We start from the raw sequence: 219301 nt of genomic DNA, 5'->3' as shown, positions 1-219301 counted from the left end.
TCAATGCACAGGGGCCCATGGGAGTTCATTCCTCTCACACCCTCACACAGGCCAGAAGAAGGGAAGCCAGTGTCCAGCTCCCTCTTGTGGCAGGACATCGGTAAATACTAACTCACCCTGACTCTATGCCAATATGATGAAAAGTGTTTCTCATTTAAAGAAAATCCACAGCAGTGAAGATATACACGTTACTCCTCGCTGCATCTGTAAATATGTGTGTGTGTGTTCAGAACCACACGCGACAACATTAGCAGTCAATTGTATAATGTCATTTAATAGCAGTACTCCAAAAATTGATGGTTATTATAACAGCAGTATTTTAGCAACTGCAAAAAAAACAAAACCAAAACAAACAAAAAACAACTCAGCAGGCACCAGTCAAATGAGATGGCTCCGTTCTGGCTGAGTTCAGGCCTGCGACTCTACTCTAACAACAGGAAGGAAACGGCTGACCTCAGCAGTCAGCCAAAGTCACGTAAATACTGTACATACATCTTATTCACAGCATCGTCGCCGAATAAAGAAAAACTCACACTTTAAACACAGTCCTGTCTCAGAAGAGCTCAAACAACCCCCACCCTCCCCCAAAAAAACCCAAACTGATACACTATACCATCAGCGTGATTATTTACACTATTCACAAATGATACAGGACAGCTCCTTTACAGAATGCAAAAAAATGTGCTTTTCCTTATTACGGCACAGTACAGGATGACATTCAACAGAAGAGAATGAGCGCAGTCATTCAGTCAGGATGCTGAGAAGTACTTTCAAGATCCTCCAGTATGGCAGTCGGTTGGCAATGACAGACAAGACACTATACGACAGAAAAAGACAAAAGAATTTGGATATACAGAGTTACCTCGCAGCAATTCAGTGCATTTGAAGGTTTGCTTATAAACTACTTATAGATCATTGTTATTACATATCAGCTATTCTGGATTAAAAGCAGCTCCTGTCATGGTTTAAGTGAAAACATTACAGTATAATCATGACAAAGTGTCTGCGTGTGTTTTTACATATTTACAGCACGTTAGTTTGGCATGATCCTTCAAAGTAGTGTATAAACAGACCCTCAAACGCCGCTGCTGGTGGCGTTCTGTATCTGCAGGAAAAAAACACGATTTCAACAGTACAAGCCAACGTCGAGATGAAAGAACGGAACATTCAGCATGTAAAGTCAAAGGCATATCACGCGTACAGTATACTGCAATAGTTGAGCTCTCCATCACCACAGTGCATGAAATCACTGCACTGCTGATTCTTCATGGCACTTTAAACAAGTCTCTCTCCGTTTTTTTTTTTTTTTGCTTTGGGAATCAGGCATCAGGAAATCATCATTCATTATAGTTGGCTTTGATGTACAGATGTAAAAAACAAACAGACACTGGTCATCATTAGCGTCTGAGGTTTCAGTCGTGGAGCAGGTTGATGTGAAATTTACACAGAAACATATTTTCATATATTCATATTTATAATGACATGACAGATGTTTTTACTTTTGTTTGCAAGCAAATGCCTGATATCATTTTTTGGACTCATTATTTGTCTTATATTATCCTTTGATCTAAATTAAATGTTTACTATGTACAGATAAACCATATATTGCTGCTCACTACAAGGTCCTTCTACTGTCTGGGGCTGAAAGTGGAAATCGGCTATAACAAACCACACTCTCATTATTTTATGGTTGTTGCACCTCATTTCATCAGGCCGCATTTTGTTTCCTCTACGTCTTGTCTCTTTTTATGACCGCCATCTCCTCGCCAACACACTCACACCGTGTCGTGTTAATCTAGACGCTGACCATTTCATGCCACTATGGACACTTTGATATGCTGAATATATATGGTCCCATTTGCCTGCTGGGAACATTTCCATTACCCCTATTGGCTGCGAGTTAAGCCAGAGGTTTCAATCACGGCTGCTGTAACTGTCACTTTATTCTGTATCACGTCTGTGTGGGACCTTGGCCACTGTGGCCTTAACGGGGGGGAAATTTTCGTCCTATAAAAGTGGACTGTGTTCTTTAATGCAGCGTTAATGACTGTTTGTAAACGCGTGGAAAAAAACCTTCAGGTGACAGTGAAGGACAGGGTGGTGATATATTGCAGTGCTTTGAATTCAAATTCTCTCAAATTCTCCTCTCTGCGTCCCTGCCCCCGTCAGTCCGCTTTTGTAGCACCGCCTCTCCAGACGTCCTCGTGGAATTATTAGCCATTAAAGAGTACACGGAGTGGAGGGAGGCAAACAAATAGAGCGATGGGCGGCTGAGATGCCGTCATTTACACAGAGCATGCGGTTGGCAGAAATAGTGCTGACATTACACTCCTGCACTCTGCTCTCCAAAGAAGTTGAGTTATGGTCCCGTAGGCCCACGAGACAGGTTAGAGGCATTTGGCACTCACGTCTCCCCTCTCGTACACATGGAATACTAAATACCCCCCTGTACAAATACATGTAACCGCCTTCTGTGTGTGTGCAGCAGGGGAACAGAGAAAAAGGAGAAACAGAGAGGAGGAATTTGCGTCGCGTCATCGTCCATTAGGTTTGTGTTTACAGTCACAACGACTTCAGTTTTTTGAGTCAACTATAGAGCTTCAGGTATTCAAGGATCCGTTTACGATGTTCAAAATTTTCAATTTCACCACAAGCACCTAGTTGGCACGAGAACAACAGGTACTATAGATGGGTGGCAGATGGGTGGCAGTCTCATCAGTGTTATCCAAGAGGGGGGGAAAAAGCAACCCCCACTCCTGCGGCAGTACCTGACTGCTTCTGCAACCTCAGTTAATGTGCACAGAGAAGACAGCTCCTAAGTGCTGTGTCCATCTTTGTCCACATCCTGTCTGCCCCCCATTCTGCTCTCTGTCCCTCTTTCTTTCCTCTCCATCCTCTCTCCTCCCTCTCTCTGCTGCTGCTGCTCCTGCTCGGTAGCTGGAGAGGGGAGAGGCAACTCTGCAATGCAGACACAGCAACAACCACAGTCCATCTGACCAATTAGTGTGAGTCAGGATGTGAGTGGCAGACCCAGCAGCCAGTCGCGAGGAGAGACTTGTCATGGGGTGAAATTTTGGGGGGTGGCTGGGTAAGAGACTGACCGAGGAGATCAGAGGGGCTGAATGACAATGAAATAATTATGACGTGAAGGTAGAGAGAGGACAGACGATAGAGAGAAGGGGGGTAAAAGAGAGGAAATAAAACTCTGCACATGGAAAGTTGTCCCCTTCATTTCCTCAGCAGTCACTGGCCGGTCTGAGTCCTGTCACTGCAGTTCTTCTTGCACATCAGGTGGCTGAGATCCACCAGCTCGCCCAGCTCCCCTCGCTCCAGGGCCCCTCTCAGCAGGGCCCTGCTCAGCCCGGGGGTGTGCTGCTGGGACACATATGCCTGAACACTGGGAGCCGGCATGGAGGGGGGAGGCATAGGGACAGGGACCATACCGTGGCTACTGAGGATGTATCCTTCCTGGGCCGGCCAGCGCAGAGGCAGCGGGTCGTTATACTCCATAGCGGCACTGGGTGCCGAGACCACCCTCCGACGCTCAGGCGAGTCCTGGGGGGTCATGGGGTAAACATATTCTCCTGCAGACTTCCTGAGCGGGGCCTTGGGCGTCCCTTTCATTCCCTTTTCTTGCTTGCTCAGGCAGACATAGTGCTGGCGTGGTGTGTCTATTACTCGGCCCTCGCCAGCGTGTCTCCCAACAACCCCTTGCTGGAACAGTCTGGTGGTCAGGTAGACAGAGGGGGGCATGCGGCAGGGTGAGCCCAGGCCCACAGAGCCTCCCCCCAGGTACGTCTGGCTGGTGTCCCACCCTCCAGAGTTGGAGTCAGACAGCCGCAGGCCTCTGCGTTTCTGCTGGGGGGTGTGCTCCGGGGTGGGGAGGAAACCGGGGTCGAGCTCCCCTGACTTCACCCAGCCATTGGGCATGACGAAGAGGGTCTCCCCGCCCTGAGAGCAGGGGCGCTCCCCACCTCCCTGCCGCGTTACGCTCAGCACGGAGCCTCCCATTCCGCCGCCGCCGTTAGTGAGCAGGCCTCTCTCTCGTCGCTGGATGGAGGACTGGGAAGCGTTGCCATGGCGACGGTTGGCAGGCTTGTGGGCCATGATCCAGCACACGGCAAGGCCAGAGAGCGCCGCCCCGATGGTAAATGCAGAGACTGCGGACGCCACGAGCAGGTTGAGGGAAACCAGGCTCTCCGGCTCAATCAGCAAACTCTGCTGCAGAATTCCTGAAGATTAAGAGACACAATTATTAAAGATGACATTTAGTGGAACTGTGCAATGGACACTTCTCAGTGTCTGTCTGCAGGGTGCAATTTAAAATTACTATTATACTACATATGGAGCTATTCTGCTACTTGTACTTAGTGGTTTCCTCCTCACAAGACATAATGCATCATAATAAATCAATATCTACAATAACTCTCATAATGGGTGATCATCACGTTAAGCATTATTTCTGTAGTGATTATGTTGGAGCTTCTCTCCAGTCTGGCCTTGAGGCTCCACAGGCTCCGAGTTCGGAGAGGCCTGCACTTGTCATCAGCTCGGCTCAGACCACTGCAGCCGACACTCCCGCTCCTCACTCTTTCCATCCTGCAGCCTGGTCACAGAGTCTCCCCCTCACAGCATACCATTACCTCAGTGTTTCCACCCGGCTCTAATCACTGCCATCTGCACACACAGCAGCTCGTCTTTGGCTCGGACTCTCCTGTGTTTTCACCTCTCCAGTCTGTCTGCAGCATGGCATCACCGACTTCCACTCTTAATTGTTGATTAAAAAAAAGCTAGAAGCCTTAATAAAGGAGTGTGATGAAGGCCTGGAATGTGCCACACACTCCCCCTTTGAAGGTTTTTCTGGAAATTCAGATCTGGCAAAATGGATTTCATGACTTTAAAGTTGGACTAAAACAGCTCCGAAAGAATCCAGTGGAAAGGAAACGACTTCTATTTTAGTTTCCACTGACTTTGTGGATTTCGGAGTGAGAGTCTCTCTGTGGCGCTGCTGCAGTGACATCTGAGCCTCTCACCAGAAGTGACACTAGTATTTTTCTGCTTAGCTATTTCCAGCTTGCTCACCGACTACACTTGGTCATTGCCCTCCTCAGATGTTTAGCTCTGAGAGAACAAATCCCCTCAGAAGGATGCAGGAGGATGCTGCGTTTCCCAATCCTGCAGTTTTGTGTTGTCCAATAGCAGCTACACCTCTTTCACATCCTCTCTAATTAAACTGTCTCACACTGACCTGCTGAAAGTGAGGCTGAAACCAAAACACCAGCTCTACTCCCACCTGATTTAGGCTTTGACAAAGACACAGAAAACACTCCACATTGCTCAAATAAAGGTTGAGTGGGATCTGCCTGAGCGTGAGCGGAAATCACACTGCACCTCAGATAATTAAAAGGTGTTAAATGTCAGGAAGCGTCACAAATATATTCCCATTTTGCCATATGAGAGGTTGTTTTTAGAACATAATGTTCATCCACAAGTCGGCAGGTGTGATGGGGGACTGCGCCACTAGGTGGAGCCTCCCCTCAGTCCACTGTGCACGACCAGAAGCGTCCATGTCATAGTGCTGCAACCTACCGTCACAGTCTCCTAGATGGGAGGTGGTGTTTCCATACTCCACGTCTTGTTGAAACGGCAGCCTGCAGGCACAAAGAGATCCCAGCACCACACATCAGACGCTTCAATGTTCCTCTTCATACACAAACAGTAGGAAACAAATCATCACAGTGCCCTCCCTTCACGGTGTACTCTCAGAGAAAATGAAATTATGCCTGATCGAAAATAGCTCCTCAATGTAAAATCGATCTCTTCATGAGAACATGCTCAGTTTTCCATATATACACAAATTGGGGGAGATTTGTTGGCAGTAATCGATTCAATAGATATGACCCATATTGATGTGTCATGCAGGGTAATGGGATACACTATTGATCCCATGATTGATTTGCTCCTTTTGCGTTTGCCTAAATAACGATTTGATACAGATACTGTGCACAGAAACTGGCTTATAAGCTCATAAAATAAAGAAGGTCAAAATTATTTTTTAAATCTATAGAATACATGAAGATGAATCTATTTTATTCCTTCAGAGATCAGGGTCAGCTGTGCAGGAGCTGGAGGTGGAGATTGCGATTGTAAATAACAATGTTCACGTTTGCTTTTGACACAGATAGCGAACGCAGAAACTGTCTCAATACGCTTCTAAAATAAAAATCATTCTTAAATCTACAGAATATATAGTACTATTTTATTTTGCTGCAGAATTACTCAAACTTCCAAAGTGAAGGTAACATATAGATAAAAAACTATAGGATGCAGGAAGTTGCTGTGGGTTCAGTGGTTTCATTGGCACAAATGCAAACTGTGCAGATAGATCAGAAGTGCATTAGCGGACATTAATAAGTAAGAATATAAACCTTCGATCGAACCCCTGACCTTTCCAATAGTGGACAACCCGCTCTACCTCCTACGCCATAGCCGCCCACATCAACAAACTATAAACACACTATACAACAGAACAGAACAATTCCTATACACTGCTGTCTGTCAGTCAAACTGATTCAGATTGATGAAGAGCGGTTAGTTTGTTGAGTTTTACAAGTTTCTACAGATTGTTCCACTTGTGTGCAGCATCGTGTCAAGTCTCAGTATCAACATGATGGTTTCAGTGGAATAAAAACTGCCAACGATTGCCACCCAACTTTCTCATGTAGTGATGTACAGTGATGTGTTCTACAGCCGTCTACACTAATGACACTTGAGCATCACTTGAACAGCCTTGGTTAGTTATTTAAAAGTGATGGTGGCTTCTACTGAGCAAAAACAAAGTAGCGACTTCACTTATAGTAAGTGTTGTGTGTGGACTGCACAGTACTTTTCAAGACCACTCAACGCTCTTTACACTACAAATCACATTCACCTATTTCCCCCAGTTTTCTCCTCATTTGATGTTATCAAATTAAATCACAACATATGGTAATGCTGCACTCTTCACAACTATTCACAAGTACTCGTGTGAGTGTGTAAGTGTGTTTGTTTATGTGTGTGTGTGTGTTGTCTTCACCTTGTGCCTGGTCTCAAGAAGGAGCAGGTGCTGCCTCTGGTCCAGCCACAGTAAGGATCCCTGGAGGCCAGACAGCTCCTGCACACACACACACACACAAGGAGTGATAAAGCAAAGAACAAGGACAGACTTGATTATCAGACATGCTGAGGGAATGGAAAACACTCTAAAAGATAAAAAGTGTCACTCACTTCATGCAGCGAGAGTGCAGGTGGCAGCGAGATGTGGGAACTCGGACCAGACAGGAGGAGAAGGCCAGCAGCAGACTGTGGCTGGTCTGGTCCAGCGACAGAGACACGAGCTGACGGGCCTGAGGAGAGTCCTCGCCACACCTGGAGACAGACAGCGAGACACAGCGGTGTGAGGACGGTAGACAGAGGGACAAGAGGCAGCAGAGGGAGGTCACTGTACGTCTGTTGGTGCTTCATGACAGACAGCCCCACGCTCTAACCCCCACACAACAGTCACATCAGCAGACTGGAGTTCAGCAGCAGAGCGTGGTGTGTGGTGTACGATTTCATGATGCTTCATGTAACCAGCACAGTAACTGATGATGAAATGAATCGTAACATGCAACCATGAAACCAATCTCTTAAATTATGTGTGTGAATGTGAAAACACTGCAGTTCTTCGGTTACCGACTTGAGCCAACATGAGAGCTGATACACCTGAGGCCAGTGGTGGTCCTAAAGTAAAACTAAAAGTACCATATCAACTTTTCTACTTGAGTACTTGCTTTTAAATATAGTTAAGTATTCAAAGTAAAAGTACTTGCTGAGTTTAGCCTGTTCCCTAATGCTACAGTAGACTACATAATTAACAGTATATTTGAATACAGACTCTGTCATATTAATAAAGAATACTGCAGATGATGCTACTGAAAACCCTTGATTTGTCATAATGTCTGAATCTCGGCCACTTCTGAATCCATTTTCTCTCTTCGCCTGTGATGCCGCTGCTGCAGGAGGCGGGGGTCTAATGTTACCTTCCCACTCTGATTGGACCAGTGGACCAATTGCCCTCTGGTTATTGATTACTTTACTTTATAAAAACAATGTGAACATGCCATGCAATGTATTGTAAACATTTTGAGGAGGGGAAAGTACAAAAACGGATTTGTTGTAAAATAGAAAAGTACCTGAAAACAAATCTACTTAAGTAAAATACAGATGCATGAAAAGAGTACTTAGGTACAGGGACAAAGAAAATGCACATGCCACCACTGCCTGAAGTAAATATATCATAATGTATATTTCATGATTTGTACATTGAGGACTAAGATCTCTTGACTTGTGTACTCACTTCTCTGGGTTGAATCCCTCCACTTCCTCCAGAAACACACTGCTGTGGGACACAGAGTCTCCACTGGGAACCATTAGGAACTTGAGTATGGTTCCTCTGGTTGAGCCCAGGAACAAAACTGTGCGATTTTTATGGGGACCAGCTTCTGTGTCCACCACCATGGCCGTCAGCTGGTACCTAAGGGTATGGATCAATAGAGACGGTCAATAAAGTACATTTGGATAGATTTGATGCAGATAGTGCTGTCGGGTAGGATTCCTATTTTATGCTTCCCATTTTCATGCCATAAATATCTTGTAAGGGCTGAGTCATTCTGTATGTACCGTCCCATAGTCTTGACCACCCAGGGTCTATGTCCTAGTAGCGGAACGGTCTCATCCATCAGTGGGTGGGTCTTCACAAAGTTGAGCACCTCGTCTGGCAGCGTGTTAGAGGAGCTAAATCTGGATCCCTGCACTGCACATCCCCCTGGTCTGCAGACAGAAAGAGACAGAGAGACAAAAAAGAGAAAGAGTGGGTTTAAGAGAGAAAGATAGCAAAAGCGAGAGAGGACGAGCTGGAGGCTGTGTTCGAATATTTGCTGAATAGCAGTGAAGTGGCAGTGTGATTGACAGTGGGAGCTTAGAGCAGGGCAGTAAGTAGACTGTATGTGAGACAGATGCTCGGGACAGAAGCGCTGCGGTATTCTGCTGAAGTTCTGCACTTTGCATTACAATACCTCGGTTTAGGCACCAGGTCGTCCGAGACAGGAGTCCAAATAGACTCTGGGGATTTCTGCTCTTTAAATCGTCCCTCAAAGGCATGAGCGAGCTGCTGCATGTCAAACACACACACCGCAGAGCCAGGGATGCTAATGGAGAGAGGACAGCGGTGATAAATACCGTAAATAGTGTTTTGTCGACTTTGTGTGAATGTTGCGTGAGTGCCTGTACCTGTTTGGCGGCGTGGAGAAGAGGCCGAGGATGACGTCCCGTCCCTGCATGTGGATGATGTTGCTCGTGGCATGTAGGAGGTTGAAGTAGAAGTGTGAGTCTCCCGGGACGGAGCAGTTGAGCCGTGCCTTTAGAAATGTGGTCCACTGTTTCTCAAGGACACGCTGAGAGCCGCCCAGGTCTGACTTACACACACGGGCCACACGGGACACCATCACCTGGAATAAAACAAACGGGGTGTAGAGAAATGGAGGGTTAATCTACACAAACAGTCCACAAACATCTGTCTGTCTGTCTGTCTGTATATGGCTTGTGTATCTTGCAAACCGTTCATCTAATCGGATTCACACTTGGTAAGTGTATTCATAATGGTCCATGGAAGAGCAGTGTTGAATTTGGTGTGATTTGGACATGTGATATGTTCAATGATTATAAAATCTATCAGAACATTTAATCAGACGACCAGTGCTCTGTAGTGGGGGCGGGGCACTGGGCCTTGAGTCTGTGGACTGAGTTGAACATGTCTTCTTCTAAGTCACTGTATAAACTACAGCAGCGGTCGGCAACTGGCCAGATCTGATTATTTATATTTCACTGTATCGGGCTGACACAGACATTTGCGGGTGATCTCCATCATGGTGGCAACATTCATCGAATCACTTTGTCTTTAGCGAGTTGCCTTCAAAGTAAAAGCATAACCTTGGTTTTGCTGCTGTAATGCTTTATATTGAGCTGAATTACACAGCTTTGACTTTGAAAAATCGCACACTTGGCTCTGAAGATTGTGGGGTCATATAATGTATGAAAAAATAGCAGCATTTCAGCAAATCATTCAAACTTATATAAACGCCATACAAACAAAAAGTAATGAATCCAAATAAGTTTCGTTTTATGAAAAAACGTTGACTACAAAATCTTCATTGCAGATAAACCAGGTAGGATGAACACACAGTTTTTTAAACCTCACTCTGCAACGTAGACTGTCTGCACACAGCCTCCAGCACACAAAACAATAAAAAAGTGACAGTATATTGTAGAACTGTTTGAAGAGGACTCCCTAATGACGATGAATAATTCTGAAGTAGCTACGGAGAATAACACAATCAAAGCAAACAGCCCATTCCAAACAGGCAGGTTTAGAACGGCCACTGAACTCGTAGAATAAAAAGAAGGTAAAGGAGGAAAGTGTACCTTCTCTAGATGATGAAACTCCATCGCCATCTCTCTGAAGAAGAAATAAATATGAGGCCCCCACTCCATAGCGCTCACAAAGTAAGGCTCTGAAAAAGCAGGATGAGAAAAGCAACGTTAGACAAACACACACTCACACGCTGGTGACGCAGTGCCCGAGGCCCAACGTCGCCCTCCACACTGCCCGACATGGCGCTCTAATAACAATCACATCAACATGAACCAGTGCTGTCCACAGGCCTGGACGATTAAATATGCATGTCCTGTTTAATCTATCATCATAGACAAGAGCATCCGCATTATTTATCATTTATTCAGCCAGCACTGTTCCAGCTTCCAACTGCCCCTGTGGAAAACAGGCTCAACTGTTCAACCGAAGCCTTGTTCAAACCCCGGAGTCTGTGGAGTCTGACTAACCTCAATACATCACTCTGTCTGCTCCACTTAAATCCAATGAAATGTAGGCCTAATCATGTCTGCTTTCTCTGAATGTAACTTCCTATTTAGCCTCCTCCACATCACCCTATTCACCTGTGAGCCATTCAGGAAAAGTTGGCCACAGTGGCACAATTTTCTTTCAGCTAACTACTGACGGTAATGGTGATGTTTTTTGTTATTTGCATTCTGACTGTCCACTGGGGCTGTCTGGCTCTGCTGTGTCATTTTTGAATGCGTCTGAGTCGAAAAGTACCTCTGAACCACTTGGAATCGTGTTTGACCGTGCGGAGGGCGGGGGTGTCGCCGAGGCTCCGATAGATCACCGCATCGATGGCGAGGAAGTCTGTCACGGTGCCGGTAAAGAGACTTCCATCTGAGAGCACAGAGAGAGAGAGAGAGAGGAGGGAAAAGATACAGATGAAGAGATAGCACAAGGTCGGGAAGATTAAAACCCACACAAGCAATGCAGCGAGAGGTCTGACTATAAATCATTTGAAAAGGTAAACACAAGTGCACAAACATTTCAATGTCTGGAGCCGGAAAGTGAGTCTGAGGTCTGCTAGAGAGCATGAATTCAATGTGAAAACTCAAAACGCTCTACCTGCAAATAAAGCCACATTGGCGTGTCGTGGATCATACGGGCACCGTGCCATCCCGCTGACAGGCTCTCCCACCATTTCGAGGGTGTCTCTCTGCAAGAGGAGAAAAAAAGGACATATAGATGAAGTAGCTGGCAGGTACACCGGGATTGACCAGGTGACAGATAGATGGATACTAACAGTGTAATTGGCACACAGTGGGTTGAAGGCATTTGTTCCACACACGAACAGGCCACCGTGCTGGCTGAGCAGAACCTTGATGAAATTACGGCACTCTCCCTGTAGGAAAAACACAAAGGGAAACTAATAAAGGAGAGGACAAAATAATAACGTTCAGGGCAGAGGGGGGAAAAAGACGGCTTTGTGCCGAAGCTAAGCTCAAAATTACTGGTCAGTGCAAGAGGACTGTCAGTGTGAAGTATGAAGAACGCGGCTGGAAACAATTGTGAGAGGCAACAACACCCTCAACTGCACTTCATCTGGAGGAACAACAGGATGACGACTTTATAACAGTCCCCAAGGGTGTGAAGCTGCTACCAGTGAATCTGAAACAGTACACATGGGAAATGCTGAAGTATCGTAGTAGAGACCTGAAACGATTGGATTTCAGTCCATGTGTTTGGTCATATCTAAGAAAACAATGCTAATATATAAACAAATTAAAACGCAATCATTTGATTCCGCCTACAAATCACATGAGAAAAACATGGTTGAAGCTCGAACCTCTGAATCGCTGCGTGTTTCTGCGGGGTTTTTTTCCGGTGCCAATTAGGATTGGATGGAAAGCCGCCACGTGAAAAGAGATAACATGAATATACAGACGCATGGTCCAAGTGTTAATTTTTCCAGTAAGTGTTAATTAGTTATTTGATTAATATTGTGGCTGAGACTGACCTGTGATTGGTCAAGTGTGTTCACGAGCACTGCTGTGCACCCGCATCAGAGATATTTAGCTTCATTTTTGTGCAACGAGGCAAAGTGAAGATGCGTTGTCCATCTTTATTTAGAGTCTATGGCCAGAAGTTTGAGTTTAAATGAGACTGAGCAGAAAAATCATTTTCAAATGTGGTTTCTAACAAGTTCAAATGTCCACAGTGCCGTGTAAAGGTGCTACCTTCAAATGACTCACAGTGGCATTTATAGTCGTTTACCTCAAGCTTTATGATTTGACCTCTTCGTCTTGGAGGACTCCCTCTCATTCTCTCATGACATCCTTCCACCCTGTCTCTCCTCTCTTTTTTCTTTGCTATTCTTCGATTCCAGTTCTTGTCACTTCTCCTCTTTCATGCGGTGTTATTTGCAGTAACACATCTTTTCCCTTTGTTGTCTCAACACCTCCTTCTAACTGCCTTGTATCCGTCTTATCCTCCCTATATGTGTTTCTTTTCCTCTGCCTACACACATCCCGTCCGCACCTTTACCTCCCTTTCTCGACTGATTTCAATTACTGTGTCCTCCCTGAGGCTGTGTCACTCTCTGCTCACTTTGCTCTATAATGTTTCCTGTTGCCTCTTTTTATTTTTTCCTCCCACATCTCCACCTGAATTGGATTCTGCCGGTGGCACTGCTACATTTATACAATAAAGCTTGTATTTTAGGTTACACCCTGTCAACCAGTCTGCCGTCCCATCAAATCTTTCCTTTCTGTGGGTTTGATCACATTCCCTTCATATTTCAGAAAAATGTCACCCATTGCTTTATATATAAACATTATTCTCATCTTGCTCCCAGGCAAGAAATGAGATATGTGATGACGATTGGCACTTTGCAGATGTGCAAGAAAATGGCTTTTAAGCTTCGTGGATAGCTTTGCCTCTGGATAACGTTTCTCTGAGCTACCTTGATTAAGTAATGTGCTGGTTCTGTATGACAAGATCAAATTTGTGCAAATGCCATATGCAGGTTGGCCCAAAGGAAATAAGTTTTCACTAACAGCTGTTGTCTGTCCATGCATGTGAGAATCTGGATAGTGTTGACGCATGTATGAGTGGGTCTCAAAGTCTGGGTGTTGTGCACGAGCATGATACCTCGTGTTTGCCCTTCATCCGGCACACTCGAATGTCGTTCTTATTGGATTCCCACGTCCGTTTCTGCCAAAGCAACGAGCCACAGTCAGGACATGTTTGCTACATGTGCAGAACATTGTCAATTGCATGTGCATGTTTGGCTTTGTGTGCGTGTGAGAAAATGAGTCGTACCTTGCTGTAGAACATCTCATCACCGGCCATGTTATCCAGCTCCACTCTGTATAAGTCATCTCTACACAGCACAAACACACAACAAATTATTCCCACTGTGACACTAAGATTTTAATAGGATTGGATATGTAATATATAATATAAACAACAATTTAAACACTGATTAACTGTCAACAGTAAGCCAGTGGTTTAGCATTGTGACCGAAACTGCCAACATTTAATATATAAATAAATGACGAAATACATAAATAGACTGTTTTATTACCAAACTGTATGAATTTTTTCTTTAATTAACATATATAGGTATTAATTTCTTCATTTATTTATTTCTTTATATATTATCAAGGTGTTTGTTTATTTATTTAGTTTTAATTTTGGCAGTAACAGGTTTGGTGGAAACATAGACCTGTATATTCTGATTCTATTTTCTTTACTGATCTTTTAAAATTGATTCCAAAAAAAACACTGATTCATCTTTTTAGGATTTTTTCCAACGGCAGATGTCATTTCTCTCATCAGCAAGTGAGGACAAACAGAGCAGAGGTTTATTTTAATATTAACTGGCAAGAATATGTGGATATATCATCTGTGTTGCATTAAACAGTGATGATAATTAATGGCTGAATAAAAGTAGGTCTACTGCTGTTTTTTGAAATATGCATTTCTGCTAGTCGGCCACCTGTTTGTGTTTTTGTGACACAAATCTGTTCTCGTCGAACAAGCGAAAGCAGCAGCAGTGAAACAGTATCTGGATGGTCAAGTGTTCCATTAAAATCTGGTGGATTATATTATTTATTTATGTTATTCTTTTACTTTATCATATAGGCCCACAAACCGCTGTTTGCCTGCCACTGATATGAGGCCATTCTTATTTTCCATGTGTCGAGTATGAGAGTGATGTGAACAAACTGCTTTCACTTGACATTTAACTAGCGTGATTGAATACAGCCTCACTAGAACAAATGAAAATGTCCTCTGCAGAGTGACAGCAGATGGGGGCTGTGGCATCAAATGAAAGCAAGAAGGATATTAATGCGAACACAATGCTAACACACAGTCGGAGGCGGTTGCCGTCGGTTACCTGGCTCCTATGTAGAGCGTGCGGTTGACTTGGAGGACCGTCTGGATGTGCAGCTCCTGTCGCTGAGCGGAACGATGAGCTCTGCCCAGGAACACTGGATATCTTCTCACCACTGACATGAACACACAGACACACATGGAGAACGAAGCCCTTACTAAAACATCCAGAAATGAGGTGTCTCGCTCAAGGAGAGCTGGACAGCTGAGGACAGAGTGAGCGCTTTCTCCATCTATATTAACCCAAAGAACCGAGGCGGACATAAAATGGCTCCTGCAACCTTCACTTTAATAGTGTCCTCACTCACTCTTGATGCTTTTGTTTGAGGGAAAAAACAAAGATAATGGGCAGAGACGAATGGCGGAGCAGTTACAGCAGACTGAACCACTTCCCTGCCTTTTCCCAAACGTTTCAGGTAAATGAGAGAGTACAGAGGAGGTGGGGAGAGGAAGTGGCAGGATCAGACTGTGAGAAAGTTTTGAACAGGAGGACAACAGCCTCCTCAGGGAGCTCTCATCAACAGGAGACAGATTGGGAAAATGTCTCATTGTCCTTGACTGCAGGGGAGAGAGAGAGAGAGAGAGAGAGAGAGAGAGAGAGAGAGAGAGAGAGAGAGAGAGAGAACATAGCCATCCATCTCCACCTGTCTCCTCCCCTTCTTCCATGCATCCCTCAGCCCTCACACTCATCTTCTGTATCACCCCATCCCACTTGTTCATCTTCATGCACCTCTCAACCTTTTTCTCTCTTCCCTACTTTCTTTCTTTCTTTCGTTCTGTCTTTTCCTTATTTTTTCTTTCTTCCTTTCTCATATTTATTAATATACCACAACAGGGCTCCAACCTTTGACCCCTGCAATTTCCACATCTACAATGGAGCCATTCATCAAAGCCACACCTACACACACACACACACACACAGTGGGAAGGACACATACCCTCTACAGGGACGTAGCTGAGGGGACTGGGCTCCTCTGGGAATGAGCCATCAGCGAGTCGAAGCAGCAACAGAAGAAATGTGAGGGGAGTGGCCGCGGTTGCCATGGCAGCAGCACACATTCACTGTTAACAAAGAGAGAACGAAGAGAAAATTTGTCATTGTTGGGCACTGTATATACATATATGTGTAGATGTGTGTGTGTGTGTGTGTGTGTGTGTGTGTGTGTGTGTGTGTGTGTGTGTGTGTGTGTGTGTGTGTGTGTGTGTGTGTGTGCGCATGGATGAGGGTGCTTGTGTGTGTGTGTTGATAGTTTTATAGATTTCCCACAGTGGACTTCCAACCAAGTGGAAACCTGATTTCAACAGGTTTGTGTGTGTGTGTGTGTGTGTGTGTGTGTGTGTGTGTGTGTGTGTGTGTGTGTGTGTGTGTGTGTGTGTGTGTGTGTGTGTGTGTGTGTGTGTGTGTGTGAGGACAGGGTCAGCAGTGCAGCGGAGTGACTGCTCCCACCAACCTGGCTGCAGCGGGGAGCTAATGTGTTTCTGTTGTCTGCTTTAGCAGTGTAATGGGGATCTATTGTCAGGAATGTCACTCCATTGTCAAACACTTTGAATTGAGGCGGATTCTCACAGCCATATAACACAACAAGACACAGAACATCCACAGGGTAACAAAGGCACTTTGTGTGCTAATGCTCTTTTCCCTAATTGTGTTTCTATATGGGCATATGGAGGCTGTATTACTGGTAATTAACCACAAATGGAGGGAGTTGGTCTTTATAGATCAGACAGTAAAGCAGGGAGTGACTGGGGCAAGCTGGACAATGTCTGTCTGAAGGTCAGAAGTCAAGAATGCCCTAAATCACCAGCAAGATAAAAGGAGATGAAACAGATTGTAGTCTAAAAAAGCTAAAAGGCAGCAAAAGAGTCATCCTGCGTGAGATACACACAAACACATGAACAAAATAAGACTTTAAACACCCGGTGTATAAATGACATGAAAATGAAAAACATAGTTGCCTGCAATTTTTTTTTTTTAATATTCATTCTGGCAGGGATGCAAATTGGCAACAGTTGCAAAACCAAATGAAAATAGCTCAGTATTCAGAAGACATCAGTATTATCCAATGTTGATGAGCTTGTCCTCTTCCTCAATCCAATAAAAAAAGATATGTCCCATTTTACAAGGTATAGAAAGACATAATCCAGGATGTTGGGACAATTTGGGGTGTTCTGAGCTAGATGCTAGAGCTGTATCTGAGGAGGGGGAGAATCATGCTGGTGTCCTTTTGAAACAGCGGCCGGCGTCTGTCTGAAGTATGTTCTTGTACAGCCTTCTAACTAGGATAGTGTACAGTGATTGGTTGATGCATATAATCACAGTGCAAAAGCTCAGAAACAACGACCTCCATCCAAAAAGGAGGAAAAAAACATTCTCCATCACATACTATTCACCTTCACTGTGAAAGTAAAGTTTTATGTTGTAAGATTCATCATCTGGGGACAATGCATTTCTGTAAGAAGTTTGAATGAAATTCATCTGATAGTTGTTGAGACCCCTTATTTTATACATCAGCATCTCCTGCACCAAAAACCACAGCAGGTTAATTAACATTGCTGCATATAAGCTGCATTCAGACGTAAATTATATATAGTGGCTACACAATCATACACATGTTTAAATGTTGAAACCCAAAACGCCCCTGGCTCAGCTGCATTGCTATTATGGCAGAACTGATTGTGAGAATACTTTGAAAGGGAAGAGGCGAGTGAAGGCCAGCAAATGTGAGGAAAACAAAAAAGGGTGGGATGCTTGGGTTTCGTTTGACACAAAAAGGAAAAGAAGGGTTAGAAATTGAAGGAAAAAAGAGGTGAGCAACATGAACGCAGGTCCCATTAAATCAACCTGCACACCAAGTTCCACATTTGCTCCCACCCCCGCTTATTTCCTTTCATCCTCTGTCTCACTACCTCCATCACCCACCTCTTCCCTTCATCTCTCTTCCTTTCTATCTCTCAGCTTGTCTGTTCCAGGATAAGACCCCTACGACTGTTTTCGGAGATGGAACGCCAGGTTTGAAAGGTAGATGTGCTGGTTGCTAAGGTGACGATATCTGCTATTTGAAGCACGAAGATGTAACACACACACAGGGACACACACACACAAACACACACACGTACATATTTGCACGTGTGTGTGAATGCATGTGTGTATATTATACATGCACATGCCCGTGTTTCACCAACACTTCAGAGTGAGCATGAGAGTTTGAGTGACAAGCTGTTTGAAGACATCAGTGAAGCAACGCGGCGGCAGACTATACCCGAAGGGCCACTTCAAATGAAAATCTAGCCCAGAGATTCCAGGTTCGACTCTCTCTCTCTCTCTCTCTCTCTACGCCTTCTCCTCATCAGACGCATCGGAGGAACCCTGAGGATGTATGAGTGGGGGGGGGGGACTGGGATTCCCTGGCGTAGAACACATTGAGTCAGGCAGGGGTTATCCTCATTTCATCATTACCACTATATGACAAGGGTCAAAATTTGATGCTGAAAAACCTAAAATGAAATTCCGCTTCCTTGTGTGTATTGAATCGAATGATGGAATTAAATAAAGAGTGCTTCTAGTGGGATTAGCCCCCATTTAGGTCGCTTTGTCACATTAATTGCTTGTCTCCAAGTGACTCAGTTGGCAGCTCTATTCAGAAATTATTACTCAGTCAAATCTGAACACACAGACGTGATGAATATATATTTTACATTCAGCGTGAAAAAAACAATTTTTTAAAGCTCAGAACGTCACAATCAATGTTGACATTTTACAGATTCATGTACAGATACTTTCCTAGAAAACTCTTTTATATTGCATACAAAATAAATATGTACAGTTCAACTCATATGCTCAACTTATTCTAAAAATATTGACATAAGGCACACAGTGTCTGCTTTAATGGCACACACACACACACACACACACACACACACACACACACACACACACACACACACACACACACACACACACACACACACACACACACACACACACACACACACACACACTCACAAACTGCACATACAACATACCAAAACCCTGCAGCCAATCCTTAATGAAACCTCCTCATTAGAGAGCATATTGATTAAGGTCATCGATCCATAAGATGAACCATCAGATCTGGGCCAAGGCCAGTATATAAGAGGCCGGCTGCAGGCCAGTGCCATGACGAAGGCAGTATTTTTACCACCCTAGGCTCTAGAGGGGCAGCGCCTTGATATTCAGACCATCAGACGCTTTAAGTTTTCCCTGCTGAGCCCTAAGACAGAGGAGAGACAACAAATGATAAAAAAACACGGATGGTTGGCATGAGTTTTGATAGATACTGCCTGCTGCAGACCTCCAGCCCATCAAGCTATCAAAAATCAGGCTGCTGGTGAGAGATCAGGAAATCCTGGGGAAGCGAGACGAGCGAGAGGAAGGAAGAAAGGGTGTTCTGTTATTTGTGTCAGATCTCATTAGCGAGATGGAATTAAATAGTGGGACACTGACACGGTCATCATGGGATGCATGTAATGACGACGACGGCCATGCGGAGTAATCTAGCCTCATCAGGAAGCCCATTAGCAAATCACCTGCTAACACTCACATCATTAACCAATCAGCAGGCCATTGGAAGAAGCATAATCACCTGCTCTCACCTCTTATCAGTTCGTCCATATGTTTTGTACTCATCGGCCGAGACTGAGCTCCGTTACATGTGGTCTTTCTCTCCAGTGTGCTGATCTGACATGAATGTCGGGGGTCTACACAACCCCCCACCCCCCCGGTGCATCAAGCTGAACGTGAAAGTGAACGTGAATTATTGTGTATTTAACATTTACCCACGGACCCATCTTAAAATGCTACAGTGGCCTTTAGTGTATATTAGACATGCTCATGTTTGCACTGAGCACCTCAACTATTAATGCAGCTCAGCAAAATCAATACACTCTCCTCCTGATAAACAGAGACCGAATAAAGAGCAGCATCTCTATTCACACCCAGGAGCATTGACAGACCATCAGGAAACAAACAGAGAAGGTCTCAGCGGTCTGTCTGAAGACGTGGACGCACAGAGAGCGAAAAACCAAAGCCAAAGCCACTGCTGTGCAATGCAGGATGCTGTTTCCAAGACGCACGAGCCCTGACCTGTGCTGCACCCGGCTGATCAAACCTTCCAAATGTGTGTGACGGCATGTGTGTGACAGAAACTGGAAGGGTACAAATCTGTCCTTTTTTTAGAGTCTTTTTTGTGGCGTTGACATTTTACTGTTAATTGTGTCTGAACTGGGATTTCTGATGCCTTGTGTTGAATCTGTTGTTTTGATTAGGTCTCTCTCTCTCTCTCTCTCTCTCTCTCTCTCTCTCTCTCTGTGTTTTCCCTCTATCTCTCGCTCTCTGTTTAGCTGCTGCAGCCACTCCACTCCTTTGTTACCGTAGCAACCAATAGCAAAGCCAGGCAGAGATGTTCTATTGCAGTAGATGTAAAAGCGAGGAGGGCGTGTTCGCCCTCTAACACATACATAAGTGTGAGCATACTTGCATGCGCGCACACGCAAACACACCTACACCTACACATCCACACACAGATGCATACACTTGAACATTAACCCAGATCTGTGGACGTTCATATGAGTGTGCATGAACACATACATGGACAAGGAGGTGGTGGTACCCTCTCTCTCAACAAGGAGGGGGATGGGGGAGCTGCGAGCAGTTTGGCTCCACATTATTTACACACTGAAAAGACACCACAGCTCATTTGAAATCAATAGGTCAGCAGTGGAAAATATTCTTTGAAAACACATTACATAGATTTATTATTCATCGAGTTGGAAAAGATGCTAATCTCTGAGGCCTTTTCATGGGATTTCCACTTCAACAATTTGATGTTTAAGCTGATCTTTGTTCTGTGTGTATGGAAAACTAGTCAGACTCATTACATGTAACAACTTGTCTGGACTGTGATACACTGGTGACCTGTCCAGGGAGCTGGGATCGGCTCCAGTCCCTGTGCAACACTAAGCGGGATAGATAGGTAGGAATGGAACTTTACTTGATATGAGGAAAAATGCGATTTTCCAACCTTCGTCTTTTTCCATGAAGATAGGTTTAAAATGCTTTCCCCCAATGCAGCTTTCAGACTTCCTCTGCTTGATGTGAACATTTTAATTGGATTCAAAAGAATAAACTGTAAAATAGATATATATCAACATGAAGATAACATTGGTAACACACTGGCTCCTGAGGAAAGTATGTGCAGGTTAAAGCCCAGAATGAAGAAAGATGGCCTGAGGGTAGAGACGCAGACACGGGCTAAACTGGGAGAAGTGGGTCACCTTCAGACTTCAGTACTCCTCGCTGAGACCACTATAGCTTCATTAATAGAGTTAAGGCACATTTCCACTGGAAATGGAGAGGGTGAAGACCTAATGAGACATTTCCGCATGATTTTCTTACTGCGGCACAGTGGTGGGATGTAATGAAGTACATTTACTTTGTACTGCACATAAGTATATTTTTCATGTATCTGTACTTTACAAATTTCCACTTTACTCCACAACATATATTAACAAAGATATTTTTAGTAAAGTAATTAATAACAAGAGGGGAACTGGTGCACTCATCCAATCAAAGCGGGAAGGTAACATTAAACCCCGCCTCCTTCAACAAGAGCAAGGTGCAGTTAAAGAAACACCTGAATCTGATAATGCTGTAGTACACAATGTATTACATACAGCAAGTACTTTTACTTTGAACACTTCCATCAGTGACTCAGACGATCATCATGATTATGTTAATCTCAGGTGTCTGTTTCAAAAAATGGTGCCAAGAGTTGCCAAGTAAACAGATAAAGATGAAAACAACCTGATTCAACAATCCAGCTATAGACTTCAATACATCCAGATTAATTAGATTTGGTATTTTAAAGTGTAGGTCGAAAGTTCTCTCTCCTTTACTTCAAATATATCAGAATTTTTGTAAAACTGTATTTAACAACTTTGATGAATGAATGAGGAACTGCACTGACACATTTTAACATTCATCTTGTAAGACTGACACTTGATGAAAAATGCACAGCAAACACATAGATCACAATGTGAAGGTGGGAGGGTAACATTTATAGGAAGTCCACCAGCTGCCCAGTCTTGCAGTTGTGAGAGGAAGTTCATAACTCTAATAAACTGCATGTTAAACAAATTGTTTTGGGGAAGTGACTCTGTGAAGTATCATGATCCCTGATAAGAAACAATCTATATGGTGCCATAAACGTGAACACTGCATATAACTCTAAACTGACATTTCACACAAACAATGACTAATATGTTAATTAATTAGTTTTAGAGGATAATTTTTTTCATTTTTTGACAGAGCTGGGCTGTTGCAAACTGTTTTTTAAACCTTGTTCTAGCCTCTATTCTAACCTAGGTTAACAGGCTTCTGGCTGTAATAGTTGTAAGAGTGGTATCGATCTTCTCATCTAACTCTCACAAATTAGGCAAAAGAACTTATTTCCTGAAAACATCTCGTCTTTAAATTCACGGTCATGTCATAGTGCAGTTTGAAGATCACTAGTTTAGTTGGTATTGGCGCTGGTAAACTATACACACTGGAGTTCCAGATTTTTTATGCAAAATGGCTGCAGTGGGAATATTTATTTGTTTTAGGCCTCTGAGAAATCTCCCATAACAGGTGGCAGTATCGGTAGAACCACATGGTGTCAAAGCAAACAGGCTGAAATGAAGAGGAATGAATATATGGATATTTATTCAGAATTCACAGACCCGTTCACATGTAGGCACACAAACACAGGGAGAAGCAAATACACACGCAGACACACACAATCCCAATCTCTTCAACAATGGAATCACTGTGTCAAGTCTTTATCTTATCAAGGTGGAGGCGATATTCCCTCAAGTGGCTGCCTGTCTCCTCCGCGCAGGTCTAATCAGAGTTAAGGGAATCTGTCTTTTGCTGTTAAATATCCGAAAATACTATTCAATCTACAGGGTCGTTTATATGCTAATGCAAAGGTTACCTCTGCATAGGCCTTTGGCACAGCTGTATGCTGTTAGGTTATGTGAAAAAAAAAGAGACAGAAAGCAGAGAGTGAGAGAGAGGTGGCAAGAATGAATAAGTAACGTAAGAGGAGGATGAAAAGAGGAGATGGAAGAGGAGGAAAAGAGAGGAGACACAGAGACAGAGAGGAAGAGAGAGATATTCCCTTGGGTGAGTGCCATAGGTAATTAAAATAGGATGGACAGAGCTGGAGTCTAGCCAAAGAGAGCTCCATCTCCCCTCAGACTTCTTCCCCAATCAGGCCCTCTGCCTTAAGCCAAATTGCTGCTAGTGTCAGGCACACAGGAGTCTATGTATGCAGTGAGTTATCAGCTGATAGATAATGGACATCAACATATATATGCTGGGGTAAACACAGAACTGAGAAATACAGGTACCAAGCAACAAAAACGCCTTGTTCACAAATGGCACAAACGTGGTGCTGCACTGAGACACACACACACACACACACGCACACACACACATGGACACAGGCACACACAAACACAAAGAGGTTTGAGCAACTATGCTTATTATATGCTTGTTCTATTTTATATTTATTTTATTCGATTTTTTTGCTTGTAATATTCTGAGCATTGCTAGAAGACAGCCTGTGACCCAAGCATTTCATTGCCAGCAACTGCTTAATGTAATTGTTGTGCATATGACAATAAACTCTTGAATCTTGAATCTTGAATCTTGAATCTTGAATCTTGAATCTTGAATCTATTAGGACTTTGCTTCATTGTGGACAGCTTAACCAATTCCCTCCTTGACCAGGACCTCTGAAATTAAATTAAGTCTCATTAGGACCGAGCTTTGGTCCTGATAAGGTCAGTGTTTATGCTGGAAAAGGTCCTAACACACACACACACACACACACACACACACACACACACACACACACACACACACACACACACACACACACACACACACACACACACACACACACACACACACACACACACACACACAGTTGTGTCTCCATCACTTCAGATGATATTACATTAACTTAACATTAACTGCTACTTGTCTAACCCTGACCCATAACCTAATCTGAACCTAATCTTAACCGCACTATAACCTTAAAACGATTACAAATTCTCCACCTTAAAATTTACGTTGCGTTTTGGAGATAAGTCCCCCATAATGTGACCGTTAACAGCTGTAGGTCTCAACAACATGAGCGATACCTAGACCACACACACACACACACACACACACACACACACACACACACACACACACACACACACACACACACACACACACACACACACACACACACACACACACACACACACACACACACTCACACACGCTCACATTTACTGGTGCTGTACAAAGCTGCAGCAAGGGCAAACGTTACTAACCAGAGTTTGACTGCAGTAAGCACATATACATTCACTGCACAGCTCTGAGCGAGCACATGAGTATGCAGTGCACACACTCGGACACACACTATGAGCACAGAGTCGAACACATGCACACCCCGGATACATACGACAGCAATGAGGATGCAGTCCAACTGCGGTCTAGGAGTGTTAATGTTTTTTTCAAATATGAATCGGATCTGTTTTCGTGTTGTTATGATTCTGTTTTGTCACAGTGTTAATGGTGCTCATACAGCACAATGTAAATCATGACATCAGTCTCCAGGGAGCGTCTTTTATTCCTCTTAACCGCGTCTTAAGGTAACCTTCTAATAGCACAAAGAAGAATCATCTTATTGCTTTCATGTTCAAGCATGAATATATATTTTTTTCTTTTGTTATATTTTGGGTGTCTTTGCTTCTTGTGTCTCAGCCCAGCCTTTCCTTGCCTTTCATTTCTCCACTTCAATAAAGAGTATGCTAAATAGGCTGTGCTAATGCCTCAATGTGGCAGCCATTACCAAAAACCTCATACCCTGTTAGCACCTTCTATTGTGCTGATGTAAAAGGAGGCATGAGCTGAAAGGTAGCCCAAGTTGTCAACGTTGTGTTGTTCCGCACGCTGTGATCACCAGTGAGGGTAAATATAGCTATTTTGGCAGAAACCTGCTAAGAGGATCACAGCTCACAATAGGTGGTCCACGCTCAACAGATATCAAAATGCCAAAGAGCCTGCTCGTGGATTGACATGTGCACACAAGCGCACACCGAATGCACGCACACACTCACACACCTATGGCGTAAACATCCATAAGTGGAGACGACGCCTCCCCCCCGAGAGCCCTCTCTCCACCTCGCAGGTATAATTGTGTTTCTGCTATGCTTTGCTCCTCTCCTCTCGGTTGTGACTGGGCCCCAGATGAAAAGCCATAATTAAAAGAGAAAAGTTGTTTGTTGCAAAGAAGGGGATGGGCGTGGGAGATGAAGGGGAGAGAGAGATTAGCCACAACAAAGCTCCATGAGGCTACAAAACCATCTTCAGTAGCTGGGAGACAAAGGACTCAGATGTGCCTTTATCTCCCAATAAAAAACTCTTCCAAATCCCCCTGGCTAAGCTGCCATAACTAAAGCCTGCCTTTGGGTAAGGTGCCTGCTGAATTTGTTGGACAACAAAAGCGGGAGAATATTTGGAGGTGAACTCTATGAGAGATATCCAGTATATGCCTCCATTCATATTGTGCAAGGAATAAAAAAATCCAAGTGCCTCAGTGTTGGCATTTGAGAAAAGGTTACTTGCTTATTTGCTTATTTTGTCTCTCCATCCACAGATGTGTGAGGGCCTCAGTGAAAGCATGACGTAGATGGTCATTTTCCCACTTTTGCAATTTTGTTATGTAAATGAGATCACAGAAGGTAAGAGATTGTATTACCTCTGTCTTTCTAAGTTGAAACCGCTGTGGTGTCACTCACAGCTGAAATGCCGGGGCAGTTAAATGGTAGGACCAGCCGAATGCAAAGAGATGAGTTCATTTGAGAGACCAACTAGCTCATTCAGTTCCTCCCTCGGCTACATTCATACTACTCCAGAGTTTTAGAGCCAATAAAACGGAGAAGATTGGAAAAATACTGGCCCAGTTTTAGTTTGAAAACTTCGGGGCTGCATTTTAGTCTGGACGGGAAGAAATTGACATATTTGGAAGCAATGAAATCACAATCACAATCGCAATCACAATCGCTTCCTGATTGGGCTTTTGGTCAGTAAACTTCACTGATTCGTCATTTCGGAAGAAAACAACCAGAATTCCTGTGTAGAACCCAGGAGGGATAGTCAATACATACAAGCGTTGCTGACCCTGTTGTCTTTGCCAACAGTTGCTGTGCATTTAAATTCTGCACATTATCGAGCAATCTGCCACCAGCAACCAAATGTTTCCATTGCACAGTGACACAACGTATGTTATATACCCTTTCAAGAGTGTTAGTGTGGATGGGGATTAAGACTGAGATCAATCAAGTTTGAAAACGCCATTTTCCACACTAATACGTAGTACTGAGGATGTAGCCCAAGAACCTCACACACTACGACACACACATACAAAAAACAGTGCATACGTGCATCATAAACATTCACACACTTCACATATGTCCTGTGTTCACTTATCTACTTGATCTCTGGATGCAGAATTATTGGAGGTGTTACAGTTGACAGAACGATACGCTGCAAAGTGAACACACGTGTCAGCATGTTTCAGCATGTGCAGAGACCACACAATTTTCACAGGGATGAAAGAAAAAAAAGAGCCTGCACCTCAGGGGAGAAATCAGTGAAGCCAGAGAGTCATAAAACCAAAGATCTATGGCTACTGTGAAGAATAACGGGGATATTTTCACGTTAAAACAAACTACATGGCATTAATACATGCTATTTGTGGCTGAGACAGCAACCAAATCAACATGGTGCAACCACCTATGCCTTCTAGACATCTATTATATAGTTTATGGCCCCATGGACAATTTACAGCAGGGTCTGCAATAGGTGAGGCTCCTCAGTTTGTGTGGTACTGATCACGCTGGTTCTTTCTTTGTCAAACATCTGGAAGGGTTTGTCCGAAAAGGCCCAGTCAAGCTCCCGAAAGCTTCTCACATCAACCCAAGGAATGGCTTGCATGAGGGCGTTTATTTTAAATACCTGTCTTGGGATAAGAGCTTCTTTCTGACGAGTAAAGAAAGTATGGCTGCGTGACTCCTGACCCTCTGGCCCCCTTTAATCCTGCAGAATGACTCCCCAAGGTCCACGCTCGTGAGGACCCCACTAGAGTAGGTCATCCAGCAGATGCCTGCCCTGCTAGGTTCTTCTGATCTTTTTGCCCTCGGGTCTCTGGACTCTCACACCCCCTTTTAGGTGTTGATTTTGATTTAAAGACTCAGACTTCACCTACAGATAAACGCTGCACTCTGTGTGAAACTGGAACCTTGAAGATGCTGTAAATGGCTTCTTTTGTGGAAAAGTAGCATTCCTTTGAATCTTTTGACTCTATAGTCATAACTTTAGGTTTATTTTATGATGAGATTACGAAAGAATCCTGTCTAGTTCCTCAACTTCCTGGGCATACAGGGGTGGTCTTTGGAAGTTAATTAAAGTTAATCTAAACACTATAAGAGTGTATGGGGTGTAGCCTACTGTATAAGCAGAGCGGTTAAGTTTCTTAGACTCAGCAAAATCATGGACATCTACAGTGAGTATAGGCTAAAAAAATATCTTCCATTGTCTTCTGCTTATCTGGGCTCGAATCGCAGAGGTATAGTTGGCCAAGTGGGTTATCCCAGACATCCCTCTCCCTGGCTATACTTTCCAGTGCTTCCTAGTGGATCCTGAGGCATTCCCAGCCCATCAAGTTCTGGGTCTACCCTAGGGTCTCCTCCTCATTGGGCGTATCCGGTAAGTCTCCAATGGGAGGCGCCCAGGAGGCATCCGGACTAGATGCCCGAACCACCTCAACTGTCCCCTTTTGACGTAAAGGAGCAACGGTTCTAAATTACTAGCCTCTAAAATCTGTAAAACAATATCCTGGGTTTTGAAATCAGATCAGATTGATTGAAGAGAAACAAGTCATCCCCATTATCTGATGCAAATTAGAAAATAGAAAACGTCAGGTTTAGTGTCAGCTCGGAACCGGAACCGCTTGAGTCATAATGCCGGTCACTGTGTAACAGAGGTAAAGTGAGGCAATTTGTCACCGATTGCTCGACTATTCTCTTGGCGAAAGGAACGAGTTAGCTGTTGGGTAACATCTCTCTCCTTCCAACATCTTCTGTCTGTTTCATCCCACTCTGGTAAACACACACAAAGACACGCACGCAACATCTATAACTGTCGTTCTTACACATTGCTAGAAACGTGCTCCTTAGCAACCCCAACACACTGATCTGCTGTTGATTTACTCTCTTTGTGGGTCGGCTGTATTATGCTGCAATCTGGTCCAATTTTTTTTCTTTTCGTGCTTGAGATGCTCTGCTTGTGGCTTAGCATGTGTGATTGAATACAGTCCTATAAGATCAATAGAGCTCATTAAGTGTCCCTGTGGGCAGTTGTCTCACCCTGAGGCCCTCTCTCAGATTGCTTTTACCTGCAGCCTGCTCTGCCTTATTGCTTCAACTGCTTCCAACTTTGTTAGCAGCATAATTCATTTTATAATTGAATTACTCAAGCCTGGGCTTTGCATGCTGTTTTTTTCCCTCTGAATGTAGATTGAAGTACCCATTTGGTTCCCTTCAGAATGAGCTGTGGGTGTTTTGGTGTTGAAAGGGTTTTTGGTGTAGCTGTATGTTTGGGGTGGGCGGGCGTTAGACTGCCTTCCAAGAGGGAGGCTGAGGGAAACAGTGGCTGCACCTGTTGTTCCCTGCGGTTGCTGCATGGCGGGGTTAGCACCTGCTCGCACGGCTGCTGTGTGGCTGTCTGTGTGGGCAGCAGGGATAACAGGGAGACCATTCACACCCGCTCAGACTGCTGTCTGCAGCCCCTCTCCCTCCACACTCACTCACTCTGCGCTTTCTGCTCCATCATTTCTTTTTCTGTCGTTTACATCCTCTGCTTATCCTCCTTTAGCATATATCACATTACCCTCTGCCATCCTTTTATCCTTCACATGCCTTTGTGTTTGTCTGTGTTTCTGACTCTCCCTCGCTTCCCTTTATTTTTTATTTTTCTTATTTGTTTGGATGTGTCCCCATCAACCATTTCTTCTCGCCTCTCGACTCACACAGAAACCCAAACATAAACAGCAGCAGCTGGGAGCTGTTATAGTCCTTGTTTGGAACTCGATAGCTTTTAGTGTGAAGGATGAAGTTGTAAACAATAAATTACCCATAACTACTAAATCACCTGAGTAAGAGCTGGGATGGCAGTAAGTGAACATTTCACTTGAACCATGGTGCTCTATGGTGTCGGCCAATTTAGGAGGCAAGTTTCTGTAAAGATTTGGACAAAAGGTAGGCCCATATATTTTAGAACATTCATTTGAGTAATCTGTAGTTTTCTAAATTCAGTCAATACGCATTTCTTGTTCTTTTGGACCTTTGTTTACCTCTGTGCATATATCATGCCATCCCTGTCACTATGTGAGTGAGTGATGACATAATCAATTGTATTTATGACTTCCACATCCTCACATCTGACCTTTACTCTCGTTAACAGGACATGTTGAGCAAACATTTCATGACATGCTATCAATTCACACGGGAACAATAAAATACAGGATTTGAGAGCGATCAGACTCATTTACACCACACTTATGATCCAGGTCGTGATCTAAATCCGGATTCACTCTCAGGCTTTGTGCTCCTCCTTGCAATGCAGTGTGATAATGTGCAAGTAATTTTTCCTCTTTTTATGCTGAGGCATCCCTCCAAAGCTGCCTCAGAACAAACACAGTGAGACCCCACGCAACACGTGAAAAGCAGAACCACAATATGCAGTGATGTGCAACAAAGATGTGCACGTGATGCGGGAATAAAACATGAAACTTGCAGCAGACACAAAGAGCAGTTCGTGTGCGCAAAAGGTCCAGACGATGCCCAGAACAGAGCTACACTGCTGGCTGACCCGGAGGAGGAATGCAGCATCGCGTTTGCTGGTGGTGGGAGTAATAAAAATAAAAAAAATTGCGCACATGCTGTATACCTGTTCATCCCCTCCACCACCCACCCTGCTACACATAGATCCGTCTCTCAATCTCACCGTTTGGCACACTCACCGCACCAGATGGCCAGGTATGGGGAGGCTGGGGCAGGTGCCAGTCGCCAACTCGCCCTCTCCGGTCGCCTGTCTTCGTCTCTGTGGAGAAAAGCGGGGCGATGGATACCTCGGGTGTCCGTATCCGGAGCCTCTCTGAAGCAGCAGCTCCTCAGCCGCACCTCACCTGTCTCCTCCCGGTCCCTGCTGCGCGTCGCCGGAGCATCACTGGTTTACCGTGCGCGTCCAAAAACGCCCTGTCAACTACCAAACGTTTTTTTTTATTTATTTAGTGTGTGTGCGTGGGCTGAGAGGGAAAAGTCCGTGGGTAAGATGTATAGAGAGGAAGCTATCGGGTGATGCTGTGATCCAGATTGCGTTTTCTCCTCCCCGGCAGCCTTGTTTATAGGAGCCTGCACACACACAAAAAAAATCCCCAGATCCTGCAGCTCAGTTGCGGACTGAATGAAGTCTTCTGCCAGAGGAGCCGCTCATCTGTCTGCACTTGGTCAGGCTACGGCTGTGAAATCAGGAGTCAGCAAAATGTAATCCCCCTTTTTTGAATTTACAGTGGCGAGGTGAAATGTCCAAGGCAGAGCAGGCATAGTGACAGCAGGGGCCCATAACTCACAGGCAGCCCCTGAAACACAGTCCTGCAGTGGATCAGTGATGAATGGAGCTCCCCACCTCCCCCCCTCTCTCTCTCTCTCTCTCTCTCTCTCTCTCTCTCTCTCTCTCTCTCTCTCTCTCTCTCTCTCTCACACACACACACCCACCCACATACACACATTTAAACCATAAAACATTACTGAAATACGTGTTTAATGATGTTCAGGAAAGTAATGGAGAGTCAAACTTAAAGCATCATTGGAGATATTCACTTCTTACATTACAGTTGTCTACAGTTGAGTTGGCAAAACATTTAAATTTCTAACAAAATACATTTTAAGATAAAAAAAAAACGATCAGATCTTGATACCAAATTCTAAGAATAGTAGTTTTTTTGTTAATGCTATTACATTATCAATATAGTTTATAATGTTTAATAATACACCATCAAAGGTCAATTCTGTTGAGTACATTCACTCTTGATAAAAGTACATTTTCACTGGTAGTACCTCTGCACATTACTATTTCCAATACAGGACCTTAACATTTACTTGAGATTTTAAACACTGCGGTATTAACATTGTTTTATAGTTTTAATCTAAAGGATTTTGTTCAACTACTGATTCTGTCTTTTAAACATTTACACTGGGGTGAACATTAACCACAAACACCTTGTTTATATTATGTATAGTTTATTTGACTTTTATTTCAACATGTTGGATTGAATATTCGCATGTTGTTGTTTACATTCCTTCTTCACACACACATACACATATATGTATACATATGTGTATATATAAATTTGAACTTCTACCATGACAAATGCTTTAAATGTGTATAAATATCAGTGTAATTTTGTGTACGTTTAACGGTGGTGAATTGTCACCATTTTCACCACTATCAGAGCAATAAATGACGTAACCTGAAATGTTGTGCAGACTTAAAATTGTTTTGTTTTAAAATTTAAAACAGAACACTTTATAGATTTACCTCGTGTTTTTCTTTGTCAAATATCAACAGATATATTCAAATGTGAGGAAAATAAAATCTTCTCTGGCACATTTTTGAAAAAGAAGACGTGCTTACGTCACTTCCGGCTGGGGTCTGACTGTAGTAGAAAAAAAAAAAATCTGGTTGCCATGAATTCGGGTTAGCTAGCCACCGACAGCTGTCAGCTCACACGTGTAAAAACATCCATGTCAAGGCACAAGAAGGATCTTCCGAGTGTTGCGCTGCTTCTGTTGACATACAGAGCAACACCAGCCCGCCGGCCCACCTACCGTGAATCGGTAAGTAGCTAGCTTTGAGGCTAACGTGCTAGCGAGCTAGCCGCCGCCGCTAGCTGGTCGCCTCGCTAACCATTAAGAAGATGATATCTTGACTCTTCGCTGTCATTCACCTGCACGATGGCTAAAGCATTTCAACCGCACCGACATGTCGATTAGTCACATCGCCAGTTGTCCGTGTGTGTGTGTGACCGGGCTGATATCCCCATTACATGTCCAACATCTCTGGCTAACAGTCGAGGTTAATATCGATGTTAACCATGTAGCCACATTAGCCCATCAGTCGCTTTCTGTGTTGAGGGGGTGTTGTAATTAGTCACCAGTGCCCATGATCACATCAGGCCATCTGAATCACTTTAAATCCGCCGTGACATTGTATTAGGTTCAGTACACGGATACTGTGTATAACTACTACCAAGACAAACGCTATTTGCCTATAGGATGTACATGGATGACAATAACAACCCTTTGACGGTGTCCGTGTTGTGTATAATCTTTGAAACAATCTGCATAGCCTGGAATGTAGTTTTGCTTTGTCCCAGATGCTGTATGTTAAACATCAAGAACCATAGCATGTTCTTCTTAATATTTATCATCTGCCACTTCATATCAACACTCAAAAGCTCTTAGAAGAACAACATTAAAAGACCAGACCAGCCAAGTGGTCATACCTACTTGATTGTTACATTGTCGTGTTGTTGTCATTTTGATTCACAATCTTTTCTCTCTTATCCAGATCCAGCTGGCTCAGTGACTCCACCTGAAGACCTTGGCACCATTGTGTGCCAGCTCATTTCAAGAGCCGGGGATTTCTGAATCCAGGTACGTTCGTTTTCCACGAGGAAACTGGTTTAAGGGGTTAGGGCGTGCTAAGTAAAACTGTTTTTGTCTGACATTCTCCTCTGATAAATTACTGCAAAAATGTACTTCAGATTTGATTGATCTGTTAGTCAACTGATGAGTTATACCCGCAGATCCTCATGCATTTCATCTCTTTTGGCTGGTTTGGCCATAGTCTAGTGCTACATCCAGAATATCTGTAAGTGAGTGAAATAGATCCATTATATTATATAGTAGATGATTGGTTGGCTGAATGCTGCATGACTGCCTGAATATGTCCCCATAGGTTGTTGATCTTTCTAAATAATTTGGCCCGAACAGTTTCTATTATCTGACCCCTCTCGTGACTTTCTGGAAAAAGCTTAGCCACTTAGCATAGAAGACAATAATGCCCCGCAGCGAGAGGCACCGATTTCTCTGCATACTTACTCAGACGTGGGTTGTGCACTGTACTACAGACAAAAAAAAGATGCTTTCAGACATTCAACTGCAACCCTGAACTTATATATTACTTACCCTGAAGTATTGTATGTGTGAAAGCAAATGTCCGAACTAGATGAACCAGACATTTAACAGACTGCACACTGCCAGTTCCCAACTACAAAGTCTGTGTAATATATACGACTGAGCTGATGTGTAAACAAGGTGCAAACCTATAAAGGGCGAAAAATTGCCAACACTATGCAAAATGTATCTCTTTTTAGAATATAGGACAAGATGGTGAATGGCCCTTGTACGTTTGAAGGTCTTCTGCAAAATTATGTCATTTAATATACAATATAATGACTGTCAAGATTCGATTCCACAACAATTCTCATCTATGTCCTTATTGACCAAACACAGTCCAGCAAACACTTGGTTTTAATCTTGGCTATATCCACAGTTATGTTCTAGTTTTTAAGTGCATCACTTTTGCTATATAATCACACCGGGCATCAACACTACTCTGAACTAAGGAAACGCTGCTGGCTCAGTTTTTAGTTTGAAAACTATACAACCAACTGCAAATACACAAGCTGCTTCCTGTTAACCCAGATACGAGCATGGTCAGTTTATGCAGATGGTCATGTGATATGGTTTTTCAGATGTGTTTGTATGCATGAAGATTACTGATATTTAGATAAAAGGCTTGTCTGGACAGAGACAAAAACATTAGCGTAGATGTAACCCTAGTTTTGTTAAATGTAATTATAGATGGATGTTTAAAGATTTGCCTCATTCTGTAAATATGTGGCATTTTTTGTGTGATATGTGCCACTGCACATTTTGGATTAAAAGCCTAATTTTATATTTACTTATAATGTAGTAATTCCTTGGACTGGAGTTGGAAAACACAGTGGGAAACCTGCTGTTAAATAATGTTGATTCCTGTTCTTACTCAGTTATTCTGCCGCCTAATTACTGCGTCTCTCATTTTTTTACCAGAAGATGAACGGTTTGTCCATACGAGAGCTATGCTGCCTGTTCTGCTGCCCCCCTTGCCCCAGTCGCATTGCAGCCAAACTGGCTTTCCTCCCTCCAGAGCCCACCTATGCCCTTCTCCCTGACCCAGATCCAGTTTCTGGGACTGGAACTGGGTCTGGGTCCAGCTCAGGGGCTGCTCCGTCATCTCTTGGAGCCCCAGGACTACGTTCACGGCTGGGCACTGGTAGTGGAGGTGACAGAGGTGGTGGTGGTGGAGGAGGAGGAGCAGCACCAGCAGCAGCACCAGCAGCAGCACCAGCAGCAGCAGGAGGAGCAGCAGCAGCAGCAGCAGCAGCAGCAGGAGGTGGTAGCGCCGTCGGCGGCAGTGGAGGTGGAGGTAGTGGGGTCGAAGGCAAGTGGAAGTTGCATCTCACTGAGAGAGCAGAGTTCCAGTATACGCAAAGAGAGCTGGATGTGACAGATGTATTCCTGACCAGGTCCAGTCGAGGGAACAGGGTTGGATGCATGTACATTCGCTGTGCCCCCAACGCCAGGTGAGAGACGCTCCCCTGAACACACTGAGACTAAATGTGCTTCCACACAAATCACAGTGACTGTGATTTGCTTGTGTCTTAAACAGGCCTACAGACATGTTATTATCAATTATACTGTTAAATCCCATGATGCCCATCAGCTGAGGATTTTCCAGTTCACCAGTGTTGTTGCTTAACCTCCGCCTGCTTCCCTCCTCTGTCTTTCCCCTTCCTTCTTTGTCTCTCAGGTTTACAGTGCTGTTTTCCCATGGCAACGCAGTAGACCTGGGCCAGATGAGCAGCTTCTATATTGGCTTAGGCACGCGCATCAACTGCAACATCTTCTCCTATGATTACTCAGGCTACGGTGTTAGCACTGGCAAGCCGTCTGAGAAGAACCTCTATGCTGACATTGATGCCGCCTGGCATGCCCTCCGCTCCCGGTAAGCTGGCAGAAACTCTGTTTTCACTTTCCATCCAACAAGAACGCTAGAATGTATATTTTATGGTAAAGGAGAATCTTTAAGTGCCCAGTTTGTTTTAAGGATTGTGCTGATTTGTAAAAAATGCAAAATTAGTAATAAAATCACAGTTGAATAATTAATTTTTCCGTCTTGTCTGCCTGTATTGTATCATGGACAAAGAGCTGATAGTGTTGCGTTATATATTTGAGATTAAGATGAAAATTGTTTAAAAATTAAATGTAAGCCACGTCAGCTTTGCTTTAAAATCTGCTTTTACTTAATCAGACTGCAAAAGATTTAGTCCACCTTTTCTAATCTTACCACCAAAAGAATGTGTTGACTGTTAAAGATAATCTCTCTATAAAGTCTATTAAAACGTAATTTATAACCTTGTGTGTGCACTGACTGAATTAGCTTATGATGTTCTCTTTTTAATCTTTGTATTTAATTATTATTATGAAACTCAGGTTTTTGTTCCCAGTTGTTGGACTGACAGGCTTACTACTGATAAATATGAATCTGTGTGTGTAAATGTTTGTGTGTCTGTTTGTGTGTGCCTCAGGTATGGCATCAGCCCTGAGAATATAATCCTGTACGGACAGAGCATCGGTACAGTGCCCACGGTGGACTTGGCATCACGCTTCGAGTGTGCTGCCGTGGTCCTCCACTCTCCTCTCACGTCTGGTATGAGGGTGGCTTTCCCCGACACTAAGAAAACCTACTGCTTTGATGCTTTCCCCAAGTAAGTTCCTTTGTGCTGTCAATGTTATTAAGAAAAAAAAAAAGTAACATTGGATTAGTTTATGTGTATAATACTCACAAGCTATTTACAGGAAACTCAAATGGTGACAATTCACTGTGGTATAATCAGCTTCTCTGCGGGTGCCCAATTTGATCCAATGTCACAATATTATATTCATAAATGCAGAGCAGCTGCTAGAATTCTAAATAGTGTTGAAGTGTTTCAGTGCAACGCATCCGGCTCTCTTTCCACTTTCTCTCTTTGTTTACAAGAATTATTTTGGATCCCTGTTAGTTGTTACCATGGCAACAGCTACCCTTCCCTGGGTTTTGCTGCAAATGTGATGAAATGCCTTGATTTGTCAGGTGTTCCATTCACTGGATTAAATCAAAACATAACTTCCCATCTTAGTGTAAACAGATTCTCTGTGAAATATCAGAAACCTTTAATTAGACTTGGGGGGGTGGGGGTACTCTACTCATTAAGATCTCCTTATTAATCAAAATAACTTGTAAATGACAAGTTAAATTGGCAGCAAGTTAAACCATTTTAACATAATCATAAGGCCACATATATTGAAATATGCCAATTCTGATGTGTTACACACAAAACTGACCGACAAGTTAGTTTACAGTTTTTTTTTTACTGTTTTGAGTTGTTGTATGCAAATGACTCTTTAGCAAAAACCAAATTATGTTGTTTTTACACATATATCTGATGTCGCGGTGTTTGTGTGTGTGTCGGTGCAAGGGAGAGAGCAGTTGAGAGAGAGGAGTCAGGAGGTGCTGAAGGAGTTTTGTGCTGCTGAGCTGTGAAGAAAGATTTTACAAATTTAAGATTCGTAACAATGATTGTGTTGATCAGTGATGATATTGTGGGGGTGGCCACAAAAAAAATCATTGTATGGTCACTGAGAAGAGTAAAAAAAATAGGTAGAATTCATTTTGTCAGAGACATCAGCTGAGTAGGCGGTCCTTCATACGTGGCCCAGGACGCATTTACATTCAGACAGCGACCACCTCCGAATGTGGTTTGAGTGATCGTATCTCAAGATGCATTGAGGACGTATTAGGGAGCGTTCAGATCTGTGCTTAGCGCTTGTGATTGGATAACTCAGTGATTCTAAATAGACAGATGTTAGGGCTAATGTCACTTTAATGTATCTCCCTGAACTCCACACTGTCATCATGTGTTATTGTTGTAGGAAAATTTAATCTCATGCCTGAGTTCTATAAAATTCTGCATTATGACCTCCATCGTTTGAATTTTTCCACCAGCATTGAGAAAGTGTCAAAGATCCCGTCTCCAGTGCTCATCATCCACGGTACAGAGGACGAGGTCATCGACTTCTCTCATGGCCTCGCCCTGTTCGAGCGCTGTCCCAAGGCGGTGGAGCCCCTCTGGGTGGAGGGAGCCGGTCACAACGACATTGAGCTTTACAGTCAGTACCTGGAGAGGCTACGGCGCTTCATCAACCAGGACCTCGCTGCACAGCATGCCTGAGAAATGAACATCAGCCTCTCTGTGTGAATGAGACTTCGTGTGTGTGTGTGTGTGAGAGAGTGTCAGAAAGAGGACGTCATCGTGTAGATCTAAAAAGGATGTGTGATTTTTTGCCACATCTGTGTGTCTTTGAAGCAGCACACCTTAAGGTTATATTTCAACAAAACCTATCTTCTGTTTCCTGTTTTAAAGGTGAGGGCGTTTTTATTTAATTTAATTTTTTTAATCTATCATTAGCTGTATCTATCTGAACAGTGGAGTGTCGAGAACATGCTAAAAACAAGAACTGAGATTAAACAGCTTTTTAACATGGGGGGGGGGGGGACAATGGATTGCAGCTTTAAAATGTGTTTACCCGTGAATTCAGAAGGAAGAACAATGTGCTTTGTCCAAAAAGGCTCACAGATGTCATGTTTAAGTGTGACATGTTAGTGAATGTATGAATCATGGGACGCGTGTGTTGAGTGTTTATTCATATCTCCATGGACCTGTGACACCTGAAAAATGCGAGTGTGACGGCGTTAGCGCGGGGCCGTGCTGAAAGAAGTGGACATCCTGAAAACTTGGACAGCTCCAGGTGGAGGAGACTTATCAATATTAAGTGTTCTATTTCTTTTTTTTTTTTGCAAATGTAAGAATGAAGAATACCTCCACAGCTCGACCAGTTCTCGCTCCAGTGGACACACACGGGTCGAGCAGGTGCCCCCGCCCCTTCCTCCTCTGTTGATGGACATTCATGTGACTGCCAGGGCATTTCCCAAGTTGCTATCCAGCTAACACTAACCTCGTCTTTTTGTGTGGTTTGAGGGTCCATCTTCCTTCCCTTTGGTGTCGGTTGTGGCAGATACACAGGGATTAGTCTGGAATACTGTCGTAGCTCGTTCGGCTGTTGGGTGTCTCATACTTTTCTCTCCCTCGTTTCTGACTCTTTGAGAAGATTGCAGAACGGCCAGCCTCCATTTCATTTCCTGGCTGTTCTGTAGCTATAGTCACTGTCCACAGAACTGCAGCGGCAACTTAAAGTGAAATATTTTTGATTTCCCTGTGTTGCTTTTTTCCCCATTTCCACCTTATTGTGAATAAGAAATGATGGTGTGGTTGAAATGGAAACTGATCGGTGAGGATATCTACGGCTATGTGGATGTTTCTCAGCCGTTAGTGAAACATTTATAGAAGTGAAGGCTAACTCAGTAATTTTCATGTCACATTTAATCAGTTTGCTCTAAACAGAAAGCAGAAGTCTTTCAGTGTTTACTGATGTGTGATGTTTGAAGTCTGGGCAGACTCTGCTGACTTACTAACAGCAGGCGTAAGTCAGATTTAAAGGTGAATGTTGACATTTAGGGAAGTTCACTTATGGGCTGTTTTGTTAAGAGTTAGATGAGAAGATTTCTACGACCGTGCACATAACCTGCCATAAAACCACAGAGGTGCTGGTGTTTGTTACCTGTGGACACTACCAGGCTTTGGTTTCCCCTTGTTGGTCGTCTTAATGCTAAGCTAACCTAACTATTGGCAAGCTGTAATTTCAGATTTACTGTTAGAGATGTTCTGATACCAGTTTTTCCTCCCTGATATCGATTCTGATACCTGGACTTTGCATATCGGCCGATACTAAGTGCAGATCAGATACAATCTCATTTTAAAAGAAATGACTCGTATATCATATTTTAACAGCTGTATTCATAACTTTGTATAGAGGGGATGATTGCTGTCATTGCTGAAATGCCTATAGCTGCAGTTGTCGTTGGCAACATTGGGGCCACCCTTTGCATACGGTACATACCGCCATTTTACTTGCTTTTGGTGGGAAATAACTTCTTCGCCGCTCTAAAAACTGCACTTGTCAGTGACCGCACAGAGCAGCTGCTGTTTTGGAGCGGTAAAGAAGAAGTGATTTCCAGGAATCATTGATCGAATACATAGATTTGTGTACTCGCAGATACCTGACCCGGCAGTATGGGAGGCATTTCCGATTCTGGTACCGGAACATCTCTTTTTACTTTACTAAGTTTTATCTATCTTCTCATCTAACCCTCTACAGTACATGAGCATATTTCCTAAATGTTGAACTATTCCTTTTTGTTTGAAGTGTGGTTGTCAGGGACGTCTGTGAGAACAGACTTGTTTGGCGCTTGATGTTCCGGCTGGATTTGGAGGCTTTTAAGGTATAACGAGACAAGGTCGCTGCTCACTTCAGAATAATAATACTTCATCCATATCATACTGATTAACTCGTAGTCTTACAGCAGACTTTGTTTTCCCGAGTCTCGTTCCAGTAGCATTCATCACCAGAGTTCAACAGCCTCCTGTTCACATTCGCCCCCTGAGCACATTTTCTTCTAACGTGTTTGTCTTGATGTAATTAATCCCAACGTGTTTGTCGTAGTGTAGGGCCATGGACTGTCATGTCTCAGAACCATGCTTGTTGATGTTATGACTAACAATGTGATTCAGATCGGGTGCCAGGATGGGACATCATGCCTACTACAGCTCTGTTTTAACCTCTGTGGCCCTAAATGTAGGAGCTCTCTTATGGATGGCAGCAGGCTTCAAGTCTGACACAAGCCATATTTGAGCCTCTCACTGTTGGTGTGGTGCAGGTTCCACCACACACACACACACCTTTGCACATTGACACACAAATACACACACACATCTACAGACACATTCAAACACTACACGCATAAACACACGTACTGTAATATACAGTATATTTACACATTTATATATATCAGATCAAGCATGGCAAAAGCAGGTCTTAAGTTCAGCACTATTGTAAAAAGCATCTAAAGTGTAATAAGGGTATAAAATGTAAGTTTGTGTGTCTTCATTATTATTGACTGTCTTCTACAGGCCGGCGTTAAGGATACTAGCATCCCGTTTGATTAAGTCCAAACAGGCCTCGTGTGTTGGCCTGAAAAAGAACAAGAATTGGTTTTATAGTCGCAGGGCAGCACCGCGTTCTAGATCTACACGAGGTAGCTGTACAGGAGACCCATCATTTTCAGTGACAGTAGCTGTGTCTTGTCAAAGGGAACATGTACTGAACTCGCACTAATCTGATAACTCCATTTTGGGAGTACAAGTGGGTCTTAGTGAGTGGTGGGTAAGGTTACCAAAACGCCACTCGCCTGCTGTCATCATTTCGAACAGGGAACCTCACCATTCTCATCCTGTGCTTTGTGTCTCTGAAATGTAAATAATGGAAATCTGTTACCATCTTGAACCAGGGATCTGAGCTGTCAGAAGAATTAGAGAGACTTATCGCTTTTCTCTGAAAAAATAGAAGTAGGTCTCAGTTGTTTTTAGTTTTGATTCTGGACAGGTCGTATTATCAGGGAAACCACTGGATCCACTTTTCATTCATGGGGCTTGGTTCAAAGAAACGGGGTGGAAAAACCGACCATGTTACTGATGCACCACTATGGTTGACGTACATTGTATCCTCTGGCCCTGAATGTTAATTGATGGGGGGTTGGGGTGTGAAGCAGTGAAAAACTGTATGCATGTTTATTGTGTTTTGCCGAGCAAATGAAAGGGTGGGACGTTATCTCTGTTGTGTATTCTGTGTGAGGGTAAAGCTGAACTCATAGCATATGAACATTGAAGCGCTTTAAAAAACAAAAACACGGGACGTTTATTTGAATTTTTTTAAATTGCTGATACTAACTGATGTATTGTTATGAGTTTTGTGCTAGAGTTTGAGCGGGGCGGGTGGGTGATAGGGGGGGTAGACCATAATAGTGGGCTGTTTATATGGTTACTGTACTTACCTATTCTATTCTTTGTATTATGATTTGTAATTTTATGTTGCTTTTTTGAACTAAGAATATGATGTAATGAAATTAATTCATGGGACTGAATCTTGACCTTTTTATGGACAACAAAATAATAAAAAAAATCACTTATGTACAAAAATATGAAGTGTTGATTTTAAAAACAAATATAAGACTGGACAAGATCATATTGTCAGGAAGGTTTTATGGACAATGAAAAGTTTGTATGACATGACTGCACTGACACTGGGTTTTTGATAATACATTCAATCACAGTCTTTGATGTAATGCAGGCACTACGACTGGCTAATACAGTCGTAAAACGTAGTTTTATAAATCTGGAAAAAGTTGTGAAAAATATTCAGATATTATTACAGATGACATAAAATCAATGCTTTTATCAAATATACAGAATAAGACCTAAATAGCAAGTATTTATTTACAGGAATGATATGCCATAAGGTCTGTAGTAAAACTTTTACAACGTATATAATATTATTTCTTGAGCTTGAAACTCTTTGAAGTGCAAATGAAATCGTCATTGTAGCTCATGTACCAATCAAGTTTGAATGGAAGTGACTGCCCTCTGCTGGCTGATTGCGGTCATTAACAGTCATTCCAAACACCAGCCTGCAGTTGTTAAATTACACAGTGAGAAAATTCAAAAAATATAAAATGAAGTTAAAATCAACCGAACAACAAAAGTGCTTTGTTTATCTTCTTCTCCTTGATGAGCGTGTGTACACGTGAGAACACGACGGTCAAACTGCAGCCTCTGCAAGCTGAGCTCAGCTGTTCACCGGCCAGGAGTCAAACATGACGAGTTGTTATGGTTCAGAGCAGGCGAGGCCTGCTTCTGTTTTAGATCTGAATCAGTGCACGTCTAACAAATCTCTCTCTGCATAACATGGTGTAAGTACAGGAGTTTAAATATCTACAGTAAGGGAAGCAATATGTGCAATAGCAGTAAGTTTATGGACAAGATGTAGTGTGTATCAGTGTTCAGATGCTTTGGGGAGTGTGTCTAGACAGGGCTCAGGGTGGGATCTGAACCCAGTGGCACATTGCACGATTTCCTGGAAGAATCAATCCTCTGCCACAGGCTACGTCTCCTGGTACCTGCAAAATAAGAAGAGGCGGAGGAAATGCTCAGATCCAGAACACCACAAAATAGAAATAAAAATCTCTAATTTAATTGTGTGTGGTTGGGATGAATCTACAGGAAAATATAACATACTGTACAGTTCTAAGAGCCGGTACGTCTTTAGTGGGTGTGACCGCAGGAATGTAGTAATCGGTTATCTTTTGTCTACGTTGCTGCGACTAATGGTTTTAAAACCGGTTTAAGTCATCTCACTTTTCTTCCGCCTGACCGATCCCCAGCAGACTTCCTTCTCTCTGTTCTTCATGTTGGTGTGGCTACTCACTCTCTGTGGTGCAGAAACAGCTCAGTCTGGGCTCCCAAAGAGTTCAGCTGCTCCTCCAGCGCTAAGATCTTCAGCGACAAGTAGCCAGACGCCAACAGCAGCATCACAATTCTACAAACACACACATACAAAATAAAAAATGATAATGTCCTGAATGAGGTTTTTGGGCAGCATGAATCGAACACGCAGTCTGAGACGGGTACATACTGTTCATTCCCATCAATAAGATACCAGCAGATTCTATCTGTATGCCGAAACATCTTGTGATCACTGACTCTGACCACATCTCAGAGATTATTTGTTTCCTTGAGAGCTTCCAGACAATCCAGAAAGTCAACATACCATAATGCGCAGCTCTGTGTTTCATACTCCTTTAAAAAGAAACATTGATTTAATGCAGTGTGCTATGATCTTGGGGTTTACTCTTGTGAGCCTCCCACTCTGTCCTAATAGAATTTATTTTGTAATAGATCCCGAGACCTGGCCACAGATGCTGAGGTGATGGTCGTCTGAACTTCCGACCTCAAGTGCTTGTTGTTTTTGGTTTTCTTTTTAAAGATCAGTGTTTACATTCCTGCGGGGCCTTCTTTCAGCGGCTAAGAGCTTTAACACCGCAGTGTGGTAGATGTAATCAGATTCTTTAGGTCAAAAGTATAAAAATACCCCGACAACTTGCAGAAAAGTATCCCATTAAACTGCTAAATTACTATACTGTACTATTACTATATTACTACATAATTACTAATCATGACTAATTCATTAAAGCTGTACGTAAAGTCTTAAATGACTCAGTAAATTTGATTTATAATAATAACTATTTGTATAGTTGATTCTACTGGTCTAACCTCTTCTGACAGATTGTTTTCCGAAGTGTAGGGGGATTTGACAGGTTTAGTTAGTTAAATGTACTGGAGCAAAAATAAAAAATATAAAGCAAAGCACAAATATAAACAATCAATCTCCGTCTGGTAAGAAGCTTCTTTTCCTTTTCAAATCTCTTGAAGACATTTCTTGTAGATAATTTTTATTTCTTTACTTTTCATTTAGTTCTGATTATAGCACTTTTAATCATTTTATAATGTTTTGTTTTTACTCTCTTCCTCATTGTTATTTTTGTACTCGTGCTCTTACGCTGTGTGATCCTGGAATCGCTTTTAATTAGTTCCTATTTTTAAGTTGCAAAGCACAGTATGAGGTGCTGTATAAAAAAACTCCATTATTACTTTTATTGTAGGGTAATACAAGGTGAAAATAGTGGCACCTCTTAATTACAGAACTTGCATCAATATGCTTTAGTTACATAAAACCACAGGGGATGGAGTTCCAGCTGTGAGACATAATACTCACAACATAAAGTACATGTAGAAGAAAACGCTGAGATTCCTCATTTCTCTGAGGAAGACCAATGACGCCGCCTTCTCAACGACGCTCCAGATCCACGATACAGCTGCTCCACAGAAAAAAATCATCAACGCGTTATTCTATAATGACTCTTAACTCCATGACTCGTGGGTTTAAGTAGACTAGATATTACACAATTTGGGTGAGGGTCTACACACACCTCTTTTGTTTTTATCCATTGAGTGAGGAGTGGAACTGCATCTTGTTGCACCTGAAAAACAAATGTGGTTGTGTGACATTCAGTGTCTTGACATATTTCAGCTTAGCAGTAAAGTTCTCAATATCTTTATTTCAAATAGAAAAGTGCAATGAACTGAGGTCGTTACTTAAGACAGAGAAACATAAGGAAAAGAAAATGTGAAGCAGCAGAGATTACTCAGCTCCACACTTTGTTTCAGTCTCTTCCATCTTTCTCTCACCTTCACTGGCTATCTCAGGAAAGTTTTCATAATCGATGCAGTTTTGTCGACCCAGATCTCGATCCACGCTCTCGTCCAGACTGGAATAACTGGAGACCTGCAGACGAGGCGTTATGCAATCATGTTTGTTCCACTTTAACAAGACCCATGCACATCTTGAAAGGTGGACGGGCAACAAAAACCTACCACATCGTGATCGGCTGGATTTTCTGCAAAGGAGAGGCGAGGGCTGCTGTTTGGACTCTCTCCCTGCTTCAGACAAACACAGAATCACGATTGGGGAAACATAACCTTTGTTTGAGGAAAGCCTGCGTTTCCCTGCATGCAGATTTAGGGGAGCAGCTACGTTACCTGTGCATATGAGCAGAGGCTTTCCAGGAGTTCGTAGCACATCTCACGGTTCCTCAAAGACAGAAATGAGTACTGGGAGAGAAAAGGAGAGGAAATACTTGGAATGAAAGACCTGGAATGAAAACTAGATCAACGTATGCGCAGTGTTTGAAGTGTTGACAAGTTGCCATTTTTACTGCAGGAAGTTGAAGAAAATGGTCCCATCTATTCAATCCAGTTCCCATTTTTATTGTATTGACTGGTAGGTTACAATACAACTAAAAGACGGATTTGAATCTAGTTGAATGAACTGTTATTGTTATTATTAATTAGCATATACACATCATTAATAAAGAAACGACTATTCATATAACAAGGACAGACACACATCCATGTGAGTATTTAGAGTTTAAATATGAACAAAATAAAGCAAAGCACATACAAAACACTACAGAACACAAATAATAATAATAATGTAAATGTAAAAAGCGAAAAAGCGCCCACATGTCTGATTCTTCCAAACCTTTTTCAAAATTGTTGTGTGGGTGAGGAGTTCAAGAACAGAGAAGGACGTCTGATTCAAGGAGGCTTTACGATTATTATTCCCCAGAGATACACGCTGTGCTACAGAAGCAGAAAAAAACCCCAAGAGGTTTCTCAATGTCACTGAGCCCCTCCACAGCCTGATGATGTGGCCATTCTACTTTAATAGCAGCAAATTCCCTTTTTATTGGATCGCCAACCAAAATATTAACTGCACAGTAATAGTGCTCATCGACAGAGCCTTTTCCATCCATCTCCCACTGGAGCCCTGTCCCCAGACAGACAGAGAGCCTACACTGAACTGTGCACCTTCCAAACATAGCTTCAAACACACCTCTTCAGGACTGCTGTTACTGTGTGACTATGGTGTGTATTTTATATTTCAATGTGTGATTGTAATGTGTATTTTAACTTTTTGTAGACATTTTCTCTATTTTGCTTTCTCTTTTTTAACCAATTTAAAGTTTAAATTAATTGTATTATTATTATTATTATCAAATTTTTATTTTACATGAGTGCAGTGAAAACAGTATTTAGCTCAAAATCCTTTGTGTGTTAATGTCTGTACCCCATATTGTTTGGCCTGTACACAGTGCTCTGCATTGAAAGGGGAAGAAAAAGAGTGTAGTCTGACCTTCTCTCCATCAGCGGTTTGGATCGACAGCATGGACAAAGCTGAGTTCTGTTTCTTCACCTCCCTGACACTGGACGTAGGAAGCACCACCTACAATGTGTTGAGGAGAAACAAATACACAACCAAGATAGAGCTTGTTATTTTGACCTGCGTCAACTTTATAAGGCCAGAGATGTGGTGCTGAATCCGATAAGAACCACTGCTGCTTATGATGGAGTGAATTTACTTCATCAGTGTGGGTTGGACGTTACTCTAAAGCCTTTTATTGTACTTTACCTTGGTGTCTTTGAGCAGCACGGATGAGTAAAAACACACGTGGCTCTTGGAAACAAAGAGTTTTCCGTGATACAGCACCTCCTTCTGCAAGGCACAGGTGAACACTGCAACACACACACACAGGAACAACATACAAGGATTGTCACGGTCACTGCAGACTATTCGACAACCCCAGTGGGGGGGGGTTGTCGAATCAATATAAAGAAATGAGTAACAGACTCTGGACCTCAGCTCAACTTACCGTGTGTCAGGTTCTCCCCCTCGGGAATATCTGGGAACAGCTTGTGGAAGCTTTTATTGTGTTTCTGTGAGCTCTGTGGGGAAAAACAGTGGAGTATTAATGAATGAAAAAAAACACAACGAGAGCAGTGGCAGTCAAGCAAAAGCACAGCAGCGAGATGAGCAGGTAATGACATAGTAAATGATCAGTGGAGCCGCAGGTCAACTGTTCCTGTTATTATCGTTATTATAAAAACAATAACCTGGCTCTTTGCTTATGTGTTAATCCTGTAGAGCCACTTCTGAATTATTCCTTGTCATTAGTGAGTGCTCCTCTCAAAGTTACAGGAAACAGTTACTGTCCCTTTTTGTTGTTTGTGTGCTGGACGTTGTGTGCAGAGCTTTTTTATAAACAGTCTATGGTGCAGAGGGAAGTTAGACAACTTTGTGTTCATCCTACCTGATTTATCTGCAGTGAGGATTTTATAGTCAATGTTTTCTATGAAATGAAACTGAAACTTGCTTTATGTTTGTTGACGTGTCATTTGGAACAAACTTTAGAACCAAGTAAAAAAATGTCAAGATTAAAGCTCTGCAAGTCAGGTTGATGAAAAGAAATGCAGCAACATAATAAACACTGTACTTGAATGTCCAAATAGCACTAAATTCAAACCTACACTTCCCTGGGCCACTAAGAATACACATATCCAGCACAAAGCCCTTAAGATGAATGCTTTGCAAGATATTTATTCCACATACAAACAGACTGACAGACCGATATAACAGACTTTTAAGGAATTAGTCGGTAGATATTGATTATAGTCACTTTAATTCTCTGTGTGGCGAAGAAATTGTGATGAAATATGCAGAAAGGAGCATGATGAGAAAAAAACACTTACATGATTCATAATTTCATGTGATCCCTCCTGGCTCTCCTCTGCTATGGTCTTATCCCTGATTACACATGGAGGTCAGATGCACAAATGAGATAAGGAAGTTATCTTTAGGTGTAAGTTAAACATTTTTAATCCATCTCCTTCTCCCCGAGCTGTGTGCAGTGTTGTAGTTTACCTGACGGACATGCTGGAGTGGAGGCTGTGATTAAACTCCTGGATCTCCAGTCGGGCCTCGTCCAGACTCTGGCTGTGTCTCGATTTCTTCCCGCTGCTTCTCTTCACACCAAAGAGTCCACCTCCATTCTGAGAGCTGTCCTCAGAGATCAGGAGATAAATGTCGACACTGATGATGAATTTCTTAGTTTTTTTAAGCACACAATTGAGGCTACCACAGAAAGGCATAAAGTATAGACATCATACAAAAAATAATTAAATGGAGTTCTCCCTGGTGGGAACCTCAGGTCACAAAGAGAGTGGTTAAGAAAAAAACTCATTATCTTCACTGTCATTCTTTGCATCAGGTGAACGCTGAATGAATGCAGGTGATTCACAGACACACGGAATTTCTCACACAGAGCATCCACAGAAAAATCGTTCTCACGTGCAGCATCAACCACGCGTCGACCCTGATGTTGGCTGAAGAGTACACAAGTTAAATAACTGACTACACATTGGTTTGTAAATCCAATACTTCTATCATTTAGAAGAGTTTCTTTATATGAAAGGAACATTTACAGTAGCTCCAAAGACCTTGAATAAAAATCTCTCTCAACACCAGAGGCTGTGTCGGCCTTCTCCCTTCACAAGGGCTAAACTGGCAGCTCATTAGCCTTGTGGTTAGTCTGCTGTCTCTGGGCAACAGCAGGAATCTCCAGAGAATGCGTTCACTTTAGAAAACCGGCAGCCACAAACACTGCAGACGTAACAAGAATATACCAAACACCTGGTGTTTAGAGTGAGGTTTTGGATTAATGGTCGGCTTTGAAAGATGAGAACAGATGTCTAGTTTTTGTAAAGGATGTGACACTAAAATATGCATACTCACACAGAGCTGTCCAGTGAGAATCTCCTGCTTTTGAGACTCATGATGAAAAAGCAACAATTCCAACTCATTTACATGCGCACACACTCACTCACATATCCTGATCCCCCTCTCAGTTCAGTTTTCTCAGGTTTTCAAGTGTGTGTGGGATTTTCGGGCATCATTTCCTGGAAGTGGCTCTGAAATAGCAAGTGGCAGGTGAGAAAACGAAGGCGGTTGCAGCCCACTCATAGGATTGGCTGCTTGTTGTCGTGTCAGCCAATCAGCTGTGAGAGGTGGGAGTTTTGCACCTTTACAGTCAAACTCAACCAGTCAGGTACAGGAAGTGTGAAAACCGCACCGCTACACACGCACACACCCGTTTGTACACACTCATCTGTATTTTGCACTCCCTAGCCCCTTACCCTTACCTTAACCATCCAAACTAAATGCCTAACCCTAATCCTAAACCTAGTTCTAACCCTAACCCTAAAGTCAAGTCTGAAAAAGTGAGGACCAGTCAAAATGTCCTCACTTTCAAAAAGTGTCCTCACTAGTGTCAATGCTTAAAATGGTCCTCACAAAGGTATAAGTACAGGAACACACAAACACACACGCACACACTTCTGCTTGTCATGGCAACAGTAGCAATGGGTGGTACTACCTGCTATGGCCCTTTTCTCTCTCTCTCTCTCTCACACACACACACACACACACACACACACACACACACACACACACACACACACACACACACACACACACACACACACACACACACACACACACACACACACACACACAAACAGTTTATTAGGCTTTTGTCTTAGAATAAGGTTTCCGTTCATGTCAGGGTTAAGCCTCTAGTTGTGGTGGTTAAGGGGCCAGGGAATGCATTAAGTGAGGGTCCTCACTAACTCGCAAAGCAAGTCTTAACACTTAAACAGCCCTTTGAAAACATGAGGACAGGCCAAAATCTCTTCACTTTCCCAAAATGTCCTCACTCCCTAAGGTCTGTGCTCAAAATGGTTGTCACACAGATTTGTGCACATTTCCTTGTTAGGACACTGCATTGACTTCAATTCATTGTGGACAGCCTAACCAGAACCTCACCCCCATTCACAACTTACCTCTGACCTCAGAAATGACATTTAGCCTCATTAGGTCCAGTCAGTGTTTTAGTTTGAAAGGGTCCTAAAGAGGTGACAAAAACGAGTACACACACACAGACACACAACGTGAATCAGGTATTCAGAAGCAGTGACCATGTGCTTGTGGTGTGAGAGTCACTCTCCTTACATGCAACCTGCTCAGCCTGCACTGATAGACATCAACGTATGGCTGGTGGCCAACGGCACAGACGCACAACTCAACACAAAAGCTCAGTAAAAAACTGGTTTACACAAGTGCCTCGTCATTGTTACAAACTGTGAGAAAGAAAAGTGCAATAAACATTAAGTGCATTCAAAATTCACTTGTTACATTTCTTAGAGAAATAAAAAAATGTGAGATGTTGGTTTATGTATATTATATCACATAGGCTGTAAATAAAACGTTCAGGTTTTTAAAACCTGTTGGCTGTTTTCATTTTTTAATATATATGACTCTTTTGCATTTACAGTAGCGTCATGCATTTAAGTTTGCTAACTTTGTCTTTATATTATATCTTGATATTTTTTTTAGCGATTGTGTAATGTAATGTAGTGATGTAACACAACAAAAATTGTACTGTCTATAAAAATAAAGACAATGTAATTCATATAAGACAACAGTTAATGAATCTATTGGAAAATCAAATCTCCTTATTTTGATGTTGCAGCAGTTATGAAACAGACTTATTTCTCACAATCCCTGTGAATATGCACATGTGAATAGCAGCTCAGCCCAAAGTCATTAATGATAAAGATGTTTTTACTCATTTTGAGAAGTACGTCAGGTTTGATGTGTCCAGATGTGCACTCTGTCAAACCACAGGTGATTGTTAGATCACACACCGTCGTTCCAGATGTTGGCTGTCTCCGCTCTCTCTCCTCCCCCTCTCACGTGCGCTCGAGTGCTGACGCTGACCTTTGACCTCATCTTATGATTTAAAATTAAAGGATTCAGCGACCTGGGGCTGGTACATTTTAATGTTGCTGGTTTCCACAGTAACAGTAGTTTAAATGCTAATTCTGTGGCGGATGTAACGACAGCATTTACATTTTCATCTTCATGAAAAACTGAAATGTGTTGTTCCACTCTTGTATAATGTAAGAAAGTGAAAATACTCAGAAATGTTTCTCAAAAACATCTTTATAACAAGGTTTTATAATATTTGGCTTTTTCGCGTTTCTCTGATAGTTTAGAATTCACAGTCTCTTCATGTGTGTTTCTGTTTGTACATAAAAACAGAGCAGCAGAGATTGAGATGAAGTATTTATTTGTCCTAATGAAACTCATTCTCAACTTCACAAAACTACAAGCTTGAAAGGAAGCATTGGTAATGAATGTAATTCATAACCTTGCATGTAGAATTGTTCCAGAGAAAAAATACAACTGTAAAACAATCAAACTTCTCCTGCAGAGCTACTGCCGCTTCACTAATGATTCTTCTATTTTTTTAGTACATCTAGTACAAAAAGTATGTGTGTGTGTGTGTGTTTGTGTGCTATGAATAGTCACCACAAGCTAACTGCATAAAAACAAAAGCTTCCTCATGCAAGTGAGTGCATGAAAAGCTGTATAACGACCGTTGAGGGTGTAAGGTTACCAGGCTTGTCTCAACATATCTCAAGATGGAAATATTACAGGTTACAGCACTCAGAATCAACTTGTGATGGACAGAACAATACAGTGCTCATGTTGCCTTTTTCCTTTGCCCTCTTATCACTTAAAAACATCCTATAGATAACCCGTGCATGGCTTTTTGGGGGATTTTGAGGAAGTAGTAGGTGAAGGGTTTAGCCAGACACAGTCATTGTCAGTGAAGCGCACACTGTGCTCTCGCTTCAAGTGCACGTCTTCATATCAACAGGCAGATCACAGTCGGAAACAATGAGGATGATGTTGATGTATCTGAACACGAGCGGATATGTGGCATGTGGCACTGAAAGGGGTTGGGCGTGTCGGCTGAGATGTCTCCGGTTTTAATTTCATAATTATTTGATTACTGCTGATTGCATCTCATGAGAACACATTCCTCCTAACCATCAGCTTACCTTTGTCAAGAATGTCACTGGGTTACTGCTATCAAAATGTAAGAAAATGTTTCATCAGTATTTCCCTTCCTGCTTCTTGCACAGTTTGTTTGAGTTTGGCAGTGTTCAAAGAATTTGACCAAAAAAAGGTTGAAGGTCATACATACAAGTCATAGCATCCTTATCAGAAAGTGTCACAAAGTCAACCTCCCTCTGTGTGGGGACGTTGTTGTTGTCATTCATGTTCTTTGTTTTGCAGATCCATACGCAGGTTCATGTGTTGGTGCACATCAGTCCCTCCCATCTTTGTAAAGAAAGATGGCCCCAGCTCCATTTAGCAGTGATGTAAACACAGGTGTACACATCATTTTCACCCCAGTGACGTCTTTAACAACAACAGCAACTGTAAACACACCTGCCCTCCACAGTGCTGCTAAACCAGAAACACCACAGATACACTTTATTTTGATACAATCTATAGCTGGGAATGCATCCTGCATCGGCCCATGAAGACCGCCTCCTTCTTGGGCCACATAAACAGCAAGGCTGGACTGAAACGTCACGATCTGGTCGACAGAGGATTTCAGTGATCAGTGTCATTAGCTCGTCCAGCCCTTATTGCTGTTGTCTAGTTGTCTAGATCACAGGTAGATCCATAGAGAAAGTCTTAATGCCCCTTGTTTGTGCTTAAACGTGTCTCGTAAGCTGTTCAGTTGAGTTGATGCGTGAAGCTCATGCATTGAACAACTTGTCCCTTGCCGGCGCCATTACCTCTTTGAAAAAACGGTTGGTCCCTGTAGCGCAATGAATCTTGGGAAAGGTTGGGCCAGGAGGGAGCCTTTATATCTCTGGGAAGGGGAGGACGCATTGAAAGAACCTTTGAAATTGGACAGTCTAGCTCCATTCCCAGTATATATGATTTTAAATAGGGCTTTAATGTTGGGTTTTTGTTGATCATAATCACAACCTGACTGTCAATAGAGTCAACCTACATCATCATCAGGTCATAATTAATTTAAGATATTCCTGAAAGTCCAATTTTTCCGACTTAACATGAAACCAAAATGAATGTAGGCTTTACCTCTTAGACAAATATCACTGTTCGATGTTAAATTGAAAATTTCATATTCCATATTTGACAACTATATGTTATATTGTCATTGTGTAGTGTATAGTCTTGTATTACAGCTAAAGTTACAGCAGTAACTGAACATTTTTAAAGCTCCACACCTGCTTAGAATCACACAATTTCAAGTGGTTGCAGAAAATAAGGCAGAAGAAGAATGAACAGTGGTTGGAAACATTAGGTGTAATCAAGGTGGAACTTTGTGTGCGGAGCATTTGGAAAAAGCTGGTGCACTGACTGGAATGCATTTCACCTTAGGGTTACTTTGGTCCCATCTAGTGGACAAAGAGTGAAAAACACACACACACACACAAAAACCACGAGTAACCAAGTAGCTCTTTGTGCGGTATATCCAATCATCCTGCTTTTAATACAAAGTCAAGATACAATATCTACATCCATGGTTTGAAAGGAAAGAACAGGTACATAAGTGAGGGGGGTGGCGTCATCAGAGCTGGCCCTCAACACATTTCATATTATGTTTTGTGTGTGTGTTCCTTTTATATTTCTCTCGACACAATAATTAGAAATCGAAAGAATAACATATTTTATATATGTCACACATCGTCAAGACTTCTGGACCACACCTAAAGTTCATATCAGAGTTTGTTTTTTTTTTAGATTTAAACGGTACCTTCGAGGGTGCGTGTAGCTGGGCGGGTTCTAACCCAATCTCTGTCAAAAATACACTTGCTACCATGTGCTCACCGGCAAACTATATACCAACAGTGTGTCTGCTCTATAAATCTAATTCCTCTGATGCCCTTAAACCTATCACGCTGGGGTGGGTCACACCACTGCGGCTGCTACTGTACGGAGGTGGAGTGGGGGAGGGCTTTAAAAGGGCATCACTGGAAACTTAAACTATGTGAGCCTCTAACGTACATCTCTAGCTAACTAGTCGGACATCAGTAATCAGTATCAAATAGCACCCTACACAGAGGGCATACTTCATCATAATAAAGCAAATAAAAAAGCACCAAAACGGACCATTCAAAATAAAAAACAAACAGCGACAATATCATAATTTTACATTGGCTCGCCAAAGAAACAAGTAAACAACATCTTATTGGTTATATTTGCTAGATATCCCAAATAAATAATTAGAAACAAACGTAAAAAGTAACAAAATAGAATAATAAATATTTTAGAAAATCATATGAAATAAATATGACAAAGTGAACGATAACAATAAGGCTTTTTTCGCGACGATAAGAACTACATCACATCCAATCCCACGTTATATCTTGTGCTCAGACGTATGTAATTGTACTGTATAGGACTCCAATGATAAGACTGTATGTACAAAATTGTGAAATTGCCCAAAATGTCTGACACACTGGAACATCGCTGTGCTCTTCAATCACCACGTGGGCCCGATTAAATGTCAAATCGAGAAAAGATATATAGCATATCCATATCAAGGGCTTGTGCGGTTGTACGGGAGAGGACAGAGGGGGACACATCAATTGGTTACGTTGGGATGTTCTGTACAGTGAGGTTTAGGGACAGAGAGATTTTTAATGGCAGAGGTGGGAACGGGGAGAGGACGGCTGAACGTGAGCAATTCACCATCTGTGCTTTATGTTTTGTTTTCTTTTGGGATCTTTTATCCGTTGTTGCCTTAAGTAGTAAAAACATTGTAGGGATTTAACCGTAAAGTGATGCAATTCAAGAAGGTGGGTAAGCTTCAGAGGAGGAAGGTGATCGGGGAACAACTTTCATCCTCAAGATACTGTATGACGATAAAGGTTCAGCACACAACGCATGAGCATTAGGCAGCATGTTAAAACACAAGAAATAAGTCGGCGTAAGGCAAAGACGAACAGTAAAAACACACAAAAGTCTGCGGAAATGGGCTGAGGACTATTTTCAGTTCGAGAGAGAAAGGGACTGAATCTCAATTTGTTCATTAGCATCTCTTTCACTAAGCCACTGTTGAACTGTCACAATGGGACTGACATCAAGAGGATCTGAGCTGGAGGATGAGCAAGGACGACAGCAAATATCAAGCAAGCTTTGTCGAGTGAGGAGCGCGCCGGACTACAAATCTCAGCCCAGTCGAGGCTATGATGGACTCTAATCACTGTTCTGAGGCCAGTGGTTACGCGGCGAGGACGGCGAGCGGGGAGTGTGAACGGATCCTTGGCCAGAATTTTGAGAGCGGCCTCTGGTCTGACTTGGTGGTAATGCTGGATGAAGGATTGGAGCCACCTCTCCTCGTAGGCCACAGTTCACGTGCACGCTGCGTGGTTTCCCTTGGCACAGTGCGATGGGTAAATGAGCATCCACACGCCCAGCAGTCCTCAGGGTGGTGAGTCCATACTGCAGACTTCTGCTGAGGCGTGAACAAGTCATCTGCTTTAAACTATTATCAGAACTACCTGTGGTAGCAGTAGACACCTTCGACTCACAGACACATAGAAATGTTTACCATTGCACTTTGTAACCCCTTAGTACATCAAACCAATAGATACAAAGTTGAGGATAAAAAGCCCATTTAGGGTGCAGCAAATATCCAGGCTCTTTGTGTTTTTGTTTTTTTTATATATATTTTTTGTATTTTATACACATATAGTATCATAATTCCTGTTCAGAAGCCGTTTGTATTTCACTGGTTCATATTGGAGATAGCTGACCACAACAGACATGTATTATACGTCCTTCACACTGGAACACTGAGGTAAGTATATGGATTACACATGGACAGTCTCCACACACACCAGTTCCTCGGGGTGGGGGAGGCCCTGATGGGTGTGGGTGCTGTTAGACACAGATTTCTTGTTGCTGTTTTTGTTGTTGCTTTTTGTCCTTGTTGGTGCATGATTCATCTTCGAATCGTTCTCCCGGAAAAGTTTCACTGCTGTCTTTCTCCTCGGTTTGTTTGTGGACCCAGAAGCAGAAAGATGGACGCGTGGTTGTCTCTTCACTTACGTTGCATAGTGGTCAAAGCTTCCCAGGTACTCCAGAGCAGCCTGATAGCAGAACTGGTACTCGTCCTGGGCGAGACACAGGGAGAGAAAGATGTAAGAAAAAGGAACACTCTAATGGCTTCTAACTGTCTTTAGATTTGCTATGTTGTATTTAAAAGAGTCTTCTAAACAAACATGAATTTCCATATTTAGGTGACATTTTTTAGATTATCTTCAAGGCATAACACACACACACACACGGTGAATAGAGATATTAGTATTTGTAGACTTCAATCACACCTAAAAAATGTTTTAATAACTACAGTTTTTTGGGAAAATGTAGAAATCTCGAATTGTGATAATTTGAGTGCATAATAAAATCAGCACATATTGTGGATATTCAATTTTAATTTAATTCAATTGTAAAGCGCAAAATCATAATATACATTATCTCAAGGTACTTAACATAGAAGGTCAAGACCTTAAAAATAAAGAGAAAACATTTCCCACAAATTATTATAATTTTATTGTATTTTCACATAAACACAAAACTGGGGAAAACCCTTCAGCTTAGGTCTTATATGCCGACTCTAAGCTAATCAAAATATGTTGGATATAATATGGGAAAGATAAGAATATTGTTTTAATCACTGCTGATACTTGGCAGTTTCAGGTCTTCTCCTGCCTGAGCCAGTATTTACCTCAGTCTGCACCATGGCTGGCCTCTGTGTCCGCAGCATTTTGACAGTTTGGAAGATGTCCACCGCCCCTTCGTAACGCATCCTCTCCAGGACGATACTCAGAGTGATGAAAACACCAGTCCGCCCCACACCAGCACTACAGGCACGAAGGAGAAGATTGGACTGTAGTTTACAGCACAGTCAAAATGAATAGTTTCACCACGAGCTGCTGAAGATCACCCCCCCTGCTTACCTGCAGTGAACACTGATTGGTCCATCCTGACCAAACTGCTCCTTGGTTTTGTGCACTTGGCCAATGAAGTCAATGAAGCCCTCCCCAGATTTGGGCACACCTTGCTCTGGCCAATCAGTGAATTGGAACTGACGCACTGTCCGTGATTGGCCGTCCTAAAGGGGCGAGAAAATGATAAGAACAACGGACGATAAATATTTACTGAAAAGCTGCATTGGTCTGACAACGTATCTGTTGCAGTTTACACAATCAAGATGTTGATTTTGAGGACTGAGGTCTCAACCTCTACCAAGGAATATCCTCTTGTTTCCTTCTAATGATTTGTGATATCCGACCCTGGATCAGTGGCTGTGGTTAACTTGCAGCTGTAACGTCAGTATGTCTGCTATTGTCAGCCACTCAGGACGCAATTACATCTTTTCTCCTCTGCTCAGCCCTTCTGACGCCCCTTTAATGGAGATCAATAGAGCATCTGTCGATGTGGCGTCAGTGTAGGACAGGCTTAACTAGAGTTATCTATGACCGGCACACACAACGTGCACGGGCCGAGCGGATGTGCACGTGCATGGAGGGTCTCGCACACACAAAGGTCTCATACACGCTGTCTGTCAAGATAATCTGGAGACAGAGTGGTTGAATGAGGAATGTGGGGTGGCCAGTCGATAGTGTTAACCTATTGTGTTTGCTAACCAGAACACACTACAGGTCGATAGGACATCTGCACCGATGGCTTGTAACAGCACGGATGGATTAGGAATAGGGCAGAAAAGTCAAGGAGTGTAATGTTACACACAACAGGAGAACAGGAGTCTTTCAACAGCACAGACATGAACCCACCCTGGCGTCCGTGACTTTGAACTCCCGCAGGATGTACTGAGGCATGTTGTACTCCGCCATGGGATCCACCACGAAGTACTGGTACCTGGCTGAGCGCTCGGCAGGCCAGTACTGGTGACACTTCTCCTGAGAGAGCAGAACAGGAAAAAAACAGTATTGATGACTTCGGCGTAACATCGATGAAACTTCCTGTGATATTCATGTTTGCGTATTGTGTCCATACCCGGCCCATTTCTCTCAGTTTAGTGAGCATGACCACTATAGTGGAGTTGTGCTCCCACAGCATCCTCCAGAAGTCCTCTGTAGTCTCAGCTAGCGGACCCTGGGTGGCAATGTAGCCTCTCTGCTGCCTACACACACACACAAACACACACACACAAACACATACACACACACATATCGTCCCTTCATTCTCGTTCCTTCCACTGTCAAGCATCGGACTTTAAAAAAAGGGGGTAATGCTTCAGGCAAGAAGACGAACAGTCAAAACACGTGTGTACAACCACTCTGAAGGCCTGAATCATCACAATCTACCCAGCAGCCGCCCCCCTTCGCGGGGAGTGAAGCGAGTGCAGCGCAGCGAGACAAATGTATACGGTAATGACAGATCTGACAGGACGTGACAGGTGAGAGTGCTGTGGTGAAAACCCATCCAACCCGCTCACTCATCAAGCCATCATAAGAGGACGAGGGGGTCAGGTTGCATTAGTGTTCCGCGGGAGGAAAACACACCTGTATCCGTCTATGTAGCTGGAATTGATGTAGTCGGAGCCCTCCAGGCCTCTGATTGGCTGCAGGCAGACACGGGTGGTTTCGTAGGGCATGATGTTGACCAGGCGGTTCTTGAATTTGTTGCAAGGCAGGTTGGCTGTGACAAAGCGGGACGTGTGGGCTTTGGTGTTGGCCAGTCGCTGGATAGAGAGAGAGAGAGAGAGAGAGAGAGAGGAAAGGTGTTTCTAAACTTTGATCTAGAGCAGGAATATTTGCCTGGTTAGCTAATAAACAGAGCTACTACTGTTTTCTATATGCTAGTGCTTAACTTGACTTGGAACATGACAGGAAAACAAATTCTGGTAAACTAAATATTGCTTGACATTGTTTGGACTGTCTTTTTCTCCTTCAGGTTTATTTCTTCAGGCCTCTGTTGACAGAAATTAAAATAAATCTCTTGTTTAACTGCTCACAGCTGATGGACACATTTATGTCGGATAAACAGTATAATGAACATGAATTTTCTATAGATATTTGTCGTTATATACGTTTTGACGTTGTATTTCATATGAAACACATGAAAATAAGCTCATACAGCTAGCTCAGGCTCATTTACAGTATTTTGTCTGATTAATGAGCACTGTCCCTATTAACATGAAATAAAGAAACAAGTTATCCATAATGAGGAATTGGTAGTAGACAAGTGCATGCATACAATACAAAATTTGAAGGCGCCTGCACAAATCAAAAATTTATGAACCACTAATCTCTTCTTCTTCCCAGATAAAAACCTCTGAATTGAATTTTCAGAGTTTTTTTCCAGCCAACCCTCTAATTCAAACCCTTTCCCCCCGGACTCTCTCTCACCTTAAACTCCAGCTCCATGCCGGTGACGTGCTCTCCGCTCTCCACCTTCGACAGCTTCTGCATGTAGGAGTACAGACTCCTGGCGGCCACCTCCGTGTTGCCGCAGGCCACGGCCTCCAGCAAGGACTCGTGAATGAAGCTGTACTGGTCCTCCGTCTGCACCATGTAGTTCCTCTGCGAGCGCATCAGGGTCACGTGGCCGTAAATGTCCACGGTGCGTTCGTGTCGGATGCGTTCTAGCATGGCATCGATGACGATGAAGCAACCGGTGCGACCGACCCCAGCACTGATGGGGGGAGAAGAAGAATAAAAGGGATGTGAGTTGACCGCTTAAGGCATCTTATTTAAAAAGAATAATTTGGAATTTTGGGAAACACACGTATTCGCTTTCTGGAGCGAGATAAAAAGCTTCATGACAGAGTCCATTGAACTATATTTGGCCCACATGTTTTATTTAAGTATCTGAAATCTGAGTGTGTAAATTATATATATAATACATAACTATATAGTGCATGCTCACAGCATGAACACTACTCCCTGCTGACAACCCCACATCCCATTTTGAATGTGCAGAAATTACCGTTATTTGATTTGGGGATTTTGTTTGGATTAACCTAAAATACTGTTGTTGGTCCCCTATTGGCCCTTTGGTAAAGGAAGAGTAATTGGTAATTCTGAATATTGATTAATCCTTTGTTTAATCCATTTTAAAGCGGTTCAAATGTGAAACTATTTCTTTTAGAGAAACGTGTGTGTGTGCAGCATTTGGACAAACAGAGATACAAATACATAGACATGTCTTAAATTACATTATAATTACACAAACTGTTAAAAAAAGTTGTCCTTGCCAGTGGTGGAAATGTAACTTCATTATTCAACTGCTAGGCACCATGTGTGGTCTCGGTCTTACACGTTGTTGGGACCTACAGCTGTTTACACAGTCACATTAATGGAGACTTGTCATCCTGACGGAACTTAGATCATGAAGCCTTTAGGTGAAGAACTTTAAGGTGTTTTAAGGTTGTAATGAAGTAAGGTTATACAAGTAGTATTTAAGGTTACGTTAATTTAGTGTTCAGTTAAAGTAATGTACCTGCAGTGAGCGATGATGGGTCCGGCGTCGGGTGGGTTGCAGGCTTTGACCCTGCGGAGGAAGTTGAGGAAGGGGGTGGGATACTCTGGCACACCGTGGTCTGGCCAGGATGTGAACTGGAACTGACGCACCTCTCTCCGCTCACTGCTGCCACTCTGACGTAAGACACAGGCACAGACAACTGTTGGCACTATCCCTGAAAACATTATCGTCTGTACATACACATGAGTAAGCTTCATCCTCACAGCAACATTGAATATTATTATTACATTCTCCTTCAGACAGTACGTTTAGGAAGCTTTTATGTGTATTCAGGAAAAAATGACACACTGTTTATATCTCAAATATTCCTACATTGTACATGAGCTTGAAACAGATTGCTGAATATTTCATGTGCATTGTTCTCTACTATCAGACGTGTCTCCTAATTTGATGTTTCACAACACATCAACAAACATTGAGAGAAGGGGTGCAACACTTGGAAGCTGCACTTGGCCTAGTTTCTGTGTTCTGTAAGTAGGCCACAGAGACACGGCAGTCTGACGCTCCTCGATTAGCCCTTCGCTAGACGGAGCTCTGCCTCCAACGGTGATCACATCTCAGCACCTGACACGGGAAGGCTGGCCTGGTTTGAACACTCCACGAAGCCCCGACTAATCGATTACCCTCACACACCAGTCTGGATCCCAACGGTGAAGTCAAGTGATCAGCGAAGGTTACAGTAAATTAGAGGAGAGGGCAGAGTGGTGAGTCAAAGGTGGAAACAGGAGGGAAAGAGCAAAGACATTTACCTTATGTAGGGACAGGGTGCGAACGCAGAAAGTGGCCAGCTCCATCGTGTCCAGCAGGGTGACCTGGATCATCCCGTGCGTGTCTGTGCCGCGGCTGGGCCAGTACTGATCACACTTTATCTACACAGATACAAGAAAGTTATTGTTTCCAGACTGGACTGAATACCCCGTTATAGTCTCGACCTAGAAATAGCAGCTGCATATATACACTATTAGAATGTAACAGTAATCGCGATAATGAATGTTGCTGAAATAGGTCAGTAGGCAAAGGCCTGATTTTTTACCCGTGACTTCTCCTCCAGGCGCGTCATCATGACAACAGAGGCGGCCCGCTGCTCCCACACCATCCTCCAGAAGTCCCCAAACGTCTCCCCCAGTGGCCCCTGGGTAGCGATGTAGGCATTCTGCTTCCTGTAGCCATCAACGTAGTTGGCGTTGATGTAGTCGCTCCCCAGGATACCTGCGGACGAGAGGCTCTTGCTAAACTGCGTTCTGCATCAAGTGACACAACAAATTAACCTCAGTGGATGACATCAAACCGCCATAACGAAGTGTTCGTCTCGAGCAAGCGTGGCCTCATACAGGCAGCTGCTGGATGACTAGCGGACGACGACAAACAAACAAGACTGCGTCGGTGTAAATTCATGAGCTCCAGATCAAATCCATTCTCCCCCTTCTTGTTCTGGAGGAGTGCTGGCTGCACTTGAATGCACTCACGCTGTTTGTCAGTCTCATGCCACTGCACAAAGCCGGAGCACTGTTTGCAATTGCAGATTTCATCCATCATGCAGTGCTCCCTCTACCTCTCTCTCTCTCCCTCTCTCTCTCATTGCTCACTGCACCTGAACACAGACACTCTCAGACGCTCCCATTAGAATCTTTAAACATCTTCCTCAACTCGCTCGTCTTTTACCATCGATGGGAGCCAGGACGACTCTGGTGTGGTCGTACGCGATCACATTAGCATAGCGGTTTTTGGGCTTGTTGACCTCCAGGTTGGAATGTTCCCAGGTGAACTGCTGACTCGGGTCGATGGACTGGGGACACAGACACACACAAACACACACACACACACACATTAGCAGTGAAGTAGTGTATTTGAGCTTGATGGAAAGCGAGTGCACTGTACTGTTGACGAGTTGCAGCAATTAATTGCTCCACTGAATAAATCATGAACATATAGTCTGCACGCTGAGCTACAAATGTTAAATAAGATTTGCTTTATGAAGCGGAGGCTTAACATCTCTGACAAATGAGAATGTTTTCGATTCAAGGAATAATAAGCGATTTCTCACCTCGTACTCCTGCGAGAGTCTCAGGTTGTCGTTGGCTTTCAGGAGCTCTATGTGCTCTGCCAGCTCGTTGATGGGGACTTGAGGATGGCTCATCATTCCTGCGTTACAACAAGGGTCAGAGGTGAAGCCGAGTTCAGCCGCACAACCTACATTACCGCAGGCTGACATCCCTCAACTTGCGAAGATGTGATGATAATTATACAATCGGAGAACATATCACATATGATGAAGGAACACGCTGAGGCAGAAAATCCATTTTGATCCATGTGTGAGGACAAAGTGAGGCAGGTCTTGTTTGTAAATTGTTTTTCTTTGATAAATTGCTTTCTATGTGATCAGAGGAGCAACGACTCACAGAAAACAAACACAGACTGAACACTAATTAGGAGGGCTGTGCGCGCACACACACACGAACACACACACACACACACACACACACACACACACACACACACACACACACACACACACACACACACACACACACACACACACACACACACACACACACACACACACACACACACACAAAAAGGAAGCAACCTATGCCTCCTGCAGTCGATTCTTTTCACAGCTGGAGAAAGGGGAGAGCTATAGCAATCCATTCTTCCTTCAAAAGGAAAATAGCTACAACAATAAATCAGAGTAACACTGCTCTGCATACAACAAACAATCCATTTAACACCAATGTCAGAATGCATTCCTGGTGTGCCTCGGATTGTTATGCATCTCTATGTGCTATAAAAAAACGCTTAAGTCATTCTGCCGCTACAGCTGTCAAAAACAGGCTCATGTCAACGGTTATTTTCTTCTGCCGCAGCACCCACAGCACCCACAGCACCCGCAGGTAATCACCACAAACGCTCCCATCACCACCGAAATAACCTCGGATACAATCGGCCAAATTTCATCTTTGTCGAGAATCTCAAAGGCTCAAATCTCAGGGGAGGAGAAGTGTGTGTGGAGGGAGGATAAAAAATATATCTCATGATAGAAAAGAGGCGCTGCTTTATTCTGTGGGTTCTACCTTCCTTCCCAGGAACATATTGAAAAAAAGTATCCTTCATCCTTCAAATAAAAATGCCATCATTGATACATCCTGGCAGGTAACTTCTAAACCTTTGTGCTGTGGCTCATCTTGTCGCAGTGTTGACACGTCGTGTCACCTTTTCAACAGGGAAGCTTTCATGAACCGCAGCCACAAAAAATAAAGTGAGAAGAGTGATTCAATTCCATGGAAGCTGGTCCTGCTAATTGAACATCACTGGCCTGATGCCACAACCAGAGCAGCTGTGTTGTCAGATCCTCCTCAGCGGGGGGGGGTAGGGAGCAGCAAAATCCATGTAGTTACTTCACAGTGGGAGATTTCTTGGTTACGCTGGCGAGGACAATGTCGATCCCCTTTATTAAATGATCACAGTGGGTTAACCACAACACACCTATGATACAACAAATCATTACCACCAGTGAGCTCCACTCAGAAACATGATAAAGACTGATTTCTGTAAATCTATCTGTTCTGATGCGCTGTCTGCAGCACAGCATGTGGATTGTGGGCGAGCGGAGATGATGAGATCTTGTCACACCATTATGACTCAGCCGTGACTTGACACGTTGCCTGTACTACCTGGGCAGTGGCCATTTTGCTCTCAGAGAGAACCGGAAGCTGGCAGGTGCGTGTTGGTTGTGAGGCGGAGGAGGATTTTAACAATCTTGTCTGCATGATGTTACAGAGATTAAAATTAGCTACATGAATATTTCATCATCAAACGATGAGCAATGGGAAGTATAGTTTATTATGCGGAGGCAAAAAGTGTGTCTGGGTGTCCGTGTGTGGGCTTCGTACCGGGAGTCTGGAAGTTGATGCGTCTCATCTCCACGGGGTCTGTTGGATGATGGGCCATCATCTCTGCATTACTCAAAAGGCTCTTGGTTCCGGGCTCCGAGTCCTTGCGCTTGCTGCTCAGAAACCAGTAAATCAAAAGAGCCATTAGCACATGCAAACAACCAGGGAGAGAATACCAGACTCATTTCCGACACATCATTGGCATGGCTACTTGATTCCAGTGAAAAGTGCATTAACTGATGTGCCGTCTTTTGAGGCTTGGTATCATGTAATTGCTGTGGGTTAAAACGAACAAAGAGCTTGATTTAATCTTACCTGTCAGGTTTGCTGCTTCCAGTGAAACCAGAGCGAGCAAAGGAATAATAAGAGGAAGAAAAGGAAGGAACCGGACAGATTGTTAGAGAGGAAAATCAATATTTTGCATTAGTATTCAAAAGCTTGATGGCTTGCAGCAGATATCACGAGCCTACAGCAGGGTTAGGCTGTTTGATAGCTGCCTGAGGGGAGAACAAAACTTCTAAATTGGAGCAAATTTGATGAATATCAGACTGAAAATTGAGCACTTGTAGGAGGATTGCTGGACATTGAACAATTCTGCTACAAGAAGGCTGATGATATTCCTTTTTTTCACAAATGTAAAATGTACTGAAACTCAAACTATATATTTGTGAGGCCTTATTGAAGATTTAAACATCCCAAAACACACACACACACACTTGTTATGTGTGAAATGCTTTGAAAGACAGACCTGGCTGTTATGATGAAATTTGCTGACATTAAGTAAAGCCACTGAGAGTAATAAATCAAAGCTGCTGTGGCATTTACCTGCAGCCTGACCAGAAAGTCTTAGTTCGTCTCATATTTGTAAATTTGACAGTTCATCCTACTCACTTTTTGTAAAGGAGGATGGCGATGACGATGCAGATGATGAAGACCACAGCCAGGACGGGTCCCACCACCCAGATCAGACCGTCCCCTGCGTCGAGGGGCTGAGGGTCTGAATCAGGGGCGATTACTGGATCTGTGTAAAGGCTGGCCACGTACATTTTCTGAAAACAAATGTACAGACACGGTCAGAAAAGATGTACAATACACAGCAAGTGTTGCTTTTCATTTTTCAAGAAAACCAAGACTGAATGAATTGATTCGAATTGGCCAGGGTATGTAAAGGAAGGGTTATGTTAAAAAGGTGTTTCTCAGTTTTTAATATTTACTTCAGTCTCAGTGGAGGATATAAGAGGAGCAGACACTAAATACCAATTCAGTACAGTAACTAAAATAACAACAGAGATGAATCCACTGCTCTTTAAAAGAAATTACCCGTCAAAGTATTTGTAGTTGTATTTGTAGAATTTCAGAGCTTTTGCACTTTCGTTAGACTGAACGGACATTTCTGTAATGACTTCATGTGCATACGAGTTCACATTAAATCTGTCTTTGCATTTCAGACAACGTATAAAGTACCATCACTTACTGAGGTCTGTAGTGTTTCATATTTGTGGTGAGCTGTAGTGCGTTTTTATTAGTTCTAAAGGACCTTTGAAGGGCATCCCCAGGGCTGAAAGTGCTCTAATAGACAATAAAATCTATCATAATTCAAGCTGTATATTTACCTCTATTCCAATTCAAATGCATATATATCATCAGAGCACAAGGCAATATCTCTTCTACTGCCACAGTGGGTACACTTGCTCTTTATTAGCAGTGATGGTGGAAGCATGCGAAGGTTATTGCCTTTTGCTTACAACGCTCTGACTGACGTCAAGCAGTGGGGCCATACTTATTACGATGTATAGTGACAGCCTGCGGAAGACAAACACAGGCAGAGGGAAGCGGCAATAAACGCAGACAGAAAAGAGATGTGACACGATGGCTTTCATACCCCGGTGGTGGAGTTGAGCTCAGCCAGGATGAAGAAGACGTACTCCTGCCCCGGCTCGAGCGCTCGGTTTTCAAAGCCCCCGTAGTCCAGCTGGTCTCCCAGGGTGAAGAAGGCCGGCAGGGTGGCAGGTGTGAAACGGGCTGTGATGTAAGCCCGACGCAAGTCCACCTGCTTCTGCTGCCGAGAATCCCTCTGCCTCTGACTGATGTCTTTCAACAGCTGAGAGATGAGACATTGGAAATTGTTAATGTTGTGATAGAAACAGAGAGAGGGAAGACACACAGACCGGAAGAATTACTAATTTTTAAGCGCTGATATTGAATTAAAAAGGCTAAGTGCTGCCAGGAGTTCTTAGCTAGATTGTGTGTGTGTGTGTGTGTGTGTGTGTGTGTGTGTGTGTGTGTGTGTGTGTGTGTGTGTGTGTGTGTGTGTGTGTGTGTGTGTGTTTTTATAGGTCCTCTCCTGCTTCCAGGCACAGGCATCAGTGGGTGCTGCTGCCATTGTTGTGGTTCTCACCTCTTCTAGGTCCATTTCATCAGGACTCTTGAGGTGTCTGATGACGCCGCGGGCTCTCCTCAGCGGCACCACAACAACATAAACATTCCTGTGGGAGCAGAGGAGAACAAACAACATTACACCGGCTGCACAATAACAAACATGTCTTTAACTATTTTCGTGTTTCCTCCTCATAGGACGGTATCCTAGACACCTTGTCAATCAGGTAAGGCTATCATCATGCCACACACCTATAGTGATTGCAATTATCTGATCTAACTGCAGTAACATCCTTTGAAAGCCACAACAACAACTTCAAAAGGCATAGCAATATCCACAACTGCATCTTTCCGCCTTACTTGACAGGAGTGCGATTTTCCAGCGATGGCAGGATTATCGTGACCGTGGTCTCAGTGTCGCGGGTGTGATCGATTTCAGGGCGGCGGATGGTGATTGGCGGAGAGGTCTTGGCGGTGATGCGGTGGCGAAGGCCTCCCATGTTGCCTTCGGGAGCAGTGATCTTGAAGTCGTAGCTGGTGTCAGGCTGAAGGTTTGGGATGACTGCCTTTCTCAGCCTAGCGTCCACCTCCAGCTTTTGCCGGTTATACTCCACCTGGCAGATGGGACAAGGTTTGCATATTTATATATTGAACACTGATGATATTATATTGTACTTAACACTTTAACACCCAACATTTGAAGAAATATACTTATTTGCTTTGTGGCAGAGATGTGGAGAAGACATGATACCACTAAATATGGCTACCACCAGGAGCCAGCTAAGAGCTATTAGCACAAAGACTCCGTCTGAAGTTAACAAAATCTGCCTACCAGCACTTTTAAAGCTGCAAGACAAAATATCACATTTGCTTAATCCATAAAAACAACAGAGTAAAATGAGCTGTTGTTTTACTATTAAGTGTAAAAATATTTCTTGGCCTGGACCAGTTGCTAGGAAACCAAGAAATAGTATATAAAACACTGCAAAACGTTTTTGTCTGCAACAAACAAATTAGATACAACATGCTAATTGGTGGGCTTTAGAGGTGCTAGTAGGCAGATTTTTATAATATATACAGGAGTTAATGAAATTCTACATGATGCCGACATCCCTTGGGTAGGTCCTGAGGTTAATTCTCTCAGTTGGGAGTCTAATTAAGGTTGGGACCATACATACCAAAAATAAAGAAATCTATGGTGATGTTACGTATCATCCTCTGTAACCCTCTCTGGCTATATTGTATTATTACATTATCATAATTATTAAGTGAGTACATGCACCAGTTTATGGACATACAGTGAAGCGATAGGGATTGCTGCTCTCTGGAAACTCCCAGGTCAGAAGAACACTGGTCTTAGTGGCCAGATTGACTGAAAAATTCCTTGGGACATCTGGGAAGCAAACAACAAAAGAAATACAGTTACTGATGATGGAAGCATTTTTATTCACATCAAAGGCTCCTCTGCTTTCCAACTGCAGACCTGCAACGGAGAACATGTCAGTCAGCTCTGCTATGGGGAAAGAAGATGTGACGGTTAGGAGGATGGGCAGGTGATGAGGAGAGTGGATGGCAAGAGTAATAAGTAAAAGTAAGAGACAGAAGAGCTGCAGGAATGTGACATGCCACATTCTCAGAGTGTAAGGTGGTGTTTGTCGGACTCAGAATTCGGCATGTCAGCAAAGGCTTTGGAAAAGGTGGCAGGAGGTCTATCAGATAAAGAGCTTACCTGCCGATCCAGCCCCAGATGCGTTTTTTTCACTTGAATTTAGACTGAACACTTACCTTCTATATTAGAGACTGTATGTCAGAGCCCTGTATTGACTTTTACCTGAGGGTTTGTGATAAGCAGTGCTCTTGCAGCAAAATTTCTGCCAGCTCCCACTGGTGGTGAAGGGTAGGTGATGAAGGTATAAGTGAGTGAGTGTAGGAGATTGGGGGGAGTAGTTGTGGTCCCCTGGACTTTGCACTTCTCAGCTTCTCTGAGGTGCACAGGGTGAAGGACTGACCTGCAAGAACTGGCCCAGACTTTATTTATTTAAGTGTTTAGGAGTGAAATCCACGGGAAGGGGAGCAGAGATGTGAAGCTGAACCAGTGCTTAGAAGGTGAAGGGTGTTCCTGAGGCCTGAGGCCCACCCTACCTGTTTCAAGAGCCAGGGTTTCGCAAACCAGAGGTGGGCTGAAGGGGCCGGGCCCTGCCTTGTTGTGGGCTCTGAGCTGCAACTCGTAGGCCGTGCTGTGATTAAGGCCCAAGATGATGTAGCTGGAATCACTCGCCAGTAGTGTGATCAGCCATGGGGGAGAAGGGAGGGCTGGTGAGGCAGAGGAGCTGGGGCCAGCAGAGGGATTGGGGCCTCCAGCCTCTTTGTAAGCTATGGTGTACTCTGTTATGATACCGTTGGAGTCCTCTGGAGCAAGGGGCAGCCAGGACAGCTGGAGGGAGCAGCAAGTGGCATTAACAAAGTCAGATATTTTGGGGTACCCCAAGGGTTGGAACATGGGAACTGTTATTTCTTGCTGCACTACATCACCATAGCCTGCTCGGCTCTTTGCGGAGAGGACAAAGACATAGGAGGAGCCTGGGGAGAGGTTTTTGACAGTGAAGTTTTTCTCCCGATTTGTGAAATCCACCGTGGTGTTTAAAGTGGTATTCTTCAGGCCAAACAGTAGGCGGTAGCCCTGGATTTCCACTGGGGCCCCCCGGCTATCAGGGCCTGAATCAGAGCACTCTAGAGGAGGAGCCCACCGCACCACCACTGATGGACCCGATCCCGGACGCACCCAAAGTGAGGGAGGGCCAGGCACTGCAAACAACAGAGGAGGCAGCAGAAAATCAATTGTAATATATATATAGAAAACATATATCATGTAAATATTGTAGAAGAATTAGAATTGATTTGGTGGTTTATTTACTGCAGATGCAGCTTACTGTAAGATCAATGCTTGAGTATGTTACTAAATCTAGTGCACTGAATTGTATACTTGGCATATGCTTACCAATCCCCAGGGTCTGCACCAGCTTGGCTTTGCTGTGCGCTCCATCCCCTTTGGTGGTGTATGCTGCCACTGAGACAGAGTACACAGTCTCTGGTTTCAGAATACCCAAAATCAGCTCCTGTGAGGGAAACACATAACACCGTCATATTCTGCTAAATCATTTATTCAGTTCAGTTTAATACAATGGCTCGCAAACTTAATCTGGTATGACCAGTTCACTGCCTCCACCAATCAGTTGTTAACAATAATAGGGGTAACAACTATTGGCAAAAGGTTCATGTTGCATTTTTTGAAGTGGGGAGCCCTTAGAGCCCTTTGGGCCAAATTAGAACATGCCCCCTGTGGTTGTATGCCTCCGCCAACTAGTGTAGTTTCAGTCTACATCCTTTTTTCCCCAAGAATTATATGAGGTCACTGTGACCCTTGTCCATGTGACAACTGGTCAGAATATTTAGAAATTCCCTAAAGGCAGACTTGAGATATCATGTTCAAGAAACCAAAAACATGATTTGTGAGACAACCGTCACCTTGATCTTTGCCCTTTGATCACCCAATTCTAATCAGTTCATCCATTTGTCCAACTGAACATCTGACCCAAATTGAAAGAAATTCCCTTAAGGTGCTGTTGAGAGATCGTGTTCACGGGACGGACAGATCAATGGACCAAGAGAAAAAAACTAAAACATAATGCCTCCAGTCACCGACTGTCGCCGGCGTGGAGGCATATAAAAAAGAAAATTAAATAATTGAAGAATGGACAGACTACTGGACTTCACAGGTCACCATCGTGCAGGTTTAAAATGCTGGTAAATCTAAATGAGTAAACAGTCAAATTAAATGAACAGTTGAATGAATCGTGGAGAATCTATCCAAGCTAATGAGTGTGTTGTCTGCAAACACTGCAATTCATAGAGAAACAGTCACAAAAAGTTACATAACAGCATCTAATTAAATCTCTGGAGGACAGACTTGATGAGGATTCCATAGCTTTGTTAACAAAAGGAGTAGACGATGGAATGTCTGCACTCACGTATTGAGTCGAGTCATCCTCCTCCATCTTCTCCCACAGACGTGACACACCCCGCAGGCAGCCGAGACAAATGAGAGAAGTGAGTCAGTCAAAGGACCAAAGGAGGGAGGGAGGTTAAATGATAGGATAAATGAACATCTTTTAATCAGCTAAATCCTCGGTTGTCACCTGAGACTCATCCAATAAGAGGTCTTTGATGCGAGGAAGGTTGCGTGATTCGCCGCCCTCTGCACGGCTGAAGTGCACCTGGTAGCCTCGGATCTGGCCTAGCCGGAATCGAGGCAATACCGATCGCCAGGTGACTCGTAGTGCTGAGGAGTTGAGTGGCTGAACGTCCACCTGACGAGGGGGTGCGCCGGGAACTGAGCGCATACACACACACACACACACACACAAATGCAGAATTAATTAAGTGACCAGCAGTTTAGCCAGTAAATAATCAACTAAACAATCAATAGTACTCAGGTCTGATCTACGATTCTCATCCTTACCATCCTCATCAGTTCTGCAAAGCACAGTCGGACTGCTGGGTCCAGTCCCCTCTGTGGTGGAGGCCGCCACGGTGAGGTTGTACCAACTCCATTTTTCCAGCCCCTCAACCACTGTCTGCCCCTGCTGGGCTGGGATAGGAAGCCCCTTCACCTCCTGGCCCTGACCACGGCCGCCTGCCCCAGAAACTCTCTGGTACCTCAGCTCATAACCTGCCAACTCGCCATTCTGGCCCTCGATTGGAGGCGGCCTCCAACTTACCCTCAGCGAGGTGGAGCTGGCACTCTCGCAGGAAACACCCTTGGGTGCAGCAGAGGGCTCTGATTGGACAAGGGGCAAGGAGGGCATTTGGCAAAGAGTTTAGGAAGAGACCCAAGAGAAAGGGGTTGAAAAATGAGGAAAGAAAAAACAAGAGGGAAAAAACAAGTACAGAGGTGGGTGGTAAAGGATAAAAAAAAGGAAACAATAAAAAGACTAAGGTAAACTGAACTGAAAGAGATAACACAAGGCCAAACATGGCTCAGACAAAAGAGGGGCACAACCACGTAATGTAAAAGCATAATGTTAGACTTAGAGCCTAATGAAATAAACCAGAGACAAGAGTATTGACCCTGAGTGGACAACTTAATTATACCCAAGGAGAATGTGTATCCGATACCTGATGATTATATTTGATCCTTTGTAGCTAGTGGCATGAAAGGATCCAGATTTATGAATGAAAAACAAATAGAGTCTTTCTTTCTAAAGCAGGGCTCACAGTTCACTGCACAGCAGCACAGCACAATATACGCATTTCACAACACCAGGCCCCGTGGTGGCATAATCCTTGAGTCCTCGGGATAATAGAGCGGTCTGAGACTTTCCATGGGCCGACTATAGGAGCAGGTCTCTTGCTTTCACAGAATGAAGAGAAAAGGGGGGGAAACAAACTAAAAAGAGATCTCACACAGGGCCGAAGGGATTTAGGAGGCAGGTTTGAAAAAAAAAACTGCAACAACAACACAGATCCTGGATGAGAAAAGGCACTCAGACGAATACTGAAGTAGAATGATGAACAGAAGGCAAGAATTGAAACAGAGGAAGTAGGCTGGGATCTTTACTGTAACAAACATGGAGTACAGACCACACACCTTCACCACCGCAGATTCCTGCAGCGTATGTATCACTCACCATATATAATGTTCCTTAAAAAAACACACACTCACACATACAGATGGGCGAGCACGACCGAGGCGTCCGGGCTTGTGTGCAAATGCAGGAGTGTATTGCGTGTGTGTATGTGTGGGAGTGTAATAGTCATAGCTGACAGGTTCAAGTATCTATCCACTCAGCCGTACAGCCACTGTTCTGTTGGCCTCAGGGGACAATCTAGATGTGCACCAAAGCTTGGCGATAACAAAGCGCACATAACCTCCTTGGGAAATGAATTCTGCTGCATGAAATAGTCTGCTTATCTGGCACCTTCCTTTTCCTGATCCCTCCCTCCCCGTCCCCTTTCCACCCAACTCCGTCGGTGTACCACCTTTCTTTTCGGAAGCAAGACTGAAATGAGCCGGTCTCAAAGCGTTTAGTGTCTCCTGTGCTGCGTTCTACAAATGACACGCAGATTGAATCTTTGTGTCTGTTGAGTAATTGTGCTTGACAAAAACTTACCGGTGAAATACGACAGCGCCCCGAGCCGCAGGACTTCCTTTCTCAAACACTTTACGGCTTTATTTATTCTTTTCCTTGCACCACTTTCTCCGTTATCTCTGCGTTTTTTCTTTTCTCTTCTCGAGAGAAGATTCATCAAAAATTACTTGATATCGCCAGAGCGAAAAATACTGGAACGTATTTGACCGCAGAAGAAAAGGAGAGAAAATGAGACAAGGGAGAGAACCGGTGAAATACAGTCTGGCCGGCACTTACCTGTCAACACAGCAGGCCAGCCACCATCCTTTAATGCTCCTCACCACTGGCTGCTAGCCAATAAGTGGCAGACAGTTTTGCCCTTTCAAAGACATTAGACACTGATAGAGTAGAAAAAGTGAAAGGAGGGTGAAGAAAAGGAAGAGTGAAACATTAATCGGTGCTCCATCTCCATCTGTCAGGATGTTTTGGCTGTGTAAAAAAGCGGGAGGTTGAGCGGAGGAAGAAAGGCACAGTCAAACGTAGATGGATGGGTAGAGGGGCTCGGACACATGGGTTGATAAACAAGATAAATGGAGCGATGCGGCGATGGTTCCCAGGTTTTACCAGGTCAGGAGCTGAGCACAATGTAATTTAAGCTGTGTTTGTGTGTGTGTGTGTGTGTGTGTGTGTGTGTGTGTGTGTGTGTGTGTGTGAGTTTGAGAAAAAGGGTGCGTGTAGGGGACAAAGTATTTGCATGAGATTTGTGTACAAGACTGAAACACAACACAACCCAAATTCTGTGGTAAATGTGTGTTTGTGCCTGCAGGTAAATGATGTGAGCCCAGTCAAATTGAGACGTACTGGCTTGTGACGTCCTCTGCACCAGCTCATTAGTGAACGCGCCGATGCCTTTGCTGGAGATGGCGGCCAGGGAGAAGGAGTACTCGGTGTTCGCTTTTAGACCCTCCACTGTGTAAGAGTTCCTCGGCCCAAAGGTCAGCTTCTCCTGCGTGAGAGAGAGAGAGAGAGAGGAGCAAAGGACGCGGTGAGAGGTGGGATGAGGGGAGGGGAAACGGAAACATTAAAGGAGATTTGGAGAGAGAAAGAGATGAGACTGTCACCAGCCGAGACAGCGGCGCAGTGCGCTTAGGATAATCCTTTTTTCTTACTCCATCATTTTTTCTTCTCCCTCTGTCTTTTAAGAAAATCCACCCAGCAGACAGGTTTATAGAGAGTATGAGAGGTCTTACCAAACTGCCAAACTTGACTGGTTTGTAGAGCAGCTCATAGTTGACGATTCCCTCCTTGGTGTACGCAGGTTCCCACGTCACCTCTATGCTGGTGTCCGTCACCTTGCCCACTCTAAACTTCCCTGGCTGACCGGGGACTGAGAGGAACAGAGCAACACACAGTCAGGAAAATGCATACAATACATCTTTGTATTAAGGACCTTTCTTAAACAGCTTATTCCTATAGGTGATGAGATCCTACAGTGCATGAACACATGGTGTATGTAAAGTATGTGTTTAAATTAGATACTGGTTATTTCACACAGCAAAATCATTAGCTTGCACTGATCAGATAAATACATCATATTTCACTGGAAGGGCTTTCTCTAATTCTACAATATATTTATACGATGTCTATTTTAACACACACTTTATACTATATTCATTTTATTCATTCATTCATTTAATTATTTCAGTAAATTGTATATCTCTTTGTGTTTAGCTTTGTTATTACTGTAAATCATTTCATAACTATATAAATGAAGTATATTATTGTTTATATTATTAATGAATTAATAGAAATAATGTTGCAAGGGAAATACAACTGTCCATCAAACCATCAAACCACACTCAGTCTAAACTTTTTCTTATATTTAGCTTTCAAATAGGTGTTTAAGTGTGGGGGGTTGAGGGGGTGGGCCAGGTTCTTTAAAATTCATTTTGGAATCAAAAAAGATAAAGACATCTGGTGGTTAGACTTGTTTATCTTTTACATTCAGCCTGGAACTTCACAGCAGCCAGCACAGTGACAAAAACAGCACAGAGGCACAAGGTCTTTTATGAGCGTTACTCCCTGCTTTCTTTTCTTAAGCTTCCACAGTTCTGGCCCAGCAGGTAGAATCCATTCATTCAGCAGAATTAGTTTTCTGACAGGTCAAGCTTATTTGTTAAGTCTACAGTGGGCAACTTCCCAAGAACAACGTGTGTATAAGATAAAGTGTAGGCAAAATAAAGGCTTTTTAAGGGTGCGTAATATTGACCTTTGATCACAAAAATCCAATTGGTTAATTTTTTAATCTAACTGAATATTTGAACCAAATTACGAGAAATCCTCTCAAGGTGATCTTGAGATATCCTGTTCACAAGACCAAAAATGTCTTGTAAGAGCAAAGTGACCTTGACCTATGACGACCAAATACAAATCAGTTCAGGCACGAGTCCAGCTGAACGTTTGGAATGGACGAACAATCAAAAAAACAATACCACAACTTCATTGTCTATTCAGCGTTCTGCAAGGTGAATTTACATCTACCAATGACTATCTTTACACACACATTCACAGTCACACACACTTACCTCCTGGCATGACTTTGACATGGACAGGGTCCGAGAAGGGTCCGTCCCCAACAGAGGTGAAGGCCAGGACTTGGATGGTGTACGTCTCTGAGGTGATGAGGTTCTGAATGGTGGTGATCACGCTGTCCTGGACGTTATGAATCTGCCACTCATTCATGGGCCGGGACGGGTCCATGGTGTAGTACACACGGTAGCCTTTCACCTATGCCGAAAAGTGAGAGTGAAAGAAAGTCCTTTAGATTGAAGGGCAGCAGAATATTGGATTCTGCTTTGGGATCTAACGTGAAGGTCATCGGCGACTGGATTGTATTAAGTGATCGTCCATCTAATCTCACTGACCTGCACGCACGATAAGCCATAATACCTTTCAACACAACTAGACACACAGCCAAGGTCGTCATCTATGAACTGCTGTTATATTTTAGTCCAGATGGTCGTGTGTGGATTGTTTGGTTCAGTGTTTGTTAGAGGTCATTGTGACAAATTGATGTTCTAACATCTCGGAGGCGGTTATGTATTTGACCTTGATGGACAAAAAAAAAAAAGAAAACGCACTGTAAGATTGAAAAAAGCTCCAGTTCTAATACAAGATGAGTGTTCTGAGATTGTAGAGCACGAGATATAATCAAAACACTCCATCCTACGGGATTTGTTTATGGGAAGTTCAGAGCTTATGTAATCCCGACGCCACGCCGTTGCTCTTACACTCCACCCCTGCCACCTCTCCAGTTATTATTCTTTAATATCTATAATCCCCATATGCTCTCAATTCAGTCTGTAGCTGTTATGAACCGACTGCACAGTGAGGTGTGCTGGAAAAAGGAAATAGGCCTCAGGAGGGAGCGCGCTTAGCTTAGAGCGGACAGTCCAATTACCATTTCTTTCTTTAGAGGGCGAGGGAAGTGGCGAGGGAGTTACAGGACGGAAATGGTTGGCAAGACGCGATCCCTGCAAAAGACACGGACCTGCGCGCTGGAGTGAAGCTCCCACTGGTGAAGTTTATGAAGCCTTTAACATTTTAACCTCCTGTGCAGTTTTGAAATGTTGTCAGTCTGTATAGTAAGTACAGGAAAATGACATTTCAGCCTCACTTTACTTCACGTCTCCCTATTTAGCATAAATAAACATTACATTTAATGAAAAGCCTTTGAAACTCTACCGTGTTGTTGAGAGCAAATATAAAGACATTTCAAGTGTTTCTGAATTTACTGTCTTTGTTTGCAATTCTAAACCATCCTATGCAGTCATACATATTTTATATTATTACAACTATGCTTTGCTAAAATTCATTATCCATCTGCCTCCACTTATGCGAGTCCACAGGAGGAGTTATAGTTGTTGACAAATACATTAATAAATAAACACCTACATCTGCTTACGACTACATTATTGTGTTAGAAATCATCCATTAAATATTCATAAAGTCCTTCTAAAATTATTTGAAATTTCCAATGTGGGGAATATGTACACTCTGTCCGGGGGGGTCAACAAAATGTTGCAAAAAAGTGTAGAAATTACTTTGTACAATTTAATATAACAGCAATAATTTACATTTAATTACAAGTTTAATTATGGGTAAAACATTCTAGTTATGAATGGGTCAGACATGAGGGTAAAGTATGAAAAAGTTATTTAAATAAATCCAGTAAAATTAACTGAAACTTTGGATTCACAAGACGGAAGCTGTCACTCCGACTGGACTCAGCATCATTAATCAATTGTTTGTGAAACAGAGGACGCAGGTTTCTCTTGACAGGCTTCACTCCAGCACAAATTATCTGCAGACGTTTAGCAACCGAATTAAAATTTACATCTTTTTTGATTGACAGGAAGAGAAGAATGGTGACGGATAAAAAAAAGCAAGGGAATGTGTATGACAGCAGATGATAAAGAACTCCTTCTGTCCTCCTCCCACCTGTCCATTGGGCTCCTCCGGCTCTTCCCAGCGCACCATCACCGTGTTCTGCGAGATAATGTGAGCCTGGACGTTTCGGGGAGGGCTGGCCGGGGCCTGCTCTCCTGTCCGAGCATCCACGCGCGTAGAGGGGGGTCCCTGGCCGATGCTGTTGAAGGCAGACACTCTGATCTCATACTCGGTGTTGGGATACAGCCCCCCGATGCTGTAGCGGGTGGTGGTGATGCTGTCCACAGTCTCGTACTTGCTTTCCGGCCCTTTGGCTCTGTACTGGATGATGTAGTAGGAGACTGGGTCTGGGTTGCCGGAGTCCCAGGTGATGGTCACACTGGTGGCGGTGGTTTCCGTGACAATGGGTGTGCCGGGAGGCTTCGGCAAAGCTTAGGAATAGAGAGAGTGAATGATGAATGAATGAGAATTATACTTTCAGTCCACACTGTTTATATCATAGTGAGATTAATGGCATGTCATACAGTCGCTGTAATTAATTGCACTGAAAATATCTTATGAATATTACAGTAAAATCCATTCACACTATCACCCTTTGTTATTTTAATATATCCTTATGCACTCTATATATACTATTCTGCATACTAGTGTTTACGCCATCTGATTAAATGCTTTTTGTGGTTCTCGTACTGTATGTGTGCATTTACAATGATGTTCACACTAATCTAAAGTTGATTCAAATCTTATTCAATAAAAAAGTTGGGGGTACGTTACATTTAAAAATCTAAAACACATGCATTTGGAAATACTGAAAAAAAACAATACAACTGAATCTGTTTATCAATAAGCAGCATTTCCCCCGTCCCGTTCTTTCTCTCAGAGGCCAAAGTGGTTAATAATGTTATTGGAGCGTCTCTTACTCTTGACGAGGACCTGAGCGATGGACTCGATGGTGCCCAGACTACTCATGGCCACACAGGTATAGTTTGCAGACTCCCGCACGCTGTTAAGCTCTAGCACGTTCCGGCCAATTGGCATCTCATCCTCGGGGGTCAGGTCTTCAGTTCCCAGCATCCACTTGACGTAGGGCATGGGCGAGCCCACGGCCACGCAGGTGATGTTGACGCTCCCGCCCGGCATGATCTCGTGGTTGGAGGGGAAGATTGAGAAGCGAGGGGGCACACGGCGCACTGGGAAAGGAGGAGAGTTGGGGTAGAAGAGGAGGAGGCGGAGGGGTGGGGTGGGGTTGGGTAGAGGGGCGAGGAGGTGGTGGACAAGAAAAGCGGGGAGGGGAGTGAGGAGAAGGAAGGCAGAGAGAGAGAGGGAGAAAGAGAGAGAGAGAAGGAGGAGGAGGCGAGGGAGTAAGGGGGAGAGAATCAGAAAGAGAGAGAGAGGAAAGGGAGAGAGAGAGAGAGAGCAAGATAGAGATTGAGAGAGAAAGTGAGACCAAGAAAAAGAGAGAGAGAGAGAGGAGAGAAGAGGTAACAGGAAGGGGGAGAATGAACTTCAGGGTTTTTACAGAAAATTACAAAAGGGATAGTTCAAGTTTAGTCCCAATTACTGTATGGTATTGATGAGTCCAACAAAAAAACACAAATCTTGTGTGGAGCTCGACCAATCACAGTGAGCTGCCTACTCAAAATAATATGTGACAAACTCTTGAGTAACGATTCAACCAGGACATGACACCTATAGTCAGTTTCTCTTCTTATGGCTTTTCATGCATTCAAGCAGAACAAATGACACTTCAGCTTTCTGACTTTAATTGTGTTGTTATCATTTTTCCTGCTCTAAGCAATGACTAAACTTTAGCTGAAGTGTCAGAGACAAACTTTACTTCATTGAGATTTCTGTGCCGTGATGTGCTTCTGCAGTCGATGGGCCCTTTATTTTTTTTCTGTTTGTATCATGGGGGCCGATCAATAGGCCCTGCCTGCTATTTGTGTCCCCATGAGAAGAACAAGTAAAAGTAGCGAATCAAGTCCAATTCTGCATCTGTCGGGGCAAGGCTGACTATACAGTGTGGGGAGAGAGTTGCATCGAGAGAGACTGAACTCATAGGTCACTTGCATGCCTGGGCGACTCAAGAGGGATAAAAATGGTGGAAGAAAACACAAAGAAGAGAACGAAGAACTGAAGACTGAAAGGGAGACAGAGAGAAGCGAGACGAGAGCCAAGGTGCTGCAGGGATAGATCGAGGCAAAGAAAGAGGGAGAGAAAGACAGAGAGAGGAACAGAGAGAGAGAGAGAGAGAGAGAGAGAGAGAGAGAGAGAGAGAGAGAGAGAGAGAGAGACAGAAAGAGGCAGCTCTACTTCTCTTCCAGACAATGACAGGCAATGTAGCAAAGGACAGCCACATTGTACAACAAGATACTGTACAATACATAAGATTCATAACTGATACAGTGTGTAGTCAAATGAATTGGAGATGTGAACAGGAGTGGATCGAGGGTTCTAATAATAAGGTGTCGTGGCAACTACAGAGTGAGCATTGGACACAGTAAAGAACACCAAGACAGCATGAAAGAGGCAGAACGGGAAAGAACGAGTGCGAGCAAAAAGAGATATGTGAGGTAATATGTGCATGTTTATAAGTTAATAAACTTATGTACATGAGTCTGTTGCTCCTACACATCAGGGTGCAGACAGAATGCAGAGGAAGAAGAGAAAAAAAGGGGAACAGGGACAGGAAGGGGGGGGGAAGACAGGGAAGTGGAGATAAAGAGAGGATTAGAAGAGGGTTTTCAGGGGGCAGGGGAAAAGGGGGAAGAAAAGAGGAGCGAAGAAGAAGAAAACACATGGATCTATTTAAAAACACGGCTGTATACCAGAGTCAGGCCCATTCAGAAAGAAGGTGCTTAAAAGTAAGAAAAAGAAAACAAGAACAGAAGACTAGAGATGTCGAAGGAAGAGGAAACCCCAGGGTCACAACACAGGAAACGGAAAGAGACAGGGAGAGAGTAACGGACGAACGTCTCTGGATGAAAGGAGAGGATGTAAAGGGAAGGCAGACAGAAAGCAAAAACATCGTCCAGGAACTAAGTGAACTTATACGTGTAACATGTAACAAATGTTCTGAAGGTGAAAATAGATCGAAAATAAAAAGTTACCGTAAAACGCTAAAGAAGGAAAACAAGGAGTGCAAAGGCTTATAGATGATTTGCAAATCCAGTAGTGCTTCCGATAAATAACATAAGAAATAAACAGGAAAATAATAAAATGAAATAAAATAAAAAATGTGCTGCATAACCTCCACTCCTTAATGTGTAACATCATTACTTGGAATCTTCATGGGCCACATCCCCCCTACTCAAAGAATCTAGAGACAGTTGGATAGAAGTTAACATTTTTTTTGCATGATTTCAACAAATTAAAAAAGACGACTAGTTGCCGTGATGTCACAGATAAAAGTGCAAAGCATGTGGTACACTTGTAGGAAAACAAATTTTAAAAAAAAATAAGGGCCGGAAGATACCCCGAATTGGACACAGAAGTTGAAGACAAGAAAGAGACAAAGAGACAAAAGAACAGGTAGATCTGTTAGAAACAGACAATGTTATGCAGGCATCTCCTCGTCTGAGCATGCTGGAGACAGACAGACAGTGCATCCATGACAGCGACAGTACATGCATTAGACAGACAGCAGGTGCAATGCAGCATGACAGCAGAATCAGTTCAATGGAGTCAGTCGTTAGTTACTGACTGGAACTATCAATGCAACCAAACAAACTAAAACAGACAGTTAATTAAGCGTATGGATTAGTGTGGTAATATGAGCAACAGCAGGATGAAGGTGGCGCCTGAATGCGAGGGTCAAGTGATCGGAAACAGCACGAACGGAGACAGAAGACCGAGGACTCCACCATCGAGACGTGGCCGAGTACCTCACAATAAAGTGAGGCTCATAACAAGGGATAATCCTTCACATGCTCACAGAGCCTCCAGCTTAAAGTTAATCGAGCCGGGTCGCGCCATTCCCCTCCGTTTTCTATACGGCGCGCGAGAGCCACGAGCTTCAATCTTTATTAGCCGAGCTATCATTAGTCCCGTCCTCTGCGGGGAGTCTGGAGGCTACAGACTTGGGAAACCTTGGCACAGAATGAGGATTACCGCTGTGCCTCTGCACCGCTGTATGACACGATCAGGCCCGTCACTGAGCTGACATTTACACAGCAGCAGCCTGTCTGTCTCAAGGACACAGCTTTAATAAACCACTGTAATAAGTGGGAATCATTAATATCCTCCCCGATATCTAAAAAGTGAGTGGATGTGATTAATTTTGAATGTCAGTCATAGAGACATATGGGTGTGTTTGGTAGAGATAGCAACAGCCAGGGAAAGTAAGATAAACAGGCTATTTATTGCAGTAAATTTGGCATATTGCTGCAAATATGACTGCAAATACTGTAGTGTTATTTTAATTTCTGGGAATGTGCCATAAGTATTCAGCTATACTTTACTTCACAATACCACAAAGTACACAGACAATGCAGTATCAAAGTGCAGCCCAACCTGCTGCTGCACTGCTAACATCCTGATTTTATGACCGATAACGGCCATGCTGGGATTTCATCTAGATTTACTTGTAAAGTCTTGTATCACTCGAAAGTTTCAAGCATCAGAATATCTTTTTTATTTCGTCTCTCAGAGCAACTTGCTACATTTGCTGCTCGGTGGTTTGAAAAAAGGCGAAGCCCGTAATAGACGTTGTTCGTGATGATTCATCTTGAAATAGTAAAAAGTGAAAGCATTATTAACCTAAAAGTCTTTAACACCATAACTGATTATAATTACTACAGTTTTTTTTTACGTGGGTAAACCTGCTAAGTAGAGGAGTTTGCCTTCCTGTTGTTTTCTTTTCGCAGTGTCGAGTTTGACGTCACGTACGCACCTAAAGCTGAGGCACTCTCTCACCTCGCTGTCTTACCAAATTAGCGCGTTCACACAGGTGTCATGTTTAAGCCTGCCGATTAAAACTTGCATCTGTGCAGACTAGTCATTGATTTGACAGTGAATGCAGATTGAATCCATTCCCATTGTAGACAAAAGCCAGATGTCAGCAGGTGTTAGTGGGTTTTTCACCAGTGGCGAAGGAGCTATATTGTGAGGGAAATCTTGCAGGGTGAAGGAATGAAGTTCTTTCCCCAGAGGCGGATGACGTATGTATTTATTCTCGATGATGGAGGCATCAGGAAGACCAGGCTGAAGAGCCGGACAGAGATTTGACAAGTTCACAGTTGTGTTGCCAAATCTGACCTGTACCTAGAAAAGTAAGTATCACAATCTCCACAGGTGCCACATGTGGAGCTTCTCTATTGGACACTGTAGATATTGGACACTGTAGATAACCTTGGCTCAAACCACTGTTGTGTCTTCTCCATCTGTCTCCAAGAAAGTCACTGTGCCCTCTCACAGAGATATGTTCTAACTTCCTCCAGTTGTTATCTCTCTGACTTCCTAACTCAACCTTGGGTCCTATACTGCAATAGAGGAAAAGGTGACTCATTGTTGGTGTGGTGGATTAAAATAATCTTCCACAGACTTAACTCTAATGAAATCCTATTTAGAGAGACCCAAATAATGAGACAATAAAAATATCACAAAATTAACAAAATAGACCTAAACCAAAGACATTTAACAGAAAACAAAATGTACTTAAAGTGGGACTAAACTTTCAGGGACATCTAAGGGACAATACTAAATGCTAATGGTTAACATTAGCATGAATTAAAAAAAATAATTGAACTTACTTAGTGACATAGAAATATGTAGTGTGCCAATACAATACAACACAAGGTTGCTACAAGTAGCTATTGCTTATTAATTAAACTTTACATTTTTTAAAAGGAAGTATGAGTCACATCATCATACATTAGTTACATCGAATAGCTTTAAAGTATCAAAAGTAAAATAAATCAATGCAGAAATGGATCCAGTATGTTAGAATGTATATGTATTAATGTATAATTGTATATAGTATGTGCACATATTTTATTTTATTCTTCTAGCCGGTTGACGCAGAGCTAATTTCAAGTATATTTATACGTAAGCTAATCAATAACAATGTCTCAGGTTTGAATAGGAAATCTTTAATTTAGATTAAATAAATCAATTTTAGATTAAAATGAATAAAATGATGAAGAACTACAGTTCTCAAAGAAATGAATTTGAGAAAAACACAATTTTACCTTTAAATTGCACTGATTATCTGAAATGTAAATAGCCAAGGTCCTTATGAGTCAATTTGTACTTAAGGATAACACTTTCCTAGATATACTTGCACTTAATACTGTGAATGGTGTTTTGTTTTTCTCGCCATCATGAGTTTGATGTCATGAATTCAGCCAGATAACTGATGCTTCTCCTACAAGCCAGCACAGCACATGCAGCATCAGAGCAGAACGCCATGTACACGTTTGAATGCCAGTGCAAGGTTTCCACTCAGTGCAACAAGTGCAGAACTGGAGCAGATGTGAGGACATGGGAACTTGGACACAACGTCACACATGATGATACAAAGGGGGAGTGGGGGGGGGGAATAATTGGTAGCCAGACATGACAAGACAGCAAATCCAATAATATCAAAATCCGAGCATTTCAACAGGCGTGAACACACACTGTGCCATGCTCTCGTGTCAGTCCGTCAGTCAACAGACATGCAAGCGGTGCTCCTTTCTCTTTCTCTCTCACTCCTTCCATGCAAACATCGCCTCTTTTTAATCTTCCAATTCTTGGGTCTCCATGACAACAAGATCATACCATGCAGAAAACACTGATCAGGGAGTGAAGGCAATACCAAGGGTTCTGCACACAAGGCCTCACAATGCAGTTAATGCTCTCTGCTGCGTAGGCAGAACACTTCATCATCGTAGCAGCTTTAGAGAAATCAACTCTCTTCATTTTGGAGACAGAATCATTTCACCTCAAATCTACTCCGGCGTCCTCAAAAAAAATGTCTTTATTTTTTCTTTTTTGTTTCTCTCTGTTTCAATAAGTGAAGCTTTCTGAAACAAAGGAGTAACAAAAGAAAAGAAAGAGCACACCAACCTTCTCGAAGCTCTGAGGGATGGAAGGGGGTTGATGCAGAACACAATGACGTGAGGGGGGAGAGAGAGAACGGGGAAACACAGAGAGAATAAAAACGGCCAGCGCAAAGCCACTCGCTCCACCGCAACACACACACACACACACACATTCTCTCTCTCTCACACACACACACACACACACACACACACACACACACACACACACACACACACACACACACACACACACACACACACACACACACACACACACACACACACACACACACACACACAAACCTTACCTCACACACAAACACCCGCATCAACCCTCACACATCGCATACAAACTTCTCTGACATCCCACTTAACAGAGAAACTAGAACTTGTAAATCTGAGCATTGGTTGTGGTCTTTCAGCAATTAGCCAGAACCCACAGTCCGGCGGCTGCCACCAGATAAACAGGGATCATGTGGGCGCAAAATTTCTATTCTTTTAGACACAATCAAGAATTGATTATATCCTGATTCTGATCATTAATTTAGTTCAAATTGCCGATGAAATCTGTGCATCTTTTGTGCACCAGTTTCCTCTTACTCTGCCTCTAGCACAGAAACCAGTTTAGTAGACAGGTCAGTGGTGTTTACATGCAGTTAAACCGAGGTGTGTCCCCAAATTTATTTTCAGTCCGATTCTACTGCAGGAGTCCGCACCAAGGTTTAAGGTGGACTTGTTAAAGGTGGTTGTGAGAAAGACCAAACAACATCGTAGACAATGGATGGGTTAGTAATAGTTGTTTAACAGCACAGTTACTGAAAAAATAAATAACTGTATTAATATAGTGAGCAGTAGGGGTTTCTGTGTGTCGTCTCTGTGCATGTGTGTGCACGTGCACATGTGTCCTGTGCTCAGGTCCTACCTCGCACGTATAGGTTTGCGGGGGAGGAGTAGCGTACACCTTGAGAGTTGGTGGCCACGCACTCGTACTTCCCTTGGTCGGTTTCCTCGCTGTTCTCAATCTGCAAAGCTCCTGCAAGAGAAAGAGAGACAAAGGTGTTGAGACGTCAATTTGCATCATCACTTTTCACCCTAAAATCCTTTTTCTGTTCGATTCTGACCCTGCTCTCTCCTCTTCTCTACTGCTTCAACAACAGCTTCGTTGTTATTTCTGAGGCTCCCTCTGAATGGCCCCGCGCCTCCATGTACCAGTATTTGTATTTTTGGCTGGACTGCAGTAATGAGGCCAGCCCCACAAATGCAAATGCCTTTGACTGAGTGCTGAAGTTACTCAGATTCAATTTACTCGGCTTTAATTTCCTAACTGGCCGTGGCTCTTTCCAAATGACTTGGTGCAAACTGTGTCTATTAAGTGGGCGTTTACAGATGGTGTTGCCAACTTCACACCCTTCAGCATCCTTTAATGACCTTTTTCCAAAAATAAAATAAAACACCTTGTGATAAATCTAGTGACCAAATATTATCAATAGAAGAGAAAAGCAATCTTGTTTTTTTCCCTTCTCAGACACGCCTCAATATAGCTCCCATTCAACTGCTGAAAGTGACAGCTGGTTAACATGTCTTCTTAATGGGTTGTTGTGTGACAATATAAAATGTAAATGAGAACAGCATTTTTTACGCCATCTTGACTCATGGAGACCAGATATAATGTCCTTTAAGACTGGGTGTGACATCTATGTGCTTCTCACATGACTGATGAGGATGCACGGTGATTCGCTGAAGCAGAGTACAGCAGTTGCTTAGACGAAAGGAACAGTGACAACGACTTAGAAGATTGAGACACAGATTGAGACACAGATTGAGACACAGAGTTTGACGTATGTGCCTGCTGACCCGCTCGCCGAGGCTCAGGGTGAGAGACACGTTTGAGGAGGAGGATGCACTGACCTGATGCCGCGCTGCTGCAGAGTCACTAAAACAACTTTATTTCTCAGCCTCAGGAGCAGAAAGAAAATCTGAGAGCTTAAACATTTGGCTTCTATTGTAATCGAAACCTTTGCCCTATAATGTTCATCAAGACTAAAAACTGAACTGAATATGTTTTCATATTAAACGGCAATGATAATAAAATGTTACATATCAAGTTTCCAAGGCAAAGACAAAAATTTAGGATAAAAGTCAAAGGTTGAAGCTCTCACATGGTTTTATTTCATGTTTCTATCAGCTTCAGAGGCTGAGGATTTGTTTTATTTGATTTAGAAACCTTGAAACCTAATAAATGTATATATGTGAGCACGGAGGGTAAGACAAGCAAACAGATAACGGGCTGTAAAAGACTGACACTAGGAGGAACACAACGATGACATAGTGTATGCTAATTACTATATCTAGCAACATTTAGTGACTTTTCAAGCAGGCTTTAGCTTCTTTCCATTGAAAGTAGTTGCATTGACTGTAAATGGTGTAGCTACCCTCCTTCTCGTAAAAAGAGAACATTCAAAATTCAGAATTTCTTTCCCAAAAGTTTGGAAGTAAAAATCAAGTCTTTTTATAAACTCAGACGACTCCTAAAGGGCCTTTTTGTTGCACTCCTCTTTACGAGCTAGTGTCTCCTCTCCAACAGCAGCCTCCCTGTTTCCATGAAGAAAGCCTGTTTCTATCTTGGCAGTTAACTCGCAGCACAACTTTACCATACAGCGACGACCCGCAGATGCTCTTTAACTCTTTAAAACTTGTTCTTTCAATGCCTCGATTTTGATCCTCCCACCGTGATAAACAGTGTCTCCCTAAACATGCTATAATTACCCACAACGCTTGTCAGGTTTTCCTTTTTTTCTTTGGTTTCACACGGTGCTATTCTTACTACCTTTTCTTTCTCTTTTCTTTTTTTTCTGCTAACAGCCTTTTGAATTACCAGTAGTATTTTTTCCCTCCATCCATTCTGCCTTGTCACATATATCTCATCTAAAACTGACATGCAGCCTGAGGAGGAAGCACTAAACCGTGGATTACACACAAACACACACACACACACACACACACACACACACACACACACACACACACACTCATGCATGTGTACTGTGTAGATAAACAGGCTCGCTCACAGAATGTTTTGTGTTGTCTGTGAGACTGATAACATACATCTGGTTTGTAAGATAAACAGAAGATATAGTTTGCGCACCGATTTTTTTCGCATACAAGTTTTACTGTGATGGTAAAATGTACATGTATGTGCATGACCATGCAGAATGCTCCAGAATTGTTGTATTAGTCAATTAGTTAGTTCTAGCTACCCGTATATTGTATTAAGGTGACAGTGGAAATCAGAAGTGTGTCAGAAAACATCAGTACATTGAAAAATTGAGACAGCACTAGAAAGTTTTAACTAATTAGTTTTTAATTTGGGTTAACTACATAATTTACTGTTTTAACAATAAATATTAACTGCGGGTCCAGTTATTAAAGAAAATAAACGTAAGCTTCCACATGATCACAAATGACTCTTTCCAATGTCAAGAATTGATTTTTATATTTGTATAAATAGCTGATTGTTGTGATTACTGATTCATTGATAGATCATTTGATAATTCTCTGTTCCCAATTTCTGAAATGATTTGTTGTTTTCCTGGTTCTTATTTCATCAAGTGAATATTTAAGTTTTGGACTGAGACAAACATCAGCCTGAGCTTTTCTGACATTTTGAAAACCAAGCCATTAAATTGCTTAAAGAATAGTTGGCATATTCATCAAAAATATTCACCCGCCCCACACCCTCTACTCAAGGAAAGCAGAGATACCTGAGCGAATGTAGTCACAGTCACTGCTACTTGAAGCGGATAAAGCTTTTGCTTATCAAATCTTAAGAACGCAGCCAGTTAAGCACTAAAATGCTCCACAGAGACAGGCAGGTTGTGGGTCTGTGTCTGTGTGATGCTCCAAATTAAACAACAGCTGATCAGTGAATGCAGATGTTTAAACCCTGTGCTTTTGGAGGCCCACAGGAGGGCAGGTTTGACTTGTTACAGCGAGCTGGGGCACAAGTGTGTGTGTGTTTTGTGTGCGTGTAGTGAGCTGAGGCCCTGCAAGCTGAAGCTGTCATCCATTTGCTTATGTCTTCTGCAGTTACATGAAAGGAAAACAGCTCGTGCCCTCCTCTTTCTCTCCATTTTTCCATCTCTCGTTTTCCCAGCAGTACGGGGCAGAGTTGGAGATAAACAGGAATAAATTATCTGCTCTACAAGCCGATCCTTTCCTTGAGGCAGAAGGAGAAGCGGCAGAAAGACGGAGCTGAGGAGAGATGGGGCTGGACAGGTGCAGCTCTGCAAACAAGAACTCATCTGACAGCTGGAAGCAGCTCATATGGCTACCCATCAGCACAAATTTGAAATCGGCAATTGAAATCTTCTCTTATGCAAAATGTGTCTTCACTGAACACAGAGAGAGACAGGTGTTCTATATATACAGTGGGTGAAAGGTCAAGACACGCAGACATAAACACACGAGGCAGACAGATAACTGGCAATGAGCAAATATAATGAACGTCAGTGTGGGAAACGGGATAAAAAGCGGTAAGCAGGGAAAGTGAAAGATAACAGGGAAGAAGAGGCAGCGCGGTTTGTTAGCGAGTCTGGAAGCTGCTCAAAGACCCAGGATGAGATGCGACTTCAGTAAATTGAACCACTGAGAAATTGCGGATGGCGTGCACGTCCGCTGGGCTGAGACGCAACCAATCAGATGACAGCAGATACGGCGATCCTGAGCGCTGAGCCTGAACCTCGGGGTCTAACAGATAGCCTGGACCCCATCTCCCACGAGGAGACATTAAGGTGTAATTAGGACACGACACCATCAACAATCAAGACAGATGGTCTCTAATTTTTTATCCTGACAAACTCTGAGATTGAAAATGCTTAACTTTTAACCTGATTATAATTAAAACATCTATTTCAGAATTCTCCTGAGGTAATTAAAAGTACAATATGTAGCTTCAGCCACTAGGGGTCTCTAAACCAAAACATTGACAAAAGACCTAGTTTGATGACATGAAAATCTACCTGACGCGATTTAGGATAATTTTCTTGGATGAGTTAAATTATGTTCTAAGATACAAAGCTGAATATATTTGAGTTTGGGGCAAAATGGGCAATTTAACACCGCACATTGGCCTCTTGTAATTGTGAAGAAGAGTTGTCACCCTTTTCTAAAAATTTCTAAAAATAAACCAATAATGGCAAGATTCATCGATAATGAAAACAATTAGTAGTTGCCACCCATTGAGTCTGTGCAGATTTATCCTTGCCACATTTCCTGTCAGTCTAAAAACATGATCTGTAGAAGGATTAGTCCGTCTCACCATTTTAAAAAATCCCTCTGAAAAACAAAAACCTGGATCTTTTTTGCCGAGTGACCTCATTTTATCACCAAATTTCACTGGAATCAGTTTTTGAGCTGACCTGCTGTCTAACACAAAGACAAAAACGGTGGCAGACAGAGATAACAGATAACAATCATAAACCCTAACAATCATGAGGAGCGGCCTGTAAAGTGAGCTCTTCTGTATTTGTGTAGTTAGTCAAAATATCACCGGTGTCCACAGTTGATTTAGAGAAACCAAATAATGTCTTTATGTTTTAATCATTCCCGTCTTTTGTTTTTAGATAAAAGTGACTTTTAGCTGCCAGCGTTACCTTTAACACAACCTTTGATCACATCACAGTTCTTAGCCACGACAGGTCCATCCATTACCCAGTAGTCAACCTCGCGGTCCATATTGCACGCCATCTGTTAGAGTGTAGGTCTACGAAGGCCGTTAAGTGCTTAGGTAAACTCTGCAGATCTCAGTCCCAAATGTCAGAGATAGACAGATCGCTTGTCATGGTTCTCCTCACGTACATCTAAACTGCTGCAGCAGATGGCCTGGAAAAATAGATGGGTGCCTTGGTGGAGGTATAAAGATGTCAGGGAAAGTTCAGCTCTATACTGCACCATATGTTTCTACTGTCAAGAAACCGATGGCGTGTGTGCGCAGCTTTTATGTAGGTGTGTATACACGCGGAGTTCACGACCGCCGATGGCCATCGCTTGGACAGTCACCTGCAGCGGGGAAGACACTGCAGATGATGGATTATTATGGGCTGTGAAATGGCTAAGAGTCATCTTTTGTGGGATTTGAGCGCAGTCATTCTCAATATCATTTTTCATCCTGACCCCAACGGGCCATAAAAATATTTCAAAGACCCAACAGAGAAAGAAAAAGAAAGACGGAGAGAAAACAGTGTGTTGCCCCAAACAGATCGCTGGCTGGGATCCAACGAGAGCTGGACGCTGCCCACTACATCACAGGCTTTGCTTGGAAGGTGCCCCCATTAAACAGATCTTAACGGAGTGTTTCATCCATAACACATCTTGCCGCTATTTTGTGCCGAGCTCCCTTGTAATTGATTTTCTCCAAGTCATTTCACTGCAACGTTTGGTTCATTATATACTGCATTTTGTTGTTGAGCTTTGTGACGCTTTTGGTGATTTGAAATCCTATTAAACCCTGGCCTGAACCTCACTGAGCCATTTGTCTTGCTACTGTTTCATTGATGTGATATGTGGACAAAAATACTGCACCAGTGAATCAGTGTCACGTGTGTGTGACAGCCTAAAAAGCAGAGCATGTTAAACTTACTATGACAGATTACCATATAATTTATAATTTTAGGGCTACAAAAATAAGTATCTGCTATGCTGTGAATCAATGAAAATATATTTACAAAGAGAGAAAATAGTAATATATAAAAATATTATTCAACATGAATGGAGAGATCTGACATAAGCTCTTAATCTATAGCTCCAAGGCAACAAATCCTTTTTAATGAATTATCAGCGAGAAAATATCAGGAAAACAATCGTAATTATGATTCTGCGATATCCAGACACTGCTCCTTCTATTATGTCTCGGATCATGGACAGAGGAGATTTAAAACTTAGAATATGCAGGTCGATCTTTCCTTTTGTGTGCATCTATCCACTGTTTTAACTTTTCCTGCTCCAGATTTCACCTACGACCACTGTCAAGTATTTTACACAGAAACAATTACACATTAAGTATTCTATCTATCACTATCCTTACTTTCCATTTTTATGCACAAGTTGGTTATAGGAAATAATACTAGGAATTAATGTGGGATCTAAAGCTGGTTTCTGCAGAGGGAGAAGAAAAGCTAATGTGGATCTGGAAGGCCTGACATTTTCAAATTGTAGAATAGTTTGTAGTTTTAATTAAGGGAAAACCGAGATCTGAAAAGTTCTAAGTGTCTTTTACCTATATCGCCTTTCCTAAACCAAAAACATGAAACAAAAAGTGTGATACATGGATTAAAGAGTGTGTTTATCTGCCCAAAACTCTAAAGGCCTCATTTATGCTCAACGTTAGCGCTAATCGAAACGGACAGGATCTGGCCTGTCCGTACTCTGCGTTCATTTCTTCCGTATTTGTGCACATTTTCGAAAAGCTGAACGGACGAAACGTAAGAAACACAGCAGAAATCACTGCTGATTAACCAACGTAAATCATGGGTGGCAGTGGAGCCAATTGGTCAAGCAAGGCGACCATAGCACACAAGGAAGAGATTTCTGCAAATGGCAGAATTTTTTGAAGAGAGTTGTGATTTGGTAAAAATCTACAAGCATTCATATGATTTTCCTTTGCCCGGGCACAGGGACTTTCTTAAGAGCCGTTTTGTTCAACTCTGCATCTCTCTGGTCTTTCATCTGCACAAATATGTCACCTGAAACAATGTTTGCTAAATCTATCGGTTCGTCTTCATCCTAAAACCCTTTTCTCTTATAAATGTGTAATTTAAAAGAATATGACAACATGAAAAACTCTCTAGCTTCAGTATTGTGACATATTTGATAATAATTCCATCATACAAGAATTTAACGGTTTATTCTTGTCAGGCACTTTAATACTAATATCTTGTAGCGCCCATCTTGCAATACAAAACAATGCAGCTCATTTATTTCCATGTCATCTGTGCTTGACGTGTTGTGTGGGACACGTAGCTTTGCATAATATATGGTATATAACCATCTGCTGCATACTTAAAAATCCTTTCAGTTGTTCTGAGTCAGCTGAAGACAGTGTTCACATTAATTAGCCAGCGAGTTGTAGCTGTTGTTGGAATCTGTTAGTTACAGCTGTTGTTTCATCTGGCAACTGAAGGCTGGCTGAGGAGGAGAAGTTGTTTCTCTTTACCTCGGTGCAAAATCAGAGACCTGTTCTCTTAGAAATGACCAACAACTAACTCCACGTGCCGCCGTTTCCACTGTAAACTGCACATATGTCATGGCTGAATGGAAAGCTTGACAGGCGCTGCAACCGTAACTAAGGGGCAGGGCTCGGTGAACTGTCAGTTCTCCAAGACCTTCCAAATTGAACGTGTGCAAATCATAAATGTGTTTAAACAGCCTAATGGCTAACGCTGCATGGAGACACGGAGCGAAGGTTGACAGAGGGCACTGTGTGATCAGTGAAGGATATTGGCCGACAGCAGGGAGATATCAGAGCTGGAGGGATGGTGGAGCACAGAGAATATGGATGAAGCAACAACAAAATGGTTTCGCCTCACCATCACTTTCGTTCCTCCCCCGAGGACGGCTGAGAGAGAATGTCTGAGAAAATACGTGTCTGCCTACTCCGTGAGACACTGTATCATCTATTCACAAGAGCATAAACAAAACTGAATAAACTGTCTTCAGTGCGAGATGTGATTGTTCTGTATTCATCCCTCGATATGTCCCTTCTCTCTTCCCTCCCCCTACACTTCGTCTGGCACAGTCATCTTACCCTCACTTTTTAAGACGCCGAGCTCATTTCACACAATTTCAGGCTGGGCGGGTCACAAGATAAGAGGAGCATCAGTGAAATGCCTAATGTGGAGAAACTTCATCTCTGTTTCTATTGATTTTCAGATCAGAGAGAAGAGAACCGTAGTTGCTTTGAAGTTGATTGATTATTATATTAAATAGCTATTTCAAAGTGGATTTACTTTATAATTGTGTGAACTTTCTAAAATCACTTTTAATAGGCCTACGTGAGACCATGTATTATGATATTTATGATCAACCGTGGAGATTTGTGCCTTTAAAGTGTCATCTTTTTTAATAATCTTTCCTCCCAAATGTTAATAAAAACAGCATCTTTTTTTCTCTCTCGGCTTAAGGACGGCACAATTATCCTTTTATGAAATTGGCTTTAAAGAGGTTTTACACCCCCTAAGGATGTAAATAAACTCAGAGAGGAGCATGTAATGCCTCGGTCCTAATTAAAACGTTCTAATCGCTGAATTTAGAGCAACAGAGATTTCACCTGATAGCACCGCTAAGCTTTAGCTGCACCGCTTTATTTACTTATTGGCAAATTGAACGGTCTTACTGACAGTCGTCATCCGTCTCACCTGATCGAAGCTGTTTGATGCGACCCCGGCTGGTGCTGTGGTCGACGGGCAGGAAGTCTTTGAACCAGGAGATCTCGGGGTCGGGGATGCCGCTGGCAGCGCACAGCATGGTGGCCGTCCTCGTCCGCTCCACCACCTTCAGCTGGGGACCCATGTCTATACTGGGGAAGCCGAATGGCAGCAGGTCCTCTGAAAAGACAATATATAGATAATGAAAGAAATTGCTCAAACTGGCAGCAAATCCATCCATGTACCAATCGCAGGAATTTCTGTCTGTCTGTCCATCTGTCTTTGGCTCACATTTCTCCAGAACCCTTCATCTTATCAGCTTCACACTTGGAATGTGTTTTGGAAAAGGCTCAAGGAAGTGCAGTGTCGAATTTGGTGCGGTTTGGACACTCGATACGCTCAATACTAATAAACTTTAAATAAACAGGCAAACAGCGCCTTGCTGTCTGTGTAGAGCTGCGGCGCAGGCAGTAACAGGCAGTCTGCGGAGAGTGCTGAACATGTGGTGGCGAAAGTCAAATACAATTTATATAAGCACTCTTTTGTGTGTTGTATTGTGTGGTGGAGCCATATATGAATTTTACATATAATCAAACTTGGAAAGCTTACAGGGCATTTGTGTTCTTGGGTTGTCTAAGGACACAATCCTGTGCATCGCAAAACTCCCTATTTCTACCAAAAGAGCTGTAATGAAACCACATTTTAAACTGTTGAGACTATAGGTTGATCTATTACTTGGTGTAAACAGGATGGAGAAAGTCACGAAGATCATTCCCTGGGTAAAAGCCAACGTGTTGGTTTAGGATTGGGAGATATTTGTTCATATTTTTTAAGCTGGGCGACAACTATCCCCCTCCTATTGCCAAGGCTGTAATTCACCAGAGCAAAGAACCACTGAAATGAAAACACAATGAAAAAGGTGATCTTCCTGTATGATACTGAGTGTGAAACAGTATAAGAGATGCTGTATCTTTTGTTATTATTCAGTTCCTCCAGACTTATTTTCCACAACAATGACTCCTTCTACGTCCTCGGATAACCTACAGGAAAATGTGTTTTCACTTCCCATGATGAGTAGCGACCACGACTGAATTAACTACAGGGACAACGCCACTCTGCCGTTGAAAATCTAACTGTGTACGTTTGCCGTACTAACTTCTACCATCACAGAAACCTCTGTCAATCTGTTTGTGGCTCACGTATTTTGAGAATCGTTCATCTTATCAGCTTCACAACTGGTATATGTATTCAGGAGGGTGCAAGGAGGTGGCGCAGCTTCAGGGTTCTGTGTCACTCAGCCAGTCTTTACTGCCGGCTCACTTTTTACAGTTTCAGAGAGGAGGCTGCAACCAGCATTACCACAGGCCAAGCTAACAGCCCATTCTAAACAGGCAGGTGGAGAACGGGCACTGCACTCGTCAGGACAATGATGGATTATTGAGGCAGTTATAGGACCGAGCCAGAGACCCCCCGACCATGCACTGAATCATGCCTGCCCTTCCTCTGAGGTGAAACATAAAAAACAGACATAGACTCACTTAAAAACAGTGATGTGAGAGTCACTGTTCTCCCACTTTAAAGTCTGCGGGCCCTTGAAAGTAGAGATACAGGCAAGGACATCAGAGTTCCTATATCGTCAGCATGCCCTTTTTTTTCTTTTTACAGCTAGTCATTAGGTGATATAGAAGGCAGGCAGAAACAGAGTTAGGTTTTAGTGCATGTGTGACAGGGTGCCTCTACAGCAGTGTAAACATACCGCCCGATCAGCAGGAGTTAACTTAAGAACCCACACATGCACAAACATGTATAAACACAGAAGTGCGCACACACACACACACACACACACACACACACACACACACACACACACACACACACACACACACACACACACACACACACACACACACACACACACACACACACACACAGAGACACACACACAGAGTGTACGTCCCTAACCTAGAAACACAGGTGTTTGGTGACAGTGGCAGTGAACTGTGGGTTTTCTTCCATGGTGTGTTATGTACTGGTAATGATTCCTGTCTAATAACTATGCAGAGAGCTCCTCAGAAACAGCAGCAGCAATTAGAAGCTAGGATCAAGAGGAGGGGCAGGGCACTGGGGGTAATAAGGACTTGTTAGCAGTAATTGTTAAAATGTACCACCGATTAGAGAGGCCGATCTGCGATGTGTCGGCCCCCGTCTGGATATGTCTGATGACGGTGGGGGGGCAGCGGATGAGAGTGTATGTTTGTGTGTGTGTGTGTTGCCTGTGCTTGTACATATTTGTTTCTATAGCTGTGCTCCTATTAGCATTTTCACAGATTTCGTGCAATGTGTGGAATAATGTAAGGAGACACGTCCACACATATCCAGGAAGAAAATGAAGGTGTGTGCATCCTGAAAAGCATTGGCTCTCTCTTTCACACACACAGACACACACACATTCTCTGGTGAATGGGATTAAGCATCTCAGTGACAACAGTCCAGATGGCCAGACACGTAATCAAGCATCCATCAGCCTTCCTGCTTCCTGCTCTTCTCTCTCTCTCTCTCTCTCTCTCTCTCTCTCTCTCTCTCTCTCTCTCTCTCTACATACACACAGACACCTCCCCCATACCTGGACCTATAATTTTATATTCACAATTTCCTACAGCAGTGAGGCAATTACCAAGATGGCAATTTGCTTGGTTAAAAAAATCAAGCCCACGGGAGCCTCTGGACGGTCGAGCACAACAGAACCCGCTAAAAGAGCCAAGCATCGCCGACAAACCCGGAGCCAAACGCAGTGCGAGATGCAGACCGTGGCCACGTCAACTGTCTGTGTGTTTTCCCTCCGCTCCTCCGCTCCTCCGCTCCTCTCCTCCGAGCCCCCTGCTACCTAACCACATGACAGACATGCACCATCTGTCTCTGCACACTCTGCGATGGGGATGAGAGGCTGAGTGGAGATAGGATCTATCGCTCTCTTTCTCTCTTTACACAGTCATCAGCTTTGGAGAGACCCCTGTCAGATAGGAATGTCAAGCTGCTCCTAATGGCATGGCTGAGGGGGAGGAAGGAGAGGAGTATTTCCAGGAAGAGGGAAAGAGTCAAAGCTCAGAGAAGAGCCTGGGGAGGATGTTTATTTTCAACACCACGTTTGGAGCTCAGGTGACGTTCAGGCCTTGTAACATGCATACATCTGTCGACAGAGACCTGAGTTGAGGGAGGGGACCATCATCACCTCCCCCAACTTCCTTCCCTCTCACACCATCCCAGACTGATCAATGCTAATGCTCCACTTGAATGGAGGCACGTGGTAGGCCCATTGATGGAACAGGGAGGAGGAGAAAGGAAGGCGAGGGGGGGGGGATTGATATGCAGGTCAGGAGGTGAGCTCCCCCGGGGTGCGGTATATGCCCTGCCTACATCTGCTCCCTCCTGCCCTCCTACAACCCCGCCTCTCTCCTGAGAGGGTTCAGATGGTCTTTTTATCACTCCGCTGGCTACCACTACACGGACTCCCTGGCTGTTAATTACAGCACGTCACTGCATTGCTGCTCGGGGCGTGTTCATACATGTGTGTGTGTGTGTGTGTGTGTGTGTGTTTGTGTGTGTGTGTGTTGGTAGGAGGTCTGAATCTGTATTCCAGTCAGGTCTTTATCAATGCTGCAAATATAGTGTAGGTGGACCTTGAACGAAATCATTAGAGAGAGGTAGGAGAAAGAAGGAGATGTAGCTAGATATAGATAGATGGAGAAATAGATATAGAGAGACATATGGATATAGATTAGATATGGAGATAGATATAAAGAGATAGAGATAGATATAGATAAAGAGAGATGGATATACATATAGATATTGATTCGATATAGAGATAGATAAAGAGACATAGATGTAGATATAGATTAAGATATGGATAAAGATATAGAAAGATAGATATATAGGGATAGATAGATAGATGGATAGATGGATAGATGGATAGATGGATGGGTAGATGGATAGATGGATAGATGGATAGATGGATAGATATACTGCAGATAGTGGTTCTGACCAGTGAAGTACAGTTCACTGGAGAGTAGAATATGGGGCTACAGGTATTCAGTGAGGCACATGGATGAGTCAGCCGCTGCTTGAAATAGATACTGCGGGCATGGCCTTGATCACACTTTTCACCAAATGAATCATTTATCAAAAACAAACACTGCTGCGGAAGAGCACCGCTTATTTTTCATCTCCTGGTTAAATTGATAAGACAGCCTATGGAAAAATGCAGCATGCGTATATAAACAAAGTGTGTGTGTGTGTTTGTGTGTCAACAGCGTTTGGGGCAACATTGGCAAGGACCACTCAGCATTGTTCCCTGCAGCTTTGTGTTTGTGTGTATTTGTGTGAATTAAGAGGTTGAGAGCGAACATTTTGGCCTGGTTATGTTTGCAGAAGGGCAATCAGGCTTGATGCCCAAAACCAGTCGGTGGAGCCAACAGATCTGGGTAAATATGCAAGTCGTGCGTCTGTGTGCACGCACAAACACACATACGAGCACACATCCTGGCACATAAAAGACACACACACACACACACACACTTTGTTTATATACGCATGCTGCAGTTAATGGCATAATGCATATGATGCAAACACACAAACACAAATCCTTGTTTTCTTTCTCTGTCTCTCTTTGAAATGCCCTCTCACAAACACAGATGCACTCCCTCACACTTCCCCTAGGCACAGAAAATCATCATTTGTCCTGGTTAAGAAACAGGTTGCCTATTCATCTCTCAGTTCATTTCAGTGCCGAATGGCCATGTGCATGAAAGAGGCCTGAATAAAAGGCGATCTCGAGGAGCCTGATTCAGGATTAATCTGCCGGCGCTCAGCAGTCTTCAGAGGCTGTAATGCTTTGACTCCTATAGACTGCAGGAGGGCTGGAGGGGAGCACTTTAAATGCTAATGGACCTTTATGATAATAGATCACAATACAATGCAGAATCAGACTTTGCATCACAGATCAATCCCACTAAAAGCCCAAAAGTCCCCACCGTCCTGAGCCCTGCGTTGCCTATCCTCGCAGATCCAGCAGCTGATCTCACGAAACATGATAATCCCACACAAGGCATATTATATACAAACATACGTGAAGAATAGACTGTGAGGACAAGAATAAAAAAAGGAAGGAGTGAAGATGAGGGGGTATATTTGATGAAAGAGCCAGTTCTCCACTCAAGGTGTGTAATCCTCTCGCAGGCTGAGTTGATACTCTCAGTTGTTTCCGGAGCAAAATTCTGCTTGAGCCGCCAGCCTGCCAATGCAGCAGACGCCTGGGGGGAATCACTGATCTGACTCTGTTGTTCATATGAAGGGTGTTTGCCATGGTGGCAGAACATCTCTCCTCCCTTTTCTCCCTCTCTCACCCTCTCCCTCCCCCATCCCTCGCCTCCCTTTCTCCTAAAATGGGACACTGGGAGGTGAGTATAATCAGGATTACTCTGCACAAACCAGCCACATACACACACGCAGATGTGCACAAATATATATATATACCTATAAATGAAGAAATCCATGTGTATGCTCATACACAGTCATGAAGGTTGAGCAGCGCGCACACACAAAAACACTCACACACATTACTGCAGTGATGAGAATCTCTCGCCCACCAGAGGTTTTTCAAACATGCAGAGCTGCAGATATTCACGTCTCCTGAAGGCGGAACACAACACAACTGCAGCGTCCGTGGAAAAGAGCAGTTTGGGTGAAATGGGGATGGGGTGGGTTTGGAGGTGGGGTGGAGCGGCAGAGAGCCTGTAAAAACGCAAAGAGAGTAGCAGAGAGAGAGAGAGAGAGAGAGAGTCCGGATAGACAGTCAGGGTCAGGCAGAATAGATGGCTGAGAAAATGAAAGAATGAATAAAACAAGAGCGAAGAAATTAGAAACGGACATAGCTGTGGGCCAAAGAGGGGGCAGCTTGGGTTAAAGACAGAAAGATATAGTGAGGAAAAGAGGAGGGAGGAGAAAGATGAGTATGTAATAGGAATGGGAGGGGTAGTGTGATGACTGCGAAGTCACAAAAAAGACAGAGCACCCTGACCATAACCTACCACTGCTCCTGTCCATTAGGCCGCCTATAGAGCAGCAGCCCATATCCTGTGGCCAACCACAAGCCCCCTCACACTGTACAACACTGCTATTAGTGTCGGTCAACCATCATACAGAATGATGAGATGAAACGCATCAGGGGATGAAAAGACTTTTCAGTAGACGGGTTTGGTCGGTAATGGAAAAACTCCTTTCTGCTTCAGATGGTGGACCTTTTCTCCCTCGAACCATGGCTGCCCAAAGACAACTTTGGCAGACATTTGTGCACTTAATAGTATTTGTGGATGACATGGACTATCATAACATACATTACTAAGCCTACGGTAGATTTTAGTGGTGTATAGCTTTAGTATAGAATAGAGTCAAATATACGGAATGGAGCTAAAAACTGGGTCAAGTGCCTACAATTAAATGTGCCCTTATTTTCTGGATATATGCTTTAAATGTGTTAAATTCTTGCTGTGAGATGCTAATAGCAAACCAAAGCTAAGGTTTACGCTTTATAGAAATCTGTGAACATATTTAGCATCGTATTACAGTGATAATGTCATTCAAATTTGTTAATATCTGACTCCTGTGTCTCTATGGTAACACACATGAAGGTAATTTGTATAATTCCATTATCAAATACATATTGTGATACAGACTCATGTCAAAATACCTTGTCAATTTTCAAGAATGGATTAATTGACCACTAAGCATCTGTTTTCTGGTAAATCCAGGTCATTGAATGTGTTAATTAAATTGTATTTCATTACATTTATGAAAAAAACATTTTTTCTAGTTTATCTTTGCAAACCACTATGCCCAGTGATATTAAAAGGACAGCTGACACCATATGGGAAAATCTGATGGCTTATAAACACTACACATCAGTGAGAAAAGTACTTCTGCTACAGTGTGTATCAGGCCCAAGGCCACGAAGGGTATTAAAGGAGCTTAGCCCCCTCTTTTGCCCCCTCTTTACCCCCCTTCGCTCTATGTATAGTGATAGAAGAAAAATAGCAAAAAGAAAAAAAAATGGCTAAAATACATGTGACTTTTGCTTCACTGTGGTTTCAGCACCACGGACAGCTCTGGTTGTTGGGTGTAGGGTGTGTGTGTGTATCGAAGCTCTTTACCCAGCTTGGTTGGTTATAGCTTTAAGTTCACCGTGAAACACAGTAGAATGAGGATGGACACCAGAAAATGGTTTAGTAAGAATAAATAAAACACGCCAAAGTGCCCAGCCAATGCCAGTAGTCCCAGCAGCAGCAATGATGTTGCCAAGGCCAAGATCAAACTAGCTTCACCGGCGGCAGCCCCCACAAACTGGGTCAGAATGGGTCCACTTTCCAACGGTCCCCACATTCAGCCTGTGCATCCTTGTTCCAAATGAAACTGTTATGGCTGGCAATGCTCTGATTGTGGCTGGTGCTGTGCGTCAAATATTGCTGTCATTCATTGCAGTCCAATAATCTGTTGACTGCACGGAACACATCGTCTGGTTAGGAAGAATCAAAGGCAGCTGATTCCATTGTCACCGAGGGGAGAGGAGGCGTCATGGTACACTGATCTCAGCAGGAGAAAAGTTTACACAAACCGGAACAGACACACATGGCCACACACACTGCGAGGCTCGCCCTCGAGGTGTAGCTTATGTGGTAATGTGCTTTAGATTGGGGCTGTGTGTGCAGGGATGATGGGCCGGGTAACAGATGGACAAGAGTCTATTCCCTGGGCTACCAGCCTTCTGCTTACAACACAGCCCTGCCAACTCCACAATCCTCATCCATCTCCCGCACTTCTACACCCCTCCACCGCTCCCACGAACATCCCATTCTATCTCTATTGTTTCATTCCATCCTGCTGTGTTACTCAACATGCTCCCACCTCCTCGGCCTCCATCATACCTCTTCTCACCTCCTCTCGACCTCTTTCTCCTCCCTCTCCTACTCTTCCTCAATTTCCCCTGGCAGAATTGGGTTGTCTGCCAAACCCAGACCTAATCCCCTGATTTTCATGTAGTAACAGCCCGAACAGCCATCCCTCTATTTCTTCGTCCTGTCGTGCTGTGCTGGGCGAATAGCCAGTGCTCAGATCCCATGCTGCTTGCAGCCACGCTCTGTGACTTTAGTTCATAGCATGTTGGAGCACCACATTAGATACGTTTCCTTCCAAGGAGACAGTGTACATTTGATTAACACCCTGACTCTGGCAAGAAAGCTCAGTGATTGCAGAGAGCTGGGACGCTGAACTACCCGTTAGCTAGCACACTAGCTGGCCCTCTCTGTGGCCGGATCACACTCTACTGCACTCAGAGGGACTATAAAAAGAACAGTTTGCTGCAGCCCGCTGTGCAGGCAGGGTGTGGCTTGGCTCTGTTGTCACATCTACAACTGACGGCCCAGGCAACCGGGGACGACATCTGAAGCCAGGTGAGTGCTCACGTGAAAATTGTGTGTTGGTGTGTGCGTTCCTGTGTGTGGTTCTGTGCCTCACCTCTAATAATGGCCAGCTTTGCAGTGACGGACACCTCATCTTCACTGTTGCGTGCCACACACTCGTAGATGTTCTCATCCCGGGGAGCTCTAAGCGGTTGGATCCTCAGCACGGCGCCCGCACCCTCGTCAAACTCTACGGTCTGGACAACCACAGAACCACAGGCAAACACAGAAATAAATCAGTCACAGCAGAGAGAACACATTGATCACCATCAGAACTGTCATCTGTCACGCCATGTTAATTTTACTGTAATTGTATGACAATAATTATAGTAATATTATGTTTAAAAGCCTGCTTCACTTGCTCTGCTCTACAGAAATTCTAGAGGCCAGGCTCATATGCAGAACGTGTACCTGTACATATGATCCAGGAGCAGGCAGCGTGTCAGTGTCTGTCACAGACATTTCAGCAGGGAAGAAACTTACCAACAGTGGAGGTTGGATCCTTCGGCTGAAATTCTGTATCTTTAAGCATTAAGTCACACTCCTGCATCAATGTACAGTCAGCATGCAGGCTTCTAATGTGATGTATTAGCCTCTTCGGTGGCATTTAGCTTTGAGTGATATGTGCTTTTAATAGAATGTTAAATATGATGCAATCACATTGTTATGTGTCAGTTTTGTGAAATTCTGGCACATGACAATGTGTCTGTGAAATTCTGCTATCTTGAACGATTAAATTCAATAATTTTTTTAAATGTGTGCTATTATTAGTTGGGTCTCCATTCAGGGACTGGCTCCTTCGTAGGCTGCATTTGAAGACTACAGCAGTGCAACTAGGCTGTCACATTTTGAAGGCTCCTCCAAATGCAGCCGGCAAATGCGTCATTTCGTTCCCGAGCAACGAGGGCTCCAAATGGGTGGATCCTTCTTGTGCCAGCCTATCCCAGGATTCATTGTGCCTTGGTAACGAACCCCTGTCAAGGATATAATAGCACCGGCAAGCAACGACACTTCGGATGCTTACACTTTTACTATCAGCCTTCAATTCAACCAAACAGCTAATGGTACACATATCAAAGAACCAAGCGGCGTTAAAAGTTTGTCTTCATGTGCAACTGCTATGCTGTTGCTATGCGACGACGGTGAGGGCGGTACAAGCTGATGCAGATCACGGAAAAACCGAGTTGGGTAAGACTGGTCTGGTCTACGGAGGATTTCCGTAGACCAGACCAGTCTTACCCACGAAGGAGGCGGCCCCAGAATTGGGACACAGCTTGGATGTTAAAGAAATAATTCAACATCTGTTGGAAAAACACTTATTTGCTTTCCCACAGAAAAGACTGTTAACTTTCAAATGTCTACTTTCACTACAGAACAGGCTCTGGAAAATCAGGCATGTTTAGGGGACTGCTAGTTATGAGGGTGTGCAATTTGGTGCAGATCCAAATAAAGATCCTGATCTTGTGGATTTAATCATGGTTTCCTAAGGGTAGAAGTATGTGCTCTACTGAGTGTCATTCTAGTTTTCACGTGTATTTCACAAAATGTAAAATTAGTTCTTTAAGAATCAAGCTTTTAGCACATCGAGAAAACACAATTTGTATAAAAAACAATTACTAATTTAGCAAGTTATAGGCTAGACATAGTTATTAGTATTGTATAAATACATGTATTAATATATCTGTATTACTGGACATATATGTCTGTATTTGTCATGCTGCTACAGTAGGAGTTGACGGCTGTGCACTGTGACAACCACCTCGATACGCTGAGAGTTGACCTTCTTGCCCTTCTTGTTCCAGTAGACGGCAGGCTTGGGATTGCCGGAAGCCTGGCACACAAATGATGCCACACCCCCTGACACGCCGATCTGGTCGGTGGGAATCTTGGTGAACTTTGGGGGAGCTGAGCGACAGAGAGAGGGAGTGATGGGAAAGGAGAGAGAAAAATAATCAAAATACAAGCATGAAAATTGACACCCTTATACCGAGAGGACATCAACCTGCAATAGCCCCATGCTGACCACGCCCCATTTCACTGTCAGGGACTGATCAGACTGACTCGTGTTCTAATGGCTGTGTGCTGTGCTTACTTCCTGGGTATCATCTAGAGGACACGCTGAAGGACTTCCTGTGGGTCATAAATAAAAGATGGGGTTGGGCTTCACAGGAACATCTCTCTCTCTCACTCTCTCTCTCTCTCTCTCTGTCCGTCTCTGTGAGTCTCTGTATTTCTCTATTTGCTTCCTCCAGGGCGGACCACCCTCGTCCTGCTCGCAGCACAGGCTGTCATGACACATGAGTGTTTCACAGGTAGGAGAAGTGTTGGCTGCAGATTCACAGCACATAACTGTTTTAAATGTATTAATACCAAAGGTGTCATTTTTCTGCCTGCACACTCTAACACCTATGTGGGGATTTGCACTTGCAGATTCTGACGATCTTCCCATTATTCTGATAAAAACAATGAATATAGCGATGTCGTTAATTTCCAGTCTCGAAGGGAACGCATTCTACTCTGCGTCTGATGTCAGGTGTACAAGTGCAGCAGTTACCCTGTGTAAGAAAACAGCAATTTCCAAGTCCAATATTGAGCCCACAGAAGTGAACCTATATTTTTCACAGTGGCTGAGTCAGATCAATCACACAACTTCATGCACCCACCCCTCTGCTATCTGTCTGTGGCCTGTTGCCATGGTGCCCAGCTTAACTCCTCCTCAGCTACAGAATAGCTGCGATCCATCTGGGTGAAGTCAGGATGACCCTTCCCATAGCAACCTGGATCCCTCCTCCCACTTCCCCCTATGTCTGGGTGGGTGAGGTCCTGCTGTGTTGATTCACTTACACTTTGAAGACTGAACAGTAGCAAAAAGGAGAGAGACGAAGAAAAAAAACTGCTTATCAAATAATCACTAGCAAATTCTAAAGTCTGTTTGTAAATCCTCCCCATTCCTGCTGCTTTCACTGGTTAACAGCTGCACAGACCCCATTCCCCTTTCTGTACCATGGCTTGTCAGTAGCTGGGAAAACACTGTGTCAAAAGAGCGCTCCTGTGCCTGCTGCACTGTGGTGTGCCTCTTAAAGACCCACTCTGAATGTCATAAATAAAGTGGTTTCATTTTATGCTTGTCATAATCCTCCAGAGAAAGAAGCAAAAAATGGTACAGAATAGTCAATCAGAGCAAATTTATACTTCCCATTTTAGGGCTCAAGAGCAGCATATTTCCTGCCTGGTAGACTCTTAGAGAGGCAGACAGAGAATTGAGCAAATTGAGCTTTTCCCCCCCGCCAACAATATGAGAATATGAACGATCCAAAAGCCCACAAATGAAAGAAGTAGCGTAGCTGAAACTGCTTCTCCTGGCTGTGGGATTATGAATAAATTCTGTGTGCTTCTTCGTGAACATGGGTTTCAGTGGCTTTACGTTGAGTCCAAAATGTTTTTTCTGTGTTCTCTTAAATGCGCCTCAACGCCAGTCCTCGTGTTAAACTGACCCCACTGGCAGTGTTACAACTTAAGCCTCTTGTGAAAGCCAGGGAAAAGCCCTGCAAGGCACCGACTCTGGGTGGATTTGCACTGAACAGAAACTTGTTATCATCGCTAGGGTTCTAGAGAGCCTCCTGGAAAATGAGGGGAGTAATGGGGAGCTCTGCTTCTTTAATGGTGGGTTTCACCGGACCACGCAGGTCTGTAGCACTGATCTCCCACTTGTCTGTTTTTAATGAAACCGATGTGTAACCTGTAATCATCCAACTGACTGACTGCTGCTGCAGATAGACTTGACTGACTGACTGTGTAATAGTGTGGTGAGCGTGTCAGGTGAAAGAAAAGCATTTTGAACCCTGAGGTTGCTTCAGGTCAGGCTAAAGAAACACGAGTTAAATTTGTCCTTTCGGAAAAAGTTCTTCTGGGGGAAATTAGTGTAAGTGCATTACATTCTGCCTCGAAAGAATTTACTTTTGGCAAAGATATTAAGTGCAACCAGCTGTGGTCTGACACGCCTTTGAGCCACTTTTAATAATGCATCTCTTCATGTTTGTGTGTATTCGCTGTCAGATATGTTTACATCTCTCGGCCAAATTTGTGCAACAGAAATCATCTGTGATACAAAGATAATGGACAGAGTTGTGGGCGCATGTGGGGGTGCATGCAGGAAGAAAGATTGTGTGCCCGAAATCTGAAGAATTTAAAGATTCATGACTTCATTTTCATGGTTCTGCTTTTGTTTGTGTTTAACTTTAGCATCGAGCTTACCTTTAGGGATTATTTGTCCCCTGCTTTAATGTCAGCTTTTTTTTTGCCTTAATAAAAAGTAATTTAGAAACAATTTGCCAAAAAAATGGTCTTTCATAAAGCATTTACTGTAGAGGTGACATTTTATTTCCTATTAATTCCTGTTAATCTTCACTCCCTGTAACGCTCCTATTTTCCGTGTGCATTAATCATTGAGCTCTTTCATCTTAGCAGGAGAAACTGTGAATATGATGAATGTTTCCAACAAAAACTCTGCAAGGATACGACTCCCATTAGGGAAGAAATTACAAAATCCATTCATCTTTGGTGAAGGAAAAATTTCAATAGTCGATTTTGGAGTAGATTTTAAACCTTTCACCTGCTACACATATTGTGCATGGAAGAAAAGGAAGCAACTCAGTTAGATTTATTTTCTGTTTTTCTTAACTGTGGCCGGACAGAAATGGAAAAGGAGGCATTATTTGTTTTGCATAGATACACAGCAGGAGGTCAAGCGGCAGAGATCTTCAATCCCACCACATTTCAACAGAAAGTTATTGTGTAATTCGACCTCTTCAATGACTTGTTGATATTTCAAATATGACGTAAAAAGATCGTGGCCTCAATTTGGTTACATAAATGGAAAATGAAAAATACATCAGACAATTCCCAGTTTCTAACAGCGGGAAGTGCAATCTGCACCTCTAGCCTGTATCATGCTTTCAAATATATTTACAGAGAAATGACAGCTGAGTGTGTCTGAGCATGTGTGTGTGGTTTTTTTGCCGCTGAGGCAGGAAATCTGTGTAAATGTTCTAATCAAGGAGATGATGAGGAACATGCTGATGGGACTTCTCCGCTTAGCAAAACATATTAACAACGCCACGGTCCAGACCTGACATAGTGACAGGCCTGGGCGGGCGCGCACACACACACACACACACACACACACACACACACACACACACACACACACACACACACACACACACACACACACACACACACACACACACACACACACACACACACACACACACACACACACACACCTTTGTACATCACATTTACTGCTGACAATAAAGCAGCTGTCATTCAACTGAAAAGAGAGAGAGAAAGAAAGACAACAAAGAGAAACTGATTTATAAATGATGTAGATACTCTGCCATAAAAGATATCTAGATGGATGAATGGATTGATGGATAGATAGATAGATAGATAGATAGATAGATAGATAGATAGATAGATAGATAGATAGATAGATAGATAGATAGATAGATAGATAGACAGATAGATAGATAGATAGATAGATAGATAGATAGACACCTACCCAATGGTCCACACACGCTGCTCAGAGGGCTGGTTATCAGGATCATCGACAGCAGCAGCATACACAGGGGAGAGGGGCTAAGGCTGAGCCCCACGATAGGCCTCCTGGACTGGGCCAGAGCGCCACCTGTCCTGGGCAGAGGCATGGCAGGCACCACTGTGGGCGGGTCGGAGATGACGGACACTCAGGTAGGGCTTCACTCAACAGGGATAGGCACTCTGCAGAAACAGAGAAAAAAAACATGAAGGTCAGCTGATACGAAAGAAAAGCACATTTCCTTCCACCCTCTGATTCATCGTTCTGTATTTAGAGTGGCTGCTGAAATGTCAATGCACCATGAGGGGGAGACGGGAAAACATACAACGATCCATACAGATGTGGAGGATGTGTCCTAATGAAGAAAATTAAAAGACAAATTCATGCTAATGCAGGATTAAGTCTTTTGATTTAGCCGGCGCACTTCTAACTTGGGATTAGCAGCTCAAGTAGGCCAGCTCTGACTGAACTAATACCAGAACAATAGAGCCACTGCTCAACAACTAAGACAAGAAACAGACCAAAATAGTTTTCAGCGTACTGCCTCTGTATTAATAAGTCTCCTTTTCTAGCGAGCCGTGAAATGAGCTGCAATGATACATTTTTAAGAGGTTATTTTTTTCTTCTTTTCTTTTTTTTTCCTCTTCTCAGACATCCTAATAATTTTCGTTTCAGCTCTGGCCTAATTCCTTCTTAGCGTTCAGTATTTCGCTGCTCTGGTGGCACATAAAAGTGTTAATGCAATAAGAGTGCGCCGGAGTGATGAAAAACACTAAGACAAAGAGGATTGAGGGGTCGGTGGGAGACGCGGCTGAATTCAATAACGGCGAATGTATCAGAAACTGCGCTTTTAATAGATATTCACTCTCTAGTTAATCCCTCGCCTTGGGGGAGGGAGGGGAAAAAAGGGGGGGGGGGAGGGTGGGAGGTGGGTCTCCATCAGTGTTTTGCTCTCTTTTTCCTCAAGTCATTGGCACATGTGGACGTCGGAACATAATTCAGCTCTGTCTGCTCACAGAGATTTAGACAAGCTGTGCCGAAGCGCCCTGTCTGGGAGTCAATAACTCCTCAGTGCTATCGAGTTGTACCGACCCCCACCCCCTCGGCCCGATGTGTCAGAGCGCAGGTGGGGAGGCCGAATGAGAAAGGCGCCTTTGTTAACCTGTACATACATCAAACACACGCACGTCTCCGGGCACAGGATAACATATATGCTCTCGGAGGGAGACACACAGTACGTATCGACAGGTGACGGGGCACAATGTGATCGGCACATAAATATGCGGGAAAACGCCCATGAGCGCACGCTTGGCCTGACACCCCTGATGCACTGGCAGAAGTGGAGTAGCGGAGATTAGGCCAAACGCTCGGGCGACTTTACTAAATGAAAGAGGCATTTCTGGTGAGCTACATATTCAAAGACTCCTCCAACCACTTATTGAGCTAATGACCTGTTCAAACACATTACTGTCTGCCAGCCCCTACACTAAAAATAGCTCATCTGAAAAACATGGCTGTCTATCTGATCCAGGCTTCTTTCTCCTCGCCGCTCTGCCCTCGTCTTATCTGACGACGCGTAATAGACGTCGAATAGAAAAGCTTTCAGCGGCCCCTTTTTCAATTGAACAATGCGATAAGAAAAATCTGATCAGCGCTCATTCAAGCACCATTGGCAGCATGTTAAGTAAATTCTCCTCTTACGGAAACTCAATTTGCCGCCGTTAATCTAACTAGGGCTACTGCTCTGCATGGAGCCACACAGCCACTGAAACATTGGGTACTCCTCCTCGCGTGTTGCAGCGTCTGCTTCCTCCGTCCTGAGAGCTGGATTCACAGAGGCCTTCATATCTCCCTGTGACCTCAGTCTAACCCTTTCTCTCATTCTCAGTTCATCCTGCCCTCCCCTGTTGTTCTTCACCTGCTGACAGAGCCCTCTCTGCCCCACCTCCACTCGACTCTCCTCATCCTCCACCTAATCCTTAATCTTACCCTCATCTCACTCCTGCATTAGTCTCCCTATTCCTCGAAATCTCCTCTTCTTTCATCTCCTTCCTCCCCTCTCCTCTCCTCTCCACTTTCCTCCTCGTCTCCCTCGTTAACCTCTCCTCTCTCGACGCCATCTCTTCTCCGTGGCGCCCTATCATCCATCTCCACCTCCGTCTATTCTCACTCTAAAACGCTGCTTGTATCCAAATCCTCTTCCTCTCCCCAGCTGCCCTGCACCGGCTGCTCCAGCTGTTGCTGGTCCATTGACACAGTTCAAACAAAAGGGCTTAGAGCATCCTACAGCTGTGAACGCTGAGGGACCGAGCCAAAACAGACGCACAGAGGCGGCAGCGGTACACCAGCTAGGCCAGTCTGGGCTTGTCTGTGCTCGTGCTATTAACGTCCCTCTTCTCACGACACGTAGATTGCAACCAGCCATGCACTTTGCTTGTCAGAGGGAAGAATGTAATTAAAAGGTGATCATGGACTGATGGCACCGGGGATATTCTCATGACTCAGGCCTACACAGCCCCCTCGTAGATATCACAACCTGCTCTCCCTAATCATCTGGCTCAGCATCCAGAGAGAAGACAGCAGGGGTCGGTCTTATTACCTTTTCATCGCGACAACACAGATGGTCAGCCAGACAGAAAGATTGATGGGGATATATGTGCTATTTATTGCGGGGAAGCAGATAATGACACCATAGCTCAGGTGGTGAAATGTACACCGGTTATTGTGTTCCATCAGGATGATGAAATAACGTTGTTTAGGTGGCACCTAACCTGCCCCTGCTGAGCCGGGGCCCTCGGAAGATGACATGCTTTGTTTTTCTCGCCTATCAGCCCCCCTCACACACACACACACACAGTTTTACCCATGATGCCTTTTGCCACAAGTGGATTGAGATGGTCTCACAAGGCCTGTCTCCATGACAACCAGCTCGGAGCGCTCACAGAAAGATCAGATCTGTTTCCTGCGGCACCATGCTAGCTGAGGGATAGCACACCTGATAGGAGCTTGAGCTCTTTCTCTTTCTTTTAGTTTTATTTGGATCGAGTATCTAAGTATTGCATGAGTGTCAGGAAGCTTGGAAAAAACATAGATGCTATTTTTGGGGGGGAATTATTGAAGGAATTTTTTTTTACAAATGTTCAATGCACCACAAAACTTTTTAGGGCTTGAACCATCCATTGTTACTCACCGGTGATTCTAAACTTGTGCTCTACACTAACATTTTTCAAAGCACAAAAATAACCTTGTCTTGAATTATGCATGGTTTTGTGCGGCAACTTGGAGCAGAAAAGTTTGGAGTGGGAGCTGTGCACTAGTCGGATGCAAGAAGAGGATGGGACTGATATTACCTCATGTTTTCTATGACCCTGCACCCTGTAGGCAAATGATGCTCACAAATGCATGCACACCCACAGGACCGACCACACACACACACACACACACACACACACACACACACACACACACACACACACACACACACACACACACACACACACACACACACACACACACACACACACACACACACACACACACACACAAAAACGCAAATAAAAATGACAGATGGCAAAGCATCATGGGGGAGATTGGCACTCACTCGCTCACACTTCCCTTCACTCTCTCTTAGACACGCAGCCCACAGACACACAAACATGCGGACACACACAAACGCACACACATATAAGCGCACACGTCGAGGATCAGAGGCGCAGGATGAAGCGCGGCTTACTGCAGGCATGAGCTGCACCGCCCTGGTTACATTTTTAGCAGTGGAAATAAAATATCTGAGGCTCCTCTCTAACAAGAAAACACACCTGTCACTCAAATACGGTGATTCTTTGCCCTGAATATAAATGAATCTAGAGACTCGGGAGTCTCAGGTAAATCTCTGTGAGACTTGCCTAATGCTGGAGGATGCTGAAACCAGGACAGCCCAGTGCTACATACCTCCAAACAGTGGGGCACGATGGGGAATATTGACGAATAGCAATACAATTTCCAACCAGAGGCGACAATTTTCATCACTGGTGAGGAGCCATAAATAAGGTTTCCACTAGAATCTTAAACTGCACTTCTTAAAGCAAATATGACTCATGGAGACAGTAAAATCACACCAAACCTGGAGGCACAATAGGAAAATCTGTAAATGTAATTATTGATAATGTGATGTTCTATTCAAGCAGTGTACTGCTGGAATAAAATGACATGGATTCTATTATTATTCAACTAAAACATTCAATTATTTATCCTGACTATTTCAATTTCAGTTCATGTCACTTAATATTTTATCTGTTGAGGGACTGTTGTTTAGACAAAAAAGCAATCTTACAACATCACTCCGAATAATTGTGATTTGCATTTTATATTCTTGAATAATGTATAATTAAACTAAATTATGAGTGAAATTACTAATCAAACTTTCAAGTATTAATTAAGTAAAAAAATGGGAAATTGACAATAACATTATTTTAACAAACTGTTTCCTTATGAAATCATAAATCGCCCCATTCTTAACTGTGTCTGTTTTAAGTACTCTGTTGTTTTCCTACTGCCATCTTGGCCTAGTCTATATATAATATATAATAATAATCATGCAAAAATGATCTGCTGCTTTATTAAATTCAGAAAATAATAATTTCTATGCTTATGCTTTATAAAAATGTATAATTGTTTCATGTTTGAAAATACAATAGTGCTTTGATTACATCTTGGATTTCATTATTTCTATTTATTTGTTCCTCCAGCCTCTGTGTTTGAGGCTACAGTGGTCAATGATGCTAATTCTGTAATTGTGTTGACAATGTGCTGAAAGTGGATTTTTAATTTCCATATTATAAAGATCTATGTTTTGACAAGTTTATATACATCAGGCATTCAACTGTGGAGTGTGTGTGTTTTCAAATCTCTCACACATGTATTTATCATACATGTATTTATCACACCCGTATCACGTGAACTTTAGTGGGGAAACCTGGTTTTCTGAAGATAGTGAAATAATGATATCCAAATCATAATAATAGCTTTCTTGGGATGATGAAGAAAGCGAATTAAAAATTTGTATCCACCCACGTCGTCTCTCTGGATTTCTCTGGCAGGGAGAATGGGCTTTGCTTGAGGACCCAATTTAATTAACTGATCACCTGCAGTTAAAAGGGTAGAAGACGCACACTAATAAGAATTAAAAATACTAGAACGTCAAACTTTTTCTTATGTAAGAGTTCAACTTCCTCGTTCTCTGCCCCCTTCTGTCCAATCCAAGCCAACATCAAAGCATCAATGAAATACACACCAGCATGACTGTTATTTATGACGACTGAAGCTGTTAGATCACTGTTCCCCCCATTTTTTTATTCTGGATGTGCTTCAGGTTTTGCTCGGCAACAACTCCATCTCAAAGCCAAGACAACACATGGATTCGTGATGAGGAACAAAGGGAGGAGAGGAGAGAGAGAGAGAGAGAGAGAGAGAGAGAGAGAGAGAGAGAGAGAGAGAGAGAGAGAGAGAGAGAGAAGCGTGACTGAAACCTTCTCCTGGCCCAGTGCTAAAATAACCAAACTAACTTTCACTTTGACCTCAGTCTCTGCATGTCTAGGACAAAGCAGAGCTGTAGCAGCCTGACAATGGTGCGGTAAATGTACACCCACGCATCTTAAAGGGGCCCCAAGGTCGGAGGAAACCACAACAACAAGAGTAAAAAGGCATAGACTAATGGATGCACCGGCTTCACAAGAGCCCGGCAACAGCTGGACTGGCTCCGGGTAAGCAGGAAGTAAATTACCAAATGAAATAAAAGTACATATAGAGCAGATTATCAGAAGGGGTCAGAACAAGGCGAAAACAAGTGTTTATGGGCTTAGTGAAGCTGATCTGTTCACAGGAAGTTTTGTTAGTGCTGCAGGAATGAGACAGTAAATTATCTAACATTTCCTTTAAATGGAGATTAAGAGACTCAAAATATCTGGTATTTATACCATGTTGCTCAATATTAGTTTCATTACATTAAATAACACAGGGCTATTCTTAACTTTTATTTCATCAACTGTTGCTCCTTCAATCAGTCACTAATGTAGCGCCACTGAGTTTAACTAAGCTTCAAATGTTACACAAAGGGATTTGAGTATTATGTTGTGAAGGGATAGCAAAGTATTACACAGCTGTAAAATATTTCTTTGAAAACACAAGAGCCAACAGAGCCAAATAAACCTGCTTCAGCTGCAATAGAGTGTATCACCGGCCGCTCACTTTTAGAACGCCTCTGGTTTCTGAAGGAAATTTCTCATTAATTCTCTCCATTGGCGTCTTAGGGAATCCTTATAAAAAGAGTTTTAAGTGTGGAGCCAGCTCCGAGATGGCTCATGACCATAAAACATTCGATTTAGAGCGAAAAAAGGCCATTGGAAAACAGAAAAAAGGTAACGGTACAAGTACATAGTTAAACTAAGAGTGAGGGAACTACGCATCCCATAAACCATTGCGAACACCCCATTTCCAACGACTGAGAATAAAAATGTGATATCATAAAGAGTTGTGGCTTCTACAGGTGCAAATAACGTAATTTCAAAATCTCTTAGCTTGTGGCGAGTCTACCTTGAAGGGCTGATAATCAATTGAAAATCTCTATTCAGTAAATTAATGAAACGATGCTGTTGAGCTCTTTAAATAATAAATGTTTTGTACATTTAATATTGTTTTAACATAAGGTAAAGAGTCAAGGCTTAAGAGTCACTGTGAATGTGCCCATAATGCTTTAATATGTCCCGAATTTACTTTAAAAGTGATCGATGTGCAACACTGATGGAGGAAAACCTTGCAGCTTCAATTTCGACAATTTTCATGCTTTCAAATAAGTGGAGGGATTACTTGCTCCTCCATGAGCTGAGTCAATTTTTCAGCCCCTTAGGCTCATAAACCTCTTTCAAAGCCTTTAGGGAAATGCCAAAAACTGCGTCGTCATCTGGCTAAAACATCCCTGTTTTTTTCAACCTTCTTCTTGCAAAACAAAATCGACACTTTGCAGAATCTCGCCTCAGAGGTGAAGGTTTTCACCCGACAACAGCAGACGAACAAGACGCGTGCATGTGTACATGGGGACCCCTACACAGCCCTCACTCAACGGAGACGACGGAACGCAGGGCTCGCAAAACACCCAAACCCGTTTCATCATTTCTTCCAGCGACCTCTGTCTCACTGCTGCCTGCTCTTCAGAGGCGGCCCATCTTCTGCGCAGCGGCTCATTACGCAGGCTGATGGTTGAGTCCTTGTCAACTCACTGTCCAATTAGCATATCTAAGGCTGGCTCACATCTGAGAGAACTGTATATACATACTGATGTCTGCATGGCTGTGCAGATGCATGTACACCCCTACATCCCTAATTGTTAAACAGCTCTGACATAAAGGCATTAGGCGAATCATCCAATTACTAGGGCCAATACCAAAACCAAAATTGAAGCCACACAGGTGCTTCTTCACACACTCTTAGTACATTATTACTGATTTGATTTGTTAATGTTTGCATTTCTAAGGGCAAAGTATGTGGAGAAAATAATTAGAAGAGGAGAAGAGAAAGGTATGAAAATATCTATTTATTTATCTTCACCATCATTTCTCAATAAAATGAATGGCCATGAGTCCATTGAGCAGAAAACACACACACACGCACACACAGTGCCAGTCGAGACACACCGGCAGCCAATTAATGAGCTTCTCCTGGAGCAGGACTGAGGCTCCCTGACAACAGAGAGCACCTTCATCTTCCTGGACGTCATAGTCATCATCCCGGCCATCATCATATTTCAGTTGTGCTTCATTAATGAGACGTGCCAGCCATTTTTTCCTCCCCTGTTTCAGCTGTTTAGCAAAACCTACACATCCGTCACTAGACAAAGTGCAGTGGATTGGGGGGGCTTGTTGATAAGCTGACGGTGAGAGTGATAACAGTGGCCTGGAGAAACACAGCGCTTTGTTTTAATAACCTTGTATTGATCGATCAGTCATATACAAATATCCAGTGGGGATGTTATTTATGTAAGATGCATTGAAGGTCTCGAAATTGATTCCTTTTGTTATGGTTTACAGAATGAGTTTCATCCTGTGAGAGCACACAACATAGAGTACACACAAACACACACCTGGTACATGTGTAGAGCTTAACCAGCAGTGATCTGTGCTGCTCACCATAACAAACTGCGCGCTGTAATCTTGAAGGAAGCTTTTATTCATTCTTTGCTTATGTAAAATACCTCCGGTCCCTTTGGGGGCTGCTGGTGAATTTTCTGGAGACACACTGTTGTGTTCACCCGGGATCCATCCCTCTCCTGTGTATTTGTGCTGCCATGGTGTCACCTGTCTACTCTTGGTCACATGATACCTCGTCCACTGAGAGCTAATTATCCCACAACTGCAACACTGCTCTGCAACACCGGTTAGATCGTCCACAGTAAATTAACTCTGACTGTTTGTTATATAAAGAAGAACCATTTCAATCACAAGACTGTGGCCAAGAAGGTCGATTACTGATAACGCGCATGGTCACAAACTTAAAGAATTCATTATTCAATTGCAAGAGTGATTTCCGAGGCTCTGCATGCTGGTGAACAAATCCTATTTGCGTGGCGCAGAGGCGACCAGTCTTTGCAGTTCTGTCACTAACCAGCCATTGCATGACTTCCTGATGGAGATGAGATTTGTGACGCCAAATGAATTTCTCCTTGAGGGACGATAAAGTTGTGAATGGAATTGAAAACAGGAGTAATGGGGTAGAAAAACTGCATTTGTCCTCCTTCCCATTGCAGAAATCAGACGGTGAGGGTGTCTCTGTATGCGAGGAGATGAAATGCTTGTCGAGGGTAACAGACTTGCGCATGGATGCGTCCCACCAATGACTAGCCATTACTTTCACCTCCGACAAACAAATACTTCATCTAACCTGGCACCCTGTGCACTTTGGAGACAGAGTAATGATGAAATGCCACAAACAAATGTGAGGCTGTATTCAGGAGCTGTGTCAACCACTCCCTGCACCTACACAGACTGCACAATGTTCCCACTGACCCCTGAGGGACACCAATCTTCTAGCTTTCAAGTTTTCTATCAGTGGGCTGTGATGGGAAAGAGCGATACGTTTCCTGGACGTCGTGTCTTCTCCAGCCTTTCGGTCCTTTGGAAGAGCAGAGTTGTTTCACTTATACAATACTGATGCTGTTTCACATGGCATTTGGAGTGACACCATATCTGTCTTTTCTTTGCTTTTGGGTGTGGAGCACCTTTTTCAACAGGCCACTTTTAGATAGGTGGCCTTGGCATCGGGTCTGCTTGTGCTTTAGCATGTTAGCATGCTAACATTTACTAATTAGCACTACACCTCATTTCCACAGTTTTGTTTTGTGTCCTTTATTCCGTTTCATATACTCGTGTTTAAATGCGTTTCTTTTACAGACGACTAGAGACACCGCTCGAGGAGAGGAACGAAGCAACGAAGCAACCTCTATTTATAGGCTGTCAAATGAGCGGAAATAAGGTTTACATATCAAGTGATAAAATGTATCTGTATTGCAAGATTAGTGGTTAAAGCACATTATTCATGTGGAATATATCAACATCAATATATTTATTGATATATACAAATAAATGAATGTATATGAATGTGATAATGACATTCAACCTCAAATATTTTTTTGAAACAAAACATTAACTGAATACGTATATATATATAAATAAACGATCACACAGTTTTACTATCAACAATGTAAAACAACTGAACTAAATGGAATAGCCTCTCAACACATCAGAGATCCCTGAGGTTGCCGTAGGAATCAATACGCTTCCAAGTGACTTGCATATGCACATGGAGCTATGTGGAAATGTGGTGTCAAACACAAGTAGCCTACAGTTTATGCTGATGGGAATAGTTTTGCAGGTATTTATTCACATTTGAGAGTATTGTATCGGGTAAATTAAAATGTTTAAGTTCATCAGTACATTAAAATGTCACGCAATGTACGTTTGTATAACACATGTCTTAATAGCCCTGGATTGATAATAAGAGTTATTATAAATATGTACAGGACAAAAACATAGATATAATTTTGCTGTCAGCATTAGCATTCAAATGTCTTCTTCTCATGAATAAAGCAATTCAAGTAAAGATCTTCTTATTTCACGTTTTGCAAGGTCTTAATACTACTTAAGCACAGATCCGGTGGAAAATGAATTCAACCAATCCTCTATGTATGCACTTAAGTGGATTTTAAATACTTGTCAAGTGCTAGAAGTTACATGGAATATTCTGCTGTTTGAACCTTTATTATCAGCAGACTGTTCCCCTCATAGTGGATGGTGCCTACTCTTCCTCCAACTTCTGATTAGGTAGTTTGTCTCGTGCTTTGTCAGCCATCTTGTCAGTCAGCCCTATCCTCCTAATGACTCCTGTCAGTCAGGGATGTAACTGTCAAACCCAATCAATAGCTACACTTCCCCCTCCCATGATTGGATAATGAGCTGTGTACATCAACATGTTAAGCCATTTTCAGTGTGATCGTCAGCAGAAGGAAAAGCTCAACGCTTTTTTTCCTCGTTGCAGTCCACCGAAATTTCCGCAGAGGAGAGACTCTGTAAAAGTTTGGAGGAGGGCAAACGAATGAGTCGGCGGATGAGGGTTGACCAGAGGACAGCGACGGGGGAAGTGATGCCCTCCTTTGCATTCGAGAGGAGAGGGGGCTGGGGCGAGGGGGCACGGCGGAGATGTCTTCAGATGTGGCAGTTGTGATGAAAAGAGAGGCGAACGACTGAAGACAAGAGGTGGGGAAGAAAGGAAGCGAAGAGAGGTAGTGGAGGAGTGTGCATTATTCATCCCTGCTGACACATCAGAATCTCTGATTCATCATCTGCAGAAGGGCATCAGTCAAGTCACAACCTATCTCTTAGCCTTCACTCACATGCACGCACGCAAACACTGACACATGACGGACACACTCACACACATGCAAATGACCTGGCTGAGAAAAGGATGATTATAGGTCTGGTTCGCGACAGGGATCTTTAATAACAGACTCTGCACAGGTAGTTTCCACTGATTGTTTATGCACAAATAAATTACCTGTCTAAATACTGTGTATGTGGGATACCAGTTAAAACTAGAACACTCAGCAGAGCACAAACCTCCACCGAGGCCCAACAGTTTCTTTAAATTCAATCAAGCTGCACCAAAAGTCACAGTGCCCTGGTTTTTCTTTCATCAAGACACATGAATTATTCCCTGGGAAAAATAGTAAAAATTTTGAAAAATGTCCTATCTCGACATTTTAAAAAAAGTGAAAAGATATTCTGCCCCCAAATCTGGATCCACACCAAAATGTATTAGGTTCTTCCCTGACCCATAACACATCCTTCCACCAACTTTCATGGAAACCTGCTAAAAAAATGTTTGTGTGTAATCTTGCCTACAAACGAACAAACCAACCAACAAATAAAACGGACAGGGGTGAAAACATAACCTCCTTTGAGGAGTTAACAAGGCTAAAAGGTGATATATCTGGGTGATAATTTGCATATAACTATTATGGGTATTTATTGTATCCTTGAATGCATTTTTAGTCACCTAAATTATCTTTAAATGACAAGGCTATATTTTCTTATTCGTGAATTTAATTGGATGATCATTTAATCTTCATCGGATATAATAATATGACCCTAATCAATTTGAAACAAATTATATTTCAGTGGCAAGAGCATTGCACAAATATTTGTCTAATACAATGCATATTCCATGATGCACACACTCAATATTTGCTGTGGCGTGTTTCGAGTTTTCGTCATTAGATGTGATGATTAATTGCGGCACAATACGAATTCATATCAGTGAAACACAGCTGTGACCACGGTGTGTTTGTCCAAACACATCATAGATGTGTTTGGGGCTGACTAGTGTGGTTGGAATCAATATCACAAAAGTGAGAAAGTGAAATGAACTGTGCTCCACAATACAACTTAAGCTCCTCGTTTTTTACATTTCTAATTAAAATGTTTGCTCAGAATAATGCACTAGCCACCAGAATTTGGCAAAGATGTATTAACATAATTAATTTATGTATGAAATTTAACAGTATGATCATAATTTGAAATATAATCAAACATGATAATAAAATATATAAAAAGCCGATAAACAATATGCTGATTCTTCTCATAAGGCTCCCTGATTAAACAAAGATACAATTTAACTATTATATATACTACTATTTATACTATTTTATCATAAATCCATATTGTCATGGTAGAGGAACCCCTTCCCCTTGTTATGTTGCCCTCCTGAGGTTTCTTCCTTTTTTTCCATTAAAGACTCTCCTGCGTATTTCTCACTCAACAACAGGACCTGGAAACAACCCGGCCCTAATGGCTTCATTCTGCATGCTGTATACACTGTGTTCAGCAGCCTCTGAATAAACAAGAACAGGAGCGGAGAAGACAAATGCTCGCTGTTTGGGAGGCTTGGAAAAGGTCAATTAATATCAATGCCGAGACAACAACAAAGTTTCTGTCTGCTTGTAACACAGGTGGCTACGCTCCCAGCATCAAAGTTGAATGTCTTGATGTTCTCCCTCCTTCCAGCTGACTGGTGCAGCAAAGCTAATGCACTAGTGTGTATGTGCACGAAGATCCAGACAAAATCCATGCATGGCCAGAACATGTTAACACAAAGAGGGGAAGCAGAGAGCGGAGCAGTTGGGGTAGGCTGCTTGGGAGAATCTGGGAGTAAGACTTCAACTAGGCCTTTGACGTGAGACCAAAGCTGCACCACTGGGAGCACACGTCATCTGGCATACTTGAGTCTGGATGGATCTTACAGAGGTATCTGCTTGGAAGGAGCAGGAAACCATTAAGGCCTATGGTTGAACCCTGTGAAATGCTATTTAAGGGAGTACATGCCATCACTGATTTCATAATCTGCTGCTCTGAACAGTGCTTAGATGAATACCTGTGGGGCCGAGCATCTCTGGGCTCACGGAGGAGAATATTTGATCTGTTTCCCAGAGACAGACAGGGGAAGGAAATTTGCTAGCTGAATTATTCTGCTTCCACATAATGGTTTTTGCCTGTCAGAATAATTCAAATACCCAGATCCCTGTTCCTCTCGCGGATGTGGCCTGCCTTTGTGAATCCGTCTGTTAGACAGGGGAGTGGAACCTGAAAAGACAGGGATGGACTAAAGAGAGGAATCCATGTGTAAAAATGACTGATTAAAATAATTAGGGATGTGGAAATGGTGTGGAACAATAACCAGCAAACGCACAGTGCCCCCGGGGGAAATTTCCCATCTGTGTGTGAGGAAGACCTCCCTCGGATTCACCACGACAGTGCGATTTTCCAGTTGACACAGGCCACACAGCGGAAAACACAGAAAAAAAGCTAAACAGGCGTTTGGAGTGTACATGATTAAATCCCAAACAAGCAACAGCCCTCGGAAAATGAATCGATGTATCATAAAATTACACTCTGCCTGTATACGCCTGAGTGGCTGCGTTAACAGCATATCCTTCTGCGTATAATTATAGACATATGAGACTATGGACTACAAAACACTGCCTATATGTGCAGATGGGCTTGTTTTAAGTAATGCTCCAGAGCAGCACATGCAGCTGCCACTCTATTGTCTGGAAAACAGTCTGGCTAAATAAGTCCATCCATCTGACCACCTGGTGTCAAAGAAGCAGAGGTCTTATATGAGTATAATATCCATTATGGATCCATTATGGATTTATGATGTGTCCGTGACAGTTTCCTGAAAAGTGTGCAGAATGGCATAATCATAATAAAATGTGTACTTTATTTTGGTTTCACTGAAATATGATATTAAGACTTATATAAGTCGTGATCTGGCTCTTCTTTTTTGAAACACCCTTGACCAATCCAGGATGCATGAGCTCCATTTCAATTTATTATTCGGGCAACGTTATTATCTATTGTTTGCTCGTCTCTCTGTTAAATCTGACTTTACGTGATAATGTTTTCTACCTGGAGAGGGTTCCCATCAGGAGAAGTCACTTTAAACGACTGTTTGAGGAACAAAGGCTTTGCCAGTCAGTCTACCAGGGTCCCTCATGCTGCCCAGCCAACAATAAGCAGAGGGGGGGATGAGAGGGGACGCGCACTGGCACGGGTGCTGTTGCCAGCCGACCTGATCCCGCACAGCCCCGCACAGCCCCGCGGTCTCCATTTCCACCTCACCGTTAGAAACAAACTCTCAAGTGATGCTGAGATAACAGAGAGGAGACGCTCAGGAGACTCCCGGGCCAAGCAGGACAGCCACACGGTGTCATTTCACTCCGTGAATATGCTCTTACCTCGTTAGTTTCCAAAAGGTTATTCGACATGTGAAAAGCAGCCGTCTGGGTGGGGTGCACCACGGCATGCAAAACATTAAAGTGCGCGAAGGAAGGATGCACGCGTGGATGCTGCGTTACCTTAGTGGGAAGCTCTCCGTCTTCCTCTCTGTCTGCTAGATTCATGTGGGTGGGTTTGCAGCTGGAGGCTTCCTCGGATACATGTAATCCAGTGGCAGCGGCAGCGGAGGAGCTCCACTCGGAGAAAGGTCTGTCTTTGTGCGGGACGCATGCACACATCGCCCGGCGTTGCCCCGCACGCACCGTCCTGGATGCTCGCTGGCCGAGCGGACCGAACCTCTTCCCCCCGGGGGAAGCGCAGCGCGGCGGCGGGTCACGGCTGCTTCCTCAGCCCTTCTATCGGGAGAGCATCGCCGGTCGGTCGGGCGGCCTCAGATTGTGCTGGTTGATGTCATTGATACTCTCCTGCCTTTCTTCCTCAATGCCCTCCTCCTCCTTTCCCTACCTCTCTCTCTCTCGCTCTCTCTCTCCTCCTCTCCTCCTCCTCCCCCTCCCCGCTCTATCTCTCTCTCTCTCTCTCACCGGTGCTCCCTCCCTCCCCTTCCCCCACCGCACACACACATGACGTGATGCAGGCAAGCCATCTCCAATGGCAACCGTATCCCCCATCACCCCTATTACCCCCATGTCCCCAACACCCCCTCCTCCTCCAGCTGTGGCTGGATCGCTGACTGGTGCAAAAGAGGTGGCTGCTGAGGAGGGATGGAGATGGAGGGAGGTTGGTGTGAATTGGTGACTGATTCCCCCCCCTCTCCACCGTGCTCCCCGGGGGCTAAAATGAAGATAAGCACCTTGAAACCCTGTAGATTCCTATAATACAGTGTCTAATCATAGCTGTTGGCGGGATTACAGCCAGAGGTGCCGTATCAGCTCCTACAGAGCAGAACTCCCTCACTGAATTAGAGCTGAGATATTGCAGGGTAAACACTACTCACCATGGGACATCATGGGGGAATATTATTAACACCACATGAGCTAAATAATACCATAATATGGAATAACAATTGTTGAGCATTGCCTAGATTTGGGAATTAAATGGTCTGTATTTGTGTGGCGATTTACATACCTCAATATATTTGTCATCACTAGCGATGTAATTAAGGTTCAATTTATATCAATATATTGCTTATAATTAATTAGATTCGTAAAATGTTTTGCGGTTCATGAACCTCTATTTAATTCTCTGAAATAAAGATGACTTTAAATCCACAACATTCACTCACAAGCAAAAGTCTGTCTTTAAACTTAAAAGAAATGATAGGCTAACAATTACCGTGGTTATTATCGATATTGACTTATATATTTCTTATTTTTTTGCCTGGTTTTGTTCTCTATTTTTTTTATTCCAGCGTATTTTGAAAAGCACTTTGTAACCTTTTTTGATAAGTGCAATAGAAATAAAGTGGTATTATTTTTTACACTGTATTAGGTAGCCTAATACAGTGTAATACAGCTACATAAGGTGTTTTTCAAATATATATTAATCAGGTAAATCAACCATATGCCATCAATATAAAGTGTAGCCCAAAATGCACTTATGTTTATGTTTTTTATGTCCGTATTACAAAAATATATATATATTTCAAATATTTTTCAAATTTGCAAGGAAGGCATGGAAATAGATGTAGGAAAACCCTCCAACAAAGAACACCTAAACAAAGCCTCTTTTTGATCCTATAAGATGCGACATATACTGACACTGGCCTTTGTTTTTTCTTTTAACGTTTGGTTATATTTAGGTCACACAACATGACAAAAACAACCGCCACTAGGGCCAAGTCTGAGGTGTTGGAGTACGGTGTTGGGAGGTTGGCACGACGCTCCAGGACTAAATGTGAAGGAGGCTTTTGTTCTGACCTCCCTGCCAACAGACTCAGCATCTCTGACTTCTTTTAGTTCAATCAGATACATTTACAAGTTTATATCCAGCCTCGCCTAATGGCTTGTGTAAAAGTCTCTTTCTCCACAATTCTCTCCCATAAAGATGACTTGACAGAGTGTGAGAACGAGTGGAAAATTAACCAACTGCCATCACGTCTGATGGTAATTGGAAGCTACAGTTTTTGAGTCTATCACATGGGCCTCGAGGGACAAAGGCTACCACTCTGATTGATTTTTCTTTGTTGACAGTGACATCTAGTGGGATGTTACTATAATGTGTTGTTGCATTTTACTGGAGGTGGGAAGTGTTAACACAAAAGGTTCATGAACCCAGCATCAACTATTCAAGTGTGTCTATTTTGATGGCATAGCATAAATTATTCTAACTTCATGACACTAAAAATAAAAATATTTACAGGACAATTTTAGTTATTTTTGACATCCTGCCACAATAAAGGCTGCTTCCAAGATTAACAATCTAAATTTATGTCTAAATATCAGGATCACTCCTCTGTGGAAGACGTATCGAATGTCGACGCTGTTTTATTTAATGACACCTGAGCTGTGTGGATACATGTTGTCACGAGCATTTGTGCCCCCATTTACCAGCTGCAGTTTCTCAGCTAACCGTGCCAACATGACACCTGTCACATTCACAGAAACAAAAAGCAGATACATTTTTTTTTTTTACATTCAGCTAACGTTACACCAAGAGTCATCTTTAAACTCATCAGCCCATATTGTTTCTGTTTCCTGTCTGAATAATGCAGCCTCTGTTGTCTGTGCACTATCTCTGCCAGTCACCCCGTGACCTGCCTGACTGTATAGCGTTACACTACTCCCATTTTCAGAGTTGAAGCTAGGGCAAAAGCCCTAAAATTAGCAGGGTAAGTGCCCTGTCTCTACCACTGCCCCGCAGCAGTGACGTTAATTGCGCTCTATTTATACTTTAAGAGAGCAGGACTCAGAAAGATCAAGTTTCTGTTATGCTATATTTCGGTGTCCTCGAGTTTATGTGAGCGGAGCAGTAGGAAGCCCTCGTTTAGTATAAAGAGCTGAATTTAATGGATACTGATCATTTTCAATGTTGTGCTAATGTAACACTCAAACATAATGTGTCTCCCACTCTCTAAATAAGATATTTTTATAGACCTGGCTGCTCTGATGGGGTGGTAGTGTTTTTATGTCCTGTTATTGAAACCATTTCAATTTATCTAAATGTGAGTAATAACGCTATTAATGCAAATGCTGCAATTGTAAGCAACAACAGCCTAAGCAAAGAACTAGTGACTAGTCAAAGCACAGAAAGACTCACTTTCCAAAATCGTGACAAGTAGAAAAGACACTGAGATCAGCCACAAACAAGCACACACACATCCTGCTGTGATACTGAATTTTATTCAAGTATCTCCAACACACTCTTGTTCTTGAGTTATCATCAGTTAAACGAATCGGCGCCGAGAGAGACGAAGGCAGCAACTGTTCATATCCTGAATGTAAGTTGTCTATTCAGGATTTATGGGGCCTCTCCGTGTGCATTCAATTTGGTGATGCTTAGCATTAGACAGACAAATTAAAACATTCATGATAACACAAGATAAACAAAAGAGAGACTATTAAAAATAAGACTACAATGCAGGGGATGGCCGGAGCGCCATCTGTTTCATCTCTGTGAACTGCATCTGAGGTTAAATGGAAAATTCACTCCAGAACAGAATTTAAACATGACTTTGGACAGTTAACTTGGATAACAACAGGTATCACCACAAATGCCCTGTTTCTGAAGCTGCTTCTTTGATACTGAATTTGTGACATTTCCCATAAGCACGGGGACGTAGGCACAGCTTAGGCTCCAGCTTGTTCATTTGGACAAAGGCAGAAACTTTGAGAAAACATTCTTAGTTCATAAATTCAGAGGATCAAAAAAATCACTGTCAAGAGAAGCAGCCCCAGATCTGACTCATCATCATGTTAAGATGAACATGTAAAATAAAAAAATAATCCAATATCCAATGTAAAATCTGTTTATGCAGTGAATTTTTGCATGAAATGAAAAATGCCTCTGATTGAAACGTCACATTCTGCATAGGTTATTAATGCCTGGGAGGAGTGTTAGCCAACTGTTGTATCAGCTCTTTTTATCCCCAATCTCATGGTGTTTAAAGCAATGACGCTACAGGCTGTCAAATCATGTCACAGTCAGGAATAACAAACTATTCCAGTTGCTGATCTTCTTGAACAAACAGTTTCATGAAAAGTCCCCACTCTAGACTACAACTTCTGCTTCTAATCTGCAAGATAAGTGAGATACTTTTCATTTTACCACCCATTCACAGTCTGAAACAAAACCTAACTCCATAGCTGACATTTGGCACAGTGAATTCAACACCCTCGCCTATCACAGAAGCATAGCAGATGGTTTAAAGTGTGTAGAACCAGGCCAGCAATCAAGTTTGGGTAATGAGAATGTTCAAATACATCCTTTCCGAACGAGTTAGCAAAACAAGTGAGCCATCACATTCACCCTTTGATTTATGCATGTTATCAGGCTAGTTTAAATCAGATGCTTCCCCTCAGTAACACTAAAACCCATCTCTCCTTCAGTCCAGCCACCTTCAAACACACACACACACACACACACACACACACACACACACACACACACCATCATACTATAACTCTCCATTTTCAGTGGGAGAAACAAAAGGGAAAGGGCATATAAGCCTGTATCAAGTGGATGTTTCCCCAGATGTAAATCGCAGTACAAACAAACAGTGACTTTAAAAGTCTGTGTGAGAATTATCCGATACCTGACCAGGTCTCAGCCAGAGACTTAAGCCCAGAGGCCGGATGTTTATTGCTATGGTTTGTCTGACCATAATTATGTTGGGGCCGGGAGCAAAGCAGATGTCAAATAAGGGGCCACAATAAAGAGAATGGTGTGGAGGACAGTGTTTGTGGCAGGTCATAATAAAATAAAATAAAATGGGACAATATGAGGAGTAGTGCAGAGGTTCCTTGCCGGGGAAAGTAGTGGAAGTCAGTGCAGCTCAATGAAAGCCTCCATCTCCTCAGAGATGAGTCCCCTGTAGGGCAGTCTGTGCTTTTCAATAGCACGCGCCGCCAGGCACTGAAGGGTGATGTAGTTCAGCGGGTAGAGGGCCGGGTGCCCACTGCTCTGCTCATCCAACAGCTCATAGGCCGTCTTCCTCTGTGCATTCGTAGCGTCAAGGTGAGCCCCAGCCTTCATAAGTAGTGCCATAATCTCTGGACAACCATTGTTAGCAGCGATGTGCAGCGGCGTGTTGTTCTCGCAGTCACGAGAATCAACGTCTGCGCCACACTCTAGCAGCAGTGCTGCCACCGCATGGGAGGGGAAGCGGCCGACCGGGTAGCGGCCCACGGACGTCGTTTCCTTGTCTACCGCCATGTGGAGAGGAGTGAAGCTGCTCCGACCTCGAGGGTTCAGTTTGAGCAGCCGATACACTGTGTGCTTCTTCTGATGCTCCTGCTCCGCGCTGCACTCCAGCTTCTCCAGCAGGAAGATAAGGTGGAGGATGATGGAGAGGGCCTTGGTGAACTGTGGAGCCTCTGGGGGGTTGTCCCTCTGTGCCACAGCTCTCTCTACCTCCCTCACGCTTTTCCCCAGCACGGTCATCAGATCATGGAAGGTGACGCGTGTCGACAAGGTGCCTTTGGCTCGGTCTTGAAGGACAAAAGAGAAGAGCTCTGCAAAGGAAAGGAAACTGGAGGCTGTCATGGGACTGAGAGGGTCTAGGTTGCTCTGCTGCATGTCCAAAGCATATTTCCACAGGCTGATGCAACGCTCAAAGTTTCCTGAGTCAGCATACACAGCTCCCCTGTAGCGGATGTAATAAGAGGTGTCTGGGTGGGACGGCCCCAGGATGCGCTCTCGAACCAACAACGCTTGCATCCTCATTTCATCTGGGTCTGTGATCAAAGCTTCCAGGTCCTCAGCTGTGTTCACCTCCTGCGCACAGCCATAAGCAGGGATTGGGGGACCAGGTGGAGGCTTGGCCAGGGATCCAGCTTTGTCCCCGGGCAGCCTCAGCTCCATGGCCCTCCTCCAGTACCTCATCGCCCCTAAGAGGTCACGCTTTTTGTCCACAAAGGTAGCCCCAAGGAGCTCAAGTGCATCGATGCGTTCCTCTCTGGAGGTGCGGGGCTGGTGAGCCAGATACTCCACGATGTTGGTGTGACCTGTTACACTGGCAGCGAGCAGCGGGGTCATCCCATACCCGTCTCTCTCCATGCGGGCGCTGCACTTGAGCAGCATCTTCATGATGTCCAGACTGCCCGACTCCGCACAGTCGTGCAGGGCGGTGTTGCCTTTCACGCTCTTGCGGTTGACGTCGGCGCCGCGGTCCAGGAGGAACTTGGCGATCTCCTTGTGGCCCTTGTAGCAGGAGATCATGAGGCAGGTGTGGCCGTGGCGGTTGGCCACCTCCATGTCGGCTCTGTGCTCCACCAGGTAGCGCACGATCTCCAGGTGTCCGTCGAAGCAGGCGGCCCGGAGCGGCGTGGAGTTGGTGAGCGTCGCGTTGTTCACGGAGGCTCCGTGTCTCAGCAGCGTCTTCACCACGGGGAGGTGACCGGCTGCCGACGCCGCCCACAGCGGCGGAGCCCCCTCGATGGTCTCCCCGTCAAAGTTAACCGACCCCCCGAGCTCGACATTAGCTTTACAGTGTTCCAAGAGGTACTCCACCGCCTCTAAGTGTCCGTATCTGGAGGCTACGAGCAGAGGAGTGCCTCCCTGGGTTTTCTCCTCGGCCAGAGCCTCCAGCTCCTCGGGAGTCTTGTTGCCCAGTAACTTCTGGATAAGTTTGATCTTACCATCTCTGGCCGCGTTGAAAACCGCCGTCGATATGTCCATTTTACAGACTCGGTGCCGCCTCGCTGGACTCCAGCCCCATAACCGCCGGGTCGTGTTCAAACTGACGAGTCCGCCTCCACACAACTCAGCGCCGGGACCTCGGTGTGGACTCGGTTTCTGTCCCACATCTTTCTGCCATTTTGAGGCTGCTGTCAAGATGGCGTGTGTTGTTTGACAGGTCTACGTTTGCGTTTTCCGCGAGGCGTTGTGGGTGGCGTAGTTTTGAGGGAATCCCCGCTTCCGGCAGAGCCACGCCGTTCGCTTTGAAAGCAACTGCATTTCCCGTGGTGCATTTGGGCCGAGCGGCGCACCAGCTGACGGGTTCGTTTGTTATGGTCGCTCGGACCAACCAGCACCTTGGATGTGTTATTATGGTGGAGACAGAGGCGCTGAGTCAGCTGACACCGGCTCCTCGAATCCAATACATGAATGTAATGGAAAAGCTCTTCAATGGAGAGCAAGGAATTTGCTCTGTAGTATTTGTGATATCAAAGTATAGATATAAAAAAAATGTGAAAATAGGAAACAAAAATTAAATATAAAAAAAATACTATAAGCTAAATGTTGTAAGTAAACACTAGAGACAGGATTGTGCAAAGTAGAGTTGGTCCGTTATTTGCCATAGGAAGTTAAAGTGGCAAAGTGTGACAGTCACAGGCAGGGACATCATTATTATGATTATCCCAGCAATAAAATAATATGATCCCACTATAGTATCTGGTTATTGTTAATTATCACATTTCATTATTGTATATACTTTTTATTGTTTGTCCTATTGGCGACGACGGTTATAAAATATTGCTTCTTGTTTTGCTGCAGACAGAGAGGTGGAGTTTCCTGTGTCCAAAACTGCAAAACACCTTCACGTTCATTCACTTCGCCAATTAAGGAGGTTCTGTTTTTATGTGCATTTGTTTGTTTGTTAGCAGGGTAACACAAAAAACAGTCAATGTGTTACAATGAAATATGTTGCAATGATCAAGGAAGAACCCGTCAAATTTTGTGGTGGACCCGGATTAGGGGGTGAATGCAGGAAATTTTTCGCTTTCAAAATTGTGATTGTTTATTTTTTTCACCATTTTCATTAATTTATCAGATAATAATTCATGGATTTTGATATGAGGGGTCTGATATTTAGACTTTGTGCAATTTGCTGCACATAAAAATCTGGATTTTGCCAATTTAAATATCGTTTCAGCGGACTGTGGGGCCTCGGCGCTCTCTGAGTGCCAAAGTTCTTCCAGTGATACTGATGGTAAAGGAGGGTATTAAGATGTTTGCTCATTTTACAGTGTACTCTAACTGATCTGAACATTGCCACAGTGAATTGAGGAGATCACAGGACGTTATCCTCCTCCACAAAGGCAGGGGCCAGAATACTGACTTGAATAATGACGTGCATTATGCTGAACATGAACATCAAGACCTTACATTTACTGGAATATAGACCTGAGTGTGAAAGGTCAGCAACCTTCTTTTATATGCATGAATTCAGTGTGATGGGAGTGGAGCACTGAAAAGTGAGAATATTTTATAAATTCATAGAATATGTTTCTGGGGATTTGAATACTGGTGTAATGACACAACAACAATAGAATCATAAAGATACAGAAGGCCGTCATCCCAAAGGAAGCAATCCTCTCTCTAATACAATTTAATGGAGTGAAAAAAAAAAATCCAGATTAAATCAACACTTGGTTTAATGTTCACTTATATATGCATATTAATTAGACAGTGTTGACGAATATACAGTTTTGATATATATGTGGTGATGGTCACTGTCGCCTCACAGCAAGAAGGTTCCTGCTTTGTATTTTCTACATGGCAAAGACATGCAGATTGTAAATGTTAATGGTTCTTTGTCTCTATATGTTGGTTTGACAACACGCTAACGACCTGTCCAGGTTGGATCCCAGGTGTACCCCACTTTCTGGCCAATTTCAGCTGGGAATGGCTCCAGCTCAAAGGATAAGTGATATAGATAATGGCTGGACTGTTGATCAAAAAAGGATAAATGTGGTCATGTATGAAGGAAATGCAGGGAAAGTTTGCATATTGATCTTCTAACTGCTTTTTGTATATAAGAAGGTGTCATTTTAAATTTTATTTATAGGATGTCTGGCCTCAAGATAAATGTTATGTCAAATCATCACTGAAGATGCAACAATCATATGTTTAGAAAAAAGAAAACATTTTCATCTTTTTTGAGCTCACAAATGATTGTGCACAAGTGTTCTTGTCGTGACGTATTTCAATTCTTTGTAAGTTCTCAGTGTTTACATTTTTTAATGAAATATATATTTCCCTCTCGGGGTCATAGCAACACCTGCCCAGGTGTATATGGGCAGAACTAACACTAAAGACATCCAGAGGAAGACACTCAATTAAAAGCAACCAAAAAAGGTTTAAAAACGATGTAATTTTTAAGCTGTGGTGAAGTGTCTTTCTGGTGTTTTACCAGTAGAGGAGGCAAAAGATCCACACTTGGCTATTGCACTGTATTAATCAGTGGGACTTTGTCCTGGATGCCTGACAACCAGTGTGCCTGACAACCAGTGTCGATGACAGGGTAGTTTTGTTTTTCTTGTACACATACAGACTATTCCTACAGTAAAAATACACGTTTATCAACCAAATATTGAAAATATACATCTTCATTGCACACATAAATTGTGTCTGAAACAGGAGAGAGTGTGTAACCAGCCTCAATTCAGGAGAGAGACTTTATTAATCTACCAATATTCTACATTCTGCCCCTTAATAACTATTTGAAACTAACTTGGGGGCAGTCTGAACAGGAAACATTTTTTTTTTTTTATTAAACAGGGAGTTTAACTGCACACACAGACAATATTGCAGTTAGAGAAGCAGGATTAAAAGCCTCACAAATGACACCCAGCACAGAGGAGGGTTTAAAAGCATTTCCCAGGGCTCCATCTTGATCCTGAGGAATTATGAGCAGACAAAAATCACAGAGACACTGCTGCAAGAGTGAGTCTGGTATTTTTTATTTGTAAGATCAAAAGCATTAACAGCACTCATATTAACATTACATCCACAGCATATCAAATCTAATGCCTGAAGATAAATTCTTTCAAGTACACACATGGCTTTTGTCATTTCCACAGGCACGTGCAAAAACTCACACATGTAACTTTACTGCATTGTTACAAAAATACAGCTCCAGCTAAACAGCATCATCGTTGCGTCACGGCCGATATCAAACTGGGCCAAGTCACAATGTTCATCAGAGAAGGCAACACTGTAACTCAATACACAAAGAGAAATACACAAACATGGACCACAGATCCACTCTTCACATTTACTGGTAAACATGTAAATAATGGTGCTTTGTTTGACCTGGACCGACCTCTGTGAAAACATGAACTTAGTAAAGTTGGACCTTTAATTCTAGCGCTTCCTCTGCTTTGTGTGCTTTGATGTACATGCCACAGTGTGCAAGATAAAACTCCCTTGTTATGAGCATGCTTTCACATGTCCAGTAGTTATCAGATCTGTGAGGAGTAGCTGGAGAAGAAAGGGCCCTCAAGGTGCGGAGCTGCTTGTTTTCACCAAAGTCTTGACAGGAGTTCCCTAGAGGACTTCCAGCAGCTCGCTGAGCAGCACCTCCCTCTCTCCTAGCAGCACATCTCTCTTCAGACTCGTTCCTTTGTTCACTACTTTTATCTTCAGGGCCAGACTCTTCACTTTTGCCTGGGGCAGCGCATCAAAAAAAAAGTCCTCGTTAAACACTGGATTCCTGCTATTCTTGATGATGGTGCTCCTCTGTTTCTGCTGCTTGCCAGGGTTCAGGTAAAGTGCCACACAGCAGTTAATGCTTTTGATATCCGTCTGCCTGTCATAGAGGGCCTCTGCCGTGAGCACGCGAACCCTCAACCGAGCTGCCTCCGGGTCGTAGTGAGTGCTCAGCCTCAGTGTCCCCCCCTTGTGGAGGTTGACGGTGTGCTCGCGCTGCAGGAGGTGTGCTGCTGCGCCTTTCAGCCCGCTGCTCTTACATCCTCGGAAGGCAGGAGAGGGAGGGCAGCGCAGGCGGCGGCGCTGCATGTTGGGGCTGTTGTCTGCTGAGCTGCATTCATCGGTGGAGAGAGAACTGTGGCGCGCCAGGGAGCGCTTGGCACGGGACACCTAGAGGGAGACGGAACAAGGAAACACATAGAAAGAGGCCACATGTTGATCAAACACGGAAAGCACTTGTTTGTAACACATTCATTGATAACCAACAGAAACCCAAATCCTCACCTTGGCTTGTGTCTCCTGGGTGATGGTGCGTAAGAGGGAGGCAGAGCGGGACAGGAGAGGGGAGTTGAAAGGAGACGACTCTGCTGAGGAGCAGGTGTCGCTCTCTCCACCACTAAAATAGCGGTAGGGGTTGGGGTCAGAAGGGGCCAGTAGCGTCCCCCCTTGGGTGCGCCTCTGTGAGTTCGGGGAGGTGAGCGGGCTGCCGGGGTCGCTGTGGAACAGGCTCTCCTTGCGTCGGGTGTGAGGAGACTCCACCAGGGTGGAGAAGCCATAAGAGGTCTGAGCCTTAGGGACATACGGCAGAGACATGGCAGTCTGTGACTGAGGGTCTGCATTGGTGTTGACTTCCACACTGACCCTGTCCACAGAGCCGGCCCCGGGCTCATCTGCACTCTCTATTTGGATGATGTGGCGATTGGCTGACTTCTGCAGATTGCGTGCGTCTCCCCCCAGGCGGGAGAAGAGGCGAGGGCTGCAGGGGTTCTTGCTGCTCCGAGCTCTGGGGCTCTGGCTGCAGATGACATGGTCAGAGGCTGAGGGTCTCAGGGTGGAAAGGAGCTGAGGTTCTGGGGACAGAGAGTCCTCTGGGGGACAGCAGATAAGTTTAGGGGGGATAAAGAAGTCGGGGATCTTGTCTGGAGTGAGGACATTTACATAGACAGAGACTGGAATGGCCTCTGCCATCTGCGGGGTTTGAGATTGTGTCCGTTTACTACTCTCCACAGAGCTACGGAGCTTCTCCAGTAGCCACATGCCCACTCAGATGCCTCAGCCGCAGTTTTCTCTGTGAACAGAAGAATGATGCATGAAGAGGAGATATCACAGCTAATCATAATAAACAGCCACAACAACTGAATTTCATTTGTTGAGATTTACAAAACATTGCTCCAAATATGGCAAAAACCCTAAACTTACGAAAACAAACAAACACGCAAAAACATTCCCTTGAAGCATGAAGTGATGGAGAGTTTATATTCACGTTAAAGCCAAAAGGCAATTTTCTTTCACAATTCAGACATTGAATTTGTTTAAGCTGCTCCAGAAAGCACTTCAAGTCTTTAATTTAAAATGATTGTGCATCATAGTGAGATTTAAAATATATACATTTCTTCTAAACGATGCTTTTTAGTTTAAATGGTGTTCTCAACCAATCAAACTTCTGTCTTTTGAATTCAAATCACTTTCACTTCGGATTGAAATCTTTCAAATTAACGAGTCAGGCAAGTCAAAATAACTTTTCCCCTTTAAAAAAAAATCCACATTCCCAGCCGTCGCGATGCACATTTAACATCAGATATACCTACCAGCTGGTTTTATAACTCTTTTCCTTTCGAAAATAGCAATCGCCGCCGTGCGCTCCTGTGCAGCCTCTCCAACCAACCCGTGCGTAAAAGGTGAATAGTGATCCGTTGACGGCTGCCAGCGGTAAAAGGCTGCTATAGATCGGGCAATCTCTCTTTATACGACTGGGGTCTGCGACTTGTGAGCCAATGAGAAGGGTGTGAAACCTTCCCATGGTATTTATCGCAGAACTATTCCCTGCGCAGGCACGAGGGGTGAAGGAAAAAAACTAATTTAAAGGCAGTTGTTCCATCGCCCACAGAGTGCCTGGAATTATGTGGGTTTCATATCTCACGCCTCATTGGTTTTCAAAGAGAGCGTCTCTGTGATTTCATTTGGCATTCACGTGAGATCTCTTGTGCATTGTTGCCAGATAGCGCATCTATCTCCATAACGCGCGGCGCACACAGACAGACGCCTCATAATTGGACTTCCTGGAGGCAAAGTGATGATGATTTGAAGTGACAATGTTGTGTTCACATGCACCATCTGAACTCACTTTATACACTAATGACAGAGAAAGCCTTTATCCTTAAAGTGGACAGAATGAAACAAACACACCGTGACAAATAAACTGCAGATTATTTTCATCACAATTTAAAACCAAGCCACGGTGTGAAGTTAAAGGAGCATCTGCCTTGCTGCAGGAAATTGTCAGCTCTCCCAAATAAGCATCATTACAGTCTGCAGTGAGTGGATCAGACAGCAGAGCTCACATTGTGCCTGTTCTGATGTCCCCACCACTTGCTTGGACTCCTTCTTGGATGGTTTATCAAAATCCCAGTGTTTGTCCATAAACCTTCCCATGGACGAGCGACTGATGTACTGCCAAGACGTGTCCCCCATGGAGCCTTCAGATTTACAGAACTTCTGAAGCGGCCGTCTGTGGCAGATTTGGACTTAAACTCTGGAGCGTGTCGCCCTGCTGATCTGAGGACTGTAACATCAGATGAGATGTTTCAGACCCCTCCCCACCCCCCACGCACAACTTTTCACTTCATTGATGAGTTGTGTGAAAACTGTTGGACAAACTGAAAACATTACTTCAATTGGCAACACACAAATGAATTATGTTTGTTCAAGTTATAGGTTTGATTTGAAAGAACATACTTCATTTGTTTAAACAATTATGTTTTTTTTTAGTCGACCTGACATGTTTTGGACAACAACCTAATATCTTTGGGTTTTGAACCTTGGGTCAGACATAATCAAGAAGTTCAAGACATCACTCAGAAAATAGTGCAAAACATTTGTATTGATATATGTTATAGATCAAATGATTAATTGATTTATTGAAAAACTAACCAGCAGATTGATTGATAATAGATATCCATGTTAGGAGTGTTATTATAGGCTATTCATCCGTATGTATTTTGAACGTTTAATCCTTTAAACTCCTTTAAATGTTGCAATTGTAATCAGCTAAAAGTATTTATTAATTTATTTGTCAACAACTTTAACTTCTTATAGATATTGTACTTGTTGATAAGTGTACAATAATACATTTGTAAACTGTTCTTAAAATAGCTGTAAAGTGCCACTTATTAAATGTTCATTTACTTCTTATAATGCTAAATTGTTGGTTTAAGAGTAAAGTGTTACCAATTATTTGAAGTTGTTTGTCTTGTTATGAATCACGTTGAGTTTGTGTGAAATAATCCCTGACAGTCACTATTTATTAGATTATTCAAAACAACATAAGGAAGCCCAGATTCGCTTTGGCTGGACGGCAAATCTGGTCACAAAAAGCATTAAAGTACATAATGTGGTAAAACACCATTACACATATTATGACACTTTCGTGAAAAAACATTCTCTCTATTTATTTCTGTATACAGTGTGTTTGAGAAGAAAATGTATGGATGAGTTGTACTCATTTTCTATTTGGACCATTTTCTGTTTGAAAAAAGCCCATAAAAATGTTTCCAACCCACAGAGCCTTTTGCCAGGTGTTAAACGTGGAGGTGGATCTGTCATGGTATGAGCAGCCATCTCGTAGGAGTCAATTGGACCAGTCAGTGTTCTGCAGCGTTTTTTAAAAATGGCTAACAAATATGAGGTTGTTTTACTGGACCAGTTACAAACATGATCAATCCATCGTATAAATATTCCAAGTGTACCGCCCACCACATATAGAACATTATGAATATTTGTATTTCGTGTTTTATTTCTTAAAATTTGTCCTCAACATCTATGTTGACTAAACTCTGCACGACTTATCTCATAAGAAGTCTAGTTAACAACAGCAGAAATACACAACTGGTTTATTTCTGCTTTTTATTCTTTATTATAAGGCAGGATGATTAAAATGCACACAGTTGTTACAAAGACCATGAGGATGGCTTCTTAATAGAAAATACAATTTATAATACAGTTTGAGATATTCCAACAACAAAAATATCACAAAAGGAAACCCAACCACTTAAATTCTATTGCATTATTTGTATGTACAATTTGTTATTGAATTATTATATTTTTCATTGCATTTTCTTTCTTTTTTTTAATAATTCCGGTCAAAAGAGGTTCAATGGTAAGTATGACAAGTGATTTAAAAACAAATACAAAAAATCAAATAAAAAGAAAAAATGTACAAAAATAAAAGAGAAATAAATAAAACGAAAAGCGAGGGAGGTGGTTGAATCTATACCTTTATGTCAGTGTCCATCTTTTCTACCTGATCCAAAAATGGTCGCCAATTACTGTAAAAGTTGAGGACACAGCCTTTTGTTGCACATCCACTTCTCACAAGCGTAACAAACCTGTGATGTTTTGCTGCGTAAGTTGAAACAAAGATTGTGCAGCATCTTACCACATATTGCCTTTATGACATGAGGTTCTATGGATATCTATAGCACGTCGGAAAATAAAATTAATATAGATTGTCAAAAAATGTAGTCATTTTGTCCAAAGCCAAAACATATGTGACAAAGTGGCTGATGTTGTTCCACAGAAGTCACAGTTAGGATCAATATTTGGTGAAAATTTGGCCAATCTTGTTGCATGCTCTCTACAAAATATGTACTATCCTTCTGCAAGTGTCAGTCGCAGTTTTATTCTGTATAGTCTTGAACAAAATTATCTTTGTATCTTACATTACAATCTCAGAGCCCATCGGCTATCTTCTGACCATTAATATTCACATGCACAATCTGTTTATAGAAATTACTGACATTATTACTCCCTTTTATTCATTTCCATATCTTTCCCTCTTTTGTTAAAAGGTTTTTCTCCCCGTTTTCATCTAATCAAGACATTTTCCTTTGACATTATTTTACCACAAGGTAGTTCCACAGAGAACACTGCTCTGGGTTACTGTCTCTTCAGTGTATCCTCCTCTGCTGAAACCTGCTCAGAAAAACTGCAGTTTGATCTGAAGGTCAAAGAGCGGCTCCACTGGAGCTGGGGATTAAAGACGGAGGAAGATATCAGTGGAAATATCAATTAAAGGGATTATCAGCGGTAGTTATGAAGTTCTTAGTTCTGAAAAACACAAACATTCATCTAGGACCTGAGGAAGATGTTGCTGCAAAAATTATTGTATCACAACCATTAGTGTGTCCACTGCAAACAACCACAGCACTCATCTCAGAATCTGTCTTATGAAATGTCTCTGTCTATTTACTGAGCCAAATATTCACCAAAAAACACATATTATTGTCAAGCCCTGAAAATACACCACAGGCAATGTAAATGAGCTGAGGTGGCTCAACATGCAGGTGTGTGGGCCTGGAAAACAAAAACACTCAGCCGTGTGTCAGCCGTGAGTGCTGTCGATGACAGCTCTACAAAGGAACTTATGCAAATGAGACCCATTCACGCTATTTTTCTAAAAAAAGATTATAGTCAATTATAGATTAGTGATGAACCATTAAGTTAGAACATCAGGGGTATGATTCATTCCCTTGTCGAGACATACCCATTTAGACATTTGACCAGTCAACTATTATGTGTTGCCCCAGAGAAATGCTCAGCTGCAGCTTCTTCCTTCCAACCAGCTGGATAAAGCTGTAACAACACTAAAAGTCTACGAGGGAAAGACTGTGGCGTTTTAAATGGAAAGAGCATGTCCTCAGCATGAGGCCACACTTCAGATTCAGCTTGTCAGACTCAATACCTCAGAGATGCAGCTTTGCTCAGCCTCAGACTCAACTTTATTTAGGTTACGTTTTACATTGATATCATAGGTTTTTTATTGTAAACCCAGAAAATCAGGGGTTTCAAAAAACATTATTTGTCGGAGAAGGAAGAAAAGGTACAAGCAGTTTAACGAAGAAACAAAAATGTCACTTTACTGTGGAGTAAAGGCCCAAAAGTCCCCATATGAATCCATATTTAAATTCACTAGATCCATATTTTAATTGGATCTGCACCAAATGTCACACTTTCACACTTTTGTTAAGATCCATCACTTTCTCGCAATATGCTCAGGTTCACATGCATTCATACATTTACAGTGTGCCTGTAGTTGTATTTCTGTACATTTTACACTAGAACAATAAAAGAAAGTAACATTTTATGGATAACAAAACAGATTTAATAGATAATAGTTGAACTCTGAACTGAACGGTGTCACATGGTCAATTCAGACCTGACTGTTTTGAATTAAGTGGAGAAAATTGACCTGAACATAATTTATGGGGCTATTATTGTAGCAATAATATTTGTGTGTGCAGTGTGTTTGTGGAGAGTTGTGCAACTGCATGTCTATCAATGTGTGCATAATGAGATTTTCACATGTGTAGACAAATCTGCAAAAGCGTGCATAGATCTGTGAATATAGACACATGATACTGAAAAGGTTTTGCTCCGGATATTCAGACAAGTCATCAGTTATGAGCCCCACTATCATGAACATTTTGCTACACTTCTACCATGGCAGATCTGATGCATGTGCAGATTTGTGCATTTCCATCTTTCTTTCTTTTTCACCCATCTCTGCATGCTTTTGCAGATTTGTCTGCACATGTGCAAATCTCCATACACTTTCATATCTCATTACACATTTAAAGATTTTTCATGTTTACAAATCTGATTACGCACATGCAAATTCTGATTACATTTCTGTAAGCAAAACTGAGCACAAATTTGTGGATTCTTTGACACATTTACAAATAACGCACACACAGATTGAGATAAAGTTACACAACTCTCCTCACACACACACACGCAAATAATAATCCTACAATATTGGCCTCATAGTAATTTCTTAATAAATCAAGTACAGGAATATTGGATTAAATTGTCAACATTACGAATCTTGAAAAACTTAATTGGATCATTACCTGTTATGCAACACTGGCATCTGTGTCACCAATAATCGGTGCAGTCAGTGTCTACTCAACACTAGTAAGCAGAGAGGAGAGCTAGTCACTGTTGATATGTTACTTTGTCAGGTAATCATGGTTTATTCATGGATTGCACATCAAATTGTCAGATATGAAAACAGGAGTTGCAGCACAGCATGAGTCTTACCTCATTCTGCGACAGTGTACAGACACTGGGCTGAAATAATGAATACTTAAAGATAATGCAGGTAATATTCTCTAAAACATCTCTCTAACACAAACATGAAAAGAATAAATGAAGCCAGCACGTGCACTGTATGAACACGTGTGTGTGTGTGTGTCAGTGTGTGTGTATGTGTGTGAGTTCACACACGTACAATCAGGCGAGGTAATGGGACTATGTCAGTTTTAATTGGACCAAGGCTGGTGTGCCTGTTTATAATGAGGTCTTCCACACTTATCTGATTCTTCCCACAACCTGTTCAACCCAACCTACAGGATCGACAACAACCTTTCCAATTAACTCTCTGCTGTAGGCTGTCTTCAGGACAGTATATTCACACACATAACAGTAAATGTCACTTAACTCAATCATCAGCTGATCCCTCTGGATGGTCGCCACTCATGTTGGACAGTGGGTAAAGTGTGGCCTTTTTTCTACTGAACATGTGTCGCTCTCCTCCGCCGCTCTAAACGTCCTTGTTTATGGTTCAGTTCAACTGTTTCATCCATCAGATGTTACTGATCTGAGGGTTAAGGACAGGGGAGGTCACACCTTGTTAAGCCTTATGAGACAAATTGTGATTTGTAAATATGGGCTATAAAAATAAAATTTGATTGATTGATTGATTGATCTAGATGTGAGATAATTTTTTCACCACCATCCATAACTTTGCTCCCGATTGGAATATGTCAACAACTGCTGGACGCTGCAGTGAGATTTGGTTCATGCACACAGGAGGGATAGTGCTGAATTTAATTATATAATATGTTACAATTCTAAATGAATTTTCTAAAAACAACTAAATCTTTGTTTTTTGTTGACTTGTGTACTTACATTATCCAAAATGTTTCCGACAATGTTCAAACCCTGAGAAATAAAAAATTATATTCAAGGTAACAGGCTGTTTTATTTGTATTGCCGTTTAATTGGATCATATCCGCTATACTGACACCGCCCATCTCTGCTGTAACTTCCGGGGCAAACATTTGCCAAAGGAAAAGTTCTTGCCGTACTTACATATTGCACGTATAAAGAAAACGTCTCAAAAATTTGTTTAGAATTTAATACGGTCCAATATATTAGTTTAGTGTAAAATAGAGCCCATTGAGTTTATATGAAGAGGGACAGCTCCCCAAAAGTGAAGCCAAAACATCCCGATTGTCTCCCGGTGGCTGGCTGCGGTATAGGTCATAAACCCCACCCCCTTCCATGTTAGCAGATGAGTCATAGGACAAATTTAAAAGTCAAACTACACATCAAACAAATATACATATAAACTTGGTTTTAATTAGTTAGTCATAGTTAGTCATGTATGGCTCTATCCTCCCTGATCACTACTGCCCAGTTTGGCTCCAAATACCATCACCACGGAAAGATGGCAGAACCCAAACATGGGATGTTTTGGCTTCTTTTTCTTTTTACAACCGGAGGGAGTGGAGACATGCCGTCCATCTTTGTACACACTCTGTACAACGTCACAGAACTGCTGCCATGGCTGTTCAGAGATGTGGTTTTGATTTATATCTGCAGCTGTAGGTTTTCAGAACAAATTGTTCATGCTTCAGTGATATAGCTTCTACTCTGGCAACTTCTCACCCCTTTGACTTGAAAGGTTCCTACTTGAACAAATTGATTCAGAGAAGTCAAGGCACTGGTCATGACACTGTATGAGCATTGCTGACATTTTTTTTTGAACTCCCACGTTATATCTAAGGAAAGGGATTGTGTTCCTTCTAGAACAAATGGTTCAGTATCCTACGAGTTCTATTTTGCCCATGCATAACAACATGACGAGTTGCTCTGAAGGCGAAGAGTGTCCATACTCTGGCTGATATGATCAGTAATAACCAATGTTGTTACCTTCTATGCTCAGTTGATTTCAAGTAGTTTCATAACATGTCCTTTATATATGATATCAAATTGTCGCTGCTTTTTGTGATATTACATGTATATGCGGTTCATCTCTGATCCATTCTTTATATAAAAATATGCATTGCCTCAATAAGCAGCACTGTCACTGTATTAATCTTAGAGTGAAACTGCAATTTGATTTGCACACCTAGAATGACTTCCATGTCCGTCATCCTGGGACATTACTCCCATCGATGTGAAAAGGAAGAAATGAAATTGGAGAAACTCAGCATGTCAAGTCAAAGAGCAGTTATATTTTCTCAGTTATATGTTATACCAGAACAAATGTTGCCTAAAAATAGGACACAGGGCTCAATAGACAGAAATGTTCAATTCCACCCACACCTTTCGGCAGCTTTGCTTCATTAGAGTGTATTCACCACTGGATGTGCTTTGGCTATCATCACATGGGCTTTATAGACAGAAATTGATCCCACATCACGTGGCAAAGACAGGACCTGCTGATTTCAGAACTCATTACTTGCAGAGCTGATGTTGGTGGTTGAATTCTCCTCTGAAAAACACGAAAAACTTAAGTGGATCAAAAAGACTTTAACCATGGATTATAGCCTTGACATTATTATTATCCTGCCAGATATTCTGGAACATTTCAATTTCATATTTTAATGAAATGCAATTCAATCAAATGCACAATTTTTCTTGTCTCATAAATGATTAATCCGACTAAAAATTCACGATGGGTTCACTAATCCATTTATTTATTAATCCATACCTGTCCTTTTGTCACAGGTAGATATCAGTTTTACAAGGAAACATTACCCATACTGTAGCCAGCCACAAGGTGGCGATGCTCCACGTCTCTGCTTGAGGCTACATTACCCTTGACTAGCATAGCACACATGAATCTCAGACCAGACTATTGGCAGTCGTGAAGCTTTGAGGGTTGGCTGATGTAAGTTTATGGCATTGGTAGGTGACTGGATGTTGGCTAATTTCACACCACAAACATGATTCTATTAAAATAAAATAGAAATTATTTAATTAAAATAATAAATAATTAATTAAAATGATAGAGCTGTATCAATTGCCAACAATAAAATAATTAATGAAAAACAATAAAATTATCAAATTAAGAAATACTGTGTTGTAATTATAATTTATCAAAGACGGGGCACTCACCCTGGAATCAGGGACCAACAATCAGTCAACAAAAAGATCAGTCTCATAATCTGAAAAGTTCAATTAGAAATCTCTAATATTTTCTATTAATGATTACAGCAATGAAACAGCAGAAGGTTTTAAGCCCTATATTGCAGGCAGTCATAATCCAAATATATCTACATATATATATGCACAAAGAATCACAAAAAATAATGTGGTACCTTTAAATATAAAAGTGATTTATTTATGATAATGACATCAATGTAACCAATGATTATCACAGCAAACCCACTATATCAAAGATGAAACACCACAAGCATCTATTACAACGAACATTATATGTAACAATGCTTCCAATAAAAGGTTCATCTGGGAGGCAGTATGTGTGTGTGCGTGCAGTGTCTGTGTGTGCGGGTGTGTGTGTATATGTCCGGGGAAGATGGAGACAAGATGGGCGCCCAGAAAGCCGTGGTGTCGGTTACGAAATCAAAATGCATACATAAGTTAATTTTGGTTTTATTACAAATGATGGTGGTACTATGGTTTGACCACTAGGGAATGGTGGACAAAGGTTACTTGATCTATCTCGTGGTTCAAAGCGCCAGAATGGCGTCGAGATATGAATTTCACCCATTTGTGATTCTAGAAGGTATATAAGACGTGAAGTGGTGGGATGCAGTTCGACGTGTGCGCAGCGGATTTAGAGAGAAGAGAGAGGAAGGAAAAGTTATACACTAATTTATCAGAGGATTCCAAACACCGCCGAGAGACAGCTTTATGGGACTCTACCACTGGCACCCAAGCGAATCTAACTAAGATCCGTCTGGGTCAGGCACCGATCTTTAATAGGTTAGAATTCCGCAAAGTCGGGTCTGACGGTAAATACAACGCGTGATCGAGCCGAAATGCCGGTCACGCCACGACGCACGGCACAATGTGACAAGATTAGACACAGCGGTCCTGGGCCAAATGTACGCCTCAAATAGTAACACACACTAATAATTAAACCAGTCTCTGCCCCGTATTACAAGCCTTTACTTCGTCGATGTTCCCGCGGTTGGTTCGTGCGCGAGCGGCGCGTTCCGGGAAGACGAGGATTTGTCTCAGGGTCATCGGAAACAGTGATCAGCTGCTTGCGGTGATGGCAGCTGGGCAAAGCGCGGCCGGAAAGGAGAGAACGGTCTCGCCTCCTCAGGATGGAAAGTTCCAATGCCCTACGAATATAACTGTTTTCTGGTAGGATGAATAGCGCGTGGAGCAGCTATGATTTGTAGGGAGCGGAGGAAAAGTCTGGGGGACAACTCGCCATGAAAATATTCGACTTTTGTTGCCATCCTCAGAGAAACAAGCAACAAAATTAAAAGGAGCTGAAATGAACTTAAAGGGGAAAATATAAAAACTACAAACGTTTGTGGTTGCTCCTATGTCTGATCATTCGAGGGAAACCTGAGAGGTTCTGTCCCATCTTCAGTGCACGGGAATGAGCAATGATTTGTGAGCTTCTGTATTTATTACTCATAAATGTCCTGCCTCCTGGGAGAGGGCCGGGGGTCTGTTGGCTCTTTGCACAATAGAAGCCCAAGTTGACCTCAGGCCCCGGCCTATGACAACATGGCTGCTCTGTCGGAATCCTCTGAGTGGCTGTCTCCTGAGAGAGCAAACTCAGATGAGGCTCGAAAAGCTGATGTGAGGCCTTCATTATCATCCTTTGTTCAAGCTCGATCCCCAACATCCCCTTTGGTCTGGAGAGGCATTGGCCACAGCGCTTCCAGGGCAAACCCTAGGGTCGAGGGTTCAATTATACCCACCGGAAAGGTAACTCCCTTATGAGGTTGGAAGCAGTTAATGTTGGGGTTCATTTCATGAGGCATAATCTGGCAGAGAGACCAGAAATGCCTGGGCATACAGAGGCTGTAAAAATGTCTGGCAGACAGAGGCTATGGTAATACTCAGCACGGCGTACAATACCCTCACTTTCACACAATGGGCATCAGCAAAGTCATTGTCACATATCCATTTAAATTGATGTGAGCGTGAAATGAAAAGAAAAGGGAAAAGGAGCAGCAGGGAAAAGTTTTGAGGAAGTAGTAGTGGTGGTGTTTGGGCTGCAAAACATGGTGAAATATCTCACTAAAAACTCAACTTTGAGAACGGAATTAGGAGGTACATGTTCTGTTCCTAATTTGAAATCTATGATGAATCGTTTCTAGATTTCATGGATCTATCGATAGTTGGACTTGGTACTGCCAAGACTTAATGTATATCTGGGAGGGCCAGAGCAACTCGTGAGTGGTAACAGACTCTACAATTTTCTCAACGAAATAAACATTAGGTCTTTCACAATTGAACATACACGTTAAGTCGTTCAACGATTACTGACAGAGCCTGTAAGGCATGCAACCATTGATGGTGTGAGTGATTCCCTACTGGTCTCCTGTTGGTTGGGATTGCTCCCTATCAGGTGCGGGGCAGATCCGCCCCTGAGATTGGGGAAGGTTCACGGTTTGATCTGGTTTGCATGGACCCATTAGGCGTGGGTGGTCTTTCAAGATCCTCTCATCTAGATGTCACTCCCGTGAGAGTTTTCCTCTACCATCTCGAAGGACCTATCCAGCTGGGAGGAATTTCTCCTTGGAAACCCCCAATGGTCGCGCGAACTTGAAATAGAAACACCTTGTCTTCACTTGGTATTCATGGTGGGATGTTTTCTCATCACAGTAGGTCAAGCTTCTCTACACTGCTCTCCAGGTTTTCCTGTGCCACAAATGTCAGTTTTGAGGTGGTCACGCAGCTCTGCTAATATACACAGGCATGTATGTGTCATAACACTGAGGTCTTCGTGGCCTGGTACAACAGGTGCAGGGGGAGAGTCATTTGCCTTCCTGTCATCATTCTGTATGGTGGCCCCCTGTGGAGCGGGTGAGGGACCTGGATTGCCAACACTAGGGGAAGTTTTACATCCTGTCCTTGCCATTACTTCCCACGCATTCTTTTTAACATGATAATGGTCCCGATTGGTACGCCAACTTGGCCCGATGATTGGGGTGATGGGAGAGATGTGGGAACCTGACTCACCAGGACGCGCATAGATACCATGACGCTGGAGGTGAATGGGCCCACGATCTGAGCTCAATGGAGAGTGCAGCAGGCCCCAGAGAAGGATCAGAACACATGATTCAACAGGCAGTGACTGCTGGCAGGACGTCGTCATTGGGCGCTGGGAGGCATTCCCACCATTTAGTGTAGTTGCGCAGGGTAAACTGCAGAGAAGGCACTGTTGCTCAGGAGATTTTGGGACTGTCCAATCCAGTCGATCTGGAGGTGGGATTCATGGAAATGCCACCCGCCCTGAAGTGGCTCTGACCCAGTGGTCGTGGAAGGTTGAACTGACAACAGGTGAGACACCTCGCACATATGCCTCCGGTGGCTCAAGCTGCTGGGCTGATGGCTGGGGCACATCACTTTGTTGGAGCAGAAGCACGTGCTTTCTAGTAACCTTCTTATGGCCTCCGAAGGGAATCGCAAGGGCTGAGCTAACATTACCCCCTATGGTCGGAAATTTACTCCACCGTTTATTCCTTAACAATACTGGCGATGAGCAAGTCTTTCTCCAGCCTTAAAATGAGGTAATGCCAGCTGGAATGGATTTGTTCTGATTCATCAGTTGAGGTCAGGCGTCTTGCTGAGTGCAGAGGGTCTATGATTATCTGCCGGATGGTGCTGATAATGGAGTCCTGTCTCCTGTGCATAGCAACCAAGTTCATAGTCTCAGGCTTGATGGCTCAGGGAGGCAGACTTGGGTCATGAGCTTGGGGTTCTTCTTGCCTCTCTCTCTGCTTGTCGCCGGGTGATGGGCGTTTCACTGTAATAAGCTCTGGGGACCTTGGAGTCCTCTGTAGCTCCCAGAAGCGCAAGTTTGCTCTTGCGCCTTCAGTTTGCCAGGCTGGTCCGCTTCTGCCATTTCATCTTTTCCTGCCCAGCCGCATCTGGGGAGCGACCCTTGACCTTCTTCCAGCAGACCGCCGTCCTTTGTCTGCCGGGACAGTTGATTCAGGTTAGGTGCCTGAGTGTTTGACCTCTTTATTTCTGGCATTCCCATTCTCTCTTTCCTTCCATAAAGGAAAATGTGGAGATGAAGGCTGAGCGTAGCTGGAGTCTGCGCAGATCACCAACTGTGTTATAGCCAGCTTAGCGGCTTTCTGTTGCAGATACCGAGTATAGCGGCGATCTCTGGCGTGCACTGGGACTCGTCTGGGCCCTAGTTGGTAGTGGTCTGGTTCACTGCAGTTAGCCGACCCAGGCGATACCCACTGCCTGAGCTGAGTCTTCTGTGATGGAATGAGCAGCCATCAACGGTAAACCTTTGGGAGATTCCAGGCATGCCTCCCAGTATCGGTGGGAAGGCAGCGATGAGTGAAGGTTAGGAGAGAGTGAGGCGCTGTCTGCCCTCATCATAATGGTGACAGTCAGCCAGGCTTCACCCAGGGCTGTCTAACAGCTTTGTGCTTATTTCACCCAATGTCGCAAGAGCCTGCAGCGCCATCTGCAAGCTATGTGCACGTTTATGACTCTCGCCCCTTACTGTTTGGCTACATACAGGTTGGTGGCACGCTCCCATGATGACTCTCTCTGTCCTCCAATGTAAATATGAATGTTCTCACGCCCAGACTGCGGTCAGGAGTGGCCTCTCGCAGGTCGGAGAATTTTATCTCCACTACCTTACCAAGGGTTTCGATCATGTGAGGCAACAAAACATCGTGCTGGCCGGGTGCTCGCACTCTCGTGCCAGGCCGCACTGAGACAGTGGGATGAGAAAATTTGCTTCAAGATGAAATTCTTTTGTCTTTGTCTGGGTAGGCCAGACAGGAGGCTAACAGAGTTTTGCCTTTCATCTGACGGAAAGATTGCTCTTGGGGGTTCTTCCACTTGAAGGGTTTGTCTTTACATGGTCTGTGAGAGGTCTGGCCTCTGCGTAGTCCTCGATGAACCAAGGGAGCAGTTACAGACCCGAGGAAGCTCCTGAGTTCTGTCAAGCGACGGAGTTTTGATATCCTGATGGCTTGTATCCGCTTCTGCTTGGGGTTCAATGCCATCCATAAATGACTGCCGGACTCCAGGCACGTATTTCACTTTTTGCGCGCATACTGGCCTTGTGAGGGCCAACTTATCGCAGGCGCGACAGCAGTTGAGTGAGTACATGTCGGATTCAGTGAGGTGTTCCTCAGTTTGTTTGGCTTCGCGAGGACGTCGTCCACATAAATGAGGTTTCCTGCGGCCGGCGGCATCGCCGCGGCCTATGGAGGGCATGTTAAATTACGGGGAGTTTGAGTACCAAACGCATCGGTTCCAGGCATACTGCTGCCGTCAAAGCATAGCCAGTTTGTACTGGCTTGCCGTCCACTTTTCATCGCCCAGAATCCGCCATGCCACGGCCCACGGTGGAGGAAAACGCGGTTCTTTTACCTGGCCAGTTCTTTGATCCAGGTGAATCATGGCCAGCGGGAAGGGAACCGAAACGACCAGGGACGATAATCAATGGTGACGCCTACTCAAGCGATTTAGTGACCTGCCAAATAAGAATCTGTAAGCTGAATTACATTCCTGGATTATCCGCTTTCAGTGCAGGGTGTCGAGTGATGTCTTGAATGGACTCGGGAGCAGTTGCTAATGGGATTCTTGTACTGTCGTGCATTAAAGCGTTCTGGTAAAGGCTGCTTTGGGTTCCCAGGATGCTTATTAGTGTGAGGCTGAGACCCCACAACCGTGGGAATCCTTCGAAGATTGGCTGGAAGCCCAGAAACAATTTTTCAGTATTTCTTCCTGTTCTTCTGATGTCAGGAGCGGCTCTGCTCCTTTTCAAGCTGCTGTTGTATCTCAGCTTCAAAACCGATATAGTTCCTTCTGGTTACAGTCCTCTGGAGATATCCTGTTCTTGGATTAGTCGTCAGAGCATATACCATCATGTCCTCGGTTATCAGAGATATTCCGCAAATGATTAGCGTTCCCATGACGATGACAGCTTTATCATGCGAATGGAAACGTAAAAGCGACTTATTCACGTCATTCTGACTAGATGGGGGAAGCTCCCAATGACCGGTATTATTGAATTGAAGTCGGAAGGAACCGTCTATCAACATTCCTAGCGCTTGGTGTGCTTTCACCCGGACGGACATTGCAGTGGGATTCTTTGACCAGCACATATGTTGTCGGCTGTCTTTACTTCCCAGCATCAGCGCTGCCGCCAGATTTCCAGGTTGAGTTCCCGAAGGAGGGCTACCGGCTGAAGAATGCTTGCAGGGGCCAGGTATCCTCTGTCCCTGAGGATTTGAGCCGGATTGATTCTGGTGGTCCGGTGAGGAATGGGACACGCCAATCTTCACTCGGCTACCTGACATGCCTGAGTGATGGTTTGTCCGGGAGAGTATCTGGGCTGGTTCGAAGACAGAGAGCATTCTCTGCACTGGACCCGACCACAAGACTTGGGTTGATGGGTGTCCAACTGTAACCTGAGTCGACGAGAAGATCCGCTCCTACCCAGAATGAGGAGGAGTTGGGAACCACAGCCTCACGAAATGCCTGATCTGGGTCTTTTTCCGATCTGCAAGGAAGATGGCAGACACCTACCGCTTTGAGGGAGTTTGTAACTCTGCTGAGAGGAGAGGCGACTACGTCAGCACTAAAAGAGGGGTTCTGGTGCTGCAATAAACCAGCGTATATCCATACTGATCATGGATTTTCGACCAGAGAGCTCACCAGGGGCGCGGAGGTTAGACACCGCTCAGAGAGATCCTCGGTGATGCGGGGATCAGAATAATGAGTGTTGGTTAATGTTCAACGAGCACAGGAATGAACCATGATTTGTAAACATGTTCCGGGAGTCCTGTAGTGGCTGGTCCACTTGCTGTGGTAGGATCCAAGTTGAGTCGGTCTCGGGGAGAGGTAAGAAACTGATTTCCAGTGGAATTCCCACAAGGCCCATGACATGACTTGTCCGTTTGGCGTGAAGACTATCACCAGGCTCGGAGGTTTGGGTTTTTGACTTGAGCCCAATGCCCTGGTGGCGGAAGCTCTGATGAGCGATGTCGTCCAGCAAGTCCTGACCGATGAGCGTGTTCTGCATCGAGCAGAACAATGTGGTTGATGGGCCAGACTCATCTCTCTTGGAAGGTGATACTTCATCCAGCACGCTTTAGTGACGGGGACTGGTCCCCATGGAGGCCAGATATGATATTGATAGGCTCTGAATCTGCAGGGTTTTCCAAGGAGAGCATGGTTCTTCACTTCTGGGAAAAGGTGCTGGAGCACATCAGGCTGATTTCGAGCCTGGTCTCAGCAGGGCTAGAGTAGCTGAAGTAACCTCCTATCACCACTGAGGTAAATGCCAAAGGCCTTGCACGTAGCCTTCTGCCAGCGCTGGCTAGCGGAGCAGGCTCCGTGAGAAAATTCCTCTGGGGGTTCTTGTGACCACTGATCCTTCCATCCCATGTTGCAGTAAACTTCTGAGATAAAGGAGGACACCGGGTTCTGAGCTACGTTGATGGGGACCAGTGTCTGCTTCTCAGGCCTGGGGTGTCAGAGGGAGCAGGGACCCTCAAGGTTCCTTATTGCTTGCCACATATCGCTGTGACATATCATTCATTTCCAGGATGCATTTGTTTGATGGTCCTAAAGGTTGTCTCCCATATTGTCTCTCAGGTTGTGTTCCATGAGGCCCCAGATTGAGTGACATTGACCAGCCATATTTCTTTCTGGGTACTGATGGGTTTTTCGTTCGCCCAGTCCCACCCTTCAGTTGAATTACTTAGATACTGAGTGTCTCCTGCTGTGGTTGGCTTGAACCTTCACCCCCCGGCCTGGGTGGCAACCCTTGTTGAAGGGTTTGACGCCCTGGTCTCCTGGCTCTGGGGTTCATCTTGGGCAGCGGGGTATTCCTGTTACCTTCCAGCTGCCAGTCCACATCTGGCTGGGACTTGGATCCTCAGAACTGCAGCGTCCTGTTCAGGTGCTCTGTTTGGGCGTGTTCGCCTCTCCCAGGTTGCTGAGAATACCCCTTATCTCCTGCACAGTGAAGTCACCTGCCTGCATGCATGGTGACATCATACCGCACACTTCCTCGGTGGAGGTTATGCAGGAATAAGGATTGAAGGTTGCCCTCTCTAACCCAGGGGGCTGCTATGTGACCTGAAGTACGCCGCCTCAGGCGTCTGTAATACTCCTTCTTCAGAGGTTCATTCTTTTGCTGGCACGAAAGGCACCCAGGTGGCAGAGGCTCTGGTCTGGGTGAAGAGCAGCATTTTCTCGCAGGGCCCGCACAGAGTATGTGAGTGAGCGATCTCTGGTACCGGGGAGCGTCTTCAACGCCGTGGACGCCCTCCTGGTTGTCGCTTTCTCGTTGCTCAGCTTCTTCAGCTTTCTGAATGATGGTTAGGTAAATCCAAGAGGCACCGCTTCGACTCCCCGCAGGTAGTCGCTCATGTTGGACCTTTGTTGTTTGAGCTAAGCGCTAACGCTGTGGTCAGGACCCAGCTGTCGGGTGGGATTCCCTCTCCGGGAGGGGGTGTGGGACCATCAGAGTCTCTGACTGTGATTCACCACGTGTATTGATCATCGTATCACCATATTCTCGCTCTCTGCACTGGGAAATGGGGACTCCGCTTATGACGCGGTCGCGAGCCATAATGCGCGGGGACGCCCGAGCTGCAGACGGGGGTTCACAGCCCATCAGTCTCTGCCAATCCTGGGAGTATCCTCCAGCCCTCCAGGGCGTGAGCAGCCCTTCTGTCGCTGGCCCGGGAGAGCAGGTGGCCTCCGGCTGGTGTGCTGAGGTGCCTTGCAGTCCAAGTCACTGCACTCCCAGGGGGCTGTTTTTTCTCCTCCTCAGAATTGCTATTTGGAGACTGTCTGGGCTGACGCAGAAGGAAACAGTCTTCAGTGAAGGTCAGCCTTTCGCTGAGGGTCACGCAGAGCTGTGTTCCTCGCAGCTGCCTCCCAGTGTGCCTTGCTTCTGCTGGCCTGTCGGGAAGGGCGTCAGCTCGGAATTTGCCCAGCCCAGGATATCGGTTCGGGGAGGCCAGCCTTCGGGGCTCTTTCCCCTCCTTTCTCCTGATCCTGAGCTTGACTCACATCAGAAACTCGTAGACTCTGCCCAACACATGTTCTTCCTTGGGTCCGCTCGCACCGTCTTTCAGACTCCTGTAGTGTGTGCCTAGGTGAATTTGACCCTGCCCGCACATACTCACCCGCATGGCCAATAGCCCGCATGTTCCTGGGTTTGCAGTGTCAGCCTCTGGTTATACAGGAGGGTCAGTTGACCCAGAACTTGGGTATTGTCTGTGCAAACGATTCAATGGGGCTATCGATGTATCTCAGCCAGTTCCTCGATCTTTCATCGCAGGTACCATAGTCAACTACCAAATCACCACATCACTTCAACCGACATCTCATGGCACCATAATCCTGACAGGTCGTGCCTGGCCCTGAAGGATGTCTTCCTTGTCTCTACGGCATCTTTTGAGTATCATCTTTGTGATTGCAACAAAACACTTGGTGACGGATTTTAACTTGCTTACACCGAGCGGTGCAATGCGTACGCAGGCAAAAACACAGCCATGCACAGGTGAGCTTTACCTGTGTTTACTGGTCTAGGGATAGTTCGCGGCTCAATCCAGATAGCTGAGTTTCGAAATCAAAAAAAGCATGTAGAATCTCCACCAAAAGCTACATTAACCACTGAAATTCCAGTCAGCAACCAACCACAGTTACACAGCGCTTCGCTTACAAGGATTTTAAATAATACAAAATTATCAAAGAAAAATTAATTTCTAAAATTATGTCTTTCTCTAAAATTAATTGTTATTTATCGTCATCAAAATGACAACCATTACTATAAAGTAAGAAACAACCACTATTACATGAAGCAATTGTATACCTGTTATAACAGTGAAAAGTTTTTCAAAAAAAAAAAATAAAAATTAATTAATTAAATCAAACTAAATTAATTCAAATTAAAAATTTAAAGTATTAAAAAAATTCTATATTTTTAATTTTCCAAAAAAAATTTATTGATTTATAAGCACAAATATTATGACACAGCTGGAATAAGATTAAGTCTCTACACGGGCATCCAATTATGTTGTGCAATAGCAGGGGTAGACTGATGTTGGTTAATTTTCACAATCATAAAAAATATGATTATTAAAAATAAATAAAATTATTTAATTAAAATAATAAAATAAATTAATTAAAATGATAGAGTTATCAATTAAGAATAATGAAATAATTAATGAAAACAATTACACTATCAAATTAAGAATGGCCAAAGCAGTAATTATAATTTATCAAAGATGGCACCACCCGGAATCAGGACCAACAATCAAACAACAAAAAGATCAGTCTCGATATCTGAAAGCCCAATTAGAAATCAATATTTGTATTAATGATTATAATAATGAACAGTGAAGGTTTTAGTCTGAGCATTGCAAGTGTCATAATCCAGCTGTATTCATATATATATGCATGTGTTAACCATAAAAATACTGGTACTTTTGAAATATAAAAGGGGATTTATTTGTGATAATGACATCAATGTAACTCAATGACTATCACAGCAAACCCACTATATCAAAGATGAAAACACCACAAGCATCTATTACAATCGTAACACACATGTAATGCCTCCAATGTCTATCCGGAGGCTAGTATGTGGCAAAAGCGTGTGTGTCTGTGTGTGTGGGTGGGTGTGTGTGGTATATGTCCGGGGCATGGAGACAAGATGGCATGTTCAAAGCCGTGTGTCGGGTTACGGTAAATCAAATGCATGCATGCCCGCGGTTTCTGTGGGTTACAAAAATGGCGGTGCACCATGTGGCTTGACCACCAGGGAATGTGGTGGACAAAGGTTACTTGATTCATCTCAGGGTTCAGTTACCAATGGCTACGAGATGTATCACTATTCAGATTCTAGAAGGTATATAAGACGGAAGGGGATGCAGTTCTGACGTATGCGGCAGTACATATGGATTTCTGTAGGAGAGAAGCAGAGAGGGAAGGTTATACACTAATTTATCAGAGATTCTAACACTACCAGAGAGCTTTGTGGGACTCTATCCACCTGGTACCAAGCGAATCCAATCCAAGATCCGTACCCCGGGCCAAATGGATCTTTAATAGGAAGTTGTAGTCTCCGCAGTTTGGGTCTGACGGGCCAACGCGTGACGTAGCCGAATGCCAATACCGGCCTGGCTGCATGGCACACAAATAAGATTAACACAGCTATTCACACAAATGTACGTCAAATAGTAATACATCACAATTAAACCAGTTCTCCGTCTCCAGACATAAGCTCTTTACTTGTCGTGATGTTCCGCTGTTGCTCGCGGCGCTTGGTGCCGGTAGCGCTGGTCTTCGGTGCACTTGAGCGGATTAGTCGTGGCCGCCGAACAGTGATCAGCTGCTTCGCGATGGCAGCGCGTGCTGGCGGTCGAAAGTGGAGAGAATCGGTCTCGCTCTCTGCAAAGGGCGAAAAGTCTCAAATGCCTTGGCGAATATAAATTTGCCTTCTAGGATGAATAGCTGAGCAGCTATGATTTGTGGGGATGGAGTGAAAAGTCTGTGTGATAATCTGGTCAAAAAGAGCATTCTGACTTTTTGCTATAGTCCTTTCCAGAGTAAAAGTTCAAGGTAACAAAAAATTAAGGTTGGAGCTGAATGAACCAAGGAAAAATATAAAACTACAAACGCTGTGGTTGCTCCCTTAAGGTCTGATCATCGAGGGAACCCGGAGGAGTGTCTTTGGTCCCATTCTTCAGTGCACGGGAATGAGCAATGATTTGGGGAGCCTCGTATTTATCACTTTAAATGTCCGGCCTCTCCGGAGAGAGGGCTGGGTCTTGTTGGCTCGGGCCACAGGAAGGCTCCAAGCTGGACTCAGCCCGGGTCAAGACAACATGCGGCTGCTCTGTCGAATCTCTGAGGGCTGTCTCTGAGAGAGCAAACTCTCAGACAGCCCTTGAGGTGCAGCCACGAGGCTCACATTTACTCCTTGTTCAAGCTCTATCCTCAACATAAGCTTCAGGAAGCTTCAGGTTTTGACAAGGAAGGAATAAAAACACATGATATCTCGGCTTCTGCTGCCTCGTCTGTTCTGTGTGAGTCCAACAAGGTTCAGCCTGCAGATTAACATTAGTGTGATTTGTTGTCCCCTGAGCCAGCGGGATTATGTTTTCACCCCTGTCCGTTGATTTGATTGTTGGTTGGTTTGTGTGTGTTGATTGGCAAGATTACACAAAAACTACTTGACAGATTCCAACGAAGCTTGATGGAAGGATGCAGAGTAGGTCGGGGAAGAACCATTTGAATTCTTTTTTTTCACATCGCAAGATAGGTCATTCAACATTTTGAACCATTTTCCCAAAGAGTAAATTATGGATTCTGATGATGAAAGTCAGGCATATATAGGGAATTGATATCTATGAGTGTGTGAGATTTGGTGCAAATTGATTGAGACTGTTGGGCCTTGGTAGAAGTTTGCGCTTTCCTGAGCACCGGTGTAGTTCTTGGTTGTAACAGGTAATTCGTGGCAATTTCTGTGGTGATTTTCCACTAACACGCCCTCTCAATCATCATATGAAACAATCATTATTCAATGTATTTAAATAGATCTATGATCTGTATGTTTTTATTGTAGGTAAAACCAACCACAGTTTTCCTTTCTTGATTGGACGGAAACCAGAGACATTACGGTGATGGACTACGGTAATGATAATGTGGAATATATTTGATATAATAAGGGCAGATAATAGTCCGCAATAAAGTCACAAGCTTTGTGAGTCATGGCCCCCGCTAAGCTAAGATGAGAGGATGGTAGTGAGTTGAGTCATGCTGGTATAGGAGGAACAGTTTGTGTGTGGAAAGAATCCAGGCACTTCCTGTTGCTGCAACACAACATTACGCATATGATTGTACAAATGAGGAATATTTATTTTACACCAAATATATCTAAACGGCAATTCACAACTAATTCATTATGATTAAATGATGGGATGTTGATGTACTGTTGATCATAGCTATGTCTGCGTATATAAAACATTTAAACCTGTGTGTGTGTTACCGTGAGGCAGGTTTCCTTCACTTACTTTAAATGTAAACCTCATCTTACACGAGTCGGTGCTGCACATGTGGAGCCTATTAGCAAGTGTCAGCGTGAGCAGAGAATACACTGTCGGATAACTGTGAGTTGGTTGCCATGCGGCTCATCCTGCTGCTGTACTGATATCCTCTTTATGGCTCTGAGACAACCGACCCATCTGGTTCGGGGCCGCCGGGCACCAAGGTAAACACAACACCCATGCAGCGCACACACACACACACACACACACACACACACACACACTGCTAAAAAGAGAAACAGTCTCTGTGATGTTGAGCCTTGATCTTCAGAGTGATGATGCTAAATTTGTTTGAGGTTTGTCACACATAGAAACCAACATAGCAGAAGCCATGAGTGTACATAGAACAAGTGAACACGACAAACAGGAGGCAAAAAAAAAGAGGAGACAGATGGAGAGGGGGAGACAGTACAAGATGAAGTATGTACAAAGTGAAGGGTGGACTTGTACCAATCCGTAAAACAGTTGGGAGAAATAGCCCGAAGTAAAAGGAAACAACAATCACAGAGAGGAGCGATTCGTTTCATTTTATGTGCCACTTCAGCACAGTTAACATAGAGCAGATGTTCTCTGCTGTTCTCTCTGCTGCAATAAACACAAAACCATCTGATGATAAAAAGCATTAAAATCATCTGAGGGGCACAGCTTCCAGCAACAGCTCGTTCCTCCAACTTTATTGAAAACGCTTATAAAATATAAAACTGCATATTCTCCGATCTTTTAGAAGTTATGCGAGGCTTCACACGGGAGAGAACAGGAGCAAAGCCTCCAACACTTTTAATGCATTTCAGGACAGTTTTATTGAGGTATAATTGAGAATGAGTGGATTAGAATGAAATTAAATTCATCGTGAACAAGAGGAATAGACTTTGGACCTCAGCAGGAAGAGGAACACCATAAAACTGCTTATGTATTAGGTGCCTATTAAGATATGAAGGAGACGTTTTCCCCTGTAGGGACTGGTAGTGGTGATGAGAAATGAAGCATGAAGATGGAATGACCCCTTTGATTGGATGGTTGGGGGGATTTCATGGTATCCAGAATTGAGGCGGTGCGGGTAATAACATAATTTATGGTAACTGTTATAAAAACCCGATGAAAATGGTTGGTTTTCTTGATTGTCCCCTCCCCGCCTTGTTTTTTACAGTAGACGGGAATGGACAAGCTAAAAACCTTTTGAGTTTTTATGACGACTGAAGGCTACCACGGGTTATTATTATTTTTGGTTTAGAAGGGGAGGGTGAGGTGAGGGGTATTCATCTGCAACATGCAACTTCACCACTAGATGTCCCTAAATCCTTCACACTGAACCTTTAATCATTACTGTCGTAACTAACAAAAAAAAATGTTTTGTCCTGTATGGATCATATATTTTTATAAACTATATAAAGTGTTTTGCTGAATTCATAAATTACTAAAGTTTCATCGTATATAATATTAATCTAACAATGGGGTATATACCGAGCCTCTGAGTGGACATCCTGCACTTTGCAGGTTGAATCAGAATTATAGTTCTTGTCTTTTTTTACCATGGAGCTTGAACCAGCAGTAAAATTGTGAGGATCAATAAAACCAAATGTGTAATGCAGGGTCAAATAAATGTATATTAGTCCATCACATTACCAGCAATACTAACATGACTAACAGTTTGAGAAGTCCTGGTATAATATTTCATCAAAAACTGCAGTCTTTATGTCACTCAAAGTCGCCTATTTTGCTTTTAAAAAGTTACTATAATTCCTCCACTGTGACTCAATTATCTACTTATACAATTTTTAAATGTCAAAAAAGATTTTTATTTGATGCTTTTCATCAAGGACTTCTATTTGACAGACAAGATAGAATCCTTCTGTTGTCTTCTTTGGATCTCCTCCCCCAGCATTTATACTTGAGTGTGTGTGTGTGTGTGTGTGTGTGTGTGTGTGTGTGTGTGTGTGTGTGTGTGTGTGTGTGTTCTCTCCTCTCCCTTGTGACTGCTTGGCATTTTGACAAGTGTGTGACAGTCAAATCTGTCAACAACGGCGGCATGATGAATCCTTACACAATATGCTGGCAATGAACAGTGTCTCTCAAACAGACAGAGGGAAAAGAAGGCGCTACCAAATGCTGCGCTGTATATTTCTGACAAGAAGATAAACATGGCAGCATCGGGTTCATCACCAATACAAGTAAATCGATGTATGAATAATGAGGCCCGCTGATTGGCTCGAAGACAAGAGAGGCTTGATTGGGTCCACAATCAACAGATGCCAATAGTTGTTGAATGTGTGTCTGCCGTGCTCTCAGTCATATCATCTCCTGAAATCAACAAACAAAGAAAGTTTGACTGGTCTTTCTGTTGACTTCCGAGTTGCTCCTGAGTGACTCATAACACCGAGTTTTTTCAGGACAAATAAAAATACTTCTGTAGTGCTGTGGGACTGTAGCTTGATTTTGACACCTCTGCTGACACACTGCCTTTGAACAGCAGGTTGTCCTTGGCTCTGCGCACTTTCTTTGCTTGTTTTTTTTACATTTTGTATATATTGCCTATATTTTAATCCTGTCTCTGCAGCAAAAAAATACCCCCTCAGAATTGGCTCCACAGTGTCGACAAAAAGCCAGAGGGGGAGAAGGAGGAAATGGCTGGAGCAAAGTACTCAGCTAATAGAAAAGAATTAAATGAAAAGAGCACCCTTGAGGCTCAAGTCTCGGTGGACTCCTGAACAATGCTTTCACTGGCCTTTTAGAAGGGCAACGTGTGGATGACTCATTGCCCCGCTTCACCATGCAAAAGTGACTGATTGCTGGTATTTATGTACAACACAGAAATGGTGAGGGGTAAAAGGTACCAGCGCAGCTTGAGACGTATAGCTATGTTCTCCAGAAAAGTACAATCTATAACTGGTGCTTTGAGGAAAGAGTCATCACTATGTATCCCTATGGTGGAATAATCTAAAACATATAAGAAAGTCATTTAATCTGTACCTGCTGGGGTTTTTCCCGACTGACCATTCATTAAACCACTTCCCTGAACGGTAATAGTTCTGTCGTAGCTTAGCAACCGTGAGTAGGCACGGCCTCATGTGACAAGGGCTGAAGATATCGTATGTTTAAAACTGTAAAATAAAATGAAAACTGAAGTATACAGTAGCTTTAAAAGTATATACTCAAGTGAAGTACAAGTATCTTACAAGTATATTTAAAAAGGCAAATGTCCGAATCAGTGGCTGCGGACATTTTCTTTAACTTTCCCTCTCAGCCACCCTGTAAAATGTCTGGAATTTGTTAGAGTGAGTCCATGTTGGAATACAGCGGGAAAATGTTCTCAAACATTCACAGCAAGTACATATGTGTGTTGATGATGTTTTTAACATGTGACAGATGCAAAACTGGAAAAATCAAAAAGAATACAAATATCTCAGGATTGAAAGAGTTGCCAAACACGTGGAAGACACTCACGTAGATGTTAGCTTGAAAAGAGTGAGATTTAACCGATTTTGATGATAAGGTACTCGTCTGAGACCCTGAAAATCTCCTGCTTCTTCTGCTCATCTTCTTCATGAAAGGCAAACTGTTGAAAATGTGAGGACCCAATTTTCTAGAATTCATGTCTGAATACAGCTGAAGATACATTCACTCTTTCAAACAGCGAGCTTTCTTCTGGATCTTGTTGAACTTATCCTCCCATTTCAGGGGGGGGGAGCAGATTGTTTTCCCATTGAATGCAGAGAGACTCGTTTTGGCGATTTGAGGTTTTATCAAAAATAATGTAAAATTCAGCTGTCCTTGTCCTGGACCTTGCTCTCCAGTTTGCCTCTGATTGAGTGGACGCACAATTCAATGAATAATTCTGTTTGTTGCAATACAAGAACAATTGACGGGTTCTGAGCAACGTCATCAGTGAGATTGGTGCACAGGCAGGCGGCAGAAAACTGACCAAGAGCATATATGGAGATCAACATGAATTGTTGTGTTTGTGCCTAAAACCGAGTGAAGAAGAAAAACTAGTCTGTGGATGTTTTTACATTGAAACTACAGGAATAAAAGTTTCAGTCCCACTGTTACTATGTTCTTAATGCTGATTAATGAAAATGACCAAAGCTCAAACATGTGTTTAGTTTAGTTAAAGTGGGGGTTAAAGATATTTACTCATCACATAACATATCTGGGGAAGCAATGAAGTCAGAGCCCAGATCCAAAACTATGTTCTGCTGCTGAAATAAATATATCAAATGAGTGAGTTGTCTGACTGCACTGTACTCAGAGATGTCCATCACCTGAGATGCATGTTAATGGACATAAAAAAAACCTTCACACACACAATACATGACTAATCTTAACCAACTGTCTGCCTTTGATTGCTACATTGTACTTCCGGCTCTCTGGCTTGCGTTATGCACTGACTCATTCACATTAAATTTCTTCTTAGTTGTACGTGAGTCCTCTCTGCAGAGCTGTTATCTGTGGTTAAAACAAGTCTACACCCTTGGTCAATATGACCAGCAATCCCCTTACTACCCTGTTAAATGCCTTCCATATAAAAGTTCAGCATCCCTGTTGTCTTTGCCAATGATATTTCTTGGCCTATCCAAAGTTGCTCACAATGGCAGCCTACGTGTGCGCTGTGTGAAATTGAGGAGGACCTAAGACAATAACTCTTAACACCACAGAGCCTGCATTTATTTATATTGTTAACACTCCCACAAACTACAGTTGGAGACTTATCAGCCTCCAGTTATCTGGTGATAGGTGCCAGCAAACCCGGATGCCATAACAAAGCCACTGTTGTAATTTTAATGGATTATGTCTTGTGTAAATTTCAGCCGAAATCATTTACTACCTAAAAAAAACTCTACACATTCTGTGGTTTTCCACATGTTCTTTTGTCACAGCTGCCCAATGACAATATAATACAGTATGACATCATGACAGCTTCTCAAAAGTGAAGCCAAAACATCGCCCCCTGGTGGCTGGCTGTAGTTCATGCCATAAACACTGCCTCCGTGTTAGCAGATAGGATGTGCAACTAACTAAAAAAAAGTAATTTTTCTCTAAATATGGTTTCTGTCAGCTCTTATCACACTGATGCTGGTCCGTGTGTTTATGTTTCTGATGCATTTGTTTTAATTATTTACTTAAAAATGGGCTGAGACGTCATGATTGACAGCTGAGACTGACCTTTTCTCAGGTTGTTATGGGATTTGTTACCATGGCTCCACTTCCTGATCACTACGTTTGGCTTCATTTGATTAGCCCCTCTAAGTGACTCTCTGTGAAGTCTGTATTATTTAAAAAAAAACAGTTTTCCTTAGGTGCCAGTGGTTTCTTCCTGCCCCAGTTACTTTTCAAACTGTTGTAATTTCCTACCCAGTCCAAATAGAGTGTTCAGACCCAGCATTAACATTCGATCACAAGTGGACAGCTCTGAGTGCGTCAGTTCACACCTGACATTAAAATGTGTCTCCAGTGACCACTTGTGATTGGATCTCGGATCCCCGCTCTACATGCAAATAGACACTTGCGTCATTTCTGTTTACAAAGACTAAATTATGTTGTTTTTAGCCTGTCTGAGTCTACAGATGGGTCCGTTGTCAGTGAGTGTCTGTGTGCGTGCGTGTGTGTGTGTGTGTGTGTGTGTGTGTGTGTGTGTGTGTGTGTGTGTGTGTGTGTGTGTGTGTGTGTGTGTGTGTGTGTGTGTGTGTGTTGACGTTCTTGCAGTTATGCAAATGATCAATGTTATGAACCTATGAAGGATGCGCTTTGGTAAATACCATACAGGAAATGCTGTTTTCCAAACATGGAGCGTTACCAAAAAGTTAATATGGATATTTAACCCAGAGAAGAAGGATTGGAGGCTCTTTCTTTATCTGCTGTGCGGAAATGTCATGTCCATATACAGCTCACTGAACTGAAACTGAGGGAGAAAGAAAGGAAGATCACATGTCCCTCCATATCTACTCTGTCTGTTCAAATCCAAGACCTCCGCCTGATGAAGAGCTCCACCTGTAAACACACGTTTTCCATGAGATGTCAGCTGTGCACACTCACAGAAAGAGGAAATGGATGTAAAATTGAAATAGATTTAAATAGCACCAGCTGTATTACTTATATTTCTGTTTGTTCCCGCCTTGCTATTACAATTATGCCTTCAATGGAATTTTATTTATAGCATGACAAATGTATATTTCCTCACTTAGTTATGCTTCATACCCCCCGGGAATGTGAGATTACTCATGGTGGTATAGATCTAACATGTAAGACTAATTTCATTCTAACCTGAGCTGTTAACAGGTCAGAGACTCACGTAACTCATTACCTCCGCCAAGGAGGTTATGTTTGCTGGCAAGATCACACAAAAACAATTAAACTGATTCCAATAAAACTTGGTGGAAGGGTACGATGTGTCAGGGAAGAACCTATCAAATTGTGGTGCGGAACTGGATCAGGGGGCGGATCCGTTTTTTTTTTTTTCACTTTCTTCAACATTTTTACAGATTTCCCAGAAATCAATTCATGGATCTTGTTGAAAAACAATATACATCTATGTGACTGATTTCTATGAGTGGGTGAGATTTGGTGCAGCTTTGATGAATTCAAGAGGACTGCAGGGCCGTATGTGGGGAGTAGAGTCATTTTGATATGTAAAGGTGTAAAGACAAAACCAATAGTGTCTCACGTCGCAGGGAGAATTGAGATCCTACATTTGAATAATGAACTTTATGGAAATTTCCAATAACTCACATATGTCTCGGAGATCAGCAGGATGCTGAACCAGCAGATAGTTGATACCACACTACACATGCGCGTACTGCAGATTATTCTATCTTTCGGTCTGCAGAGAAGAAAACCCAGGGAATAGAGTGAACTCACATGTTCTAAATATTGTTAATATTTTGTCCAGTTTATAATTGATATCCTGCCTACAAATGGCCACTGTGGCTCACAATGTGGGGGGGTCGTGGTTCAAATTTGGCTCGAAGACAAGAAACATGCCACATTAATGCAGTCCCTTCAGTCTCCAGTTTAGTTTAACACACAGCTAAAAGACATAAAAACACATTTTCAACATTAAAAGCAGTATACAGTTTTGTATTTTCACAGCAAATTGTAATTTCTACTTTTGTAAGATTTTAAGATTATGGAATCTGTCAGTGTTTTATAAAACATGGTGACATCATGTTCTACTGTTGCTGTCGAGTTTCTAGGATTTATTTCTGTCTTCCCATCAGAGTGGAGAATTTGATCTGCATAGAAGAGCTTACTTTAGGATCTTGGAGCCACCAAAATGATTAAAGTCATGTGTTGTCGTGTGCTGAAATATCACTCAAGGGTATTTGATATTTACTAAGTTAATTTGTGTGGACATTAGGGCAGGGTGTCTGAGGATACAGCCCCCTGTATTAATTAATCTATAGATAAATGTTAGCTCTCGAACTATTGATCTGTTATTCTGATTATGCATCAAAGCACTTGAAATTTGATCAAAATCCTGATTAATGAATAGTGATGACTATTTTGCCCCAGTGGAATGAAAATGTGCATTAATGGTTTTCTTTGTTTAATCTCATATTGGTTGGTTTGTTGAAATGTCTGTTTAAGTCTATGTGAAAAATATAGTAAATAAAAAAAAATAATGTTTATGATCAAAGCATTACATTAAAGACTTAGAGATTTAGTTGGATATTGGTTGGCATTGGCTCTTTTTCATTAGATCAGAAGAGATGAGGTGTGCAACAGATGGATGAAAAATAAAGGAGCTGCTGCAGAGGTGAAGAAACGAAGAGTATCAGACAGACGGAGCAGACACAGAGTCCAAAGCGGTTCAGAAGCGATGAGACCAGGGTTGAGACAAACTCTGGGAACATAAACTAAATCTAAAGATTTCTGGGTTGGGCTCAGGCCTCAGTGTTTCCAGGTTCTAACAAAGCTGTAGAAATAATCAAAGAAGAATGCAGAGAATATGCTTAGAGGTGGAATACGCTGAGACTATTTCTAACGATTATCTTACTAATACAGTATCGACTTAAGTTCTATCATCTGAAAATAAGCATCTATCAGATATTATCTCTATCCTTGAAACATTTGAATCCCACCATGCATTTTTTGAGTTATTTTGTACGCACACACATTAATAAGAAATGGCGTGGAAAGAGAAAGGCTTTCTTTAAAGGCAGCTGCAGAGGTCAGTCCTGCTGTGAGGCAGCAGGTGAACATGCGTCTATGACTCTCTCCTTTGTGATATTGTGACACACTCAACCCCCTTTTGAAAGCACATCTAGAGCAGGGGGGCACTGCTGCACTCGCCAGCAGCACATCACGCGTCTTAATAGTCTAAAATGACATGAATCCTAACAAGTACATTTCCGACTGATTCGCTCCCTCCAGTGTTTATCTGACATGACTCATGTTCTGTTTTTGAGCCACAAACACTGGATGTCTTCAGTCCACACAAACCGTGGTTAAGGAGCCGCATTTATCTATTCATTGGCTTTTAGGAAATTGATTCAGCTTCTGTTCCATGAAGTCAATTTTCTCTCCCTAGCTGTAGCAGAGTTACTATTCTGCTGCAGCATGTTCCGCACATGTAAGATACAAATCCATTGTCAAGCATTATTTCATCACGTTATTTCAATTATTCACTTTTGAAAAAGGTAATAGTGAGAATAGGGCTGCACCCGACTAAGAAATCAAATTTGGCTGTTCAATGGATATATTCACAGATATTTTTCCTTATTATTTTTATAGACTATCAAGCAATGCAGGACAGCTGGATTTTTTGAAGATGGTTTTTTGGACATTCACGGCTTGGAGGCGAGATGAGGAGTAGTCAGTAGGTTGCAACGTGCAACGTCACCACTAGAGGGCACTAAATCCTGAACACTATACCAATAATGAATTGACCTCCAAACAGATGCCAGAAGACATTATCTCAGGGTCTGACGGTGCTGCTGCTTCAGTTTCATTCAGACTCACGCTGGGGCCGGGGGAAAGGTAATGGTTTTAGTGTGGCATTAAAAGTGAGGAGCGCTCACTCTGAAGCTAATTCTGCAGACCAAAATGTCCCCAGAGGTATGCTGCACACGGACTGGAAAAAAAAGAAAAAAAATGATTCAACAACAAATTATTCAAATCTTCGAGAACACATTACTTTTATATTACTTTATAAAACACTTTTTACTTATGTATTTATATGTACAGTTTACATTTTCATATTTCAATCCAAAATGATGCAAACTAAAATACAAAAATCAAATAAAGTGTTTGTGTTTCCACATTGTTCCGTGGATAATTCTTTGCCACATTTAACCTGAAGAGAGTCAATATGTTCACATGGACACTAATGTTCTAACAATTTACCTTATTCAGAATAAGACATTGTTTCAATTATGATGTTCACATGAGGTGCCAATGGAATATTCTATTTATATTCCTTTTTGCATGTCAGTGTGATTATGACTCACATCATTACTTCCGCTACATCGTACATCTGACGTTATTCCAGTTTTAAAACCCCAACTAGAACTAGTTTAATGTTCAATGCCACTGTTGTATAAATTGGGGTGTTTTCTTTCTACTTTTGCAAAAGCTACAACTCCATTTTACTTTTCCATCCTGTTTACACCAGTGCATGTGTGTTCCATGTCCATGTCACGAAATGCTGGGAGAACTCCAACAGGATGTTATAATATGATTAAGGTTTAACATTTTATTCCAAGTAATATCTTATTCAGGTTATTGTGATAAAATGCTGTTTATATGACAGTGTCTTAATCAGACTATTGTCTAATCCCATTAATATCTGAATGTGAATTTCTCAACAGTTTAATAAAATGCCTGGTGTTCAAAGGCATTTTGAACATTTTGTCATTGGGCATTCTGAAGCTTTCTAATCAACATGTTCTATCTTGTTCGATTGGACGTTCAGAATCTAAACTCTATGTTTTACTTCCTGTCCCTGCCTGCATCCAGTCATCATGCTAAGATAAACCAATCAGCTCCATGTCTCACATACAGAAACAAGTCTTGCATCAATCTTCTTAAGACAAAAACTAATACTTACATTTCTGTTATGCCAGGGCTTTACCTCTGTATTTAAATGACTTACTTTTTGTTCGCACAACAAACAAAATTAAAACTGTGCCAATACACACTGACAATGGAACTTTGAACCACATTGATGCAACACGTTGTTGTGAGGATCAAGTTGTGTCAGACAACAAAATGCCAAGTTTTGGAAACTTGCCAATGTCAAGTTTCTTTGCCGTGTGAATCAGACTCTTCTAAAGTTGTGTTTGTTTTTTACCTCTCATTCAAGTGTCCCGGCCCCTGCAGCTCAACACCAGCTCCTTCCCAGCACGATGTTGCCACCTCATTGCCCTCGCAGTGGGGGATCATCTAAAACGGGTTAATGAGCTGTGCTGCTTTCTCCCAGACATGGCTCTTTCAATTACAGCAGAGAGTTCACGTCTTGTGTCATCACACCACAAATACTTTTATCTGACGCTTCTTTCTTTCTGTCTTTGTGGCAACTCCAGTCAGTGCCGAATGTCTTATTCCTCCAACGACCACATCCAACTGAATCTGTAGAAAAAGTGGATAGTTAGTCCACCACTCTCTGTTAGTATGGTGGTCAGGGTTGACCCAAATCTTGAAATAAACGAAAATTGCCGCCTGGTCATTGACGTGTGCGTCAGTCGTACATACTGCCACAGATATGTATGTAGATATGAATTAAGTTGGCGTATATCTTATAATAAATGAAACCACGCTACGTATTCTAATTTACAAATTCTAAAGTTTGGTTTACATTAGCAGTGTGATGCACAACGTCACAACAGATAGTCCGGCAAAAAGGACTAAATGTGAACAATGCTGCACCGAGAAGGATGCTGGCATGTAAAAGGTTGCAGTTGTCAAGCTGTTGTCTGAAAGTTCCCAGACTTGTAGGTTGGTGTATAAACATTGCATTGGATTTAAATGAAGGCCAAAGATTTAGTGCACATATGCTGTAAATTAGCTGATCTCCACTTTGTGATTTGTTTTTGAAGACCTGCTTATCAAGCTGGCTAATATAGTGAATATAGAAAACAGGCTGAAGTGCTGTCAGGTAGCAATTCAGCTGACCAGGTAGCCAAGCTTGTTGGATAGGCAATTAGTCAAATAAGTATTAAACTAAACTAAACATTCAACTAAGCTACAAGTAAGTGTTTAAAATTATGAATTGTGAATAATGAAGACAAAAGATGATGCCTTGGTGTAATCTATTGATTTCTAGAATGTAACTTTATTCTGATTGCCACCTATTTAAATTGTTCCTGTAACTACCTAGAGTTACTCGGTTTATGTATTCTTTTATATATATTTAACATTTAATAATACATTTAATTTCTTTAGATACATTGTGTTACTACCAAACACTGATATCACAACGCATTTTTCTCACAATCTGATGTTTTTTAATCTATTTTAAGAACTCGAAGAATTTTCCCATGAATAAATATTTAATCCTTTGGTTTATTCAAATAAGGGTTTGGGAAACAAGAAGATAACATTTGAAAAGCAGGTTGAGGTTTCTTACTAATCTAAAATATAACATTTGATTTATTTAAAGGTCAGGTCAAGTCGATCCTCAGGATGGATTTGAGAGGTACGAGTGTAGGATGTGGTGAGGGGGGGGGTGCATTCACCTGTCAGTATTAACACTGAAGGCTTCAACACATGGCACGCCTGCCTGCTCTTACTTCTGTTCTCCCAGGGAAGATGGAGGGATAAGGAGGCTGATCTGGACCATTGAGATGCAGTCATGGGAAACAGACTGCAGAACCTGTTGCCTTGCCAACCAAGCCCCTCGGAGTGTGAGGGTTAAATGTAAAAGATTCCCTGCCAATGCAAATATAGGCTGCCATCTGTTTTCATTACAGCCCTTTTGTTACATATTTTAAAATATGCGAGAATGTGCAGCCGTGTAGGTGTAGGTGTTCACATCAGAGGTCCTTTTCAACAGGATCCTAATTGGATTTTTGACGTGAATGCAATTTGCATATACCTGGAGTAGTTACACGAGCATCAATAAGCTTCTCAAGGTGCAGATACGATATGTAGGCTCCTTTTATTGATATCACTGCACGTGTAACATAACATTTAAAATTATCACTGCCAAATTATTAAATATATAGAATTGGTTGAAGCTTGCAATCATCATTGTTGCACATGGTTTTTCTTTCAACAGCTATATAATAAATATAGTCCATCCATCCATCCATCCATCTCTTTTTTTTTACATAACACCCCGTTGTCCATTCCAGGTAATACCAGTTTTAACTGTGCTTTAAATTATAAGAGAAACTTCTGAGAATCAAAAGTTTTGTGGTCAACTTGATTTGTGTTTCTGACTATGAATCTCCAGAGGAGCCGTCACAGATACGGCAACGGCAAAAACAGCAAACTTGTTGCTTAGGAACAGTGAGAAATAACCCTAACTTTTCTTGAAGCATCTGATCTTATCTCCTACGGTGCGCAAAGCTGTGTGTGTGTGTGTTTGAGTGTGTGCGTCGCAGGGGGTGGGGGTGGCGGTTAGGGGAGTCAGGTTTAGAAGAGGTTGTTTCTAGGCAACTGTTTTTTGTTTTTTTATATGAAACTTGTTTGTTTTTCTGTGTTTGCTGTCTCTTCCTATTCATTACGATGCCGCTTTTCCACAAACACGATATCATTTAGGCAGGGTTAACTGGCTCTCTGGTGTATGACCCAGCATATCTCTGTGATGTAAAAACAAGTAAGATGCTTTGTGCTGTTTGAAAAAAGATCACAAAGATTGTAGTTATATAGATCAGAAGTGACCATGTCTTCTGCAGACCATGCACTGTATATGCAGACTTAGGTGGAATTAAAGATGAACTGTTGAAGCAAATTTTTTTCATATAGGGAAAACATTTCCATTTGTCCTCTGCATGTTTTTTTTGTCTGAAACGTACATATTCTACATTTGTTCGCCTGCACATCTGTCTTTTTCCATGCACCTGCCTGCAGCTCGCCTGCAGTGGCCTTTGAGCATCTGACCTATAGCAGCTGTTAGCGTGCTGCCCAGTCCTGCCTCAGATCGGAACAGTTAATTACACTGCAGCCGCTGAAGTTCAGTTCATAAACAGGTAGCCTAAACCAGTTGTTCATTAAGTTTTCAAATGATACGCAGCCTGTTGTTAGGATAACATACGTGTGCCATGCAGCAGTCTGAAATGTCATCTTGTGACCTTATTATCCTCATCATTCTAATTAAAGTTGCGTGTTTGTGTGTGTGTGTGTGTGTGTGTGTGTGTGTGTGTGTGTGTGTGTGTGTGTGTGTGTGTGTGTGTGTGTGTGTGTGTGTGTGTGTGTGTACAGGTGCAGATACATTTGAACGTTTGTCCAGCCACACATGATGCATAAATACATAAAGAACAGAGTTGTTCTGTAAAGTTCATGTGAGGTAGTTACACAATAATACATTTTTGTGGTCGAAAACAAAACACTTGCACATCCAATCTACAGTATTATTTCCATAGAGTACAGACAGAGCGGTGACTAATGACAGCACCTACCTCCTCCTCCACAAAGCAAAACTGGACACTGATGTCTTTGATTTGAGTTTTAATTGGCTGCATGAGGTGTTTAATTAGAGGCTTTAAACTGGATGTTTCAGGTGGAAACCTGTGGCGGATTCTGTGTTTTGTCGAAGAACCTAATTAAAAGCGTCTTCCTCAGAAGACACAACCTCCACATTACCCAGATGCACATACTGTGCATGTCAGCATGCATGTGTGCGTGTCAGAGGGCAGACAACCCGCTGCCACCACTAACAGCGAGTTCACGTGCAGCATCTCTTTAATGATCCCAGGCAGTAGTTTCTCCTAGTGATCTAGACGGGGCTCAGCTGTACGGCGTGTCGGTTTGGTCAAATCCCTCTTCATGAACCTCAGTGCCAATGGGGTCTAATGACTGTAGAAACTGTAATTATTTTAAAAAAGACATGTGAATGATAACGTCATCTGATCCTGGTTTCTCAAAGTGATAATAAATCTGAATTGTAGGTAGACCTTTTCCACTCATGTACCCTCAGTGTAGATGATGTGTCAGCTAGCTTTAAATAAACCTGCGTTTCTTATGTTTTACTTTTTAAAAACGTTATATTTGTATCTTGTCTTTTATAATGTGATTGTTTTGGGATTTAGATTTATACCATCACCTTTTCAAAAAGGCAGCTCTCATCTAAACATGATCCAAGATGCAGGGATCAACTTGTCCCGTGTAGCAATTACTTAACATTGGGTTAGAGATATTACAGCCAACGTCATCATTCTTTCTCAACACAACTTTCCTGCATGTTGCCTTCAAACATGAAGAAGGTTATGGACTCTACCAGAGATATTCTACAAGGACTTCGACTCTATGCACCAATCTTTCCTGCAGTTAGATAGCGCCCTCTGTTGGAAAGATAATGAAACTTCCACGACTAATTTCCACAAGTTAAGTCTGTATTTGATCACTTTCCGTATCAGTTCTGCTCTAGTTCCATTTTTTAGACATAATGTTGAACAAAAAAAGCCATTTGTCATTTATTATTTTCATTTACAACTAGTCTGACAGTTCGTAAATCTGATATTTAAACAACTGTCCACTCAGCTCTCCTCTATTGTCACCCCATGAGTCAGATTGGTTAACGTATAACTTGGGCAGTGGTAATATATAATACTTTATATATTGTATCTGTGAAAATTATAGTTTTTTAATTTTATTAAATGTCTCTCTGCTTTCAGAAAACTTGCACACATTAAGACATCAATGAAGATTTTGTGCAAACATTCATATTTCTCAATTAAAACTCAAATAAATGTTCACACACACAGAGCAGAGAAGGTTGCATCATTAGCCTTCCACTCAATACACTCTCTGTTTCTTACCAGGGTTTCCAAGGGAGGAGGTTTATTTCCCTTATTGCAGCAACACGTTTCAACAAGAAGTCTGATGTCACATTCCTGCAAGACATCTTATCACATGGTTCCTCCCCTAGTGAGTCAGGGAGTGGTTCTGGCTTATCAGCAGAAAAAAATCCTCTTACTTTTGTCTTTGTTATCTTTGAACCTGACTAAAATATTCTGTTTGTCTTCTTTTCATCACATAAAATACATTTTGTATGTATGCCATCTTATCCCTTGATAGTTTTTTCTAGCAGCAGGTGATAATATGTCAAAGATGTGCTTTCTCAGAGACTTAATTAAAGGATTTTGCTGATTCATTAGGGAACTGTTGGGGAAGGTATGTGCTCTACTGGGTGTGTTCTAGTTTGTCATTAAACATATTTAAAGAAAGTGGGGGAAAAATCATGGATCAGCCCCTTACTCTGCATCTACACCAAATATGAATTAGTTCTTCTCGGCCCCATCAGGCCCTATCCATCCAGTAAGGTTGGCTCAAATTGGTCAAGACGTTTTTGCGTAATCCTAACAAACAACATCAACCTACGAACCAATAAAAAACTAACTAACAAACAAAAACACAGACACGGGTGAACATGTAACCTGTATACATGTGTGTAAATAAAAAAACTGGTGGGCAATAACTTTGCCATTTCAACTTGAAAGGTGATAATATGCTAATGTTGTTTCCCCTAAAAAGAGGACAATTTTATTGAAGGTTTGATTTTATTGAAGGTTTTTTTTTTTTTTTATTGAAAGTTTTCAAAAAATAAGTTTGACTGCAAAAAGCTCAGACGGTCATATTTAGGAAAAGTGGAGAGGGGGGGCAGTCAGTGAGGAGTCAGGTGGAGTGGGATAAAGGCGCATGTGTCTTCAAATTTGTGAAGTTGTTTTCTTAATTTGTACGTGTTGTCTCTATTTGTACTTGTCATCTTGATTTGCATTGAGCTCTCTCTGCCACTGTACTAAGCTAACCCACTGCACGTCATGTCAAATACAGCTGAGGTATAGTCATAAAAGAGGAGAACTTACACGTCTTGATAATTAACCTGATTTCAATAGAGGCAAACACTGCAATCTCTCTGTACTAAACTTGTTAATGCTGCCTGAATAAGAATTATTGTTTAACATTCATTAATCTACTTGTGTTGTATTACCTTTAACTTAATATCCTGTCGTCGCCTGGGTTACTTTTGAAAAGTTGACATTTTCCCTCTCAGGTCGTTTCTTGTTTCCAATAAAGTTTAAAAGGGTGGCGTGTTGCTGAGTGGGCGGCGCCCTACGACACGTGACAGCTGACGTCACAGCGGGTGCCATGCTGCAGCTCCTGAGACGCACAGCGCTGTTGTGTCTGGTGGCGAACAGAGGACTAGTCAGAAGCATGGTGAGTGTACAGGACGCCTCCGTGTGTGTTCCCTCCTTGACTCTTTTCTGTGGTTCAACCGTGTACGTGTCCGATGCCTGTTTAAACTGCGCTTAGAGGTCAGGCAAATCCAGGACGTCTATTTTTAAACGCGGTGCAACGGAGAAATGGGTCCGACTGTGATGCCGCTCCCGCCGCTAGCTTCCTGCAGTAATGTCGGCACCCAGCCGCCAGTTAGAACGAGTCTGGTCGACTTCATCTTTGGTGTTGACTCGAGCTGCTGGAGCTTAAATCCAACCAGATACTTTTGTGTTTGTGCTGTAGTGTCGTGACTGCTGTTCTCGGCCTGTTTCACTGTGACACTCTGAGATGAAGAGATACCGTTAGAGCTGCTGATAACATCCATTGTGTTAAACTCTAAAAGCTACGTGTTGGTAGTCCCCTGATTGTGTGATACATTCACTTCCTTATTCAGTTATTTTCTGCTCCTGTGCGAGACTTAAACGCAGACATCTGTTTTCCATGTAATGTCATGGGTTGAGATGGGTTGAGATGCGCTTTATGACACAAATAGGCCAAAGTGCACTGAGATTAATGAGAGGTTGTTGACGTCCATGTCTTTCCTCAGATCTGGATCAGTCATTTTACTGCTGAGTCACTATGGCCAATAAATTACATAGATATTATTATTTGACGTCAGTCCATAAGGATTATTATCATGATAAATGTCACATTGGTATTACTGTGAAGTTTCAAGACTAACGTGTGCTCCTGAGTGACCGCTGTAATTTTAAAGGATCGATAAACAGAAAATCACAGAAGCATCTCATCAATGTTGAACCTTTTGTTTTATTTCTACTGATTAATATTATGTTGCGATAATGATTGATATTGTTTTATTGCCAAGCCCTGACTCGTCTTGTGTATTTCTCAAGTTGAAACTTATATTTGCCCTTTGGTTTGCCACCATGGACTTTAACCATGATAAGCTCCTCCACTTTACGTCTTACTCAATCACACCCTCTCACCTTCCTTCACCTTTCTGCAGTGTGCTCAGGTGGGAGACCCGAAAAGCGCCAAGTCCATCTACGAGTTCTCGGCCAAGGATATCGATGGCAATGAGGTGTCTCTTGAAAAATACAGGTAAAGTGAATGTATAAAACTTAATATCATACATCCTTATGCTATACAGTTCACCCAAACATAAAAATGCACTTATTAACTACTCGCCATTATGCTGATGGAGGGGTGGGTGAAGTGTTTGAGTTGACAAAACCCTTTTGGAGTTTCAGGGGTAAACAGCGTTGCAGCCGGATCCAAATGGAGTAACTGCAGTTATCGTGAGAACTGAGACGAGATGAGTGAGAACTCTGTTCTATAATAGAGGACATTTAGGCTGAAAACCGTTTCGAGTCAAATTTGAATGTCGGGGCTTACAGACACTGGGGTGATACCACAGGAGCACTATGGAGGCATTTTATGTTAGTTTTTTTACATTTGAAGAAGTATTTGCCATTTACGCTGTTTACCCCTGAAACTCCTAAAGTGTTTTTTGGAGTCAAACACTTGACTCCCCTCCATCGGCATAGTGGTGAGTAGATAATGAGTGCATTTTCATTTTTGGGTGAACTATCCCTTTAAGTTGCAAGAATTGGAATAGTATGGAGTTGAAATGTCTTGTGGTTGTTCTGAATAGACGTCATTACAAATATGACAAATGTTCTTGTTTGCTTTTTTTTTTTCCTGCCAGAGGGTTTGTATGCATCATTGTAAATGTTGCCTCCAAATGAGGAAAGACCGAAATAAACTACACTCAGCTAGTGAAGATGCACGCTTCCTACGCTGAGAAAGGTTTACGAATCCTGGGCTTCCCCTGCAACCAGTTTGGAGGACAGGTAACAAGCATAGCCTGATGACTGTAGAGCTTTTGTTTGTTTCGTTTTCTCTATTCTGTACCATATCACAAGAATACTGCCCAGTTATGATATTCATACAACACATCACCCCTGAACTGTTAAACTATAGGCTGTTCATCTTGAACATTCCTTCCATCTCCCAATGTTTTCTGGTTGGATAATTATTTAAATGATTATTCATCTTACCATTATGCAGTTCAAACAGACATCTTTTGTTTTCATACCATATAGAGCTGTATCAATTCAGTTGCAAAACTACGATCAATATAATCTTTGTCTAATATATTTGTGTGTGTGTGTGTGTTATACAGGAGCCAGGGACTGAGTCAGAGATTAAAGAGTTTGCCAGAGGTTACAATGTAGAGTTTGATCTCTTCAGTAAGATTGATGTGAATGGAGACAATGTTCACCCTCTGTGGAAGTGGATGAAGGCACAGCCCAAAGGCAAGGGATTCTTGGGAAAGTGAGTTACTGGCCAACTTTACTGTTGACTTAATAAGTGTGATGACATTGTGCAACAAACATGTTCATTAGCCAAATGTTCATTATAATATTTCCTCTGTAAAGGAGTCATACTGTGTGTCTGTTAGTCTTTTACTACGCTTTTTCCCTTTGAATATACTGTATATTTAAATAACCAATAATTAATGGCTTTTACCACTAAGTGGATTTGGAAATATTGTAAATCCTCACTTTGTCCTTCTTTAACTTAGCAATAGTTAAAGGCAGCTCATGATTACAACACTGCAGGTGAATCTAATCGCAAGTGAAACAGCCTTGACCGTGTTTGCCCTGTTGCCTGTTGTTGTAAAGGTTTGCTTCATTATTGTAATCACATGAAACCAACTAGAATTAAGGTGAACTCCACATTCTGTGTTCAATGGAGGATGTGTTGTGTTATAATAACCTTTTGCCTCTCTCTCCACAGTAACATCAAATGGAACTTCACCAAGGTAATTCGCTAATATACTTCCCATTAACCCCTTTTTAAATGAGCATCCTCAGTTCTAGCTCTACTTTCTTACCGCAATTTCCTTAAAATCCATATTTGTGCTAATATGTTTATGTCTTATTACTCAACAGTTTCTTATAAACAAAGAAGGACAAGTGGTGAAGCGATACGGCACAATGGATAATCCCGATGTAAGTTGCATTCAACCCAAAATAGTTTTTGTAGTTTCATATTTCCATGCATTCCATGAGATGCACCATTTAGTGTTACACTATATGAAATGTGCATTTGCATTTAGTTTCATGATCTTTTGATTTAGTTGGAACATTATTAATCTCAATTTATTGGATTTTCCTCCTGCAATTTGTTGCAATAGGTTTGTCATAGTGGACAATTAGAAGAAATAGTGGATTATAAAGGGAAGCTAATTACTGATAATTAATAATCCGTTGATCAAATATGTAATGAACAATTACTCTCTGTCCATGGTCTGTAATGGTGTCATTCATCATCTCTGTCATAGTAAAAGTTTCTACTTGTTTCTGTTTGCAGGTGGTGGAGAAAGACCTCCCCTCTTACCTATAATATGACTTCGTCTTCGTTTGACCCTTGACCTCTTCCATGGACATAAGGGTATTTGTGTGTGTGTGGGTGTCTGGACCAGTGACGGCTTGTCTGTAAACCCAACATTGGGGAGGGCAAGCCTGATGATCCCCAGCGTGCAACTGACCTACCAGAACTCACCCACACCAAACCCTGTAAGACCATGTGAGAGGACAGTTTCAACAGTTATCAGAGTAGAGAAACTTCACATTTTACTTCAGCCTTAAAACAGCCGTTCCTTTGTCTCACACAAACACCATCTTATCCTTTCTGAATGTTAGTTTACAAGCTTGTGCATGTTTCAATGTCAGTTTAAAGTAAGTATATAAGATGCCATAAGTTTCACATATTTCTGAAATACTACTGATAATATTGTTCGCACTTAAGTTATGAAAGAGCCCATTATTGTACCATTAGAATCTGTTTAATTTGGAAAATAAATGCTGTGTGAATGGTTGTCTGTTGTTTGAATATTATACATTGTTTATTTGAACAGCTTACTTGCATTTTGTAACCGATAATAGGTTTTACTTTACACAATAAGATTAGATTTAAGTTAATAATGCTTTAGTTATTTCCTGCCAAGTGTAAAGCTTTATAGTGTTTCAATATTTCAATACGGTGCAAATTTCAGTATTACCCAGAGTACATTAGGAGACTAATTGGTACCTTTTTAATTGATTACAAGTGAAGCCCAATTAAACAAGAAAGTATGAACCTGTAAATAGAGACATTACCTTTTAAATGGTATGAGTGGAACTATCATATATAAATGCAACAATATGAAGTCTTGTTTCGAGTATTGAAGCAACACTATATAACTGCTCCGTGTCTGATCGTTTTTTATTTGGAGAAAAAACAAAACCCATCAAGCTCTTGGCTGGACCGCTGACTGCGTAGTCCCATTCACTCACTGAAACACAACTGAACGGTGGACAATTACCCATGATGAGGATTAATGAACCTGTAGAGCTGCCGCTGTAACAAATGCACCAAACTCTGTTTAGATTTCTTGATATTTTATATTTCTTCACTGAATATTGGAGATAAACCGTTTTTTAATGACATATTAATATATGAATATTAGGTGGTAAATATACGAAAAATAAGCGATTTAAATATATTCAGCTAATAAATCATGGCACATTTCTCCACTTTACATGAGAGAAGGACTACACCCAGATTTACGCAGATAGCATACTGGTGTGGTCTTCTTCAGGCAATGAAGTGGCACATGTGGCCTTCTTGTGGTCCGGACGAAATGGATGAGAGGCTGAAGTTGTCCACTTGTAAAATAGCAAATGTGGCCCAAATAAACCCCCCAAAAAATGTGGTCCTTTTTTGAAAACGTGTTTCTCTAGGCAAGGTGTAATCTGGATGTGAAACTAAAAGGGCAAATGGTAAATATGGCTCAAATAGCGCAAAAGAAATTGGGGCCACCTTTGGCTGACATGTGGTATTGCTGTGGTGAACTTGTGGCCCAGATCTGAGAAACACGCTCACACCGCCCAAGTGCCCTCTTCCTGTGGTATGTGGAGCGGCTGTGGGTAAAAATTGGGCTACATTGTAAAATATTTTGTTTTTATGCTGCTGCTGCTACACTGGCAGCCATTTACAACAGATGAAGAAAAAAACATATATCAAAAATGTTGACTTGAATTAATAATTTATCCTTGTGTGATTTATTTATGTTTTAGAACAGGACAATTTAACTTTCATCGTGTAAGCTTTAGTTTTATTTTGTTTCGTTATCTGTAATGTGGGGGTTATCACTGAATTTCATACTCTAATATGAATATGTTGTTACTCGCGCTGACGGTGAAACGTCCCTCGTGATCTGGGCACGACGATGCTGGAGCTGCACGCGCCTCATCCGTTGCGTGAGAGCGCTGACGCACAGCGGCAGCAGCGGCACAGATGAGCGGCACCGCTGCCTCTCAACCAGTCTCCGAGTCTGACGGGAAAAACAGAGACATGCACACGCCCGTGGAGCTACAGGCCCTGACCGCAGCAGCGAGCATCGAGGACGGTGACATGGCGGGATTTCTGGATTGAGTGGAGGCGCGCATCTTCTTCTGATTGAGGAGGGACACGGCTGCTCGTCCTGGAGATGGACGGGGGCACTGCGGAACCCGGAGATGACGGCTCTGCCAGCCTCAGCATACAGCTCGACCTGGGGGACACTGGTGCGTATGTCTCCGTCTGACTCATTCTCATATGCTTCCATCGTTGCAGAGGGTGTATCCAAACCTGCTGGTGCACTGGAGGAGAGAATATGGATCTATAGGGAGCAGATCCTGTCATGCAGCCATATGTAAATGTGTTCAGACTGAACAAGGACTGAAAAGCATAAGAGATTTTTTTTTTCCACTGAGACAGAAGCAGAAAATAGTAGTGAGAGGAACCTAAGCTGTGGAAATGAATAATCAATAGCTTGGTTAGATAACAGTGTCACAGTCAAGGCTGCTCAGCTGTGGATGCTCCACAGTGTTAGTGGTTCACTGCAGGTTGGCACAAACACAAGGTGTGTAATGGTCTGCATACACACAACTGTTTGCATGTAGGTTATACACACACACGCACACAGCCTTGTACTTCTTTCTTAGTGTAGACACTCATTGGCATAATGCATTCCCCAGACCCGTATACCCTAACCTTAACCATCACAACTAAACGCCTTACTGAAACCTAATTCTAGGTTTAACCCTTAGTCGTAACCTTCAATTTAAAGGGGGTCAGAAAGTGAGGACTGACCCAAATGTCCTCACTTTACCATAATGTTCTCATTCCATAAGGTTTAGGCTTATAATGGTCCTCACAAACATACCTGAACAAGTATAGACACACAAGTACAGCTATCCTTATGTATTGACTTTGCATTGACTTTCATTCCTTGTGGACAGCCTAACCCTAACCTTAACCTTAACCAATTCATGCCTAATCCTAACATCAATTTATATAACCACAATTCACATCTTTCCCATAACCTTAGTTAGGACCTAAAAATTAACCTTTAGCTTCATTAGGACTGGGCTTTGGTCCCTATGGCGTCTACCGTTCCTGACATGATCGATGTTTATGCTGTAAAAGGTCCTAAAGAGGCACCAAATGCAGTCATTTGTATCTGCAGGAGCCATACCTCTGTGTGACAGGGCCCCTCAGCACCATGATAAACACATTCTCCCTCCTGTGTCATTTTGTCCCTCTCCTCAACCTCTGTGTGTCTTCATAACTCTTCCCATGTCCTCTTTATAGCTAAATCTGAAGAGTGCTTTACATAATCTGATATGGAATTATAGCATAAACCACACACTAATCCCTCGTGGGTATCAATTCCCGGCAACTCTGACGATGTTGTTGGCTACAAAAAAAAATGGCAGGACATCCTCGTTGGGTTTATGATGTTGCAAATATAATGTTCCGAACAGGAGAGAAGCAGATTTGGTCCTCGTTAGTTGAGCAGGTCCGACAAGTATTCTTTGGATGGGCACGTTCAGACAAGGGAGAGATATAATCCTCTTACAAACACACATACACAGGCCTTAGGGCAAACGTCTCTTAATATTAACACACAATTTTTCATCACAAACTGAGTCAGTTTACCTAACACATTAAAATCACTCATCGTCTTACAACTCGTCAGTTCCTCACATAATGATCAAAACTGCTAAATTGGTCCCATTTGTTGCTCACAGCTCAGTGGCACATTATTCTGGCGTGACCCTAATCCTACAGAGATTGTGTGTGTGTGTGTGTCTGTGTGTCTTAGGATACTCATTGTTCTGTCTTACAGGCTCTAATGCAGCATTAATGAGGTTTCAGGTGGGAGTAGCCGTGTGCGCCCAAATGGATCCAGTCAATTTTTGTTTGTGCAGATGAATGCTGAATTTTGTCACCATGGTGTGTTCTGGCACAATTTCCCAAATTTGTTTCATGCACCAAAATATTTTTCAATGCTTTCCCTTTTTCAGCCGCACTAGTGGCATGGATCTAGGGATGGAGATGTCAGTTACTAGGTTGGTCCACTTCGGTCCTGACTCGAATATCTCAACCAATATTAGATGGACTTACATTGAATTTGTTATATGCATTCTTATCTTGTTTTCTCCTCTATCAATCACCAAAATTATCGTTGGTTCAATCCCCAGCTCCTCCTGTCTGCAAGCATAAAAAGTGCTGTATAGAAACTATAGATCTGTATAGATCTTGCCTAGATCTTTAAGACTATAGAAAAGCTATATAAATTTACAATATCATCAACAGAAGAGAAATAATGTAAACAACAGACAAACTGCCACACAATCAAAACTCAATATATTTACAGCATTAAAATGATGTTAATATGTTAAATTTGGAGCATAGATTTAAGGTTTTGACAGCTTTTCTATTACAAGAGATAATGTTCTAATATAGGACTCTGCTTCTTTTTTACCAAAAAGGGGATTTCACTTTTACATTTATAGATAAAGAACTTGGCCATTGACAGTTTCTGTATTCATGGGGCTCACCGTGGCAGACGTGTTTGCTTGCTCCGCTCTTAAACGCTGTGTCTTTGTTGCTATATTTGTGTATCTTGTGTATTATATTTGTATTCCTTTGATATTTTTTAACTTTACGGTATTCATAGTGGAAGGCAAAGAAAGAATTTCATTGTAGGGGCTGTACATATGACAGTAAACGCTTTGAACTTGAACTTGGCCGATGATATTATGAGGTTTTACAGAGGAAAAGTTCCCCCTAGGACGCAATGTAAGGTGTTGTCATGACTTTGGTGATCTGCTGACTTGTCATCTAGTGCCACCATCAGGTCAACATTTGAAGTTTTCAATTTAGTTGTGACCAACTTAAATCTAATGACAGACTAATTTGAAAATTTTAGATGGTAAACCAGGTAAACATTATACCAGCAAAACATCAGCATGCTAACTGTCATTATGAGCATGTAAGACTCAGCATTTGACTTCAAGGAATAGTTCATCCAAAAGGGAACATTTTGGGTGAAGCGTTTGACTCTACTAAACACTTTTGGAGTTTCACGGGTAAACAGCGTTGAAGCCAAATCCAATACAATGGAAGTAAATGGTGACCACTTCTTCAAAAGTAAAAAAAAACATTAAATGGCTCGATACGGCTCCTGTGGTGTCATCCAAGTGTCTGTAAGCCCCGACATTCATATTTGACTCGAAACAAGGTCATTTACACCAAGTTTTAAAGCCTAAATGTCTGATATTTAAAGCCTAAATGCTGATATCTTCAGACGAGGTGCATTCAGGGACTCTCGGAAATGCTATCCTCCGCTAGCTTAGCCACTTCTGGTGAGATAATGAGTACATTTTCATTTCGGGGTGAACTATCCCTTTAATGTGTCCCCAGGACTGTACTACCTCACCGTCAGGCTTGTTAGTTAAAATTTTAGTAGAAGTCATTATTTTTTATCATATTGTGTATGGAGTGTCATTATATTTTGTAGTGCCTCAGTTATAACAACATACGCTACAGTTGTGTGGTGTGTGCTAGAACATGGCTTAAAGATTCATTATCCCTGCTCTCTCAGCAGCACTTCTCTTAATCTTCATCCTCACATGACCTGAGACTCAGCTCCACGATGTAAAGTGCTTTGTAGTAACAGTGGAGTATAGTCAACTGTTCCTTTTCTCATTCACTTCCTTCCTGCTCAATCATCCTATTCAAAGCACAGAGACACGGTCCAGTTGTGTCCATCGTGTTGGGTGGGAAAGATTCCTCCTAATCCCCCTCTGTGATTGGTCGGCGATGTGATCTGGTGACCTCGGCCAATGACAGCGCTCAGATTAGTGAGGAAGTCAATCCAATAGAGTTTTTACCTTCTCAGTACAAATCTGACTGATCCAGGGATAGAAAAAAAACACACCCTACTCTGCAATGGTCTGACCGCTCAATGTCAGAGTTTGGTTTTGACGTGTTTCTTTTTCTTTCTCTCTGGATTATCAAACTTTGTTATTAATTACCTGCAGGCATTGAACTCTTCACCGGTGAGTTAAGATTGTCTGGTGAATTAGTTGCAGAATTAGCTTTAAGTTGTATTTGGTGCAATAAAGGAATTGTGCATCCTCCTTTTAAAATAAACAGTAGAGTTAGAATGAGCTGAAGGATGTTATGGTGATATGCATAATATATATAATCTATATCTATCATTAATCAACGCATAAGGTCCATTTGTAGCTGCTCTGGAGCTCTGTTTTTTATCAGTTTTGCAGTTATCATTGAATAATATAATGTATTTTGAAATGTCTGCATTTCTGCATTTAAGATATTTAGATGATGATAGATAAGATATTAAAACTTAATGATTGCACATTATACATTTCTTAAAATAAAAGGGCATTTTTATTTTTGTCCTGAGGCTGGTTGGTATTCATTCAACTGAATCAGTTATTATTCATTTCTAACTCATGCTAAATATCATAAACAACTTTCTCAATCTATTTCTCAATCTGTTTCTGTCCACAGATTCAGCCAGGAGGGCTCAGACAACAGAGGTGAGAAGCCACTTCGCACTTCTCACTTTGTCCCCTTTTGTTTTCTCTGCATATGACCTCTGATAGGATCATAAACCATATCTACTCTGTTCCTTGTGACAGATGCCGTCCCCGTTCGGAGCGGGCCTAGCCAACGAGAGGAAGATCGGCCACAGGAGGGTCGACGCCTCTGGAGAGACGACATACAAGAAGGTATAGACCTCTTCCTCTTTACTTGTCTCTTTGTCTTTTGTCTATTTCTCGGTTGGCTTTGAGTCACGATTTCATCAAATACTTTCCACCCACGCCTAACACTGTTGTTCTATTCACTTCTCCACCTCCAGACCACCTCCTCTGCCTTGAAAGGGGCCATCCAGCTGGGTATTGGCTACACCGTTGGCAACCTCAGCTCCAAGCCTGAGAGAGACGTGCTGATGCAGGACTTCTACGTGGTCGAAAGCATCTTCTTCCCCAAGTGCGTTTGTATGCGTGTGATCACAACTGTGTGGGAAGCGTCTTATGTAAAACTTCCGCTTCTTTTGCACTTTTTGTAACGACCCTGCCTTGCTCCACACAGCGAAGGCAGCAACCTCACGCCCGCCCACCACTACCTAGACTTCAGGTTTAAAACCTACGCTCCTGTTGCCTTCCGCTACTTCAGAGAGCTGTTTGGGATCCGACCTGATGACTACCTGGTGAGATTTTACATTTCCCTGATGACCCCTGGTGCATTGAGAGTATCTCCTTGATAACATGAACAAGTGAATTGTTTGCTATCAACTACATCATCATGAATAATGCATACGTACACCACACAAAATTATTTGCGTCAGAACACCTATAGTTAAACATTTGATAGGACCTTCTTTTTTGGAGGGGGAAAGAGAAAGAAAGAAAATACGTGTAAATTGTATTTGTATTTATTAGTTATTTATTTTTCATGAATATTTGCTTAAAAATAACTGCTAAATACATTATTAAATATGACAAACGCCAAAATAAGGGCAACATAAACAGCAATACACATTTATGGGAATTTTTAATTTGTCAAATTACAGTTCATAGAAATCTGTGTTTTTACATTTTATCTAATATCAGTGGGATGAATCACAGTGTGATCCAAGTATATTAAACATACTGTAGCTTAATGTGAGGGTCAGGATTTGACTAATGATTAATAGAGTTAATAAACCTGCTCCTCATCACATCAGATGTGATGATGATCATTAAACACCCACACACATCAGAAGAAAAGCACGCACGTACAAATAAGACACCCCCCCTCACATATTTTGCATGTCACAGTGCACACACCCACACCACCCCTCCCACATGCGCTCACATGTGGTGACATACAGTGAACTCAGCTGCATGTTTAAGCTCACTCTCTCCCTGTGCCAGAGGGAGATTAGAAGACTAAAGCTGCCTTTTTTAAACTCCAAGTAGTGCAGCAGACAGTCAGCGAGTGGTCTGCGTCTGCATGTGTTTGTGTTGGTGGTGGGGTACCAGTGTTAATTGCATTGTGTCGACTGAGCCACAGAAAATAGAATTACTTGGTTACAAATTAGCAAAGCCAACGGGCACTTTCTCTCACTTTTCAACTTAAGTCTCTTATTCTCATTCAAGTCTTATTGGCTGTGAGACGTCGGGTGTGAATTCAAACCCACTGATGCTGCTGTTCACGTTGAGCTGCCACTTGTGCAGTTTAAAATTGTTCACTTCAGTTTCACATAAATCCTAATAGTCCCCTCTGCATTCAGCACAGACACAAAGTAAGTGAAATCAGCATTACCACAGAAATCTATAGAGTAACCCCCCCAAAAAGTATAGGTTTTACTGATGTTTGGGAATAAAAGTCAAACCGTGTCGCAGTTTACTCTCATAATCATAATCATCTCCTTACACAAGCAAAAACAAAGTTCCATTTTTGCTGCTGATGAGCAATACTTTGTGCGGGGGTTGACATGTTGGTGTTTTGTTGGCTATTTGAAAGCTGTTTTGGATCCAACCTGAGCCCTGCAGGAAATACTAACGTGTTAAACAACACCTCACAAATGACATTTAAAGACACTTTCGACGTCCTTTTCTAGAGGGACAGATTATTTCTTCAAAGCAAGATAAGTTATGTCAAAACTGTCTTTTCAAAGATTTTGAGTAAAATTGTCTGACATATTCTAATCTATATTCATTCCTCTGTGTCCCTGCTGCTTTTAGTATTCTCTGTGTAATGAGCCGTTGATCGAGTTGACGAATCCAGGAGCTAGTGGCTCCATATTTTACGTCACCCGTGATGATGAGTTTATCGTCAAAACCGTGCAGCACAAGGAGGCTGAGTTTCTACAGAAGCTGCTCCCTGGATACTACATGGTAAGTAAAACAGAGTCTCTCTCATTGGCATAATTTCAAATGCTTAACGTTAATATTTCATTTCAAACACAAGCAGGCAATATTTATGGAAACTGGTCATTTTAGATTTCTTTGCCATCTGTATTTACACTAGATGAAAGAAAATGTTATATTACCATTCTGCACATATTCAAAAATGTAAAACCTTTTGGCCTCGAGTTTTACTGAGTACACAGTACAACATAGTATGCAGTCATAAGGCACACGGTAGATAGGAGGAGAGTAGTGCAAATCAGAATAGTGCAAACATGGATTGAGAGTTCAAAAGTACTTCATGGTAAGTAATGTAATGATAGTGTGCTTGTGTACATGAGCACATGCTTAAGTGCAGTGCAGTGCAGGGGCTGGAACTTGTGCTCATCTTTATCCTCTTTACCCCTTGGTGTTGGCCTCAGTCAGCAGTGACGCCAGCAGGCGGCCCTGTAAGAGATCAGAGCAGAGAGCTGGAACCTGACTAAGACCTGGGCTAAGTACTTCATAACAGGTTAAGCATGCACACAGCAGAGTCACAGTGGTGAGGGCTGAGGCCTGCGGGTGGGCCACGCTGAGTGGCAGGTGCACGGTACTGGGGCCAAACCACATAGACTAAGTGACTTGTTACAAAACAATATTTCTTCATTTCTCACTGTCTCTTTTCCTTTGTCTTCTCCACCAACCTCTCTCCAGAACCTGAACCAGAACCCCCGGACTTTGCTGCCAAAGTTTTTTGGGCTCTATTGCGTCCAGTGTGGGGGGAAGAACATCAGAGTTGTCGTGATGAACAACATTTTACCACGCTCCGTACGCATGCACCTCAAGTTCGACCTGAAGGGCTCTACGTACAAGAGGCGAGCTTCCAAGAAGGAGAGAGAGAAGTCCAAACCTACTTTCAAAGACCTGGACTTTCTGTGCGACGTTCCTGACGGCCTCATTATGGACCAAGACACATACAGTGCTCTGGTCAAAACGCTACAGAGAGACTGTCTGGTGAGAGAGAGGAGGAGGTGGAGGGGGGTGAATAGTAGAGAAGTAGAATAGCAGCATTTTATTTTATTTTATTTTACCCGCAAAGGATTAACAATCTAGATAATACATGGATGGACGGATGGATTTTATTTTGTTGTTTTATTTTATTTTCATCTCTTATTAGATGAATTATAGAGCAAAAGGCAGAATAAAAGAGGTTATGTGGTTTATGTATTTCTAAAGCATATGTTAATTTTCACCATTGCCCCAGGGCTGCAAAATTATAACATTTACATTAACTAGAATAGCACTCAGTGGAGCATATGCCTCCATCAAGGCTCAGCAGTTCCCTTATGAAACCGTATTATTATTATCTTATGTGTACCAAATTTGAATGGGTTCTTCTTTGGGTCATGTCTCTCCACAACAATTCATGTAAATCGCGTCAGTAGTTTTTGTGTAATCCTGCTAAATAACAAACAAACATAACCTTCTAGGCGAAGGTAAATATGTAATTCTCTTGGAAGCTTGTTTTAAAGTGTTGCTCCTGTGTGTTTTTCATTTGAGGTTCTGGAGAGTTTTAAGATCATGGACTACAGTTTGCTGCTTGGTGTCCACAATAAGACCCAAGCAGAGAGAGAGTATCAGTCCCAGGGTTCGCCTTCGGCCGGGGGGGATGAAAAGAGGCCGGCAGCCCAGAGAGCCCTGTACTCCACTGCTATGGAGTCTATACAGGGAGGCTCCACATGCAGGGATACACTGGACCATGACGACACGTGAGATCTTATTTCACGACATTTGTCCTCATCATCACATTTAATTGTTCATGTGATGGTAACGTTCTCCTGTCTGTCTGCAGTATGGGTGGCATTCCAGCTGTCGGTGGTAAGGGAGAGCGCCTCCTGCTGTTCATCGGGATTATTGATATTCTACAGTCTTACAGGTGGGCAACAAAATGCAGCAGTTGAAGGTCTTTCACAGTTTACCTTTGTAATATCAATAAATTTATACATAATTTAAAATGTGAATTTAAAGAAAAAAAATTCTTCTTTCAGAGTTTCCCACAATGTAAAATGTCTGCAACTCGCTTCCAACATTTGAATTTCTTATGGACACAACTAAGGATACACAAAGACCTCTGTTTGAGGTCTGACCAGGGTCTCATATGTTCATGGTAATAAAGATAAAGAATCATATAATTATAAATGATATACAAATGTTTTAAGATACCTTCTTAGTCTGAGGTATAGGTAGCACTAATGTTAATTTATTTTTTATTTTAATTTATTTTATTGGACATCTAAAAACTATATTTCTCCATGGCTTCACACTGAGGATATGCTCGGGGTTTGGCTGATAGAAATCCAGGCTTGATGTGTCTGCAAGGAATATTAGAAGATGATGAGAGATCACAGAGAAACAGTGTGACTGTGTTTAAACGGAGGAGAAACAGAACTGTGAAGTCTTTTAAAACAGATCTAAAACTGCTAATGCAAGTAGGACGGTAGCCTCTGGTTCAGCCTCGGAGTTGCCAGGTAACCACAGTGAGTCACTGGCTGAGCTAAATAATTGATTGTCTTGTCTGACAGACTGATTAAGAAACTGGAGCACTCCTGGAAGTCGCTCATCCATGATGGGGTGAGTAGTTTTTCCACTTTTAGACATTTTGTCACTATGTCTGAAAAGTGCACCATCAATGAAGTTGCATTGACCTGATGTCTCTTTTCGTCCACAGGACACAGTGTCAGTCCACAGACCTGCTTTCTATGCTGACAGGTTCTTCAAATTCTGCAGCACCATTGTGTTCAAGAAGAGCAGCTGTGAGTCTGCAAAATGTGCACGAACCTTATACCCTTCTACATTCTTATGTTTGATGACAACATTGCAAATAATATCCACATTGGAATGAGAGCATATGTGTCCCCTGCTTTCACAGCATTGCGATCCTCTCCATCTAAGAGGGGCCGAGGGGCTCTCTCCATGTCCAAGTCCAGTGCAGGAACCAGCTCAGCTGGACAGAGACCCTCAGTGAGCGACGAGAGGCAGGAGAACCTGGACAACCTGGAGAACCTGGACAACCTGGAGAACCTGCGCGGAGCTCACAGCTTCCCCATGCTGGAGGACAATGGTAGGACTTCTAATTAACTCTTAGTCCACAGTGATTGAAAGACCTGAAGTATAATGAAGGGCTATAAGCAGAGGGTACAGGTCTTCACTTTTCACTCCAAACAACACCAGAAGTCCTTCGTCTGAGACTGTTTAGAGACTTCAGTCTCCATCTCTTGACAAAATTTCATGGAAATAAGATGAATAGTTTTTTGCATAATGCTCCTAAATAACAAACAAGCAAAGGCAACAAACATTTTAATTTCTTGGTGGATGGAAAAGTGTAATTTTCTTGGAAGCAAATCTCACAAGGTTAAAGAAAGTGGGAAAAAAAAGATTCTGATCCACATCCAGACCAAATTTGAATGGGTTCTATTTCATACCACCAAATTTCCTGGTAATCCATCCAGTAGTTTTTTTGTAATCCTGCGACAACAGACAAACAAACAGACGTAAACATAACCTCCTTGACAGAGGTGAAGAGAGTTAGCTGGCGAGTCCTAGTTTCCCCTCATTTCCTTGTGTCTTTCTAACTTTAGCACGTTATTAGCTTCACTTTTGTGCAGTTGAGAGCTGCATTTTCTCTTTAAATGTCATGAAGTGACCCTTTAATCGATCCCTGAGGAGGAATAAGGGCAGCAGCAGATTAACAGCAATTGCAACTGAATCAAATTAAAACTTAATCTAAACGAGTTGAGACTAGATAGAGATATAATGTGATCACAATGCAAAACGTACAAAGTAACACCATCGACAGTAATTGTCTGGGATGTGTTGAACATCTAAATGGCAGTTTGCTTGAATTGTTGAGGTACAAACACACTCCTGCTCGTTTGGTCTCAGTTTATTTTTATCTCGTTCATTTCCATTGCATGCCGACGTGTCCTTGGGCAAGACACTGAACCCCGAATGGCCCCTTCTCATAGAGAAAGTGAATGGCAAAAACTGTACTGCAACTCGCTTTGAGTGGTCGTGCAGACAAGAAAAGCTCCGTACAAATACAGAGCATTCACCATCCGTCTTGCACATGTCTTATTTTGTATCAAATGTTCCATTCTCTTGCAGGGAGAGAACCACCCTGCACTCCGCCGTCATTTGAAGACGCCACCACGGCGTCTATTGCGACCACGCTTTCTTCCAACAACTCCTTACCCACCACCCCCTTCGATACACCGGAGCACCCACGCTACAGGAGGCAACTGCACTCACCGAGTGTGGTCAGGTGAGAATATGCAGAGTCATATCTGATTTGTAATCTTCTGTTGGGAAAATGTACAGATGTAAGACATGATGGCATCAAACTTTGTGTTTTTTCAGGTCACAAAAAGAGGTGGTTGAGGTTCATGGGGAAAGGCAGGACACCATAACAGTGGAGGTGGAGTTAAGGTGAAAACACATATCCAGGATTTAAAATACTAGAAAATCTTCCAGAGCTGCCTGTGTGACAGTATTTTAACAGTGTTATTCATTCTGCCTCGTACAGTAAAATCCCCCAGAGCACGGAGCTCACACAGATGACAGAGAGGACCTCTCCCGGCCACCTGTCACTGGATCATCAGCCCGGCACCTTCACTCCCTCCACCCCTCCCTCTGTCAGTCCGTCCGCAGCCCATTCCTCCTCTACCCTTCCTCCTTCCTTCGTTTCTTCCTCTTCCGCTGCCCAAGCCGCCGGGAAGTCTTCCTCCACCACGCTCTCCTCATCCATCTGTCCGTCCACCAAACCACTCACCTCTCCCACGGCTGCTCAGACTTCCACTCCCTCTCCTCTGATCTCTCACTCAGCCGCACCATCCACACGTCCCACCTCGGCCAACGCCTCCACGCTTCCTCCCGCCTCGGCATTTACTCCCATCTGCCCCGCGTCTTCTTACTCCCCCACCCAAAGCTCCTCTCACCCTCTCCCCTCGACACCTCCCTCCTCTGTCCCTCCGAGCCCCCAGGTGCCTCAGCGGGTGCCGCGCACGTCGTGCAATCAGCTGTCTTTGTCCGGCAGCCACAACTCTTTGGATGGAGAGGTGCAGGTGTCCGACATCTATTTTGTAAGTTTGCTGTCCTCAATTTTTTGGTGCCTTTTTTATGAAAAACAGTTTCAAAGAAGTGAAGTTAAAGGTGTAGTGTCAATGTAGAACACTAAATATACATTATATCAATAATGGATGAATCCACTTCCAGAGGGTAAAGGTTTTTCTTCTTCCTCTGTTTTTCTTTTATTCACTGGGTCTCTTGCAGTGGCACAGTCAGGACAGCGTGGTAGAGTTGTGATGGTGAGGGCGTGGGGTATGTGTGTGTGTGAGTGTGTGAGTGTGTGAGTGTGCATGTGAGTGTGCGTGTGTGTGTGTGTTGCGGTATGCACGTATTACGCGGTGCTCTCGCTGTCCAAAATGCTTTTGATCTTAATTCATGCTTCTGGATGCACCAGCAGAACACTGGGGTTGTCTTTCCTTCCAGCATGATGTATTTCTATCTGTCAGTCTACATTCAATTGCCCGTCATTGTCATGCACAGCTCTCCATTACTCTGTCTTTTGTATGAATTTCTGCTCATGCATTATTGCGTTTATTCTCCATTTCCACTTTCTTTCTTCCTCCCAACCTCTAATAATCGCTTCACACCATCCATTGTAGTTCTCCTTTGTTACTTGTGTAATGTTTCAATTCCCTTTCTTTTCCTGCCCACACATTATCTCTGTGTTCATCTGTGTGTGTCCGTCCATCAGTACGCAGACGGCAGATACTGGGTGTACTCTCCAGTGCTTGGCCGTCGTAAGCTAAACTCTAGCTTGAGTTACAATGTAAGTCACCACCAGGGTAGTGGGAGTCATTTGTAATGCTGGGAGATGTTCCCATAGACGGTGGCATTTCTGGTGACGGTTGGGACTGTCACGAGAAACAGATCCTCAGAAGGAGTTAAAAATAAAGCTACAGCGCATTATACATGACTTATTTAGTGTCATGTGCAAAAAGAGGTACTGCATGTAAGAACTGCACCTTCCCATGCAGCCTTTCTATGCATCTACAGGGAGCATGAGTCTGCACATAATGAGATGTCTGAGGATCTTGCCCAGCAGTTAGACGCTTGTATTGGCTTAGTGATCCCTCGAGGTTACGCCCCCTGGCACCCAGGTAGAACAGAGGAGCTGATCAGTGTTGTCCGTGCTTGGCTACAATGAAATCTTCTGTGTGACGATGAAAATCACCTGTTTATTAAAGCTGCACTTGACAGTAGAGGCAAGAAAACATAAGAAGCACCCATTAAATTAAATTCTAATGTTACTGAACTCTGATGCACTTGATATTGAATCGTTGAGGGAAAAAAAAAAAAACTAATCTCTGATGTAAAACTAAAATTAGACTTAATGAGAAAATTCTGTGCTCATTGTGGATCTTATGTGTTCCAGTTACCTGACTGAGAAAATATGATTCTACTGTCTTGGATGTAAGGTTACACCCATTTTAGCCAAAATATAATTTCATCCATTCAAACAGAGACTCCTTATTTAATCTAAATTAAATTGCAGTTTAAAATGTAGGCCCATTTCTACAGACAAGAAGTGATTAGTATTTAAAACACAACAAATCATCCTGTCGGCAGTAATAATGAATCACATACTGACTGACCGAACATGTGAAATCACACAGTTCAGCTTTAATCAACTCGATGTTTTTATAAATATGTCTTTTCCCAACTCACTCCTCTGCTCTCGTCCTCTGTCCCCCGCTGCTGCCCTCTGCTGGATGGATGTGACGACCGCAGACTCAGGAGGATCGGAGCTGGGTGTACTCTCCTCTGCACAGCTCAGCCACCAGAAGGGGCTCAGATGGGGAGAGTGAGACAGTGAGTGTGCATCTCACAGTCAGGATTTACAGCTAATGCACAGAACAGAGTGCATGTGTTTGTTTTGCCGTGTACCTGTTATAATCCTCCTGTTTCCCTCTCAGTAACTCAAGGTGGAGACGGCAGTGACAGGAGCTGAGAGGTTTAATAATAAAGCCGCCAGGACTCGATGAAGATTCAACCCTGGGTGGCCAAGCTGCACGCGGACGCCCCGCTTCGCCAACTGTGACAGACTCGAAGGAATGAATTTAGAAGTATACGACAATGCACAGACAAACAGTTATCAAAATATTATGCAAGAAAAAAAAAATTCATGAATCTTAAACTATTGATTCATGGACAATCTGACTGACATCAAGTGGAGAAATGAACTAGGGATGAATTCTGTGGCTTTAAGTCAGGTGGTGTTGTTGGTCCTGCTGTGGAGGTGTTTAGTGTCCATCAGTCACATGCACTGTGCCAGCTCTGGCTATGCAATACAGACGTACAGGACGGGATCCCAGTTCCTCTTTTTGACTGATTATGAGTTTATTCATGCTTTTATTTTCCATTAGGGGCATGTCAATGCTGTATATAATCTTGATTTTTAGCACTTTATCGGTCATTTGAAACCATTTATGTTTGTTATTGTGTGAAAAAACTGACACTGAAACGGTCAATGATGTTGTGTGTTTGCACCGTGTTCTGTTTCTCCAGTGGTGTGTGGTGATCCACTTGATCTGACAGTGAATGGTCGTGTTTCAAAATGCCTTATCGACAAACTCGTTTTTGATATTTCAGTCCCATCATTTTAAAAGCAATCATTTAAAAAAAAAAAGAGGAAATATATAAAAAGTATTATATTATGCGTAAATACCAGATCTATAGCAGCCATGCATTTACACCTTATCAGGTTTAGAAAATGTACATCAAATGAAAAAAATAATCTAATTATCTTTTGTATATTGTGGAGAAAATGTGTGTTGTGTGTGCTCAAGCACATGCATGTAAGTCTGTACGTGCCCTCATGTGTCAGTGTGTGCATGTGTTTGCATGCATGTGATGTGTGATTGGGAGATTTTTCTGTCTTCCCTAATTGTCAAAATGTCAAAAGCTAAATGTAACTTCCATTTAATGTTATAAACCGTGAAGGTCTGAAGCAGCTATGAGCATGTTGGCTGTGACATATCTGAGAAACATCAAACAGGACGTGAACGACGCGGAATAAACAGAACTGAGCTTCTCTGTCCAGTTTAGTGAGAAACCACCGAAAACATCTTCCTCCTTCCATCCATCATACATGGTGATACTCAGTGAAACCAACCTGACCGTGTTCAAACTTCCTGTCTGTGTCGGTGAGCACTGCTGTAACTTATTACTGTATCATGTGAGTATGCTGACGCTAACCTGCCAGTTTGTGAGCGACAGTGTTTGTAGCTGATCACAGGTGCAGTTTGGGCCCCGAACCACCCAGGGACCCCATATTCGCAGCAGAGCTTAAGCCCGGCACCCAGGATGTGCATAAAAAATCTGGTGGCTCTACCTCAACCAGAAGTAAAAAAACACCTCTAACTTTGTGTCAGCTGCTGACTACTGAGCAGCCTGTTCTGAATGGACACTAGAAAAGGGCCACTTTCTGGGCCTTAGCGAAGGTCTGAAATTTTGGATGAGCTCTCCCCTGCGGCCTTGGTGGCTCGGCCCGGTTTCAAAGTTCTGCAGTTACAGGTCAAAGATGATGCAGAGGCCAGTTGATCCTGAAATCCACACAGGTGCAGTTTGGGCCCCGAACCACCCAGGGACCCCATATTAGAAGCAGAGCTTAGGCCCGGCACCCAGGAGGTGCATGAAAAATCTGAGTGGCTCTACCTCAGCCAAACAAAAAAACACCTCTAACTTTTGTCTCCAGCTGCTGACTGCACAGACAGCCTGTACTGAAGTGGACATTGAAAAGGGCCACTGTCTGGGCCCCTTGGCAGCGAGAGGTCTGAAATTTTGGATAGGCTCCCTGCGGCCTTGGTGGCTCAGCCAGTTTTCAAAGTTCTGCCAGTTACAGGTCAAAGATGATGCCAGAGGCCAGTTGATCCTGAAATCCACACAGGTGCAGTTCGGGCCCCGAACCATGCAGGGGCCCCAGATTCGCAGCAGAGCTTAAGCCCGGCCCCCAGGATGTGCATGAAAAATCTGGTGGCTCTACCTCAACCAGAAGTAAAAAAAACTCTAACTTTTGTCTCAGCTGCTGACTGCACAGACGGCCTGTACTGAAAAGGGCCACTGTCTGGGCCCCTTAGCAGCGAGAGGTCTGAAATTTTGGATGAGCTCTCCCCTGCGGCCCTTGGCTGCTCAGCCCGGTTTCAAGTTCTGCCAGTTACAGGTCCAAAGATGATCCCAGAGGCCAGTTGATCCTGTGAAATCCACACAGGTGAGATTCGGGCCCAGGCTCACATGAGGCCACAGATTCGCAACAGAGCTGAAGCTCGGCACCCAAGGTGCATGAAAAATCTGTTGGCTCTAGCTCAGTAAAAAAACACCTCTAACTTTTGTCTCAGCTGCTGACTGCACAGAGGGCCTGTACTGAATGGACAATGAAAAGGGCCACTGTCTAGGCCTGTGTGAGAGGTCTAGTAGGATGAGCTCTCCCCTGCGGCCCTTGGTTTGCTCTCAGCCCGGTTTACAAGTTCTGCAGTTACAGTTCCAAAGATGATGCCAGAGTCCAGTTGATCTGGAAATCCACACAGGTGAAGATTGGGCCCGAACCACCCAGGGACCCCAGATTCGCAGCAGAGCAACCCTGCACCGGATGTGCATGAAAAATCAGGGGCTCTAGCTCAACCGGAAGTAAAAAAATTCTAACTTTTGTCTCAGTTGCTGACTGCACAGGCTGTACTGAATGGTCACTGAAAAGGGCCACTGTCTGGGCCCCTTAGCAGCGAGAGACTGAAATTTTGGATGAGCTCTCCCCTGCGGCCTTGGTGGCTCAGCCCGGTTTTCAAACTTCTGCCAGTTACAGGTCCAAAAGATGATGCAGAGGCCAGTTGATCTGAAATCCACACAGGTGCAGTTCGGTCCCTGAACCACCCAGGGGCCCATATTGCAGCACAGCTTAAGCAGCACACAGGAGGTGCTGAAAAATCTACCAGTGGCTCTGCCTCAGCAGAAGTAAAAAAACTCTAACTTTTGTCTCAGCTGCGTGTTTGCAAAGGCAGCCTGTACTGAATGGACACTGAAAAGGCTCTGACCCTTAACTTGTGGTCTGACATTTTGGATGAGCTCTCCTGCGGTCCTTGGTGGCTCAGCCCGGTTTTCAAAGTTCTGCAGTTACAGGTTCCAGATGATGCAGAGGGCCAGTTGATCCTGAAATCCACACAGGTGCAGTTCGTTTGAACTGCAGAGGATCCATATTCGCAGCACAGCTGAAGCTCGGCACCCAGGAGGATGCATGAAAAATTTGGTGGCTCTACCTCCAACCAGAAGGAAAAAAACACCTCTAACTTTTGTCTCAGCTGCTGACTGCACGGAGGGCCTGTACTGAATGGACAATGAAAAGGGCCTGTCTGGGCCCCCTTGGCAGCGAGAGGGTCTGAGAATTTTGGATGAGCTCTCCCCTGCGACCCCTTGGTGGCTCAGCCCGGTTTCAAAGTTCTGCCAGTTACAGGTCAAAGATGATGCCAGAGGCCAGTTGATCCTAAGAAATCCACACAGGTGCAGTTGGGCCCGAACCATGCAGAGACCCCAGATTCGCAGCAGAGCTTAAGCCCGGCACCCAGGATGTACACTAAAAAATCTGGTGGCTCTACCTCAACCAAGTAAAAAACACCTCTAACTTTTATCTCAGCTGCTGACTGCACATAGGGCCTGCACTGGGAATGGACACTGAAAAGGGCCATCACGGGGCCCCTCCAGCAGCCAGAGGTCTGAAATTTTGGATGACTCTCCCCTGCGGCCGTTGGTTTGCTCAGCCCGGTATTCAAAGTTCTGCCAGTTACAGTTCCAAAGATGATGCCAGATTCCAAGTTGATCCTGAAATCACACAGGTGCAGTTCGGGCCCTAACCCATGCAGGGCCTAGTTAACAGCAGAGCTTAAGCCCGGCCCAGGATGTGCATGAAAAATCTAATTCGCTCTACCTCAACCAAGTACAAAAACACCTCTAACTTTTGTCTCAGCTGCTGACTGCACCGGCAGCCTGTACTGAATGGACACTGAAAGGGCCTGTCTGGGCCTAGCATGAGAGGTCTGAAATTTAGGATGAGCTCTCCACTGCTGCCCTTGAGTGGCTCAGCCCGGTTTTCAGAAGTTCTGCCCTTACAGGTCCAAAGATGATGCCAGATTCCAGTTGATCCTGGAAATCCACACAGGTGCAGTTTGGGCCCGAACCACCAGAGTTGAGATTCGCCTTAGGCTTAAGCCCTGCACCCAGGATGTGCATGAAAAATCTGGTGGCTCTACCTCAACCAAAAGTAAAAAAACACCTCTAACTTTTTATCTCAGCTGCTGTCTGCTGCACAGAGGGCCTGTACTGAATGGACATTGAAAAGGGCCACTGTCTGGTCCCCTTACCAGCGAAGTGTCACAAGAGTACGGATGAGCTCTCCCCTGCGGCCCTTGGTGGCTCAGCCCGGTTTTCAAAGTTCTGCAGTTACGAGGTCCAAAGATGATGCAGAGGCCAGTTGATCCCTGAAATCACATGTGCAGTTAGGGCCCGAACCACGCAGGGAGCCCCAGATTAGCAGCAGAGCTTAAACCCCGGCACCCAGGATGTGCATAAAAAATCTGGTGGCTCTACCTCAACCAGAAGTAAAAAAACACCTCTAACTTTTGTGTCAGCTGCTGTCTGCACAGAGGGCCTGTACTGAATGGACACTGAAAAGGGCCACTGTCTGATTTATGCTTGTGAGAGGTCTGATGGCTGGATGAGCTCTCCCCTGCGGCCCTTGGTTGCTTCCAGCCGGTTTTCAAAGTTCTGCCAGTTACAGTTCCAAGATGATGCAGATTCCTGTTGATCACAAGTCACACAGGTGCAGTTCGGTTGAACCATGCAGAACCCAGATTCATAAACAGAAACATTAGCCCGGCCCCCAGGATGTGCATGAAAAATCTGGTGGCTCTACCTCAACCAAGTAAAACACCTCTAACTTTTGTCTCAGCTGCTGACTGCACAGAGGCCTGTACTGGTCAATGGACACTGAAAAGGGCCTGTCTGAGCCCATAGCAGCGAGAGGTCTAATTTACTGGATGAGCTCTCCCCTGCGGCCCTTGGTGGCTCAGCCCGGTTTTCAAAAGTTCTGCCAGTTACAGGTCCAAAGGCTGATGCCAGAGGCCAGTTGATCCTGAAATCACACAGGTGCAGTTCGGGCCCAGACCATCCAGGGCCCCAGATTACGCAGCAGAGCTTCGCCCGGCACCCAGGATGTGCATAAAAAATCTGAGTGACTCTACCTCAACTGAAGTAAAAAAACACCTCTAACTTTTGTGTCAGCTGCTGGCACAGGCAGCCTGTACTGAATGGACACTGAAAAGGGCCACTGTCTAGGCCCCTTAGCAGCGAAAGGTCTGAAATTTTGGATCAGGCTCTCCCCTGCGACGTTGGTTGCTCAGCCCGGTTTTCAAAGTTCTGCCAGTTACAGGTCAAAGATGATGCCAGAGGCCAGTTGATCCTGAAATCCACACAGGTGCAGTTCGGGCCCGAACCATGCAGGGGCCCCAGATTCGCAGCAGAGCTTAAGCCCGGCACCCAGGATGTGCATAAAAAATCTGGTGGCTCTACCTCAACCAGAAGTAAAAAAACACCTCTAACTTTTGTCTCAGCTGCTGACTGCACCGGCCTGTACTGAATGGACACTGAAAAGGGCACTGTCTGGGCCCTTAGCAGCGGAGGTCTGAAATTTTGGATGAGCTCTCCACTGCTGCCCTTGAGTGGCTCAGCCCGGTTTTCAAGTTCTGCCCTTTGGATCCAAAGATGATGCCAGATTCCAGTTGATCCTGGGAATCACACAGGTGCAGTTTGGGCCCCCGAACCACCCAGGGACCCCAGATTCACCTTGGAGGCTTAAGCCCTGCACCCAGGATATTGCATGAAAAATCTGGTGGCTCTACCTCAACTTGATAAAAAAAACTCTAACTTTTGTCTCAGCTGCTGACTGCAAAAGACGGCCTGTACTGAAAGGGCCACTGTCTGGGCCCCTTAGCAGTGAGAGGTCTGAAATTTTGGATGAGCTCTCCCTGCGGCCCTTGGCTGCTCAGCCCGGTTTCAAGTTCTGCCAGTTACCAGGTCAAAGATGATCCCAGGGCCAGTTGATCCTGGGAAATCCACACAGGTGCAGTTCGGGCCCGAGCCACGGGGGCACAGATTCGCAGCAGGCTGAGCTCGGCTTTGGGAGGTGCATGAAAAAATCTGGTGGCTCTAGCTCAGCAGAAGTAAAACACCTCTTTTGTCTCAGCTGCTGACTGCACAGGCCTGTACTGAATGGACACTGAAAAAGGGCCACTGTCTGGGCCTTAGCAGCGAGAGGTCTGAAATTTGGGATGACTCTCCCTGCGGCCCTTGGCTGCTCAGCCCGGTGCAAAGAAGTTCTGCCAGTTACAGGTCCAAAGATGATGCCAGAGACCAGTTGATCCTGAAATCCACACAGGTGCAGTTCGGGCCCCGAGCCTGCGCAGGGCCACAGATTAACAGCAGGCTGACCTAGGCACCCAGGAGGTATGAAAAATCTGAGTGGCTCTAGCTCAACCAGAAGTAAAAGAAAAAAACACCTCTAACTTTTATCTCCAGCTGCTGTTGCACAGGCGGCCTGTACTGAATGGACACTGAAAAGGGCCACTGTCTGGGCCTGCTTGTGAGAGGTCTGAAATTTTGGGTGACTCTCCCCCTGCGGCCCTTGGCTGCTCAGCCCGGTTTTCAAAGTTCTGCAGTTACAGGTCCAGATGATCCCAGAGGCCAGTTGATCCTGAAATCACAGCTGCAGTTCGGGCCCGAACCATGCAGGGTCCCAGATTGCAGCAGAGCAAAGCCCGGCCCCCAGGATGTGCATGAAAAATCTGGTGGCTCTACCTCAACAAGAAGTAAAAAAACACCTCTAACTTTTGTCTCAGCTGCTGACTACAGAGGGCCTGTACTGAATGGACAATGAAAAGGGCCACTGTCTGGGCCCCTTAGCAGCGAGAGGTCTGAAATTTTGGATGAGCTCTCCCTCGGCCCTTGGTGGCTCAGCCCGGTTTTCAAACTTCTGCCAGTTACAGGTCCAAAGATGATGCCAGAGGCCAGTTGATCCTGAAATCCACACAGGTGCAGTTCGGTCCCTGAACCACCCAGGGGCCCCATATTCGCAGCACAGCTTAAGCTTGGCACACAGGAGGTGCATGAAAAATCTGGTGGCTCTACCTCAACCAGAAGTAAAAAAAAACTCTAACTTTTGTCTCAGCTGCTGACTGCAAGAGACGGCCTGTACTGAATGGACACTGAAAGGAGCCACTGGGAAGCCCCTTAGCCGAGAGGTCTGACATTTTGGATGAGCTCTCCTCTGCAGGTCCTTAGTGTCAGCCGGTTTCAAAGTTCTGCCAGTTACAGGTTCAAAGATGATGCAGAGGCCAGTTGATCCTGAAATCCACACAGGTGCAGTTGGTCCCGAACTGCAGGGATCCCATATTCGCAGCACAGCTGAAGCTCGGCACCCAGGAGGTGCATGAAAAATTTGGTGGCTCTACCTCCAGCAGAAGGAAAAAAAAACACCTCTAACTTTTGTCTCTCCCAGCTGCTGACTGCAGAGGGCCTGTACTGAATGGACAATGAAAAAGGGCCACTGTCTGAGCCCTTAGCAGCGAGAGGTCTAGAAATTTTGGATGAGCTCTCCCTGCAGTATGGTGGCTCAGCCCGGTTTTCAAAAAGTTCAATGATTACAGGTCCAAAGATGATGCCAGAGGCCAGTTGATCCTGAAATCCACACAGGTGCAGTTCGGGCCCCGAACCATGCAGGGGCCCCAGATTCGCAGCAGAGCTTAAACCCGGCTCCCAGGATGTGCATAAAATCTGAGCAGCTCTGCCTCAGCAAGTAAAACACCTCTAACTTTTGTGTCCAGCTGCTGACTGCACAGGCAGCCTGTACTGAATGGACACTGAAAAGGGCCACTGTCTAGGCCCTTAGCAGCGAAAGGTCTGAAATTTTGGATGAGCTCTCCCCTGCGGCCGTTGGTTGCTCAGCCCGGTTTCAAAGTTCTGCCAGTTACAGGTCCCAAGAATGATGCCAGAGGCCAGTTGATCCTAGAAATCCACACAGGTGCAGTTCGGGCCCAGACTTCATGCAGGGCCCCAGATTACGCGTGAGCCAGCCCGGCTTTTACAGGATGTGCATAAAAAATCTGGTGGCTCTACCTCAACAGAAGTAAAAAACACCTCTAACACCCAACTCAGCTGCTGACTGCACATAGAACACACACTGAATGGACACTAAGAAAGGGAGCCACTGTCTGGGCCTGCGTGAGAGGTCTGAAATTTTGGTGAGCTCTCCCCTGCGGCCGTTCTTGGTTGCTCAGCCCGGTATTCAAAGTTCTGCCAGTTACAGTTCCAAAGATGATGCCAGATTCCAGTTGATCATAAATCCACACGGAGGTGCAGTTCGGGCCCCCTAACCATGCAGGGGCCCCAGATTCCTGAGAGCTTAAGCCCGGCACCCAGGATGTGCATGAAAAATCTGGTGGCTCTACCTCAGCCAGAAGTAAAAAAACACCTCTAACTTTTGTCTCAGCTGCTGACTGTACAGCCTGTACTGAATGGACACTGAAAAGGGCCACTGTCTGGGCCCTTAGCAGCGAGGTCTGAAATTTAGGATAGGCTCTCCACTGCTGCCCTTGGTGGCTCAGCCTTGATTTTCAAAGTTCTGCCCTTACAGGTCCAAAGATGATGCAATTCCAGTTGATCCTGAAATCCACGGGTGCAGTTTGGGCCCCAGACCACCCGAGGGACCCCAGATTCTTGGCAGAGCTTAAGCCCCTGCACCCAGGATGTGCATATGAAAATCTGGTGGCTCTACCTCAATGAAGTAAAAAAACACCTCTAACTCATCTCAGCTGCTGTCTGCACAGAGGCCTGTACTGAATGGACATTGAAAGACCATCTGGTCCCACTCCTGGCCAGGAGTCTGAAATTTTGGATGAGCTCTCCCCTGCGGCCCTTGGTGGCTCAGCCCAGTTTCAAAGTTCTGCCAGTTACAGGTCCAAAGATGATACCCAGGAGACAGGTTGATCCTGAAATCACACATGTGCAGTTCGGGCCCAGACCCACATAGGGGGCCACAGATTCGCAGCAGAGCAAGCCCGGCACCCAGGATGTGCATAAAATCTGGTGGCTCTACCTCAACCAGAAGTAAAAAAGCACCTCTATGCTTTGTGTGTACTGTCTGCACAGGGGCCTGTACTGAATGGACATTGAAAAGGGCCACTGTCTGGTCCCCTTACCAGCGAGGGTTTGGGGGTGCAGGATGAGCTCTCCTGCGGCCCTTGGTGGCTCAGCCCGGTTGCAAGTTCTTGCCAGTTACAGGTCCAAGATGATGCCAGAGCCAGTTGATCCTGAAATCCACACATGTGCAGTTCGGGCCCCGAACCACGCAAGGGGCCCCAGATTCGCAACAGGGCTTAAGCCCGGCACCCAGGATATTGCATAGAAAAATCTGGTGGCTCTCTACCTCAACCAGAAGTAAAAAAACACCTCTGAATTTTATCTCAGCTGCTGACTGCTGGGGGCCTGTATACTGAATGGACACTGAAAGGGCCACTGTCTGGAGTAGAAGCCTGTAGCCAGAGTCCTGATATTTTGGATGAGCTCTCCCCTCGGCCCTTGGTTGCTCAGCCCGGTTTTCAAAGAAGTTCTGCCAGTTACAGTTCCAAAGATGATGCCCAGTTCCTGTTGATCCTGAAATCACACAGGTGCAGTTCGGCCCAGACCATCCAGGGAACCCCCAGATTAAGCACAACAGGCTTAAGCCCGGCCCCAGGATGTGCATGAAAAATCTGGTGGCTCTACCTCAACCAGAAGTAAAAAACACCTCCTTTTGTCTCAGCTGCTGACTGCACAGAGGGCCTGTACTGAATGGACACTGAAAGGGCCACTGTGGGCCCTTAGCAGCCCGAGGTCTGAAAATTTTGGATGAGCTCTCCCCTGCGGCCTTGAGCAGGCTCAGCCCGGTTTTCAAAGTTCTGCCAGTTACAGGTCAAAGATGATGCCAGAGGCCAGTTGTCCTAAATCCCACACAGGTGCAGTTGGACCCCGAACCATGCAGAACCCCCAGATTCAGCAGAGCTTAAGCCCGGCACCCAGGATGTGCATAAAATCGGTGACTCTACCTCAACCAGAAGTAAAAAACACCTCTAACTTTTGTGTCAGCTGCTGACTGCACAGGCAGCCTGTACTGGAATGGACACTGAAAGGGCCACTGTCTAGGCCCTTAGCCGAGGTCTGAAATTTTGGATGAGCTCTCCCTGCGACGTTGGTTGCTCAGCCCGGTTTCAAAAGTTCTGCCAGTTACAGGTCCAAAGATGATGCCAGAGGCGAGTTGATCCTGAAATCCACACAGGTGCAGTTCGGGCCCCGAACCATGCAGGAGCCCCAGATTCGCCCAGCAGAGCTTAAGCCCGGCACCCAGGATGTGCATAAAATCTGGTGGCTCTACACCTCCAACCAGAAGTAAAAAAGCACCTCTAATTGTCTCAGCTGCTGACTGCACGGCAGCCTGAACTGAATGGACACTGAAAAGGGCCACTGTCTGAGCCCCTTAGCAGCGAAGATACAAGAAATTTTGGATGAGCTCTCCACTGCTGCCCTTGGTGGCTCAGCCGGTTTTCAAGTTCTGCCCACTTACAGGTCCAAGATGATGCCAGATTCAGTTGATCTGGGAAATCCACACAGGTGCAGTTTGGGCCCCAGACCACCCAGGGACCCCAGATTCGCAGCAGAGCTTAAGCCCTGCACCCAGGATGTGCATGAAAAATCTGGTGGCTCTACACTCAACCAAGTAAAAAACACCTCTAACTTTTATCTCAGCTGTCTGCACACAGGGCCTGCTGAATGGACATTGAAAGGGCCACTGTCGGGTCCTGCCAGCGAGAGGTCTGAAGTACGGATGAAGCTCTCCCCTGCGGCCCTTGGTGGCTCAGCCCGGTTTCAAGTTCTGCCAGTTACAGGTCCAAAGATGATGCCAGAGGCCAGTTGATCCTGAAATCCACATGTGCAGTTGGGCCCAGACACGCAGGAACCCAGATTCGCAGCAAGAGCTTAAACCCGGCTTTTAGGATGTGCATAAAATCTGGTGGCTCTACCTCAACAGAAGTAAAAAAACACCTCTAACTTTTGTCAGCTGCTGTCTGCACAGAGGGCCTGTACTGAATGGACATTGAAAGGGCCACTGTCTAGTCTACCAGCGAGGAGTTTGAAATTTTGGATGAGCTCTCCCCCTCGGCCCGTGGTGGCTCAGCCCGGTTTTCAAAGTTCTGCCAATTACAGGTCCAAAAGATGATGCAGAGAAGGCTGATTGATCCTGAAATCCACACATGTGCAGTTGGGCCCAGACACGCAGAGGCCCAGATTACTTCAGCAGAGCTTAAGCCCGGCACCCGTGTGCATGAAAAATCTAGTGGCTCTACCTCAACCAGAAGTAAAAAACACCTCTAACTTTGATCTCAGCTGCTGACTGCACAGAGGGCCTGTACTGAATGGACACTGAAAGACCACTGTCTGGGCCCTGGCAGCGAGAGGTCCTGAAATTTTGGATGAGCTCTCCCCTGCGGCCCTTGGTTGCCAGCCCGGTTTTCAAAGTTCACGGCAGTTACAGTTCCAAAGATTACCGGAATTCCGTTGATCCTGAAATCACCCAGGTGCAGTTCGGACCCCGAACCACCCAGGGACCCCATATTCGCAGCAGAGCTTAAGCCCGGCCTCAGGAGGTGCATAGACAATCAGTGCTCTGCCTCAGCAAAGTAAAGCACCTCTAACTTTTGTGTCAGCTGTGCACAGGCAGCCTGTACTGAATGGACACTGAAAGGGCCACTGTCTGGGCCCTTGGCAGCGTGTGGTCTGAAATTTTGGTGGCTCTCCCCTGCTGCCCTTGGTGGCTCCAGCCCGGTTTTCAAAGTTCTGCCAGTTACAGTTCCAAAGATGATGCCAGAGTCCAGTTGATCCTGAAATCCACACAGGTGCAGTTTGGGCCCGAACCACCCAGGGACCCCAGATTCGCAGCAGAGCTTAAGCCCTGCACCCAGGATGTGCATGAAAAATCTGGTGGCTCTACCTCAACCAGAAGTAAAAAAACACCTCTAACTTTTATCTCAGCTGCTGACTGCACAGAGGGCCTGTACTGAATGGACACTGAAAAGGGCCACTGTCTGGGCCCCTTAGCAGCGAGAGGTCTGGTATTTGGATGAGCTCTCCCCTGCGGCCTTAAAGTTGCTCAGCCCGGTATTCAGTTCTGCCAGTTACAGTTAAAGATGATGCCAGATTCAGTTGATCCTGAAATCACACAGGTGCAGTTCGGGCCCGAACCATGCAGGGACCCCAGATTCGCAGCAGAGCTTAAGCCCGGCCCCCAGGATGTGCATGAAAAATCTGGTGGCTCTACCTCAACCAGAAGTAAAAAAACACCTCTAACTTTTATCTCAGCTGCTGTCTGCACAGAGGGCCTGTACTGAATGGACATTGAAAAGGGCCACTGTCTGGTCCCCTTACCAGCGAGAGGTCTGAAATTTTGGATGAGCTCTCCCCTGCGGCCCTTGGTGGCTCAGCCCGGTTTTCAAAGTTCTGCCAGTTACAGGTCCAAAGATGATGCCAGAGGCCAGTTGATCCTGAAATCCACACATGTGCAGATTCGGGCCCGAACCAACAGAGAGGCCCCAGATTCGCAGCAGGCTTAAGCCCGGCACCCAGGATGTGCATAAAAAATCTGGTGGCTCTACCTCAACCAGAGTAAACACCTCGCTTTTGTGTCAGCTGCTGTCTGCACAGAGGGGCCTGTACTGAATGGACGTGAAAAGGGCCACTGTCTGGTCCCCTTACCAGCGAGAGGTTTGGAAATTTTGGATGAGCTCTCCCCTGCGGCCCGTGGTGGCTCAGCCCGGTTTTCAAAGTTCTGCCAGTTACAGATCCAAGATGATGCAGGAGGCCAGTTGATCCTGAAATCACACATGTGCAGTTGGACCAGACACGCAGAACCCCAGTTGCCAGCAGAGCTTGGCCCGGCACCCACACGATGTGCAGGAAAAATCTGGTGGCTCTACCTCATCAGAAAGTAAAAAAACACCTCTAAATTTTATCTCAGCTGCTGACTGCACAGAGGGCCTGCCAGTACCCAGATGGACAATGAAAGAGGCCTAAGGCCCCTTAGCAGCGAGAGGTCTGATATTTTGGATGAGCTCTCCCCTGCGGCCTTGGTTTGCTCAGCCCCGGTTTTCAAAGAAGTTTACAGTTACAGTTCCCAAAGATGATGCCAGATTCTGGTGATCCTGAAATCCACACAGGTGCAGTTGAACCCCGAACCATGCAGAGACCCCAGATTCATAGCAAGAGCTTAAACCCGGCCCCAGGATGTGCATGAAAAATCTGGGGGCTCTACCTCAACCAGAAGTAAAACACCTCTAACTTTTGTCTCAGCTGCTGACTGCACAGAGGGCCCCTGCACTGATGGACACTGAAAAGGGCCACTGTCACAGGCCCCTTAGCGGCGAGAGGTCTGAAATTTTGGATGAGCTCTCCCTGCGGCCCATGGTTGCTCAGCCAGTTTAAAGTTCTGACAGTTACAGTTCCAAGATGATGCAGATTCAGTTGATCCTGAAACCACAGGTGCAGTTCGGGCCCGAACCACCCAAGGGACCCCATATTAGCAGAGCTTAAACCCCGGCCTCAGGAGGTGCATGAACAATCCTGGTGGCTCTACCTCAGCCAGAAGTAAAAAAACACCTCTAACTTTTGTGTCAGCTGCCAGCTGCACAGGCAGCCTGTGCCGAATGGACACTGAAAGGGCCTGTCACAGGCCTTAACTTGGCTGTGGTCTGAAATTTTGGATGAGCTCCTGCTGCCCTTGGTGGCTCTATTTGGTTTTCAAAGTTCTGCCAGTTACAGTTCCAAGATGATGCAGGTCAGTTGATCCTGAAATCACACAGGTGCAGTTTGGGCCCGAACCACAGGGACCCCAGATTCGCAGCAGAGCTTAAGCCCTGCACCCAGGATGTGCATGAAAAATCTGGTGGCTCTACCTCAACCAGAAGTAAACACCTCTAACTTTTATCTCAGCTGCTGACTGCACAGAGGCCTGTACTGAATGGACACTGAGGCCACTGTCTGGGCCCCTTAACCTTGGCCAGAGGTCTGAGGTACGGATGAGCTCTCCCCTGCGGCCCTTGGTTGCTCAGCCCGGTATTCAAAGTTCTGCCAGTTACAGTTCCAAAGATGATGCCAGATTCCAGTTGATCCTGAAATCCACACAGGTGCAGTTCGGGCCCCGAACCATGCAGGGGCCCCAGATTCGCAGCAGAGCTTAAGCCCGGCACCCAGGATGTGCATGAAAAATCTGGTGGCTCTACCTCAACCAGAAGTAAAAAAACACCTCTAACTTTTGTCTCAGCTGCTGACTGCACAGACGGCCTGTACTGAATGGACACTGAAAAGGGCCATGTCTGGGCCCCTGTATGGAAGGTCTGGAAATTTTGGATGAGCTCTCCCCTGCAGCCCTTGGTGGCTCAGCCCGGTTTTTCAAGTTCTGCCAGTTACAGTTCCGAGATGATGCAGAGTCCAGTTGATCCTGAAATCCACACAGGTGCAGTTCGATGAACCACCAGGGACCCCAGATTCGCAGCAGAGCTTAAGCCCTGCACCCAGGATGTGCATGAAAAATCTGGTGGCTCTACCTCAACCAGAAGTAAAAAAACACCTCTAACTTTTATCTCAGCTGCTGACTGCACAGAGGGCCTGTACTGAATGGACACTGAAAAGGGCCACTGTCTGGGCCTGTAGCTGAAGGTCTGAAATTTTGGATGAGCTCTCCCCTGCGGCCCTTGGTTGCTCAGCCCGGTATTCAAAGTTCTGCCAGTTACAGTTCCAAAGATGATGCCAGATTCCAGTTGATCCTGAAATCCACACAGGTGCAGTTCGGGCCCCGAACCATGCAGAGCCCCAGATTCGCAGCGAGCTAAGCCCGGCGCAGGATGTGCATGAAAAATCTGGTCGCTCTACCTCAACCAGAAGTAAAAAACACCTCTAACTTTTGTCTCAGCTGCTGACTGCACAGGCAGCCTGTACTGAATGGACACTAGAAAAGGGCCACTGTCTGGGCCCCTTAGCAGCAAGAGGTCTGAAATTTTGGATGAGCTCTCACTGCTGCCCTTGGTGGCTCAGGCCGGTTTTCAAAGTTCTGCCAGTTACAGGTCCAAAGATGATGCCAGAGGCCAGTTGATCTGAAATCCACACAGGTGCAGTTCGGGCCCGAACCATGCAGGGGCCCCAGATTCACTTGTGAGCTTAAGCCCGGCCCAGGATGTGCACATGAAAAATCTGGTGGCTCTACCTCAGCAGAAGTAAAAACACCTCTAACTTTTGTCTCAGCTGCTGACTGCACAGAGGCCTGTACTGAATGGACACTGAAAGGGCCACTGTCTGACCTTAGCAGCGAGAGGTCTGAGGAAATTTTGGATAGGCTCTCCCCTGCTGCCTTAATTGACTCAGCCCGGTTTCAAAGTTCTGCCCAGTTACAGGTCAAGATGATGCCAGAGGCCAGTTGATCCTGAAATCCACACAGGTGCAGTTGGACCCGAACCATGCAGGGAGCCACAGATTCGCAGCAGAGCTTAAGCCAGACCCCCAGGATGTGCATGAAAAATCTGGTGGCTCTGCCTCAGCAAGTAAAAAAACACCTCTAACTTTTGTCTCTCAGCTGCCCCATGCTGAAGGGCCTGTACTGAATGGACACTGAAAAGGGCCACTGTCTGGGCCCCCTTAGCAGCGAGAGGTCTGAAATTTTGGATGAGCTCTCCCCTGTGGCTATGGTTGCTCAACCCGGTTTTCAAAGTTCTGACAGTTACAGTTCCAAGATGATGCAGAGTCAGTTGATCCTGAAATCCACACAGGCACAGTTAGGGCCCGAACCATGCAGGAGCCCCAGATTCGCAGCAGAGCAGCCCGGCACCCAGGATGTGCAAAAATCTGGTGGCTCTACACCTCAACCAAGTAAAAAAACACCTCTAACTTTGGCATCAGCTGCTGACTGCACAGGCAGCCTGTACTGAATGGACACTGAAAAGGGCCACTGTCTGGGCCCCTTAGCAGCGTGAGGTCTGAAATTTTGGATGAGCTCTCCTGCTGCCCTTGAGTAGCTCAGCCCGGTTTCAAAGTTCTGCCAGTTACACTTCCAAAGATGATGCCAGGTCCAGTTGGTCTGAAATCCACACAGGTGCAGTTTGGGCCCCAGGCCCACCCAGGGACCCCAGATTCACCTTCAACAGAGCTTAAGCCCTGCACCCAGGATGTGCATGAAAAAATCTGGTGGCTCACCTCAACCAGAAGTAAAAAAGCTTACCTCTAAATTTGAAGTCTCAGCTGCTGACTGCACAGAGGGCCTGTACTGAATGGACACTGAAAAGGGCCACTGTCTGGGCCCCTTAGCGAGAGGTCTGATATTTTGGATGAGCTCTCCCCTGCGGCCCTTGGTGCTCAGCCCGGTTTTCAAGTTCTGCCAGTTACAGTTCAAGATGATGCCGATCCAGTTGATCCTGTAATCCACACCCAGGTGCAGTTTGGGCCCAGACACCCAGGGACCCCAGATTTGCAGCAGAGCTTAAGCCCTGCACCCAGGATGTGCATGAAAAATCTGGTGTCTACCTCAGCAGAAGTAAAAAAACACCTCTAACTTTTATCTCAGCTGCTGACTGCACAGGCAGCCTGTACTGAATGGACACTGAAAAGGGCCACTGTCTGGGCCCTGAGCAGCGAGAGGTCAGAAATTTTGGATCAGCTCTCCCTGCCGCCCTTGGTGGCTCAGCCCGGTTCAAGTTCTGCAGTTACAGTTCCAAGATGATGCCAGAGTCAGTTGATCCTGAAATCCACAGGTGCAGTTTAGGCCCAGACACCCAGGGACCCCATATTCGCGCAGAGCTTAAGCCCGGCACTCAGGAGTGCATGAAAAAATCTGGTAGCTCTACCTCAACCAGAAGTAAAAAAAACACCTCTAACTTTTGTCTCAGCTGCTGGCTACTGTAGACAACCTGTACTGAATGGACATTGAAAGGGCCACTGTCTGGGCCCCTTGAACAGCGAGAGGTCTGAAATTTTGGATGAGCTCTCCCCTGCGGCCCTTGGCTGCTCATTCCCGGTTTTCAAGTTCTGCCAGTTACAGGTCCAAAGATGATGCCAGAGGCCAGTTGATCCTGAAATCCACACAGGTGCAGTTCGGGCCCCGAACCATGCAGGGGCCCCAGATTCGCAGCAGAGCTTAAGCCCGGCACCCAGGATGTGCATGAAAAATCTGGTGGCTCTACCTCAACCAGAAGTAAAAAAACACCTCTAACTTATCTCAGCTGCTGACTGCACAGAGGGGCCTGTACTGAATGGACACTGAAAAGAGGCCACTGTCTGGGCCCCCTTAGCAGCGGAGTCTGAAAATTACGGATGAGCTCTCCCCTGCTGCCCTTGGTGGCTCATCCGGTTTTCAAAGTTCTGCCAGTTACAGGTCAAAGATGATGCCAGGGCCAGTTGATCCTAGAAATTCCACACAGAGTGCAGTTCGGGCCCCGAACCATGCAGGGCACAGATTCGCAGCAGAGCTTAAACCCGGCCCCCAGGATATTGCATGAAAATCTGGTGTCTACCTCCTTAAGTAAAAAAACACCTCTAACTTTTGTCTCAGCTGCTGACTGCACAGAGGGCCTGTACTGGTGGACACTGAAAGGGCCACTGTCTGGGCCCCTTAGCAGCGAGAGGTCTGAAATTTTGGATGAGCTCTCCCCTGCGGCCCTTGGTTGCTCAGCCCGGTTTTCAAAGTTCTGCCCAGTTACAGGTCAAAGATGATGCCAGATTCAGTTGATCCTGAAATCCACACAGGTGCAGTTCGGGCCCAGCCATGCAGGGGCCCCAACAGATTCACCCAGCAGAGCTTAAGCCCTGCACCCAGGATGTCATGAAAAATCTGGTGCCTCTACCTCAACCAAGTAAAAGAAACACCTCTAACTTTTATCTCAGCTGCTGACTGCACAGAGGGCCTGTACTGAATGGACACTGAAAGGGCCACTGTCTGGAGGCCTGCTGTGAGAGGAGGTCTGAAATTTTGGATGAGCTCTCCCCTCGGCCCTTGGTAGCTCAGCCCGGTTTTCAAAGTTCTGCCAGTTACAGGTCCAAAGATGATGCCAGAGGCCAGTTGATCCTGGAAATCCACACAGCTGCAGTTCGGGCCCGAACCCACGCAGGGGCCCCAGATTGCAACAGAGCTTAAGCCCGGCACCCAGGATGTGCATAAAAAATCTGGTGGCTCTACCTCAACCAGAAGTAAAAAAACACCTCTAACTTTTGTGTCAGCTGCTGACTGCACAGGCAGCCTGTACTGAATGGACACTGAAAAGGGCCACTGTCTGGGCCCCTTAGCAGCGTGAGGTCTGAAATTTTGGATGAGCTCTCCCCTGCTGCCTTTGGTGGCTCAGCCGGTTTTCAAGTTCTGCCAGTTACAGTTCCAAGATGATGCAGAGTCCAGTTGATCCTGAAATCCACACAGGTGCAGTTTGGGCCCAGGCACCCAGGGACCCCAGATTGTTCATAGCAGGCTTAAGCCCTGCACCCAGGATATTGCATGAAAAATCTGAGTAGCTCTACCTCAGCAAGTAAAACACCTCTAAATTTTATCTCCAGCTGCTGACTGCACAGAGGGCCTGTACTGAATGGACACTGAAAGGGCCACTGTCTGGGCCCCTTAGCAGCGAGAGGTCTGATATTTACGGATGAGCTCTCCCCTGCGGCATGGTTGCTCAGCCCGGTTTTCCAAGGTTCCTGCCAGTTACAGTTCCAGATGATGCCAAGATTCCTGTTGATCCTGAAATCCACAGGTGCAGTTCGGGCCCCGAACCATGCAGGGGCCCCAGATTCGCAGCAGAGCTTAAGCCCGGCCCGCAGGATGTGCATGAAAAATCTGGTGGCTCTACCTCAACCAGAAGTAAACACCTCTAGCACATACTCAGCTGCTGACTGCACAGGTAGCCTGTACTGAATGGACACTGAAAGGAGGGCCACTGTCTGGGCCCCTGAGCAGCGAGAGGTCAGAAATTTTGGATCAGCTCTCCCTGCTGCCCTTGGTGGCTCAGCCCGGTTTTCAAAGTTCTTTAGTTACAGTTCCAAGATGATGCCAGAGTCCCAGTTGATCCTGAAATCCACACAGGTGCAGTTTGGGCCCCGAACCACCCAGGGACCCATATTCGCAGCAGAGCTTAAGCCCGGCACTCAGGAGGTGCATGAAAAATCTGGTGGCTCTACCTCAACCAGAAGTAAAAAAAACACCTCTAACTTTTGTCTCAGCTGCTGACTGCACAGACAGCCTGTACTGAATGGACATTGAAAAGGGCCACTGTCTGGGCCCCTTAGCAGCGAGAGGTCTGAAATTTTGGATGAGCTCTCCCCTGCGGCCCTTAATTAGCTCAGCCCGGTTTCAAAGTTCTGCCAGTTACAGGTCCAAGATGATACCAGAGGCCAGTTGATCCTGAAATCACACGAGTGCAGTTCGGGCCCCGAACCACGCAGGGAGCCCCAGATTCACAGCAGAGCTTAAGCCCGGCACCCAGGATGTGCATAAAAAATCTGGTGGCTCTACCTCAGCAAGTAAAAAACACCTCTAACTTTTATCTCAGCTGCCCGGCTGCACAGGGCCTGTACTGAATGGACACTGAAAGGGCCACTGTCTGGGCCCCTTAGCAGCGAGAGGTCTGAAATTTTGGATGAGCTCTCCCCTGCTGCCCTTGGTGGCTCATCCCGGTTTCAAAGTTCTGCCAGTTACAGGTCAAGATGATGCCAGAGGCCAGTTGATCCTGAAATCCACACAGGTGCAGTTCGGGCCCCGGGCCATGCAGGGGCCACAGATTCTTGCTGAGCTTAAGCCCGGCCCCAGGATGTGCATGAAAAATCTGGTGGCTCACACCTCAGCAGAAGTAAAAAACACCTCTAACTTTTGTGTCAGCTGCTGACTGCTGTGAGCAGCCTGTACTGGATATGGACACTGAAAGGGCCACTGTCTGGGCCCATAGCGTGAGGTCTGAAATTTTGGATGAGCTCTCCCCTGCTGCCCTTGGTGGCTCAGCCCGGTTTTCAAAGTTCTGCCAGTTACAGTTCAAGATGATGCCAGAGTCAGTTGATCCTGAAATCCACACAGGTGCAGTTTGGGCCCGAACCACCCGGGGACTAGATTCGCAGCAGAGCTTAAGCCCTGCACCCAGGATGTGCATGAAAAATCTGGTGGCTCTACCTCAGCAGAAGTAAGCTTACCTCTAGAATTTTATCTGACTGCTGACTGCACGAGGGCTGTACTGAATGGACACTGAAAAGGGCCACTGTCTGGGCCTGTGTGAGAGGTCTGACTGCCTGGATGAGGCCTCTCCCCTGCGGCCTTGGTTGCTCAGCCCGGTTTTCAAAAGTTCTGCCAGTTACAGTTCCAAGATGATGGGTTCCTGTTGATCCTGGGAAATCCCACACACAGGTGCAGTTCGGGCCCAGACATGCAGGGCCCCAGATTCACCAGCAGAGCTTAAGCCCGGCCCCCAGGATGTGCATTAAAAATCTGGTGGCTCTACGCTAATGAAGCAAGCTCGCTTTTATCTCAGCTGCTGACTGCACAGGCAGCCTGTACTGAATGGACACTGAAAGGGCCACTGTCTGGGCCCCCTGAGCAGCGAGGTCAAGAAATTTTGGATCAGCTCTCCCCTGCTGCCCCCTTAACGGTGGCTCCAGCCCGGTTTCAAAGTTCTGCCGGTACAGTTCCAAAGATGATGCCAGATTCCAGTTGATCCTGAAATCCACACAGGTGCAGTTCGGGCCCCGAACCATGCAGGGACCCCAGATTCGCAGCAGAGCTTAAACCCTGCACCCAGGATGTGCATGAAAAATCTGGTGGCTCTAACTCAACCAGAAGTAAAAAACACCTCTAAATTTTATCTCAGCTGCTGACTGCACAGAGGGCCTGTACTGAATGGACACTTTAGAAAAAGGGCCACTGTCTGGGCCTTGGCAGCGAGAGGTCTGATATTTTGGATGAGCTCTCCTGCGGCCCTTGGTGTCAGCCCGGTTTTCAAAGTTCTGCCAGTTACAGTTCCAAAGATGCCAGATTCCTGTTGATCCTGAAATCCACACAGGTGCAGTTCGAGCCCCAGACCATGCAGGGAGCCCCAGATTCACCCAACAGAGCTTAAGCCCGGCCCCCAGGATGTGCATAGAAAGTCTGGTGGCTCTACCTCAACCAAGTAAAAAACACCTCTAACTTTTATCTCAGCTGCTGACTTCACCGGCAGCCTGTACTGAACTGGACACTGAAAAGGGCCACTGTCTGGGCCCCTGAGCAGCGAGAGGTCAGAAATTTTGGATCCAGCTCTCCCTGCCTTGCCCTTGGTAGCTCAGCCCGGTTTTCAAAGTTCTGCCAGTTACAGTTCCCAAAGATGATGCCAGAGTCAGTTGATCTGGGAAATCCACAGGTGCAGTTTGGGCCCGAACCACCCAGGGTTATATTCGCAGCAGAGCTTAAGCCCGGCACTCAGGAGGTGCATGAAGAATCTGGTGGTTCTACCTCAACCAGAAGTAAAACACCTCTAACTTTTGTCTCAGCTGCTGACTGCACAGACAGCCTGTACTGAATGGACATTGAAAAGGGCCACTGTCTGGGCCCCTTAGCAGCGAGAGGTCTGAAATTTTGGATGAGCTCTCCCCTGCGGCCCTTGGTGGCTCAGCCCGGTTTTCAAAGTTCTATGATTCTGGTCCAAAGATGATGCCAGAGGCCAGTTGATCCTGAAATCCACACAGGTGCAGTTGGACCCCGAACCTGGGAGCCCCAGATTCGCAGCAGAGCTTAAGCCCGGCTTGGGATGTGCATAAAAATCTGGTGGCTCTACCTCAGCAGAAGTAAAAAACACCTCTAACATCTCAGCTGCTGACTGCACAGAGGGCCTGTACTGAATGGACACTGAAAGGGCCACTGTCTGGGCCCTTAGCAGCAGGGTCTGAAATTTTGGATGAGCTCTCCTGCGGCCCCTTGGTGGCTCAGCCGGTTTTCAAAGTTCTGCCAGTTACAGGTCCAAAGATGATGCCAGAGGCCAGTTGATCCTGAAATCCACACAGGTGCAGTTCGGGCCCCGAACCACGCAGGGGCCCCAGATTCGCAGCAGAGCTTAAGCCCGGCACCCAGGATGTGCATAAAAAATCTGGTGGCTCTACCTCAACCAGAAGTAAAAAAACACCTCTAACTTTTGTGTCAGCTGCTGACTGCACAGGCAGCCTGTACTGAATGGACACTGAAAAGGGCCACTGTCTGGGCCCCTTAGCAGCGTGAGGTCTGAAATTTTGGATGAGCTCTCCCCTGCTGCCTTGGTGGCTCAGCCCGGTTTCAAAGTTCTGCCAGTTACAGTTCCAAAAGGGATGATACCCAGAGGTCCAGTTGATCTGATCACACAGGTGCAGTTTGGGCCCCAGAGCTGCAGGACCCCAGATTCGCAGCAGAGCTTAAGCCCTGCACCCATGATGTGCATGAAAAATCTGGTGGCTCTACCTCAGCAAGTAAAAAAACACCTCTAAATTTTATCTCAGCTGCTGACTGCACAGGGCCTGTACTGAATGGACACTGAAAGGGCCACTGTCTGGGCCCCCTGAGCAGCGAAGAGGTCAGGGTACAGATCAGCTCTCCTGCTGCCCTTGGTGGCTCAGCCCGGTTTTCAAAGTTCTGCCAGTTACAGTTCCAAGATGATGCCAGAGTCCAGTTGATCCTGGGAAATCCACACACAGGTGCAGTTTGGGCCCCGAACCGCGGGGACCCCATATTCGCAGCAGAGCTTAAACCCAGCACCCAGGAGGTGCATGCAAAATCTGGTGGCTCTACCTCAACCAGAAGTAAAAAAACACCTCTAACTTTTGTCTCAGCTGCTGACTGCACAGACAGCCTGTACTGAATGGACATTGAAAGGGGCCACTGTCCTGGGCCTGCGGCGAGAGGTCTGAAGTACTGGATGAGCTCCCTGCGGCCCATGGTGGCTCAGCCCGGTTTTCAAAGTTCTGCCAGTTACGGGTCCAAAGATGATGCCAGAGGCCAGTTGATCCTGGAAATCCACACAGGTGCAGTTCGGGCCCGAACCACGCAGGGAGCCCCAGATTCGCAGCAGAGCTTAGCCCGGCACCCAGGATGTGCATACAAAATCTGGTGGCTCTACCTCAACCCAAGTAAAAAAACACCTCTAACTTTTATCTCAGCTGCTGACTGCACAGAGGGCCTGTACTGAATGGACACTGAAAGGGCACTGTCTGGGCCTGCTTGTGAGAGGTCTGAAATTTTGGATGAGCTCTCCCCCTGCGGCCTTGGTGGCTCAGCCGGTTTTCAAAGTTCTGCCAGTTACAGGTACAAAGATGATGCCAGAGGCCAGTTGATCCTGAAATCCACACACATGTGCAGTTCGAGCCCGAACCACGCAGGGGCCCCAGATTCGCAGCAGGCTTAAGCCCGGCACCCAGGATGTGAAAAATCTGGTGGCTCTCTCAGCCAAGTAAAAAAACACCTCTAACTTTTATCTCAGCTGCTGACTGCACAGAGGCCTGTACTGAATGGACACGCAGAAAGGGCCACTGTCTGGGCCCCCTTAGCAGCGAGAGGTGCAGTACGGACCAGGCTCTCCTGCGGCCCTTGGTGGCTCAGCCCGGTTTCAAAGTTCTGCCAGTTACAGGTACAAAGATGATGCCAGAGGCCAGTTGATCCTGAAATCCACACATGTGCAGTTGGACTGAACCACTGGAGACCCCAGATTCGCAGCAGAGCTTAAGCCCGGCACCCAGGATGTGCATAAAAAATCTGGTGGCTCTACCTCAACCAGAAGTAAAAAAACACCTCTAACTTTTGTGTCAGCTGCTGACTGCACAGGCAGCCTGTACTGAATGGACACTGAAAAGGGCCACTGTCTGGGCCCCTTAGCAGCGTGAGGTCTGAAATTTTGGATGAGCTCTCCCCTGCTGCCCTTGGTGGCTCAGCCCGGTTTTCAAAGTTCTGCCAGTTACAGTTCCAAGATGATGCCAGAGTCAGTTGATCCTGAAATCCACACAGGTGCAGTTTGGGCCCCGAACCACCCAGGGACCCCAGATTCGCAGCAGAGCTTAAGCCCTGCACCCAGGATGTGCATGAAAAATCTGGTGGCTCTACCTCAACCAGAAGTAAAAAAACACCTCTAACTTTTATCTCAGCTGCTGACTGCACAGAGGGCCTGTACTGAATGGACACTGAAAAGGGCCACTGTCTGGGCCCCTGAGCAGCGAGAGGTCAAAGAATTTTGGATCAGCTGGCTCTCCCTGCTGCCTTGGTGGCTCAGCCCGGTTTTCAAAGTTCTGCCAGTTACAGTTCCAAAGATGATGCCAGAGTCAGTTTGATCCTGAAATCCACACAAAAAAAAGTGCAGTTTGGGCCCCGAACCACCCAGGGACCCCATATTCGCAGCAGAGCTTAAGCCCGGCACTCAGGAGGTGCATGAAAAATCTGGTGGCTCTGCCTCAGCAGAAGTAAAAAAACACCTCTAACTTTTGTCTCAGCTGCTGACTGCACAGGCAGCCTGTGAATGGACACACTGAAAAGGGCCACTGTCTGGGCCTTAGCAGCGTGAGGTCGAAATTTTGGATGAGCTCTCCCTGCTGCCCTTGGTGGCTCAGCCGGTTTTCAAAGTTCTGCCAGTTACAGTTCCAAAGATGATGCCAGAGTCCAGTTGATCCTGAAATCCACACAGGTGCAGTTTGGGCCCGGACCACCCAGGGACCCAGATTCACCAGCAGAGCTTAAGCCCTGCACCCATGATGTGCATAGAAAATCTGTGGCTCTACCTCAACCAAGTAAAAAAAAACACCTCTAAATTTTATCTCAGCTGCTGACTGCACAGAGGGCCTGTACTGAATGGACACTGAAAGGCCACTGTCTGGGCCCCTGAGCAGCGAGAGGTCAGAAATTTTGGATCAGCTCTCCCCCTGCTGCCCTTGGTGAAGCCAGCCCGGTTTTCAAAGTTCTGCCAGTTACAGTTCCAAAGATGATGCAGAGTCAGTTGATCCCATAAATCCACACAGGTGCAGTTTGGGCCCCAGACACCCAGGACCCCATATTCGCAGCAGAGCTTAAGCCCGGCACTCAGGAGGTGCATGCAAAATCTGGTGGCTCTACCTCAACCAGAAGTAAAAAAACACCTCTAACTTTTGTCTCAGCTGCTGACTGCACAGACAGCCTGTACTAGAATGGACATTGAAAAGGGCCACTGTCTGGGCCCCTTAGCAGCCGAGAGTCTGAAATTTTGGATGAGCTCTCCCCTGCGGCCCTTGAGTGACTCAGCCCGGTTTCAAGTTCTGCCAGTTCACGGGTCCAAAAGGAATGCCAGAGGCCAGTTGATCCTGAAATCCCACACAGGTGCAGTTCGGGCCCCGAACCATGCAGGGGCCCCAGATTTGCAGCAGAGCTTAAGCCCGGCACCCAGGATGTGCATAAAATCTGAGTGGCTCTACCTCAGCAAGTAAAAAAACACCTCTAACTTTTATCTCAGCTGCTGACTGCACAGAGGGGCCTGTACTGAATGGACACTGGGCCACTGTCTGGGCCCCTTAACAGCAAGAGGTCTGAAAATTTTGGATGAGCTCCCCCTGCGGCCCTTGGTTGCTCAGCCCGGTTTCAAAGTTCTGCAGTTACAGATCAAGAAGATGATGCCAGATTCCAGTTGATCCTGAAATCCACACAGGTGCAGTTCGGGCCCGAACCATGCAGGAGCTGGGTCACAGCAGAGCTTAAGCCCGGCACCAGGATGTGCATTAAAATCTGGTGGCTCTACCCTCAACCAGAAGTAAAAAAACCTCTAACTTTTGTCTCAGCTGCTGACTGCACAGAGGGGCCTGTACTGAATGGACACTGTAAGGGCCACTGTCTGGGCCCCTTAACCCAGCGAGGAGGTCTGAGAATTTTGGATGAGCTCTCCCTGCTGCCTTGGTGGCTCAGCCGGTTTTCAAAGTTCTGCCAGTTACAGGTCCAAAGATGATGCAGAGCCAGTTGATCCTGAAATCCACACAGGTGCAGTTCGGGCCCCGAACCATGCAGGGGCCCCAGATTCGCAGCAGAGCTTAAGCCCGGCCCCCAGGATGTGCATGAAAAATCTGGTGGCTCTACCTCAACCAGAAGTAAAAAAACACCTCTAACTTTTGTCTCAGCTGCTGACTGCACAGAGGGCCTGTACTGAATGGACACTGAAAAGGGCCACTGTCTGGGCCCCTTAGCAGCGAGAGGTCTGAAATTTTGGATGAGCTCTCCTCGTACATGGTGGCTCAGCCCGGTTTTCACAGTTCTGCCAGTTACAGGTCCAAAGATGATGCCCAGAGGCCAGTTGATCATGAAATCAGGTGCAGTTCGGGCCCCGAACCACAGGGACCCAGATTCATAGCAGAGCTTAAGCCCGGCCCCAGGATGTGTAAAATCTGTGGCTCTACCTCAGCAAGTAAAAAACACCTCTAACTTTTGTCTCAGCTGCTGACTGCACAGAAGGGCCTTACTGAATGGACACTGAAAAGGGCCACTGTCCCTGTACTTATAGCAGCGAGAGGTCGAAATTTTGGATGAGCTCTCCTACGGTCCTTGGTGGCTCAGCCCGGTTTTCAAGTTCTGCCAGTTACAGTTCCAAGATGATGCCAGAGTCCAGTTGATCCTGGAAATCCACACAGGTGCAGTTTGGGCCCAGGAACACCAGGGGCCCCAGATTAGCAGCAGAGCTTAAGCCCTGCACCCAGGATGTGCATGAAAAATCTGGTGGCTCTACCTCAACCAAGTAAAAAACACCTCTAACTTGTGTCTCGGCTGCTGACTGCACAGAGGGCCTGTGCTGAATGGACACTGAAAGAGGGCCCTGTCTGGGCCCCTTAGCAGCAGAGGTCTGAAATTTTGGATGAGCTCTCCCCTGCGGTCCTTGGTTGCTCAGCCGGTTTCAAATTCTGCCAGTTACAGGTCAAAAGATGATGCCAGATTCCAGTTGATCCCTGAAATCCACACAGTTGCAGTTCGGGCCCAGACCATACAGGGAACCCAGATTCGCAGCAGAGCTTAAACCCGGCACAGGATGTGCAAAAATCTGGTGGCTCTACCTCAACAGAAGTAAAAAAACACCTCTAACTTTTGTGTCAGCTGCTGACTGCACAGGCAGCCTGTACTGAATGGACACTGAAAAGGGCCACTGTCTGGGCCCATAGCAGCCGAGAGGTTTGAAATTTTGGATGAGCTCTCCCCTGCGGCCATGGTGGCTCAGCCCGGTTTCAAAGTTCTGCCAGTTACAATTCCAAAGATGATGCCAGAGTCCAGTTGATCCTGAAATCCCACACCCAGGTGCAGTTTGATTTGAACCACCCAGGGACCCAGATTCACTTGTGGAGCTTAAGCCCTGCACCCAGGATATTGCACTTGAAAAATATGGTGGCTCTACCTCAGCAGAAGTAAAAAAACACCTCTAAATTTTATCTCAACTGCTGACCACAGAGGCCTGTACTGAATGGACACTGAAAAGGGCCACTGTCTGGAGAAGCCCCTCCAGCAGCGAGAGGTCTGAAATTTTGGATGAGCTCTCCCCCTCACGGCCCTTGGTTGCTCAGCCCCGGTTTTCAAAGTTCTGACAGTTACAGTTCCAAAGATGATGCCACAGTCAGTTGATCCTGAAATCCACACAGGTGCAGTTCGGGCCCC

The 219301-nt window shown here is 44.0% G+C and overlaps 8 protein-coding genes across 24 annotated transcripts; 3 read left to right on the top strand and 5 right to left on the bottom strand.

Annotated features, from left to right (window-relative positions):
- Positions 1-247: 247 nt before the first annotated feature.
- LOC118118342 (semaphorin-6B) lies at positions 248-30614 on the bottom strand. The gene is made up of 17 exons (XM_035171490.2): positions 29974-30614; positions 15751-15874; positions 14817-14928; positions 13736-13796; positions 13565-13627; positions 11718-11816; positions 11540-11630; positions 11192-11311; positions 10501-10589; positions 9310-9527; positions 9096-9227; positions 8701-8850; positions 8378-8554; positions 7267-7407; positions 7076-7153; positions 5590-5651; positions 248-4232 (listed from the first exon to the last, which is right to left on the bottom strand). The coding sequence occupies exons 2-17, from the start codon at positions 15869-15871 to the stop codon at positions 3244-3246; spliced, it is 2703 nt and encodes a 900-aa protein (XP_035027381.1). The 5' UTR covers positions 15872-15874; positions 29974-30614; the 3' UTR covers positions 248-3243.
- Positions 30615-31666: 1052 nt separating this feature from the next.
- On the top strand, positions 31667-41184 carry LOC118117804 (alpha/beta hydrolase domain-containing protein 17A). Of its 3 annotated transcripts, none has more exons than XM_035170367.2 (6): positions 31667-31849; positions 32589-32668; positions 34112-34644; positions 34872-35066; positions 35650-35829; positions 37107-41184. In XM_035170367.2, the coding sequence occupies exons 3-6, from the start codon at positions 34115-34117 to the stop codon at positions 37330-37332; spliced, it is 1131 nt and encodes a 376-aa protein (XP_035026258.2). In that variant the 5' UTR covers positions 31667-31849; positions 32589-32668; positions 34112-34114; the 3' UTR covers positions 37333-41184. The 3 variants fall into 3 exon arrangements, with proteins under 3 accessions (XP_035026258.2, XP_035026257.2, XP_035026256.2); XM_035170366.2 differs by having other exon boundaries at positions 32583-32668; positions 34115-34644; XM_035170365.2 differs by having other exon boundaries at positions 32583-32668.
- Positions 41185-41299: 115 nt separating this feature from the next.
- LOC118117805 (GRAM domain-containing protein 2B) lies at positions 41300-48503 on the bottom strand. 4 transcript variants are annotated; one of them, XR_007034702.1, is made up of 13 exons: positions 48302-48480; positions 47432-47566; positions 47260-47314; positions 46383-46455; positions 46142-46245; positions 45866-45955; positions 44710-44781; positions 44545-44607; positions 44359-44455; positions 44100-44150; positions 43886-43985; positions 42469-42649; positions 41300-42230 (listed from the first exon to the last, which is right to left on the bottom strand). XR_007034702.1 is itself a non-coding variant. In XM_035170370.2 (13 exons), exons 2-13 carry the CDS (start codon positions 47440-47442, stop codon positions 42215-42217), a joined length of 843 nt encoding a protein of 280 aa, XP_035026261.1. In that variant the 5' UTR covers positions 47443-47566; positions 48390-48503; the 3' UTR covers positions 41300-42214. The 4 variants fall into 4 exon arrangements, 3 of the variants coding, with proteins under 3 accessions (XP_035026261.1, XP_035026262.1, XP_035026259.1); XM_035170370.2 differs by having other exon boundaries at positions 42539-42649; positions 48390-48503; XM_035170371.2 differs by having other exon boundaries at positions 42539-42649; positions 48394-48488.
- Positions 48504-52915: 4412 nt separating this feature from the next.
- LOC118117267 (receptor-type tyrosine-protein phosphatase S-like) lies at positions 52916-122244 on the bottom strand. 8 transcript variants are annotated; one of them, XM_047341879.1, is made up of 37 exons: positions 121826-122244; positions 107329-107546; positions 103522-103670; positions 101821-101962; positions 93250-93438; positions 84762-84872; positions 83865-83876; positions 79430-79444; positions 77738-78007; positions 76869-77248; positions 74954-75155; positions 73619-73755; positions 73230-73374; positions 70760-71077; positions 70437-70630; positions 70269-70295; positions 69239-69356; positions 68383-69045; positions 67539-67633; positions 66601-66854; positions 66263-66350; positions 65747-65965; positions 64756-64913; positions 64180-64191; positions 63865-63977; positions 62019-62116; positions 61637-61760; positions 61008-61183; positions 60724-60843; positions 59933-60087; positions 58840-59125; positions 57994-58172; positions 57485-57611; positions 57262-57387; positions 56425-56579; positions 56193-56328; positions 52916-55578 (listed from the first exon to the last, which is right to left on the bottom strand). In XM_047341879.1, the coding sequence occupies exons 2-37, from the start codon at positions 107471-107473 to the stop codon at positions 55510-55512; spliced, it is 5907 nt and encodes a 1968-aa protein (XP_047197835.1). In that variant the 5' UTR covers positions 107474-107546; positions 121826-122244; the 3' UTR covers positions 52916-55509. The 8 variants fall into 8 exon arrangements, with proteins under 8 accessions (XP_047197835.1, XP_035025262.1, XP_047197836.1 ...); XM_035169371.2 differs by having other exon boundaries at positions 103525-103670; XM_047341880.1 differs by lacking the exon at positions 83865-83876.
- On the bottom strand, positions 106991-128744 carry fem1a (fem-1 homolog a). 2 transcript variants are annotated; one of them, XR_007034689.1, is made up of 2 exons: positions 126268-128744; positions 106991-107050 (listed from the first exon to the last, which is right to left on the bottom strand). XR_007034689.1 is itself a non-coding variant. In XM_047341886.1 (1 exon), the coding sequence occupies exon 1, from the start codon at positions 128538-128540 to the stop codon at positions 126687-126689; it is 1854 nt and encodes a 617-aa protein (XP_047197842.1). In that variant the 5' UTR covers positions 128541-128744; the 3' UTR covers positions 125026-126686. The 2 variants fall into 2 exon arrangements, 1 of the variants encoding a protein (XP_047197842.1); XM_047341886.1 differs by lacking the exon at positions 106991-107050 and having other exon boundaries at positions 125026-128744.
- A 2879-nt stretch (positions 128745-131623) lies between these two features.
- LOC118117986 (C2 calcium-dependent domain-containing protein 4C) lies at positions 131624-134387 on the bottom strand. The gene is made up of 3 exons (XM_035170708.1): positions 134105-134387; positions 132801-133584; positions 131624-132686 (listed from the first exon to the last, which is right to left on the bottom strand). Exons 2-3 carry the CDS (start codon positions 133551-133553, stop codon positions 132135-132137), a joined length of 1305 nt encoding a protein of 434 aa, XP_035026599.1. The 5' UTR covers positions 133554-133584; positions 134105-134387; the 3' UTR covers positions 131624-132134.
- Positions 134388-172046: 37659 nt separating this feature from the next.
- On the top strand, positions 172047-176069 carry LOC118118007 (phospholipid hydroperoxide glutathione peroxidase-like). The gene is made up of 7 exons (XM_035170764.1): positions 172047-172162; positions 173190-173284; positions 173892-174036; positions 174369-174520; positions 174986-175010; positions 175141-175200; positions 175562-176069. The coding sequence occupies exons 1-7, from the start codon at positions 172094-172096 to the stop codon at positions 175592-175594; spliced, it is 579 nt and encodes a 192-aa protein (XP_035026655.1). The 5' UTR covers positions 172047-172093; the 3' UTR covers positions 175595-176069.
- Positions 176070-177450: 1381 nt separating this feature from the next.
- On the top strand, positions 177451-192624 carry LOC118118006 (phosphatidylinositol 4-phosphate 5-kinase type-1 gamma). 4 transcript variants are annotated; one of them, XM_035170761.2, is made up of 18 exons: positions 177451-177798; positions 182102-182130; positions 182233-182322; positions 182454-182584; positions 182687-182804; positions 184324-184476; positions 185182-185481; positions 186028-186236; positions 186320-186403; positions 187050-187098; positions 187196-187280; positions 187397-187588; positions 188632-188788; positions 188884-188952; positions 189050-189605; positions 190283-190357; positions 191320-191400; positions 191505-192624. In XM_035170761.2, exons 1-18 carry the CDS (start codon positions 177723-177725, stop codon positions 191505-191507), a joined length of 2457 nt encoding a protein of 818 aa, XP_035026652.1. In that variant the 5' UTR covers positions 177451-177722; the 3' UTR covers positions 191508-192624. The 4 variants fall into 4 exon arrangements, 3 of the variants coding, with proteins under 3 accessions (XP_035026652.1, XP_035026653.1, XP_035026654.1); XR_004697853.2 differs by lacking the exon at positions 190283-190357 and adding an exon at positions 189796-189830 and having other exon boundaries at positions 177452-177798; XM_035170763.2 differs by lacking the exon at positions 177451-177798 and adding an exon at positions 181462-181623.
- The last annotated feature ends 26677 nt before the right edge of the window (positions 192625-219301 follow it).

The sequence above is a fragment of the Hippoglossus stenolepis genome, chromosome 11 (genome assembly GCF_022539355.2).
Source record: "Hippoglossus stenolepis isolate QCI-W04-F060 chromosome 11, HSTE1.2, whole genome shotgun sequence".
Lineage (NCBI taxonomy): Eukaryota > Metazoa > Chordata > Actinopteri > Pleuronectiformes > Pleuronectidae > Hippoglossus > Hippoglossus stenolepis.
Note: the sequence above shows the minus strand (reverse complement) of the source record. Positions and strands in the feature narration are given on the sequence as shown.

What these genes read in the sequence shown, in the direction of transcription:
- LOC118118342 (XM_035171490.2), bottom strand. Translation starts at nt 15,871, where the DNA reads ATGTGTGCTGCTGCCATGGCAACCGCGGCCACTCCCCTCACATTTCTT. An exon ending in CTGCACTCTCGCTGCATGAA is followed by an intron (nt 7,154 to 7,266) that starts GTGAGTGACACT and finishes GTGTGTGTGCAG; the next exon opens with GAGCTGTCTGGCCTCCAGGG. An exon ending in TTCTTGAGACCAGGCACAAG is followed by an intron (nt 5,652 to 7,075) that starts GTGAAGACAACA and finishes TTGTGCCTGCAG; the next exon opens with GCTGCCGTTTCAACAAGACG.
- LOC118117267 (XM_047341879.1), bottom strand. Translation starts at nt 107,473, where the DNA reads ATGCCTCTGCCCAGGACAGGTGGCGCTCTGGCCCAGTCCAGGAGGCCT. An exon ending in AGGATGACTCGACTCAATAC is followed by an intron (nt 69,357 to 70,268) that starts GTGAGTGCAGAC and finishes TTTCCCTCACAG; the next exon opens with GAGCTGATTTTGGGTATTCT. An exon ending in GCCTGGAGGAGAAGTCACGG is followed by an intron (nt 60,844 to 61,007) that starts GTAAAAAATCAG and finishes GTATCTGTGTAG; the next exon opens with ATAAAGTGTGATCAGTACTG.
- LOC118117986 (XM_035170708.1), bottom strand. Translation starts at nt 133,553, where the DNA reads ATGTGGCTACTGGAGAAGCTCCGTAGCTCTGTGGAGAGTAGTAAACGG. An exon ending in CCCAGGAGACACAAGCCAAG is followed by an intron (nt 132,687 to 132,800) that starts GTGAGGATTTGG and finishes GTCTCCCTCTAG; the next exon opens with GTGTCCCGTGCCAAGCGCTC.
- LOC118118006 (XM_035170761.2), top strand. Translation starts at nt 177,723, where the DNA reads ATGGACGGGGGCACTGCGGAACCCGGAGATGACGGCTCTGCCAGCCTC. An exon ending in CGCTACAGAGAGACTGTCTG is followed by an intron (nt 185,482 to 186,027) that starts GTGAGAGAGAGG and finishes TTTTCATTTGAG; the next exon opens with GTTCTGGAGAGTTTTAAGAT. An exon ending in ACTCTAGCTTGAGTTACAAT is followed by an intron (nt 190,358 to 191,319) that starts GTAAGTCACCAC and finishes TGACGACCGCAG; the next exon opens with ACTCAGGAGGATCGGAGCTG.
- fem1a (XM_047341886.1), bottom strand. Translation starts at nt 128,540, where the DNA reads ATGGACATATCGACGGCGGTTTTCAACGCGGCCAGAGATGGTAAGATC.
- LOC118117805 (XM_035170368.2), bottom strand. Translation starts at nt 48,369, where the DNA reads ATGAGTTGGAATTGTTGCTTTTTCATCATGAGTCTCAAAAGCAGGAGA. An exon ending in AAACCGCTGATGGAGAGAAG is followed by an intron (nt 44,782 to 45,865) that starts GTCAGACTACAC and finishes TTTCTCTCCCAG; the next exon opens with TACTCATTTCTGTCTTTGAG. An exon ending in TCCTGAGATAGCCAGTGAAG is followed by an intron (nt 44,151 to 44,358) that starts GTGAGAGAAAGA and finishes TTTGTTTTTCAG; the next exon opens with GTGCAACAAGATGCAGTTCC.
- LOC118117804 (XM_035170367.2), top strand. Translation starts at nt 34,115, where the DNA reads ATGAACGGTTTGTCCATACGAGAGCTATGCTGCCTGTTCTGCTGCCCC. An exon ending in CGCTGTGCCCCCAACGCCAG is followed by an intron (nt 34,645 to 34,871) that starts GTGAGAGACGCT and finishes TTTGTCTCTCAG; the next exon opens with GTTTACAGTGCTGTTTTCCC. An exon ending in TGCTTTGATGCTTTCCCCAA is followed by an intron (nt 35,830 to 37,106) that starts GTAAGTTCCTTT and finishes TTTTTCCACCAG; the next exon opens with CATTGAGAAAGTGTCAAAGA.